Raw genomic sequence first — 288358 nt, 5'->3', positions numbered from 1 at the left:
CCTGATTGCACAACAGCTACAAAGTTTACTATAAAAAAATATTTGAATTATTAATAAAAAATTATCTAGATCCTAATCTCTCTTCTGCTTCTTTATTTTTCTCCTCTTTTCCCTACTTCCAGCACTACTACCGCTGGAATAGCCCACTTAAGAAATAATTTCCTGGGAGTTCCCATTGTGGCTCAGTGGAGACAAATCCAACTAGTATCCATATATGTGGGTCCGATTCCTGGCCTCACTCAGTGGGTTAAGGATCCGGCATTGCAGTGTGCTGTGGTGTAGGTCACAGATGCAGCTTAGATCCCATGTTACTGTGGCTGCAGTGTAGGCCAGCAGCTACAGCTCCCATTTGACCCCTAGACTGAGAACTTCCACAAGCCACGGATTTGGCCCTAAAAGGAAAAAGAAAAAAAAAAAAAGAAAGAAAGAAAGAAAGAACTTCCTGAAGATTAAAACTCCTTCAAGGATTGGAGTTCCCTGGCAGTCTAGTCTTTAGTATTTGTCACGTTCACCTCTACAGCAGGGGTTCAATCCCTGGTATGGGAACTGAAATTCCAACATCAAGCCACTGCACACCACAGGCAAAAACAAAAAAACAAATAAAACCAAAAAACTGCAAGGGCATCTTAGTATTTAATATTTATAATGAGAGAGTTCTTCCTTTGTGATGCAAGAAAGACCACAGTAAAAATGACTAAATATCAAAACAGTTGAAAGGAAGAAAGAGAAAGGGAGGGAGGAAGGAAGGAAGAGAGAAAGAAGAAAGAGTAAGGAGAAGAGAATAGGAAGAATTTATATACACATTCAGACTTTTTTCTTTTCTAGGATCATACACATTTTTGATTTATGCTTATAGGATAAAATCCTTTATTGTGGATCAAAATTTACCTAATCAACTGTTAATACAAGTTGATTGCTTTTTATGGTTTTCTGTGTGACTGACTACATTTCATTTGCCTAATGTTAATAGTCTTACTTTGGTTATTATTTTCTGTGGATATTCTCAAGCTCTTTGGTATTATTAACTAGTATTTAAGTGATAGAGGTTTTCCTATTTGAACTGTATTAATTGCATTAAAGGGTTAATTGAATTATTTTCTAAAATATGTATTTTTCAAAGAAACTGACTCTATATTGAAGAATACTGAACAATGAAACTATATAAATGTTTAATTTCTCTATTTCTTAGAGTAGCAGAACTCTTTATCCTCTTAAAAACCTCAAACATTACTATATAAAAGGTTCAAGAAAACTACACCTTTTGTTGTTGTTTTTCAGAATATCTGTTTAAAGAGTGAAATTAACAGATACTATTTATTAGATGCCAGATAGTTATGTAGTTTGGTTGTTGATGCTAAAAGGTAAATTACGTTGAACAAAAGGAAAGGAACTAACCTTTACTGAGCATCTAGTGTGAGCTTGGCCCTATGCCAAGTGTTCTAAATTCACCCCATTTAATTTGAGTTCATGAAAGTGCTGTGAGGGAGGATTTGCTTTTTAGATCCATAGGTCAGAGCTCATACAATCATGAGGAACTAAAATGGCTTTGACTGATTACACACTGATAGAAAGAATAATTTCTAAATGCCTCCCATACCACAGGCCCATAATTCTGATGGAAGAAGTCTGGAAAAAAATATCAGAACATTAACTATAAATTTTAGCCATTCTACATAGTTCTTCCACAGCATGGCATTAACCACTTTATTCTTCAGTTGTAATAAGATTTTCAGATCTTTTAAAAAACAGCTATGGAAACCAGATGGACACATCTAACAATGATAGTTGTCATACTAATTCCCAACCTAAACACACCAGGTAAGTGCTTACCATCATCCCTGTTGCCTTAATAAAGAAATATTCCATATTGCTGCCAGGAATTTTGTTTTGTCCTACCAAACAGACAACCATTGTGAGACATCAAATCCCTTAAGAATAAGGGCAGGGTGCAGGCTATCGAGGAAAAAATCTTACTGTTTCAATGTACTAACAATTAATTTGATTTACTGACTTGACTAGTTCATATACTTATTGGTTTGTCCATCCATAAATATGGATGGAGTCCTTGCAGTGTGCCAAGCATTCTGCTAAATTCCAGATAATTGTGCACAAACTAAGCATGGAGTTCAGAATGGATTTCAGAATCCAGTGGGAAGAGCAGATGCTAAATAAGCAACCTTGCAAAAACTTAATCTACAAGTGTGATAAGTACTAAAAAGGAAAAGAAGGGCCTATGAAAGGGAGGAGTCAGGAGACATGCCTGAGTCAGAAGTGAAGCAATCAGTCACATACATGATTTGATGCCGTAGAATATTTTTAAAGAATGACCGAATTTTGGAATTTCCCTTGTGGTGCAGCAGGGGTTAAGGATCTGGCATTGTCACTGCAGCTTCTTAGGTCACTAGCATAGGTTCAGTCCCTGGCCCAGGGAACTTCCATATGCCATACACACAGCAAAAAAAAAAAAAAAAAAAAAAAAAAAAAGACATTTTTGTATGTCAAAAGCATACATTCTGCTTTTTGGAGATTTTGATGGAAAAATCCACTCAGCTTAGCAGTTCTTTTTATCTCTACTGGCCTTTCTTCATGACAGAATTTTGTCATTTATCTTTAATTTTTTTTTCACAAAACCTAACAGCAAAAAAAATGGAAAGAAGACCTAAATAGACATTTCTCCAAAGAAAACATACAGATAGCCAAGAAGCACATGAAAAGATGATCAACATCACTAACTATTAGAGAAAAACAAATGAAAACTACAATGACGTACCACCTCACACCAGTCAGAATGGTCATCATTAACAAGTCTACAAATAACAAATGCTGGAGAGGGTGTGGAGAAAAGGTAATCCTCCTTCCCTGTTGGTGGGAATGTAAATTGGTACAACTACTACAGAAGACAGTTTGGAGGTCCCTCAGAAAAACAATATAAAACTACCATATGATCCAGCAATCCCATTCCTGCACATGGACATGCATATGGACAAAACTGTAATTCAAAAAGATATATGCAACCCAATGTTCATTGCAGCACTATTTACAAAAGCCAAGATATGGTAACAACCTAAATGTCCATCAACAGATGAATAGATTAATTAGATGTGCTACATATATACAATGGAATACTACTCTTCCATAAAAAGAACAAAATAATGCCATTTGCAGCAACATGGATGCAACTAGAGATTATCATACTAAGTAAAGTAAGTCAGAAATAGAAGAAAAAATACCATATGATATCACTTACATGTTGAATCTAAAGTATGGTACAAATGAACCTATCTACAAAACAGAAACAGACTTACAGACATAGAGAACAGACCTGTGGTTGCCACGGGGGAAGGGGAGAAGGAGTGTGATGGATAAGAAGTTTGGGTTGGTAGATGCAAACTATTACATTTAGAATGGATAAGAAATGAGGTCTTACTGTACAGCACAGGGAATTTTATCAAATCTCTTGTGGGACAGAACATGATGGAAGACAGTATGAGAAACAGAACAAATGTGTATGTGTATATATACATATGTATGTGTGTGTGTATATATATATATGTATGATGGGACACTATGATGTACAGCAGAAATTGCCACAACACTGTAAATCAACTATAATTAGAGAATAATAAGAATAAAGTATCCCATAATTTAACACATTTATTTTGGAAGATTTATATGATTATATGCTTTTAAGCAATGGAACATACATGGTATAACAATATTGAGCCTTTATACTTCAATGTGCACTGAGAATCTTATGATCAAATATAGTTTGATTACTCAAGCTTAAAGATCTTATCTTTCCTACCAGAAAATTACCAATAATTCAAATTTGTTAGTACAGTGACTTATATACTTGATTCCATTACTTCCATTTTATTGCATTTATGTTTATTAGCTATTTCGGCAGTTTTTTCTCACAGAAACTCTTATATGTAGCATTATATCCAATGTCAAATGGAATAATTCTGCTTTTAATGATAATGTTTTGAGTATGATTTGACTTTTTCTTGTTATGAAATATATTTCAAGTTTATAGAAATGTTTCTATCGGAATTTGATGCTAAATTTTATTAAATACACTTCACACTATTAAAATAATTATATTGAAATTTTCTTTGATCTTTTGATGAACTGAGTTATGAGTTTCTAATATTGACCATCTGCCTAATCCTGAAATACAATCTCCTTGGTCATAGCATGGCATAGTCTTAACATGTGCCATGTTTTCAACTACATTGGTTTGTTAGCATTTTTTTTTTTTGGTCTTTTTGCCATTTTCTTGGGCTGCTTCTGTGGCATATGGAGGTTCCCAGGCTAGGGGTCTAATTGGAGCTGTAGCCACCAGCCTACACCAGAGCCACAGCAACGTGGAATCCGAGCCGCGTCTGCAACCTACACCACAGCTTACAGCAACGCCAGATCCTTAACCCGCTGAGGGCCAGGGATCGAACCGGCAACCTCATGGTTCCTAGTTGGATTCGTTAACCACTGAGCCACCACGGGAACTCCGGTTTGTTAGTATTTTTACATCTATAATCATGAGAGAAATTGATCTTTAGTTTGCTTTTCGTGCTTTTTCATGTTTGGGTTTCAAACATGTAGGCCCTGCAGCATCTTTATATAAACTCTTGCTGGATGCCATAGTCCTGTGTAGGGCTTGCCAAGTGTGATACAAGTTATACTCAACACCTTCCCCCACTCACCTCCTTGACCAGGTACTTCTGGACAGTGAACACCTGCACAACCCTATGTGGTGACCCCAGCGTCAAGGTCACATTAGTTTCCTTAAAATTTTGGCAACTTCCCCTTATCTATGTTCTAAAATAGTTTATACAGCATTAGAGCTGTTACTTGACTTTGAATAAAAAGCAACTATAACTATTCATACTCAATGCTTTTCTTCAAGCAATTCTTCCACGATCTTTCATATTTCTTCAATGATTCAGACTTTTTTTTTTTACTTTTTATTCTGAAATACTTTTAGACGTAGAAAACTTGCAAGAATAGTACAAAGAACTCTCAACCATTATTGATTCACCAAATTTTCATGTTTGGCAGAATCTGTCTAACTTTTCTCTAGCTATATCCATATTTTTTCAGTATCATTTGAGAGTAGGTCACATAATCAAGTACTTTACCCCTTTAATGCTTCAGTATGCATTTCATAGGAAAGAGAATATCCTCTTATGTCACCCAAAGAGAGTTAGCAATTTTAGAATATTTAACATTGATAGAATATGTTTGTCTAATCTACAGTCTTATTACTTCAATTGCCCCAAATCTTTACAGCATTTTTTTTCTTCTGGTACAGAGTCCAATTTAGTATCAGGTATTATACTTAGAATGTCCCTTTTGACTTATTTTATTTTATTTTTTGCTTTTAAGGGCCACATCCATGCCATATGGAAGTTCCAAGTCTAGGGGTAGAATTGGAGCTGCAGCTGCTGGCCACAGCCACAGCCACAAGAGATCTGAGCCGCATCTGCAACCTACAGCACAGTTCACGGCAATGCTGTTTCCCCAGCCCACTGAGCAAGGCCAGGGATTGAACCCTTATCTTCAAGGATACTAGTTGGATTCATTTCCGCTGCACCACAATGGAAACTCCTGTCTTCTTGATTCATTGTTTTTCATGACATTGACAATTTCAAAGAGTATGCCTATTACTTAACAGACCTCTGGGTGGGTATTTTTGACTTTTCTTCATGATTATATTTATATTATGCAACTTGGCTGGAATAATATGTAAGTGATACCATGTCCTTCTTAGAGTATCAAATTCAGAGGCATATGATATCAATTTCTTCTTACTGGAGATGTTAATTTTGATCACTATTTGTCTGTTTTCTCCACTGGATAGTTACTATTTTTCTTTTTTTTTTATTATTGGGAGATACTTTGGGACTACCTATGTGTATTTCTCATTAAAATGTCCCACCCACAGAATCTATTAATTATTCTTGCCTGAATTAATTTTTATTATTATAGCTATAAATTGGTGACATTTTAAATTCCAACAATCCTTCTATACTTGGTTGTTATCATTCTGCTCTTGTCATTCTCAAGACTTGAGGAAAAAAAAGTAGGACCTTTTATTTGAGCAAGTGATCAACCTGTCTATACTTTAGCTACCTCATCTCCAGAGTGATAAAGAACTATAATTCTTATGGTTTCTATGAAATTGAAACAAGATAGTGTAAGAAATTAACATAGTGTCTAGCATAAAGTAGCATGCAATAAGTGTTACTCTCCCTCCCTGATTTATTCTGTCCAACAGTTTCTAATTTATTTACTTTAAAAGCTCCTGCCACATTTAATGAATAATAAATGTTCTAATACATGATAATATTCTAGTAAAATGACTTCGAGATAAAATTCATTCTGCCAATCATGCAATTTCATCTCCCTTGAATTAAGCACATTGTTAGTATGACCATTTTATTGAGACACTACAGCTTTGCTTAATACCAATATTTGGATTTTCCTGATTAGTAAATGTGGGGTTTTCACAATTCTGTAATGCAGCTGTTATTAGAAACATCAATACAAAGTTCAGTTGCAGTCTGGGAAATAGATTTTATGTTTTAACCTTTAAATTTTGCTTAAATTTCTGTCACATTTCTAAAGACAGACTCAATTACACTGTCCCTGATATGCATTATTTTCATTCTCTTATACAATATTTTCTATTATTTATTTTTCCAAGGATAAAATTCCATTTGTGGTAACCCTTCAGGCCCTGGTTATCAGAAACAAAAAAGAGTGAAATAAATATGTGGAAAATATTGGTCTCACATAATTATATTCATCAGGAAACTTTGATAACACGATAAGGGGTTGCAAAGGGCACACATATTTTAAAGGTCCCAGAACCATCATAGGTATCAAAGCTCTCTGGGTCCCCTTTCAATTTGCCTCATGTCCTTTGCTAGTATACCATACAAACCAGTCAACACTACACACATCTTTTTTTTTTAACTACTCAATGAATATCACAACCCAATTTTATAGGATTTCCATCCCACAACCACAGCACATCCCTCCCACACCCCAAACTGTCTCCTTGGAAACCATAAGTTTCTCAACGTCTGTGAGTCAGTATCTGTTCTGCAAAGAAGTTCATCATGTCCATTTTTTGGATTCCACATGTCAGTGAAAGCATCTGATGTTTGGTGTCTCATTGTCTCACTGACTTCACTTAGTACGATAATTTCTAGGTCCATCCATATTGCTAAAAATGCCGATATTTCATTCCTTTGAATGGCTGAGTAATATTCCATTGTGCATACGTACCACATCTTCTTGATCCACTCCTCTGTCGATGGACACTTAGGTGGTTTCCATGTCTTGGCTATTGCAAACAGTGCTGCAATGAACATCAGAGTACATGTGTCTTTGCGAGTCATGGTTTCCTCTGGATAGATGCCCAGGAGTAGAACTGCTGGATCAAACAGCAGTTCTATTTTTAGTTTTCTGAGGAATCTCCATACTGTTTTCCACAGTGGTTGCACCAATTTACATTCCCACCAACAGTGTAATAGGGTTCCTTTTTCTCCACACCCTCTCCAGTACTTATTGTTTGTAGACTTTTTGATGATGGCCATTCTGGCTGGTGGAAGGTGGTACCTCATAGTGGTTTTGATGTGCATTTCTCTAATAATGAGTGATGGTGAACATCTTTTCATGTGTTTTTGGCCACCCATATGTCTTCTTTGGAGAACTGCCTGTTTAGATCTTCTGCCCATTTTTTGATGGGATTTTTGTGTGTGTGTGTGTGTTTTTTTTTTTTTTTTTTGGTATTGAATGGTAGGAGGTGTTTATAAATTTCAGAGATTAATCCCTTCTCAGTCGATTCATTGGCACATATGTTCTCCCATTCTGCAGATTGTCTTTTCATTTTGTTTAGGGTTTCCTTTGCTGTGCAGAAACATTTGTTTATTTTTGTTTTTACCATCACTACTCTAAGAATTGCATCTGAGAAGATGTTGTCGTTTCTGTCAGAGAGTGTTTGGCCTATGTTTTCCTCTAACAGTTTTATAGTATCTGGTCTTATACCTAGGTTTTTAATCCATTTTGAGTTTATTTCTGTGTATGGTGTTAGGGAGTGTTGTAATTTCATTCTTTTACATGTGGCTGTCCAGTTTTCCCAGCACCACTTATTGAACAGGCTGTCTTTTCTCTATCGTCTATTCCTGCCTCCTTTCACATAGATTAGTTGGCTGTAGGTGTGTAGGTTTAATTCTGGGCTTTCTATCCTGTTCCACTGATCTATATGTCTATCTTTGCACCAGTACCATATGGTTTTGATAACTGTTGCTTTGTAGTATAGTCTGAAGTTCGGGAGCCTGATTCCTCCAGGTCCATTTTTCTTTTTCAGGATGTCTTTGGCTATTCTGGGTCTTTTGTACTTCCAAACAAACTTTAAAATATTTTGTTCGAGTTCTGTGAAAAATGTCCTTGGTAACTTGATAGGAACTGCATTGAATCTATAGATTGCCTTGGGTAGTATAGCCATTTTGATAATATCAACTCTTCCAATCCAAGAGCATGGTATGCCTTTCCATCTATTTGTATCACCTTTGATTTCTTTCATCAGTGTCTTATAGTTTTCAGAATACAGGTCTTTTGTCTCTTTAGGTAGGTTTACTCCTAGGCATTTTATTCTTTTGGATGCGATGGTAATCGGGATTAGTTCCCTAATTTCTCTTTCTGATCTTTCATTGTTAGTATGTAGAAATGCTGTCATTTTCTGTGTATTGATTTTGTATCCTGTGACTTGCCAAATTCATGGATTAGCTCTAACAGTTTTCTGGTAGAGTCTTCAGAATTCTCTAGGTATAGTATCATGTCATCTGCAAATAGTGATTTTTTACTTCTTCCTTTCCAATTTGAACTCTTTTTATCTCTTTTTCTTCTCTGGCTGCTATGGCTAGGACTTCCAAAACTATGTTGAAGAGTAGTGGCGAGAGCAGACATCCTCGTCTTGTGCCTGATCTCAGCAGGAATTCTTTCAGCTTTTCACCATTGAGAATGATGTTAGCTCTGGGTTTGTCATATATGGCCTTTATCATGTTGAGGTACGTTCCCTCAGTGCCCACTTTCTGAAGGGTTTTTATCAGAAATGGGTGTTGGATTTTGTCAAAGGCATTTTTTGCATCTATTGAGAGGATCATATGGTTTTTATTCCTCAGTTTGTTAATGTGGTGTATCACACTGACGGATTTGTGGATATTGCAGAACCCTTGCATCCCTGGGATAAATCCCACTTGATCATGATGTACAATCCTTTCAATGTACTGTTGAATGCTGTTTGCTAGTATTTTGTTGAGGATTTTTGCATCGATGTTCATCAGTGATATTGGCCTGTAGTTTTCTTTTTTTGTGGTATGTTTGTCTAGTTTTGGTATCAGGGTGATGATGGCCTCATAGAATGAGTTTGGGAATGTTAAATCCTCTGCAATTTTATGGAATAGTTTCAGAAGTATAGGTATTAGCTCTTCTCTAAATGTTTGATAGAATTCACCTGCAAAGCCATCTGGTCCTGGATTTTTGTTTGTTGGAAGTTTTTTAATCACAGTTTCCATTTCAGTTCTTGTGATTGATCAACTCATCTTTTCTATTTCATCTTGGTTTAGTCTTGGAAGATTATACCTTTCTAAGAATTTGTCCATTTCTTCTAGGTTTTCTATTTCATTGGTGTATAGTTGCATATAGTAGTCTCTTAAGATCCTTTATATTTCTGTGATGTCTGTTTTTCTTCTCCTTTTTCATTTCTAACTTTATTGATTTGAGTCCTCTCTTTTTTTTTCTTGATAAGTCTGGCTAAGGGTTTATCAATTTTGTTGATATTTTCCAAGAACCAGCTTTTCATTTCATTGATATTTTCTTCATTTCTATTACATTGACTTCTGCTCTGATCTTTATGATCCCCTGGCCTCAGGCCTCTGGCTCACGTGAACACTGGATTAGCCCCCATGATGTAGACTACAGAGAAGTTCCCTCAGACTCAAGCTCCTGGGCTGCCCCAGCAGCAACTCAGCCCCAGTAGACCCAACTTCCAGGCCATGATTATGGTTTCATGCTTATTCTACCACCAGGTGGGCTCTCGTGGACCTGCATTTGGTTGGCCCTTCAGATCCACTCACCTCAGAACCATGCAACAGACTTGCTAAACTATTGACCATACCTGCCCACCAAAGTATCCCAGAAGCAAGCCCTCCCTCAAATACCACTAGACTTACCACCCACAACCTCTGACTGGCTGACTTCTCAAGGGTTTTGCTGGCTGAAGCCAAGACTGTAAAGACCAAAAGAAGTGCCAACTTCCTCAAATGCTCTGTAATGTTGCAGGATATAAAATCAGCATATAGGAGTTCCTGTCATGGCGCAATGGCAATGAATCCAACTAGGAATCATGAGGTTGAAGGTTCGATCACTCACCTTGCTCAGTGGGTTGAGGACCTGGTGTTGCCATGAGCTGTGGTGTAGGTCGCAGATGCAGCTAGGATCCTGCATTGCTGTGGCTGTGGCATTGCCTGGCAGCAGTAGCTCCAATTCAACCCCTAGCCTGGGAACCTCCACATGCCATAGGCATAACCCTAAAAAGACAAAAAGACAAAAAAATAAAATAAATTTTTTAAAAAATCAACATAAAAAAATCAGTTACATTTCTATAAACTAATAATAAACTATTTTAAAAGATATGAAGAAAATAATCCCATTTACAGTAGCGTCAAAAATAATAAAATACTTAGGAATAAATTTAAACAAAGATGTGAAAGATGTGCACACAGAACACTGTGTGACAAAAATTGAAGATGCAAATAAATGGAAAGATATCCTATGTTCATGGAATAAAAAAATTAATATTGTTGAAATCTCCATACTACCCAAAGTCATCTACAGAGTCAATGCAATCCTTATTAAAATTCTAATGACATTTTTCACAGAAACAGAAAAATCTAAAATTTATATGGAACCACAAAAGAGCCAATAAGCAAAGTAATTGTGAGAAAGAAGAATAAAGCTGAATACATCATACTTCCTTATATCAAACTTTATTATAAAACTATAATAATCAAAACAGCATACCAGCATAAAAATAGACACATAGATCAAGAGAACAGAATTGAGAGCCCAGAAGTAAAATCTCACATATGAAGTTAACTAATATTTAACAAAGGAGCCAAGAATATTCAACAGGAAAGGATACGTCCCCTCAATAAATGGTGTAGGGAAAGCTGGATTATCACATGTAAGAGAATGAAACTGAATTATTATCATACCACTCACAAGAATCAATTTGAAGTGGATTAAAACCATAAATTTAAGACCCAAAATTGTAAAATTGATAGAAAAAATAGAGGAAAAATGTCCTTGACATAGGTCTTAGCAACAATTTTTTGGATGTGACACCTAAAGCATAAGCAACAAATTCGGAAATAAACAAGTGGGTCTACGTCAAACTAAAAAGCTCCTGTATAGCCAAAGAAACAATCAGCAAAGTAAGAGATCAACCTATGGAATAGGAGAAAATATTTAAACCATATATCTGATAAGGGGTTGATATCTATCTAAAATATATAAGGAACTCATTCAACTCAACAGCAAAAAATCTAATTTAAAAAATGGGCAATGGAGTTCCCATTGTGGTGCAGCAGAAACGAATCTGACTAGTATCCATGAGGATGTGGGTAAGATCCCTGGCCTCACTCAGTAGATTGGAGATCTGAGCTGTGGTGTAGGTGCACCACACAGATGTGGCTGGGATCCCACATTGCTGTGGCCATGGTATAGGCCAGCAGCTGCAGCTCCCATTAGACGTGAACTTCCATGTGCTGCAAATGCAGCCCTCAAAAGAAAAAAAAAAATGGGCAAAGGACTTGAATAGACATTTTTCAAAGAAAATGTACAAATGGACCAACAGGTACATGAAAATTATGTTCAATCACTAATCATCAGAGAAATGCAAATCAAAAATACAATGAGGTATCAGGTCACACCTGTTAGAATAGCTATTGTCAAAAAGACAAGAAAAAACAAGGCAGTAAGTCAAACAAAGAAACAATAAAACCTTTTGTGCACTGTTGGTATGAATATAAGTTGGTTCAGCCCCTACAGAAAGGAGTAGGAAGGTTCCTAAAAAATTAAAAATAGAACTACCACACAATCTAGCAATCTCACATCTGGGCATATATCCAAAGAAAATGAAACTATCTTGAAAAAGTATCTGCAACCCCATGTTCATTGCAGCTTTATTCACAAGAGCCAAGACATGGAAACTACCTAAGCACCCACCAACAGTGAATAGATAAAGAAAATGTCATAGTGGGATTGATAGGAAATTGATAATCTAGTTGGAAGGGGGCTGCCTTTGAGGTAATATTTTAGAATGTCTGTGGGAGGGAGTCCCTTTTATGTCATAGGCAGGGACCTGCTGAAATAGTCACTGAGGCATGAAATATTTATTTTTAGTTAGCTTCTGTTAAAAGCTTCTGTTTTTTAATGTTTAAGATAGTACATTTTACTAATTATTTCTAACTTTATTGAGATATTGGCATAACATATGTAACTTTAAATTGCACAATGTGATGATTTGATACGAGTGTATATTTTGAAATGATTACCACAATAAAGTTAATATTTCCATCTCCACCACATGACCACCAATTTTTTTGTATATGGTGGCAACATTTAAGATCTACTCTCTTAACGAAGTTCAAATATATATCACAATATAGTAAATTACAGTTACTGTGCTGTGTACTAGATTTTCATCACCTATCTATCTTATAGCTGGAAGTTTGCACCCTTTAACCAGCAGCTCCCTTTTCCCTCATGTCCCAGCCCCTGGTACCCACCATTTTACTCTGGCTTAATGAGTCTGGCTTTTTAAGATCCCACATATAAGTGATATCACACATTATTTGTCCTTCTCTGTCTGACTTAAACTTAGCATAATGCCTTCAAGATCCATCTTGTCACAATTGCAGGATTTCCTTTTTTATAAGGCTGATTTTTTAAAAATTTAAAAAATTTTTATATATACATAAAATCACATTTTCTTTATTCAGTCGTCATCAATGGATACTTATGTATAATGCCATAATGCCACTCCATCAATGGATACTTAGTATATTCCATTGTATATATTATACATATGATTTATTTTACTCCCTTATCCCTGTTGGTCCTAAAGAGGAAAGCAGAACCCAGGGGATGACACCAATTTAGGTCTTAAAGTAACATAATTCTTCCCTGTCTCACACAGGACAAAATGGAAGCGCTTCCTACAAGTGCAAATTAAGGGAAACAAACAAAAACGAGATTTAGTCCAATATGTGCATACATTAAATCTCTACCTTTTAGCTGGTGATGAGAACTACTTAAGTAGACACCAGTTAAGCACATGATACTTTGTATTCCAATCAATTTGCTTAAAATGATAGCAAGACATTCATCAATATATCCAAGATATGTACCTCTACAATAATGAAGAAAGTACTCTGGTCCCTAAGGTTTTTGCAGTCAGCTTCCTTTACAGCTCCAGGTTCCTATGAGGCAAACGCAAGTGACCCAGTGGCAACCCGCTAAAAACTTTTCTAAGGCAAAGATATTCACTTTTGCCCTTTCAACAAAATAGAACAATCTGGAAGCCAATATCTCCACAGGTGGAAGGAACTCTTGTTCTGTCTCTGTCCTTTGGGAGGAATAATACAGCTCCCAAAAATCCATGAGAGTTAAGTGTTTGCTAAAAATAACACTGGCATTTGGAATTCATTATTAGGGACTTGTTCTAATGGATTTCTCAGACTGTCCCTTGGATAAATCTAATTACTCCCTGAGGAGCAAGAGAAATGCAGCGACTCTTAAATTGGCATGATTAACATAATTCCCAAGTTGCCAACATGTGCTGTGCCACTTATCTTTTCCAACTTTGAAGCTAACAAGCTTTTCCCAGAAAAACGCAAGGAGGCCATGCATTTTATAACCTTAACACATGACTATTTATCACATCACTTCACTTGATTCTCAAGAGTAAGATTAGCATACATAACTCTGGAATAATTCACATAAATTGTAAACTGCTGTACAAGTATATTTCATATCTGCATTGCTATCATCATCATCATTGTCCTCCTTAAGAATATGTTGTTTTCGCCCCAGAATTTCCCTGTGAATCTTTTTCTCTCCTGTAAACAGTCATTATCCTTTTATACCTTTATTTCCTTATGCCCAAATATCATACTGTGTTTGTAAACATATTTGTCTAACTCCATGATCTCCCAGCCCCCAATCCATTCCATATAAGACCACCAGATTTATCTTGCTTTAAAAAATGCATTATGTTTGAAACATTCTAATTCAACTTGATACTCATTTATTGAGAACACACCATGTGTAAGCATTCAGTATGAAGAAATCAAAGATGAACAAGACAGAAAAACAAAAATACACAAATTATAGCAGTCCCAGGTAGAACTAATAGGTGACAGAGCAGACTTTAAACACAGTGCTATGGAAACTAAGAGATGAGGAGGCTTAATTGGTTGAGTAGATTTGAAAAGGTTTAATTTAAGTGATGGGATCTGTACGCAGCATCAAAAAAAATGAATGTTTAAAAAAATAAAATAAGGTTGGGGAGATATAGACAAAGAGGAATTGTAAGCAGAAACACTCAAGCAGAAGAGGATAGGTTATATCTTGCAAACAGCAACTAAATGATTATGCCAAGAAGGTAGAGTGTGTGAGGTGCAGTGCTTCCCACAGCCATTTCCAATGTAGACGTTGGCATCATCAGATAGTCTTTAAAATTAGTATGACTAGCATATTAAAGAATAGATCAAATGGGCAAACTCTCATAAAGGACAGATAATCCTAATAGCCCTCTACCTATTAAAGTAAATTAATACATCTCCCAAAGAAAACACCAAGCTAAAATTGCTCAATAATAAATGAATTAATGCCAATTTTAGGTAAAACAATTTCATAAAGTAGGAAAGTGGGGAACACTCATCAATTCATTTTATTAGGCCAGTATAACCCCATGACTAAAACCAGAAAAAAATTCCAAAGATATACAAATATACTTCATGAATATAGATGCAAAAATACTTCTAAAAATTAGCAATCAAATATAGCAATATACAAAAAGGATAATAGATCACAAGAAACTTAGGTTTATCCTAGGAAAGCAAGGTTGGTTTAACACTGAAAAAAGTAATCAATATAATTCACCATATCAACATAGTGAGAATGTAAATGCCCATCTTTAGAGATATAGAAAAAAATACTTGACAAAATTCAGCATCCATTCATGATAAAAGATCTCAACAAACTAGAAACAGAAAGTAATGTCCTCAACTCAAAAAGGACAATACAAAATAACTACAAACATACAAAAGGGTGAAAGAAGATATTCTTTCCCCAAAGCCAGAAACAGGCAAATGATCTAGTCTCACCACTCCTAGACAATATTTAACAACAGCAAGAAATTTTTTTAGGCATTCCCGTCGTGGCTCTGTGGTTAACAAATCCAACTAGGAACCATGAGGTTATGGGTTTGATCCCTGGCCTTGCTCAGTGGGTTAAGGATCCAGCGTTGCCGTGAGCTGTGGTGTAGGTCACAGATGTGGCTTGGATCACGTGTTGCTGTGTCTCTGGTGTAGGCCAGCAGCTATGGCTCCAATTAGACTCCTAGCCAGGGAACCTCCATATGCCACAGGAGCGGCCCAAGAAATGGCAAAAAGACAAAAAAAAAAAATTTAACTCATATAGATTAGAAAGGAAGAAGTAAAACTGAATCTCTTCACAGACAATGATTGGTTGTATAGTAAATCCTAAGGAATCTACAACAAAGTTATCAGAACTAATAATTGAATTTAGCAAAATCACAGGATGCAAGGTAAATATTTAACACAAATTGCACTTTAATATACTAGCAACAAACAATTGTAAATTGAAATTTAACAAACTGTCACAATAGCATCAAAGCAACATGAAAAAGAGATAAATTTCACAAAATACGTGCAATGCCTGTACTCTGAAGAATAAAACAATGTCAAGAGAATTTAAAGACATTAATAAATGGAAAAATATACTACATTCATAAATTAGAAGACTCACTCTGTTAAGGTGACCATCAATTGATAGATTGATCCATCAATTAAAAATAATCCCAATCAATTAAATAGTTTGGTCTACTAATTAAATATAATCCCAATAAAAACTCCAATATTATTTTTTAAGAAATTAACAAGCTAATTCTAAAACTTATATCAAAATGCATACGACTTACCTAGAATATCCAGAACAAATTTGAAGAATAACAAAATTGGAGACCTAAAACTACCTGTTTCAAGATTCCATGAAAAGTTATGGTAACCAAGACTGTGTTCAGTATAAGGACAGACACAAAGATCAATGAAAAAAAGAGTTCATAAATAGACCAACATATATGATCAATTGATTTTAAATAAAGGTGCCAAAGTAATTCAAAGGAAAAAGGATAGTCTTTTAAAAATGATGTTGAAACAATTGGAAATCTATATGCCAATATGAACTTCAATCAATACTTCTGAAGAGATACAAAAATTCACCCTCAATGGATCACAGGCATAAATGTAAGAGTTCTAACAATAAAACTTCTGAAAGACAATGTAGAAAAAAACTTTATGACCTTTAGTTATTAGTCAAATATTTTTTAGATAAGACACACAAACCACAAAAGAGAATATTAATGAATTTGACTTTATCAAGTTTAACAATTTTCTTCTCCAAAAACTCACCAAATAAAGGAAAAAACAAGCATAGACATGGAAAATATATTCCAAAACTCATATGTGATAAGGGGTTTGTATCTGAAATGTGTAAAACACAAAACAATTACAAAAAACTTCTTACGACTCAGTGATAAAATAATCTAACACAGGGAGTTCCCATCTTGGTGCAACAGAAACGAGTCCAACTAAGAATCATGAGGTTGCAGGTTCAATCCCTGGCCTCACTCAGTTGGTTAAGGATTCAGCGTTGCTGTGAGCTGTGGTGTAGGTCGCAGACATGGCTCAGATCTGGCATTGCTGTGGCTCTGGCGTAGACCGGCGACAACAGCTCCAATTGGACCCCTAGCCTGTGAACCTCCATATGCCGCAGGTGCGGCCCTAAAATGACAAAAGACCAAAAAATAAAAATTAAAAATTAAAAAAAATAACCTAACAAAAAATCTATAAAAGATCTAAAGTAAAGAGAATAGTATAGTACCCATCATCCAGTTTTGAAAATTACCAATATTTTGCTAATCTTATTTCATCTCTCTTCCCACATTCTTAAAGCATATCTTAAGCATCATATCGTTTCATGTGAAATATTTCAGTATTTATTTCCAAGTGATGAGGACTTTTTAGCATAACCACAATACCACTGTCACATTAAACAAAGTTTATGGCAAGTATTTAATATCATCTAATAGCTAATAAGTTTTGTTTTGTTTTGTTTTACTGTGGGGGAAATGAGAGGGTATTCTATGATTACAGGAATAATTTAGTAGGGGAAAAAATGATGATGTAAGACATACAAATTAATGTTGTTGGAGCAACATCCTTGAGCAGGTAGTAGAGGTATGAGATCTAGTGAACAAGCAGAAGAATTAGCTTTAGGTAAGAACATGGTAACAAATGAAAAGGCACAATATTTGCTGTGGTTACAGGTGCTGGGTACCATGACAACTTGAGAGTGTGCGAAATTTTTCTTCCATCTGCTTCTATTTTTAGTGAATAAAATTTGAGGTTATTTACTGAAAATTGACTGGATGGTGCTGGGAATTTACAGAGAGAAGACTGTGAAATAATATCCAAAAAACTAACAGAGAGAATAATTAGGGGCAAACACTATGCTTTTAAAGGCACCCTTGAAAATTGTAGTTATACATTTAGGGTAAGAATAATCAATATACTTAAGAGATAGTATGAGAAAAAGAAAATATACATACATTTTATCAGAAATTGACACAACACTGTAAATCAACTATACTCTAATAAAAATAAAATTAAAAATTTTCTCCCATTCCATAGGTTGTCTTTTTTTTTTAAGTTTTCTTTGTTGTGCAAAGGCTTATAAGTTTGATTGGGCCCCTTGCTTTATTTTTGTTTTTATTTATATTGCCTTGGGAGACTGACCTATGAAAACATTTGTATGGTTGATATCAGAGAATGTTTTGCCCATGTCTTCTCCTAGGAGTTTTATGGTGTCTTGTCTTATGTTTAAGTCTTTAAGCCACTCTGAGTTTATCTTTGCGCATGGTGTAAACTACCATATGATCCACCAATCCCACTCCTAGGGATATATCCAGATAAAACTTTCTTTGAAAAAGATACATGCACCCTAATATTCACTGCAGCGCTATTCACAATAGCCAAGATATGAAAACAACCTAAATGTCCATCAACAGATGAATGGATTAAGAAGATTTGTTATATATACAAGATAGAATACTACTCAGCCATTAAAATGAACAAACTAATGCCATTTGCAGCAACATGGATGGAACTAGAGATTCTCATACTAAGTGAAGTAAGTAAGAAAGAGAAAGACAAATACCATATGGTATCATTTATATCTAGAATCTAATATATGGCACAAATGAACCTCTCTACAGAAAAGAAACGAACTCATGGACTTGGAGAACAGACTCGTGGTTGCCAATAAGGTGGGGGAAAGAGTGGGATGGACCGGGAGTTTGGGGTTAGTAGATGCAAACTATTACATCTGGAGTGGATAAGCAATGGGGTCCTGCTATACAGCACAGGGAACTATATCTAGGCACTTATGATGGAAGATAATGGAAGACAGTATGAGAAAAAGACTGTGTATATACATATATGTCAACTGGGTCACTTTGCTGTATAGCAGAAGTTGACAGAACATTGTAAATCAACTATAATAAATTTTTTTTAATAATTCAAAAAATTTAAAATAGCTAAAACAAAATTCAAAACATACCAAAACTCATGGTTAATAATTTAATTATTTTCTAATTGAATTTATGTTTAAATGATTGATTTAGTACAAAAATGATCTTTTTAAGAACCTACAGATTAATAATTTGAATAGAAATATACTTAATATAAGCTGCACTGTAGAAAAGCAAAATTAAAACAATAGCACTTTAAAATTGTGAATTATTATGTTTTACACCTGAAACTTAAATAATGTTGTACATCAATTATACTTCAATAGAAATAAATAATAAAAAACAATAAATAATAAATAAATACACTTGAGAAAAAATATACTAAGAGAGGTACTCATAAGGAAATAACAGTATTCTCTTAGTTGATTATTCCACTTGTCCTCACATCACAGAAGTGGAAGTGAGAAAAATTATAATTTATCTTCAGGGCTGAGTTAAACTGGAACCTACATGAAGGCAGGCATTTTACTGACAGAGAATGAGTCAAAAAAGTTAAACTTTCCCCAGTCACATGACTAAAGATGACTGAATTTTCTGATGAGCCACTGTTGTTCTAAATACCACACCTAATTTAGCAACAGTATGAGAATTAGAATATTACACTAAAAATCTCGCTTACCTATTTACTCAACAAATATTTATAGACCATCCAGTATGTGCCTTGACCTATGTATTCTAGGTGATAGGTGGTCTTGAATATTAAGTACCTCTACCTAATTTTCTCCACAAATAACCCCTAAATGATTAATTCCAATTTCTGTATAAAATATATCTATTTTAATACGATTTTCTCTATACCTAAACTTTACACATTGATATTGTATGTAATATTTCAGAAAAAAAAAAGTTACATTAAAACTGTATTTGGGAGTTAGAGAGATGCAAGACAAATAAGAAGACCATTTCAGACTTCTAGAATAGCCTCTTAAGAGCATGTGTACTCACTTTTTCCAATCCATCATCGTTTTAACATGGGTTGCCCACAGAACAGACTGTGAGATAGGAATTCACGCTAAATGTTTTCTTGAGGAGTACTCTTAGAGACGAGATTTGTAAGGACATAGGATTGGGAATTTAAACTGTATTACAGTGACAACAGAGGACTCGGGATCGGGGGGTGGTTGTCACATAGGAACTTCTAGACTGGGATGACTTTTCATATGTGCTCAGAATTGAGGCAAAATGCTGAGTCCTTGAAATCCCACAAGTAAATAACTGAACAGATGGGTGCTCCCAAAGAGGCAGTATGATCTTCAGCAAAGCCAGTCCCTTCGGTTGAAGGCAATTGCTAGAGATGGGCTCCACTGTAAGCAAAAGCAGTCCATGTTCCTGACAGGTAGGGAAATAGGTATCTAAGCCATGAAGGAGAGATCTGAACAGTATACCATGGTATCTTCTACAGTATAGCCTTTGCATAAATTGAATCCAATTACTTCATATAATAAGTTTGCCCAGTTGAAAACAGCTCAAATGTTCTCTTTTCCTGGTGAAACTACAAGAGGAAAATTACTGTGGAAAACTCTAGCCTCCACCTTTGCTTCTGGTCTTACAGCCACTATTTATACTCATCCTCTTCTGCTCCCATAATCCACTATAGATTCCCCTCCTCTAAGCTAGAACCATTGCTATTATAGGTGGATTACCTGGTGCGATGACCCAGGGTTTTACCCTTAAAGAATCTGAGCCCCTGGGTGGGCATGCCCTTAGACTATAACTACTCCATTTGTACATTTATCATCAAAGCTTGACAACGTTTATCAAAAGGTGCCCTCAAGGAACAGTTGAGAGCCAAATGCATTCTTCTGGCCCCCATTATATAACAACACCCTTTCTTCTACATGGTGATCAGTGTGAATTACCCTTGCCAGCAGAGTATTCTTTCCTCGCTTGCCATTCTTTTACCACAAGGCATTTGAAGCGACCAGGGAATATCCACAGGTTCAAATTTAAAAGTATCCGTGTTGTGCCTCCTGATAGATGAATTCACCCCCTGGGAAACAAGAACTCTAGCTCCTCAGAATGGAAAATGCTGGTTTAGGAAACACAAAGTCCCCACAAAGTTCCCCTGGGAATAATAATAAATGGGCCCATTGCTACTTCTAAGTCTTGGTTCCTGGTCTCTTGAATTCCCAGTCCTATAATGATAGTTACCTTTGAGTACATAGTGTCCAATCAAGCACTCAGCTACAGCTTTAAAATTCTATTTGATGGCTCTATGAGGCCAGCAGCTTCTAGGTAGAACAATATGTGCAGTAATGCTGCACTTTCTTTGCAGCAAAGTCACTTAGTTCCAGTAATGTTATGTGGAATACCCCGTCAGTGGATCCTGAATAGTTTTGTTTGCTGAGGCTCAGTGGCAGGAAATATAAACAATATGTACTGATTCCACCTTAGGTCCACTACCACTCTAGCTTCTTCAATTCCTTTATGGTCAAGCTCCTTTAGTAAACAATAAGGTGTGGAACTCTTTCTCCCTCCACTTTCTCATTTCCAACTCATTCATCCACCACAGTCTGCTTTACTCTCTTATCACTCTTACAAAGTTGCCATCAATCACTTCCTTGAAGACCAGTAGCCTCCTGTCAATTCCATCCTGCTCAACCCCTCTGTGGTATTTGATTCATCTCTCATTTTAGGATCCCCTTCTCTTGACTCATGATACCATTCTCTTTGGTTTTCCTCTTACTTCCTAAGTCTCCTAATTGTCTTATTTATTGCTCTTTTTTTTTTCTTGGTTAAAATAGTGGCTTCCTGGACCTTCTTTCTTATTATCCCTCCACTATGTGCACCCCAATACAAACACTTGAAAGAGCTGAGCACCATCCTGAAGAAGCTTATTAACTAGTTCATTGAGCCATACTATACATAATACTCCAAACACATTTACAGAACTTGTAGTGATCAGATATAAATTACTATACAAGGCATTATGGTACATTAGGTGTTTGAAGAAGCACAAGATGGAAGATTCAATTGTTAAGGTAATTCATTAAGGTAGATTTCTCAGAGGAGCTATGTATGGAAGAAGCTGAGGAAAATGAATTCTCTTTCTCATCTACTTAACTTGTGAAAGGTGATCATTCATTTTCCCTCATCCTCAAAGAGAGCCAAAGAAAACAATTCAGCAAGCTGCTTAGTAATCAATCCTGTGTGCTTAATAATCCTTCAGATATTTTAATTTAGTCATCCGTGAAATCATGAAAAAAAAAAAAAGTCTGGTTAAGTTCAAATTCATTGTCTTCACCATCACCTTGTATATGATCCACATCATGACCAATTAAATAAAACTGGCTTAGCTTTTATCAAATGTTGGAATGGATAGATTTGAAGATGGCTGAATATTCTTTTTATAAATGGCTTATTAATGAGCTCAAAATCACTCTATGGATCCCCTATTTTTTTCTTTTCTCCAGGCCCCACAATCATAGGGTCATTACTATCCAAATGGATGTCACACAGAGTTAGTTCAAATCCTTACATGATCCTTTATTAGCAATGCAAATTTCTGCTTGTTACTTGAATTGAGTTTTCATTTTTTTCATATATATGGTAGGGACAATTAGATACTCATACAATAATTAGGATATTTTTGTGAGAATCAATGAGATAATTTGTGTGAAAGAGCCTACCTAAAGAGAGTACTCACTAAAGGATGGTCCTCTTCCCTTTCTTCCACTTCCACTGCAGATTGGGATGTTTTCTTTTGCCTGTTTTACCCTTCACTTACAGCAAATAAAGCATTAATTTTTAAAGAGAATTTTAAAATCAGGCTGTTTTCAATTTTTTGGCATTATGAATGTGCTGCAATATGCCTTGCACCTCTCTCTAGCATATTGTCTGACAGTCCCAAGAAGACTTAAATACATACATCTTCTGTTGAAGTCACTGTGTGCTATCACTATATATAAGAGTTATGATAGAAATAATTATAAAGATATTGCCAATATATCACTGTGATGGCTCTGCACACTTTCCTGCTGCTTATTCTCTCCTTTCCATTCTATTTAAAGAGATATTTTATAGTCTTTTAACTATATAAAAGGCAGTGAAAATTAGAAATCCAAGGAAAATTATGCATATGGGAATTCAATGGGCATTAAAATTTGAAAAAAAAAATATATGTTGTGGGAGTCCATGCAAAACACAGAAAAGACCTTCACACATAAAACAGTAAAGTTACCAAAATATTTCTAATATCCAGTAAGAACAAGATGTTATGGAGAAGGATTAAAATCGATAGCTACTGATACTTTAAGGCAGACAAGGTTAATTTAATAATAAAATATAGAGCTTCCTGAGGCAAAAAAAATAAGTGTACCTTTTTCCTTGTCCACTAAAATTGGCTATATAGGATACACTGCAGAAATGGAGATGTCCACTTTTCTAGAAGAGAAAGAAATGGATTTGAAAGAGATCAATATTGCTTGAAGAGCAGAAGAAACATGTAACTTATAAAACCAAGTCCATTTGGAATTTGTTCCAAAGCTAAAGAAAGTGGCAAATATCACTTATCAGTTGTACTTCACATCCCTCGATAAATTGGGATGGGAGATACAAAGCTACAAAAAAAAAAAAAAAAGAACATAGATCTATATAGAAAAGGACTTTTACAAAGAGTAATGAAGATCTTGTTACTTTTATTTTCAGAGAGCAGCAGAGTTACAGAATGTGCTAGAATTTTTTTCTGACCCATTTTGTCTCACAGTTTTCATTTATTGGCTCTAAATGGTATGTACCCTTTAGCAATTTCTAAATTTTTAAAGTTAAGATTGCTTTGCATTTAAGATGCTTTGGCAAGGACTCTAATGAGAATTTTAAATCTAAGTAAAATCTCTTGAAGTTCTAAATGAGGCCATCAAAGAGAACATTCACCAGATGGAACCAGTGATTGATCTAAAGCCTGGAGTCTTACTTTTAATCTCTTGTTTCCCAGCAAAGAGAAATTTTGCAAAATCTCTTCTTAAAGACTTAAACTAAAAATACATAGTTAAAATAAAGGCACTATACTTTAGGTATATTTACAGAATGGGAAATAGCAAAATCTTGTGCTACATCCAAATCAAGAGATAGGATACTCTAAAGAGAATAAGGATACTTCCAGTTGGGGCTCCTCTTCTGTTGCTACTACTAAGTTCACTTTTCACTGCTGGGTAGAGGGCAGTCGCCAGAGTTCTCATGCCCCTGGGTGATGGCCTGTGTGAACTTGGGATAGCTCACCAAGATCTACAGTTTCCTTTGATTCCTTAAGACAATGCTAGACTGCATTTCTTAGCTCCCTTCCACCAAAGCAGACTTTCCTCCTCACTCTCTCCTTTCCCAATATACTAGCTGAGAAGATGCTGGAAATGTAAAAAAGGGCAGAGGCACAGCTAGAAAGAGTCTAAGAGCCTGATTTGTCTCATGGATATTACGTTCTTGTGTAAAGGACAAATAAGTTTTATGATGTTAAGCCCCAAAAATGTTGGGTTTGTTTATTACTGCAGTTAGCCTAATCTTTTCATACCATATTTCCTTCAGAATCTTGCATAAATACACAGAATAGTTCAATGAAGAGGAAATTGTGAAATACAGACAGGAGCTGTCTGAAGTAATTTTACAGGTAAAATCTGCTTGATGTGGATTTAAAAGTTTCTTTCTTTTCTTTTTTTTTTTTTTTTTGGTCTTTTTAGGGCTGCACCTGTGGCATAGGGAAGTTCCCAGGTGAGGAGTTGAATCAGAGCTGCAGCTGCCAGCCTATACCACAGCCACAGCAACACCAGATCCAAGCCGCATCTGCAGCCTACACAATAGCTCACAGCAATGCTGGATCCTTAACCCACTGAGTGAGGCTAGGGACTGAATCCATGTCCTCATAGATACTACTCGGGTTCATTACTGTTGAGCCATGATGGGAACTCCAAATTTAAATTTTTTTGTTAACTTTTCTAGTGAAAATAATGACTAACTCCATCATTAGTATCTGTGATGGTTAATTTTACATCAACTTGGCTATGCCAAAGTTCCCAGATCTTTAGTCAAATACATACCTGAATATTTCTGTAAAGGTATTTTTTAGATGAGATTAATATTTAAGTCAGTAGATTTTGAGTAATGGAAATTACTCTCCATTATGTGGGTGGGCCTTATCAAATTAGTTGAAGGCCTTAAGAAAGAGAATGGCCTATCGTGAAGAAAGGGTATTCTTTTATCAAACTGCCGTTACATTTAATTTGCACTAATTCTTCCCTAGCTTGCTGGTTAACCTCACAAATTTTCTTCTTTTTGGAGCCATACCTGCAGCATATGGAAGTTCGCAGGCTAGGAGTCAAATCAGAGCTACAGATGCAGGCCTACGCCACAGCCACAGCAATACCAGATTCCTAACCCACTGAGCAAGGTCAGGCATTGAACCCACATCCTCATGGAGACTATGTCAGGTTCTTAACCTGCTGAGCCACAAGGGGAACTCCAGACCTCACAAAATTTTGGACTTGCCAGCCTACACAATCACATGAACCAATTCCTTAAAATTTCTCTCTCTTCTCTCTCTCTCTCCCCCTCACTCCTATGTGTGTGTACGTGTGTGTGTGAATTAGCTAATGTTAAGTAAAATGGCATCTTATGCCCACTTTAGAATTAATATGCTTGTCATAGAAATATGTTTGGATGTTCCTCATGAGTCTTGCTACTGCTTTTTATAGCACAAGTGTATCTCATTCTTTCAATTATAATTATAAACAATAATGAGTTATAAAACTAGAAGGTTAAAGTGGAAAAACATATGCACATGAACTTGAGAGCAATAAATCTGTTTGAAAATTACTGGACTTCTGTTCATATCAGTCACTGTGTTAGGCATGAGGAATAAAAACTTAAGGGAAACATAGTTCTTGCCTATGGCAAGTCATAACTTCCCAAAATAGCAGTAATAATACCTCCTAATTTTCGCGCTCTTCTTACAGCAACTTTGATATTCCTTCCATTGGGAGGCAGAATCTATATCTCCTCCCCTTGAACTTGAATAAGCTTTTGCTGAAATACAGTATCAGAAGTGATATAATTTTCAGGGCAAACCCATAGCAATCCACGTTCTTCTGCACCCCTCTATTGAGACCTTTGTTCCGGGGAAAGCCAGATGCCATGTAAGCAGTCCTACAAACCTAAAATTTTTATGCCGAGCCCAAAATAGCTTGCATGGTGAGACCACATAGGAACATCCCAAGAAAATGTGGAGAGAAGAGAGAGAAGGAAGAAGAAAGAGAGAGAAACCCTAGCAGTTCCCATTTGCTCCAGCCCCCTTTCTCTCCACTCCATCTATGAAGAGATTAAACTACCTGAGAGACCCTTATGGACTCAATTGTGTTACACCCTCCCAAATTCATATGCTGACGCTCTAACCCCTAAAGAAACTTATAAAGAAATAGGGCCTTTAAGAAGGTAACTAAGGTTAAAAGGTTTAAGAAGGTCATAAGGGTGGGGCCCTAATCCAATAGAACCAGTGTTCTTATAAGAAGAGGAAAACATCAGAGATCTCTCTCTAGTCACATGTGAGAAGACAGTGAGAAGTCAGTCACCTGCAAGCCAGGAAGAGAGGCCTGATAAGAAACCAACTCTGCTAGCACCTTGATCTTAGACATATTATTACATTAGTCTGAGCCGACTAATACAGAAACTGAGCCAGAACCATACAGTCAAGTCCTCCCCCAATTCCTGAGCCACAAAAACCATGCAAGGTAATAAAATGATGATCCTTATTTTAAGTCACTACGTTTTGGTATGATTTGTCATGTAGTCACAGATAATTGGGACACTGTCCTTGAGGCACTCATCAGTGAGATAAAACACAAAACTAATTATACATCAAAATGCCATATTAGTTATATATCAAATTCTATCAGCTAGGAAGTAAGCAAAGGGAGAAGAGAAGGTATTTTTGAACTAGAAGTTTTAAAATATTAAACAATTAACCCGTGGTAGACCTATGATGATGAGCACTTACATGGGTTCACACTGGAAGATGGGAGGTATCACTGACGGAGGTGTCACTGAGGCATACTACGAACTGAATTATGTCCCCCAAATTTCGTATGTTGAAGCTTTCACCCCCATGTGACTATATTACAGACAGAGTCATTAAGGAGGTGATTAAGATTAAATGAGGTCATAAAGGTGGAGCCCTTTGTTCTTATAAGGGCCCAAGAGAATTGGTACACTTGTAAGAAGAGGAAGAAACACCAGAGCTCTTTCCTCTGCAAGCCAGGCAAAAGGATCTCACTAGAACCTCACCATTCTGGCACCCTAATCTCAGACTTCCAGCATCCGGAACTGAGGGAAAGCAAATTTCTTTTGTTTAAGCCACCCAGTCAACTAAACTTTACTATGGGAACGGAGCATCAAACCCTTAGTATATATGTGGAGAAAAAAAACATGTGTATCATTTGTCTGATCCACACATTAGTTTATGAGCAACTTCAAAGCAGGAGTTACGTTCACTGAAGCATCTCTAGCACTTAGATCATGATCATGGCCTGAATCTGAGCCTGAGCAATTACTAAAGGAAGGGCAAAGAGGAGGAAAGAGGAGTTAGAAATGATATAGAACCTAATACCATCTGATAGAATCTCTCAGATAATCCAGAGAAAGGAACCTTTCAGAGAGAAAAAGTGCAACAGATCACTTAATCACATGGGAACTGTCAAAATGGAGAAAACCTCTATGAATTATTGGCTTAATCAGTGTCTGCAGTATGCAAAAGGTTGGTGTGATTTGATTTTTTTTTTTTTTGGCCTGTGCTTTAAGCCACTGATTCTCTAAACTTTCTTCCTATTCACTATTCCCTAATAATTATTCAGTGCTGGTTAGAGTCATTTGTTGTGATCAACCTAGGTAGGGTACATGGCCTCCCACTAGTCTCTTCTTTGCTTTCCAACCTCCAACAGCTCTTTGTCTGCTGACTCCAGTGTTACTCCATAGGCCCTCCTCAATTCTTAAATGTTAATACACATCTAGATTTTAACATGTTTAAATGCAAAGAGTGGAAATAAATTATCCTCATACAAATCATTTTAAAAGAGTTTAAAACTTTTTAAAGGGCGAATGCATGTGAAATAATCATTAGGAAGGAAAAGAGCATTAATTGCGTACTTAAGAATTCAAAAGGGAGTACAAGCAGAAAGTGAAAGATAAGCAGAAAAAAAAGTTCAAGTCCAAGATCTCTTAGTACAACATTTTTATTTGTCTTTGTGATCGGAAGCACTTATTTATAGCAAATGAATTCTTTGGTGAACTTACTCTAGACGAATTTTTCCCTGGCCTTTTTACTGTAATCAAATATGAGAGTAGGAAGAGAGACCAGTCCAACTCAATGCCTGTGGGTTATGTTTCTTTGATTCTGTAACTCTAGGGCAGATTTGGACTTGCCTGTTTGATAATGTATAGGATTTCCTGGAGGGGGAAATTTTTGAAGTGGAACTTCAATTTCCTTTAGACAGAAGATTACTTTGTAGTTGTTTGATGTTTAATCTTAGTGCAACTTGAGTAGTCATACAGCCACAGTTCCCCTCAAAGGGAGCTACTTTTTATTGACATGGGACTAGATGTCCAAATTTACTTTTTATATAGACATATCTCCTACTGGATGTCTTCCTGAGTTTCTGCAGCAGTGAACCCTACTGGAATGGGGATTATGTATGAAGGATACATATTTTTGAATATGGCCCAATTCTACATGTGTAGTAAGTGTTGAGCCCTGCGTTGCAAAATAAACTGGCTTGTTACAGTGCCCTAACTATAAGCTGTGTAACAACTCTCTGGTACAGACAAAACCCTGAAAGAAAATCAGACAGTCATGGATGATAAGCTATAAAGACATTAGTTTCTAGCTAGAAGGCAAAAGCCTTGTGTTTTAGTTAAGAGGTGACATCTATCTTATTATATCCTGTATGACTACTTGTAGACATGGGAGGACAGAACCACTCAGACTACAACACATCTTCAAAAACAACTTCAAGGACAACTAGGCAACACAGGCCATAAATATTGACTGGTTGGTCTGAATGAAAAATGTGTACAATTCGCACAAGAGGAAAAGAACTCTCTTGCACAACTGTGTAGGTATAACTATAAAGCAATTTTTAAATCTCTACAAAGCACATATTGAAATATATATATTGCTTAGCAAGTGATATGTTGCATCATCTAATTCATATTTAGCATTTAGGATTTTCTAATGCTTACAGAGTACAAAATAATATACAGTATAATCACAGAATTATGATCATTTCCAAGTGTTTCTCTGACAGAAATATTTTCACATGCAACTTTACTCGGTGCTACTTCATGTTTATAACTACTTTTGTTCTTGAGTATTTTGCAAATAAAACTGTCAGGAGTTTTTGTTTATATCTCTCCTGCAGCTAAATTTTAGCTTTTGGAAAAAAATAGTTTCTGGGCTCTGATAATCTGTCATGGATTTAATTTCTGTAGCACTGACATATGCCAATTTGACAGGGGATCCTTTGCAAGTTTGTGGCCCCATACTTCATGTTAAGCCTGCTTCAGTTGGACTTCATACTGCACTCAGTTTGGAGGCATGCTGCTCACTCATACCACATCCTCACTCCTTACCCCCTATTCCCTGACAACCTGTGAATCATGAGTGAGTCCTCACTGGGTGATTGCTTTGCGAAGAGAAATGAATAATTTACTTGATAATCATGGTCATCTATCAGACATTTTTCCCTAATAAGTGATTTTGCTATGTTTGCTTAAAACTTACGCTGAATTTTTCATGAATTGGATGAGTGCTTTCCAGCATCTGTTTATAATGTCAACTAACATTTTTTATGAGATGAAGTCTTGGGAGATGAGAACAGGAAAACTGGGTATTTAAAAAGATATATTACCTTTCAGAATGGGGGCTTTATGTACCTGAATTATAAGAAGGTGTCCAGAAGTCTCAGGGTGATTTTGATGTTTTCAAATCTTTTGTTCATGCTGCTCAGCATATTGCATATCATTTCCATACTTTTTGAAAGATCAGTTTTTACTTAATGCTTTGAAAAGTGGGAATCATGGGAACTGGGTACTTATATTCAAGTATTCTTGTTGAGTAACATCTGAAGATCTGAGCGCAAAAATCCACTTTTTAGAAGCCTAGCTTAAAGCTTAAGAAAAAAACTGACGTGTTTATTTGAGGGTATTAAATGCAAAAAAGCATATTTTATTCACTGATTGATTACTGCTGAGTAAATGAAAGATTAGATACACAATATAAAGCAAGAAATTTTCTAAAATTATCTAGTAAGATATAGTTTATGCATGTATAAGGAAGTATTAATATTGTAAAAAAACTGCATAGTAATTTGTAGTTTCAAAATACTTTTAAATGATTATTATGCTTAATTTATTTTTAAAAATTGGAAGTTCAGAATTGTAACATTTAAAAAACATATTCAACCTAAAATATCTAACTTTTAGAAGGTAAGGAGGAACAATATGAAAGTAAGCACATTTAGTTCCTTAGTTAATATGTAAATGAGAATTATATTTGGTAAATGTGGGGTTTTTTTGTTATATAATAATAATTTTAGCTTGTTTTATTTTAAAAAGTATAGGATACTCAAGTAATTGTACCACAATTAAGTTATTGACTACAATGTGAAGACATAAAAAGAAAAAATAATGTTTTATATAAATTTGTATCACTGGTGCATAATAAAGTGTTTGGCGTGTATTAGGCATGTAACTAACTGCTTCATGAATGTTTGACAATGGCATTTAAATAGAAATATATAGTTTTTACACTATCAATAGAACAGTGAAAATTATATTTTAAGAATAAGATTGTGGGGGTTAAAGTTCTTGATATACATGAGTAAAGACTCATCAGATATTGAGAGAGAGAGAGAAAAATAAGGTTATGGCAAAGCTAGTCCAAAATGGGCAAGATTTAGTGAAAACGTGGGTCAAACTTAATACAAATAATAATAATGATAAAACAAAATATATTCTTGCTTTTAGCAAAAATTTTAGAGTTTAATTTAGAAAAAAAAAGATAATACATGAAATTTGCATAATAAGTGAAAATTTTCACATTATTTTATTTGTTCCTCCCTCCTGAGATTTGAATTGTAATAGTTTATTTTATTTATTCAATTTAATTGAAGGATAGCAGCGATGGTGAAAAGCACATAAAGAGGTCCCATCTTAAGTGCACAGCATGATTTTTTAACATATATACTGACCTGGTTAACTACACCATGATCAAAATATAAAACATTTCCAGAATCCCATAGGCTTTCCACTGTTCTTCATCTATTGTCATTGACTAGTTTTGCCTGTTCTTGTACTTCATATGGATAACCATAGAATAAATATGTCTTTGTGCCTATTTTCTATCAGTGTAATACCTGTAAGATTCATCCATGTTGTAGCATGGAGCAGTTAGTTATTTTCCATTCCTGCATAAACTTCCATTGTATGAGTATATCAGTATTTATTTAATTATTCTCCTGTTGACGCTGTTGTCATTATTAATAAAATAGTAAATAATTTATATATATGTGTGTGTGTATATATATATACATACACACACACACACACACACACACACACATATATATATATATATATATATATATATATATATATATATGTAACTGTTGGCATATGCACTCATTTGTCTTTCATATGTAACTGGTAATGGAATTATTGCCTATAGGTTACATGTATGTGTAGAAGATGCTAACGGTTTTCCAAAATGATTATACAGTTTTATACTCCTACCAGCAACCTATGTTCCATTTGCTCCACGTTTGCCAGTGCTTCATACTGCCAGTCATTTTTATTTTAATTTTCAGGTGGATATGTAGTATTTCATTGTAGATCATTCCCATTTTAAAAATGAGGATACTGGCCCAGCAATCCCACTCAGGCATATATCCAGACAAAATTTTCCTTGAAAAAGATACATGCACCTGTATATTCATTGCATCACTATTCACCATAGCCAAGACATGGAAACAACCTAAATGGTCCATTGACAGATGAATGGATTAAGAAGATGTGGTATATATATACAATGGAATACTACTCAGCCATGAAAAGGAGCAAAATAATGCCATTTATAGCAACATGGATGGAACTAGAGACTCTCATACTAAGTGAAGTAAGTCATCTCATACTAAGTGAAGTAAGTCAGAAAAAAAAAAAGACAAATACCGTATGATATCACTTCTATCTGGAATCTAATATACGGCACAAATGAACATTTCCACAGAAAAGAAACTCATGGACTTGGAGAACAGACTTGTGGTTGCTAAGGGGGAGGGAGAGGGAGTGGGATGGACTGGAAATCTCGGGTTAATAGATGCAAACTATTACCTTTTGAATGGATAAGCAATGAGATCCTGCTGTATAGCACTGGGATAGAGGATAATATGAGAAAAAGAATGTATATATGTATGTGCAACTGGGTCACTTTGCTGTACAGTAGAAAATTAACAGAACATTGTAAACCAACTGTAATGTAAAAAATAAAAATAATTTTAAAAAATGAGAATCCTAAATTCGAAGCAATTGCATGGCTTATCCATAATTGCATATATATTAGAACCATGATGCTTATCTTGGTTTCCTGAATCTATATTCATGGCTTTGCTTTTTCTATTACACAATGCTAGTATTTTTCTTTTTTTCTTCCCTCTCTTTCTGTCTTTTCTTTTCTTTTTCTTCTTTTTTTTTTTTTCCCTTTGCTTTGCTTTGCTTTGTAGGTCCAGACCTGCAGCATATGGAAGTTCCCTAGCTAGAGGCCACATCAGAGCTACTGCTGCCAGCCTACACCACAGCCACAACAATGCAGGATCCGAGCCATGTCCGCAAGCCACACCAAAGCTCATGGCAACACCAAATCTTTCAAGCCACTGAGCAAGGCCAAGGATCGAAACAGTGTCCTCATGGATATTAGATGGGTTCCATATCACTGAGCCATGATGGAAATTCCCTGTCTTTTCTTGATGTAGTTCTCATTATGAAAAATTTAAAACATGCAGATAAGCAGAGAGGAGTATAAAAACTAGCCACATGCTATATACCATTGTTAAATTTAACAATTACTGGCACTCTGCAATATTTAATTCATGTATTTTTTGTTAAAAACTTAAAAGTAAATTAAGTGCATCATGACATTTCAACCCTAAGTATTTCGTTATACACTTTTACAATATAAGGATATTTTCTTACATGAAATAAAAAAGTTTCATCTCAACTAAAACAATTAACAATAAGTTCCTATTATCTAAACCTCCCTCCTTAATCAAATTTATCCAATTTTAATAAGAATACATTTTATAGCTGTTTTGTTCAAAATAAGATTCACTCAAGACCACATATTCACTTGCTACCACTTTGTGATACTTTTAAGAATTCAAACTCATTTCATTATTTTATTACTATTAAAATTATTACTATTAGGAAAAGTATTACATGAAGCCTATATAAGAGTTTTTCTCTTCATAAACCCCTTTTAAAGTCTAAGTATTATATGGAACATGGCATAGCTAAAATTCTCCTATGTATTTATTTAACATTTATTCAAAATCCAAAGTGTGTTTAAACACTGGGTACAGTGCAAGACGGTGTATATTAGACTGAGATACCAAACACTTTACCTTAAAAAAAAAAAAATCCCATCCTAATCAACCATAAAAAAGAACGACATAATGCCATTTGCAGCAATATGGATGGAAACAGAGATTCTCATACTGAGTGAAGTTAAGTCAGAAAGAGAAAGACAAATACCATATGATATCACTTATATCTACAATCTAATATATGGCACAAATGAACCTTTCCACAGAAAAGAAAATTACGACGTGGAGAATAGACTTGTGGTTGCCAAGCAGGAGGGGGAGGGAGTGGGATGGATGGGGTACTTGGGGTTAACAGATGCAAACTATTGCCTTTGGAATGAATTAGCAATGAGATCCTGCTGTGTAGCACTGGGAACTATGTCTGGTCACTTATGATGGAGCATGATAATGTCAGAAAAAAAGAATGTATACATGTATATGTAACTGGGTCACCATGCTGTACAGTAGAAGATTGACAGAACACAGCAAACCAGCTATAATGGAAAAAAAAAATCATTATACTAAAAAAAAAATACCCCAAATGTGCTCAAGGAAAAAAATATATTAAAAATGCAAGCGATATTGAGCAAAAAGAATTAGTAAAGAACTGATTTTATCTTTGTTCTTTACAAGGATTACTACTAACCATACAGACTTTTCCTCACATATAATGTCCATTATCAGTAAGAATTGATTAACTTTTTATTGCTACTATTATCACTAATGCGTAGAACACCAGATTAAAGGAGTCTCCATTCATTCTGAACAGAAAACCAAATGAAGCACATATACCATTCTCAGAGCAAAATTACATTAGATTTTTCTTCTTGCTCCAATGAAAATTTGAGTTTGTTTAAATATGTATGGCATATCTAGAGCAAATATGTGCAAGAAAAGTCTACTGTATTTTGGGGTATCTATTTTCTACAAAATCTTGTGCCACTGAATGTGCCAAAAAGAATGGCCCACATGTTCATAAAACACAGGCTGACCAGCTGTTTTGGTATCACTGCCATTTTTTAGCCCCTCCTAGTCTTGAAACTATTAACTACCACATATTTTTGCCCTATTACTTTCAGATTACGTAGATTTTTCTCAATCCCCATCTTAAAAAGGAAAATAAAAATCAGGGATTCCTACCTGCTGGATGGAGTTCCTCTGAATAGAAAAGAAAAATGAAAACAATTCTTCTTAAGACAGAATTCTTCATGCCTCTTTTGACCTTGATTACACATGTGCCAGTTGTCTCTTAAGGTATTGCCAACCTCAGTTTCCTCAACATTGGCTCTTCTCTAGAGGCTGTACCAAAAGCAAAAACAAGGGCCACCTTGCCAACCTGAGGAAGTAAGTGCCCAGATACGGGTTAGGAGAAGAGTGGACCTTGACTTCCAAACAGCTGGTTCAGTATTTGATTGGAATATAGGCAATGCCAGTCAAATGCATGCTGGAAATTATTCCAAGAGCTAAAGACAAGTCCAGAAAGCAATTGTTTTGCTTATAAAGAGTCATTGCCTCTCTGCTGGTGTTCAACATTTTGATGAGAATTTTAATTGGTTGGTCAACTGGTTGGTTGGTGGGTTTTGGGGGAAAGGTTGTCAGGATATGACCTTCAGGGGAAATGAAGTCTGTGCAAAACCAAATGTTTTACTAAAACGTCTGCATGATAATTAAAATCCAAACAATGTTTCAAAAAGAAACCAATTCAATTAAAACACATCATTTCAGAATCAATCGCTTCTTTGAAGCCACAGTAACATGACTTAAACATAAATTTGGTTGCTTCGAAAGCTAATTAGTTACATGTTGCTCTAACATAATTTCAAAAAAACAATTAAACATATAATCTACTGAAGTCAGCATTGCGCCACTGTTATAACTAGTCTTAAGGTAACAAGGAGCCCAGGTATTGTTTGATGGTTTTCTACTAATCCATTCAGCCCAGTTTGGGGAGCATGTGGAATTATACCCGCAGGAGAAATTGTTGCCTAAATTTGTCCAATTCTTTCTCTCTGAGAACTGTATGGTGCAAGCGAGGAAGGGTAGTACCTCGAAGCATAGTTTTTCGGCCGCCTTTTCCTTGGTCCACATCCCCCTGCGGAGCGGCTACAGGACGCCAGTTCAACCTGTGCCCAGCGGCGGTAACACCCATCCAGGAATGCGGTCCTCGGAGGGCTGCACACGACTCCCACAGGAAACTACCCAGGCTGCATTCAAGAGTCTTTAATCTTGTCACGGTCATTTCCATTTCTGCTGAAACTTAAACCTGCGAGGCAGAGAAAGCCCTCCTCCAAAACGCCGGGAAACCCCACTGCCTCCTCTCTTGCTCTGCCATTCAAGCCTGAGGCCTCAGCCTTCCTGCTCTTTTGTTAGCGGACCAATGGCTGAAACTGCCCACCCTCGCAAAGCAGGATAATAGCCAAAAGCTGCTTACTTGAGCTGTCTCCCAAAAGGAGGCCCCAGCAAGGAAGAGAGCGCTGCCCTGAAGACTTAACAGGGAGAGTTTGGGAGGGGCCAGTAGGAGGGAGGAGACAGCCAACCTCCCAGGAGCCTTAGCGCTGGAATCCACCTTGGCTGAGAGCTGCGTGCGCCACTTAAAATGACCCTGAGCCAGACCCAGTAAGAGCCAAGCAAGACACTTCGGCAGAGACAACCCTGAAACTAACCCGATTCCTATAAAACCAGAGGCTGCGAGCCTCAGGGCAGAGCCTTTCTCCTGGTTCCTTTACCTTGCTGCTCTTTGCCCGGGGCGCCGCCTCCCAATAAAATTCCTTGCTATGTCAGCACGTTTATCTCCTTCCACAATTCATTTCTGAGTGTTAAACAAGAACCCACTCTTGGGCCCTGAAAGGGTCCCCCTTCCTGCAACACTTTTACCAGAACTGTGAGTGTTGGTGTGAGAAAAGAAAACGCACGCTCCCAAAAGTTTTGAATAGCTGAACCAGAGGTTTGAGCCATTTATATAGAGGATCTATTTCTTCTTTTTCCAGAGTGATAATATTTTTACTTATGAAGTTAGTATTATATTCCCCTTAAATTGTGAATGTGGGAGTTCCCATTGTGGCTCAGCAGTAATGAACCCGACAAGTATCCATGAGGTTGCTGTTTGATCCCTGGCCTTGCTCAGTGGATTAAGGATTCGGCGTTTGCTGAGAGCTGTGGTGTAGGTCGCAGAGGGGTCTTAGGATCCAGCTTCGCTGTGGCTGTGGCATAGGCCAGCAGCTATAGCTCTGATTGAAGCCCTAGCCTGAGAACCTCCATATGCCATGGGTGCGGACCTAAAAAGAAAAAACAACAACAGCAACAACAACAAAACTATGGAATGCAAGGCTTTTAGTTCTTGCCAAAATTTAGAAAAGGAGCAAAAAAAAAAAAAAAAACTAGGTGTTCCCGTCGCGGCTCAGTGGTTAACGAATCCAAATAGGAACCATGAGGTTAAGGGTTCGATCACTGGCCTTGCTCAGTGGGTTAAGGATCCGGCGCTGCCATGAGCTGTGGTGTAGGTTGCAGACGGGGCTCGGATTCACGTTGCTATGGCTCTGGAGTAGGCCAGTGGCTACAGTTCCAATTTGACCCTTAGCCAGGGAACCTCCATATGCCGCGGGAGCAGCCCAAGAAATGGCAAAAAAAAGTAAAAGAAAAGGAGCAGTGGGTGCTGAATCCTTCAGTAAAATCAACAATGGAGAAACCATAAAAGAAAAGGTATCTAAAAATAGAACTGTCCAGGCTTCACTTGAATCATGCCTACAGTCTCACTACAGAAGTTAGGGACAATAATCATATGTTGATGAAGTAAATCAGAATAATATAAAGGCTGTGCAAAAATTCTACTTTAGTGAGCCATCCATTAAAATAGCCAATAGAATCAACAGTCCAGGTACTCCCTCGTCTGCTCCTCTATCTTAAACTCCCAGACTCTAAGATTACAAACCAGAAGGCCAACTTTCTCCCAATGTCATTCCTTCCAAGGAAAAGCCCTCACCTAAGAGGGTGCTTATTAAATTAATGACAAAGATTACTATTGTCTTGGGGAACCTGTGCTTCTATCTTTACGCTTCCCACCTCCTTTATTCAATTTCACTCAGGGGGAAGCACAGTACTGTCCGGGCTTTGCACTTTGACAATACATTTCACCATCAACAGACGCCACTATCTCTAGGTGGCTACAAGTGCACAGGCCAAAACTGTACTGAGCATAACAATCTCAACTATTACAATCTGAAAAGCATACACTATCAGAAATAGAGCTAGTAGAACAGATGGACTCAGTGTTTAAATCAACTCTTAAATCTACTTTCTCAGAAGCAGAACCTGAGATGAAGAATCTTGTGCAAGTGTTTCTCAGAAAAAATAAAAATAAAAACCTGGTAAAGAGTTGGAAAGTAATAAGTTTGCGGTCCCAGGCAAAGTACAAAGTAAATTGTAGCCTTAGTCTGATCCTTTGAAAGTTACCACATCTCAGAGTCCTCTTGACTCAAGGCAAAGTAGAAGGACGTTTATACTCACGTTATTTATGAGGAAGAAGAGAGGGAAGAGGCAATTTGCAGCGCTTGTGGCTCTCCATAGGCAGCCGTAGATTCAGTCCCTCTTCCAGAAACTTCCGTATGTCATGTGTGCAGCCATTAAAAATAAAAATGCCCTTGTAAACTGCTAAGAAGCATAATTTTATACAAGTACATACACAGGTACAGATCACATTCTCTAATGACAACAATTGAAATGGAATTTAATAATAAGATTTTTTTAATCTCAATGTATATCTAAGATTATAAAAATTTTAAAACTCAATAATCAAAATAGTATGTTAATTTAATAATTCATAGAAATAAATGATATGAATATTAACATACTAAATCTCTAAAGGTGCAATGATAGCAGAACAGCAGAGGAAATTTTTAACCTTAAATATACATTTTAAATAAGGAATTCTAAAAGTTAACAAATTGTTTTACTTATAATTTAATAAAATAAAAATAGAATAAATCTAAATAAAACAAGAGAAAATACAGTTAGGAGCAGAAATTTTTTTTTTTTTTTTTTGTCATTTTTAGGACCTGCAGCAGTTGGAAGTTCCCAGGCTAGGGGTTGAATTGGAGCTGTTGCTGCCAACCTATACCACAGCCACAGCAGCATAGGATCTGAGCCACATCTGTGACCTACACCACAGCTCACAGTAATGCTGAATACTTAACCCAATGAGCAAGGCAGGGATCTAATCTGCATCCTCATGGATACTAGTCAGATTCCTTCCCTCTGATCCATGATGGGAACTCCTAGAGCAGATTTTTCTTCAGTTTAAAACAAAGACATATCGCAGATGATCAGCAAAGTCAAGTTTGTTCTTTGAAAAGAGTAATACCAACAACAACAACAACAACAACAAAAAAAAAAAGACAAAAAAAATTGGGAGTTCCCGTCGTGGCGCAGTGGTTAACGAATCCGACTAGGAACCATGAGGTTGCGGGTTCGGTCCCTGCCCTTGCTCAGTGGGTTAACGATCCGGCGTTGCCGTGAGCTGTGGTGTAGGTTGCAGACGCGGCTCGGATCCCACGTTGCAGTGGCTGTGGCGTAGGCCGGTGGCTACAGCTCCGATTCAACCCCTAGCCTGGGAACCTCCATATGCCGCCGGAGCGGCCCAAGAAATAGCAACAACAACAACAGCAACAATAACAACAACAAAAAAAAAAAAAGAAAGAAAAAAAAAAGAAAAGAGTAATACACTAGACAAACATCTGGTAAAATCTCATGGAAAAAAGAGAGAAGGAACAGATAAACAGCATTTGAATGCAAAAAGGGAGGTAACTATAGAAACAAGAGAGGTTTTTTAAATAAGAGAAAATTACTAACTATGCCCATATAGTTAAATACTTAACAGATGGAATATTTCTTTAAAAATATAACAACTTACTTGAGTTCCTGTCATGGCTCAGTGATTTCCAAACCCAATTAGCATCCATAAGAATGCGGGTTTGATCCCTGGCTTTGCTCAGTGGGTTAAGGATCCAGCATTACCATGAGCTGTGGTGTAGGTCACAGATGCAGCTTGGATCCCATGTTGTTGTGGCTATGGTGTAGGCCAGCAACTACAGCTCTGATTGGACTCCTAGCCTGGGAACCTCCATATACCACAAATGCATCCCTAAAAAAGATAAATATGTATATATATATGATAACTTACAAAAGAAATAACAGCCTGAGTAGTCTTATAAATAATTTTTTAAAATTAAAGCAGTCAAAAATTTTTCCACAAAGAAACCACCTAACAATTTCAGAGGCAAATTTTACTAAATTTGTAGGGAAAGAGCATTTCAGTTTTGTGCACTTGGAAAAAACAGATAAAGATAAATGGAGTGTTTCACTTATTTAATTAATCCAGAATAATCTTAATACAAAATTTAAAAAGCAAATTTTAAGAAAGAAAAGGTGCTGACCAATCTTTCACATAAACATGGATGCAAAGTCACAAACAATATTTTGGCGAAACCAATCCAGATATTTATTGAAAGAGTAATACGTATGACCAAGTAGGATTTATTCCAGGAAATGGCCAACTAGGGGAAATAAATGAACTTCTTTAAACTGAAAAAAAAGTATATTTTAAAATTCTACTGTAAATATTATACTGAAGATGAAAGTTTAAAAGACTTTTATGATTTGAAGCAAGATAAGTATCTCCACTGTTGCATGTTATATTCAACAGTATGCTCTATGTTCTAGCAAATTATACTAGATGTCCTAGCTAGAGTATAAGAAATAAATAGTGTGAAGATTGAAAAGTTAAAAATGTAATTTCAGTTCTAATCATTTCAAAGTTGATCATACATAAAGGAAACCCCCCCCAAAAAAATACACAGATAAGTTATTAGGACACAGTTCTGAATATCAGAAGAGTGCTTTGCACAAATCATTTGCTTTTTTACATATCAGAAACAAAGAGAGAGTTAAATTTTAGAAAGTACTTTAGGTAGCATGCAAATATTAAATACCTAGAATCAAACAGATCAAAGTTGATGCAAAAATTTATAAAAAAATTGTTGAGATTAAAAAACAAAAACAACAAAAAAAAAACTTCCTAAGGAAATGAAATCTTTGGAAGATTCATTATTATGAGGATGTCAATTCACCCCAAACTGATCTATCCATTCAGTGCAATGTCAAACACAACCTTATCTGATTTCCATTTTGGGGGCTGGGATAGGCTAAATTGATAATCTGATGCTGAAATTTGTATGTAAATGCAAAGAACTAAAATAGCTAAGAAACTTATAGAACAGTGTGAGATAAAATTACTTGCTCTACTTCACATCGAAGTATAACAACTAAGTCAGTATGGTGTTGGTGCAAAAATAAACACACAAGCAGAATCAAATAGGGAGCCCAGAACAGACCTTAACCATATAGAGTACTTGACAATTGACAAAAACGTCACTTTAGAGCAAAATAATTTCTATAAATCATTGATAGGCAACCCAATTATAAACAAAAAAGGGGCAAGAAGCTTTAACACACAGTTTACAAATGAGAATATACAAATAGTAAGTATATGAAAAGATTTCCAACCTCAATAGTACACAGATAAATACAAATTAAAACCATAATATACAATTCTGGTTTGGATTTAAATAAAATAAACACACTCCATTCTGTCTTTTTCAATGAATACAGCTATAAAACGTTGACAGACTGTGTGGAACAGCTGTTTGAAGACACATAAAATTAAATATCAGAGGAAGATTGCAGAGGAAGACCAAAATAAAAAGTGCTACTGAATTGTTAGTCAGTTATTCTTCTGGTATTCTTCTGGTAGTCTGTGACGTGAACTGAAAGCACTGATGACCCCCAAAGTGGGCACCAGTCAAAGAATCCCTCTGGTTCTGGCTCAAATTGCTGGAAGGGAACTCCTAATGCTTAAAGAGCACAGCATTGTTTTTATTTGGTTTGGTTTTTTCTCTTTTTTCTCTCCATTGTCTGGCACTCCAGGCCCCAAGCACTTTCATGGTGATGGTGTTGGTGGCAATGACTGGTAAAGAGAATCCTCAGGAAACAAAATTTGATAATAGGAAATTCTCTGTCCAGTTGGTGAAGCTGAGATTCCAAGAATAGGGACCCAACTCCCACTGTTGTTTTTCTCTCTCTGTCCTCCCATCCATCGCTTGGTCCTAGATGTGAACATAGTTGTGAAATTATACAGCAGAGGAGGTGAGTGATTATTAAACCCCAGATTTCTAGCAGAAAGACCAAAAACAGTACTTGACTACCAAGATGAAAATTAGTAGCAATGTAGCAAAAGTATTTCACATTTTGCAAGAAGGATGGGAGGAATTGGGAATATACAGTTGTAACATTCTTACACTATATGTGAAGCAGTAAAATACTAGTAAATAGGTTGTGATGAAAGATAAAAGATATATATATAACCACTATCACATTATATAGTTACATATAACTATAGTTATATATGTATATATATAATAATGTGACTATAGTTATATGTGTATATAACTATGTATATGACTAATAATGTGACAATAGCGGAGATAAAGTGAGGCATAAAAATATTCAACTAACAAAAAGTAGACAGAAAAAGAGATGAGTTAAAACAAAAAGCAGGAGTTCCCGTTGTGGCTCAGTGGTTAACGAAACCCACTAGTATCCATGATGGCATGGGTTCAATCCCTGGCCTTGCTCAGTGGGTTAAGGAACCGGCATTGTTGTGGGCTGTGGTGTAGGTTGCAGATGTGGCTTGGATCACGTGTTGCTGTGCTACAGCTCCAGTTCGACCCTTAGCCTGGGAACCTCCATTTGACGCTGGTGTGGCCCTAAAAAAGACAAAGACACAAGACAAAAAAAAAAAAGACAAAAAAAGAAAGAAAAAGAACAGAAGTAAGAAATAGAAAAAACTAGAAAGATGGTATGTTTTTATCTAATTATATCAATGATTACATTATTTAGCATATAAAAGATCTGACCACAAATTGAAAGATAGATTGGATTGAAAGCAAGACTCACCAACATGCTATCTACAAAAAACTCACACTAAGTACAAAGACACAGGCTAAAAGTAAGAGAAGAGAGTAAGATACACCATGCAAAACTAATCAAAGGGAATTTGTATATTAGTAAAAGACAGACTTGAGCACAAAGAACAGTACCAGGGATCAAGTGTGATATTCCATACACACATGGAGCTGGTTCACCAAAAAGACATAAAAATCCTAAATGTGTTTGTATCTGACAAGAGTTTCAAAATGCATGAAGCAAAAACTGATAGAATTAAAAGCAGAAATAGGTAATACGCAATCATAGTTGTAGAATGTATCATTCTGGGTCAGTAATTTACAGAACAAGGAGACAGAAAATCAGTTATTATATAGAAGACCTAAACAAGACTATGAACCAACCTGACCTATAGTCCATATACTAGGCCTTAAAAAACACTTAGCAGGAGTTCCCGTCGTGGCGCAGTGGTTAACGAATCTGACTAGGAACCATGAGCTTGCGGGTTCGGTCCCTGCCCTTGCTCAGTGGGTTAGCGATCCGGCGTTGCTGTGAGCTGTGGTGTGGGTTGCAGACGCGGCTCGGATCCTGCGTTGCTGTGGCTCTGGCGTAGGCCAGCGGCCACAGCTCCGATTCAACCCCTAGCCTGGGAACCTCCATATGCCACAGGAGCGGCCCAAGAAATGGCAAAAGGACAAAAAAAAAAAAACAGATTTAAAATAATTAAAATATATAAGAGGTGTTCTCAGCATTCCTCTGTGCTCAGCATTTTAAGGACCTGATGTTATCACTGCAACAGCGAGGGTCGCTGCTATAGTGTGGATTAAATCCCTGGAAGGTCCACATGCCGTGGGCACAGCCAAAAACAAGAGAGAAAAAAAAAGATGTTCTCTGATCATAATGGAAGTGAACCAGTAACTGTAATATATCTGGGAAAATCCCCAATTATTTGGAAATTAAAGAGCACATGTCTAATTAAGGGTAAAAGAGGAAGTTAAATGGAAATTAGAAAATACTTGAGCTAGGTTGTGATTACTTGGAATTTCACTTTATGAAAACGCATAAGCTATGCATTTTGCCTTGTGCACTTTTCTACCTGTGTGTCATATTTCTCAACAAAATGAAATGAAAAATACAATGGATAGAAAAATATAATTTAGCAAAACAGTCAAGAGGAAATAAAAAGGAAAGTTGGAGCAAGACTACAAGCTGTAGTGGGCAGCCTCATTGGGTAAATTCCTAAGTCTCCACAAAATCAAAGTAAATAAGATAGCAAAGAAGAAAAAAATCACAAACAAAACTGTGGCAAACCAAATAACTTATCACCACAGACTCCAATATACAAGTAGATGCCGCCATACAGCTGCAGCAACAAGACAAGTGTGGTATTAGCAAAGTGCCCAACAAGAAACAAAAGTAAAGCAAACAGCTGCAGCAACAAGACAAGTGTGGTATTAGCAAAGTGCCCAACAAGAAACAAAAGTAAAGCAAAAAGACTTCTAAAAATCCCAGAAATTAAATTATCAGCATGTACTTGCTTCTAAAGTAGATTCCCTACTCTGCATAGAAAGATCAGCTAACCACTCCGAGAGGAGCAGACAAATCTACATAAGAGCTCAGGGGCAAAAGCCAGGGGAACACAAAATTAAATTCAGGTAGTACAGGTGCAACGGGTCAGAGGAGCTTTTGAAACTCACCAAGTGAAATTCTCTTCCAGGACAGAGCCCTACAAAGGGCGAGAATTACTCAAAGAATCTACATTGAACAAGATAGGGGAGAACTGGCTTACAAAAGGGACATTACAGATAAAAATGGAGGAGAGGAGACATATCTCAGAAGGATTTTTTTTTTTTTTTTTTTTTTTGCTTTTTAGGGCTGCCATCAAGACATATGGAAATTCCCAGGCTAAGGGTCGAATTGGAGTTACAGCCGCCAGTCTATACCACAGCCACAGCAATATGGGATCCTTAACCCACTGAGTGAGAACCCACATCCTCATGGACACTAGTCGGGTTCCTTTACCTCTGAGCCACAAAAGGAACTCTGGGAAAGGTTGTACTTTTGAACACCTCAGAAAAACCCCAGGAGAGGGAGCCCAAGAGCCATGAAGTTAGGAACATCTCCTAGCCTACAATTTCTTAGCGAGTTCAGGAAAATCATCCTACTTATTCTTGAGCAACAGAAAAAGATGAAAGTCAAATTCTGAAAAAAGCTATATAACTAAGTTATGTAAAAAATCTCCCTTTTAAGAAGACTAGAGGAGTTCCCTGTTTGCAAGGTAGGGTTAAGGATCTAGCATGGTCACTGGTATGGTGCTATTTTGATCCCCGGTCTGGGAATACCGTGGACAAAGCCAAAATAATAACACTAATAATAATAATAATAAAAACCTAGAAAAGCATCTTTTACTACATGGCAACAATTTGTTGTGTTATGAGATCATATTGCATACGAGAGACTAAGATGATATGTTGGGTGGAGCTTATTAAAATCCATTGTTTTGAAGTTTTGGCAAAAAAAATATATGAATATAATTATAATATACATAAAACTTAGAGATGCAGAATTTTTGCTTGATGGTTTCTCAGCTAAAATGCAACATTGGGTCAGTAAAATATCTTAACAACTTAAACATTTTGTGATAGTAGAGAAGATCGAATGTTTGCACAGTGATGGATGACAACATAAACCTAGACCTATTAAATTCAGGAGCTTGCATCATTAATGTCAGTAATTATTTCAAGCAGTGACTGCCCAGAGGAAAAGTGGTCTGAGCCACTACAGAAAACACCATAGCAATAGCTTTTGGCCATTGTACAGATTTACAACTCCACACGCAGTCATTAGTTTGGGCTTTTCTGTTCTTTCGCCAAACACCTATGGTGAATATAATGAAATTGGACCAAATAGCCAAAAGAAATAGGCACACATTTTTATAAGTGGCAGTTATAGGTAGAGTTAAAGTTTTGATTGAATATGAACTCTTTGACTCTCTGTTTCCACCTGGGCCCTAAGTGAACTTCTATTTTCCCAGGCTCAGTTTCTGAAATTTTCAGCTTACTTTTTGCTCTCCTTTTAAATTTTTGTTGGTTGATACATTCTTTATTGAAAAAAAAGTTTTTCTTGTTGTTAATTGTATGAATAAGAATCTCTTTGTTGTGACTGCAGGCATTTATTTGGCATTTATGTAACTGCCAAAGACAGTCTTGTCAAAGTAGATGTTTGAGATAATTATGTAAACTCAGATATCAAAAATATATTTTAAATATTTAATATAATAATAAAAAACATTTTGACTGAGGAGGACAGATGATACCATTAGAAATGATAAATCCACTGATAAGAATTCTGATATAAAGACACTGTTAAAGTTTTGGTCAGTTATTAAGTTACTCCTTGTAACTTTTTTACTGTTTCAATTTTTCTAATTCCAGTTTTGCTTTGATATCTTATAAAAACTTATTACAAATAAAAAAAAAAACCAATATCTTTTGGCTTGGACTACTAAAGTGGTCTCATTTAATCCCCTTACCTCCACTCTCGTCTCCACTATACATGTCACCACCATCTATTCTGTTTCCAATATAAGATATTTTCCTGTCACATTTATCATTCCTTCTTCCAAAATCTCATCAAAATAATAGCAAATGGAGGAGTTCCCATTGTGGCTCAGCAGTTAACGAACCCTACTAGCATCCAGGGATGCTAGGGACACGGGTTCGATCCCTGGCCTTGCCCAGTGGGTTAAGGATCTGGCATAGCCGTGAGCTGTGGTGCAGGTCTCAGATGCAGCTCAGATCCCACGTTGCTGTGGCTGTGGTGTAGGCCAGCGGCTACAGCTTCAAATGGACCCCTAGCCTGGCAACCTCCATATGCCTCAGGTGCATCCCTAAAAGACAAAAAGACACACACACACAAATAATAGCAAATGGGAAAAAAAAAATTTAGTCCATAACAGCTTTTTTGATTGGAGTTGGGAATATCAAAAATAATTAATAATAATGATCAAAATGATTTCTGCAAGATGGAAAGAAGGAACTATTGAGAGATAAGCCAAGGTTGGAGGTAAATCTTTAACAGACACAGAGAAAGATGGATCTATCCTGGTACAGTCATCAGTTATGGAGGACAGGTTAGGCAGTCAGTTCAGAAGTCAAAGTTGAGGACTTTCTGAGAACACGGAACATGGTACTTAGGAAGAGCTATGCTCCTGGGTCGGTGGCCAGGGGTTAATGCCTCGTTAATCTACCTCCTTGATTCATACATGCACAAAGTAAAACATGCCTGTGAAAAAGCTTAATGCATGTTTGTCGAACAAGACATACTTGAATGCAGAAAAATTACTTCTATTATAGAGTAGCCATAAGGAAAATCATTGGCCTGAATTAGAATCCTGGAAGCACTCAGATGCAGACACACTGTTAGAGAAATTCCACCCTTTCCTCAAATGAGACTGGAAAAATCAAGAGAAAATCCTGATCAACAGCTTTTTCCGAGTTCACACTATCTCAACCCCGAGTATCAATTCGCTATTGCTCCTAACTTTCTGCTCCCCAGTCTCAGCTATAACTTCAATGGTGGTTTATAACTCCTCTCCAGTTGCCCCTAATTATTTAGTGGTGTAGGTGACACCATCCCTCACCAGCTTATCCTCTGGGAACCACAGCTCCTTCCATCCCAACAGAGAAATTTCTCCCAATGTGACACTGGTTTCAGTCACTTAAGACAATTGGATGTCTAAGTGATGAAACGCTTTTATTCCACCCCAAGTAGCTATATTCTTTTAGGAAATTATGTCACATGCCTTACAAACTAGGCTGAGGAATTATTTGTGCAACACACCCCTGCCTTTCATGTATAATTTAATAACAATTACCTTGTGTTTTGAGAGGCCACAGGTCTTTGAGAGCCTACTGAAACTTACACTGTGTAGATTATTCTGCTCTGGTTTTGGCCAAACTTTATTACCCAAGACCCTTAATCCTAATGTTTGTACACATGATCATCAGTCTTTCCCTTCACTGTCTTTTTAAACTGCCTGGTGAATCTCATGCACAAAGATTTCCAATGTTCTGCTAAGATGACTCAGACTTCCTGAAATGAATGGCCCTCTAAAGTAAATTTAGGAGTCATCATTACTATTGTCTACTCAAGGTGTTTGTAAGTTTTCTATTTGAGTAGCATGCTAACTATACTATTTTGTTAATGACTAATATTTTAGTATCTGAAAAAATTTTCACATATTGAGGTATAGGGAAGTCATCCTGGCTTATACATGTTTAACTTAAAATTTATGCTTATTAGAACAGACTATTATTTTGTGGCCTATTAAAAATGCAATTGTGCATCTGCTTTAACCATTAAATAAAATAATGCATTTAAAAATCAAAACAGAATAACCACATCTCAGGCATTTGAAATGAATCAGGGTGGCCATTGTGGGTGTGGTTTCAGACACATTCCTGCATCACTGAGGACCTTAACTTTCTGAACTGCATCAGACTCAAAGACACCACCAGCCATTCTTTAAACAATATCTGGGAGTAGCTGCCAGCTGCATCCTTATGATCTCAAGGTCTCCGCTTATAAACTATACAACAATTTCAGACCCCCGACCAATTCTTGCTTAACATGCTCCCTAATTCTCTCCAGAGCCAATCCTAATTCTTGACAAAAAAATTTATGTAATTTTGTAGTTTTGGCCATTATAAGGCAAACAACAACAACAACAACAACAAACTCCTTCAGTTTGTCACCTGGTGGAACACAAGTAACAATTTGAATCTGCGTCTCCAGGCTACAGTGCTCAGTCTGGTACAAATAAAACTCTTCTCTACTCCTATTACAGACTGGTTTATTGATTATTTTCACTGACATATCAATTTTTTATTCTCAAAAAGTGATTGTATATTATTTATGAATATGAAGTTAATAGTTTGGCTTATTCACTTGAAGATATCAGTCCCTTTTCTTTTGTCATACACTACTAATTTGACCTCAGACCCCTCATTGCCTTAGTTTGCTTCACATATCTAATTTTTTCCACTATATTCCAAATATTAAGATTTGTCAAACCTTGCTGATTATGGCTAATTTTCAGTGGTTTAACATTGGTCAGTCAAAACAGGAACTTTCACAGCTTAAAAAGTTGTAAGAACATCTGTGAGAGAAATTTAAGGCAAAAAATAAAAGTTGATGTTATAAATTTTGTTTCTTAACTTTTTACTTCACTGCCAGAGACTTTTTTGTTCCCTTCCATGCATATCAGAATCCCTGCACCTTCCACCACATTGATGCTAACAATCTAGTTTGTATTTTTCCATTTTTCTTTGTTCTCATATAGCAATTTACACACACACATATACATGCATACACATACATGTTTTGTTTAATTTAAAAAAGGCTCATACATGTTTTTTTTGTGTACCTTGCTTTTTGCATTCAAGAATACTTCATGAAAATCCTTTAACTGACAGAACTCGAAGTCTTTTACTTTAATGACGACGTGTAGGTGAACCATGACTTAGCCCTTCTTCTATTGATGAGTATTTGCTTTGTTTCTAGTTTATTATTTCTAGAAACAATGTTGCCATAAATAACCTCATACCAATGTCTTTCATGTGGGTGCCTTTATTTATATGGGGATTAATTCCTAGGATATAAATTGCTGGGTCTAAAGTTTTGTATTTCTGATATTAATAGATATTGCCAGATTGCTTTCCAATGGTTTGCTTCTTTGTCAACTATACACAAAAGTATTGCTCTAGAGGTTTTCCTTCTTTTAAAGTACAAAATTTTAAATTTCTGTCTTAATAAACTTCAAATGTTCAATTTTAAAGGATGATTTATTACTGGGAATATTGCTTTTCATTAAACACCATTCGGGATAAATTTTATGAATCCAAGTTCTGTAGTTTTTCTTAATTTTCCAACCTTATCTGCACTAGCAATTTTGCCATCAGTTTTTAGAAAAACAAAGGAAACTAAACAGATGTTCTTTTCCACTATTTTCCTGGGCACTCAATATACTTAAAACTCAATTTACTGCCAAAGTTACCTTGCAGGATTCAAGTAAAGAATTAGCTTCCCTCCCTACCTCTATGCTAAAAATGTTTTGTTGTTGTTGTTGCTGTTGTTATTAGGGATTGTGTTTAAACTGAAGTTAAGGAAAATAAGACGAGGCTGCATAAGAACATCTCAGTAATAATGTATTCTCAATATAAAGGATTCTAACAGGCAGTGGTTTTTCACTGATGTCTATACCCAAAGGCAAGCTGTCTTAAGACAGTCTTTCTCACTTAATACCTGGGAATCATTTTTGAAATGTCAAATGCTCATTAAGTACTGGTTAACTATGATTACAGAACAGATTCACAAAGAATTCAGATTTGTTTCACTGATATATCTGTAGAAAGAGAGCAGCTCAGAATACCATATTATCATAAATTATCTTAATGTTTTATTTAAATATATATATGTAATTATATAATAGGTCAAGTTTCTATGACTGACTACACAAGTATCTTCTCCATCAGTATTCCACATTACTTACAACTCATCAAGAGGTTTTGATTAATGAGAAACACAAAGGAAATTTACATTTTAGTACCTAGTATGTCCATAGCCCTTGCTGTTTTATAATCTCATTTAATAAGTTTATTTCAAAAATTCCAGCAGAATCTGGGAGGGAATCACTTGAAATTTTGATCAGCAATCTGTGCCTGTGAATTAAACTTCAGTACTGTGGCATGGAATATTAGAACCCAAAATTAAGACTTGGATGAGCCCAAGAAGTCATGTAATTCTTGTTTTACAACTGAAGAAATAATATCCACAAATATTCAGGTGCTAAGATTACCTGGTTAATTGTCCAAGGTGCCAAGACTGGAATACATGCTTATTGATATTCTGTCCTAGTGTTCTTCTCTGCACAATGTAATATGATTATATATGAATAGATTAAAGTTAGCTAAAGATCTAAACTGTGAAATACAGAACACAGGTGACTTAGGAGAACAGAAGGGATCAAATCAGTTGGTTCCTTTAGGAAAAGTAATGGCAAATAAAGAGGTAGGAGGGTGATGTAGAAGAGACAATGATAACAACTTTCCTAAGTGACAGCTTTGTCCAAGGCTGATGCTGTAGACATATGGCATTTTATATCAGCATCAAACCTATTGTCAAGATGCTCTCACAAAGACAAAATTGTAAGGATGGTGACCTTTCAAGGTTACACCCTCACATCTACTCCCTATGGCTGTTTTACAACAGTCAAAGAAGATTCTGTACAGTGCTTTATTTTACCATTGCTCTCATTAAGGACTCATAAACTTAATTACTTAATATTCCTTAAGAAACACAGCTTGAAATAATTACTTCATTAGAAAAATTTAGCAGTGTTTATTCTCTTGAATAGATTCTTATTCTAGAATTGCTGAAGGTTTTATTTGTCCTTTTAGTGCGAATACGAATACAAACCTCTTCACCTTCACATCTCTTACAGAATTGCATTTCAAAAACCATTCAAGGAGACATCTTTTAAAAACCTGCATGAAGTCATTCTGAAGGATGTTCCTTATTAGCATAAACCACACCATAAGAAGTTTTATAGGTGTGAACTGCTGGTAACTACTATGAGGTATCTTGTATATGGTAAAAGAATAAAGAAAAAATTGATTCTAAATAAATGGTTTTGAACGTAGCATTCCATTTATGACAGATTTAATAAAATTTGTTTAAATAAATAAAATACATCATGTTACTTACTGCTGAAAAATCCTCAGTCTTTTCAACCTACAGGAGAAAAGTCTGTTTTGTTTGGCTAATTAAGCTTATCTTCCATTATTTTCCTTAAACAAAAACTCCACCCTAGCCTCAGCGCTTTACTCAGACTCATTGCTCCTAGTAGTCTCAATAGGCTCTGGCTATTTCTCGGTATGCCCTCTGCAGCTGCATCCTGTGTGTTCCCTGCTTTTGCTTTATTCCTGTTCCTTCTGGATGAAAGTCCTGCCCCTCCCATAATCACCTCAAGGTATTGCCTCCTTCTGAACCTTCCGATCACAAATTGCTCTTGATATTGCTCAGGAATAAAATGAAAACACCCACAAAACTTGTACACTTGTCTTCACTGTTGTATGGATTTTATCACTCTCAGTGATCCACTGTAAGTATGTTGAAGGTAGAAACTGTCTTATACTTGATGTCTTAACAGAGTAGATGCTCAAATACTTATCAGTTTGTAATATATTTTGTTATCAAATGATCCTATAATATGGAAGTAAAAACAATTTTCATGTACAGTATGTTTATGAGTTTAAATATTGATCACTGCTTATACTGTACTATTGATAAAAATAAATGAGGAATTTTAAATGATCTACACATATGATCACAATTTTGTCTGGATATAAAGACTACGTATCAAATTTCACTTTATGACAATATATATGTCTATAAAATATGTGTGTGTGTAGTTGAGAGATTTGGGTGGTAGAGTTCTAAAGATGAAATGTGCATACAGGCACATTTTAAACAATAAATCACCATAGCTAATTACAGTAATTTTGATACATTTCCTTGGAGTTGGTCTGTCTTTTCGGTGATGATATTAGGTGTATTCTGTATACTCAGCTAGACTTGTCACTTCAGTTTCCTGTGGTTTTTTTTAATCTATCTCTTTGGGGAGAAGTGAGCTTTTTGAAATATTGGTAGCCTGAGGTTCAAGTACACCTGAGCCCTGATTCAGCTTTCTTCCACAGGATGGGAATGTAGCCTGGATATGGAGTTTGGGTCAAAGACCAGCAGAATAACATGAATAGTTTGAGCAAACTCTTTCTGAGTAATGATATAAGCTCCAAAGATAAAATAAAGGTAAAAAAAGAAATTTAGCTTTTTGGAATCTTGTAGATTTGCTGGCATAAATAGATATGCTGGCAGATAAGCTTCCCTGTTATTTAAAAAATCTATTCATTTTTCCTTTTTATGGCTGCATTTGCAGCACATGGAAGCTCCTAGGCCAGGGGTGGAATCGAAGCTGCAGCTGCCAGCCTACACCACAGCCACAGCAATGTAGGATTGGAACCAAATCTTCAACCTATGCTGCAGCTCACAGCAACACTGGATCCCTAACCCACTGGATGAGGCCAGGGATTGGAAACAGCATCCTCATGGACACTATGTTGGGTTCTTAACCCACTGAGCCACAATGGGAACTCCAAGATTTCCTTATTATTGACTTAGAGGCCAAAAAAGTAGAATTATGTTATATATGCTAAAAAAATTATAATATTAAGTATTCAAAACACAACTGTGATCAAATTTGAGTTCACCTGAAGAGATTGAAACCCTAATGGCTATTGTGAGATGTCCCAGCTTTCATCTATAAAAGCACGTCTTTTTTGATGGTACAAATGGTATCTATTATGTCTGCAAAACTGTTTACTAATTAGTAAAAACATCAAATGAAGGGTATAATGAAACTTTAATTGCATTTGTGCTAGGCAATACACTTAGATTCTCAATACAAAATCTAATAAAACAAATGAAATGAAGAATATGCCTATTTAGGAGTTCCCATCGTGGTGCAGCGGAAATGAATCTGACTAGGAACCATGAGGTTGCGGGTTTGATCCCTGGCCTCGCTCAGTGGGATAAGGATCTGGCATTTCTGTGAGCTGTGGTGTGGGTCGCAGATGCAGTCGGATCTGGTGTTGCTGTGGCTGTGGTATAGGCCAGAGGCTACAGTTCCAATTAGACCTCTAGTCTTGGGACCTCCATATGCTGCTGAGTGCAGCCCTAAAAAGCAAAAAAAAAAAAGAAAGAAAAAAAATGCCTATCTAGACATTTCAAAAATTAATCAGAAAGGGGAGCAGAAATGGGGAAACTCAAAGAAGCTGACAGGGTAGTTAATGCTAGATATAATGATAAACAACCATTTGATGTCAGTCACTTAATACAAGGTTGATTTCTTCCTTAGGTCAAGGTCCAATGTGAGCTGACAGGAAGGTTTCCTTTGTCACAAATTTAATCATCTAGGCTCCAGAGCACCAGAAAAGAGAAGCGAAAGCTCATAGAGAAGGCATACCTGCTGTTATGCTTTGGCCCCTTCAACACTGGTTAAGCTGATTTAAATGATCTATAATATATTTAACCCAATAAGAAGAAGCTGATTGGCGAACATTAACTAGTTTCTGCTGTACTCATCATTCATTCTTAATACTTTTTTTCAAGTCAAAATAATTTCATGATAGTAAGCAAAATATTAATTTGAAAATTTTTCTCTGAGGAAAATTATAAGATAAATATAGGCAGTTATGGAGATCATTTTGTTTTGGAACATTTTGGTTTCCATCATCTGATGATTTCCAGTGAAACTGTAGTTAATTATATTTGATGTTATAAGAGGAATGATTATACTTCAGAGATGTTCCCAAAAAGAAGAACTTTAGCATTTTAGGAAAACGCTAAATATGTTACTCAATAAAGAAGAGCTGACACATATGATAGCAGATAAATGCTTAAATCCTGGGTTAGATGATCAGACTTTCAGAGCCAACATTTTAATAACTGTCTCCTGCAATGTTTCTCAAAAGCACTCTATTAGCAAACATGACAGTCCAATTATTTTCATGGTGCTTAGTATTTCATGGTGGCCTATTGCCAATGGTAGAATATGGGGTGGAAAACGTGCCAAAGAAGTTAACTAATGATTTTAAAAGCTAAAATATTGGCTAGCGCTGAAAATTCAGGGTTTATGTGAGGCTAACTGCGCTGACCCATTTAAACTCATTAGATAAGTAAATACATTGGCACTTACTTAAGTGATAACTCAATATTCTGCTAGAAAAAAATGTAGGTAAGTCAACTTTGTTACAAAGAACATGTTAGTAAAATTTTATGTCATGTAAAAGGAAATATTTATCACTGGAGAATATAAAATAACTAAAAAATACATCAATAATCCCTTATACATTGATCTGGTTTATATCACTAAGTCTAGAGTATGAAAAATTAATCTTTCAAAACAGGAAGAAAATATGGGAAAATTGGATAAACTACAAAAATACGTCTAGCCTTTGATTATAAAGAACTTTTATTTCTTTTCTGCCATTTTATAATTAGTTAGGAAAATATTACTCCTGGAAAAATCTGAATAAGGGAAACAAATTAAAACCATTCCTAACAGAATGCCTGATCCACAGTAGGAATTTAATAAAGGTATACTGAATAACTAAATGAGTGAATGAATGAATAATACGGTTGTAAGGAGACAGAACCTGAAGTCAGAAAAACTAGGTTCAAGCTATGCTACCACCACCCACACAATAGCAAATAATAGCTAGAATTCACTGAATGCTTACTAAGGAGTTCTTAAAAACACATGCATTACATGATAATTCTTTGAAGGAAGTACTACAGTTATGTTCATTTTACCAAGTAAACTGAGGTACAGAGAAGTTAAATAACTTGATGACTGAGCTAAGATTTAAATCCAGGCAATCTGTCCCCTGAATTTTCATTTTACTCGCTGCATTGTATTTCCTCTCTATATAGTCATGAGACTTCCTCTTCACTTTCTGAGTCATAGCATCATTATTTATGAAATAAAAGTTTGGATTAGATGTCCTTTAGAATCCTCTTGTACCTCTCAAAAGGTTATCCTAGCTAAAGTGGATTTGGAATTAGTACTCTAAACCAGAGTTGGTCAAAGTTGCTTGTATAGGGTTAGATGATATTTTAGATTTTGCAGGCTCTACAGTCTCTGTCACAACTATTCAATTCTGCCATGGTAGCACAGAAGCAATAGATAATATGTAAACAAATAAGCACTGTGTTCTAACAAACTTCCTTTACAAAAACAGGCTGTATTCAGTCCATGTCTAAATTACCATATATAGTAAAGTAGTAAGTCTAGGGTTAGCAAGAATCTAGCATTGTGCTAGGAGAGATCTTGACATATCAGATGTGTAAGTCTTCTGCCTTCAGGACTACATCATTTAGGACATATGACTGTTTCCTTGATGGTTTCCAGAAAGAGAGACCATATAGACTCAAACACCAAATTCACTTTGTCAGTTTTTGTAAATACAAAATAAGCACACATTTACACATACGATGTATTTCAAAAAGAGGTGGCTGGTTTCTAACCAGGGTTAGATTCCCAGGCTAGGTCACACAAGCTTATCAGAGGCACGTTACAGCCAAAACAATACCCACATGCAGTAATACACTGACACAAATGCACACATTTTTGCACACACACACACAAAGGAAAACCTTTACACATACATATTTTAGTTACAACTTTTGCTAAATAGAATTTAGTAAATTATTATTTCTATTAAAATACATTCCGCAGTAAAGAGAAAACATATTTGTATTGAGAATATTTTTATGTTATTCCTTCCCAGCTGGATCTATTTAAGGATCTCAGGGGGAAATTTGGTCTAATGTCTCAAATTCTGTTCCTTCTATGTTAATGTAATAATTCAAAAAAACTTTTACACTTTATCAGCATATCATCTGATACTCTGCTCCGTGGCTATCATTAAAGCTGGAATTTCTGGGAGATAGAAATTAATCAACTGTACCTCTGTCCTTAAGACTCTTATACTTAATTTTGAGGAGATGACATTCCCAATGAAAAGTGCTTATTGATGATATATTTGTGGAATAATAATGCTGGCATTAAAAAGCAATGAGAGTTTAAAAACATAAACCTGAAGGCCAAACTAACATAAAGAAAGCAGCTCAGTAAAGTTTTTTTTTTCCAAAAAAAATAAAAAAATAAAAAAGAAAGATGTATTTCTAATAAACTAGGGAAGGACACAATATGGAACAACTAAACCTACAATTAATCTAAAAGAATGTAGAATAAAAAAAGAATAGGGAACGAAAACATTTGGGACAAGTAGAAAGCAAACAGCAAGATGATAAATGTAAATATAAAACGTGAATCCAAAGATATCAAGAGTTACATAAAATGTAAATGGTCTAAACATCCTAATTAGAAGGCATGATTTTCCAAATTGTCTGTGTGGCAGGGGTAGGAGGGAGGAAAACCCAGATGCAATTCCTTCTGCTTATAATAAAAATCACCTTAAATATAAAAATAAAGTTAAAAAATGGAAAAGGATCATGCAAATCTTAAAACAAAAACCTAAACCTAGTAGACTTTCAAGGTAAAAATATTAGGGATAAAAATAGTCGTTTTAGAAGAATAAAGCAGCCAACTTATAAAAATGATACAATGATAGTAAAAGTTTATATACCTAATAATTGAATTTCAAAATGCATGAAGCAAAAACTGATAGACCTAAAAGGAGAAACAGACAATTGCACAACTACAGTTACTCTCAACATTACGATCACAATAACTGCTAAAAGAGGTAGGCAAAAAGAGTAAAAAACACAAGACAAGCAACAATGTCAAGCAATTTCATCTAATTGACATTCATGGACTACTCCACACAGAAACAGTAAAATATGTATTTGCTTTAAGTATACATAAAGCATTTACAAGGTGGATAATATTCTGAACACACAAAAGAAGTTTCAGTAAATTTAAAAGTAGTAAAATTATATAAAGTTATGTTTGACCACAATGATTCTACATTAAAAATCCATAACAGAAGTGTACCTAGAAAAATCTCAAAATATTTGAAAACTAAGTTATATATTTCTAAATATCCACAGATCAAAATCAAAAGATAAAGTATTTCCAACTAAATGAAAATTTATAAACAACATATCAAAGCTATGGATGCAGCTCAGACAAGTATTTACAGGGATTTTTTTTTTTTTTTTTTGGTCTTTTTGCCATTTCTTGGGCCACTCCTACGGTATATGGAGGTTCCCAGGCTAGGGGTCCAATTGGAGCTGTAGCCGCTGGCCTACGCCAGAGCCACAGCAACACGGGATCCGAGCCGCATCTGCGACCTACACCACAGCTCACGGCAATGCTGGATCCTTAACCCACTGAGCAAGGCCAGGGATCGAACCTGCAACCTCATGGTTCCTAGTCGGATTCGTTAACCACTGAGCCACGACGGGAACTCCCATACAGGGATTTTTATCGCACTAAACACCTATACAGGAAAAGAAGGATCTCAAATAAATGGCATTAAGAAACTAGAAAAACAAGAGTAAATGAAATTGAAAGTAACCAGAAGAAAAGGAATAATAAAGTTCTGAATGGAAATTGATGAAACAGAAAACAAAAAAAAAAAAATAGAGAAAGTGATATGAAACTAAAAGCTAGTTCTTTGGGAACATCAATAAAAATCATAAACTTCTAAGTAGACTGAAAAGGAGAAAGAGAGAAAATACAAATGAATAAAACCGAAAATGAGAGTGGTGGCACCACTCCAAATTCTACACATATTAAAAAGGGTAGTGTATTTCTATTACATTCAACTTGATGCCCAAAAATGTGACAATCTGAGAAAATGAATAATTTCCTTGAAAGAAACAAACTACCAAAGCTCACTGAAGAATAAAGAGAGGTTTGCACTGTGGCACAGTGGGTTGGTTAAGAATGTGACTGCAGGGGCTCTAGTGACTGTGAAGGTGAAGCCCTGTGCAGTGGGTTAAAGGAATTGGAAATGTAGGTAGAAGCTGTGGCTTGGACTCAATACCTGGCGCAGAAACTTCCTTACGTCTTGGTGGTGGCCATACAATACAAAAATAAATAAATAAATAAATAAAAGAAAAAGCAATTTTGAATAGCCATATATTTATTAGAGAATTTGTTGTTGTTAAAAATCAAAAAGAAAATTCCAGGCTTCACTGGAAAATTCTACCAAACATTTAAAGGGAAAAAAAAATTTATACACAAAATATAATAATAAAATATAAACACTTCTCAACTTATTTTATGAAGCCAGCATTACCCTGATAGCAAATCAGAAAACTACAAATAAATATCCCTCATGAATATAAACATAAAAACTCCTAACATGATTTTAGCAAAGCAAATCTGACAATAGGTAAAAACGATAAAATAATATGAACAGGTAGACTTACCCTTTGGAAAGCAAAGTTTGCTGAGCATTTTAAAATGTTGGTAAGTCATATTAACAGATCCCCCACCCCAAAAAAAACAGCCCCATGAAAATTCATGATTGTTTTGATAAACAGCATTTGATAAAATCACTTTCCAATGGAAATTCTATTCCTGAAACTCTCACCAAAATAATAGAAAGGATGTTCACTAACTTGATTAAAGTGTCTATATAAGTAGTCTAAGCTAACAGAATTGTTAATATTGAAACTCTTCCATTATGATGGATTTGTTAGTTTCTCTTTGTAGTATTTGTTCTTTTCTGATAAAGTCAGCTTTATTGAGGTGAAATTTACAGTAAAATTCACTCATTTTAGGCATACCTTTCAAAGTATTTTAAAAAAACATAGTCACACAGCCATCAGTACAACCATGATATAGACATTCCCTCTGCCTCTAAGCAGAATATCCTGTCTTCTCATCCATCCTCCCCTTAACTCCCTTAATCCCTGGAAACCACTAATATTCAGTCACTATAAATTTGCCTTTTCTAGAATTTCATATCAATGGACTCCTACAACACATAGTCTTTTTGTGCCTGGCTTATTTTACTTAGTACAATGCTTTGCAGATTTTTCACCCACATTTTTGTGTACATCAGTTGGTAGCTATTTTTTAATGTTGAGCTGTATTTCACATTATTTGAAAAATGACTGTGACAGTTTTCATTCCTACAAGAAACGTATAAGTCTCAGTTGTTATACTCTCTAGCCAACCCTTGCATTTTATCTGCTGAGGTTTTAATTTGCATTTAATAATTCTAAGTAACTTAATTTTCTAAATAACTAATAGCATCTTCTTTTGAGTCTAGCAGTCATTTGTATATCTTTAGCAAAGTGTTAAAACATTTTGCCTATTTTATTACTAGATTATTTGTTCTCTTACTAAGTGGTTAAAAATCTTTTTATAGGAATTTCCATTGTGGCTCAGTGGGTTAAGAACATGACTGTAGTCTCAGTGAGGATACAGGTAAGGATCTGATGTTGTCATAAGCTGGGCCTCGAGCACAGATACGGCTCAGATCTGGTGTTGCCAAGGCTGTGGTGTAGGTCGGCAGATCCAGCTCCGATTCGACTCCTGGCCAGGTAACTTCCATGTGCCACAGGTGTGTCTGTAAAAGAAAAAAAAAATCCTTATAATGTCAACATGGATTTTTATTTGATACATGTTTTATAAATCTATTCACCTAGTCTGTGGCTTAGCATCTGAGTGTTTTTAAGTAGTTTCTTTTTTCCTTTGTAAATTTTGACAAAGTCTACAAAATTATCAAGTTTTTCTTTTATGGTTTGTGGTTTTTATGTGGTAAGAAATGTTTGAAGGCTTCAAAAAATTAGGTAACTGTTTTATTTACAAATTAGATATTAACAATGATAGTGTCTCTCTGCCTTTGATTTCTACCTGATTTGTACTTCAGATTTTCTTTTTTCTTTTTTTTTTTTTTTTGCAGCCTAATCCTAGAAGATTTTAACTTTTGGGTCATTTACAAGCTATCCAAAGCAATTCCTTGTGAAAAATGTTGTAACTTCAATATCCAAAAAAGATGATTTTCTTCCCATACTTTGGAATCACAGCTCCTTGATTCCCTTTCCTTCAATGAGCTCATCCTCCACTCTCTTAGCTATCATAGTCATCCTCTTCCAAAATCTCAGTTTTACCTTGACTGCTAGTACTAATCTTCTCACCTTCCTCTCCTGAGTATTCCAAATCATACATTCAACATAGAACCTAAAAATCAATGGATCCTATCAACATTTCACTGTATCTGTCATATCCCTCTCTTGTTTCCCCTTCTGATATAGCTCTATTGCCATGGTTACAATGTTATAATAGTTCACATGCATATACCATCAGCTCCCTTGTGCCTTCCTTGCTTTGTAACATTTTTGATTAACCCAAAATCCAGATTGAAATCAATTCACTTCCTACTTTGCTAGCATACAACTTTGCTAACTCATCTCATACCATTAAGTCATAATGAACTGTTCTTAGTCTATTTACTCTCCCACTATTCTTAACAACTATTTCCCTTAATCTCCTAAAACCTACCAAAGTTTTTACCATCCTTGTAGCTAATAAACTTGTTTTCTCAGTGAAATAGGAAATAACTTTCAGAAATGACCATCCTGTGTCTGTGCCCGTTTACACTGTCTCTTCTTCTGTGGTTTTTGTTTGTCTTTTTAGGGCTGCACTGGCAACATATGGAGGTCCTCAGGCTAGGGATTCAATTGGCGCTGTAGTCACTAGCCTACACCACAGCCACAGCAATGCCAGATCCGAGCTGCATCTGTGACCTACACTACAGCTCATGGCAACGCTGGATCCTCAACCCACTGAGCTATATCAGGAATGGAACTCGTGTCCTCGTGGATGCTAGTTGGGTTTGTTAACTGCTGAGCCATGACAGGAACTCCCCTATTCTGTTATTTTGAGTGATGTGTCCTTATTCCGAGCAAAGGCTAATTCTAAAACTTTTAAACTATATCTCATGTCCTTTGCATTTCTCATAACCTTCACTCCAGCATTTCTCTTCAGAATCATGTTTTCCCTTCTTACATTTCCACCCACATAAACATGTTTCCATTTCCCAAAAGCCTTTTGCTTCCATGTCTCCTCCTGTTGCCACATGTATTCTCTTTCCCTGTAAGAGAAAAATCTCTAGAAAAACCAGTTTCCCAAAATCTTTCCTCTCAGCATCATTTAAACCTGTTTCAAATTTTTGCCCTTACTACTCCATCAAAACTACTCTTATCAAGTCACCAAATTCATAGGTCAATTCTCACTTATCTTAACAATTGTATTTTCAGTTTTAAAATTATTCACCTTCCCAGAAAGATGGTGAACATTTTGAATGAAAGTGTTGTCATCTCATATATCTTGGCTTATTGAAAATATTTTATGTGTAATACTTGCAATATGCCTGCATAATGAATGACCAAAGAAATTCCCTTAACATTGTGGAACTGGAAAAATCAAACTAGAGTACACCACAATTTTATAAGCATAAATTCGGGTAGAATCAAGTTTAGATGAATTCCTATGAATTATTTTACCTTTATAGATTCTTTAGATGTCTAAACATCATAAAGCAGCAGAACAACAAAGGTGAAAATATGAAAATAGATAAAAGATCTATATATGAACAGATTTTTCACAAATTTGTTCACATCAAAATATAGATTATAATAAATCCTATAAAATGTACAAGTTCCTCCTTCACAAATTAGAAATAAGTCCTCAGGACTTATAAATAATTAAAAACAAAACTGAGAGGCAAGTTATGGCTGTATTTATTTCTACTCTAAAGAGTATTCTTAAAAATAGACACAAAAATAATTCACAATGGTAGCTATAGTACTATATTTTATATCTCCAAATTGCTAAGTCATTGTTCATAAGATATTAAATAAAAATGAAAGCCTTCTGGCTCCAGCTGAAGTCATTTTTCCAAAATGTAATTGTTATCTAGATCTTACTTCCGTTTCCAATCAGTCACCACTGAATATTATAAAATTTAGTTTCTTCTCCATTTGTATTTCCAATTACTGTATAAGAGCTTTTTAAAAGAAAGAAAGCTGCAAGTTTCTCAGGATCTATAACAATGTATCAGGAACAGAAGGGGAAAAATGGAGTCATAAACATGTAATACAGGTTCTGTGGAGCAGCTTTTCAAAATTAAGTTTGAAAGTAGACAAAACTTAGTGTTTTGAGTAACCTAGGGCTTTCTTACTTAACTCATATCAGCCAGAGCTAAAGTGAGCAATATGTCAAATTAACTTGCCCAATTTTCTTTTCTCAACTTTTTCAATGCCCTTTAGGGACACCATTACTGAGAAGCTATTGTTGGCATTTACAGCATAAAACCTGATTTTGGAAAGCTGATATTGCAATTGCCTGAATATCACAAAACCGAAAATTGTATAGTACCATTGTTTCATCATACTAAAAGGAAAAATAAGAGTTTGTGGATAAGCCATTTTTGGTTAAAAAGAAAAAAGGCTTCTGAACATGGTTTTAATGGTTGATTTATATTTAAATATAAGCAATGAATATAAAATTATCTCCACTTATAATTTTAAGAACTTGAAATTGCTAACTGAAAAATTAGTATTTTTGTGTTTTATCTTTCATATATTAAATGTGACAATTATAAGAAAATAGGCCCTAGTACACTATATAAATTTCAGTGGAGAAGATCCCTCCATTTAAATAATATAAAACACTGTGTTAGTCATTTAAAATAATTTACAAATCTATTCTCTTAAATGTTTTCAAATTCAGTACAAATCAAACCTATCACTAAGGAAAATGCATAACAAAAGAGAGTCAAATGCATTATCAGTATGAACCAACCAATCTATCTTTTAAATGAACCATGTAGAGACTATGTTTCACATGAAAAATTATAAATTGATAGAGGTATCAAAAGGGATTCCTAGAAAAACAATTATGTGTGAGGACAATAATTTTCTGACCACCTGCCATGATAAATATCATTTGTTTTTCCATATGTAAAATATGGAGTTCTGGTTTTGTCAATTTTCCTTTATATGTGAAAACTTAAAAAATGAAGAAAACAATTATCTTCCTTGTCTCTGTGGACTCTCTCTTGGTTGGTCAAATGATAGCTTACAATATTGCTGCTGCTTTCCAAACTCATTGGACAAAGTACTTTAATAATCTTTAGAAGAAGCAAATGTAGGTTAAGACTAACTCTCAGACATAAAGAACTATAAGTAAGCTAGATTTAATTCTAAAACAGCCTTATACAACAGCGAATTTACAAAAATGAATCTATTTCATGTCACAAATTGGGCTGATACCTACTTGAATGTATTATATTTAAAAACTCTCAACACTGATTTACAATATTGTGTATTCACAAAGGATATGTTGTTATGGACATAGACACTATCCAAATCCCTTTATTTCCTTTAAAAATAAATAAAGCATAAAATTAAATTGTATGCCCCAATCTATGTGCTTTGCACTCTAATGTTCCGCATGTCTCTCAGCAGCACTGGTCGGTAGTTTTGTTCCAAAATTTCCATGTAGTCAAAGTAAGCACTCACTCGAAACCCTTGTAGTGCTTCTTCCTGTCAGGAAAAAAAAAAAAACATATATATACATATATATATGTGTGTATATATATATATATATATATAGAGAGAGAGAGAGAGAGAGAGAGACGTTTATTTGCTTGAGTAAAGACACAAAATTCTAAGTTTATGAATTTGAAATAGTTGATGTATCATTTTTTTTTAGATATAGGTGGAGGGGTTATGCTGTAATTGCTTTTTATTTAGTAGGCTCTATGTATGTATATGATAGCAAAAAATCATGTTCCTATGAAACAAAGTTGTCTGTTTTCAAAATCAAAAATCCTATTCAGCTAACAAAAACCAAAACATCTAAGATAATAAAATACTAATATCTTAATATAATAAAGTTTCAATTATAGAATGATTGTTCACTTTTGGAAACTGTAACAACTCTAACGCTTATTAATGGATAGTATAATACTGCAAGAAATATCTGTTCTATAGCAACTTCCTAAAATCTCCAACAGTCTGCAACTCATAATGTTGGTATTATACATGTCTATACTAATTTGGAATTTAATGGTTAGTGTCCCAAATAAGGCACTCAAGAATGAAAGATAGTAGGAACATCCAGTTAGTATTTTAGAGACTTATGGAAAAATTTGTGACTATTCCTTTTAGTATCTCCAAAGGCAGCAGCCACCCTTCCAAGTAACAAGAAAATTCTGTAAAAGGAACAGGATTCTTGATTCAATGTATTATGTTAGAAGTTTTGGAAGTTATAAACATTTTGGACAATCCATGCCTTTGTGGAGATAATACTGAAGGCAAAAGCTACTACAATAAACAAAAGCAATTCAAAAGCAAAAAGATAATATATTATCATATGCAAAATATTTTGTTAGAGATAATCAGTTTTTAGATGAGAGACATTAATGTAGAGTAATTAGGATGGATAAATGGATATTTCCAAAGGCAGATGTCATCAGTCACTAACAGGTTAGTAATAGTTCACAGCTTGCAAGTAGCTTGGAGGAAGAGTACAGTTACTTGTCACATATCACCTAATATCTGGGTAATTGGGAAAAAAGTTAAATGATGCTTTAAAAAATTGTTACTAATCTACAAGGTAGCTATCATAATTAAGAAAACTAAAATATATGTAAGATTACATCATTAAGACTAGAGCTAATACCTTTCAACATAAAAACCTCAATGCTATTACTCAATTTTAAAATAATTGTGATATTATCCATTTCTTCATTAAATCATTCACTCTCTTATAATATGTAAGGTTTTGGTTATATACAGAAGACATAAATAAAGATGAATGAGACAGGTCTCTTTCCTGAAACATTAACAGCTGAGGCATATAATGTATTTCCAGTTCTATGTGTAAGCAACCGACTCAAAGGGAAGATATTCATTTTAGAAATAGCAGAAATACTAGTTCTTTGTAAATTTTGCTGTCAAACATAGTTCACTTTGTTCTTTGGGGAAAAAATAGGATTGAATTTAAGACTAATCTTCCTATTCAAAAATTCACTTTAGGAGTTCCCGCTGTGGTACAGTAGGTTAAGAACCCGGCTCTGCCACAACTGTGGCACAGGTCGCATGTGTGTATCAGATTCAATCCCCTGCTGTGGGTGTGGCCAAAAAAAATTCAATTTAAATGTTTATTGCTTTCATCATGGAACAATTTACAAATTTATGCATTCTCTTCATTCAGCTTATGTGTGATTTGGCATTAATCATCTCGTCACTAAAACTATACCTCAGTTGGAAAGGAATTATAGTGTTATTCTTACCAGAGAGAGAAAAAAAACCAATGCCAGAAAGATTGTTTTAGTGTATATTCATGTTCATTACATGTGAATTACAACAGGAGATGACAGCATTTGAACAATAACTAATAATTCTTTCTGGGCAAAAGTAAACAAAATCTATTTTGCCATCTTTTAATTACTGTTCCACTTTAAAAATAAAATTACCTATGGAGAACCAAAACTTTGTTTAAATATACTTTTTCCTTAAAACATATTTTTGAATTATGGCTTCCACTTTGACCATCAATTTTAAAATAAAAAGACAATACTCTGATCACTATATGAAGAGATACCTATAAAATAGCAAGACTATGAATGTCTTCTTTCATGGGAAAAAATTAAATATTCATTTAAAAGAGATGTTTTAAAATGATATAGTTCATAATTTAAAATTCAGACAATTTTAACTCTAAATAAAATTTCAGAAATTCTGAATTCTACTTTGTCTTCACAGTGGAATATTTTTCATTTTGTCTTAAATGTTCTCTAATGGCCTTCTTAGTGGGTAACTTCTCTTTGTAATTATGACCATTTAGACTGCCAGCTTATCATTCACATTATAAAGGACCATTTCCTAAGAAAACTGCTTTATTATCATTTTCCTTATAGACCTCAATATATTAGACTCTGTATAAAATAAAAATTCCCTTATTCTTTAAATAGGTAGTGATATGTAATTACATAAGGTAACACTCTCCCATTTTATATAAACAGTGCACCTTTTTTTTTTAATAAGTTGCTACTGGAGTAGTTTATGTCTTGGTTAGGAGGCTCATTTTGAACATATGTTCTTCTTTACAGATTTTCCAAACCTCAATTTTTCATGCTTATACGTAGACAATAACAGCAAAAATTGCATCTTAACTCCTTACCAAGAACTATAAAGCCTATAGTTCTGATCTGACCCCTGTCTCATCGCTGACTGTACCTATTTCCTCACCTCGTTCTGGCCACAATGGTCATCTTGACACTAAGTGGGCCAAGTTCACTCTTACCTCTGAGACTTGGCACTTTTTTCCAATTTAGAAGTTTTTTTGCACAGAAGACTTTGAGGTACTTTTTCACTTTGTTTCACTCAGGTCTCTGCTTACCTCCTCAAGAGCAGCCTTCACTGGACTCTTTTATCTAAATAGCACCTCTGAATATGACTCTCTTACTATGTTTGATTTCTTTATAATAAGATCAATTGAAACTATTTTCTACCATTCTGCAGGTTGTCTTTTTTTTATGGTTTCCTTTGCTGAGCAAAATCAGTTTGATTAGGTCCCACTGGTTTATTTTTGCTTTTATTTGTTTCCTTGGGAGACTGGCCTAAGAAAACATTTGTACGGTTGATGTCAGAGGTTGTTTTGCCTATGTTCCCTTCTAGGAGTTTGATGGTGTCTTGTCTTTATGTTTAAGTCTTTAAGCCATTTTGAGTTTATTGTTGTGCATAGTGTGAGGGTGTGTTCCAGTTTCATTGATTTACATGCAGCTCTCCAGTTTTCCCAGCAATACCTGCTGAAAAGACTGTGTTTTTCCCATTTTATATTCTTGCCTCCTTTGTTGAAGATTAATTGACCATAGGTGTCTGGGTTTATTTCTGGGTTCTCTATTCTGTTCCATTGGTCTGTATGTCTGTTTTGGTACCAGTACCACACCATCTTGATGACTATGGCTTTGTAATATTGCCTGAAGTCTCCTGCTTGGGTTTTTGTTCCTCAGGATTGCTTTGGCATTTCTGGGTCTTTTGTGGTTCCATATAAACTTTTGGATTGTTTGTTCTAGTTCTGTGAAAAATATCATGGGCAATTTGATAGTGATTGCATTGAATCTGTAGATTGCTTTGGGTAATAGGGCCATTTTTATGATGTTAATTCTTCCAACCCAGGAGCATGGAGTATCTTTCCCTTTCTCTGAATCCTCTTTAATATCCTTGATTAGGTTTTTTTTTTTTTTTTTTGCCTTTTCTAGGGCTGCTCCCACGGCATATGGAGGTTCCCAGGCTAGGGGTCTAATTGGAGCTACAGCCACCAGCCGACACTAGAGCCAGAGCCACAACAACTCAGGATCCAAGTTATGTCTGTGACCTACAGCACAACAGCTCACAGAAACATGGGATCCTTAACCCACTGAGCAAGGCCAGGGACCAAACCTGCAATCTCACGGTTCCTTGTCAGATTCATTAACCACGGAGCCATGTTGGGAACTCCTCCTTGATTAATGTTTTATAGTTTCCAGTATAAAGTCTTTCACCTCCTTGGTCAGGTTTACTCCTAGGTATTGCAGCACTATTCACAAAAGCCAAGCCACGGGAACAACCTAAATGTTCATCGACGGATGAATGGATTAAGAAGATGTGGTACATATACACAATGGAATACACTGCTCAGCGATTAAAAAAAAATGCTATTTGAAGCAACATGGATGGAACTACAGACTCTCATACTAAATGAAGTCAGAAAGAGAAAGACAAATACCATATGAAATAACCAATCTGGAATCTAATATATGGCACAAATGAACCTATCTACAGAAAAGAAACAAACTCATGGATTTGGAGAACAGACTTGTGGTTGCCAGAGAGGGAGGAACATATTAACCTACGTCTCCTAAGATGGTTGAGCCAGGTGTTTTGTTTTTTGGCTACACTTGTAGAATATGGAAGTTCCTTGGTTCAGGGACTGAATCCAATCCACAGCTGTGACCTATGCCACAACTGTGGCAACACCAGATCCTTAACCCACTACATCAGGCCGGGGATAGAACTTGCATCTCAGCACTGACCTGAGCCATATGAGCCAGGCTTTTTTTGACTGCATTGCAAATCTGTAATATTAAGCATGGATGGGCCCACTAAGGATCACTGACTCCAGTGTCTGCTCTTCAACCCCTTATCAAAAATATAAGAGAACTCACATAAAATATTAAGCTATTACTATCCTTCCTTGTAACTTATCAAGAATATGCCTATTATGGAGATCAAACTATACTGATAATTTCAATCATTACTTTTATCAAAGTTTTCAAAAATAATTCCCATCAGAAATGTTTTTAGAGCTATTGCAAGCCCTGTAAATTTGGAATTTGAACTGAAAATAAGGCTTTTTAGGGCAGTAAATAGAAACAAAGGACAAAAAGATGAGGTATGTTACCATGACATGTCTTATTTTTATCATTTTAGGACCAAGTTTAGTATTTTCTGATATACTCTTTCCCAAATGTTTAATTATTAATGCATTTAAAAGGTTATTTTTTTAAAAAAAGATAGTTCTTTATAAAGAATGGAGTGAAAAAGTAAGATACATCACTTTGAGTGGGTTAAATGGAACACAGAATCAATCCTTATTAATAATCACTAGCAGGAATACTAAAAAAAGTTTCCACGAAAGGTACAGAAATTACTATACACTGAGATCATTTAACAAAAGATCTGCATTAATGTCATCTCTCACATAAGAAGCACCAAATTACATAGGTAGGTTTCATGAGAGAGTTTTGAGAACTCAGCTCAGCTCTTTACCCTTGCTAGAGATGACCTTATGTGTATTGTGTCTGACCTATTAGATGAAAAAGGATCTTCTTCCCTGGTCAAAGAGGTGGAAATAATCTATAAGTTATATTTCTTCTAGTATGTTCCTCCTAAGGTATTTGCTATAACTAGACATTCCCGGACTGTATATCCCCAAAACTTCCAAATCCCTGGTGTTCAAGCTCCAAAGGTAACATTTTTACATATTCTAAAGGTTGTAAAGTATTTGAGATTTTATACTAAAATCTGACAACTTAGGCCTCTGTCATGAAAACTGTGTTAATAGGTCTGGGGAGGAATCTAGGTATATCAATTTTAACAAGGACCCTAGTGAACCTTAAGATCAGAAAAGCTAAGATAGAATGTGTGGCTCTGAACAGAATATGAGGATTTTAAACATTTAGGATAGAGTATGGAGTTCTTAAAGATTTTAACTCAGCTGTGGGGTACATGTGATGACTAAGAGATATTCAGGTTTGGCTGGGTAAGTGAGGGAATAGGTCTTGATCAGATACAAGAGAATGTTCCTAACATTGATTTGAAGTATATGCCAGGTTGTACTATATAATATTAAGATGTCTCAGGGACTGGAGGAAAAAATGGAAGCAAAAGTATGTAGTTTAACAGTGAACTCAGGAGAAAACCCTATTTCTCTTCTGTGTTGTCAGAACATGTTTTTTCTTAATAACAAGAGAAGGATGGAACAGAAATTCAAGTAACTATTAACTTTTTAAAAAGCTCTTGCTATGTGCCATACAATTATCTAGAACTATTTTACAGATATCATCTCATTAATTCCTCAAACATTTCTGTCTTTAAAGAGCTCAGTATACAAATGTTTTTTTCAGTCTGATCTCCATTTCTTACCCTGTCAACATGTTCGGGAAACTATAGCTGCAACAGCAGCAACAAACTCTTTTGTTAATTCACTGACAGGTTGAAATTAAACTTATTTTACATAATTATAAACTGATTTTGCCATAACATGCAGGATTTACTTGAAACATTTTTTTTGTCTTTTTTATGTCCACACCTGCAGCATATGGAGATTCCCAGACCAGGGGTCTAATTGGAGCTGTGTCGCTGCCAGCCTACACCAGAGCCACAGCAACGTGGGATCTGAGCCGCATCTGTGACCTATACCACAGCTCATGGCAACGCCGGATCCCCAACTCACTGAGCAAGGTCAGGGATCGAACCCACAACCTCATGGTTCCTAGTCGGATTCATTAAACACTGAGTCACGACAGGAACTCCAGTTGAAACATTTTATTTTTAAATTATTTATTATTTTTTTTTCCCACTGTACAGCAAGGGGGTCAGGTTATCCTTACATGTATACATTACAATTACATTTTTCCCCCACCCTTTCTTCTGTTGCAACATGAGTATCTAGACAAAGTTCTCAATGCTATTCAGCAGGATCTCCTTGTAAATCTATTCTAAGTTGTGTCTGATAAGCCCAAACTCCCGATCCCTCCCACTCCCTTCCCCTCCCATCAGGCAGCCACAAGTCTCTTCTCCAAGTCCATGATTTTCTTTTCTGAGGAGATGTTCATTTGTGCTGGATATTAGATTCCAGTTATAAGTGTTATCATATGGTATTTGTCTTTGTCTTTCTGGCTCATTTCACTCAGTATGAGATTCTCTAGCTCCATCCATGTTGCTGCAAATGGCATTATGTCATTCTTTTTGATGGCTGAGTAGTATGCCATTGTGTATATATACCACCTCTTCCGAATCCAATCATCTGTTGATGGACATTTGGGTTGTTTCCATGTCTTGGCTATTGTGAATAGTGCTGCAATGAACATGTGGGTGCATGTGTCTCTTTTAAGTAGAGTTTTGTCTGGATAGATGCCCAAGAGTGGGATTGCAGGGTCATATGGAAGTTCTATGGATAGATTTCTAAGGTATCTCGAAACTGTTCTCCATAGTGGCTGTACCAGTTTACATTCCCACCAACAGTGTAGGAGGGTTCCCTTTTCTCCACACCCCCTCCAGCACTTGTTATTTGTGGACTTCTTAATGATGGCCATTCTGACTGGTGTGAGGTGATATCTCATGGTAGTTTTGATTTGCATTTCTCTTATAACCAGCGATGTTGAGCATTTTTTCATGTGTTTGCTGGCCATCTGTATATCTTCTTTGGAGAAATGTCTATTCAGGTCTTTTGCCCATTTTTCCATTGATTGATTGGTTTTTTTGCTGTTGGGTTGTATAAGCTGTTTTTATATTCTAGAGATTAAGCCCTTGTCGGTTGCATCATTTGAAACTATTTTCTCCCATTCTGTAAGTTGTCTTTTTGTTTTCTTTTGGGTTTCCTTTGCTGTGCAAAAGCTTTTCAGTTTGATGAGGTCCCATGGGTTTATTTTTGCTCTAATTTCGATTGCTTTGGGAGACTGACCTGAGAAAATATTCATGATGTTGATGTCAGAGAGTGTTTTGCCTATGTTTTCTTCTAGGAGTTTGATGGTGTCCTGTCGTATATTTAAGTCTTTCAGCCATTTGGAGTTTATTTTTGTGCATGGTGTGAGGGTGTGTTCTAGTTTCACTGCTTTGCATGCAGCTGTCCAGGTTTCCCAGCAATGCTTGCTGAATAGACTTTCTTTTTCCCATTTGATGTTCTTGCCTCCCTTGTCAAAGATTAATTGACCATAGGTGTCTGGGTTTATTTCCAGATTCTCTATTCTGTTCCATTGGTCTGTCTGTCTGTTTTGATACCAGTACCACACTGTTTTGATGACTGTGGCTTTGTAGTATTTCTTGAAGTCTGGGAGAGTTGTGCCTCCTGCTTGGTTTTTGTTTCTCAGGATTGTTTTGGCGATTCTGGGTCTTTTGTGGTTCCATATAAATGTTTGGATTGTTTGTTCTAGTTCTGTGAAAAATGTCCTGGGTAATTTGATAGGGATTGCATTGAAGCTGTAGATTGCTTTGGGTAGTATGGCCATTTTTACAATATTGATTTTTCCAATCCAGGAACATGGAATATCTTTCCATTTCTTTACATCTTCTTTGATTTCTTTGATTAAAGTTTTATAGTTCTCAGCATATAGGTCCTTTACCTCCTTGGTCAGGTGTATTCCGAGGTATTTGATTTTGTGAGGTGCAATTTTAAAAGGTATTATATTTTTGTATTCCTTTTCTAATATTTCATTGCTGGTATACAGAAATGCAACTGATTTCTGAATGTTAATCTTATATCCTGCTACTTTGCTGAATTTATGAATCAGTTCAAGAAGTTTTGGGGTTGAGTCCTTAGGGTTTTCTATGTATAGTATCATGTCATCTGCATACAGTGACAGTTTGATCTCTTCTCTTCCTATATGGATGCCTTTTCTTTGGTTGTCTAATTGCTGTGGCTAGGACTTCCAAAACGATGTTGAAGAGCAGTGGTGAGAGTGGGCATCCCTGTCTTGTTCCAGATTGGAGTGAGAAGGCTTTCAGTTTTTCCCCATTGAGGATTATATTTGCTGTGGGTTTCTCATAAATGGCTTTGATTATATTCAGGAATGTTCCCTTTATACCCACTTTGGCGAGGGTCTTAATCATGAATGGATGTTGGACTTTGTCAAATGCTTTTTCTGCGTCTATTGAGATGATCATATGATTTTTGACTTTTCTTTTGTTAATGTGGTGTATGATGCTGATTGATTTGCGTATGTTGAACCATCCTTGTGAACCTGGGATGAACCCAACCTGGTCATGGTGTATAATTTTTTTGATATGTTGTTGGATTCAGTTGGCTAAGATTTTGTTGAGAACTTTTGCATCTATATTCATCAATGATACTGGGCGATAGTTTTCTTTTTTGGTGGTATCTCTGTCTGGTTTTGGAATGAGGGTGATGGTGGCATCATAGAATGTCTTTGGGAGTATTCCTTCTTCTTCAACCTTTTGAAAGAGTTTAAGGAGGATGGGCACCAATTCCTCTTTATATGTTTGATAGAATTCTATGTGAAGCCATCTGGTCCTGGACTTTTATTTGTAGGGAGTGATTTTATGACCTCTTCAATTTCATTTCTAGTGATCGGTCTGTTCAGTTGGTCTGTTTCTACTTGATTCAGTTTTGGCAGGCTGTAAGATTCTAGAAAATTGTCCATTTCTTCCAGATTGTCAAACTTGTTGCCATATAGTTGTTCATAGTATTCTCTTATGGTTTTTTGTGATTTCTCCTTTTTCATTTATAATTTTGGTTATTTGGGTTCTTTCTCTCCTCTTTTTAGTGAGTCTGGCCAGGGGTTTGTCAATTTTGTTCACCTTTTCAAAGAACCAGCTCTTGGTTTTATTAATTTTCTCTATTGTTTTTTGAGGCTCTACTTTATTGATTTCTTCTTTGATCTTTATAATTTCCTTCCTTCTGCTGAATTTAGGCCTTTTTTGTTCTTCTTTTTCTAATTCATTTAGGTGGAGGGTTAAGTTGTCCATTTGGGATCTTTCTTCCTTTTTGAGAAAGGCCTGTATTGCTATAAATTTCCCTCTGAGCACTGCTTTCACAGCATCCCATAGATTTTGAGAGGCTGTGTCTTCATTATCATTTGTTTCAAGGTAGTTTTTAATTTCCTTCTTGATTTCCTCATTGACCCATTGGTTTTTTAGTAGCATGTTGTTTAGTCTCCATGCAATAGGTTTTTTCTCTTTCCTTTTCCCATGGTTGGTTTCTAATTTCATGGCATTGTGGTCAGAGAAGATACTTGAGATAATTTCTATGCTCCTAAATTTATTGAGATTAGCTTTGTGTCCCAATATGTGGTCGATTCTTGAGAATGTTCCATGAGCATTTGAGAAGAATGTGTATTCTGCTTTTTTTGGATGTAGTGTCCTGAAGATATCAATTAAGTCTAACTTTTCTATTGCTTCCTTTAGGATCTCTGTTGCTTTATTGGTTTTCTGTCTAGAGGATCTGTCCATTGATGTGAGGGGGGTATTAAGGTCTCCTACTATGATTGTATTCTCATCAATATCTCCCTTTATGTCTGTTAATATTTGTTGTATGTATCTGGGTGCTCCTGTATTTGGGGCATATATGTTGACGATAGTAACATCCTCTCCTTGGATGGATCCCTTAATCATTAAGTAGTGTCCTTCTTTGTCTTTCTTTATGTCTTTTGTTTTAAAGTCTATTTTGTCTGATATGAGTGTTGCGACTCCTGCTTTCTTGTCATGTCTATTGGCGTGAAATATTTTTCCCCACCCTTTCACTTTCGATCTATATGCATCTTTTGTCCTAAGGTGAGTTTCTTGTAGGCAGCATATTGAAGGTTTTTGCCTTTTTATCCACTCAGCCACTCTGTGTCTTTTGATTGGGGCATTCAGTCCATTGACATTTAAGGTGATAATTGATAGATGATTATTTATTGCCATTTGAACTTCGTGTTCCAGTTGGTTCTATGGTTCTCCATTCTTCCTTTTTTTTTTTTTTTTTTTTGGTTGGATGATCTCCTGTTATTATCTGCTTGAGTGTATTTTTTTTTCATTTTTTGCAAATGCAATATTTGGTTTTGGCTTGCGGTTGCCCTGTTTTTTTAAGTATGCTAACCCCTTCCCATAATTGTGTGTTTTAGCCTGATGGTCCTGTAAGTTCAAACACTTCATTACTATCTTAAAATTAAGAAGAGAAACATACAAAAAAACAAAAAGGGTTATTTACTTCCTAACATCCCTTGCCCACATTTTATGGTTTTGATGACTCTTTATTTTTTTCTTTTTAATTTTATTTTGTTTGAGGCCTGTTCATGATTAAATCTGTATGTTGGCTTATTTGAGTGACTGCTCTCTGATTGCTGTTTCCTCAGTCCTAGTTCTTCCTCTTCTTCTTTTTTTATTTTTTTTTCTCTTTCCTTTCCTTCCTTTCTTTTTGGTTTAGAGAAGCCCTTTCAATATTTCCTTTAACCTGGGTTTTGTGTTGCAGTATTCTTTAAGTTTTTGTTTGTTGGAAAAAGTTTTTATTTCCCCTTCTATTTTAAATGATATTCTTGCTGGATAGAGTATTCTAGGTTGCATATTTTTTCCTTTGAGCACTTTAAATATCTCTTGCCATTCCCTCCTGGCCTGTAGTGTTTCTGTAGAGAATTCAGCTGATATTCTTATGGGGGTTCCCTTGTAGGTAACATTCTGTTTTTCTCTTGCTGCCTTTAGGATCCTCTCTTTATCACTAACTTTTGCCATTGTTATTATGATGTGTCTTGCTGTGGGTCTATTTGGGTTCAGTTTGTTTGGGGCCCTCTGTGCTTCTTGTATCTTGAACCCAGCATCCTTTAGATTTGGGAAGTTTCCAGCGATAATTTCTTCAAATATATTTTCCATCCCCTTATCTTTTTCTACTCCTTCTGGAATTCCTATTATGCGTAGATTGGCCTGCTTTATATTATCCCATAGGTCTCTTATGTTGCTTTCCAGTTTTTTCATTCGGTTTTCTGTCTGTTGACCGGATTGAGTGATTTCCCTTATTCTATCTTCCATATCACTGATTTGTTCTTCTGCATTATTCATTCTGGTTTTTACTGCCCTTAGTTCAGTTTGCATCTCTGCAAATGAATGTTCTAGTTTTTCTTGGCTCCTCCTTATATTTTCTAGTTCCTTTCTGAGGGTATCTGCATTACTGTTCATATCTTCTCTTAATTCCTTCAGTATTTTCACTATTTCCCTTTTGAACTCCAGGTGTGTCAGACTGCAGAGGTCTGTTTCATTGTTGACTGTTTTAGGTGAGTTCTCCTGTTGGTTTGACTGGGGGTGGTTTCTTAGCTTCTTCATCTTGCTTGTTGTTTTCTTTTTCCTGAGGGAGTTGTACTCTCCATTATCGGGCAGTGTTTGCCTTGTCACTGCTGTGGAATATTTCCTGAGGGCTAGCATTTTTGGTCAATCTTTTTTGAGGCAGTGTGGCTTTTCTGGAGTGTTGATGGGGCTAACAGTGTTTCTTTGAAGCAAAGGAGGGCTTCCTGAGGGCAGACAGGACTGGGAGGTCCACACCACGATGGTAGCAGATTTCACTTGGTCATGCAGAGCTTGCTCTGGTGTTTTTAGGCTGTGGGGTTCTTGCAGGGGGTTGGTGGTGTTGGGCCCATCTGAGATCTTTTCCGGGCTTGGCCAGGCTTGTTGCAGCTTTTCTGGGCTGTAGGGGGTCCTGCCTGGAGCTGGCAGTCCTATACAGCTGATCCACTAGGGCACCCCCTGGGGGCTTGGGAGGGTAGCAGGGCCGTTGGAAACCGAAGAGGCTCCTCCCCGGGGCAGCCCGACTCAGAAAAACCGTCCGGGAATTAGGCAGATCTATTCACTGCCTGGCTAGGCTTGTTCTATCTTTTCTGGGCTGCAGGCCTTTTCTCTGGGGCTGGTGGTGTTTGGTGCTACTCTGCGGAAGTGTAGCCCCTCCAAAGGGCAAGAAGGCCTGTGCAGGGACAGCCCCTGCGGTGGTAGGCTTCAGGCAATTGTTGAGGCCAGCCCTCCTGGATGGCAGGCAGCCCCAAGTTCAGCGAGAGCGTAGCGGGTGGCGGGGGTGGGGGGAGGGGATGCACTGGGAAGCACAGCTTTCAGCTAGCTAGTGGGCCTGTAAGCTTGCTGTGGCACGGGGGGTATTCTATGGGGACCCACCCCTTCTTCTCTCCCCTCCCCAGCACGGGCGCAGACCAGGCTCTTTTCCCAGGTTCCCTCTGATGCGGCTTTGCACTTCTCCGCCCCTAGAGTATTGCTCCCTTCCTCTGCGACAGCTTTGTTTTCTAGTCTCCCAGGCAGTCTCTGCCCCATCAAATGGTTTCTAGACCTCCCAAGCAGTTTCCGCTCTGCCCCGCCCCCCCAGCCCGGGGACTATCCTCTGGAGCTGAGGTCTCGGTGCCCAGCCCCCACCCAGGCGTCCCCTGGTCCTTTCTCGGCGACCAACTCTCAGAGGCGAGGTCTCGGTGCCCAGCCCCCACCCAGGCCTCCCCCGGCCCTTTCCTGGGGACTAACCTCTGGAGCCGAGGTCTCGGTGCCCAGCTCCCACTCAGGCGTCTCAATTTTTGGTGACTGTGCCCGTAGTTCAGATGGTCCGTTCGGTTCTTGATCGGCTTTTCCGTACTCCAACTTACTGCTACACTCTTCTCTGCATCTGGAGATTCCTCCGGTTCGTTTGATCTTTCCCCCGTGTAGGTGACTTTCCAGGGTGCGGGATCCCTTTCTCCTCCGCAGTTCCCTTTCGGGAGCGCCCGTCCCGCTCGGATTCACCTTCTCTCACTCTCCTCTTTTCTCCCGTTCTGCCCCGTGATATCACGAACTTCTTGCCGTTATTGGAGTTTAGGTTCTTCTGCCAGCGATTGGTTGCTGTTCTGTGCGAGTCATTTATTCTGTAAATGTGCTTTTTTTTGTTGTGTTTGTGGGAGAGGGCGAGCGTGTCCCTCTACTCCTCCGCCATCTTGTCCTCTCAGCTTCGAAACATTTTAATTAAATATTTGAATCTTCACAGTCTGATTTTCACTGGAAGGCAATCTTTTCCAACTCTGGGATTTCAGTGCCATTTGTCCCCAGGTTGTATTCATAAACTAAAACCAAAATCACTGCCAGTCTATTAGCATGCAGAGAGGAATGCAAAACAGCCAGCCTGGACTGAGTATTTTAAGTCTCCCTAAACCTGTTGTGTGTGTGTGCGTGCACATGCATGTCAGGAGGAGGGTGGAAACTGTTAAAAACAAAGGACACCTCTGAAAAAGACAAATGCACCCACATGTTCATTATAGCACTATTCACCATAGCCAAGATATGGAAACAACCTAAATGTCCACAGACAGATGAATGGATTAAGAAGATGATGTGGTATATATACAAAATGGAATACTACTCAGCCATAAAAAGGACAAAATAATGCCATTTGCAGCAACATGGATGGAACTAGAGACTCTCATACTAATCGAGGTTAGAAAGACAAATACTGTATGATATCACTTATATCTGGAATCTAATATACAGCACAAATGAACCTTTCCACAGAAGAGAAAATCATGGACTTGGAGAACGGACTTGTGGTTGCCAAAGGGGATGGGGAGGGAGTGGGATGGATTGGGAATTTGGGGTTAAAAGATGCAGACTATTGCCTTTGGAATGGATAAGCAATGAGATCTTGCTGTATAGCACTGGGAACTATATCTAGTCACTTATGATGGAGCCATGATAATGTGAGAAAAAGTATGTATACATGTATGTGTGACTGGGTCGCCTTGCTGTACAGCAGAAAATTGACAGAAAACTGTAAACCAGTCCTAATGGAAAAAATAAAAATCATTTAAAAACAAACAACAAAAAAATCCCAACTTTAGACTTTCAAATATGCTGATATATTTGAGTATATTTATTTTTGGATGATGTTTTTGTTTCTGGAAGTTTGATGCCTACAGACTGCTGAACTATCAGCTATCACAGATAAACGTTAGGTCCAAGGACTAAGCTCTTCATCATAACTTTAGAAGTTGCCTGCTAGCTCAGTACTATTCAATCAATCACCACAGTGTGGGAATAATGCACTTAACTGCTCTATTATCCAACCCACATTTTTGTTGTGGCTAAAAAGATACTGTGAAAAACTCAGAAAATATCTTGCTGATAAACTTATACCCATGGCATTCATCTAATCTAATATTTTAGTGGTTTAATTAAATGAAGAACAATAAACAAGTTTTTCTGCTTATTTTTTTCAGGGGGATAAACCTGAATTAAGAAATTTCAAGTCATCTTTTTAATAATTGATGTTGAAGAACTGTTCAGCATGCTACCAGAAATGAAGGCACTCAGTCTAGATTCAATTACCTGATTTAAAATCTTGTGCCTAAAACAAAATGAATACAAAATGGTTGATATTTTGTCTATACTACATGGTTCAGAAAGATTTTATTCCTAAACAATGCTTCTATCATGCTCCTTTCTGTCAATACATGAAACTTAAATTGGTAAGAGAGAATTGAGTATTTTCAATTTAGAACCATCTCATCATCTAAAGTTTCTCAGGATAACTGATTATAGTTGAAAACATATTTGTGTTTTCTCAATCTTTTGAAAACTAATTCAGTTGGGCCTTATTACTTGAATTTATTTACCACAGTCAAATGCTTATTCTATCTATTTTTATATTATGATTCGATATCCTCCTTTTAAAAAGCAGTTTTACCATAAAAGAAGTATGGGCCCATTCTTCAAAAAAATTTAAAAAAGGAGCTCTGGCTGTGGCACAGCAGGTTAAGGATTCGGCATTTTTTCTGTGGTGACGTGGGTTTGGTCCCTGGCGCTGTACAGTGAGTTAAGGATCTGCCTCAGTGGATGGCATCATAATTCACCCACTTGCTCAGGCCAAGACTGTGGCAGTATTCTTGACTCTTCATTTACACATCTCCACAAAGCTTATCAGCAGACCCTACTGGCTGCATCTTTAAAACATATTTAAATTCAACTACTTCTTCACATCTACATTTCAGTTACCCCAGTCCAAGTAACCATCATCTCTTGCCTGTATTATAACACACCTTAACTTATGCCTGTCTTCCATTCTCATCACATGAAGATGCATTCATGGAGTTCCTGCTATGGCAAAGGTTAAGGATCTGGCATTGTCTCTGCAGCAATGCAGTTTCAATCCCCAGCCTGGTGCAGGGGCTTAGGGACCCAGTATTGCTGAAGCTGTGCCACAGGTTGCAGCTGAGGCTTAAGTTTGAGCCCTGGCCTGGGAATTTCCATAGGCCATGGGTGTGACTGAAAAAGAAAAAAAAAAAAAAAAAACCCCAAATACACCAAATTTAAAAAGCCCACATAACTATACACAATAAAAGTGAAAGTCACTGGTTCTACTTTACCGTCTTTTTCCTCTCAGAAGCTGTCATCGTTAAATACAGAGTCAGGGGATAACGTGTAATCTACATAAAAATATTATTATGGCTATGGTATGCAGTTATATGGAGAATTATTGATAAGTTTTTTCCCTCTGAGCAAGTCTGAGATTTTAGATCAGAAAGTATAAAACATAATTTCCAAGATTTAATCCCCATTACTACAGTTTAAAGAGGACTCTTAAAAACATTCTGTCTTTCTGGAGTTCCTGTTGTGGCTCAGCGGAAACAAATCTGACTAGTACCCATGAGGATGCAGGTTCGATCCCTGGCCTCGCTCAGTGGGTTAAGGGTCTGGCGTTGCCATGAGCTGCGGCATAGGTGGCAGACACGGCTCGAATCTGGCATTGCTGTGGCTGTGGTGTAGGTCGGCAGTTGCAGCTCCCACTGGACCCCTAGTCTGGGAACCTCCATATGCTGCGAGTGAGGCCCTAAAGACACACACACACATAAATCATCTATCTTTCTAATGACTTGGGGGATCTTCTGAGGAGGAATAAAAATCACTTCCTCAATTAAATTTCATCATTGGTTAATATGTAAATAAGTGAAAAATAGTGTACATGTACACGTTTACATTCTTTGTAAACAAGAGCTTATAACAGGGCTTAATGGAGTAAAGGGGTATGTAAATCATATTTAAAAATAAACACTGGAATTTATCTCATGAGAAAAGGAACTGCCCACCAAAAAAGTTCAGTGACCTTGAGACTTACCCCTGAAAATAAAACAAAAAATAGTCACAGTATTAGAAAGACACTTTTCCTAATAACTCAGATGAATGCAAATAGCAGGAGTAAGAAGTAAGATTAGTTCCAGCACAAGTGCTCAAATTAATTCTTTGCCAACATGTACTTGGTTTGGATTTAAACCAATTAAAATTTTAGTAATTTAAATAGGACTTAAGTGATAAAAATAATCTTTTCCCTCTCATTTAAAAAAATTTTAGCTTTAAATTGATAGCAGAAACGAGTTTGGGACATATTTGAAGAAGTGACCATTTATAAGCCATATTTTAACTTTTCCCTGCAGTAGTTAAGAAAGAGATAAAACTGTAATAATCACCAACATTAATCACATTTAAAGATGATGAAATACAAAGACACCCTTCTGGTGGAAAGGAAGATGTTAGTAATGTTTGTTATTCAATGTGAATAAAACTAAGTTCATTCATCTCTCCCTTTACATTTATTTCTTTGTTTACTCTATCAACAAGTATTTACTGAGCACCTGCTATGTGCCAGGTATCGTTTGAGGCATTGAAAAATACATCAGTAAACAAGACAGACAAAATCGGTCCTTGTAGAGCTTACACATTATACTGGGGAAGATTGACAAAAACGTATAAAAAATCATTTCAGCCAGTGACAAACACTGTAAGACAAACTAAAGTGGGATAAGAGGATAGAGAATTATAGGTTAGAATATATTCAAATCTAAGAGTTTGAGAAAATTTCAGACTCTGAAATCCCTATCTGACCAACTAATAAAATCCCTATCTGCAATTAATAAAAATGTCCCTAACTGAAAAGGAACCCACATTTTGTCCACAATGTAATGTTCATTTGCTTAACCAACCCTATTCTCCAAATTACCAGTTGCAGATCACTTTTTTCTTTTTCTAAAGTTTCCTTCTACATGTAACCATTGTCTGGTTATACTTCATTTCATTAAGAATATTTCTATGATCACTGCAGCAACATGGATGGAACTAGAGACTCTCATAGAAGTGAATTAAGTCAGAAAGAGAAAGACACATACTGTATGCTATCACTCATATCTGGAATCTAATATACGGCACAAATGAACCTTTCCACAGAAAAGAAAATCATGGACATGGAGAACAGACTTGTGGTTGCCAAGGAGTATGGGGAGGGAGTGGGATGGATGGGGTGCTTGGGGTTAAGAGATGCAGACTATTGCCTTTGGAATGGATAAGCAATGAGATCCTGTTGTACAGCACTGGAAACTACATCTCATCACTTATGATGGAACATGGTAACGTGAGAAAAAGACTGTATATAAGTATGTGTGACTGGGTCACTTTGCTGTAAAGCCGAAAACTGACAGAACACTGTAAACCAGCTATAATGGAAAAAAATAAAAATCATTAAAAAAAAAAAAAAAAAAAAAGAACAGGGCCAGCAGGAATGAGTGAGAGGGGAAAAACTCTCATTTAAATTCAAAGGAAGGGGTAATTCCCATTGTCAGCAGAAACTAAACTGACTAGTATTTATGAGGACGTAGTTTTGATTCCTGGCCTTGCTCAGTGGGTTAACGATCTGATATGGTGTTTCTGAGAGCTGCGGTGTAGGTGGCATACGCAACTCGGATCTGGTGTTGCTATGGCTGTGGTGTATGCCGGAAGCTGCAGCTCTGAGTTGACCCCTTAGCCTGGGAATCTCCATATGCCTCAGGTGTGGGCCTAAAAAGACGAGTAAATAAATAGATAAATAAATAAATAAATAATTTAAAAAGTCAAAGGAAGGGAATGCAGTGTTTTGATCTGAGAAGAGTAAAGTGAGTATAGAGAATCACTGGGAGTCTTCACCTGTCAATCATGACCTCCAGGTCAGGAAGAGTCAGGAGACAGAATAATGGGAGAAATGGTAGAGGCAAGAGGCTAAGGTCAAAGGGGAACATTTCAGAATTCCGGTAGCAGAAATGAAGGTCTCAGTGATGAGAAGGTCAGTAATAACCACGCTGGGAAGTGCTGAGGAAAAACAGAAATTAAGGGCTCTGGCATGAAGGAGGCAGAGGAATTGAGAAAGGAACAGGTGTAAACTAGATAAAGCTGAAGGCGAGGAAGGATATGCTGGGGGCAGGGAGATGAGAGAACAGGCAAGTTAGAGGTATGCTGGGTATCAATGTATGTCTGTGAGGATGGGGGCAACTGAATTGTCCTTGAAGATGAGGCTGTTGAAGATGAGTTTTAGCTGTTAAGGATTTGGCACTGTCACTACTATGGCTGCTTGGGTTCTATCCCTGGCCTGGGAGCTTTTGTATGCTACAGGCACAGCCATATTAAAATAAAATAAAATAATGATACGGATGTAGAACTTGCCAATGCCAATGTTGGCATGACAACATGATGTGCTGGGCTTTCTGAAAGGTTTTTTTTCTTTATGTGTTGATCTGACACTAAAAATTCCATGGAGCTTCAGGCAGAAAGTAGGAAAGTTTGAATTAGTCTTTTTTTTTGGTTTTTATTTTTTCCATTATAGTTGGTTTACAGTTAAAGAATCTTATCTTGTTCTCAATTATCTTGACCATCTGAACTCTACTTATGTTGTTTAAAGTTCCCTATGAGTAGGTGAACATTACCATAGATTCTTAAATTGCTCCCTGTTATATCTGCTATTTTTCCATCCTTTCACCAAGTCTGATTTGTCTACTCTTCCAATACTACAGGAATGAAATGAAAGGCAGTATATCTGATTAAAAGCAAAAAGAAAAAAAAATTACTCCCATTATTTGAATGTATTTAAAAAATAATTGTTACTAAAAAAATGGTTACGTGTCTTTTTGTCTCTTTATTGTATTGTAATTCAATTTTCTAAACAAGCAGAGTCAAAAAAAAAAACCCCATTAAATGTGTACTATTAACGAAAAAAGATTATTTCTAACATTATAATTCTATTGATATATGTAGGAAGTGTGAGATCTTTTTGAGTTCACTATTTATGAAATAAAAATATTTGATACTTGATAGTTTGGCAATTTTAAATGATCAAAGATATTTACTTACAGAAAGTCCTTATTAAATGAAAAATAACTCTGACAAGTATATAATGGTAAAGAATAAATATAAAATTAATTCACATAGAAATTGTCCACTTGGAAAAAACCTAGCAAATGACCACTGGTGCTTGTAGTGTACTTATGCATACGTGTGTTTAGGAGTCGCAGTGGGTGGCTTTTCAGTAAGACCTGCACACAGGGATGTAGTTATACATCTTGTTTTTCTAAAGTCCAGAGATAGAAAAGTCACATTATTGTGAGAAATAAAGCAACTATATCTTGCTTTAAAATATTAATATAGTAGTGGCTGTAAAAAGAGTGTTGTGATAGAATATTTCATGGAAACCTTTTATAAAAATATTTGAAAGTTTAGAAAAACAATATGAAGGTATAGGAAATTACATTAAATGCTTTTTAAAAGTAACTAAGCTCTGTATTAAGAATGAATTTTTATTGACCAAATAAGATATAGGAATACAAAAAAAAAAAAAAAAGTAAGCCTTGGCATAGAATGTTTTGTATCTAGGCATCATAACTTCATATCCCAGGCCCACCACTCACCTGCTATTTATCTTGGGCAATTTGCTTAACTTAGGTGCTTCAGTTTCCTCATTTCAAATGAAGATAATACTTACCTCTCATGGGTATTTTTAGGATTGTATGCGTGTCTAAAAGAGTATCTGGCATTAGACACCCTATTAAAGTTGACTATTAACTCTCGACCAACATTTTTCGTCTAGAAATAAAGTCACTTACTTTGAGGAAAACCTGCAGATCTTGAGTCTGAGTGTGCTGTAGAATGTCTTGCTGTAGATGTTTGAATATGGCTATACAGATATACACTTGATAATCGGGGCCAAGGAAAACACAAGTGGCAATATAATGGCAGATTTCTATCCAATCTAGATAATTCCAAAAACACTGAGTTATCCATTGCAGGCAAATCTAGAAAAAAAAGAAGTTAGTTTATTAGAAAGCTTTAAAACTACATTTGACTCTAAAAAGCAGTACCCAATAACTCCCACAATGAAGAGCTTATTGGTATTAAGTCAAAACAGAAAGACATTCCACACACAAGCAGCCTAATAAGGATGCTTCACCTATTTACCTATTGTGTGAGAATACTTTCACGGCCTTCAGTCTCAGGACTTGGGGGTAACTGATGGTGTTCACATTGTTCAAAGAGCTATTACTAAATACTTTTTCATATGTCCTCTTCTTACCCGTAACACCAGTCTGCTCTTACAGATAATAAATGCTGACACTATTTTAATGCAGAGTTGGGAGCTTTTTCTATCCTACCTGTAATCACAGATGTATAATTATGCAGATGACAGATTATTAAATGCCGCATTAATGCAAATGGACTCTTGTTGAAACAGAAAATAATTTAAACCAACCAGAATTATATAACATAAAAACTAAGAGCTAATGTACAGAATAATTCAACAGACTTTTATAAAAATTGTTTTACTTTCTGAATAATATTTTTCATATTACAAAGGCAACGCAAGTCCATTATGAAAAAATTAAAAAATAAAAAAATAAGACAGTTAATGTGTTAATGTGACATTGTTAACATTTTGGCGATGGTATGGGTAGAACTGTGTCTCCACTCCCCTCATCAAAATGTCAAAGTCCTAACCCCTCAGGACCTGTGAATGTGACATTAATTTACAGAAGAAATCAAGTTAAAATGAGTTCATGAGAGTGAGCCGTATTCCGATGTAACCAGTATCAAGGAAGCTGAACAATGTGAATGCAGGAGGAAAACACTGAAAAGACACATATGGAGTATGTCATGTGAAGACAGATGACTGGAGTGATGCATCTATAAGCCAGGAAATAGCTACGCCTACCAGAGGCTAGGAGAGAGGCATCAAACCATTCTTCCCCTAGTGCCAACACTTTTATTCTAGTGTTTTCTTCTCCAAAACTGTAAGAAGGTAAATTTCTTTTGTTTTATACCACTCAGTTCATAGTACTTTGATACTCCTGGGAAACTGAGACAATTATTTTCCAATACGTTAACGTTCGTTTATGAGTTACAAATTACCAATGAGGATAGATTCCCTTTATTGACCTTCTCTTTTCTATAGTTTTTAGAAGTGGGAAGACAAGAAGTAATGGGAATAGATATAGGGGTGGCTTAATTTGTCATAGACATACACAAATTTTCTTTTGTTCTATTGTTTTGGTCTTTAAAAAATATATTCTGGGGAGTTGCTGTCATGGTGCAGCGGAAACAAATCCGACTAGGAACCACAAGATTGTGGGTTCGATCCCTGGCCTCACTCAGTGGGTTAAGGATCTGGTGTTGCTGTGTGGCTCTGGTGTAGGCCGGCGGCAACAGCTCCGATTGGACCCCTAGCCTGTGAACCTCCATATGTCACGGGTGCAGCCCTAAAAAAAATATATATATATATATACACACACACACACACATATTCTGGAATAGTCTCTAAAATTTGCTTTTATATTTGAGTCAATTTTGGGGGATGCGGATTCTGTTCTCAACTGCCTTTAACATGGTGTATTAGTTTGCTAGAGTTGTTGTAACAAAGTACCACAGACTGGGTGACTTAAATAAAAAACAGAAATTTATCTTCTCACAATTCTGGAGAAGTCCCAGATCAAGGCACTAGCAGGGCTGGTTTCTTCTGAAGCCTCTCTGCTCTGCCTGTGGATGACCATCTTCTGTGCTTTCACATGGTCCTCCCTCTGTACATGCTGGTGTTTTAATTTCTCCTAAGTTCACTGATCATAACAGATTCAGACCTACCCTAATAACCTCATTTTAAATTACCCCTTTAAGACTCCATCTCCAAATACAGTCTCATTCTGAGGTGCTGATGGTTAGGATTTAAACATATGAATTGTAGTGGGGGGGTCACAGTTTAGCCCATATGAGATGGTATCAATACATTTTTGTTTTTCATACATCATTACGCATGTCAACCATTAACGTTTTAATCTCAGCTATTACAGGCATATTTCTTATTATTGATAATAACAACTACACATGACCACTTCTTCCTTTATTATAATTCTGTCCTTAGGTATAAGATTTTCCTTTACCAATATTATGCCCTTCTTCTATCATGTTCTGAAATATTTTCATAGAGTTTATGGGATAGCTCAATATTGAATTAAATATACCTATGAACATCAAATATGTGCCATCAAATATTTTGCAGGATATATTTAATTTCCTTTGGTCCCAACTTTACTTTTCACTTGATAGCAATTGATTCTTCTCCTAGATCTTAAACTGGAGAGTGGGTTTGCATGTCAAGTCTGTCACCAAACTTCCACTGCCCAACAAATATCCACACAGTATGGCTCTTATAGACTGAGGAAATATCTCATGCTTCTATTTGACTAGATGGGTTGAAGCAGTCAGTGGTTCTTTGCTTAGAAGCAAAACTTTTAATTCCCTAATATACTGTTGCCAGGGTGCTGTCTGTTCTTTGCTACAGCTATTAATGCCAATCAACTCAGGGCCCTGCTTTGTTAATAAAAAGGAGTCTCTGGATGAATGAACAAGGGGAAATAAGTGAAGACTGAAAATTAATACAAATGATCCTAGCAGCCAGAGAAAGCAGTTCCCATTCAGTTGTCAGCTTCAAGGGTGACTAGCAAGTAGACAGTGATGAAGGGCTAACAGCTTTTATATCCTTTCTAGTTGACCTGATTATTCTACACGTTGAATGGTGTGAAACTGTTAATAATCAACTCATTTTGATCATGTAAACTTGGCAACTTTCTATGATTCAAAGATATCTAAAGTCAAAATACTTATCAAGCTTTATTCATATTGATTAAAAGAAAGTTGCCCCCAAATCTGCAATTACTTTATTATAGTTTCTAGTGCAATTGCAATTTTCTGGCATTTATGCAATTTTCAAGCATTGTTTTCTATACACTATCTGCTTCCATTAAGTGGAGATAATACCAGTCTTTTCTACACACGGGAAATTTAGAAGAGGAAAAATGATATGCATTTTTGTAAAGGACCTATGCTCATTGTGGACAAGGTTCATTCTTTACCTTGCAACATCTAAGCTTTTTAGATGTCCTAAGGTGACGACATATAATAAAAAGTAGGGCTAGTGAATTAACTGACTCGTAAAAATCTGTTATAACTGATATAAAAGCAGCACCTTGGAGATGGAATTGTTAAATGGTCTCAAAAACAAGTCAGGACTTGTTCATTAGTTTCGCAGCAGAAGGGCAGAAGTATAACGGTGAGAACATATGTGAATGTGTTCCTATTCATATATATATATATATATTTTTTGTCTTTTTAGGGCCGCACCCCTGGCATATAGAGGTTCCCAGGGTAGGGATCAAATGGGAGCTATAGCTGCTGGCCTACTCCACAGCCACAGCAACGCCAGATCCAAGATGCGTCTGTGACCTACACCACAGCTCACGGCAACGCTGGATCCTTAACCCACTGAGTGAGGCCAGGGATCGAACCTGAATCCTCATGGATGCTAGTCATATTCATTTCCACTGCGCCACGACGGGAACTCCCTGTTCCTACTCATGTTTTGATGATAACCACTGATGTGTGTGCATCTTTTGGCTGTCCTATAGGAATATACTGTTAAGTTTTGGTGGAAACATACCTCCTTGCTATTATTTTAATAGTTTATATCGGAAAACAAATCCTCTTAGAAGCATTGTACTTTGTATACTCTGTTGCTTTATGAGTCATTTTTAATTGAACATTAAGGGAATGTAGTATTTTAATCATAACTAATAATATCTTTATCTTAAGGCCTGTTGCTATTTTTGTCTTTTATGAAATTTTTTTCCATCAAGAAAGGCAGGATTACATTTTTTCTTCCTTCCAGACTGGTGTAATGTATTCTTGGTTATCAAAACAAAATACTCATATAGCTTTGGGACTCTGAAATGGTAAATATTCACGATGTGTGAAAAATCAGGACACATAACTATATGGTCTCAATTGCATAAAAAATGGATGCTCCATTCTGTAGATACAGAGATGAGACCTAGGACGACACCTCAAAATGTAAACCACTTGATTATTGATGACTTTGTTTTCTGCTTCCTATTTGTGTTTTTTAGTTTCCTATTATGCACATGTTAACTTTTAAGAAATAAGTGTTCCTTAAAAAACTTATGAAAATGATAACTGAAAGAGCTTTGAAAACACATCAAGTGCTATGTAAATGTTACAAATGTTCCATAACAAATGTACAAGTGTTTATTATTCATTTAACAAATACTTATATACCCAATCTACAACAAGTATAATAATTTTTAAGTGAACAAAAGTCTTTTGGCTCCCACTCTCATGTGACTCACACTGAAAGATGAGACATACCTTTTTAAATATATGACCTTTTTCACTTGGCAGGAATTATATCTGCTATTGCTTTTATATGTGCAAAATAGTCCCGAATTATTGAACTGTAATGGAATTATAAAACATTCTTTCCCTGGAAGAATGCTGAACAATGAGTCAGTTTTTAACCCTTAAGCAAATAACTTCTTTACCTTTATACAAAGCAATGGTCTGCAAATCATCTGACAGTCTCAGATTCCAAAAGGGCAAAGGAGATAGTATGCATCCAAATAGATATGAAGAATTTTTCTTTAATATTTTGATTATGGAATTATCCCAAATATACATAAAAGGATGAAAGCAGTACATGAACCAGACGCATCACAGCTTAAAATTTTGTTTGGTTAATATGTCTCAAGTCTATGTTCCTCTATAGGTTTCCTTCTTTAAAAATTTTAGGTAGAGTACATCATATGTTGCTATAGATTATATCTGTGTATGCCTTATTTTTCAAAATAAATTTTATTATATTTATAGTTGTACAACCATCACCGCAACTTAATTTTAGGACATTCCCATCCCAAACCCCCAGTCTACCCCTCTCTCCCTGCACATGTCCCCTTTGTAATCATAAGTTTTTCAAAGTTTGTGAGTCTGTTTCTGTTCTGCAAATAAGTTCATTTGTATCCTTTTAAGATTCCACATATAACTGAAATCATATGAAAGATACTGAATCACAGAGTTAACAATGGCACTAATTTTTCATTTATCACACAAGACAAAAACGATCCAGAATAAGGCCAAAACCACCACAAGCAGTATGATTACTTAAAACAGTAAGTATTTTTTGCTGTAACATATCACTTGGCATATACAATCAAATTACTGTGTTTTAAAGGGCCTCAGTGTGTAGAGAAAAAGGAACCCTCCTACACAGCTGGTAAGAATGTAAGAATGTAAATTAGTGCAGCCACTATGGGAAAACAGTATGAAAGTTTCTTAAAAAAACTAAAAATAGGGAGTTCCTGTCATGGCTCAGCAGAAACTGAATCTGACTAGTATCCATGAGAACGTAGGTTCACCTCCTGGCCTTGCTAAGTGGGTTAAGGATCTGGCATTGCTGTGAGCTGTGGCGTCACAGATGCAGCTCAGAACTGGTGTGGCTATGGCGTAGGCCAGCGGCTACAGCTCCAATTCAACTCCTAGCCTGGGAACATCCATATGCCTCAGGTACGGCCCTAAAAAGACAAAACAAAAACAAAAATCAAAACCTAAAAATAGAGTAACCATATGAATTTGCATTTCCACTCCCGGGTATATAACCAGAGAAAATTCTAATTAGAAAACATACACGCAACCCAATATAGCAGCAATATCTACAATAGTGAAGGTATGGAAGCAACTTAAATGTTCACTGACAGAGGAACAGATAAAAAAGATGTGGCATATATACACAATGGTGCATTACTCAGCCATAAAAAGGATGAAATGTTATTTTCAGTGACATGGATGGACCTAGGAGATTTTCATACTAAGTGAAATTAGACGTAAAAGACAAACATCATATGATAACACATGTGGAATTTAAAACAATGCTACAAATGATCTTATTTACAAAACAGGACACAGAAAACAAATTCATGGTTACTAAAGGGGAAAGGTAGAAGGGATGAATTAGGAGGCTGGGATTAACATATACACACTACTATACATAAAACATATAAACAACAAAGACCTATAATACAGCACAGGGAACTAAACTCAATGTCTTGTAATACCTAAATGGAAAAGAATGAGCAAAAGAATACACACACACACACACACACACATGTATAAAACAGATCCACTTTGCTTATACCTGGAGCTAACACAACATTGTAAATATACTCCATTTTTTTTTTTTTTGCCATTTCTTGGGCCGCTCCTGTGGCATATAGACGTTCCCAGGCTAGGGGTTTAATCGGAGCTGCAGCCGCCAGCCTACGGCAGAGCCACAGTGATGCAGGATCCCAGCCGTGTTTGCAACCTACACCACAGCTCATGGCAATGCCGGATCCATAACCCACTGAGCAAGGCCTGGGATCAAACCTACAACCTCATGGTTCCTAGTAGGATTCGTTAACCACTGAGTCACGACAGGAACTCCAAATATACTTCAATTTTAAAAAACCATTAAAAAATTTTGCCAATAAATGGAAGATGTTAACTACTTCATGAAGCATTCTTCATACCAGAAAGAAGGAGGACCATCAGAACCAGGCCTGGGGTCACTAAACTTGCATCTACCCTGATTCTTATCTGTAACCCTATTTTCCACTCTGAAACTATGAAATTACCTATTCCCTCCCAAAGGAGGCCAGAGCATTTAGGCATTAGCCTGCTGTGGCCTCCTTTGCCTGACAAAGCAGTAAAGCTATTTTTTTCTCCTTTGTCTAAAAAAAAAAAAAAAAAAAATTTCTTTTTTTCAGTGCCTCTTGGAGTTCCTGCTGTGACACAGTGGATTAAGGATCCAAAGCCAGTTGGCAGTACCTCGGGTCTCTGCAAAGGCATGTGTTCAATCCCTGGCCTTGTGCAGGGGGTTAAGGATTTAGTGTTGCCTCAGCTGTGGCACAGGTTGCAGGTGCAGCTCAGATTCAATCCCTGATCCAGGAACTTCCATTTCCTGTGGGTGTGGTCAAAAAAAAGAAAAAAAAAAGTGCCCCTTTTAAGGTTATACCATCAAGTGGGTACTGTTATATTCATTAACTATACGTATTCATATTATTATATAAACTATTTAAATGACTACAAAGATAAAGTATATTCATTAACTCTTCAGCTCGTTCATTCCCTATTCCTATCAGCAAATCGTTTAAAAAAATATGGTACATTCTTTCATGTTTTTAATACAAGCAGATTTGTACATGTATATATATATCCCTACCCTTTCCTATATAAATAGTAACATACTAAGTGATCTTTTTTTTTTTGGATCTTTTTCTCATTTAACACAAAATCCTGTATATCACTCTATGGAAATATATAGGGATACTTCTCACTTATTTTTACAACTGCATAGTGCTGTACTGTGGATAAACCATATTTAGTCAGCCATCCTGTATTTAAGACATTTGCATCATTTCCAGTCTTTTGATACTATTAACTATTTTATATGCTATTAAAACATATTTGCAGCAACATGGATGGAACTAGAGACTCTCATACTGAGTGAAGTTACGTCAGAAAGAGAAAGACAAATACCATATGATATCACTTATATCTGCAATCTAATATACAGCACAAATGATCCCTTCCACAGAAAAGAAAATCATGGACTTGGAGAATAGACTTGTGGTTGCCAAGGGGGAAGGGGAGGGAGTGGGATGGATGGGGAGCTTGGGGTTAACAGATGCAATCTATTGCTTTTGGAATGGATTAGCAATGAGATCCTGCTGTGTAGGACTGAGAACTAAGTCTGGTCACTTATGATGGAGCATGATAATGTCAGAAAAAAAGAATGTATACATGTATGTGTAACTGGGTCACCATGCTGTACAATATAAAATTGACAGAACACAGCAAACCAGCTATAATGGAAAAAATAAAAATTATAAAAAAGAAAGCAGTTCTGACAGTCCTGAGATGGAAATTCACAGCAATATAATCTTATCTCAGGAAACAAGAAAAAAATCTCAAACAATCTAACCTTACACCTAAGACATCTAGAAAAGGAAAAACAGACAAAGCCCAAAATTAGTAGAGGGAAAGAAATCATAAAGATTAGAGTAGAAATTAATGACCCAGAGACAAAGAAAACAATAGAGAAGATCAATGAAACCAAAAGTTGGTTCTTTGAAATGATCAAAAAAATTGATAAACCTTTAGCCAGACTCATCAAGAAAAAAAGGAGAGGGTTCAAATCGATAAAATCAGAAATGAAAAAAGGTACAACTGACACTGCAGAAACACAAAGGATTCTAAGAGACTACTATAAGAAACTATATGCTAATAAAATGGATAACCTAGAAGAAATGGAAAGATTCTTACAAAGGTATAACCTACTATGACTGAACCAGGAAGAAATGGAAGATATGAATAGACCAATCACAAGTACTGAAATTGAAAATGCTATTCAAATTTTTCCAAAAAAACAAAAGTCCAGGACTTGATGGCTTCACAGGCCAAATCTATCCAACATTCAGAGAAGAGTTAACACCTAGCCTTCTGAAAATCTTCCAAAAATATTGCAGAGGAGGGATCACTCCCAAACTCATTCTATGAGGCAAATCAACCGGACACCAAAACCAAAGATACCACAACAAAAGAAAATTATAGGCCAATACGACTGATCAACATAGATGCAAAAATCCTCAATAAAATATTAGTGAAACAAATCCAACTATATAGTAAAAGGATCATGCACCATGACAAGTGGGATTTATCTCAGAGATGCAAGCATTCTAAAACATCTAAAAATCAATACATCACAACAACGAACTGAAAAGTGGAGTTCCCATTGTGGTGCAGCAGTAACAAATCCGACTAGGAACCGTGAGGTTGTGGGTTTGATCCCTGGCCTCGCTCAGTGGGTTAAGAATCTGGCATTGCTGTGAGCCATGGTGAAGGTCACTGACGCAGCTCAGAGCCTGTGTTGCTGGAGCTGTTGCATAGGCCATCAGCTGTAGCTCAGATTAGACCCCTAGCCTGGGAACCTCCATATGCTGCAGGTGCAATAAAAAGCAAAACAAACAAACAAACAACAAACAGAAAACAAACAACAACAAAAAACAAACTGCAAATTAAAAACCATATAAGGTTCTCAATAGATGCAGAAAAACCTTTTGACAAAATTCAAAACTCATTTCTGATAAAAGCCCTCCAGAAAGTAGGCATAGAGGGACCTACCTCAACATAATAAAAGCCATATATGACAAACCCACAGCTAAGATCATTCTCAATGGTGAAAAAAATGAAAGCATTTCCACTAAGATCAGGAACAAGACAAGAATGTCTATTTTCACTACTGTTATTCAACACAGTTTTGGATGTCCTAGGCATGGAAATCAGAGAATAAAAATAAATGAAAGGAATCTAAATGGAAAAGAAGTAAAACTATCACTGTTTGCAGATGACATCCCATTTACCATCACATTCAAAAAGATTAAAAAAAAAAAAACTAGGAAAAAACCTACCTAAAGAGACAAAAGACCTGTATTCTGAAAACTTTAAGACACTGATGAAAGAAATCAAAGATGACACAAACAAATGGAAAGATATACCATGACCCTGGATTGGAAGAATCAACATTGTCAAAATGACTATACTACCCAAGGCAATCTACAGATTCAATGCAATTACTATCATATTACCAATGACATTCTTCACAGAACTAGAACAAAGTATTTTAAAATTTGTATGGAAACATAGAAGACCCCAAATAGCCAAAAAAAAATATTGAAAAAGAAAAACAGAACTGGAGAAATCACACTCCCTGACTTCAGATTGTACTATAAAGCTACAGTTATGAAAAGAGTATGTTACTGGCACAAAAACAGACACATAGATCAGTGGAACAGAGTAAAAAGCCCAGAAATAAACCCAGGCACCTAGAGCCAACTAATTTATGACAAAGGAGGCAAGAACCTATAGTGGAGGAAAGATAGTCTCTTCAATAGTGGTGCTGGGAAAACTGGACTGCTACATGTAAAGGAATGAAATAAGCACATTCTCCATATACAAAAAATAAACACCATACACAAAAATAAACTCAACATGGATTAAAGAAGTAAATGTAAGGGCAGATATCATAAAACTTGAGGAAAACACAGGGCAGGCAGAAAGTTTTTTGATGTAAATTACAGCAACATCTTGTTTAATCCACCTCCTAGAATAATGACAATAAAAACAAAAATAAACCAATGGGATATAAACTTAAAAGCTTTTGCACAGCCAAAAAAAAAAAAAAATCATTAAAAAAACTAAGAGACAACCCACAGAATGGGAGAGAATCTCTGGAAATGTTGCAACTGACATGGGCCTAATCTCCAAAATATACCAACAACTCATACAACTCAACAACAACAACAAAAACCAAACAACCCAGTCAAAAAGTGGGCAGAAGACCTAAACAGACATTTCTCTGAAGGTATCATTTTATTTTTTTATTTATTTATTTTTGTCTTTTTGCCATTTCTTGGGCCACTCCCGTGGCATATGGAGGTTCCCAGGCTAGGGGTCTAATCAGAGCTGTAGCTGCCAGCCTACGTCAGAACCACAGCAACGCGGGATCCGAGCCGCATCTGCAACCTACACCACAGCTCATGGCAACGCTGGATCGTTAACCCACTGAGCAAGGGCAGGGATCGAACCCGCAACCTCATGGTTCCTAGCTGGATTCATTAACCACTGCGCCACGACAGGAACTCCTGAAGGTATCATTTTAAATAAGCAACATCAGCAACATGAGGAGGGGGAAAGCTTGGGAACATGAACACATATGAATGTGACTCTGAACAGGAGACAATCCCAGTCTTGACATGTTGCTTTTCATTTGTGTACTTTTGCATTTTCCAAAAGCACTATATCAGAAAACATAATAGTTTTCTTTAATCCTGCTTTCATGGTGGGGTGGGGGGTGGAGAGGAGACAAAGAGCAATGAGAAGAACCAAGAGGTTTCTAGAGTATGCTTAGAAGAGTACTCAAAGTAGCCCACTTGCTGACAATCAATGACATGCAGAATGACAACCCCAAGGAATTACAAAAGGCTTTAAAAATATTGGATACTTCTTAAGCTAGCAAAATTATTAAATAAAGATTTTTTTATCAAAGAACAAAATTGGTCAAAAAGTTAATTAGAAGATGTGATTTTTCTTTTCATTTATAAATATATATATTTGAATTTCAATTTTTTTCCAATCTCAGTTACTCAAACTCTAATCAACCAATAAATATTTCTAACTATACTTACATTTAACTACAAAATTTTCTGTATTCTAGTTGAGATTATTTTTACTCTAGAGATCTGTATGTATTAGTCAGCAATCTCCCCACGAATTCATTAATCAACCAATCCCTTAGTGTCTATAAATACTCAACTTCAAAAAGCACTGCTCCTAATGAGATCAAAATGAACAAGCTTTGAAATACAAATTTTTCATCCAAATAGTTACTTAACTACATATACCTAGTTATTTAAAAGTTGTTTTCGTATTTTATAATTAGTAATAAAATGGCAAATAATATCAACAAAGCAATGATATGTACTTCCTAATATACGGAATGATTAGCTCACATATGGAGACATTAAAAAGGCATTTTTTACATTAGATAATTAAAAAAACCTAATAACATTACTACTCAGGAATAATGCAATAGTCTTTATTAGGTAATTCTGCTTCATGTATGCAATTTCAAATTGATAAACATATTAAATTGCTAAAGAGGTGTCAAAATGATAAAGAGGTATCAGAATGATAGGGTGGGGCTCATGTAGTGCAAGTTTTTCTGTATTTTTTGGTAGTTCATTTTTAAAGGACATACGTTGGCAACTAATAAATGATTGGAGATATTAGACAATACAAACTGTATTCAAGATACATAATCAAGAGTAGAATGGCAAAAGGAACTTTCATGAATATACTGCTCCCTGGCTTGAATTTTTTTAAAAAAATAGGAAAAATGGATTATTGAGTTTATAGTAAACATTAAGTAACTACTTCCAAGCAGAATTAGATATTTTGTAATTCAAAATTCTCAGAAGTGTTTTAGGTACATTCACAGTAAGTTAGAATTGGCTGAGGAAGAGTAATCCTATCCATTACATGCAATTTCTTTGCTATGTTTAAACTTCTTATTAAACTTGAGGAAATTTAAATTTCAACAGGCAGAGCAACCTGAAGCAAGTAAATGTGATAAATGACATAAGGGCTCTTTCAAATTAAGTATAGAAGCACATACCATAATGTCAAGAACTCTACTGTCTAGTCAAAAGGAAAAGATATCCAGTAGAACAAACAAACAAAAAAGGATATTTTACTATTAAAAAGAAAACTATCGACATGTTATATAAAGCGGTCAAATAAGCTCCAAACATCAAGATAATCTTAACCATAAAGGAACTTGATAAAATTCAACATTCTCATTTGATTAAAAGAAAGGAAATAAAATTCAGTACTTTACACAGACTAGAGAAATTCTTCCATAGCATGATAGGGAGTAAATCTCTCCAATAAATAGTTACTACTCAATGGGGAAATGCTGGATGATCTCCCAATAGTTATTCAAGTCTAAAACAAGTAAGTTGCTATTATTTGAATTATTCTGGAAAATATTACAAAAATATTTTTATTGAAGTATAGCTGACATAATATTAGCTGCAGGTGTCTAACACAGTAATTTGACATTTTTATAGACTATACTCCATACAAAGTTATTACACAATATTGGTTATATTCCCAATGCTACATATTATATCCATGTAATTTATTACCTTCATACCTAGTAATGTGCACCTCTTAATCCTCTACACCTATTTTGCCTCTCTACCCTTCCCTCTCCACCCTCTGGTAACCACTAGATTATTTTCTATAATTGTGAGTCTGCCTTTGACTCATTTTTTATGCCTCTCAATATCCATATTCAGCATTATTTATAACGGCCAAGATATGGAAGCAACATAAGTGCCCATCAACAGATAAACTAGATAAAGATGATGTGGTATATATACATATAATGGAACATCATTCAGCCATAAAAAAGAATTTTGCTATTTGGGACAATGTGGATGGACCTAGAGGTTATTATGCCTAGTAAAAAATTACATAATTAAGAAAGAATGAAGCAGAAATACAGTACATTAGGAGGTTGGACTAAAAAAGTAAACACAAATCTAGAAAAAAAGCATAACTGAATTGGTGTTAAAAAAGCTAATAACTTTACTAATCATTAATAATAAAGAGAAAATAAAAGTGAAACAGAGATTTTGCGCTAAAGTAACTAAAAATATCTATGGAGTTCCCATCATGGCTCAGAGGAAACGAAACAAATCTAACTAGAACTCATGAGGACACAGGTTCGATCCCTGGCCTCGCTCAGTGGGTTAAGGATCTGCATTGCTTGAGCTGTGGTGCAGGTCACAGATGAAGCTTGGGGATCCCATGTTGGTGCAGTTGTGGTGTAGGCCAAGGGCCTACTAGCTGGGAACTCAACCCCTAGCCTGGGAACCTCCATATGCCACAAGTGTGGCCCTAAAAAGACAAAAAAAATACCTGTAATAAGAAATGTACTGCACCTATATATAAAAAGCTATACAACATTAGTAAAATATAAAGAGAATAAATGGCAAAGCTTCCTACGTTGCAGGTGCCGAGAAGATACAAGGAGTCGAGGAAGGGAGCTTGCCTGAATGGTTTGATTCCAAGGGCAAGCTCCTGATCAGGAAAAGGGGCCTGTCTGTATGGTGCAATTCCGAGGGCAGGTTCCTAAACAAGGGGATACCTGCCTGCAGGGTGCAATTCTGAGGACAGGCCCTAAAGGACAATAAAGCTCGCCCGCTGACCTTGGTGGGGAACTAAGTTTTCCAGGAAACAATTTCCATTTTGCATTGCTGAGTGGGGATTGTTCCATGGATGACTTAGTCTTTTCTGTTATTCACTTGCTATTCAGTTTTCCTCAGCCTTTCCTGATTATTTGCTTATTATTCTTATTTTCCATTCTTATTTTCCTGTGGTAATTTGTGATTTAACAAAATTACAACAATAATATAATAAGAATTTCATCCTGAAGGACTTTCCCCTATTCAAATCCAATTTAATTAAAACATGGTGTTTATCTACTAACTAGTTATACAGTAAACTTTAGAGTTAGGATTTTAATGAGGTTCATAGAAGTTAGACATATATTATTCTTGATCCAAAGAAACGTAGCTATGAGTTTTGCCCTTGATTTTAGAAGCTTGTAAGTGATAGCTAGTTAAGTTGATTTATATTTTCTTATACTGTCTCCCTGCCATAATGCTTTAAAGATAAACACTAGTCTAAAAAACAAGATTTATGAATGCCAAATTCTTGTGTCTGTGACCTCTTGTAAAAACTGTAAAAATTGGCTGGCCATGAGATGATTTGTACTGAGTCTCCTCATTTCCACATGATGTATTGTACCTACAGGCCCTTGAATTGTACTCATTAAGTTTAGTTAAAGATCTTAAAACATGACGTATTGTTGTTGTACCATGTGATCAAAAAACAAAATCTAAAGTTAACTAATGTACTTTTAACACTATGATGTAATCTGTAGTTAGAAACTGTCTATATAATCAACCACTTATGCCAATAAAATTTGAGCAGTCCAGCGCCCTGAAAGAAGGGACAAAGAGGCTGTCTCTGCGTGCATTTGCTGACGCTGTCCCTCTCCTTCGGGGAAAGTGCACTCCCTGGCATCCGGAGCTGAAGGTCAAATACAGTGAGGACATAATTTTTTTTCAAAGTAATTTATAGTTTAACATAATAATTTAAATTTCAGATTCAAATGACCACTCTGAACTAGGAAAAATCACCTTAAAGTGAACATTATGGAACTAATAGAAAGACATAACTAATATTTTTAGGAGAGAGTAAGGAAGAATAAATAAAAGCCTTGTTCTTAGACCATGTGAAGATACAATACAAAGTTATAGCAAAAAGATAAAAAAAAGTTATAAAATAGCAAATAAATAAAAATGCAATAGTAAATATTAGTAAACAGTTAATAAACTACAAAAGTAAGTAAATATTTATTGCTCAAGAATTGAAGAGATCTGGATAGCAGATTACTTTAGAGAATATTTACAAGTCAATAGGAAACACTAAGACAAGTGAGCAATTAACAAAAAGATCCAACTAGTTAAAAAAAGCAATGGAGGAGTTCCCTGCATGGCTCAGTGGAAACAAATCTGACTAGTATCCATGAGGATGAGTATTCAATCCCTGGCCTTGCTCAGTGCGTTAAGGATCTGGCATTCCCTTGAGCTGTGGTGTAGGTCGCAGACATGGCTTGGATCCTGTGTTGCTGTGCCTGTGGCATAGGCTGGAAGCTGTAGCTCTGATTCAATACCTAGCCTGGGAACTTCCATATGCCATGGGTGCAGCCCTAAAAAGGAAAAAAGAAAAAAAAAAGGCGATGGAATCAACCTAATGTTCAAAAAAACCCTCAAAAATCACAAAAAATTATTTTTAAAAAATATTTTATGATGTATTGCATACAGTGATTAAAAATTAATTTTAGAATGGTTTAAAATCTTGCCGATAACCTACGGTTTGTAGATCAGTAGCATTCCATATCACTGGGAGCCTGCTAGAAATGCAGACCCTCATGCCACATCCAGGTATGTTGAATCAAAATCTGCATTTGAACAAGATTTTCCAATGAATGATATGAATATTTAAGTTTGAGAAATATGGTTTAAAAAAATTTAATGATAGCTCTCTACATAGATGGCTATATCTAATGCTTCATAGAGTTTTTCAAAAATTTTAAAAAGAGAAACTTGCACCTATTAATTTTGCAGTTAGTCTTGACAAGGCCAAATACATTCCTGAAGAAGAGATAATCCCCTCATTTCTGTTAGAATAAAAATGAAGGCAATTTGATAATATGAACCAAGAGCCTTAAAAGTGTTAATATCTTTTTGATTGAGTGTTTCTACCTTCTGGGAGTCTGACCCAAGGATTTAATTCTAAAAATAGAAAAATGTTTAAGCTCTAAAATATTAAATTTTAGGCTGATTGTAACATAATGAAGAAATAATCCACACTCTACTACCAAAGAACCAATTATGCACAGGAGGGAGGCATCTGTGGCTAATGCATATGACCACATACACAATTCCAGGCCCTCGAAAAATCATTAAACCTTCCCAGATCCCATCAGCAGAAGCAGAGAGCTGGGCTTTTTTAGCTAAGACACGTTATCTCACATACCAGAAACTCAGTGTTGATAAGAATTCTTACCCTCAGTTACACATACATGTACACATTCTATTAACCCCAAGCTCCCCAACCACCCCACTCCCTCCCCTGTATGGTAGAAAAAAATGTATTGGGGAAATAACCATTAAAAATAAAAATAAAATAAAATAAAAGAATTCTTACCCTCAGTTGCCCCACGTAATCCTTACAGAATCCTTATGAAAGAGATATTATCATCTCCATTAAAAAAGGCTGTATGTTCACAGCATCACTATTCACAATAGCCAAGATGAGGAAACAACCCAAATGTCCATCAACAGATGAATGGATTAAGAAGATGCAGTACATTTAGACAATGGAATACTACTTGGCCATAAAAAGAACAAAATAATGGCATTTGCAGCAACATGGATGCAACTAGAGATCTTATATTAAGTGAAGTCAGAAAGAGAAAGATACCATATGATATCACTTATATGTGAATCTAAAATATGGCACAAATAAAGCTATCTACAAAGCAAAAACAGACTCACAAACATAGAGAACACACTTGCGGTTGCCAAGGGAGAGGGAGTGGGAAGGATGGGGAGTTTGGGGTTGGTAGATGAAAACTACTACATTTACAATGGATAAGCAATGATGTCCTACTGTACAGCACAGGGAACTGTATGTGATGTCTTGGGATAGAACATGATGGGAGATAGAATGAGAAAAAAAATGTGTATACATACATATATGTGTGTATGACTGGGTCACTACGCTCTATAGGAGAACTTGGCACAACACTAAATCAACTATATTTTAATTATATATATTTAGAAAAGCCTACGTGTCATAGACTTTCAGAATGTCTGTATCGTGAATAGCTGAAACAGAACTCAAAATCTGTGAATGTTAGGGATCTACCATAAAGCAAATCTATCTAATAGATCTGTAGGTGGGGGGAAGCCAGTTTAAAGATGTAAACACATACAGAGGTACGACTACTTACAAAAATGATACTATTCATTTAAACATATCTCCTGTATTTGTTGGTAATATAATTTTCTTTAAAGACATGGAGATCTTGAAGTTCCCGTCATGGCTCAGTGGTTTACAAACACAACCAGTATCCGTGAGGACACAGGTTCGATCCCTGGCCTTGCTCAGAGGATTAAGATCTGGCGTTGCTGTGGCTGTAGAGTAGGCTGGTAGCTACAGCTCTGATTGGACCCCTAGCCTGGGAACCTCCATATGCCATGGATGCGGCCCTAACAAGACTCCCCCCCCCAAAAAAAAAGACACTGAGATCTTGGAGTTTAGGAAACACTTTCCTATGGATTACCTGTGATGGCGCAAATCCAGACATGTGAAAAGCTGAAAACACAAGTGGTACCTCTGCTTTCAGTAGCATTTCAATGTAGTGAGTGCTGCAAAAATATACTGGATGTATACCAGATTCTATAGTGTCCATTGGCAGATACCTCTGCATGAAAGAGACATATTGAAAATTAATGAATATGCAGCTAATTTAAAACCAAGATCACCTAAATCCTTTGCTTCAAAATATAGTAGCACAACAAATTATTGCAAATTTTATGTAAGTTAAAAAATTAGTGTTAAACACTATAGAAAGAATAAATCTCAATAAAAGCAGTGTGATATACCTTCTTTCCAAGATAAGGAATAAAATTAACACATTGTAATTTTGAAAAATTCAATCCCTTATGGAATAATGGAAATAGGTGTTGCATAAAAGAATAAATACATGGAGTTCCCATTGTGGCGCAGTGGAGGCGAATCTGAATAGGAACCATGAGGTTGCAGGTTTGATCCCTGTCCTTGCTTAGTGGGTTGAGGATCCAGCGTTGCTGTGAGCTGTAGTGTAGGTAGCAGTCACGGCTCGTATTAGGCATTGCTATGGCTCTGGTGTAGGCTGGTGGCAACAGCTATGATTAGACCCCAGCCTTTGAACACCCACATGCGGCAGGTGTGGCCCTAAAAAGACAAAAGACAAAAAAAAAAAAAAAAAGAAATGAACGAGTACATGAGTAATAAGTGCTTTACATTTTAATACTAAGTGTATTTTGATATGCTTATATAATCCTTGGCTTTAATAAATGATTCTAAAACATCAAAAAGGTTTAGTTTGTCAGCTCCTAGGATATTTGCCTAATTTCCTTTGTCTAAGTTAATGTTAACCCAAACCTAAACCTGAGTTATTAATAACTGAAATTGGGAAGTCCATATGAAATTCATCTCTAAAACTGAGGAAAAATGCATAATACATTCCCATCAAAGAATGCAGGCTACTTATCTACATACCTATCACTTTCTCTCTATATATATTTTACATATTTTATATACTATTTATATGTCTATATATTATATATGTACAGTTACATATACACATATATTTACAAACTTGCATTTTTCAGCAATTTCTCCATGAAGTCAGATTTTTCAATTTAGTTCTTGGATACAATTTATCACCATCAATACTCAATAATGTTTTAATGAGTGTTAATGTAAATTCAACATTAACAACAATAAACTTTAATAAAGAATAAACTTGAAGATGTAATTCTGTGTCAAGAAAACCTGTTAGACTAGCAATTATTTTCTATAGACATAATAAAAAATTGATACCAAATTAGATGTGAAGAATACATAATTAAGTACTTTGAGAAAGGCATTTTACATTTTTACCTTTATTGGGTGACTCATATTTTTAAATTTTTTTTAATAAAAGGAAGTCAAACTCACATATAAGAGTTAAAATAAGGGGGATTTTCTTTTAATAAACTTTATTGCTAAACTGCTTTTAAGGATTTAGGTTTGAATTATATACAAAAATTTCTGATATCAGTGAGTCGATTTACTACTGGCTTATCATAAATGATGATTCACCATTTTATATTGTAGTAATATATATTTGTGGCCATATATAGGTTAAAAATATATTTCATGATAGATTCTTAGGGAGATATCTCAGAGCACATGAAAAAATATTAATTCTATATACTGATGATTGAAGATATATACAGCATATTAAATGAGCATCTTGTAGTCAACTTCAGGTGGATGTCTGGGCAAAGAAAATAACCTGTTAAGTAGTTAAAAATAATAATATAAACTGAATGAGAATTAGTATCCTTTATCTCCTTTTGTGGAATACACAATATGTTTCACAAATGATTATTTGTGGAGAAGAAGTAATGAATCTAATAAATATGTGTAAGAGCCCCCCAAAATCAACTTATACATATATAAAACTTCAGCTTTCAATGCAAACTTAGGTAATACCTTTCTGAATATGAATATATATAATAGCAGTGTAAGAACTGCATGTATTACAAATAATTCTGATTCAGTATTCTTTTCTTAGTTGCATTAAAAACAACATATTTAGGATAGGTTTGTATAGAGATGGAAACAACAGACTAATTACATTATCAAAGAAAAAAACCTTATCATGTAATGGATTCCCAAAGGCAAGAATTCTTCTAGTCTTATAAATTATACTCTGTTGAAGAAACTATGCCATAGATTTTGATAACCAACACTGCTTCTAGCAGCAAGCCCTACAAAGAGTAGCTACCCAACAAATTGACTGAATGACAATACAAAATACCAATGATTGCACACTTTAATCACAGTAAACTCACTTATCATAAAAACTTTATTAATTGGTCTATCTGCCATTTCAGAACTCTTAATTTATAGTAAATGGTGTTCATACAACCAGATCAATAGTGACAGCTCTGAGCCATATGAATACAACAAACAATCTTCTGAATAATCAAACAATAAACTATGTCTGTTATACATTTAGTATTTTGATGTGTTTTGGTTAGCCACAACTCTTAGAAAAGATAACTCCTAAAAAAAGGTAACTAAGTAGAATTCAGAATTCAGGATTAAGCAGAACACACATAGGATCACAGTATTTAATAGATCATGTAAGTAACATATAAACCAGGCTAAAATTGTAGGGAAAAAATTATCAGTAAAAACTTTTGACAGTTCCTGTCTCAAAAGTAAAAACTTTTGAGAGCTCAGTGGAAACGAACCCGACTAGTATCCATGAGAATATGGGTTCGATCCCTGGCCCCACCCAGTGGGTTAAGGATCCAGCATTGCCACAAGCTGCAGTGTAAGTCACAGATGAGGCTTGGATCTGGCATTGCTATGGCTGTGTTGCAGGACTGCAGCTGTAGCTCTGATTCCACCCCTAGCCTGAGAACTTCCATATAACATACCTGCTGCCCCCTTGCAAAAACAAACAAAAAAAACAAACAGAACAACCAAACAACAAAAAACCTTTCAGCTTGGGATATACTAGAAATGGCATAACATGAAGCTTTAATAATTACAAATGAAAGATATGTGCTTAAAGAAATGAAACATAGTAAGCAGTTTTAATTTTTTTTCTTCTACTATAGGTAGCTCTGATGAGCCATTTTATTCCTGATACTATGAAAAATCTAGTTCTATATTGTTACAGAAATTAAATAGAAAGATACTATTATAAAAACAAACTCTCCAATCCAATCCAAACTGATCCAATTAATGCAGTTCAGTCCTCTACTCTGGGGATCTGTGGGCAGAGAACAGGCAATGTCCTATGTCAGCGTTGCAGTGAATCTGTGCAGCATGTGCATCATGCAGAGGGGTAAGCAGAAAATGTTGAAGACATTCTTTTTAAACTTTGATTCTATAATTCTAAAAAACATGAATAATTTCTGTCAGAAAAAAAACATGGAAAAATGGAATCTTCAAATGAGTAAGATCTGAAGTCACATATAAGAAAGAAAAGGGGGTTTGATACCTGCCCTCTTTCCAGCAAGTGACTGGTTATATGACTGACTATTGTTAATACCCTGCAAATGGGTTACAAGTTAGCAATGATATACTGATGGCTGCAAAATTTAAATCTAAATGAATATTTGAACACTAGTAGAAATTTTAACTCTAAACTTCCTGTGTTTTTTTTTTAAGGAGTAAGATACACATACACTCTTATTGTATCTATATAAAATAACTGTCCCATTACACCTTCCTGTTGAACTACACTAGTTCTTTTGAACTATCAATGTAGTTTTGTATGTGAATTAATATACTTCAGTTTTTATTTTGTTATTTTTTATGTTTTTACTAACAGAGAAGGCATGTATAATTGTTACTTTCATTATAATTATTATTTGAGATTAGATATTTCTCTATGGAACTAATTCATTTCTTGATCTCTCTTAATCTATCATTCTATTAACAGTTTTGATGTTAACAATTTATCAAATTCTGATTCTTGATGAAATACCATAAAGAATGATTATTTTATCATTCAGAAAGGATTTTCTTAAGAACAAATACAGTTGAAAGATAATTTAATTCAATCAGTACATTAAAGGATTCCTCTGGTCTAGACAGCTGAAAGGACACATTTTTCAAACTACATTTACCTTACAATAATAGTTTATAAAATTTTGAGAATTTCAAATTAATGTTTCATTATTTCTAATATTGCTTATCCTAGGTCAAATTTTTAAATCTTTTTGATGCAATCTGTTTACAACACTTTTAAGAATGTAGAAGATCTTTCTTAAATACATGTTCTGAAGTACTAAAAGCCTACTGTCCTTTACATATTTCTATTTAAACATTAATTCATACATTCAACACATATTTATTACTGAATACTTATGATGAGACAGTTTGGGACACATCAGTGAACAAAGCCCTGCCCGCACAGAGCTTACATTTAAGTGTACAGATAACTACATAAATTAAGGAGCATATTGGGAATTGATGTAAGCTATGGAACAAAAGGGAGATACAGAACAGGGTAATGAGGTGGGGGTTGGGGGGCAGGGGAACATACTGAAGCTTTTTGAGGTTGATTATAATAATGAGATATTGTACTAAAGATGGTGGACAAGCCCATGCTATTAATGGCTAAAGCTAAAGTGTCTTTAACATGTCTTGTAGCAACTGCAGATTTGCCTATTTTATCAGCCTTCATAGAAAGTATAATGTCTGAGACCAATGAACAAACAAAATAGAAAAGGACTAATTTTTAAATATTAAGAGTATTATTACATGCATTAACAAATATAATGGCATAGCCAAAACACCAATACAAAAGATTATTAAATCAAAAACATTTAAACTGTGGAGTGGTGATTACATAGACATTAGTAATTACATTTAGCTAACAGCTCTAGATAGAATTCCTGAAGAGGAATCTGAGCAGAATGTTATTTATTTTATAAAGAAGCAGTAAAACAAACTACTGGTAATAAAATATGAAACTTGGTATATTTTTACTTGAAAAGAAAAAAATGATACTATAGAAGGCAGTGCATGAGACTTCACTGATGATACATCTGTAAAGTGTCAAGGCTTTACATCCAGAGTTCATCCTAAAAGTCCTGGGTAATATGCCACTCAATTCACAGATATATACATTCCACATTAAATGATGCTATCAAAATGGTAAATCTAACAAAATCAAAGCTGCTAGTCCTGCCTGATTTCAGTTTTACAGGAAGAAATGCAATTAGATCACATCACTCTTGCGTGAAAAATAAAATAATGTGTTAGAAAAAAAGGTTTATAGAGTCCAAGTAGAAATGCACCTTTATAAAATTAAGGTTAAAAACGGTTCATTGGTGATGTCTGACAGTGCTATAATCTGAACACTAAAGTAGAATAGTTAAGACTAGTGGAATGTAGGTATAATTTTTAAAATACTGGACATGAAAATGTGTGATTGGACTTAAAATCCATACTTAATATCTAAAGAATTAACTTTACATTTGTAAATGGAAAGAGTGAAAAATCTTTAAGATATTTTAAGTCTCCAGATACAATTTAAAGAATTGCTCAAATTTTGGTTAACAGAAAGAAAAGAGTTCCACTGATTGGAGAAAAGCTAATACTCTTTTGCCTTGTGTTTCTCTCCATTCACGTGAACAATTTTTTTTTTCCTCCAGTTCACATGAAGTACAAGAGCTGAATTGCTTATTCAGCAATTGTACATAGCTATTTCAAGCACAAAATCATAAAATTTCTATATTTAATGTACTCGGTGCTTTGCTTTTACTTTCCTTATCACAAATATATATTGTAAAAGCATATAAAAATGCTTTCATTTAATGTGATATACTTTCCAGTCCCCTTAACAACTTATCCTTGGGTGCCATGTGATTCTCTTGTCCAACTGAAACTTATCATGGAGAAAGTTTAAGAAAGCATTAGCATGGCTTATTATAAGGGACAGTTTCCCCAAGCTGGAGATCTTAAATGAAGTAAATAAGTAAAATAAAATACAGAAATATTAATAATTGAGGGATGCACTTCCAACTAAACTCAAATTCTCATGGAGCTAGCAAAATCTTTAAATATGCACTATAAATATGCATATGTAAATATGCGCTGATGTGGCACAGTGGCCTAGGAATCTGACTGCAGTGGCTTGGGTGGCTGTGGAAGTGCAGGTTCAATCCCTGGCCTGGTGCTGTAGGTTAAAAGACCTAGTGTGGCCGCATCTGAGGTGTAGGTCACAGTTGCAGCTCAGACTCAGTCCATGAACTTCCATATGCTGTGGGTGTGGCCATAAATTTTAAAAGATAATAATAAAAAACAAAAACACACTATAATACCTTGATAAAAACTCATCATTGATTTCCCAAATGTATATGAAATTAGTGTGCTTTTCCTTTATACACAACATGGATACAATTTTAACTTAATATATTATTTTCTTATAGTGTAATTGAACCAGAGATTCTAACAAAGCAGCAATAAAAATATTCATTCTAACAAAACAATAAAAGTATTTGAAACAATCTTTGGTTCAATTACAGTATATGAAAATAATACGTTGAAATTGTATATGTATTGCATAAAGGAAAAGCACACTAATTTCACATACTTTTGGGAAATCTATGATGAGTTTTCATTATGATATCACATATATCTGGAATCTAAATAGCACAAATGAAGCTTTCCACAGAAAAGAAACTCATGGACTTGGAGAACAGACTTGTGGTTACCAAGGGCAAGGGGGAGGGAATGGGATGGACTGGGAGTCTGGGGTTAATAAATGCAAACTATTGCATTTGGAGTGGATAAGCAATGACAGTTGCTGTACAGCACAGGGAACTATGTCTAGTCACTTGATTGATGTAACATGATGGAGGATAATGTGAGAAAAAGAATGTATATATATGTGTGTGACTGTGTCACTTTGCTGTACAGTAGAAATTGACAAATCACTGTAAACCAACTATAATGGCAAAAAATCATTAAAAAATTCATTCTATACTTTTTACACATGAAAACGCTTTTATTATTTACTACTTGTTAAGTTGAAATTTTAATAATGTATCTATTATACATTATTATACATTATTAATATTATACATTATAGTATAATGCATAATATTATACATTATTACACATATAATCTTTCTTCGGTTACCACTAGGTGAGACAACATTATGTGAGAAATGCCAAATCTGTATCTTCAAAAGGAATCAGTCAAAAAAGCATTCAGGTAGAAAACAAATATAGATTATTATAGAGCACTCTATAAATAAAATAAAAGCCCAATGAATTTAAATAGGATTTCCCTTAAAATTTAAAATACACCTTTAAAAATAGGAGTGTAAGATATATTTTAAAAAGTCTTACAGAAATATGTAGTCTTGGTAACCAAAGGAAAGCGGAAGTCAGAAGCCTGGAGAACTGCTGAAGAAATCGGAATGTTTTCTCTTTGTCCCCCAACATTATCATGAACAAGGAGGATACAAACCAGTCATGGCCGGTGTAACATCCCTGCAGGCAGACTCAAAAGCACAGTTAAGGAACTTTTATAACATTTTACACAGTGAAATATAAGAATTTCACAAATATTCATTTACAAGATCTCTATTAGGAAACAGGTATTAGTAATATTTAGTCCTCATTTTATCATCAATTTATAAGCCATCGATGTGAAATTAAACTTTACTAATAAAAATTACTTACAGAAAAATTATTTTAATTACTATTTGCTGATACGTCTAGTGGAAGCCAAAAGCACCCGTAACTGAAGAAAAAACTGGTTTGTGGAGACACACTGTTCAAGTCATTAACACAACAGTACCATTCTTTCTCTAGTTTATCTGCCAAATTATTAGCATAATCAAGTATTTAAAAGATGATATATTATTATTAAAAAAAATTTTGTGTCTTTTTAGGGACGCACCTGCAGCACATGGAGGTTCCCAGGCTAGGGGTCTAATCGGAGCTATAGCTGCTGGCCTACACTATAGCCACAGCTGCATGGGATCTGAGCCTTATCTGAAACCCACACCACAGCTCACGGCAACATCTGATCCTCAACCCACTGAGCAAGGCCACGGATTGAATCTGTGTCCTCATGGATCCTGGTCAGATTCATTTCCCCCGAGCCATGATGTGAACTCCAAAGACGATATATTTTTAGAATTCAGTACTGTAAATGATGTATGCACATTTTTCTTCAAGTCAAACCCTATTTCTGAAAGATAACCAATTCAGCTAAAACAAATGGATGTTTTATTCTTAGCCTAGATTTACTAAATCTACAGTATTTTCGTGATTTACTAAACCTATTTTTAAAATTTCATTATACATGCTGGAAGATACATTTTAAAATCTTTATTCAATTTAAGATTCAACTAATAAAATTGAATTTAATAAGTACTACTCAATCTAATGAAGTATACATTTAAAATAGAGAATAAAATACTACAAAGATATATTAACACATAAATCACTAATATAAGTTAAAGTACTATTTTACGTCTACATTTTGTAAAGTATCCCATCAAAGAATTCTGAAAAATAAATGAAGAAAATTCAAGTACTGTCAAACATTCAAAAAGGATACGAAGAGAAGATTTCACACAAGCTTGCTGCTGTTTCAGGAACCTCTCACAATGTTTTAAAACCAAGATAAGATCACTTTCAGCACCATCTTTTAACAGTTTGAGGAATTTGCCATACCTGCATTAAAAACCCAGAAAACATACAAAAGGAAAAATGTCAGGACCTGATGGCAAATTCACCTTTTAAAGTTCATCAAAGGATAGTTCTCTTGAGATCTCAAGGTTTTAAGTTTTCATATTTCTACTTTTAGCATAACTATGTTGGAGCACTTAGAAAGATTAACACTCAATATATCTACTTGATAATTATGATAAATTGGAATTATCTGTATTTATCTAATATCAATAACTCCAAAGGAAAATGAAACAGTAATGAGAGAACAAAAACATAGATAATATAGATGAGTAGTAAAATATGGCATTTTTTTCTCAAATTTAATCTAAAACATGGAATGTTGATAGGATAGATTGACACAATGTTAAATCTAGAAGCAATTTTAGATTTCACCTAGTCCAATAGTTCTAAACAAGGGTGGCACTTCCCCAAGGGGCCATTGTGGAAATGTATAGGGGTGTTTTTTGATTGTCATAGAGTCCGGGGACACTACTGTTACTTGGGGAATGAGGGCTAGAAGGTTAGACATGGGACAGTCAGTCCTGCTCAGAACAACTTGCAAATGCCCTGCCTGTTACTTGCATAGATGAAAAAGCTTTTTATAATTATCTGAAACTAATTCTTTTCCATATAAACTCATAAACCATTTGTCTTCTGTTTTTCATTATACTCTGAATGTAACTATGTGTACATTAGGGAAAGATAATACTTTTGCCTTGCTTGAAGCCTCATCAAGACATTCACCACTTTGCAAAGTCACTTTGCCAAGGGCAACACTGTGATATTTGAATGACAAAAATAAAATCTGTTTCTATTTGTAGCTGTCACAGCTAAAATGACTATATAGAGGTGAAAGCTATGTCTCATACTGTAGTAGTATGCAAACATTTCATTATAAATCACTTTCCGTTTATTTCTTAACAATAAGATTATCTTGAATTAAAAAATATGTGACTAGCTTGCTCATATTTTCAATGGATTCCATTTCAGATACAAATTGGTCATGACAAAATAAAAAGGCATAGGGCCACTAAACATAATCACTGAGTTACATGCTCTATGTGATATGGGTGGGCAAGCTAGATTTACTATCATAGTTTTTATTAAAATGCTATGAATTTACAAAAACAGTCTTTTTAGAAGTTTTCACATGTTATCTTTTTCACACTTGATTCTGAAGATGACCCAATGAGATAGAATGGAGCTGTCAAGATCCCCATTTAATAAGAAAAGGGGGAGTTCAAGGACTTAGACCTTATAACTCTTAGTCTGTTCAGCTTATCCATTCCCTTTGAAAACCACAACTTGAGAACTAAAAATTCAAACTACTATAATTGGTTTATTCATTTTAGTTCTGCATCTATCATTAAGGTACTTTTGTACTCATAATGATACATACTCACAATATTTGACAATAAAAACTAATCATATTTTAGAAAATGGTATAACTGTGCAACCAATGTGCTGATTTTTACAATGTTGTTTTTGCAAAAAACCTGACAGTCGAAGAGACTTAAATACACTGTAATTAGGCTCCGAAATAATAATAAACTGTAACTGATTACCTGTGAGTAATTTAATCATGAGATAATAGCCTCAAAAAATTATTATTTTCTGAATGATAAAGTTTGCATTTAAAGTATATAAAATAGTTGGCTCTTAAATACTATTAAGCACCTATCAGAGAGATAAAACAAATTCTAGAAATGCACAAGTGAGCTATTTCTTTGTAATATACCTAACAGTCATTTTAACGCCCAGCTGCTGCAGAGATGAAAGACTTTCGTTCTTCACATTTGCATCAGTAGCTAAAAACAAGAGAATATTGGGTTATAAACATGTATAAAAGTCTGCATAACAACCACATTTTAATTGAAAATTGATGAAAGCAAGATTTCTACATATTTTAATGTGTATTTTGAAAACATTGGTGAATCTGTTTTTTAAGAGCTGTCAGTTATATTTTTTTCAAGAAATTAACAGGAAAAAATAACTTTTCTCCTATAAAAATATTAAAAGCATATTAAATAAAAAAATCAATTTTAAAGCAATCTATTTCTACTTGATTCTCAGAACACAAATCTATTAACCCAAAACAGTCTAGAATATTGTATTTTCATCAAATACTGCATACATAAGGTTTTGAATTACAAATATAGATAGACATGTATGGCTGTTCTCTTCTTGAAGATTTAAACACGAGTCACAGGAAGGAATAACTGGCAGTATTCTACCTACAGTGTATGGCAATGTATGAGGGCAGAAGAAACAAATTTCTTTCCTCAGGCAAATTTTATTTGTGACATAAGAATTGTTATCACCTTACAAACACGAAGCAGAGGTTGTACAGGACAGAGAACAACAGGAGAGGCTGAAAGTTTAGTCTTTGACAACACCGGATGACCAAGTTAAGAGTGAACAATCAAAAGGATCACTAGACAGAGAGTTCCCATTGTGGCACAGCAGAAACGAACCTGACTAGTATCCATGAGGATGTGGGCTTGATACCTGGCATCGCTCAGTGGGTTGGGGATCTGGCATCACCATGAGCTGTGGTATAGGTCTCAGATGCGGCTAGGACCTGGCGTGGCTGTGGCGTAGGCTGGCAGCTGCAGCTCTAGTTCGACCCCTAGCCTGGGAACTTCCATATGCCATAGGGGCATCCCTAAAAAGCAAAAACAAACAAAACAAAAGCATGACTAGATAGCACCTACTGGCTGAAGAAACCACAGCATGTGCAACATTTGTGCACGTGTACCCACATGCACACACATACACAAATGGGGAATTGACCAAAGTCAGAGAGCTATTTAGTGATACAGAGGGCTAAAAGCTAGTTTCATATAAGCAGATTTATTTTCCCATTACACACCAGTACATGTCACATTTTTAATAATATACATACTTACCTCATGAACTAATTCATTACTTTTAATAAATCCCTTCTGATAAAATAAAGTGTGATGCACCATGCTAGAATCTATGAGGGACAAAAGATAAATAATACATCATGCCCTAAAAGAATTTCCCATGCAGTGTCAAGAGATAAAATTTGTATATAGGTAACATTGATAAAGATATTTTGAAACACAAAGTGAAACAAGAATGCTACAGATAAAGAATCATGTGAATTCATAAGAGGGAGATTTTAGAAAGAAGTGGCATTTAAATTGAACTTTAAAATATGGGTAGACTTGAGAATCTGAAGAGATAGGGAAGAACAAATTAAACACCACTGTTACCAACAAGTGATCTCTGGAGCAGCAATAATTAATCTTTCAGAACTCTTAAAGAAATGGTAACCCACATCTCCTAATCTGCCTTGTTTCATGATGCAGGAACCCCTCATAGTCCCAGGCAAAAAAGTCTAGCTCACCTACCTAGCATAGAGTGGTAATTTTTTTTTTTTTTTTTTTTTTTTTTTGCTTTTTAAGGCTGCGCACACAGCATATGAAAGTTTCCAGGCTAGGGGTTGAATGAGAGCTGTAGCTGCTGGCCTATGACACAGCCACAGTGATGCAGGATCCAAGCCACGTCTGCGACCTATACCAGAGCTCACAGCAATGCCGGATCCTTAACCCACTAGGCCAGGCCAGGGATGGAACCTGCATCCTCATGGATGCTAGTCAGATTTGTTAACCATCGAGCCACAATGGGAACTCCAGGAGTGGTAAATTTTTAAAGAAAAATAAAAATTTAAAAACCTAAGTGTAGGTTAATTTCTTGATAAGCTACATTTGAGTTTTACTTATTTAGATCAGAACACAATCTTAGCAATACTTGTTAAAATTTTGCCTCAGTTAAGCTATAATTTATACAGTTTAGAATTCCTCTTATTGCAGTAGTAGATATATCTTCCATCCCTAAGGAAGGATACCAGTTCTGCACTTCTCTCACTCCTAGCAACAGGCTGAGCAAGGGAGACTACTCAATGTCTTCTCCAGATTTTTCAAACTAGAGTGATGATGGTATTCCCCTACAAACCCTCACCATTAATCACAGGGCTATTGAGGACCTCTATGTGGGACATGGAAAGGAGACTAAGATTGCTAAGGACAGCTTCATCCTATTAATATGAGCCAATTATTCTGCCTCTTTTTCTGCTTGGACAAAAAAAAAAAAGTTTGGTTTGGGTTTCCATCACTTTGTACTAAAAACATACATCACAAATTATTCTCACAAAATAATGGCCAATATTTAAAACTACTAATCATCATTCATACATTCACCATAATTTCATGTTCTAAGTCTTATCAACATTTTTTTATTCAGCCATAATTTAAATTCAATAATTTTGGAGTTCCCGTCGTGGCGCAGTGGTTAACAAATCCGACTAGGAACCATGAGGTTGCGGGTTCGGTCCCTGCCCTTGCTCAGTGGGTTAAGGATCTGGCGTTGCCGTGAGCTGTAGTGTAGGTTGCAGACGCGGCTCGGATACCGTGTTGCTGTGGCTCTGGCGTAGGCCAGTGGCTACAGCTCTGATTCGACCCCTAGCCTGGGAACCTCCATATGCCGTGGGAGCGGCCCAAAGAAATAGCAAAAAGACAAAAAAAAAATAATAATAATAATAATTTACCAATGTCTACTACAACACAGTCAGGTTAAATTCATTTGGTTAGTGACCAGGGAGTTCTTTTGTTTCAGTACTTGAATCTGTTCCCAGTGATTCCATATTTTATGATTAATTACATTTTAGATTCTTAAGTTAAAAATTGTAAAATTTTAGTGCTGTAGTATTGGTGACAATGGCTGATTTTGCAAAATTTAAATAGTTCCAATAGAACAAACATTTTGACTTTATATATGCCTACAGCCACTGAAGAGACCTATCAACTACCGTAATGTGATATAAGGACAAGAGTGATTTATGTAAACTACTACCAGAACAATTTTAGGTTAGATCAGATAACACTAAGAATATTAGTAATACAAAATTAGATGATTAAGCATAAAAAAATCTTATTTTCTCACTAATATTTAGATCTGTATACTTATAATAATACTTACGTTTCTCTTCTAGAAAATTTAACACAGATATCTTAACAGTAGAGGAGTAGTATGCAGTGGACTAAGGGTGCTAAGAATAGCATTTCCAATGTCATGAATTCTATAGATCAGGGTACCTTCTACCAGGAGATGCTAACCTCCAAAATTGTGAAGAATGGAATAAAGTTAAGAATCAAGGAGAGATAATTTGCCCAAAGGGACTGTGACACTGAATGCTATATAAGGTTCAGATTCTTAGTTCTCCATGGAAGAACAGTCTTTCTGGAGTGGGCAAGCTGTCAGCCTGACATGACAGGTAAGTGTTCTATTATACAAAAAATTCCTAGGCCTGTTTCCCTCTAAAAGTTTATGATTCTGTATCTTCAGAGTAAAAACTTAACCCTGTACATTTCAAAAGATGATGGTTCCCAATTACGGCTATATATCAAAATCCTCTGAGGAACTTTTGTTTTATTTATTTATTTATTTATTTAGTCTTTTTGCTATTTCTTGGGCCGCTCCCATGGCATATGGAGGTTCCCAGGCTAGGGGTTGAATCGGAGCTGTAGCCACCGGCCTACGCCAGAGCCACAGCAACGCGGGATCCAAGCCGCGTCTGCAACCTACACTACAGCTCACGGCAATGCCAATTTGTTAACCCACTGAGCAAGGGCAGGGACCGAACCCGCAACCTCATGGTTCCTAGTCGGATTCGTTAACCACTGGCGCCACGACGGGAACTCCCTGAGGGACTTTTAAAAAGTAAAAATAAACAGACTGTACTCCAGACCACTGGATGAGATTATCGAGGATGACTGTCCAACAATTTGTTTTTTTTTTTTTTTTTTGAAGACCTCCACGGTTTACTTCTTGTGCACTAAAGTTGAAGTCTACTCAAAGGAATAAAACTGAACTTCAGGTATAGTTAATTACAACTGGCCAATGATACCCTGTCACACAAATTTCACTTTAAAGTACCAGTTTAATCTCCAAAAAGGCTTTTAAATGAGAATATATGAGGTACTAAGTATACCACAATAAATACCCACTTAAAAAAAAATCATCTGTATGATACAGATGAAGGTGACTTTAGAGTGAATAAAATTCTATTGGAAAAAAAGTAAAAAATGAAGTTTCTTGAAATAAGAAGTCAGAAAATGATTTAAAAGTAGATATTAAATTTGTATTTGAACTATAAGAGTTTAGTGAAATAATCTTTGTTATATCTAACCTGGACTAAATATAACTTATGAAGCAGAAATTAAAATCTGCAGAAACAGGAGTTCCTGCAGTGTCTCAGCAGGTTAAGAACCCAACATACTATTCAATAGGAAAGAGGTTTGATCCCTGATCTTGCTCAGTGGGTTAAGGATCTGGCATTGCCACAAGCTGCGGCCTATGTCCCAGATGTGGCTCAGATCTCACATCTGGATCTGTGGTGCAGGCCAGCAGCTGCAGCACCAATTCAGCCCCAAGCTCCAGGAACTTCTACATGCAGCTGTAAAAAGGAAAAAAATCTTCAGGAATAAAATTGACTGAGCAAATTAAGTAAAATTCAATGATAAAAATGGATGTTTTCAGGGAACTCTGATGCATCATTGGTAACCAGTGACTTACTGAAATGTGTACAACAGTATGTGAGATAGATAGTAGTCTTAAAAAACACTGAGTGAATGAAATGAGTAGATGAATGAACATAATAAGTAGTAAGAAGTAAATGAACAAATATCCAATGAGCAACCACAAAAGCTATCCTTTACGTATCTAACTAGAAGCAAGGTGAGAAGGAAATAGATATGAACTAAAAAAAATATTTTCTGTATACTGAAATCAAGAAACAAATGTGTGATAAAACTCCCATTCCCCAGAGTGACTGCGAAAGTTACTGAATAAGTTATTAAAGTCAATCAAACAATGACACCTATAGCATCAGACTTATCCTACTTCCTTATCAATGCCTAATTTAATATCAGCACCAATACTATTCGATATAATCAATCACTTTAATTAAATAAACAAAATGAGTTGGAAAAAATGTACTTAATATTGACGGAAATCACTCACTGTGGTAATACATTCTGTTCTATTTTTAATTTAGAAAGCTAGCACATAGAGCAGTGGTAGAAGAAATTAAAATCTATTTTGCCTGACACTTGGCTAATAGTGTGAAAAAAAATTAATTTTTGCAAGAGTAAAGCATATCTCCACTGGAGGACAAATCCAGTATTGGAGAAGCAGTTAGAGCCTGGCTGTTTACTCTCCTGAGGCCCTGTAGCTATAGTAAGGTCATTGAACTCTCATCATCCAAATACCAGTCTATATCCTTCTATCCCCTTCTTCCCAAAGCAAGCTTGAAGGTTCTGTTTCTTTTTTTTTTCTTTTTAGGGCCATACCTAGGGCATATGGATGTTCCCAGGCCAGGGGTGGAATCAGAACTGCAGCTGCCAGCCTATGCCACAGACATAGAAATGCCAGATCTGAGCTGTGTCTGCAACCTACAATGAAGTTCTTGGCAACGCTGGATCTTCAACCCACCGAGCAAGGCCAGGGATTGAAGCCACATCCTCATGGATACTAGTCTGGTTCATTACCACTGAGCCACAATGGGAACTCCCTGCTGCTACTTTTTTAACATGTGGTTATCTACCCATTTTATTCAATTTTTACTGCCATAAAATTTAATTCCTTATGATCTATAAGCTATTCCAAGAGTCTCTGTCCCCTAATTGGTATAGTTGGCATCATTTGGAAAAAAGCATTACTCTTTTTCATGTCCTTACTATACAATTGCCCTTGCCTGCAAGATGCTTCCCTTCTTCTATTACTTTCAGCTGCAACGGCCCAGAAGGCAGCACTGGGGCTACTCCTGCTCTGTCATTGCTTCATCCTCTAATCTTCATAATGGCATTAGTCAACACTGATCATTCTTTCCACTCAACTTCTGTGCTAGGTACAATAAAACCCCTCATCTGACAAAAACTCCTTTCAAATAGTATACTTAAAGGCTCTAAGCACACTGCCTGAAACAAAGTAGCCAGGTGTCAGTTTTCCATTTATTTTCTATTTTACCATATGCCACAAATTGTTTAACCCATCATTTTAGATAGATGCTCTATATTCCCTCAAGGACAGGGTCACTTACATTACATACCTCCTTGCAATTATCAAGCAGAGTCACAAACGTGCTTCATTAATATAAGTGAGAAAAGAGTATGTTTGCTGAATACCCAAAGAAAGTACAATGGATATTTCACTGTATATATTAAATTTAAAAATATTTTAATAGTCAAAAGGTGAAACAGGGCAAAGCTTTCTGATATTTTTTCCAACCTTATGATTAATAACATAAAAGAAAAAAGGGATAAAATTAAAATATTTACCACCCTGAAAGGAGTACTTAATTTACGGTTTTAAAGAAACAATTACACAAGGAGAAAATCCCCAACTAGGTTCAGGGAAATGAGCTGACAAATGTTATCATCTGTTAAGACTTAGAAAGATAGCTGTATGGAGTTACAGACTGCCTATGTGCAGAACTTTGTTCTCTCCTCTTTAAGGGGATAAACAGCCAAACTAATTTGATTTTTTTCCAGATTTGCAAATTTTATAATGGATTGAGATCCTAAGGGAGCTAACAACAGATGGATGATTGTGTTATTCTAATTTCAACCACCTTAGGGTTTAGCAAGCTGTCATTTTTAAAAAGTCAATTAGTTTCTCATTTCAAGAAACATGAAAAAACGTTGAATATATCTATTCAGCGTCTGCTTTGCAACATCTTTTATATGAAAACAGTTTTTGTTTATTTAAATAGTGAAATTTTATAAAAGAAAATTGTTCCATCAGCCAAAAAATAAATGGTAAAGGATGAAGATATCTAGAGCCATGGGAAGAAAACAATCCTAGCAACAAACTTACATTATAATAACAAATATTACACAATCAACAGGTAGTCACTATTTTTAGCTGTACTCTAAAAAATGCCAGTGGATAGTTGTTCAGCTGGAGCCTTTAAAAAATTTAAATCCACAGTCAAGTTTTATCTGCCTAGATAATGCATTCAACAAAGCCAATAGCTGAGATCTCTTTCAGCATAATTTAGAAAGAGAGAGCAGTAAATGCATGCGTATTGAGCAATCAGCCTTGTGAATATTTAGATAATATATACAACATAATGACAATTTTAGATTATCTACAGGAAATATGACCTAAAAGAACAATGTGCAAAAGAGAGTGTAGAATTTGAAGATTATTATATTGAAGACAAAGAGATACCCATTCTGGCCATTCAAATCTCCATGACTACCACTTCTTACTTATTTCCTCTCTTACTAATAGATCTGATCATCAATCATTTCTGTTATGTTTTCCACATCCTTTTCCAAGTTTGTTCAAAAAACTGTAACTTTCTTCACAAATGTTTTTCTTCAGTACAGCTGAACCTTGAACACCACAGAGGTTGGGGCATCAACCCTATACAGTCAAAATCCAAGTATTAACTTTGCAGTTGGTCCTCCATATCCTCAGTTCTATATCCATAGATTCAACAAACCATCTATTGGTAGTATTGTAGTATTATTCATTGAAAAAACAAAACTGCATATAGGTGGACTTGTGCAGTTCAAATCTATGTTGTTCAAGCATCTGTAGTTTTGAATGATATAATGCATAAGTACCTGAGCACACTATTTAAATCAAGCAGTGCTCAAAAGGTATCAATCCCCTTTGCCTACTTTAATTTGTTTAATTCTACTTTAATTCTTGCTTTCAATTTCTTATGACCACTGATAGCCCTTTCCCAAACCCATATCACTATGATTTAATTAGGTATATGTTCATATGTATATTTGTAAACCTCAATAGATTTAGAATTGCTATATGAATGCATTGTGTGAATACACAGATACTATATGATGATGTGCATATTTAATTCAATAAAAATATATCAAATGTTAAACAAAGGTATCTGAGAGCTAATGGAATAATTTAAATTAGCCATATACAGTATAATAAACATCAAAATGATAGTTTGATGTGAATGCAACAGGAGCATAAAGGAGGGACTTTTGACTGGGAATTAAGAGGGAAGGTGACATTCTAGCTGCAACTTTATAGTTTACAATGGAGTTGAACCCTATCATATAGGTGTTAATGGGAGTAAAAAGTTTATCCAGAAGGAACAGCAGAGGCAAAGATTCAATTATATGAACGCACAGGATATGTTTGTGACGTGGTAGGTAATAGGGCTTAAACAAACAAACAAACAAAAATACCCCCAAAAAACACAGGCTCAGCCAGAATGAAAGCATGTATTTAATTTTTTTCTCTTTATGGAGATTTTACACACTGTATTTAACTTGAATAAAAAACACGTATTTGAAGGATGGTTTCTTTGCCAACAGAAAGGTCATGTTATTTTTATGAGGAAGAGAGGCAATAATCCCTGATGATCTATTATCACGCTACCCTCTCTGCTTTCTTCACTATGTCTTTATTTACTGATACCCAAGTACTGGATATTCACCCTTGGGAGATTTCAGTTTTTCACTCTACTTCATCCTCTACAGTTATTAAATCATCCTCAAGTACAAACTTCTGCTCAGAAATCTTAAATGTTTTAACTTCAGTAAATAATAGGGTAAACCAAACTGATTGATAGTTTATAAAGCTCTTCTCCTTCATTCTTTTAAGCATTTTCTCCTTTATTTGTCAAACACTTATTGACACTGTTATTCTAGGTACAGAGGATATGGCAAACTACCCTATATGAGACTATTGCCACATGAAGAATTAGTCAGAATATGAGAGAAACATGACAAAGAGATGTGTATTGGCTTTATACACTAAGCTGATGATTTAGTAATTTGTATTTTCGGTGCACAACTTTCCCCTAAATTCTGTGTTTAGAGATGCCTACTAAATGTGTGTAACAAGTATTCAAAATATCACATAAAAGCAAGCTCCTGGGAGTTCCCATTGTGGCTCAGCAGAAATGAATCTGCTAGTATCCATGAGGATGCAGCTTTGATCTCTGCCCTTGCTCAGTGGGTTAAGGGTCCAGCATTGCCATGAGCTGTGGTATAGGTTGCAGATGTGGCTTGTATCCCATGTTTGCTGTGGCTGTGGTGTAGGCCAGGGGCTACAGCTCTGATTCAACCCTAGGCCTGGGAAACTCCATATGCCACAGGTGCAGCCCTAAAAAGACAAAAATAAAATAAAAATAAATAAAATAAATAAAAGCAAACTCCTAATCCCCTCTGTGAAATCTATTCTTCTTCCATTCTTCTCTCTGTATTTGATAATCCCATCCTTCCAGTGGGTCAGATCAGTAACTTGGGTCTTTGATGGTTTTTCTCACCCCATTATTTAATCTGTTACCCAATTCTGTTGGTCCCATTTTCAAAATAAACCTAGAATCCAAGTACTTATAACAAACTCGACTGACGTCCTCATCCAAGCCCTTGCCATTTTTCACCTGGACCTTTTCAACAGCCTTCTAACTTGTCTCCCTGCTTTAGTCCTTTGTTCCCATTCAGTCATTTCCTGATACATCCATAGTGATCTTTTAAAAATAAGTCAGAGCATGCCACTCCTGTGTTCAAGACCCTGTGATGACTTTCAAACCCCTCTGTTAGTCTTACATTTAGTTTTAAAGGAACCTCCGTATTATTCTCCCTAGCAGCTCTACCAATTTACATTCCCGACAACAGTGAGGAGGGTTCCTTTTTCTCCACACCCTTCCCATATTTGTAATCTGTAGACTCTTTGATGGTTGCCATTGTAACTGGAGTGAAGTGATACCTCATTGTATATTTGATTTGCATTTCTCTAATAATTAGTAATGTCAAGCATCTTTTTATGTACCTGTTGGCCATCTGTATGTCTTCTTTGGAGAAATGTCTACTAAGCCTTCTGCCTGTTTTTAGATTGTGTATATGGTTTTTTTGTCTTTTTTTTTTTTTGTCTTTTTAGGGCTGCACCTGTGGCATATGGAGGTTCCCAAGGTAGGGGTCTAATGGGAGCTGTAGTTGCCAGCCTGTGCCACAGCCACAGCAATGCCAGATCTGAGCCACATCTGCGACCTACACCACAGCTCACGGCAACACCGTATCCTTTGCCCACTGAGCAAGGTCAAGGATCGAACCCTCAACCTCATGGTTCCTAGTCGGGTTCATTTCTGCTGCACCACGACAGAAACTCACTGTTTATTTTTTTGATATTGAACTATACATAAGCTGTTTGCATGTTTTGAAGATTAATCCCCTGTCAGTTGAATCATTGGAAATTATTTCTATTCTGCCAGGTTTCTTTTCATTTTGTTTATGGTTTTCTTTGCTGTGCAAATGCTTTTAAGTTTAATTGGGTCCTATTTGTTTATTTTTGTTTTTATTTCCATTACTCATATGATCCTGCATTCCCATTCCTGGGCCTATATCCAGAAAAAAACTGTTATTCTAAAAGATACACGCACCCCAATGTTCACTGCAGCACTATTTACAATAGCCAAAACATGGAAGAAACCTCAATGTCCATCGGCAGATGAATGGATAAAGAAGATGCTATACCTATGTACAATGGAATATTACTCAGCCATTAAAAAAACGAAATAATGCCATTTGCAGCAACAGAGATGAATCTAGAGTTGATAATACTAAGTGAAGTAGACCAAAGACAAATATCGTATGATATGGCTTACATGTGGAACCTTTAAAAAAAAAAAAAGATACAAATGAACTTATGAAATAGACTCACAGACATAGAAAACAAACTTATGGTTACCAAAGGGGAAAGGATTGAAAGGCATAAATTAGGAGTTTGTGATTAACATATACATACAATTACGTACAAAACAGAAAACCAACAAAGCACAGGCCACTCTATTTTGTAGCCTATAAGGGAAACGAATCTGAAATAATGTACAAGGGAAATGCATATGAAAATCTACAACTGAATCACTGTCCCGTACACATGAAAATAACATGCAATTGTAAATCAACTATGCCCCAATTAAAAAAAAAAAAAAAACCTACCATCCTCTCTTCTCTAACTTCAACACCAAAAATTCTGTCCCCTTGCTCCTATTCAGTGATACTAGTTTCCTTCCTAATCACTTGCTGGAATTCTCTCTCTCTGAAAATATCCATATATCTTTCTCCAAATTTTGCTGATCTGAACACTATTTAGTATTGGAAACTTCTCCCCTCAACTAGCAGTCTTTAGACATCTTCCCTGCTGTTTACTCTACTTACACCATAGCACCTGACATACTAAATCTTTTACTTATTTACTGTATTCTCATCAGAAGGTAAACTATAAAGGTAAGACTTTCTTCTTTTATTCACTGCTATGTCCAAGTGCTTAGACAAGTTCTATCATACAATTAAAAGAAAATATCTATTTGTTGAATAAATGAACCTCTATTTGGAGGAGAAGGGGAGGTTGGCAATGCCAATAGTTTAGTGTTCCTGAAAAACAAAGATAAGGTATGAAGAGAAAGGGATGATGCTAGAGAAGGAGAAAAATAACATAAGGCTTTGGGTAACACAAAAAGCTTAAACTTCATGCAGTGGTCAATGGTAAGCTTCAAAGACAAAGAGGAATAGGGAGTGGTCAGGCTTATACTTCATAGGTCATTCTGAGAGCAGCATAAAGAAATGAGACTCCAATTAGAGACATCAGATAAAGAAAAGGTCATAACTTAAGCAAAAAAGTAATGGTGGCCTAAATTAACATAAAGAGTAGATAAATATAAACATAAATTTGAGATATATTGAGAATAGATAATTACTATGGCTTGGTAATTGGGAGGTAACTTGGCTTCGATGGACAGATGACTGCACCTCACACCAAAACAGACAATGTAAGAGGATGCATCTCAGTGAGGTATAAAATGAGGTCCCTATTAGACATTAAGGGTTCTGCAGCACATCCAGGTAATGTTTACCTATTGAGAATTTAGAAACGTGAGGAAGCAGCTTAAATATCTTTGAGTAGAAGAGGTAAATTTAGAAATCAACAATGTATAAAAATAACAGGTAATAATCAGTAAAATAATACAAGTAAATGAGATCACTAGGGGATAGTAGATGAAAGCAGAAAAATCAAACATTAGAAGATACCACCATAAAAAACATCTGAATGGATAAACAGAAAAAGAAAAGTCTAAAAAGTTACAAAGTTCGAGGAAGCCCAGACACTTGCACAGAAGAGACTGAAAGATTTTTGGAATGTATAGGAGACAAAGGGAGAGGTTTTCAGGATGAAAAACCTTGAATCTACTTACATGTTTGTAATCAACTTACGTGTCTCTAGGAAACATTATTTATTTGCACATTGAGCATTTTCCAAAATTCAAACTGTTTATTATGTACCTGTATATTCCACTGGGGGGAAGTAGCATTCAGACGGGCTTTCAGAGAGATGAAGAACAAATTTTTCAAGTAATTCTACTAAAGCTGTAATAAACAAGAGAATAATTAGGATATTAAAGGTCAAGCATAATATGTGATACTGCATCTCTAAATCACACACTAGTAATAAAAGTCATCAGAACTCCTTCACAGTTACAATCTTGACAGGGGCCAACTGAAAACATGTAACATTTTAATATTCATAACAATGTTTCCAATGTAAATTACATTTTAATAGCTTCACATAGAAACTATTCAATGCAAAACTGGATAAGAATCATCTGTTATCTTTAGATCCTCCAAGGATTACTTCGGAATTTGTTAAATGATTTCAATACAGGAAAAAAAATCACTAATTAGACTATATCTTATTATTCACACATTCAGGAAAAAAAAAATCATGAGAACACCAAGACCAGAGTCAATGCATACCTCTCATCCCTTTTAAGAGCAGGACATATTGTGTGTTTTATATACTTTGCAACAGATGGAGTCAGTTCAAGGCAACCAGATCAAAAGTAAGCTTGTCAGGGATTGGGGAGAGGGAAGGATGAATAGGCAGAGTACAGGATTTTTAGGGCAGTGAAACTGTTTTGTAAGGTAGTACAATAGAGGGTACCTGACGTTATCACATTTGTCACAATTCACAGAATGTGAAACATCAAGAGTTAACTCTAATGTAAACTAAAGTCTCTTGATGATAGTGATATGTCAATGTAAGTGCATCAGCTGTAACAAGTCTACCACTCTAGTGTGAAATATTGATAGTGGGGGAGGTTACACATGTGGCAGGGTAAAATGTATTCGGGAACTTTCTATACTTTCTGCTCAATTTTGCTGTGAATCTACAACTGCTCTGAAAGTTTATTAAAGAAAAACTGAAAAGATGTCTCTCAATGTAACAGTACAGAGATAATTCTACCACATTTGCATACATTACTTCCAAAATGAATATAACTATTTGGACAATTAATATGCAATCTAAAATTATTCTAAGAAGTATCTGTAGAGTAACTGATATGCTTATACATACAGCAAGTAAGCTTTTAAAACTGTGCCCTAGTTATATTCAGGATATTGATCATGACCTCTGTTGACTGAATGTACCCTTTTGCATATCCAAGTGTATTTTCAGTATACTATTCATGAAGGAAAATTAGTGTTGAATATGTGAAAAATGTGAAGTCAAACAGGAATAACATGCTTTCAAACAACATAAAACATCTCATGACATTTTAATAAAGATAAAAATAATGTTTTTATTCCTTGAACCCTATTCATATTCTGATTTCAAGGTTGAAATTAATATTTTGAAGTATGAAAATGCAATTAATTAAGGATCAGAAAGGACACCAGTATTGTGCCCTTTCAATACTGAATATATACACTCAAACTTACAGTTGTTTAGATTGGTTCTATCTTCACATGTATAGGCATAAATTCTCCCACTCAGAGAAATTTTTCAAATGTTTTTCTTTCATGAATCTGTATGTAAATAATAGCCCTAAGGTGAGAACTTTCAGCTTCTAAATGTTTATGTCGCCTAATATTGTCTCAAGATTACAGTTTTTTCAGAATGTCTTGATGAACTTTAGATATCATCAAGAAAGACGTGAGATATACATTAGTAACAAAGATTATATAAAACTTTTAGATGGACATTTCAACTCAATTATAATTGTGCTCATTTTAGCACAACCATGTTTGCTACATGTTACGCATTTAAACAAAGCAGCTGAGTTAATGGGAAAAGTCACAGCAGACTGCTAAACAATTATCTGAATCCTATGCCTGAAATCAGGCTTAGCTACCAGACAGACAGCTAAACACAGGTCAGTGAAGAGAAAATGCACATCTCTGAAAGGAGCTAAAACAATTTGATTTGAAACTTAAGAATAACAAGACCAATTACAAATTTTGCAAAGTAAACTACTTTCCAGCAAGTACTAATCTTGAAATAGGAAATTAGGCTTTTAGATTAATATATTGGAAGCTTATAAAGTAATTCTACATGTCCTATGTAAAAATGACGTCACTGAAATACCCAGAGAAGGTTCTGGATTTCTGTTGACTTCAATATATTCGCTTTGTCCAGGAACCCACATGAACAGCACTGTGCATTTTTAAATATTTTGAGAGATATATCATAGTCATGGAATGTTAAAAACTGATCCATATGTGGGAGTTGAACCCAAGGCCACAATTTATTGGAACTATCTCTTTAACTAACCAAACATAAGTGTAGCTGAACTACATCATTACTGGAGTGGCTATTTATCTCAGCAATGCTCAGTATCTCAGTCATTGTCAATTCACTGAAAAATTCCATTATCTGTGACTCAGGGAAATTAATTCACATCATAAAATTTTGTTAAGAGTAATTAACTCCAGTACTCTGCTATCTAGAAAGTAAACTGTAAGATACTGTTTTAAGTGGATTCTAATTTTAAATGACAGACCCACAATTTCTATAAGGGACTTTAAATTAGGAGCCATCTTGTTTTAGTTATATTTAATTCTTCAGGTTACACTATGACATTGACATTAATAGACTATAAAACCAAAGTTTATAATATTTATATAATAAAAGAGAATATGGGTTTTACTGCTGAGGAAAAAGTGAAGGCATATTGTTTAGAGATACTTGGGTATGGACTGTTTTCTCCCCTGGCACTGCCATCACCAAGAGCGGCTGGTTCCAAAAGAGCTCAATGTTTGTAAGGATGTAAAACTTCTCCAGGACTCACTCCTCTTTTATCACCGCTGGAACATCATCAGATCACATAAGCACAAAAAAATCCCACTATGATTTCAATTTTTTCCTAATCAATTTATACTGCATGCAACCACGATGCAGTGTTCTTGAACACTTGCTCATTCAGAACTTCCCATGATTCTCATCTCTCTACCCTCCACAAAGTCAGAATTCTTAAGGGTTTCAAGCACTTTACAATCTTACTACATGCAACCAAATTCACTTTTCATACAAATTATAAGCACAGTCCAACTATGTTTCTCAATGTTTTCAAGTACTCTGTATTCACTCCTCTTATAAAAAAGTTTGTATAATTATAGATTGATAAGAAGTTGTAGGTGTAGTACAGAGGTAGAGAAATTTCTTTACCACTTTCTTTAGGGTAGATCTGCTGGTAACAAATTTTTCATCAGAGACATTTTCTTGATTTCCTCACTATTCCTAAAGACTATTTTCAATAATACAGAGTTCAGGTTGACAGTTCTTTGCCTTTGGCACCTGAATAATATCATGCTACTTCCTCTGTCCTCCACCTTTTCTGGGGAGAAGTCACTGTCATTTGTATTGATTTTCCCTTGTAGAAGAGTTCCTTTTTCTCCACATCTCCAGTATTTATATATAGATATTTTGATGATGGCCATTCTGACCAGTGTGAGGTGATAGCTCACTGTAGTTTTGATTTATGTTTCTCTATTAATTAGCAATGTTGAGCATCTTTTCAGGTGCCTTTTGGCCAACTGTATGTCTTCTTTGGAGAAATGACTATTTAGATCTTCCACCTACTTTTTAATTTTTTTTTCTTTAGGGCCACACTTGTGGCATTTGGAAATTCCCAGGCTAGGGGTCAAATCAGAGCTGCACCTGCTGGCCTACACCATGTCTGTGGTGCATCTTTGATCTAAGCTGCAAGCTTGTGACAATGCTGGATCCTTAATACACTAAGTTGAGACCAGGAATTGAACCCACATCCTCCTGGATACTAGATGGGTTCTTAACCTGCTGATCCAGAGGAACTCCCTGATTGTTGGGTTCTGTTTTGTTTTTTGTTTTTTTGCTATATAAGCTGTTTGTATATTTTTTTATGATTTTTATTTTTGACATTACCCTGTTGTCAATTTCTACTGTACAGCAAGGTGACCCAGTCACACATGTATATATACATTCTTTTTCTCACATTATCATGCTCCATCACAAGTGACTAGATATAGTTCCCAGTGCTACCCAGCAGTATGTCATTGCTTATCCATTCCAAAGGCAATAGTTTGCATCTATTAACTCCAAATTCCTAGTCCATCCCACATCCTCCCCCTCGGCAACCACAAGACTGTTCTCCAAGTCCATGAGTTTCTTTCCTGTGGAAAGGTTCATTTATGCTGGACATTAGATTCTAGATATAAGTGATATCATACAGTATTTGTCTTTCTGACTTCACTTAGTATGGGAGTCTCTGGTTTCATCCATGTTGCTGCAAATGGCATTATTTTGTTCTTTTTATGGCTGAGTAGTATTCCATTGTGTATATATACCACATCTTCTCAATCCATTCATCTGTTGTTGGACACTTAGGTGGTTTCCATGTCTTGGCTATTGTGAATTGTGCTGCAAAGAACATGTGGGTGCATGTATCTTTTTCAAGGAAAGATTTGTCTGGATGTGTGCCCAAGAGTGGGGTTGTTGGATCATATGGTAGTTCTATATTTAGTTTTCTGAGGTGCCTCTATACTGATTTACATAGTGGTTGTACCAATTTACCTTCCCACCAACAGTGCAAAAAGGTTCCCTTTTCTCCACACCCTCTCAGTAAAGTAGCAGGATACAAGATTAATATTCAGAAGTCAGTCCATTTCTGTATACTACCTAAATAAAATATTAGAAAAGGAACAGAAAAATACAATACTTTTTAAAATTGCACGCAAAAAAATTAAATACCTGACCAAGGAGGTGAAAGACTTTATGCTGAAAACTATAAAACATTGATCAAGGGAATTAAAGATGATTCAAAGAAATGGAAAGATATTCCATGCTTCTGGGTTGGAAAAATTAATATTGTAAAAATGGCTATACTACCCAAAGCAATCTACAGATTCAGTGAATCCCTATCAAATTACCCATGATATTTTTCATAGAACTAGAACAAACAATCCAAAAACTTACATGGAACCTTAAAAGACCCAGAATTGCCAAAGCAATCCTAAGGAACAAAAACCAAGAAGGAGGCATAACTCTTCCTGACTTTGGGCAATATTACAAAACCACAGTCAAGATAGTGTGGTACTGGTACCAAAACAGACATACAGACCAATGGAACAGAATAGAGAACCCAGAAGTAAACCCAGACACCTATGGTCAATTAATCTTTGACAAAGGAAGCAAGAATATAAAATGAAAAAAAAAAAAAAAAAGACAGTCTTTTCAATAGGTGGTGCTGGGAAAACTGGACAGCTACATGCAAATCAGTGAAACTGGAACACACCCTCATTCCATGCACAATAATAAACTCAAAATGGTTTAAAGACTTAAATGTAAGACAAGATACCATTAAACTCCCGGAAGGAGAACACAGGCAAAACATTCTCTGACATCAGCTGTACAAATGTTTTCTCAGGTCAGTCTCCCAAGGCAACAGAAATAAAAACAAAAATAAACCAATGGGACCTAATCAAACTGACAAGCTTTTTGCACAGCAAAGGAAATCTTAAAAAACACAAAAAGACACCCTGTGGAGCGGGAGAAAATAGTTTCAAATGATGCACCTGACAAGGGCTTAATCTCTAAAATAAAAAAACAACTCATAAAATTCAACAGCAAGAAAACCAACAACCCAATTGAAAAATGGGCCAAAGAACTAAATAGACATTTCTCCAAAGAAGATACACAGATGACCAAAGCACATGAAAAAATGCTCAACATGGTCAATCATTAAAGAAATGCAAATCAAAACTACAGTGAGGTACCACCTCATACCAGTCAGAATGGTTATCATAACAAGTTCACAAATAAAAAATGCTGGAGAGGGTGTGGAGAAAAGGGAACCTTTTTGCACTGTTGGTGGGAAGGTAAATTGGTACAACCACTATGTAAATCAGTATAGAGGCACCTCAGAAAACTAAATATAGAACTACCATATGATCCAACAACCCCACTCTTGGGCACACATCCAGACAAATCTTTCCTTGAAAAAGATACATGCACCCACATGTTCTTTGCAGCACAATTCACAATAGCCAAGACATGGAAACCACCTAAGTGTCCAACAACAGATGAATGGATTGAGAAGATGTGGTATATATACACAATGGAATACTACTCAGCCATAAAAAGAACAAAATAATGCCATTTGCAGCAACATGGATGAAACCAGAGACTCCCATACTAAGTGAAGTCAGAAAGACAAATACTGTATGATATCACTTATATCTAGAATCTAATGTCCAGCATAAATGAACCTTTCCACAGGAAAGAAACTCATGGACTTGGAGAACAGTCTTGTGGTTGCCGAGGGGGAGGATGTGGGATGGACTAGGAATTTGGAGTTAATAGATGCAAACTATTGCCTTTGGAATGGATAAGCAATGACATACTGCTGGGTAGCACTGGGAACTATATCTAGTCACTTGTGATGGAGCATGATAATGTGAGAAAAAGAATGTATATATACATGTGTGACTGGGTCACCTTGCTGTACAGTAGAAAACTGACAAAACACTGTAAACCAGCTATGATGGAAAAAATAAACATCATTCAAAAAAATAAATAATAAAGTTCAAGCAAAACAAAAGAAGGTAATGTGAAAAAGTACTCATCTCCCTTTTTATAGGAGACTACTCAGAAAGATGTAAAAGTAGAAAAGTTGAACATGCAATTATTAGGGAATTTAATGTTTAGAATGGAGAGACATCAAGAGGCTATGTTAGTAAATTCTAGAGAAATTAGAGGTCAATCACACCTAAAGGTACCTTCTTGATGCAAGAAAGAAACTGGAATGATTTGTATTTTAATGAATAAAAACAGGTAGCCCATGAAAACATGAAATTCATTCTAATGGAGTAGAGGGTCTATGTTCTCTCCTGATGCTGAATGAAATGACTATATGAAAATAAAGGAAATTTATAGAGGTTTAGACAGCATGTCCTAGTTAGTTCTATATTAGAGAAAAGGACTGAGATACAGCTGGGGGTAGAGTTGAAGGAAGATAATACAGACCAAAATATAAATATAAACATAAATATATATATATGTATGACTGGGTCACCTTGCTATACAGCAGAAACTGGCACAACACTGTAAATCAACTATAATTTCACTCATATCTAGTATCTAAAATACAGCACAAATGAATCTCCACAGAAAAGAAAATCATGGACTTGGAGAATAGACTTGTGGTTGCCCAGGGGAGGGGGAGGGATTGGGAGCTTGTGATTAACAGATGCAAACTATTGCTTTTGGAATGGATTAACAATGAGATCCTGCTGTGTAGCACTGAGCACTATGTCTATATATTTACAATGCAGCACAATGGGATAAAAAATTTATGTATACATGTATGTGTGACTGGGTTCTCATGCTGTACAGTGGGGGAAAAAAAGTGTGTTTGGTGAAATAATAATACAAAATAAATTAAAAAATTTTTTTAAAAAGTGAAAACACAGCTTCTGTTAATATACTAAAGAACCCACAACAATTAAAGTGTACTCACCAGCTCCACTGATTATATCAGGTTTGGCCTTCATCATTTTGCGAAATTGTCTTCGGCAGTTTTCTATCCATTCAGTTTGTTTATCAGATGTTTTGAAGCGCAAAAAAAGTTTGCCAAGATCACTGTCTAATAAGAAAGAGGACTTATACTATTTCAACAAGACATGCTAAATTCAAAAAAAGTATTAATATTAATTATGTAGATAGTCATAAGTTTCAGAAGTATCTTATGGAGTTTCCGTTGTGGCACAGTGGTTAACGAATCCGACTGGGAACCATGAGGTTGCGGGTTCGGTCCCTGCCCTTGCTTAGTGGGTTAACAAACTGGCATTGCCGTGAGCTGTGGTGTAGGTTGCAGACGTGGCTTGGATCCCGGATCCCGCGTTGCTGTGGCTCTGGCGTAGGCTGGTGGCTACAGCTCCGATTAGCCCCCTAGCCTGGGAACCTCCATATGCCCCGGGAGCGGCCCAAGAAATAGCAGAAAGACAAAAAAAAAAAAAAGGATTTTATATGGGTTTTGAAAGAAGACAGATTTTTCTGTAATTATATCAAACTATTACATTTATTAAAAGCTCATAAAAACATTTATTAAAAGCTCATAAAGTGGACTGATTTATAACCATATCTCATTCTTATACGAGCATGATTCATTACTAAGTATTTGATTTAATACACAGTAAGGACTTTAAGATTTCACTATACAGACTAATATAAATACTATGCTCATTCTTCATGTACATTCAGGCATAATTTTTTAAAAGCACAAAGAAAGCATAAATGTACAAAATATCTGCTCATTTATTTCCTTTTCTTGGAAAAAACTACGCTGAAAATGAATTGTGCTAAGAAAGTATCTATGGCTAAAATATAATTTTCTTCTTTAGCAATTTCATGAATACATAGCAATTTTATCTTTTCATTCTATTTTCATGAGATTTTTTCTCATCTTCCATTTTAATTAAATTCCCATCAGATTTTGCATTAGAAAATATCTATAAATACACTGAGGATTTAGGCATCATTAAAAAAGGATATACAAGTATATAAACATATACACTATTTTCTCACACACCTAGGTAAAAAAATTCAAGGGAGAGAAAAAAAAGCAAAGATGTTCTCTCTTGTTTTCTAGAAGATCATGGGGGAGAACTGATAGTTGCATGAACTCATACTTTTACCACTTTCCTTCAAGGAGACTTTGGGGAACAAGGAACAAGAACCTTTTGAAAGTATAGCACCAAAGGCCTGACTGCTTCTGCCCAAAGATGTAGTCTGGAACACTACAAAACACAGCCACCTAAGCTCTACTTTGGATTGAAGAATAGATATCAGAAGTCAACTTAATATTAGAGAGAGTTTCAACCAACTCTTTAACTTTAAAATGAATAAAATTAAAACAAAAAAGTCCTTATTCTTTCAGATTTTAAAAAATTAAACTTTTTACCACAGAACTATTTTTCATCCAATCTTTTCAAAAATATATTCAGCTCATGAAACCTACATGTCATAAAGTGTGTGTGTGTGTGTTTATGCACATGTACCACATATAAGAGTAGAAATGAGTATTATCATGATATACATATTGGGAGTTCCCATTGTGGCTCAGTGGTAATGAACCTGACTACAGTCCATAAGGATGTAGGTTCGATCTCTGGCCTTGCTCAGTGGGTTAAGGATCTGGCGCTGCCCTGAGCTGTGGTATAGGCCAGAAGCTGCAGCTTCGATTTAGCCCCGAACCTGGGAACTTCCACACACTACAGGTGTGGCCCTAAAAAGCAAAAACAAACAAACAAACAAAAAACCACTAATAGTTTGTGTTTCTTAATCCCCTTTCCTATCTTGCCCCACTTCCCCCATAGATGTAAAATAAGATATAAAGATGTAATATACAACACAGAGAATGTAGCCATTATCTTTTGAAAACTTCATATGGGGTATAATCTATAAATGCATTTAATTACTATGTAGCATATCTGAAACTAACATATTACTGTAAATGTAAATTATACTTCAGTAAAAAGAAATCACTAGAAGCACATGATTGGAGAGACAAATGCAGGGTGTTTTTTTATCTTTGTTTCCTTCTGTGTCACTCTTTCTATCCACATGTAACCCTATGTTTTATAATCACCACCATCTCTTTCAAATAGAGAATGTTCATAAAGCTCTTTTGTAAATTACCTGCTATTTAAAAACTCTTGTCCCTCTTCCTTCCTGCACTAGGCCCTCTTCTCGAAGAGCCCTCAGGTCTCTTTCCTTTCACATTTGCTATTCAGTTTTGCTTTTTCATCATCACGTTCTGAGGGAAAGAGCACAGGCACTAAGACTAAACAAGTGTGACAGGCATCTGAATCTACCAATTAGTGGAAGGGCTGAAAGGCCCAATTTAGCACCTGGAGATTATTTAGTACCTTAAATTATTTGATTTAAGGCAATAAAGAATTGCTGGGCTGGAAACAGAATGCCTACCAAACTCCTAGAGAGACAATTTTGTATCCTCCTAATGTCTGATTATGGTTTTCAGCAACCATTAGTGGGTGTGAGCTTTTCAACATGCATACCCTCCCAAATGAAAATACTAAGGGATGTAATATGTTAAATGAAAACCTATATCTGTAATATTACCAAGTTTGAGGAGGAAGGGAATAACATATACATGCTACTATATATAAAATAGATAATTAACAAGAATCTACTGTATAACACAGGGAAATCTACTCATAGTCTGGAATAACCTATATGTGAAAAAAAAGAATGGATATATGTATATGCATAAATGATTCACTGTTGTACACTCGGAACATGACATTGCAAGTCAATCATATGCCAATAAAATTTTTTAAAAAGTAAGTCTTTAACCAAATTGTAGTTTATCTATGCTAGAATCTTATGCAGTAAAATTATATAAATAAATGGTACATGTAATTAACTAGATGAATCTGAAAACCACTATGCTGAAAGGAACCAGGCACAAATAAAATATCCTATGTGATTCTATTACTATTGAGTACTAGAATGAAAAATCTATAGCCACAGTTCTCAAATGGACAAGTTTTACAATCCATATTTCAATAATATCTACAGACATTCCTGCTTGTCCTGAGAGAAGCGGGGGTGCAGAAAGAGAATTCTATAGGCATCTAGCCAGGGATGACACTGAAAATCCTATAATGCAAAGAACAACAAACAATTACTTTACCCAAAATATTAATAGTGCTGAGGTTAAGAAATCCTAATCTAGTCATGGGGAAAAGAAAAAAAAAAAATCAGTGATTGGCCTGCAGCTGGAGGTGAGGAGAAGTTGACTGCAAGGGACAAAAGAGAACTTCTACGGGGTCATGAGAATTTTATTTTGATTGTGGTGGTGATTATGGGGGCATTAAGTATTTATCAAAATGCAAACTACTCTTAAAATGGGTACATTCTGTTGTGCATAAAAACTGATTATATACACACATGTGCATACAAATATGTATGGTATAACAAAGTTATTTAACTAAAAAGCTTCTAAACATACGAGTGTCACTAAAATATAAAAAGTTACAGTTCAGAACTTAGTATAAAGTCTATATCAGAATTCACTAAACTTTTTTTTGTCTTTTGAGGGCTGCACCCACAGCATATGGAGGTTCCCAGGCTAGGGGTCAAATCGGAGCCACAGCTGCTGGCCTATACCACAGCCATAGCAATGCAGGATTCGAGCTGCGTCTGCGACCTACACCACAGCTCAGGGCAATGCAGCATCCTTAACCCACTGAGTTAAGGCCAGGATCGAACCTCCGTCCTCATGAATACCAGTCAGGTTCATTAACCACTGAGTCACAAAGGGGACTCCCTGAATACACTCAACTTTAAATAAAAGTACATATATAAAATGATTCACTTGTAAGAATCCTAACCATTAAAGTGTTTTAGTGAGGAGATCAAGACGACTGAATAAAAGGATGTGGAACTAAGCTCCTCCCACCAACAAATCAAAAATCTACATGTTGAACAATTCTCACAGAATACCTACTGAATGCTGGCAGAAGTTCTCATATAAACAGAGTTGGAATAACATCACCTCCTAACTAGGTAGGATTATAAAAAAACGAATTGGGATGGGAGTATGCCCCTGGGAGGGAACTGTGAAAGAGGAAAGGTTCCCTCACCCTGGGAACCCCCTTCACCAGCTGAGACAGAAAAAGAGCTTCAGAGGCTCAGAATAGAGAGCAGCTGACAGATTGTGGCAGGACAGAGAGAGACCAACACACATGGTCCCTGCCACCTTATTGCAGGCCCCAGCCCACGTCTGCTGGTTTTCACAGGACTGGGCGTTGAAACTTGAGCTTCAGCGGACAAACCCAGGGGGAGGAATAGAGTTGGATGCCTAGAGACAGCCTGAAGGTGTTGGAGTGTGTCTGAGATGCAACCAAGGGTATGTGCAAGAAAGAGCCTGGGTCCATAAAAGGCTCATTTTTAATGCATGTCCCAAGGATAGGGAGGGGCCTTATTCTCCAATTGGTCACAGTGGGCTTGGTTCTGCCTCTATGAACTCTGGGCACAAAAGTACCAGCCAACTGCCCACATGTGGAGGCTGGGCTGAAATCTGTCCCAGCAGCTTTATGATCCCTGGATTTCTGACACTCGCTGCCAGTAGATTTATAAGCTCAGCACCCAGGAACATCCCAGCAGATTACTAGTGTTCCCAGGGCTGGGGAGGGTCTGTTGTTGGTGGCTTTGGGCTTTGCCAGCTTGCCCACATGGAGGTGAGGCTGCAGTGTGAGCTGAACCCAAAATTCCCATGGTGGGTCCAGGTGTGACTACTGCAGTCCTGGTTCTGGACTTCAGCAGATTTACACCAATGGATCCGTGTAAATGGCTTTGTAAGCACAGTGACAGAGGGACACATGGGCTGACTGCCTGCATTCCCATGGTTGAGGAAGGGCCGAAGGCACTGTCAGTAAGAATGTACTCTGAGTGAACATGAGTGACAAGTGACACCACACAATATACTTCCCCATGGATTGCTCCTCTGGAGGAAAACTCAGTGGCTTGTCTTCCAGTGGAAGTGCTCCAGTCCCACCCATTGCATATCACAGATAGGAAACAGATCTGGGGGCATCTATACCAATGACTGCCCCTGGCAGGGCTGTGACAACCAAAGAGCAAAGAGGAAGCCCCACTCAACATCCAATGCAAGCTTTCTCTGGTAACTACACCCATCACACCCACTTATCAAGGGGATAAGGACAGCATATACTGAGCAAATATGTAGCAGACATTCATACTAAAAACAGCCCTTGTACCAAAAATACTATACTCACAAAGATTACTCAGGAATATTCCAACATAAAAACAGTCATTAGAGACCACTGAAGATATAGATAACTGTTTCTCCTTAATTCTTAAAGTCAGAGAAATACAAACAAAATGAAGCAGAGGAACCACTCCTAATTAAAAGAGAAATCCCCTCAAAGGGCAAACAATGAAACAGGCCTCTCCAGTTTATCAGATCATTAGCTCCAAAAAGAGGTAATAAAAAATACTCAAGTTGGAGTTCTCTTGCAGTGCAATGAGTTAAGGATCCAGTGTTGTCACTGCAGTGGCTTAGGTCACTGTTGTGGCACGTGTTTGATCCCTGGCCCAGGAACTTTCACATACTGTGGATGTGGCCAAAAAATACTGAAGAAATTAAGAAAGGCTATTGATAGAAATGCAGATCACTGTAACAAGGAACTAGAAACCATAAAGAGGAGTCGATTAATATTAGATAACTCATTTGCCAAGACAAAAGCTGAGCTAAAGGCAGTAAAGAGCAAAATAAATAATGCAAAGGAAGATTAAGTGATACGGAAGACAGAATGGAAATCATCTAATCAGCACAGCAGACAGAAATACAAATTAAAAAAAATGAAAGCAATCTATTAGACCTATTGGAAAATACAAAGCAAACCAATCTATATATAATAGGGGTCCTAAAAGGAGAAGAAAGAGTAAAGGGGATCAAAAACAGATTTGAAGAAGAGCTCCTGTCATAGCACAGTGGGTGAAGAATCTGATTGCAGTGGCTCAGGTCACTGCAGAGGTTTGGTTTCAATCCCTGGCCCAGTGCAGTAGGTTAAAGGATCTGGCACTGCCACAGCTGTGGCATAGGTTACAGTTATGGCTCAGATTCAACCCCCGGCCCAGGAATTTCCATACACAATGTGGCCATAAATTAAAAAAAAAAATGTATTTGAAGAAATTATGGCTGAAAACTTCCCAAACTTAATGAAGGAAACAGATTTCTTATACAGGAAGCCAAAAGGAGCCTAAACAGACCTACACCAAAATATATTACAATCAAAATGGCAAACATTAAAGAGAGGATTCTAAAGGTATGATTCTAAAGGTATCAAGTGAAAATAAAAAAAAAGTTAATTGCAAGGGGGGGTTATATCTTTGTAGAAACACTATCAGGCTATCCGCTTATATCTTTGTAGAAACACTACCAGGCTATCCGCTTATATCTTTGTAGAAACACTACAGGTATGAAGGTGTGGAAAAATATATTCAAAGTCCTAAGACTGAAAAGCCTGCAACCTAGGATATTCAACCCAGCAAGATTATAATTTAGAATAGATGGAGAGAGAAAGAATTTCTCAGATTAGCAAAAATTAAAAGAATATAGCAATACCAAATATTCCTAAAAGAAATACTGAAATGTCTTCTTGGAGTTTCTGCCATGGCTCAGTGGAAACAAATCTGACTAGTATCCATGAGGATGCAGGTTTGATCTCTGGCCTCCCTCAGTGGGTTAATGATCCTGCATTGCTGTGAGCTGTGGTGTAGGTCACAGATGTGGCTCATATCTGGTGTTGCTGTGGCTGTGGTGGAGGCTGGTGCCTACAGCTCTGATTCGAACTCTAGCCTGAGAACCTCCATATGCTGCAGGTGAACCCTAAAGAGACCAAAAAAAAAAAAGTCTTCTCTACATAGGAAAGAAGCAAGAACCAATAGGAAAGACAATTAGAACTGGAAAGTAAATCAATTAAAAATCCAGTATACACATTATTTTTTAAAAAATAGAAATTTTTGTGAAAGTGATGATAACTACAATGAACAGCAAAAGGATAAACATGATGCATAAAAGCAGACATCAAAATCATAAAATGTGGAGGAAGGGAGTAAGAGAATATAGATAGTTTGCTTTTGTTGTTGTTGTTTTCTTTGCCGTATATATCATACTCATTAACACGTGTACCCAATATAGGAGCACCTACATATATAAAACAAAAACCAACAGACATAAAGGGAGAAACTGACAGGAATACAATAATAGGAGATTGTTACAACCCACTGACATCAAGGGATAGATCTTGCAGACAGAAATTCAATAAAGCAACAGAGATCCTAAATGAAACAATAGAATAGTTTGACTTAATTGATATTTTCAGGATGTTAAATCCCTCCCAGAAAAACAAAACAGAATACCTATTCTTTCCAAGTGCACATGTAACATCTCTAGAATTGACCACATACTGGGACACCAAACAAGCCTCAACAAATTTAGAAGGACAAAATTATTTCCACACATACAAAAGAAAATTGTTAAAATAGGATATTGTTCCAATGGCAAGATAACAGTATTTGTAGTTGAAAAGGCTAAATTTCAACATCTTTTCATGCAAACCATTTAAAATAAAATCACCATGTCTTGAGAGCCAGAATATGTTGGCATCTTCAGACTATTACTACAAAGTACATGAACTTTATTGCTCATTCACTGAACAATGAAAAATTCAGAACAGAACATGGTACCCTTGTTCTTCAGCTCCATCTCTAATTTAGAAACATTCTCTGTATTTGTTTCCTTATTGACTAAAATACATTGCAAAGATTAACTCTTCTATAAACAGTAGTCTGCAACTACAAATCTTCAAAATAAACAAAAATACCTATCATAAAGCTTTTTCCATCACCCAACATATTAATACATAGTATATATGAATAAACATTGCCAATGATTTGAATTTTCACTTGTGCTCTTACAAAGTATAAAATCTATACAAATAATATAGATTTAATATAGTGACTTAATCCTCACTAGCAACATCACATGGTCCTTCAAGCATCTGTTCAACACACAGAACCTAATGATTCAATATAGGTTTTATACTAAGTTCACTCAGAGGTGAGAATTTATAAACTCTGAAAAGCAAGTTCCAACCAGAATTCATTTCAATTTCATCTGACAATCTCCTTCCTTTTCTCATTTAATTTGTGTGAAAAACAAAAAAATACAACTTCATGTTGAGGCCAAAACAAAAAAACAAAAAAACCCACTATAGTGAGATTAATCTCTCATATACTACGAGATCTTAAATGAATTATTTCTCCATAAATAAATAATGCCATCAAAAATATCCAGTTAAAAATATCTGAACATGGAGTTCCCATTGTGGCGCAGTGGAAACAAATTCAACTGGCAACCATGAGGTTTCAGGTTCCATTCCTGGCCTTGCTCAGTAGGTTAAACATCTGGCTTAACAGCTCATTGCCATGAGCTGTGTTGTAGGTCGAAGATTTGACTTGGATCCCACATTGCTGTGCTGTGGTGTAGGCCGGCGGCTACAGCTCTGATTTGACCCCTAGCCTGGGAACCTTCATATGCTGTGGGTGGGTCCCTAAAAAGACAAAAAAGACAAAAAAAAAATTACCTGAACAATCCAACTGTAAAGAGTTTAATATTATTTCATGTATTTCACTAAAGGGAATAATTATCACTATGAAACTTACTCTTTTATATAGTATTTGAAAGAGAATGTTTTGCTAGGCAGAAAATCAATTTCCTATCCAATAAGGAGAAATGCAGTAGAGGAAACAGTAAAGTTAAGAGATTGAAGCTAAAAAATATTAAAGTAATCACAGAAAAAAGGCAATGCATTTTTTGGTTATTTTTTCAATTGTGAAAAATTGAGATGTTATGCTAACAATACATATCTTTTATGTGCTATATAAACATAAAGTATTACTTTGAAAATGATAAAATAACTGCAATGAAATTGATTACTTCATGAATGACATATGCAGAAGTCTAGCTCAAGGAGCTTTCTAACTGCAAAGCTATTCATTCTCTAAAAATGAGTTAGATCAGAGGTTATTCCAGGTGTGAATGAAAATTTCTAAACTTATTTCAGATTGGCCTAGAAGGAATTTCCAATGTTCTCTGACAAATATTTGAAAGATAGGGTTTGATGATGAGAAAAATAAAAGGAGAAGAAATCCAATATTAATTCACCCATTCATTCAATAAATATTTATTATTGACTACTGCTTTAGATGAAAATGCTCATGATATTTTTTTGCAGATGACATTCTAAGGTAGCAGCCTGTGAAGAAAATAAACACATAAGCTCAAAGTTCTGTTAGAGAAATAAACAGGGAGCCAAAGAGAGAAGCAAGACAAGAAGTCTATTGTATACAAGGTAGAGATCATTTCTATGAAGAAGTAACATTCAGACTAAGCTTACAAGGTTTAGATGTAATTGCCCATAGGAAAAGTAGGAATTACTCCAGGAAAACAGGGTATCAAGAGCAGAGGCCCAGATGTATAACAATGTATTTTAAGATGTGAAAGAAGTTTCTAAATTATACATCCGAGAGGGGCTTATATTAAAACTATTTAAACATTCAGAAAGTTCCCTTGTGGTGCAGTGGGTTTAGGATCCAGCATTGCTGCAGCTGTGGCACAGGTCGCAACTGTGGCAAGGGTTTGGATCCCTGGCCTGGGAACTTCTGTATGCCGCAGCTGAGGCACAAAAAAAAAAAAACAAAAACAAAACAAAAAACCCAACCCAATAATAAAAAGACAAATAATCCAATTAAAAATGGGCAGAGAATCTGCACAGTTATTTCTTCAAGGAAGATATACAAATGGCCAATAGCACTTATATGCTAAATCTAAAAAATAAAACTAGCAAATATAACAAAAAAGAAACAGACTCACAGAAAACAACCTAGTCTTTACCAGTGAGAAGATGGGGAGAGGGAAGCAGAGAGAGGGAAGATAAGAGCAGAGAATTAAGAGGTACAAACTACTATGCATAAACTAAGTTACAAGGATACACTGTACAGCACTGGGAATATAGCCAATATTTTATAATAACTATAAATGGAGTATAATATGTAAAAATTAAATCTATGTTGTATACCTAAAATTTTTTCAACATTTGTAAATCAACTATACCTCAATAAATAAAAAAGAACATCAGAAGATGCTCAACATTATTAGTCATTGGGGAAATGCAAATTAAACCACAATGAAATAGCACTTCATTTCCACTATCTTGGCTAGAATACAAAGAAAACTGGGATCACAACAATGATGACATAGAAAAAAAACACAACTCTCTTATGTTGCTAGTGGGAATGTAAAATGGTTGCTTAAAATGGCTTCTTTAGAAGACAGTGAGGCATTTCTCAAACTATTAAACAGAGTTAACACATAATCTGGCAATTCTACTCCTAGGTATACATATTAGAGAAATGAAAATACATGCATGTAGAAACCCGTACACAGATGTTTATAGCAACATTATTTGTAATAGCCAAAATATGGAAACAATCCAAGGGTCCATCAGCAAACAAATATATAAACAAATTGTGATATATTCATGTAATATTTGACCATGAAAGGGAATGAAGTATTTATATGTGCTACAACATGGACAAACCTGATGAACTTGAAAACATTATGCTAAGAGAAAGAAGCTAGTCATAAAATATCACACATCATATTATCCCATTCAGATGGAAGTCCAGACTAGAGAAATCTGAAGAGACAGAAAGATTAGTGGCTGCTTAGAGCTGGGTGAGCAAAGAAAGGAAGAAAGCACACCGGGTTCTTTTTCGAGATGATGAAAATGTTCTAAAGTTGTCTGTGGTGATAGCTGCACCTATCTGAATATACTAAAAAAAGTACTGAATTGTACAGTTCACATGGGTGACCTGCATTGCCTGTTAACTGTATCTCAATGAAGCTGTTCTAAAAAATTTTAGGGACTTCCCGTCATGGCTCAGCGGTAATAAACCCAACCATGAGGACTTGGGTTTGATCCTTGGCCTTGCTCACTGGGTTAAGCATCCGGCGTTGCCATGAGCTGTGATGTAGGTCGCAGATGTGGCTCAGATCTGGCGTGACTGTGGCTGTGGCATGGCTGATGGCTACAACTCTGATTCGACCCCTAGCTTGGGAACTTCCATATGCTGCAGGTGCAGCCCTAAAAAGACAAACAAACAAAAACTTTAAAGACCCATATGATTGATGCAGAATATACAGAATAATTACTGTAGAAAGAGAAAGGACAAGAGATGAAGTAGAGGGTAAGTGAGATGAAAAAATGGGAAAGTAACACATTTGTTTATATAGGTGTCTCATGTCAGCTGTCACTCTGCTTACTTCTTAGCACAAAGTAGGTCAACTTTCAGGAAGAGCCTCCAGTGGAATATATGGGTAAAGAGTGATTACTGAGCAGTTCTTATGAATGAACATTCAAAGGTTTATTTGCATCTGGAGTTACTAATATGTTTGAGTCTTCAATGAGAATTCATTTAAATTTCTAAGATTATCTATTAACCCCAAATTCCCAGTCCATATATATGTATGTGTGACTGGGTCACCTTGCTGTACAGTAGAAAATGGACAGAACACTGTAAACCAGCTATAATGGAAAAAAAAATCATTAAAAATAATAAATAAATTTCTAAGATCAAAGAAAGGCAATCACTGCTGAGTGGCCTAGCTGCACTTGGGACTGAATGTTATGCTTCTGTTTCTGCTACTGTTGGCCCTGTCAAGAATACTGGAAACATGCAGGCGATGACAAAAAGAAACATACTACCCACTTTGAAGATTCCAGAGCCAACAAAGTAAATCTATTTCTGAATGGGTTCTTGATAAAGACAGAAATTCTACTATAGTAAGGTATACAGGTTACAGATATAATTGAGACTGCTGATTTTATAATTCAGCCTGAATAAACATTATAAAGAGTAAATTGAATGAAGGATGCTAGAAAGTGAAGAGGAGCTTATTTCTAAGTTTATTAAGATATTTCTCTCTGATGCTTCTAATAACCTGAGTATGCTAGCTAATCCCAAGCCATTTTTATTTCTCAGTACAGAAGCACTGAATTTCCCTTCCTCCTTAGAGAAAGAAGTTCCCATCCAGAGTACACCAAAATGGAATGTAGAGCATACTACCTAATCAGGGATATAATAAATCCTGGCAAACCTAATTTTAGTTTAGGAAAACTAAAAAGAAGCAAAAGAGACTGCTATCTCATAATCTTCCTGTTTTATACAGGAAAGGAATTATGAGTTAATCTTTAGTAGTTCACTGACATTGCTAACCAGTACTTGGTTTTAACCACTGTACAACTCTTCTTTCTCCTACTCCTCTCCCCACTTTATCTTCTGCACAATAAGTTAGTACAGTAACACATTTCTCCCTATGTATCTCAACTCTCAGGTAGCAGATGATATTCTGAGTTATTTCTACCACATGCAAGAGAATTTTTTCATGTAATATGATTTACGTATATTCACAGGTATGTGACACATGTACATATATACATATGTATACTTATATACGTATGTGTACATATATACATACATACACACATTAATTATCTTTTAAAGGGCTTTTACATTTTAATATGGTGACCCTAAAAATGTATATAAAGAAAAATAACTGAACCAAATGATGTCTCAAGATTCTTATTTATAGATGAAGATAAATCATCTAATAGCTAGCATTGATGTCAAGGAACTAACAAGAGGCAATTTAACAGATGAGGAAATGCTAACTCTAGCAAGGAGGATAAATCGAGAAGCTGGGAGACAAAGTAGGTGCATGTCACCACAAGCACATAACTAAAGTGATTTTTTTTTTCTTTCCCACAACAAATGAAATGATATCCTAAAATTCTGCAGAGCAAATGACTAAAATAACACCTATCATATCAGGGAATCATTACCTCCAAATAAAAAAGCCAAAGTGGCAAATATATGAACTCTTGCCTTTAAAACAGCTATTTGTATCTTAAAGTATTAGTGCCTTACACACAGAATTTTTAAATGCATAATTAATGTTTAACTTATTGCACAATATTTAACCAGAAACATTACTTTCAGTTTAGCTTGCTATCTGCTAGAAACGAATTTGGCTGCATTTTTCTCATGGAGTTTACAAAGACATCATCATTGTACACTCTTAGGTACCATGGAAAGTCAGACATGCCTCTGATTTCCTCTCCCATTCTCTGCAATTCTACAGGATCAGTGATATATCTGCAATATCAAAATGATGTATTTGATTCAGAGTATATCTATGTAAAATCTCTTTCTGAAGTACCTCCTGGGCTATCCAATGACTGGCACCTAGATCATTCTCTCCTGCTAAAGAACCACAGTAATGTCAAGACGACTATTACTAGGAGGAGGCATTAGGTACTGTTGTTAAATTGAAAATAATGTCTTATTCAAACACCTGTACTTTAGAGATAAACAGAAAGGCAATTAGAAACTGTTGTCCAATATAGTGGGAAAAAATGAGATTAAATAAGAAGACTTGAAATTGTACTAAACTATAAAAGAACATGTTGTGAAAAGCAAGTCACAATGTGTTGGGCCTTGCAGGCTACAGGAAAGCCACTGAAAGTTTTCAATTAGAGAAGTAAAATGATCCAACCCACATTTCAATAGCATTACTCTGGCTGCTGTGTTGAGAACATACTGAACAGGTTAACAATAATACAGGTGAGAGATGAGGGTGGTACTGATGAGTGAAAAGCAGTATGAAGAGTTAAAAGCAATTGCTGACAGATTATTTTATTTCAGGTATGCAGAGTCAAAAGCATTTGCTGACAGATTAGATGTGGGGTCATTAAAATAAGAGGAATCAAAAAGAATGTTTTCAAGTTTATTGCCTAAAGAACTAGAAACACAAAGTTGCCATTTCTGAAATGAGGAAGAATACCAAAGGAATAGATTTTTAAAGTGTATCAGAAGTTCCTCAGACTTGTTAACTTTGATATGTTTATTAACCATCCTAGTGAAGGTGTCAAGTACACAGAGTAGAGACTACAGAGTCAGGGTAGAGATATGGGTTAAAGATATAAATCTGATAATCAGTGTATTAAACCGTGTTTCAGTCAAAAGACTAGATGAAATTCCCCAAATGAGTTAAGTACAACAAGGAAAAAAAATGACGACAACAACTGAAAACCAAGCCGAGGGGCAGTCCAAAGTTTGGAGTTGGGAGAAATGAAAGATCCAACAAAGGAGACAAGAATTTGCCAAAAATCCAGGAGAAAAAAAAAAATCCAATAATTTATTTTCTGAAATCCAGGTAAGAAAATGTTTCAAAAAAGAGAAGCATGTTTGATAACATGTTAAAAGATAATGCTAAGTATAGTCCCATGAGGACTGAGATCTGTCCAGTTGATTTAATCATGGTAGAATGGGAAGGGTGAAAGCCTGACTGGTTAGCTTTCATGGGGATTCGAAAAAGCACAAAAAGAGAATAACTAGAATATTAAGATTAGACAACTCCTTCAAGGAATTTTGAAGTAGGAGAAAAAAGGAATTGTACAGTGGGAAAAAGAGTTCAAAAGAATATATTTTAAATATGGAAGAATTAACAGCATACTTGTTGGCCTATGGCAAAGCTACAATGGTAATCCCTACCTACCCTCCAATGCCCACTCCCCACCTCAAAAGAAAACACCAATAAAAAAAAAAAAAGGAGAACTGTTAGAAGCAGTAACTTTTCTAAGAAAGAATATGTAATGTAGTGTACAAAGGGAAAAGCTGGCCTTTTTAAGTAACATTTGCAGTTTTATTCATAGTAATCCAAAACCTGAATTGGCAGGGATTTGTATCAGAAGCACATGGAAGCTCTTTTCTGTCTCTATTTCCTAAGTAAAAAAATAAATAAATAAAAGAAATAAAGTTATTATCTGACAGGAAAGATGGAGGTGAGGAAGGTTTGATAAAAGAGATTTGAAAATAGTCATCAAGGAGACTTAAATGGACCTGGGAACACACTGTTGGATTTCCTGGCAGCATTATGGGCTCACTAGAGGTTAATAACCATTCTGTAGTTCTCTTCTGGGCTAGGCAGAGATGCTATTATTACTCTCTTTTCTAAATCACTTATAAGAGTAGAACAGAGAATAAAATTATACTCCTCTGAGCACCAATTCCTAGGAATTGATTTTTTTTTTTTTTTTTTTACTCAGGGAACAATCCATTTAATCTTATTTTTTGAATTGTAAGCCTTGGTCAGTTTAAAATAAGGACTATTTTTTATCAAACTACTTTGAAGCAACAAATTAATATGGTAGTCACACAAAAAAACTGATAATGAATTTGTTGTTCAAAAAAGAAGAAATACTTGTTTCCATGTGAAATCTTAGCAAAGATAACAATACCATGTATCACAAGGGCTGAAGGGTTGAGGCATGGAGAATGGACTGTGTCTTATAAATCATCTTATTTCCGGTGCTTAATAAAGGACTTGATCATCAGCACTCAAGAAACAAGTTCAATTAAGGAATGAGTGGATATATAAATGATGAAACCTAAAAATAGAATGACCAAATAGACTGATTAGAAAGACTGAAAGTAGGATGGGAAAACATAAGATTAAAAGATTGGGTTCACTGAAAGGTGTCAGTGCATGTATCCAAAATGATATTCTTTCAAGAGTCTCTTCTTGAAAAATACTTTATATCATATCACTCCTACATCTCTGGAAGCAATGGAGATCTGATGTTGTCCTATTCTAGACAAGATGTCCTATTCTAGACAAGACGGCAGAACAGAAGGACACAAACTCGCCTCCTCTCATGAAAACACAAAATCATAAGTAACTGTTGAACAACCATCAACAAAACGGACTGGATTTTTGATAGCCTATACCCAAAGACAAGGAAGCCACAATGAGACAATAGGAGAGCCACTTCCATGATACAAGCAATTCTATACCTTCCAGATGGGTGACCTATGAACTGGAAAAAAACCATTATCACAGACGTTCTACCACAGGAGTAAGAGTTCAGAACCCCACATCAGGTTCCCCGGCCTGGGTGTCTGGCATTGGCAGGAGGAGTCCCTGGAGCATTTGGCACTGAAGGTCAATAGGGCTTGAGTGCAGGAGCTACACAGAACTAAGAGAAATAGAGACTCTACTTTTGGAGGGTGCACACAGGGTTTCATGTGCAATGGGTCCCAGGCAAAGCATGGACTCTATAAGAATCTGGCTCAACCTACCTGGGGTAGTGGCCAGTTTCCTGTGAAAGCAGGAGTCAGCTGCAGCTCACTGTGGGAGCAGGACACTGGAGGTGGAGAACTCGGAAAAATCATCAGCATGAATTCCCCTGGAGGCTGCCATTTTGAAAAAGCTGGCCCCAGCTAACAACAACCTGCAGGCATGAGTGTTCAGAAGCCCCAAGCCAAACAACAAACAGGATGGGAACTCAGCCTCACCAATCAACAAACAAGCTACCTAAGGTCCTTCAAGGCACACAGCCACCTCTAATCGCACCCAGAGACATAGCCCTGTCCATCAGAAGGATAAGACTCAGCTCCATCCACCAGCGGGGAGGAACCAGTCCCTCCTATCAGGAAGCCTGCCACAAGCCCCTGTGTCAACTTCAGCCACAAGGAGGCATACACAGAAGCAAGAGGCTAAAACCCTGCAGCCTACAAAAAGGAGACCACACAGAAAGGCAAAATGAAATGGCAGAGAAATACGTGCCAGACATAGCAATAAGACAAAACCCCAAAAGAACAGCTAAGTCAAGTAGAGATAAGAAACCTACATGAAAAAAAGACTTTAGAGGAATAATTGTATGATTCAAGACCTCGGGGGAGGGGGGGGGGGAACTGGAAGAAAAAATTGAGAAATTAAAAGAAGTGTCTTAAGAAATAGATGATTTACAGAATAAACAACAAAATAACTGAAATGAAAAATTCACTAGAAAGAATCTGAAAACAATGGACTAGGTCACACAAGAGAAAAACATAAAAGGAATATTTTAGTAGTACATTAAAAAGACAAATATTAAAAACTATAAACACACTCATGTTCTCTTTCACTAACCTCTAGGTAGACAAAAAAAGAATTTTTGTTTCTATGCAATTGTGAGATATATAGAGTATATCTTAAACATTAGATAGATAGAAAAGTATAAAAACCCATCAATTGACAGCCTCTATTGATTGTTTTAAGGCAAATGAATAAAGGCATATAAAGCCTCACTTAGGAGAAAAAATCCTTATCTTAAAAATCACTCTGTAGTACCTAAGCTATGTGAAATTAATATTATATGCACCATTTTCTTTTTATTTATTTATTTTGCTTTTTAGGGCCACACCCATGGCATATTGAGGTTCCCAGGCTAGGGATCAAATCGGAGCTATAGCTGCCGGCCTACACTACAGCCACAGCAACACAGGATCCAAGCCACGTCTGTGACCCACACCACAGCTCACGGCAACGCCAGATCCTTAACCCACTGAGCAAGGCCAGGGATCGAACTCAAAACCTCATGGTTCCTAGTCGGATTCATTTCCACTGTAGCTACAGTGGGAACTCTGCACCATTTCTTTCTAATGCAAGTTTGAGAGTATTATAAAAGAAATACTATTAAGATTTAACTACTCAAATATCTTAGTATTTCATCTTAGAATTCTCAAGTCTTAAAAAGTGCTTGAATTTTCATTGCTCTTATGATAAAGTCTAAATACTTGAATTTTAGGTACCCTTGCCTTATGGCTAAATTTGGCTTACCTGTCTAAGTTTTACTTCTGTTCACTCTTACCCTCATATGCCATATCTCATATATCCCTGAATTACTCATGGTTCCAAATACAGTTTGTTCCTTTTAGCCTCACTGCTGTTTCTCCTGTCAAAAATGCTCTTCTAATACACAGAAAACACCTACTTCATGTGCCACTTTAATTTTCTTTGGAAAAGCTTCCTGCTTACATGCTACCCTAATAAGCTACACATTTGTCCAGTTAGCTTCTACCACACTGTACTACCATAGCATTATCTAATTACTTGAATGTGTTCCCTACAAGGTCATGGATACCCGAATTTTTATTTTAATATATTTATATGAGAGATATACTTCAAGTCTTCAGCACACAGGACCTAAGTATGGCACACAAATACTAAAAAAATATGAATATGGAGTTCCAATTGTGGCACAGTAGGTTAAGGATCTGTCATTGTCTCTGCAGTGGTTTGGATGACTCCTGAGGCACAGATTTGATCCCCATCACAGCACAGTGGGTTAAGGATCTGGTATTGCCATAGGTGTGGTTCAGATTTGACCCCCTGCCCAGGAACTTCCATATGCCACAGGTGTGACCAAAAAAAAAAAAAAAATTATCTGTTGAATAAAGTTCTATGTATCTAGAATCGATTCATCAAAAAAAATCATTAATTCCCTTTTTTAAGACAAAAAAGTTCTCAAAAGATTTGGCATGATACAAATATCAATTTAGTAAGGAAGATAAATAAAACCTACAAAGAAATAGTCATAAAAGTATCCACATATACAAGCTGAATGAAAAACAGTATTAATCTCCCTTCAAATTATCTTTTTATCAAATTACAACAATAAAAGCACTAAAACATGGCACTTGATGTAAGTATTTTACCTTGTTTTAGATCAGCATTTCTTGTAACACAGTCTGACATATAGCATTTTGGTAAAGGATATGATGAAAACATTGGCCAAGGATATGGATCATCACCCTAAAAAAGAAGCAAGGCAGACGACTTCATGAAGTACTTTAATATTAAATTTTAAGACTTTCTGATATATCATTTAAATTGACTTTTGTTTCATAAATTCCAGAGTTGTAGCATAACAAAAGCTATCTGATATTATAATTTGATACTCTAATGGATAGTAACTAAAATACACAAACAGCATTAAAAAAGTTCTGAAGCAAAACAAGATAACTTGTTCTAGCAACTGATTGCTCAAAAAACTATTTCTTTTGTGCTGTCTATTGTTTCCATCTCATCATTCTTGGAGTGAAGAGTCAAAACAAATGTAGTTAATAACAACAATTTAAAAAACCCTTCAAGAGAAAACCAAACTTTATGAATGCTGATGGGAGAATGGTAATCAATACTGTCAATGAGATAAATAGTAATTTAATAAAAATTAGGCATCATGAAGGAGGACATTAAAAGTGAAAAAATTCACAACTCTACAGCAAAAAAAAACTAACAACCCAACTGAAAAATGGGCAAAAGACCTGAATAGACATTTTCTCCAAAAAAGATACACAAATGGCCAACAAGCACATGAAAAAATGCTCAACATCCCTAATTATTTGAGAAATGCAAATCAAAACTACTACGAGGTACTACCTCACACCTCTCAGAAGGTCTATCATTAACAAGTTAATAACAAATGCTAAAGAGGGTGTGAAGAAAAGAGTACCCTTCTACACTGTTGGTGGGAATGTGAGTTGGTACGACCACTATGTAGAACATTCTGGAGGTACCTCAGAAAACTAAATATAGAACTACCATATGACCCAGCAATCCCACTCCTGGGCATATATCCAGACAAAACTTTCCTTCAAAAAGATACATGCACTCACGTGTTCATTGCAGCACTATTCACAATAGCCAAGACATGGAAACAACCTAAATGTCCATGGACAGATGAATGGATTAAGATGATGTGGTATGTGAAGTTCCTATCCTGGCTCAGCAGAAACAAATCTGACTAGTATCCATGAGGATGCAGGTTGGATCCCTGGCCTTGCTCAGTGGGTTAAGGATCCAGCATTGCTGTGAGCTGTGGTATAGGTCACAGACGAGGCTTGGATTCTGCATTGCTGTGGCATAAGCTGACAGCTACAGCTCTGATTTGACCCCTAGCCTGGCCTGGGAACCTCCATATGCCACGGGTGCAGGCCTAAAAAAAAAATAAAAAGGAAAAAAAAAAAAAAGATGTGTTATATATACACAATGGAATACTACTCAACCATAAAAAGAACAAATTAATGACATTTGCAGGAACGTGGATGGAAATGGAGACTCTCATACTGAGTGAAGTAAGTCAGAAAGAGAAAGACAAACACCATATTATATCACTTCTATCTGGAATCTAATATACGGCATAAATGAACCTTTCCACAGAAAAGAAACTCATGCAGTTGGAGAAGAGACTTGTGGTTGTCCATGGGGAGGGGGAGGGAGTGGAATGGACTGGGAATCTGGGGTTGATAGATGTAAACTATTGCATTTGGAGTGGATAATCAATGAAATCTTGCTGTACACCACACGGAACTATACCTAGTCACTTGTGATGGAACATGATGGAGGATAATGCGAGAAAAAGAATGTATACATGTATGTATGACTGGGTCACTTTGCTGTACGGTAGAAATTGACAGAACACTGTAAACCAACTATAATGGAATAAAAATCATTGAAAAAAATAAAGTGAAAAAAATTCGAAGACACAAGGAAAATGACAAGTTTTTAGCAAAACAATATCCTACTCTGCAACACAAACTACTCTCATCTCACCTTTCCATGAAGAATACAATTTTCATTTGACAAGTGTTTACTTGCATTCCGAAGTTTTTCTGGTAACAGAAGTTCAATTCTTTGATGTAGATATTTGCAAGTTGTTTATTGTCACCTGAGTCTGCTAACCTTGCTTCAAAATCTGTCAGAAAATATTCCCCCAATCCTCTTCCTCCACTTACCTTCTCTAGTATCCTTGGAGGCAACAATCGTTCCACTGGCCCACCAATAAGATTTATTCTAACAAGAACATGATTTCTCTCTACCGATAAGCTATCAATTATAAAATCTCTGAAAAATAAATATATCAACTTGTTATTGCCTTAACTGAATATGACTTAATTTTTTAAGATCATGTCAACGGAATGTAGAGAAAATTTATATAGAAAAGTCTGAAATACAAATTCACTTTTTATCTTATACCTCTTTTAGCTAGAGAACAAAGAATTAGAGATACAATACTGAAATCAAGGAGACTAAGAGTATTTCCTTGACAAATATTACATGTTAAAAAGAAATGGGATTATGACTGGATCACTTTGCTGTACACCAGAAACTAGAACACTGTAAATCAACCATACTTTAAAATAAAAAGAAATGGGATTAGGACATGTGTTATTTCCACAGTGATTATCATATTTCTAGTCAAGGTTCCCTTCAATTCTAGACCGAGTGTCTTTTTTTTTTTTTTTTTTTAAAGGCTGTGCCTGTGGCATATGGAAGTTCCCAGGCTAAGGGTCATATTGGAAGTGCAGCTGCAGGCAATGCAAGATCCAAGCCACACCTGCTACCTACATTGTAGCCTGTGGCAATGCCAGATCCTTAACCCACTGAGTGAGGCCAGGGGTCAAACCCACATCCTCACAGACACTGGGTGGTTAACCTGCTGAGCCACAACCAGGACTCCTAGATCCAGATGTCTTAATTCAAATGCTAAACATTGAAGCTTCTATACCTCCTGCAGCTGTTAATGCTATCCTTTTGTACCAAGCCTAGAGTGTCCAATAATGTGGTCTGGTCTTCTACATTTTTCCAAGGCCTGGCTAGCCTGGAGATGCACTTATTTTTTCATATTACAGATGCAAAAACAATGCCAGATACTGAATGCATATTCAATAAATATCAACCAAATCAAGACAATGGCATGTATGAAATACTAATAGAAAAAAGCTTTTAGGACATACAATAACCTCATTTTGCAATAAATGGAATTTATGACTATGCCTCTACAAAAGACACAAAAATTACATGTTTTGTTTAATGGGTTATCTTCCACATGTAGCTTGAATTTTAAGGTAATACAACTTCATGAAACCATTGATAAAGTTAGGACTCAACCAAACACAAACAAAACAAAAAATTAAACAAAAGCTTGGCAGTACTCAGCAAGCCATCTCCAAGAGCATTGTTCACAATCATTCTGTGACATTTATGCTTCAATTGCTTTTTACTTTTATTTATATCTATTGAATTCACATAGTGGTGAAACATGAAATAAACTGTACAGAGAATTATGGTCTTAACAGAACATCTGTAAAGAAAGCTGTTATTATGTCTGTTTTTTGTTTGTTTTTACCTGTGGCTCTCAGAGGTGTCCAAGGTATTTTCTTCTTGAGCATTTAGTAACATTTCAGATACTTGATACTGAGCCTCTAACAGGAGAAGGGTGTCTAGATTACAGCACACCACACTTAATAACCTATATGATAAGGAACAAAAAAGCAGATTTTATAAAATACATCCTAAAAGTTTAGAAACTTTCTTGGTGTCTCAAATACCTATACATGGAAATACGTATTTTGTAAGAAAAATCAGGCAGTTATTTCAGATACATTCTTAGTCATTTTGAATAATAATTGACTTCAAAAGCTTTTCTTACTTAAGTATTATTTAAAGACCACGGGCAATTTCTAACCTGGTTTAAAAAATTATCTAAATCTAGAATAGCAAATTTTCTTCTCAACTGTTGCTTAAAATTAGTTAGGGAACTATAGCATGTCCACAAAAACTACAAATTGTCATCACTTTTTACTTAAATACAGAAGTAATGACTGAACCGTTATGCTATCATCAAGGATATGTTTATTAGGTAGTCAATGGCTAACTTTATAATTGTCAGATAAAGCTGAGAATACCCAAACACACTGACCTACCTTAACATTACTAAAAGCAGAGACCACGTGACTCTAACGTGATTCAAGAGGACACACGCTGTATACCATGTACAAAATATCCCTACCAAGAAAACTGAATTTGAAACTAACCAATCCTAGGGATGTCAGTTTAGTTTACAAGAAATATAAGGCTCAGAGAAATATGAAAAAAGACCATAAGAGGGAAAGAGTCAACCAAATACAGAATTTGAAGAATTTTACACATTATATATTTCTCCAGGAAAAAAAAAAAAGCATAAAAAGGGGGGACAAAGGAAGTTATAAGGGAAAACAAATATGAAGATTTTGTTTTGATCATGATTCAAGCAAAAAATGAAAATACACTCTGAGTCACACAGGAAACTATGGAATACTGGATGAAACAGGAAAATAGTACTAATTTTGTTACATGTAACAATGGCATAGTGGTAAACTTTTTTTTAATAGGTCCTTCGCTTTTAAAGATGCACACTGAATTGTTTACAGGTGAAATGACATTGCATCTTGAATTCGCTTTACAGCACTTAAGAAAAAAATTTTATTGGGAAAGGGAGAGATGAAACAAGACTGGAAAATATGGATAATTGACAATGATGTACAATGGGTACATGGAAGGTTCATTACACTAACTGCATTTCTATGTTTAAAAGTTCTACAATAAATTATATAAAAAGATATTGTGAAGAGGGAATTGGTATCTAGGAGGTTATTTAAGGTTTCTCTGAAAGGTGGTATTTGAGGAAACAGGAAATCCAAGAAGAACCAATCTTCTAATTACCTATTTATTGATTCATCTTAGCAATATATTCAAATATGAACACAATGGCTTACCTTCAAGGATAACCATTGCAGTCATTATAATGGAAAAAATTTTTTTTACTCACTATAACAAGAAGTTTAAATGTTTGGGGTACATTTTTATAGTGTTATACTATGCAGATAATACAATAGAATAGCTATATATATTTTGCTAAAGAACTATCTCCTAGGTATGTTCACTAAAAAATGAGAGGCATAAAATATGTACAAGTGGTAGCAATGGGATACAAATGGAGAAACATTTGAATATATACATAAATAGGTATTTGTTTTTACACACAATGTCTCTCTCCAAGGACAAGAAAGAAACTAGTAAGAATTGGTAGCTCTGCAAGAGGGAATCTGACTGAAGAAAATATACTTTTCACAGTTTGTCTTTTACAGTTTTTGAGTTTTGGTGCAATTATTTATGTTTTGCCTATTCAATAGCATCAGGAAAGAATTTTTTTTTTTTTTTTTTTGCTTTTTAGCGCTGTACCTACAGCATATGGAGGTTCCCAGGCTAAGGGTCTAATCAGAGCTACAGCTGCTGGCCTCCACCACAGCCACAGCCACACAAGGTCTGAGCTGCATTTGCTACCTACACCACAGTTCACGTCAATGCCAGATCCTTAACCCACTGAGCAAGGCCAGAGATGGAACCCGCAACTTCATGGTTCCTAGTTGGATTAGTTTCTGCCGTGCCACAATGGGAACCCCAGGAAAGAGAAAAATGTTTAGTGGATACATGTGAAAGTAAAAAATGGCAATTCAGAGTCTCCATTGTGGCTCACCAGGTTCTTAACCCAAAGTAGTCTCCATAAGGATGTAGGTTCAATCCCTGGCCTCACTCAGTAGGTTAAGGATCCAGGGTTGCTGCAAGCTGCGGTCTGGGTCACAAATGAGGCTTGGTCTGGTGTGGCTGTGGCTGTGGTGTAGGCCAGCAGCTGCAGCTCTGATTAGACCCTTAGCTGCAGGAACTTGCACATGCTGTAGGTGCAGCCATAAAAAGAAAAAGCAATGTTAAGAGCAGAAATTTCCTGATGGACAGAATTATGTGGAGGAAAAAGAAGAAACATAACAAGGATGACTTTAGATGTTTTGTTAGAAAAATAAGAAAGATCACGGAGTTCCCGTCGTGGCGCAGTGGTTAATGAATCTGACTAGGAACCATGAGGTTGCGGGTTGGATCCCTTGCCTTGCTCAGTAGATTGGCGATCCAGCGTTGCCATGAGCTGTGGTGTAGGTTGCAGACGTGGCTCGGATCTGGCGATGCTGTGGCTCTGGTGTAGGCCGGTGGCTGCAGCTCCAATTCGACCCCTAGCCTGGGAAGCTCCATATGCTGTGCAGAGCGGCCCTAGAAAAGGCAAAAAGACAAACAAACAAAAAAAAAGATGTCAATTCACTGTTGATCTGTGGATTCAATCCAATGATAATTAATTAAAATCCCAGAGGGCTAGTTTGTGTGACAAATTGATTCTAAAATTTACACAGAAAGAAAAGAACTCAAAGTGACCAAGATATTTCTGAAGAAGAACAAAGTAGGAAGAATCACCCCATCAATTATTGTAAAGTATTATAAAACTAACAATGAAAACAATGTTAATATTTGTACAGGATGAAAAAAAATCCAACTGAATAGAATAGAAAATTAAGAAATACGCTTCTGCATATTTACATACCTTTTCTGAAATGGACGAAAGAATTATGTATATGTATGCACAGAGATATGTGGCTAAGGTTCCACATGTATAAAAGTTGATTATAACAGCCCAAACTGAAAGCTGTAAATTTCTTAAATTTCTGCCAGTAACATAATATATAAACAAAATAAGGTATACTCATGCAATGGAATATTATCTAGCCAATAAAAATAATAATACACAACACCTTAGAAATACAGAACTACATAGAAAAGGTCAGACATGACAGAGTATACAGTCTATGCTACCACTAAAATATAGCTCAAAAAGCAGCAAAATTAAAATGTATTGTTTAATAATACATAACTAGGTGGTAAAAATATGAAGTAAATCAAAGTAGTAAATATCCTAAGTCAGAAGAGTGGTTACCCATTTGGAAGAAGAGTCATAATCAAACGAATGCATAATACTAGTAAGTTCTCCTTGTTTACTTGATTGGAATTATGTACGCATTCATTTTACAACATTTTTTTAAGCTCATGTTTATATTTTATGCAGTATTTACATTTTTAATATTTCATAAAACAAATCTGTGTTATTTTAGGGTAGATAATGGGATTATAGTCATAAAATGTCTAAATGTGTATGCAACAAATGAACAAATCCAAATTACCAACAAAAGAATGCCTACTTTAATAATTATTCATAAAGCCCTGATTACAAAAAATACCATTTAATACTCAATCATATAATCATCTAGTAAACAGATCTTAATGGTTCATTAATTATATTAGCATATTTGCATAAGATAGTGGCTAGAGTAAACATGGAAGAAAAAGTCACTTGACTAAGACCATTTTTTAGCCAAACCATGATATAAGGCTGGGTTTAAAAGTGAATAAAAAGCATAGATTATTTTATATCCATTATTTTTTAAAAAAATAATCACTAAAAACATGCTTCAAACTTAACATATTATTAGGCTTATAAGTAATAAATCGTGAAGTTTAATTTTTATTGGCTCCAAAACTTAAGAAAAAAAAATGTGCTGCTTATTTTACATGTGACCTGAGCTGGTTATATCAAGAAGTATTCCAAATAAAATCAGTAATTATCAAAGGTGAATCCAAATTCAAAAGTAAACTGGGAGTTCCCTTCATGGCGCAGTGGTTAACGAATCTGACCAGGAACCATGAGGTTGCAGGTTCGATCCCTGGCCTTGCTCAGTGGGTTAAAGGATCCGGAATTGCCCTGAGCTGTGGTGTAGGTTGCAGACTCGGCTTGGATCCTACGTTGCTGTGGCTCTGGTATAGGCCGGTGGCTAGAGCTCCGATTCGACCTCTAGCCTGGGAACCTCCACATGCCGTGGGAGTGGCCCTAGATAAACCAAAAACAAAACAAAAAAAAGTAAACTGGATAAATGTTTTAATGGTACATCTTCAGGTTTATATGAATAAAGTATTAAAAATAACCTAAGTTTATATAAAGATTTTGTCAGTGAAGTTACACAGAAGAAATTTCAGAAGTGTTTGCATATATGTACATGTATCTCTCTCTCAGAATATAGTTAGAAGTAGATCGACTCTACCTACCCCAGACACAAACCTCTTTACATTGTCAGGTGCCATAGCTTACTTTTATCAAAATAAGTTTCTGTATACCAAAAGACAGATATTAATCAAAGATCTGTTCATTCTTCCTCTATTTTATACAATGCTAAGCAATGTGCAAATATCACCCACACAACTATAGCCTTCTGGTTCCCAGGAACCTAAATGGTCAAGCACCCAAGGGGATATGGTGTTGCTATTTGAAGGCGGTGAAGACATCAAAGATTTTGTTTGCTACAGCAAAGGTTCTGGAGGCTTGACAGGACTATTTAAAGTGAGGAGGGATCCAAGGCCCTGTAGTAATTCTGTGAAATCATTTGTATACCTGTGGTAATATACAATCAAATCTATTGCCTTATTTGGATCAGGTTTATTGATGACTCTAATAACAGCTCTCTCATCTCACCTCAGGCACTGAAGGCTAAAGTTTCTATTTACATTATACATTTTATTCTATGTTGCTCAGTCTGCACAATGTTCTTATGTTGCCCTCCTTAGTATATCTGTTCATTAAATGTAACAAAAGATACTAAGATGAAATCTCTCTACAAGACTGAATTAACAAAGCCTCTATAACTGGTAATATATTGCTAATTTGGCCAATTAAGTATCAGGAGCGGTCTAACATGGATTAAAATATGTCTTTCATTTTATCAAAATTTAGTCCAGGGCACCCTTCACTGTCCTATCATCTCTCAGATCATCATGGAAAATACTCTACTGATGATATGTTAACTAGACCTAGGTGAATAGGAAGTAACTGGCATTCTAAATGTTTTAGTCAAACAAACGTGCCAGAATTGAGAAATTCAAAAAAAAAAAATTGGGGATATTTCACTGTCATCTCAGTGAAGTTTCTAAGTTCTAGTGGTCTAGAATGTTAGGTATCATGTGTAATATATGTGAAGTATTATTAAATCTTATACTATTAACTACCAAGGAAGTGATATAATGCATTTTAGCATCCGTGAATTTTAGGAACAATGCCTACAATATCTGGGTGTATTGTAGCAAATGGATGGACATAGAGATTGTCAAACTAAGTGAAATAAGTCAAAGACAGACAAGCATTAAATGATAAAATTTATATGTGGAATCTAATTTAAAATGATACAAATGTCAGCGTACCCATATCGTGACTCAGCGATAATGAACCTGACTAGTATCCATGACAATGTGGGTTCAATCTCTGGCCTCACTCAGTGGATTAAGGATCTGGCATTACTGTGACCTGTGGTGTACATCACAGACATGGCTCAGATCTGGCGCTGCTGTGGCATAGGCTGGCAGCTTCGCAGCTGCAGCTCTGATTTGACCTCAGCCTGAGAACTTTCATATGCCGCAAGTGCAGCGGCATATGAAAAAAAAAAACCTCCCCCCCCCAAAAAAAAACACAAAACAAAACAAATGTTATTTAGAAAGCAGAAATAGACCCACAAACAGAAAATAAACTTAAGGTTACCAAAAGGGAAACGTGGTGGGGAGAGATAAATTAGAGGAGTTTGAGATTAACATATACACACTGCTATATATAAAACAGATAATCAACAAGGACCTACTGTATAGCACAGGGAATTCTATTCAATATTCTGTAATAACTTATATGGGGAAAGAATCTGAAAAAAGAATGGATACATGTATATATATAACTGAATCACTCTGCTATACACCTGAAACAGCATTATAAATCAACATTTCAATAAAATAAATATCTTAAAGATTTTTCAATTAATAAAATTAAATATTGGATACGTGCATATATATGGGTGCATGTGTGTCAGTATGTAACCAAAAATCCAAAATATGGATGGTTTTGTAGTCAGAGCATATTATTTATTTATTTATTTATTTATTTTGGTCTTTAGGGCTGCATTCACGGCATATGGAAGTTTACAGGCTAGGGGTCAAATTGGAGCTGCAGTCTATGCTATACGCACAGCAACAGCCATGTCAGATAGGAGCAGCATCTGCGACCTACACCACAGACGATGGCAACGCTGGATGCTTAACCCACTGAGTGTGGCCTGGGATCGAACCCTCATCCTCATGGATACTAGTTGGGTTTGTTAACCGCTGAGCTACAATGGGAACTCCTATACTCAGATTATATTCTGATTTCTGATATTTAGAAAGAGATTACAAGAGAATTATAAAATGATTTATTAGTAATATTAACATGATTTAAGTCTAGTGAGCATCTGAGCCACTGGAAATAATTCAGTGATTTGTTTTGATGGAATATTAACAGTTGTCTATTTAAGATAACCAGATTGCTTCTAAACTGAAAAACCTATTTTTCACTTTTCCTCTTAAAAGTAATCTCACAGGTCAAACTTTTAACAAAGAAGACAGTAATGCATTAAACTATTCACTATACTGTGCAAAAAATTTGTTGTTGGTTGACAAATGTAAAATAATTGAAATGGCAAGCCTTTTTAAAGGCTGTGCTTTAAGTTTAAATTCCCGAGTTTTGGTTTGAAGAAAATTAACAAATAGGCCAACATTGGAGTTTCAAATGAAGAAGTAACAGGTTTTAGGAGAACTACATTAACATTTTTAACCATATTAAATTTTAATGTTATAATTAAGAATTCCTACGTAAGATTTATGTTTTTAAAAATAAGCAATTCTACAGTCTATAACTAAGCCTTATTTTATAGTTTGATAATACACCATTTTCATATTGATATAAAATATTCAGGGAAGAGAATAACATTCTTTTAACCTAATGATGATTAAGAAAATCTTAGACTGGTAAGCCTTAAGCAACATCACGTCTCCAGGGAATCTGACTTTTGGTGCAATAAGAACAAAAATAAACAAGTGGGACTACATGAAACTAAAGATATTCTGCACAAAAAAAAGGAAATCAACAGAATGACCAGGAAACCTACAGAATGGAAGAGAAAAAGCTGCAAATGATATACCTGATAATGGGTTAATATCTAAAACATATGAAGAATTCACACAACTCAATAGCAAAAAAAATACAAAAACAAAAAACATCAAAATAACCAATTTAAAAATGGCAGAGGGTCCAAACAGACATTTTTCCAAAAACAACATACAGATGGCCATAAGTACATGAAAAAATGCTCACCATCACTAATCATCAGGGAAATGCAAATTAAAATCGCAATGAAATCACCTCACACTTAAGAATGCTAGCGTCAAAAAAAAAAAAAAAAAAAAAAAGCCCAAACAACAACAACAACAACAAAAAAAAACCTTTAGAAATACTAAGTCTTGGTGAGGATGTAGAGAAAAAGAACTTTGGGCACTCTTGTTGGGAATTGTCAATGATAAAGTCACTGTGGAAAGCAGTACAGAAGTTCTCCAAAAAATTAAAATAGAATTACCATATGATCCAGCAATTTCACTTCTGAGTATTAACTCAAAGAGAATGAAAACACTAATTCAAAAAGATATATATATATATATACACCCTTCATGTTCACAGCAGCATTATTTATAGTAGCCAAGACATGGAATAACCTAAATTTTCCACTGATGGATAAATGGATTAAAAAAAGTATGATATATATACAGTGAGATTATTTAGCCATAAAAAAACAAAATCTTCTCATTTTCAACAACATGGAGGGACCTTGAGAGCATTATAATAAGCGAAATACATCAGAAAGACAAATACTCTATGATCTCACATGTGGAATAATAATTAAAAAAACAAGCTCATAGATACAGAGAACAGATTAGATTCATGCTTGCCAAAGCTGGGGGGGAGGTTGGGAGAGATGGGTAAAGAGAGTATATTCCATATTTGAAAGTTGCTAAGAAAGTCTTAAAAGTTCTCATCACAAGAAGAAAGAATTCCTGTAACTGTACAGTCATGATGTCAACTAGACTTTTGTGGTGACCACTTCACAATATATACAAATAGCAACTTACTGATCTGACTTATGTTACTCATAAGTTATATCAACTATATTGAAAAATTATAAAGGATAAAAACTTTCCTTAGGGTCCTTAAAAGACAGGTGTTCAAGAAAATAATTTGCATCAACAATATAATGATGGTACAACTTTTTAAAAAAGTTTCCAGGTAACTCTGTTTTAATCAACAGATTTAGCAAGTAAATGTTAACCAATTAAACCAAAAAGTACTTGACAATATGGTGGACATGAAAATAAAAGAAAATGATACTCCCTCAGGAAGTTAAGTCAGGGAGAGAGAAAATATGGTCTGTGAGAATGACCATAAAGGAAAAGGGCATTCAGGAAAATTATAAGATCAGAGTGAGCTATAATTAAGTCATGGAAGAAGCAATTCATACAGCAAGCTTTGCCTTAAAGGACAATCCAAATTCTTATAAGAAAGCAAAAGTGAAGGCAATATTTAAGACATAAACTCATATAGAGGCAATAATAAACACTGTGCTTGAGGGAGATGAGTCTAACCTACTCAGGGCATGAGTTCAGGCTGAGAAGAGGTGGAAAATAATGTACACAGGAATGGTGGAGATATTATGGAGCTCCTTGAAAGCCACATAGCAGAGTCTGGAATTGCCAGTTATCTAAATAGGAAGATGGAGAGCTTTATACAGATACATTTCTCTTTGCATTAATAACCTCACAATTTTTTTCATCATCTGAACAACCAATTCCTCACTAGGTAAGGAGGTTAAAGAGAATGAGCACATCACCTTAGTTACACATCATTTCATTCCCCACAGTTAGCACCGAGCATAAGTACTCAATAAATACTGGTTGAGTAAATAAAGCAGAGAAGACTAAAAAAATTTAAATTTTACTTTGCAGTCATATATAAAAAGTAGTTCACATTTCATCTCACTAGACCAAGAAACCCAGATTAGCTTAATTTCCTTTCTGGGTGGAGAGGGAAACAGGGTCTCTGAGTCATGCAGGTAGCTTAGGAAATGGCAGAAGTACATCCTTCTCACACAGATGGATACGAGGAAGGTGGGAGGCCAGTAAGTGCATTAACATCCTCATCTTTTAGAGGGGAGAGTCAGTCAATACTCTCTAAAAGTGAAATATAATGCTCCAACCACTTGAAATGTTTTATATAATTTTTTTCCTTAACCTTAAAATGTTGGGGAAATATTTACCTCTAGAGTGAAAAAACAGCTATTTTAAATTCAGCAATTCCTTCTGTTTCACTAGGGTTTCTTTGTATTTTCTATAAAACTCATTTAGAATTTAAAATGGAAATCATATCATGATTCCATTTTTATAATGTATTTCCATATATATTCTTCTGTTTATATGCTTAGAAAGATGTCTAGAATGATTTTCCTCAATGATAATTTCACTTTTGGAGTTAGGCAGAATTTAAATTTGTATTTAGTTTTCTTTTTTTCTTTTCATCTTTTTAGGGCCATGCCCATGGCATATGGAGGTTCCCAGGCTAGAGGTCAAATCAGAGCTGAAGCTGCGGGCCTATACCACAGCCAAAGCAACGCTAGATCTAAGCCGGGTCTGTGACCTATACCACAGCTCTTGGCAAGCCGGATCTTTAACCCACTGAGCTGGGCTGGGGTGGAACCTGTGTCCTCATGGATTCTGATGAGATTCGTTTCTGCTGAGCCATGACAGTAACTCCTATATTTAGTTTCGAACATTGGTTAATTTCTTTATAATAAAAAAATTGTTTAAAACACAAAGAAAATTAAAATAACTCAAGATTGAACACCTGAATGATAGCTGGGCCACTTAATGAGATAGAAATATTTGTTTTGTTTTTGTGGGAAGAGACCCAAGAGTTCAATTTTAGACAAATTTGTGATATCTGAGAAATGTTTGAACTGAGACATCAAGACACAGCCATATACATAAGCCAGGTAACTCAGAATGACTATTTTTTAATTGTAATCAATTGTTATTTCCCCAATACATTTTTTTTCTACTGTACAGCGTGATGACCCAGTTACTCATACATATTGGGGATATAAATTAAGGCATCCACTGACATAGAAATGATACTTAGAGGTAAAGGTGTAAGTGGATGAACTAAGGGCAGAGTGTACAGAAAAACAGTGGACCCAGGACCAAGTCTTGAGTATTCTAATATTCGGAGGTTGCTTAGACAATGCAAAGAAGGATAAACTGCAGCCATGCAGTATGTGGTATCACAGAAGTGAAATGGCCCACTCTATCAAATGCTACTTATATTACAAGAAAAATCCCCAAGATTTACCAGCATAGAAGTTACAAGTGACCCTGAAATGAGCAGAATGTACAGTTCTAACAGGGTTATAAAGTCAAAGTCAAATCTAAGTGGGCTCAGGAGTCAACAGAGGTGAGCAAGTGAAGACAGTCTATACAGACAGGTTGCGCTGTAAAAGGCAGAAAAACAGGACAGTGGCTGCAGAGAGATATGAAATCAATGGAAATTTCTTTGTGTGTATGTTTTGCATCATTTCATTGTAAAATGGGAATATTAAGGCATATCTGCACACTGATACCAGTAGAAAAGAATTGGTTGGAAGTGTTTCAAAGGACCAAACTCAGAGTTCCTATGTGGCTCAGCAGAAATGAACCCAACTAGTATCTATGAGGACATGGATTAAGTCCCTGGCCCTGCCTGGTGGGTTGGGGATCTGGTGCTGCCATGAACTGCAGTGTTAGTCAGATGTGGCTCGGATCCCACATTGCTGTGGCTCTGGTGTAGGCCAGCAGCTGTAGCTCTGACTTGACCCCTAGCCTGGGAACTCCCATGTGCCATGGGTGCGGCCCTAAAAAAAAAGACCCACCTCGTATATTGGTCATTCATTTACAACAAAATTTGTAAGATCTCGGCTAGTAAAAATTCAGATTTAAATAGAATGTGATGTTGTTCAAAGTTGAAATCCACAACACACTAAACTCCAAATTAGCCTCATCTAAGTGATGTGGTAAATCTAAAGAAACTGTATCAAATTTACCATTATGCTATTTCTAGATTTTTAAAGCAAGGGAAAAATGAATAGAACAAAGTAATACTAAATGCAGAAATTCAAACACATTAATGAGACGATCTACTGAAGGGATAGGTACTGAAATAATAGAAAAATGAAAGTAAATTAACTAGAAATATATAACTTAAAAAATACACTGTTATAGGAATGGACTTAAGGATACAATGAAATAAATTTCTTGTCAAAGAAAAACTTGTTAAAAGGCACATAAAAACTTTTCCCTCCCAAAGTGGTTTTGTCATTTTCTTTCTCTGAATGCTGATACTGTAAACACAGCACACTTGTTGGCAGCATGTGGTAGACTACCAGGATACTAAAAAAAAAAAAAAAATGCAGTCAAAATTTATGTCCTAAGTAAATCTCAAAAACGGTATAGAGCAAGTAGACAGATATAAAGAAACACTTGAAGTACTGCTACTTTATATCTATCACTAACATTTTTATAGTACATGCTCTGTGCCAACCACTGCAATAAGCCCTTCTAATTTTTCATATGTAAATTTCACAGTAACTCTATATGAGGAAAATATCATTATTCTCCATTTTGGAGATGGGTAACTGAGATCCCACTTCACACAACTAGTCAGTAGCCAGTCTGACTCCAGAGTCCATGTTGCTAATCACTATATTGCATGGCTATATATGGGATGGCAAATATTCTACTGTAGGATAGGATAGAATGATTCCATGTGGACATTTTATGAGAAGGTACACATTATGCAAATTAATAGATTTTATTCCCAAGAGCATTTTACTTCTTGGATTGCTTTTTACATGACTTAAACTCATATTGTTAAATTTTCTGCCACAAGAACAATGAAAAAAATACTACTCTATTAAAAAAAGAAAACACACAGGAAAAAATAAATTCATTCAATGTATCAGAAACAAGGGGACAAAATCTATGTTCAATAGCGAACTCAGAAACATACTTGCTATGCAAAAAGAGGTTCTACTGAATGGATTTTCCCTGGAATTCCTCATCACTGCTTGCTATATGAGTATCTTATACAGTTCAGAAAAAGTTAAAATTTAATGTAAAAATACACTTTGAGATAAGGGCCTACCATCCCAAGAACTGTTAACAACTGCAGCTATTTTTTTTTTACCTTCTTTGAATTATAAAGTCCAAAAATGAAGCTCAGCTATTAATGAATGGGGAAAAAAAAAGTTTTGGTGCTTATAATCTATACTGCCATTAGGGAATTCTAATTTTAGAAAAGTAATTGCTTTATTTCTTAGGTAGAACATTCTCATGAATTCCCTCCCTCATACTTGAAAAAGTTACTTTGCGAGTAGAAGGGAAAAAAAAAAAAATCATGAACCTATGAAAGTAAAACATTTCTTTAGTTCAGCTACTTTTAAATGTTAAGGAATATAAATTCAACCAGCAAAGATTTAAACCTTAGGAAAGCTACAAGTATGATGAACATTGAGGAATAAAATCTAGGAAAGATAAATCATCCATTTCTAGGCCTCTTTCAAGACTGCATTATGGCTGGAGTCCAATCAAATACCAAACTGGGGAAGCCCGAGTCACCGCTGGAGTAAACCAAATAGTTCACAAAATGCCTCTAATAAGTCAAGCAAAAAAGAGGAAGACACTGTAATAACACAAAACTTAAATGCAGACAAAGGCCATAATGTAAAAATCTAATGGCAATAATTTTCTTTGTAAATTATAGGAAGACAAATTACCTTTAAACATGCATTAAAAATTAGCTTGTTTTAAATACTTTTTGAAAGTGTATAGAACACATGCTTAACTGTTTTTGCCACACAGAAAACATCTCAAGTGAAATTAGCACCTTACCTTAGACCAAAGATGTGTGATTGTTCATAGTTGAATAAAGAACGAATCTTAGCTTCAGAATTCAAAATTATAAGTCTGTCAATAATATCCTGAAAAAGAAACTTAGAGTGAGACTGCTTGGCTGAAATCATTGGTAGTAAACTGAATCAACAAATATTTATTTAGATTTGTTGTTATCAAACTCAGCTTTACATTTGAATGTAGGAAGTTGTTTAAAATTTTTTTCACCACTCTTGGGTATATTATCAGGACAAAACTTTCCTTGAAAAACATATATGCACTCGCATGTTCATTGCAGCACTATTCACAATAGCCAAGAAAATGTCCATCAACAGATGATTGGATTAACAAGATGTGTTATATATTTTCACAATGGAATACTACTCAGCCATAAAAAAGAACAAAATAATGCCATTTGCAACAACATGGACAGAACTAGAGACTCTCATACTAAGTGAAGTAAGTCAGAAAGACAAAGACAAATAGCATATGATTTCACTTATATCTGGAATCTAATATATAGCACAAATGAACTTTTCCACAGAAAAGAAAATCATAGACATGGAGAACAGACTTGTGGTTGCCAAGAGGAAGGGAGAGGAAGTAGGAGGACTGGGAATTCCGGGTTAACAGATGCAAACTATTGCCTTTGGAATGGATAAGCAATGGGATCCTGCTGTATAGCACTGGGAATTTATCTGATCACTTGTGATGGAGCATGGTAATGTGAGAAAAAAGAATGTATACTATATGTGTGACTGGGTCACCTTGCTGTGCAACAGAAAATTGACAGAACACTGTAAATCAGCTATAATGGAAAAAATAAAATTCATTATATAAAACAAACAAAAATTTTTTCAAACTTCATGCCTGAGTCTCACCCCTAGAGATTCTGAATTAATTAGTCTGGTTGTGGTGTGGGCATTAGGACTTGTTAAACATTCCTAAAATGAATCATTAAATGCTATGCCAACATGGAGAATCACTAATTTATATCCCCACTCTGGTATTGTGTCAGCAGCTTACTGCAGCCAGTTAAATATTATTTAAATTGTTAAAAATGTAAACCACTTTGAAAAACAAATATGAACTCTACAAATGTGAAGCATAAATGGTGGATTTAAACAGTTTTATCTAGGAACTATTTGAGATTTTTTTAATAGATATTCTCTGCTCATGTAAATCAGCAGTTTCCAACCCTGAGTGAACACAGAAATCAGAGTACTTAAAAAGTACATAGCTGCCTAGGCTCTACCCAAGAGCAATTAAGTCACTACCCCTGTTGGTACAATTCTGGCATTATCAACCTTGTAAAAGCTTCCCAAAGTTATTGCAATGGGTAATCAGGCTTAAAAAATAATGATACAAGTGCAGAGAAAACCTGAGAAGCTGAGTACCACCAATTCTCCCAAGCACTGACAATTTAAGCCTTCCACAAAATTTTGAGCTTTCTTTCCATAATGCCTGGTTTTTGTGCATATCTCTGGGTTAAGGCCTAAGAAATTTATTCGTAAACAAATGCCTGACTCTCTCATTGCTTATTTTCCTAACCAAGAAACTTGCTACCTTCTGTGAGTTTAAATTCAAGATATTTCTGTAACCAATAGGGCAAAAGAAGGAAAGTTATGCTAGTGAATAAAGCCACATAACATTTACTGAGGTCTATGTAGATGATAGTACGAACCTATCAAGTAAGAGGCGAGGAATGAGTCTGTAAGGAGTGAAAGCTGACATATGAATGCATTTACCATGCTATAAATATCTTGTAAAAGGTGTAAATATTAGCACAAGAGTTTATAATCAGCAAATATTAAATAAACTGCCTAACAATGAAGAGTGAGAGGACTGCTATCTTAAATAGGCTGTCACTGTTGTCTACTTCTTAGCTGGGCACTCCTTTCAAAACAGTATGTGACCCTTTGTGACTCTAAAACTCTGGTTCTGAATCTAAGTACTAGACACTGTAAGAATACAAGATCGAGAATGTATTATCAACAAGCTAATGGAAGAGTAGACTGCAACAATCTATCAGTGATAACACATTTTTAGAGAACTGTTACAGTAAATAATTTCTTCTTCAAAGAGGATTACATTGATGGATCACCACTTAGAGAAGAAAAGGAAACTCCTAGGAAGCCCGCCTCACAGAGAAATTCAGTTTCTAAGCACTACAACATGTGTCAATAAGGCAATTGGCTTCCAAAATTAAGCAGCAGCTTCCCAGTAACAAGCTAGTTGCAGGCAGGGCTTGGGACTCACAAAAAGGAGCCTGAAGCTCTGTCCTTGTTTAAAAGCACATTGTCCAATTTAAGATTATGTTCAATAATCCAGTACACCAGAATAAGACCAGGAGTAGAAAAACAAAGATGAATATGCATTCTCTATAAACCAATATATGTTTGAGTGCCTATTCTGTTTATAATTGTGCCAATGGCTGTGTTTGTGCAACCTGACCCCTTTTACTTAAGAGCAGGCCAAGTGAAGGGTGAGAGATGTGTCAACCACAATGCCAATATTCCTATTCCTTCACTATTAGGAGTGGCTTGTGACTGATTAGGCCATGAACATCCATAAACAAAACTGTCTATTAAGGTCCTCTCTTGTTTTTTTTTCCAAGTGAGGAGGGCCTTAGAGTCCACTGTGGCTACCATAACAGAATACCATAGATTGAGTGGCTTCTAAGCAACAGGAAATATTTCTCACAGTTCTGGAGGTTGCAAAGTCAAAGATCAAGTTGCCATAAGAGTTTGTGTCTGGTGAGGACTTACTTTCTAGTTCACAGTCAGTCATCTTTTTATTGTGTCCTCACATGGCAGAAGGGATGAGATTTCTCCAGGGTCTTTTTTTTTTTTTTTTCCTTCACAACTGTGATTTGATATTTTTAACTTTCTTTTCAAACCTGAATATGTAGTAATAATATGGTTATTAATGGCTGAGGTTTTCTTTATATCAAGGGTCCTTTTCTCAGTAAGGCACTAAGTCACTGTGTAAAGGCCCCATCTCCAAATATCATCACACTGGGAATTAAGTTTCAACATATGAACTTGGGGAGTATTATTCCACCTATAGCCATGTGATAGAAGAAAATGCCACTTTGGTGGTGTAGTGAGTTGAATGGTTACTACACCCAAAAAAGATATGTCTATATTCTAATCCCAGAACTTATCATTGCTACCCTATTTAGAAAAAGGGTCTTTGCAGAGGTAATTACATTAAGAATCTTGAGATAGTATCATCCTGGATTAGTTAAGTGGACCCTAAATCTTATGACAGTGTTTTTTATAGGAGAAGACAGAGATTTAAGACAGAAGAGAAGAGCATGTGAAGATGGAATTAGAAATTGAAGCACTAAGTCATGAAATACCTGAAATGATCAGAAACTGGAAGGGTGAAGGAAGGATTCTCCCCTGGAAACTTTGGAGGGAATGTAGTCCTGTTAACACTCAGATTTCAGACTTGTGGCCTCCAGAACTGAGAGAGAATAAATTTGCTGTTTTAAGCCACACAGTTTGTGGTAGTTTATGGCAGCCCTAAGAAACTAATATAAGGGGAAATGGTGACCATATCTGTATAGAGTGACAGGTAGTCCTATGTCTTCTGCCACAGATGACACCATCTGGAGAAGAACATACTAATGATAATTATAGCAAACAGTTATAGAACACTTAATCTGACAGGCAGCGATTTAAACTTTTATTTAACATTTAATTCTCAGCAACCCTGAGATAAAAAGAGGCCAAAATTGTTTCTAAAAGGCGAGAAAACTAGGGTCTACTTGTCCAAGGTCACACAGTTCATAAAAGGCAGAACCAGGAATCTAATCCAGGCAATCTGGCTTCAGAATACAAACTCTTCACCCTTACACTGTGCATATGCCTTTCAATAAAGTCAAAATAAAGAGCAGTAATAGGAAAAAGGGTGGGAGAATCAAGAGAGAGATGGATGTGGATCTGAATGCATTCAAAGTTCTATTTCAACTTGTCCCTGATTTTAGTGCAAGATGGTAAGTCAATTCCTTTTTTGATTAAAGTAATTCAAATTGAGTTTACCCAATATCTAAAGGGGTCCTACCTAATACACAACATATATAAATTAATCAACAGAAAAGAAACAAAAGCAACTGAAAAAATATCTGTTAGAGGAAAAGAGTATTTTGTGTCATTCATACTAAAGAACAACTTGAGAGTTGTTCCAGGGCCTAGAGTTCTGGTAGATAGCCAACAGCAAACTATGAAAAGTTAAAGCCAAATATCCTTAAAGTATAAATAAATCCTAAAACTGAAAAAAAAAAAAAGAAAGAAAAGAACACATACAGGAAAAAAAAAAGCAAAAGTTGAAAGACCACTATGAGAAGAAATGTTGATGGCCATTAATCATATGAAAAGATGTTCTAGTCATAATGAAAAAAATATAAATTAACACTTCTTTCCTGTCAGACAAATATCGAAACCACTGACCACATAATCTTCTATAAGTTTGCTAGGAAACAGGAACCATATCTTCTTACTGATGGAAACACAGAAGGATTTCTCCCTCTGGTGGGAACTCCAGCAATACATACCAAAATGACATTATCAATTTACTTTTCAACTCAGTGATCCCACTTCTAGAGATCCAGCCCAAATATGCTATAGGAGGCAGAATTCTAAGATGGCCCCAAGATTCTCAGGTCTTAAACACTAATATAGGTAGTGCTATCAAGAGATTTTTCAGATATAATTAAAGTCCTTAGTTAATCTTAAAAGAGGAGCTTATCAGGGTGGCCCTAATCTCATGACAGGAGACACTTAAAAGCAGGAGAAGTCGAGAGAGATTCAAAGCAAGAGTGAAGTTCTTCATTGCTGACATGGAGGGTACAACAGGACAAAGCCCTGAAAGCAGCCACCTGCTGACAGCCAGTAGGGAATCAGCCGCTTCAATCCCATAAGAAACTAACTTCTACCAACAACAAGAACAAATCTGGGCATGGATTTTTCTCCAGAGCTGCCAGACAAGCCCTCAGCCTGGCCAACACTTTGATTTCAACCTTGTAATACTCTTGAGCAAAAAACCCAGGCACAGAGTAATTTGACTTCTGACCTATAAAACTGTGAGCTATTAAGTGGGTGTTTTAATTTACTAAATTGTAGCAATTTGTAATGCAACAGGAGAAAAAAATTACAGACATTCTGATAAATATAAGATAAGCCGAGGCTATTAATTTTGGCATAGTTGGTAACAGCAAAAGAATTAAAGAAACCAAGTGTCCACCAACAGACAAATGGATGAATAAACTCTAGTATGTCCATGCAGTAGAGCACTATGCAAGTGTAAAAATGCACAAGGAAGAGGTGTATGTACCACTATAGAGTAATCTCAAAGATACAGGATTAAAAGAAAAATGCAAGGAGCTGGATGATGTTTGTAGCATACCATATTCTGCTTAAGAAATCTGGGGTTGGGGGAAGAAAATATATACACATTCTCTTTTAAAGGGAAAGATAAATTAAAAACAAATAATTGAAGCTATAGGCCAGTTCTGTGGAATAGAATTTTCTACAATGATGGAAATAAGAAATTGAATTGATTTAGGGTAGGAAAAACATTAAGTTGTAGACACGGTAAAATCCCTATGAATTTTCCAGATGTCCATTATCTGAAAGAAATCTGGGTATAGACCTGGCAGTCAAGTAAGTGATATAGGTCAGAGAGCTATCAGTACAAGAGAAGCCATGGAATTGGATGAGATGAACCTAAAGATAAAGGACATAATACAAAGGAAGAGAAGTCCACAGAGGAGACTGTGCAGAAATAGAGCAGAGAAGCTGGAAGAGAAGCAGATGTAGTCATAGTCAGAGAGTGAAAATGAGGAGGAGGGGATCAACTATGCTAAACTCCACAAGGTGGTAAATTAAGTTAAAAGAAGGGGTAGATTCCACTGGGTTAGGAAATTATATATTTATCGGTGAATTTTGGCAGAGTAATTTCAGTAGTAAAAGCAAGACTACAGATAAGAGTTGGCTTTCAGAATTGATATAAGAGGAAGAAGTTAAGACTTCACGTATAGGCATTTTTTCCAATACACTTCTGGCAAGGAAACAAAAAAAGAGAATCACAGGGTAGTAGCTAAAAGACGACATAGATTAAAGAAGTTTTTTTTTGTTTTCTTTTTTTTTTCCCTCCCAAAAAGGAGAGTTTGTATAGGTTTAAATGATGATAGGAAGCAGTGATTCTTCAATAGGGTTAAAATGTAGCATCATCAAGGAAGATGGGCTAACAAAACTATTTGGAGTTAAATGTTTTAAGACTAAATAAAAGACAACTCTTTATATAAGTGGAAAGATATTTTTCATTATGTACTGTAAAACATCCATGAACACTTGAGAACAAATATCCAAGCCATTGTTCTAGATTAAATAACAACTCATTTGTACTTATCTTCCCTAACAGATTTCAATAAAGTCAGTATTTCCAAAAATCATTCACTGGATACCTACTATGTGCTACATGTAAATATGACTAAGATATCCTATTTGCTCTCAGGCCCTCACAACGTAGTAGGGAAGACAGGCACATAAATGGCTAATTATAAAACTACTTAAGATGTGCCAAAATACAAGTAAGGACAAAATAAAATTGGAACACTTTAATAATATAAATTGAAAGTTTAATGACAAAAACATCTACCTTTGGAGTTCCTGTTGTGGCTCAGCAGGTTAAGGACCCGATGTGTCTGTATAAGGATTCAAGTTTGACCCACGGCCTAGCTCAGTGGTTAAGGATCCAGCATTGCTGCAAGCTGCAGCAAAGGTTGCAGATGCAGCCTAGATCTGGTGTTGCCCTGGCTGTGGCGTAAGCCTCAGCTGCAGCTTCAATTCAACCCTTGGTCCAGAAGCTTCCATATGTCACAAGATGTTGCTATAAAAAACAATAAACCCAAATACCATATGATATCACTTATAACTGGAATCTAATATCCAGCACAAATGAACATCTCCTCAGAAAAGAAAATCATGGACTTGGAGAAGAGACTTGTGGCTGCCTGATGGGAGGGGGAGGGAGTGGGAGGGATCGGGAGCTTGGGCTTATCAGACACAACTTAGAATAGATTTACAAGGAGATCCTGCTGAATAGCATTGAGAACTTTGTCTAGATACTCATGTTGCAACAGAAGAAAGGCTGGGGGAAAAATGTAATTGTAATGTATACATGTAAGGATAACCTGACCCCCTTGCTGTACAGTGGGAAAATTAAAAAAAAAGTAAAAAAAAAAACCAATAAACCTATCTTTACATTTCTTTCATATTAATTTATATGAAAAAATTTCCAAAATTTTCAAAATTTTCAAAAAATTTCAAAAAATTTTCAAAAAATTTCCAAAAATTTCCCAAAGTGGAGAAAGTTTAAAAAAAATAAAATTTTAGGGTCAACAAGAATTAGAAGCACTGAAAATGTCAAAACTATATGAGAGACAACATACAGGACAAAGTGACCAGAAAATAAGAAGTAATGATTAACAATGGAATTTCAAAACTAATTTCTTTACTAATGCATATATACACATACTTATGTGTTCACTTCATAAATTTACCCAAAGATGAGGAACTAAATATTTCTGAATAATTAAAACAAATTGCCATCTTGGAGTATAAATATAAAATAAGTCCCAGATTTAAAAAGTATGTACATATTGCCTCATGGGGCAATAATACATAGTTCATAAAAATACAAGGAGAAAATGTATTGAACTCGTTCGATACAATTTATTCCTAATTGTCTTAGCCAATAATGGAGCATTACTGGTGTAACTAACGTAAGTCATCTAAAAATAATTCATACACATACTTCTTTATCTGACAAATCTCTTTCCTGGTTGGGAAGCCTTTACCTTGTATTTCAATAGGTGCTGCCACTGTTAGATAGCCTGGATCAAATACTCCATTTTCATAAAATTCAGAAGCTAACATTCTATAGGTAAATAAATCAAATCAGCCTTATATGTAATTTGGTATTCCTCTCTTTTGTTAAATTGCATTTTTTATACGTATCTTAAAAAGTAGCATTACACAAGTGAAAGACTAAAAGAAAGTGACTTACAATAATACACGCTGGGACCTCACGAAGAGAATATTCTGCTTTATTAGGAAGACCTTGATTGCCAACCAGCTCATAAACAGCAGGATAAGATAATAAGTTTACCAGTGCTAAAAAAGACTAGAGGAGAAGAAAAAAACAATCACTCAAATAGTACATTTTTTTCAACCACATGGATAGAAGAATCACTAAAGTTTTTAGCAGTAAGGCTGCAAAGAGTAGTTTTTAAATAAGCCTAATTAATCCATATAATTGAAGCATATGCATATATGATAAGTACGAAATAACATCAACAAAAATCTATGTGCTGACAATGCACATCAACTTTAACAAAACACAAAAGAGAGCAGGAAAATGTTTTAAAATATCATGTGTATCTTGAAAGTTAGGTTTTGACAAAAACCGAAATGATCCAGAGTTCCCGTCATGGCTCAGCGGAAACAAATTCCACTAGGGACCATGAGGTTGTGGGGTCGATCCCTGGCCTCACACTCCAGCATTGCTGTGAGCTGTGGTGTAGGTCACAGACGTGGCTTGGATCTGGCTTTGCTGTAGCTCTGGCATAGGCCAGTGGCTACAGCTCCTATTTGACCCCTAGCCTGGGAACCTCCATGTACCGCGGGTGCAGCCCTAAAAAAGAAAAAAAAAAAAAAAAAAAGAAATGATCCATCTTTCTCATTCTTTATATCTAATAAAGAATATAATAAAATATAAGAAAAATACCTTGGGGTTCTGGAACAAGATAATAGATTCTTTACATTACTGTACGCACACATTATGTGGAAATCCAAATAATCTAATGACAGTTAATTTTAAAACCAGCTCATTTTCTGGTACAATCTTACCAAGTTCTCCATGAAATTTTTAAGCTCCTGCTCTCATCTTATTGACAACTTGAATACTTTTCTCAGGCACATTTCATTCTTTGGATCCCTTGCAGTGGTTGCCCCATACTAAACATCAGATCTAAACTTCTTAGCATGACATTCAAGGCTCTTTACTAATTGATACATTTCTTCTCTTCACTGTCTCAAAACTCCCAATTCCTATGAAGTTTCCTCAGCTTGAAGTCACCACTACAGTCAATCAAATCTGCCTTTGTCCTCCTTCAAGTGACTACCACACATACAAACTTCCTGTATCCTCTAACATGCTGCCTCCTGCTCTCCCACTTCCTCATTATCCTGCTTCATAAGCTATCAAAAGATTGCCAAATTTTTTCTAGGCTTTCAAATTAAGTCTAGAAGCCCTATATTCTGCCAGTACTCACATGATTAGTTTATACTGTATTAATTGCATTTATTTGTAATTATTAAGTTGTCTGCTTATAAATTTAAATGTTGACTAGACTCAGAAAATCTGAGAATCAGATAATTAAAAATTTTCACTAAAATCAGAACACTGAGATAATTAAGAGAAATAGTTAATTCAAACTCTCATTTAATACATCGGCAAACTTGAGGACTACAGAAGTGAAGTGACTTGGTCAAAGTCACATAATCAGAAAGCTGGTAATAGAACTAACTGTATTTTCTTACTTCCAGGCTAAGATTACTCACTAAAAACAATCTTCAGACACTACTTAACAGTGTCACCCTTGTTCCACGGTCCTAGCTATTTAATAAAATGTTCTGCAGTGACAGAAATACTATATTCTCTACTGTACAATATGAAAGTCACTCACTACACATACCCAGCTAATGATGAGTACCTAAAATATGTTTAATGTAATTGAGACTGAATTTTTAACTTTAGTTTTAATTATATTTATAGCAAAGCTATAGAGAGGAAGAAGGAACTGGATTGAAAGTAAACTTTTTAATGTATCTTACTATATACATTGAAGCTACATCTGTTTTCTAAAATTTAAATGACAATAAAATTAGACTCCAGAAGAAAACAGAACTCCTAGGGAAGAAGAATATCTAGAACTACAAGCTGAGCACTAAGACTGTTTACCACTATGAGTTATTTCTAGATCTTTCAACACATAGTTTAGGGGAATGTACAAGTTACTTTAAAAAGAAAAGTTAATCATTAGTTTATATTAACATTTCTAACTCAGAGAAGTTAAAAATCTCTGTAACCCTAAATTTGAATTAGAAATATCTCCTAGGGATTAAGAATCAGTTATTGTACCACTTCATATAAAATTTAAGTACCCTGTAACAGTACAGATTTGTAAAACATTTTACAATTTGCTTGTTTTATCAGTGTAGCTGCCATATGTTACCTCTAAGTAGAAAACAAATCCTATTATATACCATAGTTTTTTTTCAAAGAGCCACAATAAATTGAGAAAAACAGGTGAGTATAAAAGTCCATTTGAAATTTCTTACTTTAATCTGCCCAACCCAAATATGTATCTGGTATTTTCTTTCAACCTAAAAAATACCTTTAGTTTTATTTGAAGTGCAGGTATGCTGTAAAATATTTTCTTAGCTTTTATTTTGCTTCTATCATTGAAGATTATTTTTGCTAGATATAGAAATCTGGGTGGACTTCTGTTTTCCTCTTTTAGCACATTAAAGATGTTTCATTGTCCTCTGGCATCTACTGTTTCTATAATGAAGTGAACTTTCCTGCTGCTTCCCTGAATGTAATGTGGGGTCTTCTATGGCATCTTTCAAGATTTCCTCTTTAGCGCTAATTTTCAGCAATTAATATATCTATTAAGAGCCTTTCTGTGGTTTATTTATATTTTCATTATTTTCCTTCTTTGCATAATCTTCCTTGGATTCACCAAGTTTCTTGATCTATGAATGTACAGCTTTCAATAAATTTTCAGCTATCATTTATTCAAAAAACTTTCTGCCCCATTTTCACATATTTCTGGTATTCCAATCACACATATCTTAATCCTCTGATAAGGTCTCACGAAACACAAGTTTTTCTTAATTTCTTTTTCACTCTTAATTCCTATTGATTTATATCAAGTTCACTGAATTGAGATGTCTATTTCTTTCATCATCTTTAAACCTACTTAGAAAATTATCTCAGATAATTTAGTTCTAGAACTTTAATCTGGTTCTTCTATGGTTTCTATTTCTCTAGCAAAATTCCTAATTTGTTCATTTATTACAAGTACATTTTCCTTTACATGCCATTTATAAGTGCTTTAAAATCCTTGGCAAATAATTCTGATTTCCGTATTTCACAGTCTCTATCAGTTGTCTCTTCCTAGCAACATTTCTTTTATTCTGCATATGTCTAGTAATTTTGGATTACATTCCACATATCGTAAGGATATGTTGTAGAGTTGCTGGACTTTGTTTTATTCCCCCAGAGTGCTGGCTTTAATTTAGTATTTAACATGGCTGAACTCAAACTCTGACCCCTGTGGTAGACAAGATCTCGTTAGGTCCAACATATATAGTTTGAGGGGCAGTCTTATCTGTACAGAGTATATACAGTTTGTAGGGCCTGGTATGTGTCACTCTTTCCAAGGACCTCCTACACATTCCAATTGCTATGTAGTCTTAAACTCTGTCTTCTGGTTTTTCAAGTTTGTTATATCATAGATTTCTGTCTGTGGAGCACCACCTGATACTTGACCACAGATGAAAATTTGTTAAATCAAGAATCTCGGAGTTCCTGTCGTGGCGCAGTGGTTAACGAATCCGACTAGGAACCATGAGGTTGTGGGTTCGATCCCTGGCCTTGCTCAGTGGGTTATAACAATCCAGCATTGCCGTGAGCTGTGGTGTAGGTCACAGAAGTGGCTCGGATCCCGCGTTGCTGTGGCTCTGGTGTAGGCTGGCAGCTACAGCTCCGATTAGACCCCTAGCCTGGGGACCGCCATATGCTGCGGGAACAGCCTAAGAAATGGTAAAAAGACAAAAAAAGAATCTCCAGCAGTACAATTCTTTTCATCCACATAGACGTCTCTCCATTTTTTTTCCCCTATTTTTAGCCATTCCAGTGCTTTTAACGCCAGTAAGCTTATTTTTCATGAGTTTTAAGTATTTTCTCCTGGAGGAAATTAGTCCACTATTAGAGACAGCAGAAATTGATTTTTTAAAAATATATATATTTTTTGTCTTTTTGCTTTTTCTAGGGCCGCTCCTGCAGCATATGGAGGTTCCCAGGCTAGGGATCCAATCGGAGCTGTAGCCACCGGCCTACACCAGAGCCACAGCAACGCAGGATCCAAGCCATGTCTGCGACCCACACCACAGCTCAGGACAACGCTGGATCCTCAACCCACTGAGCAAAGCCAGGGATCAAACCCACAACCTCATGGTTCCTAGTCAGATTCGTTAACCACTGCGCCACGATGGGAATTCCTTTTTAAAAATAATTTTATGACACCCATTGAATGAAAACTTCCCAGGCTTCCATAATGTCAAAGTCAAGAAACTTCATTTAATCTCAGTGAAAATTGGAGAACATGTTAAATATGTAAAAGCCATTAAATTATAATAGCAGACTGAGTGCTAAGAATTTCTTTTTTGGCCACATTACTATATGGCCTCCTTTAAAAAATCTTGACGATTTCCTATTAGATTCAAACTCAAGGGTAAAAAGCTTCCTTATAGTTTTGACTAGTTGGTTATTGCTTCAGCTTTGACTTTTTCTTTTCTTTTTAGGGCCACACCTATAGCATATGGAACTTCCCAGGCTAAGGGTCTAATCAGGGTTGTAGCTGCTGGCCTACACCATAGCAATGCCAGATTGGAGCTGTATCTGTAACCTATGCTGCAATTTGCAGCAAAGTCAAATCCTTAACCCACTGAGCAAGGCCAGGGATCAAACCCGCATCCTCATGGATACTAATCGGGTTCATAACCCGCTGAACCACAACGGGAACTCCGTCAGCTTTGTTTACGTCCAAATGCATTGAGATAATTAATATATAACACTGCATAAGTTTAAAGTGTACAGAATAACGATTTGACTTAATCAGGAAATGATTACCGTAAGTTTAGTGAACATCCATCATCTCATTGATATAACATTAAAATAGAAAAAAAAAAATTCCCTTAGGATGAAAATTCTTAAGATTAGTATACTCTCTTAACACCATTCATATATAACATAAAGCAGTGGTAATTACATTAATCATGTTGTATATTATATCCCTACTACTTATTTACAACTGAAAGTTTATGCCTTTTGACTACCTTTACCACCATAAAAAAATTATGCACTATACTGGCCACTCTATACATTTCATCACATTGACTCATTTTATATCTCTTAATTTCCATCACCCATTTTACTCATTCCACCCCCCAACCCATTTCCCTCTGGCAATTTCGCTTCTAAATGTATGTTCTTTGTTCATTTGCTTCATTTTTTAGATACCACACATAAATGAAATTACACGGTTTTTATGTGTCTTTCTCCATCTGACTTATTTCACTTAGCCTAATATCCTCCAGATTCACCTGTGGTGTCACAAATGGCAGAATTTTATTCGTTTCTATGGCTGAGTAATATTCCACTCTATACATTATACCACATCTTTATTGAGTCATCCATCAATGAATATTGAATTTCACAAATGGATGTTCAATTTTGTCAAAAGCTTTTTCTGCATTTGAGATGATCATGATTTTTATTCTTCAATTATTAAATGTGGTAGATCACAAGTGCTTCATAGATACTGAAGTATCCTTATATCCCTAGCATAAACCCCACTTGATCATGGCCTATAATCTTTTTATGTACTGTTGAATTTGATCTGCTAGTATTTTATTGAGGATTTCTGCATCTTATTTAGTGAAATTAGCCTGATTTGTGTTTTCTGTTTTTTCCTGTTTTGTAGTGTCTTTTGTTTTAGAATCAGGTTGATACTAGCCTCATAGAATGAATTCTGAATCATTCCTTCCTTTCAAATTTGGGATTGAGAAAGAGAGGCATTAACTCTTCATATGTTTGGGAGAATTCATATGTAAAGCCATCTGATCCTGCACTTTTGTCTGTTGGGAGTTTTTGTGGGTTTTGTCTTTTTAGAGCCACACTCACAGCATTCGGAGATTCCCAGGCTATGGGTTGAATAGGAGCTGTATCTTTTGGCCTAGACCACAGCCACAGCAATGTCAGATCCAAGCCACTCCTACAACCTATACCAGAGCTCACAGCAACACTGTATCCTTAACTCACTGAGCAAGACCAGGGATCAAACCTGTGTCCTCATTGATACTAGTCGGGTTCATTAATCACTGAGCCATGACAGGAACTCCGAGGGAGTTTTCTTTTTCTTTTTTAATTACTAATTCAATTTCATTACTGGTCATCTGTCTGCTCATATGTTGTATTTCTTCCCAATTCAATTGTACAATTACTTCTAGGTTGTCCATTTTATTGGCAGGTAATTGATTACAGTAACCAAGATTTCTGTGGTACTGGTTCTAACTTTTTTTCATTTCTACTTTACTTGTGTCCTTTTTCTTGATAAGCCTGGCTAAAAGTTTGAGTTTTATCTTTTCAAAGAACCAGCTCTTAGTTTCATTGATCTCTCCGATGGTTTTTTAGTATCAATTTCTGATTTAATCTTTTTACTTCTTTCCTATTAAATGTGGGTTCTTTTTTCTGTTTTTCTTTTTTGTGTGTGTGTGTTTTTGCCTTTTCTAGGGCCGCTCCTGTGGCATATGGAGGTTCTAAGGCTAGGGGTCTAATCAGAGCTGTAGATGCTGGCCTACACCAGAGCCACAGCAACATGGGATCCAAGCCGCGTCTGCGACCTATGCCACAGCTTACAGCAAGGCTGGGTCCTTAACCCATTGAGCAAGGGCAGGGATCAAACCCGCAACCTCATGGTTCCTAGTTGGAATCGTTAACCACTGAGCCATGACAGGAACTCCTAAATGTGGGTTTTATTTGTTCTTTTTCAATTCCTTTGAGTCAGCATTTGTTATTTTGCTTTTGTAACCTATCTGGTATGCATTATGTTTATTAACTGAAAAAAATTACAGTAGGAATATCATGAAAAAAAAATGTCCTTGCAAAACAATTTCAGGAACACTGGTATTTCTATACTTTACTAAGTTTATTTTGAAAATAAAAATTTAGAAAAGACAGAAAAGAAAAATTTAGGAAAGGCTGCTGTTTGTAACTAAATACAGATGATGTCTGGATGAAGTAATTTGAAAGAGACACAAAGTTTATGTATTAGATAAGTAAGTTACCTTCTGACAGCTTCGGTCAATAGGGTCCACTGGAGTAGATCTGGGATGGGTCACTCTAACATCGTCTCTTCCACATTCCAGATTGGACCACAATTCAGTTATAAGTGAATTAATAAACCCTAAGGAGAATTTCAGATCATATTTATAATATACTGCTTCTTTGGATTATGAAGAAAGACGTGATCACCCTCTGGAAAGACTGGTCCACACTGACAATAGACATACTTGTGTCTTGTTTAAGAAATATCTTCTAATGTTGATAGAAATTATATCTGCTATTATTAAAAAACATTTATGATGCCACACTATCATAAAATCATGTAATGATTCAATTCTCAAAGACTATTTCCCTAGAGAACTGAATTCTAAGTCCTAGTTCATATTCTTTGGCCAATAAATGTTCTGAACATGTTTTTATGAAAAAGAAGTAAGATTTATACTTGGCTCTGCAAATAAGCCAACAGCAAAAGGTAGCTTCAAAGTTGGAGTGTGTAAGGAAGGAGGTATCAGGAGGAACTCTAGGCATCTAAAGAGCATAAGTGTATTCCCTCACTCTAATTTAACTATTATTTTTTATTTCCTTATGCTTAGAACAATTCTCCATTTTGTGCAACTTTTGCCTCTATATAGTCTTTAAATTTTCACGAGTCAGATACTATACATCTAAATGAAAGTGATTTAAGTCCAATTATCAAGTTCCTTTACAACAAATCAAATCATATGGCAAACTGTAAAACAGAACACCTAATCATAAAATCAGTAAATTCATAATAACATTAGAGCAGAAAGGATCCTCTGGTGTAACAAATATTGGCTCTGAAATCAAGAATATTAGGGTTCAAGTTACAAATCTGCCAGCTTTATTAGTTGTATGTTCTTAAATCTTTTGACTTCTTAGAGCATCAGTTCCTGATTTGAAAGCTGAAAATGTGTTACATTTGAGGACTGCTATAAAGTTCTCAAATGGGAGGATACAGTTCCTAACATAATAGGTAAGACATAGGAACTAAAGCAGTGTTGGTCTTCCTTACTCTGTCCTATGAAAAACTGCATTTAACCCTCTCAAGAAAAGCTGGATACTATGAGGATCAGAAGCTTAATGACTTGACCAACAGGGGAAATGTGAGATTGAATCTAGCCTTCAAATGTTTCCATTAATGTGCCCCTGAGTACTATAATAAATTGGATTTTATTCTAAGTAAAAGAATAAGAGGCTCAGCTTAGGACAACTTCTGCCAATCAACATGTTTCACACTACAAGTAGTCCAAGTTAGTTCACCAAAATATACTGAAGATATCCTACAGAAAAATATTTTCATTTAAGGAGAGAATCAATAGTGACTGGTGAGAATCACCAATGGCATGATTCTTTAATTCTAAGACTGAAGTATAATCATAGCATCTCTATTAAAGATTACATCTTGTCTCTGGTTAAGGGTTCAGATAACTTTAAGATATATTAAATCCCCAGTGTTGGACTGTCTTAAAAATCCTATCTATAGTAGCTAATACTTGCCAACTGCAAACTGTAAAAACAGTGGTGAAAATTAAGTGGCTAAAGACACTCTTTCAAGAGGGAAAAGCAAAGGGAATAAGAAAGATTTAAGATTTAATTGTAAATCTTTATTTTTTAATGGCCATACCCACAATATATGGAAGTCCCCAGGCTAGGGGTCCCAGTGGAGCTGCGGCTACCAGCCTATACCACAGACACAGCAAAACAGGATCCGAGCCACATCTGCAACCTACACCACAGCTCATGGCAACATCAGATCCTTAATCCACTGAGTGAGGCCAGGGATTAAACCCACATCCTCATAGATACTAGTCGGGTTTGATACCACTGAGCTATGACAGGAACTCTTAGAATTGTAAATCTTGATTCATATATAATTCACTGAACCTGAGCATTAAACCCTATTAAATATGAGAAAGGATGATAAAATTTTTTCATTTTAATATAAAGGCTTCCTAAAACAGCAAGTATATCTCAGTTTAGGTTATCATGGGCAATGCAGTGTTCTGAAGAAAAACGTGTGAATGTTTTACAGAAAAAAAAATTTCCTTGTGAGATTTCAAGGAAGAGAAAAGATTAAAAAGGAAACCCTATTAACATTCTGTTACCTAAAGGCTAAGTTGGGAAAAATAACTTCAGAGTGTAGATACTTGATCATGGCAGCTCATTCTATTTAAATTTTAATTCCGAAGAACTTACCTGAACTTTGTAATGCTATTGCACCTGCTGCTGTTGATGCCACCTGTGTAACCAGAACTCCATAGCCAAACTTTTTATGCCTGCTGATCTAACATAAATAACAAACATTGAGAATAGGGAAAACAGCATGGTAACATTTTATTTACATGTTATATGTAGAATCATTTATTTCTTTGTTCAATGCTGGACAGTCTTTCAAGTATAGATAATTAGAGCAGAAAAGAACTCAGACTTTAAGGTAATACTCCTGCAATATTTTTGACAATCTCATTTCAGATCTAGGTTCTAGTACCAGCCCTAAAACCAAGCAGCTTTTTGATTCTGAACAAGTAGCTATAGCTCTAAGTCTCTTTATATATAGAATAAGGGACTCTGAACCAGATGAAGAGAGATTCCTTCCAACCTTAAATTCTACTATCTTAGTATTTTATTCTCTAGTTGGCTTTTCAATAATTAATTCTCATTAATTACTCTATATTAGCTAGTAGTTTTTTTTTTAAAACTGGGTTTTCAAATACACTTTAAAAAGAAAAATAATCTTCCTAAAAACGGCAATTTTAGGTACATTGTGATTTTTTTCCTTAAGGAAGGAAAGTCTACACACACACACTCTTCCTTAACATACAGGTTTATAAATAATATTGGAAAAAGTGAATAATTTATAATTTGTTTTTTCATAAAGAGAGTATCATACATGCATTCATGGTAACCTCCTTCCTCTGACTTTGGCTGGCCTATAAAGTGTTTGACTTCTAAACAGAGCTAACCATTTAGAACTTTTGTTTTCCAATATTTAACTAAAGGGATAAGGATAGGTTTTAATCAAATTTTAAAAACATAAACTTTTACATTCTGTTTTAAGGGAAAAAACAAGAACTACAAGACCGCGGGAAAAAAACTAAGTTTATTTCTTCAATTTTTTCATTTCAAGAGAAATGAGCAGAAAAAAAAAAATTCAAGAAATAAACTTTTTTTCATTTTCATTACTCTTATTTCCCATTTTCCTTAATTTACCATCCAATATTTCTAAAGTTAGATGACAGAGAAATACAGCAAGATAAATGTCTATCGTTTTCCCACTTGCCTTCTTTAATGACAATGAAAAAAACATCTTACTCATCAATCATACCCATTGACCCTGTTGATTCAGGTATTAGTAGCTATAAGGACCTCCCAGACCAACACTAAACACTGAAAAGGAAGAAGAAGAATCAACTTCCAAGAAAAGTTACAAATACTTCACTAAACAAGACTCAGATTTTATGGACACTGTTAAAAGACTAATCTGAGTTCTAGCATTACTGTTATCAGTAATTGGATGCCTGAATATAAACAGATTATTTATAATCAGCCTGGATCTCCACTTTCTATTCAGTGAAATTCAGGAAAGCCTAGTTGCTTTCTTACAAGATAACTTAGAAGCTAAATTTTCAAAAAATGCTTTGGTATAAAGTAACATTAAAGTATTGTACTAAATTATATGGTTGCAAGTTACGGAGATCCAGGGAACAACGTCTTCTATTATAATTAACAGTATAGAACAAAGGAAGACTAGATCGTTTTAAAACTTATGAATATTAAAAAAATGACATCTAGTCCTAGGTGTATTATCATAATAGTTAAAAGCTCTGTTTGTACAGTCTCAAGCATTTGGATGAGGAAAATGTCTTTGAATTGCTTGAATATTTTCAAATACAAAAAAAAGATGGAAACCTAAAAGGTTAACTAGTACACAAGGAGAGATTCAAACTCACTAGCAGATCAAAACACAATTTATATAAATTTAAAATGCCTGAGAAAACTTCCATATTTGCTATAATTTAAATGTTTGTGTCCCACAAAAATTTCTATGTTGAAATCCTAAGCTCCAAAGCAGATGGTAGGAAGTACAACCTTTAGGAGGTGAGTAGGTTGTGAAGGTGGGGAGTGCTCATGGATGGGACTAGTGCTTTTATGAAAAAAGATCCCAAGAGCTCCCTAGTCCTTTCTGCCATATGAAAATACAATGAGAAGTCTAAATATCAAGAAACAATAGCTGCCAGAGACAAAGGAAACACTTTTGAAAGCATCCATACATAATAATCTTAAGAAGCCCAGAGGTCTAGGAATATAGATTTACTCTAATAGCAAAAAGAGGAATATACCTCAATGACCTCTGCCTGAAAAAGGGTTAAAAATTTACTACAAATTTTATTTAACAGTAGTAGCAATAATAAAATCCCTCTACAAATATTTCTTTTAAAATGACAGACCTAAACTCTCAGTGACACACACATTTAGACCCAATAGGTTTCTTCTCTGGGAATTCCACTTAGTTTTAGTTATATGTTAAATATATTTATAAAACATCTGGATGATTAACTAAATTTTTCAATTTCACGCAGTAGTTTCACCCTGTACACATAGTCATTAGGTACCAATATCAACTCTAATGCTTTCCTGAAAAAATATTAAGTTAAATATTGCAATGCTATAGGGCTTCTTAATTGAGGTTTAATAATCTCTTCCTACAAAGAAAACAGAATGATGTTATAATGGCTTTTATAGAAACAAAAGTTCCTTTTGCCTGTGGCAAAATGTAATTCGTACCTGTAATTTTTTCGCGTATCGGTTGAACATAAATGTCACACATTCATTGATGGCACCTGTTCTTTGAAGTAGCAATAGTCCTTTCGGAGTGGCAGCAAAATTTAGTAAATCATCTAACAAATTCTCTTCCCAAGCCACACTGAAACGGGTAAAAAGACAGACATGAATATCTTTATTACAGGCAAAAAAAGTCTCAACTTATTACTACTACTAATTAAATTTATAGAATATACATTGAAATAAGGTAAACAACAGCATAGTTTCCTTGACAGTGAGCTTTTCATTCTTACATCTTGTATCCAGTCATCTTCCTTCACTAAATGAATCAAATATTAACAGCACAAGTCAGCATTTTCATTATACTAAGATTCTCACTACCATGTCTTAATTTCATTCAGTTTTCCTACTGTAATTCTGCCATGTCTGGAATCCCCAAGCCCCAACTCTCTTTCCTTTTCATTATAGAGTATCTGGTCTTCTGACTTACTAAAGCCTATCAAACACTTTACCTTTAAGAGTTTTCGTTTTACTTTTGGAGAATGAAATTTTTTTCTCAGAATATTTCTAAAAGACTACTAAACAGGAGTTCCCATTCTGGTGCAGCGGAAACAAATCCAACTAGGAACCATGAGGTTGCGGGTTCAATCTCTGGCCTTGCTCAGTGGGTTAAGGATCTGGCATTGCCGTGAACTATGGTGTAGTCACAGATGTGGCTCAGATTCGGCATTGCTGTGGCTGTGGCTTAGGCCAGAAGCCATAGCTTCAATTAGACCCCTAGCCTGAGAACATCCATATACCATGGGTGCAGCCCTGAAAAGACAAAAGACAAAAAAAAAAAAAAAAAAAAGACTACTAAACATTCTTCAGAAAAAAAGGAAAAAAATAATTGAAACATTCCAAAGACACCCAGCTAATAGAGTCAGAGCTAGAAATTTGCAAACACAGGAGGGGATATGAGCACTTCTCATCTGAAACATCAGAGGAGAAAATTTTCTACCTACCCTATTACTGGAAAATCGTACTTGCCTGGAAGAAAAACTAGATATTAAAATAGGAAAAAATCAAATGTTTATATGTACAGTGAAACTGAGTATGGAAAAGTGTGCCTTTTTTGTTCAAGGAAGTTTTAGAAATATATTTTAAAACTGGTAAAAGATTTGAAATCCAGAACGTTTCTCATCAAAAAAGGAACCATCAGTACATGTTGACAAATATGCATTTGTGCTAATTGCACAGCAATGGCCAAAGATAAAACCATGTTTAAACACAAAATAAATATCCCTTGGAAAAGAAGAGAAGCACAAAGAAGCATTACTAGTTTTGAGGCAAAAGCAGGCAATGGAAACCAAATTTGGCTCCAATAGGATATAAAGAACTCAGAGTTACATATGGGATGTAAGATCAGTGGTAGGCTCACTGCTTAAGATTCATTACTAGGTAAGACTACTAAAAATCATTGTAAATGTTTAATATTAAAATAACCAATTTATATATTTAAAGAATATGTATAAACAGAAATATATAATATGTATACATATGCCTAAAATTGGGGCTTTTAATAAGCCATAAGCCTAGGGAGACAGGAGGGTACAGAGAAAGCCTCATTTCTAGAGATAAGCAGGAAATGTATTCATATTCTAACTTTCTAATTGTATATGCAGTGCTCTCATCACCAATAAGAGACTCAAAATACCAATACAGTGTTTATTTGAAACATGGTGGTTTGAAAAAAAAACCCAGAATTGCTAGACAGGAAAGAAAGAACAAAGAAATAGGAACTGGGAAAAACAAGGGAGGGAATAAGAAGGAAAGAAGGGATTGGAAAAAAAAGACTCAATGTAAAATAGACTTGCAACCAAACTTCACAAGACAACTAAAGCTGAAGTTCTGTCGTGGCTCAGCAGTTAACAAATCTGACTAGCATCCATAAGGACGAGGGTTTGATCCCTGGCCTCTCTCAATCAGTTAAGGATCCAGCATCTCTGTGAGCTGTGGTGTAGGTCGCAAATGTGGCTTGGATCTGGCATTGCTGTGGCTCTGGCGTAGGCCAGCAACTACAACTCTGATTGGACACCTAGCCCAGGAACCTCCATATGCCACAGGTGTGCCCCTAAAAAAAGCCAAAAAAAAAAAAGAAAAGAAAAGAAAACTCAAGCAAGAGCCAACAGAATCAACATTTATTGAATGAATCCATTCCAGCTGAAAAAAGTCAGAAATAATGACAAATTTTATTCATGATACTCAAAGGAAATTTTTTAAATCTTTCATTAAACCTGAAGCAAAAAGCAGAAATGCAATATCAGGTAGATTTTTTTCTAAAATACAACTATTGGATGTCTTGGAAGAAAAAAAAAAAATGCCTCTTAAGCAAATGGGAAAACTCTAGGCCACATGGGAAAACACAAGGCCACCAAGAATTACTGAATTGAATGGTAGCTAGATAAGAAATAAATGTTTGAGAAAAGGGATGTGATAGAACATACTGAAAGTTTTCAAATACATCTAATAAAAGCTCCAAGAGAAGAAAAGTAATTTTGAGAAATACTAAAAATTTTCTAGATTTGAAGAATGATATCAGTTCAGTCTATTGAGATCAACAGAACATTCAAAGTACCAAGCAGCACAAATTTAAATCACACAGAAACAACAAACATTCAAAAAAAAGAAATTAAAAGCTATGAGAGAGAAAAGATATGACCTATAAAATAAAGGTGATTATACTAACAGGTTTATAGTTACTAACTTATTCTAGAAGACAATGGAGTAAAGCTTCAAATACTAACAAGAAATGACTATCAAAACTTTTATACCCATATAAACTACCATTTAAGGGAGAGAAAGAATGTGAGCCCTTGCAAGTCATGCAGAGGGCAGGGGCAGTATATGTGGGTTGGAGGGAGAATACCACATATAGAAAGAAAAGGAGAGTTTACCCTCAAACTCTTAAGAACAATTAAAGGTAATTATACCCAGAAACTTAAAAATACTTCATTAGGGGAAAAAAGTGAGACTATGAGAAATAACAGCCTACAAGTTTCAACAAAAGGCAAAAAATTAAAAAATCAAAAAATTTAAAATCTATGTGAAGAAATAAATCAGGTGATTAAAAATATAAAACCAAATTCTAAATAACTGTAACAAGACTAAGGAGTTACAGAGTATTTTAAAAGAGACATGTCTGGTCAAAGTATGCTAAACACCATATTGCTTTTCAAAACATGATATAAATACCCAATTACCTTATACTTTTCTAAATAGTATAGTTAAATACATGCATTTAGGAGTATCACTTAATAAAGTCAGAAATATAACATAAAAAGTCAAAACCAAGGGAAAAATAGGATAAAACTTACTGCCCTGAGGCAATAAAGAAAAGCAAGTAGAATTAAAAAAGAAAATGCAAAATAAGAAAAAAATAAGCCCCAAATATCAGTACCGCAAAAACACAAAAAATTTTAACCCATCTAGTAAAAAAGACCGTCAAACTGGATAATAGTTAAAATTTTACTACTCTGAGTGGTAGAAATAAAATGACGAAAAATAAAAATACTTCGTGCTAATGGGTAACAATGACTGGTTGACCCAATCTCTATCTAAATTCCTTTTTCATCATCTCCCATCCAGCAAGAAGTGGCCATATGGCAAATCCAGTAAGATGTTCACAAAAAATGAAATACGATTTCTTTTCGAATAAAAGACAAAGTATCATGAAAAGAATCCATTTGGTTCTATGACCTTCTTCCTCTTCGAAAATATCTGTGAGGTCTAGAGGTTAGTCATTGTGCAACCTTGAGGGCAAAAAGCAGACATTAGCGATGAACAAGAAAAAAGGAGGCTGGATTTCAAACAGCACCAATAAGCCAATGCCTGGATAGTATTTCATCAGACTTCTTGCTTGATGAGGAAAAAAAAAAAAAAAAAAAAACCTTACTGAGCTATCTGCAAACAAAGACATTCTTAACTAAGGCACTCAGCAAATACTAATAAAAACAAAGTAGGAGTTCCCGTAGTGGCTCAGTGGTAACGAATTCCACTAGGAACCATGAGGTTTTGAGTTCGATCCCTGGCCTTGCTCAGTGGGTTAAGGATCCAGCGTTGTCGTGAGCTATTGTGTAGGTCGCAGACGCAGCTTGGATCTGGCGTTGCTGTGACTCTGCAGTAGGCTGGCGGCTACAGCTCCAATTAGACCCCTAGCCTGGGAACCTCCACATGCTGTGGGAGCAGCCCTAGAAAAGGCAAAGACAAAATAAGTAAGTAAATAAATAAATAAAAACAAAGTAGACTAAGCAAGACTAATAACAGACACTATAAAACTTAAGGCAAAGCAGTAAGAACATACTACACGGTGAAAGGAAAAAGTTAACAAGAATGAATTTTAATGTTCCTAATAGCATAAAATATAAGCATGTAAAACAAAATCCCAGAATTACAAAGAGAAATGGACAAATCAACAAAAAAATCAGTGGAGATATTGAATAGAATATCTCTACCTAGTTCCACTGAAAAACGCAGTCTTCTGGAGCAAAGACAGATTTTCTGTCTTAATTGACCCCGTACTACATTATACAATCTCAACCAACCTAAAAGGATACCTATCATGCAATCCATGTTTTTTGAAAAGAATATAAATGAGTTAGAAGTCAACAGTAACATATAGAAAAAAAAAAAAGGTTGGAAACTTCAATGTATTCCAAATATTTCAAGTATTTCATGGATTTAAAGAGTAAAATCAAGATAGAAATTTATTATTTATAAAAGCTTAATAATGAAATTGCTGCATATCAAAATGTATTAAAGTTAGAATAGCCGATGTACATTGCTTCTTTTAATATCCATTTTCAATTCCCTTTTTACTTACTTTCATGTACTACTAAAGTCAGAGGGGAGAGGAGAGGAATAGAGAAAAATTAAGAATGTTAGCAAAAGCAAAATCTGGCCTTTGCATAAGCTAATGCGATAAATTGGTTGCGGGAAGGGGAGCAAAAAATACTAAGAATCAAAAATGAGAAATAATTACAGCTAAGGAATCTTAACATTACAAGAATACTTTGAACAAATTAACACCAAAAAAAAAAATTCAGACAAAAAAAAAAGTAATGCTTTTTTTTTTCTTTTTTTTAGAAAATAGACAAAAGTCACTCAAGCAGACATTAAAAAACTTGAATGAAAGCATCAGCCAGCCATCAAAGAAACTGCATTTTTAGGAGTTCCCGTCGTGGCGCAGTGGTTAACGAATCCGACTAGGAACCATGAGGTTGTGGGTTCGGTCCCTGCCCTTGCTCAGTGGGTTAACGATCCGGCGTTGCCGTGAGCTGTGGTGTAGGTTGCAGACGCGGCTCGGATCCCACGTTGCAGTGGCTGTGGCGTAGGCCGGTGGCTACAGCTCCGATTCAACCCCTAGCCTGGGAACCTCCATATGCCGCGGGAGCGGTCCAAGAAATAGCAACAACAACAACAACAAACACAAAAGACAAAAAAAAAAAAAAAAAGAAACTGCATTTTTAAAAACTCTACCCTGACTCTTCCCAAGTAAAAACACAGGCAAAAAATTTGCAGGCTGTATCACATCAACTAAAGCATATTAACTCCTAGAATTATCTTTTTTGCTATTAGCATTTAATTCCTCCTTCAAATTATAGTTACGGTAATGTTTCATAATGGAAGGAAAATCTAAGCCACTGAATTTGTCTCCTGTCCTTGGAGAACCCTCTCCCTAGGACAACAGGCAGCAATCACAAGGTTCTATTAGCTTAAGAGAGCTCCTTTTTTTGAATGGTTAGATTTTACAGAGGGTTACACTCTCAGGGTAATTAACTTTTAGATCTTCATTTCATTGGGATCTTAGGTTTATTTTCAGATCAAAGATTTCCCCTTAATCAAGCCTCTAGTTTTACCAAAGGCCTCTTGGTAATTGGTTGGAGCAGGGTGGGCATCTTTGCTTTTTCTGTGATTACTTTCTTTTCTCTAATCAGCCAAAGGATGGCCCCTAAGTAGTTTGTAGTCACTACAATAACTGATGTCAAACTTGCCTTGTAGAAATTTCATTTGGGGTTGCATTTCAAAGTCTAGATTCAAAGACATCAACTATGATGACTACACAGCAGATTCTATCTTCCCAATAGTATTATAAGCATCAATAAATGCAAGGATGGACAGGAAATTTCCAATGTATGCTATCAGAAAATAAGATCAAAATGCCTAACATTAGTCTGTCAGAGGCTCAAAAATAAGGATTTTTAGCAACTTACTCTTTATTTTACCTTTCTCAGTAAGACTGCATAAGATCTCAGTCCTACCGTCAGTGTCATGATTTGTAAATCAGTGTCTGGTGGCAGAAGTGTTATTCATTCATTCACTGATTCAATCAAGCTATCAAGTACTTGCTACATGCTGGCAACAGGCTAGGCTAGTTAACTGGCCCAAACCATTTTACACTCAAGTCTTATCAAATTACAAAGAAACAAATAATGTCCATCTCATACCAACCTTTCAATTACAACAAAAGATACTCAACTCTATTAGGTAATTTGATTTTGATAACAAAAATGAAAACAGTTCCATTTTATCAAAAACAATTAAATCTTTATTTCAAAGACAGTAATATCAGATGTTGAAGGAACCTCCTTTTCCTATGGCGTCAAGTTTACATGGGGAGCACAATTCCCCAGCTTAACACTACTTGCCTCTCTCCACCTAATCACTCACTCTTCTTCCCCAGTGAAGAAGGGACTCATGAGATTTGTAGGATGATCTAAGCATGCTTGGCTAGGCAATGCCTCTCTCCCTGGCAACCACCTATTTGTGATCCAGCTACCTATAGAAAGCATACAGTCTACTCTGTTCACGATGTAGTTAAAGTTGACCTTTGTAAATAAGCTCTGCCTCTGAGGCTGTCCACTGCTGACTGTGACAGAAGGGTAAATCTGTCTAATTTTCCTGATCTTAGGAAGCCTATGTTATTCAATGTTTTGATTTATTTATTAATTGGCTCACAACACCAGAGGAAGAAGTGACATAACTTATTCCCTCGCACTAACATCAGAATCTAAAAATATTACTGACAGTTAAAATGTGTTCAATGTTAATTATCTTCCCTCTCACTTCTAGCCCATGGACAATACTATTTCTTAACACAAAATAATGTTTCCCCCTTTTTAGGATCGTTAACATCCATGTATTCATTTTTAACTTAATGACAACTTCTGGAAAAGATTACCCCCACAAGTTAGCTCCCAATTGACCTTGTATGAACCCATCATAAATTTAGCATACTGTATTTCAACACCATATTTACTTATTTGTATTTCACACTACACAGTAAGTTCTCTAAATATTTAATTATCCTCAGAACACAGCAAAACACTTAGTCCAATAAATAGCTAAATGAGTAGAAAATGAACATATGAATGAAAATGAAAAATGATTAAGTTGTAGATCAATGAAAACATCTAAAAATTATCTCAAAAATGAATAGCAACATTTTTACTCACCCCCTCAAAGTAAAAAAACATTTTTACTCACCCACGCAAAGTAAAAAAATGGCATTTAAGTTTCACAACTAATCAGAAAAAAAAAAACTATAGCTGATTTTTACAAGAATAACTACTTGTTGAACGATTATACCATCAATGAAATGCAAATAGCTTTGTTTGATTTGTGCTTTTTGTTAAACTGTGCCAAACTAAAAATTAATGTTGATTTAAGTTCTATTATCTTTGTAGATTCTGTCAACACTCAATTAAGAAGATACACCAGAAACATGCCACCAGATCTTAATTTAAAAATATATTCTCCATTAACCTAACTCCACATCCTGTTGGTATCTGCAAAAAAAAGCATGGAAACATCTAGGAGTTCCCGTCGTGGCGCAGTGGTTAACAAATCCGACTAGGAACCATGAGGTTGCGGGTTCGGTCCCTGCCCTTGCTCAGTGGGTTAATGATCCGGCGTTGCCGTGAGCTGTGGTGTAGGTTGCAGACGCGGCTCGGATCCCGCGTTGCTGTTGCTCTGGGGTAGGCCGGTGGCTACAGCTCCGATTCAACCCCTAGCCTGGGAACCTCCATATGCCGTGGGAGCGGCCCAAGAAATAGCAACAACAACAATAACAACAACAACAAAAGACAAAAAACAAACAAACAAACAAAAAAAACGTGGAAACATCTAAATTAAAAATTAGTATAAATACTGATTTAAGTAATTCTCCAATGCCAAAATCTAATTAAGATGCACTCCCACACATTTTGAAAAGTTGTTATCTAAATGTAAATGGATTTAATTGGCATTTGAAAACATTCTCCTTCTACTGAATTTCCTAGTTAGCTTTCCAATGTTAGTAACTCCAAGTTTCCTGGAAACAATATAAGTTTTAGGTCACCTTTCCTTACCCAACATGTAAATATGGTTTGAAGTATTATAAATATTGCTATTTTTTTCTTTTAAATAGTACAAGTATATATGATCGCTAAAGTTCTTCTTAGTTACACCTTTCCTTGATCCTATATTTATACATTAGGCTCCTATGTTTTTGCCACACTATTCTATTACCTTCCCCTTTTTTAATTATTTCAGCAAATGTAGAAAAAGATGAGCTTAAGTCAATTGTACTTACATGTTTTGGGATCCCTGGCTTACTGAAGAAACAGAATCAGAACCCTCTATTGGAGTAGGAAGTCTTTCTGATAGCAAACTTGTCTAAAATATAACAAATTTACATTTTTTTTTTTTTACTGATAGTGTTACTCATAAGCTCTCATGCTACATTTTTTATTTGACCCTTAATGTAATTAAAATTAAATTGCCTGCAAAATTTACCTTTTGGTTCTTAAATATCTAATCAAGTATTCCATTAATAAAGGAATGTAAATGGGGGGATAAAAGATAGTCCACAGACATATACTCCATTTGACCACTGCTACACTATGTCCATAACAAAAATCTAGCTATCTGTAAAAACTGCTCAGAAATATCTTTCTATTTATTTACATAGACATAGAGTCAGTCTATACAGAGACAATTTATCTAAAGCCTCTCCTACCAGAGAAAAAAAAAAACTCTGTAGTGCCCAGTTAGGTTGCAGAGCTTTGTCCTATGGAGAGTGTACTGAAGTCATCTTGTAACAAATAAGAAAGAGTTAAGTCCCCTGCAGTACTGCAGTGCTAAAGAAGTCATATTTGCTTCAGTAAAATATTTTTACTGCAGTATGATACTACAATAGCGCCCATATTTGAAATAAAGATTTGCAACAAAAAAAGGAAGGTTGAAAATACTTACCTTCTTCCATTCCTTTGCTATAGATTCATGCAAGCTATAAGGAAGTAATACTTGCAAGCCTTCACATGTACCATATATCTGACGACACACCGAAGTAAAAGCTCCTTTAACCACAGGAAACATTTCCGATCCAGAAAAAATAGAAATATCTTCATCAAGGAGTTTTTTCAAAAACTGGGCAATTATATGAGCACCTGTAGGACTAAAAGATAATACATAAAACAATTCCAAGGTTCTGTCATTACTTAACAAAGCACTACTAAAAAGGCTAGCATTGACACAAACCCTTCATTTCCTTGGCTTCCTTTTAGTCTTCTTATAGCTTTTCTGACATGTCAACAATATTCCTGTTTCCACCCATGTGCAGATGCCCAAAAATGAAAAGCCTTTCAAATAGAAAGAAAAGCAACAAACCTATACACTTAAAAGGTTACAGATGCCACGGGTCAGAAGCTGCATGTAATTTCACTGAATTCTACGGTAAAAACAGAATCCTGAGTTCTTTGTTCCTAGCACTTGTTAATGGAATACGGAATGTGTTCCAAGTCTTAGTTCCCCTATCTCAAAGGCTGGGGCATTTTAATAGTAATGGTAGATAGGAAAGAATACATTAAGTGTTTATAATATGCCAGGCACTGTCGTATTTTAAATATATTAACTCATTTAATCCTTATGATAACCCTATGAAGTAGTTATATTATTTTTTCAGTTTCTATAGAGAAATACAGTTAAGACGTACAGAAGTTAAGTAACTTGATCACATAGCTAGTAAGAGGTGAATCCAGGACTCAAACCCAAGCTGTCTGACTCTAGAACAGCTTTAATTAGATTTTCTGGCTTTCAAAACAAAAGGCAAACATCTGATATGGAACTGAAAAACTGACTCTCCACGTATCCACCATTTAACTTCAACAATTAAAACACGACCAACAAAAATGTTACATCTACTCCCTTACCTCCTCCTCACTGGAATATTATAGATAAATCCCATACATGTTATTTAACCTAGTGTACAACTCTGATAAAAGTTTCTATGTTATATGCCAACACTCAACCTAACAAACCTGCATTTTCTTAGTATCAGCTGATGGCCCATATCAAAATTCTGATTGTCTCAAGGTTGTCTTTTATAATAGGTTTGTTCAAATTAGAATTCAAACATGTTCCATAGAGGGCACTAGGTTATTACTATTTAGGCCCCCTGTTTCTCCCCCCATGCAACAGATTTGGAGAAACAAAGTCCTTTTCTTACCCATTCTTTTTTTTTTTTTTTTTTTTGGCATTTCTTGGGCCGCTCCTGCGGCATATGGAGGTTCCCAGGCTAGGGGTCTAATCAGAGCTGTAGCCACCAGCCTATGCCAGGGCCACAGCAACAGAGGATCCAAGCCGCGTCTGCAACTTATACCACAGCTCACGGCAACGCTGGATCGTTAACCCACTGAGCAAGGGCAGGGACCGAACCCGCAACCTCATGGTTCCTAGTCGGATTCGTTAACCACTGCGCCACGACGGGAACTCCTTACCCATTCTTTATTGAAGAAATTGCTTCATAATAAATGACCATAGTATCATTTAATGTGCTCCTCTAGTTCCCTATGTTTCCTATAAAGTGATAAATCTAATTAAGTCTCTGGATCTAATTAAGCTCAATCTCATTTTTTCTTAGTAAGTTATTACTGCTACTAACATTATTAATTACTGCATTGTATTGTGAGGCACATATCTGGTTTTCCCTATTTAGTGGTGCTAAGTCAATTGGTCAGATAGCATCAACCTAAACTATACAGCAGGAAATCTTCCCCCATCAGTCTTTCACCCTACAGTTTTAGTATCAATTCATGATCATTTCCCAAATCTAATATTTCACTAGAATGACCAAAAAGTGATTTTTCTTATTTTGAATTTATTAGCTAAATTTTTTCTAAGAATCTTTTTTTTTTGGTAAATTATATTAAGATACAGTTTATACAGGAAATACTAGAAAATACTTGAACATTTATTATCAATTTGCAAAATAATAGGTTGGTGTCCTTGCAACCTCAATGAGTAACTGATAAGGTCTTTTTTTAAGTTTAGTATCTTTTAAATCTATGTATTTTTAAATATACTTTATGTACTTCAGTCCACTGCAGTCATTATTTTCTTGATTCTCAAACTGCCCATCCTAAACCAGTAGGAGGTACTTTTGACATTATCCATTAGTCTTAGTTGATCTCCATATTGCCTAGAATAGTAAAATGTTCCAGAATCACCGTGCGCACCAGAAACAGTTATTTCTTCAAAGACCTCTATCTCTTAAGGGAAAAACATTATTTAGAGACCACAATCTGGGTGCCAGCTCTTTGCTTAAGGAGATATCATTACTTCCAGGGCCATAGTGGTAATGCTAAACATAATTTAAGAAAAAGAATTAAATGGTATTAAATTTGTAATAGAAATATAAGTATTAATTTCTTTAACTTTGTACTTTTATTTTTTAACTTTATGCTTTTATTTATTTTCTATTATGTTGAATTCCTAGCTCCTCATGATGGTAATTACTTTAGATATAGTTTCACAATATACTGAATGCAGTTTGAGGATTTTTTTCTTCTTGACTTTAGAATATGTCTCACTATAAATGTTCAATCAAATTAAGTCACTTCAAGTCCTTCTTTGCATGGGTATGTCACTAATTTGGTAGTTAAGTTCACTTATTTCCTTCTGACTTGAATTTTTTATAATTTCACTTAACTTTTATATTTAATATAAAATATATCTATCTACATATTTTCCCTTCCTTGAAAACTATTATTTTTATTACTTTTCAGCTTATTCTTTCATCATTCCTTTTTGGAAAAACAAAACAAAGAATAGTATTTCACATTCCCTCTATTATACAAAAAGTAGCATTCTAAAGACATCCTTCTGTTTGGGTTTTTTTCACTTAATATGTCCTAATAACTCTACAGCAGTACATAAAAAATTCCTCATCTCCTTTTTAAAGCTGCTAAGTACTCCTTTGTCTGAACATCATTTAATCAACTAGCCTCTTGTTATTGGACATCTGAGTCCTAAGGAGCTAAGGACATCCTTCTGTTTGGTTTTTTTTCACTTAATATGTCCTAATAACTCTACAGCAGTACATAAAAAATTCCTCATCTCCTTTTTAAAGCTGCTAAGTACTCCTTTGTATAAACATAATTTAATCAACTAGCCTCTTATTAGTAGACATTATATGCTTTGCTAACATAGTCAAAAACTCTTAACCACTGCACAATGAGGATTCAAAAGAAATTCTAACATTTTCTGTCTTATCTGTTTAACTTCAACGTAAGGGAGACTCTTAAAAAGAAAAAAGAAACCTAGAAATCATATGGATAACAACTGGGAAAACCCTGACTACATAAAATTAAATATTGTCTTTCTAGTACAAAAATACTTAAATAGCCAAGTGAAAGACAATAAAAAGAAACCTTAGAGCTCACGATAAAGTAAAGTTAGTCTTCCCAACTGTAAAAGAATTTTTATACATGGATAAGAAAAAGACTTTCGGGTTCACTAGATCAGATTGAACACATACATTCACATCTACTCCCTCCTGAAATATTACAATGCAAAAGTAAACAAAATTTCAGAAGGCTCTCATAACCATCAAGGCAAAGAGAAAATAAAAAAGTGTATTATAGTAAAAAAGTTTTGGAACCTAGGGAAGAAAAGTTTAATTCAGGACCTGGAAAAACCAAATGATCAGACACAGTGTAGAAATCAGAAATCAACATGATTTCACAGAGCCTCTCAAAAAACTCAAAGTGCTGGCACCAAAAATCTCTGTAATTGGGGTAAAAGGTAGAACTAAAAATACAAAGAGATGCCTGAAAATCAGTTTAAGAAGTTCCTTTCCACATTCCATGTAGCCACCTCTGCACCCCTTGGAACATAGGTAGAGATTAAAAATGACAGTAAGTACCACAGTATTAAATTAAATTTTATATACTAAAGCTTGAGACCTACCACCTTTACCACTTAGCGGTCTTCTCCCACTAGGCTTATACTCCTTTCAGGCAGCTAGCTCTAAGAGTATTCTCTATTAAATGCAACCAGAACAAAGATAAAACTAAAAGATATTGACATTAGGCATTCCCCAAACAGTACCATGGCAAGGTTCCTCTACCTCGAAGGCTACAAGTGACAGATCCCACTTTCCTGCATGATGTTCAAGCAGCTTTTTTTTTTTTAACTAACTTTAATATATTTGAATAAATCTCTAACAAGTCAGAGACCAAGATAAAAGATTCAAAAGACTATTTGAAAAGAAAAACAAAATGAGAAATAAAAGCTTTATTACCTTCACAGAGGTAAAAAGAACTTATACTCATGAAACAATAAAAGGATTAGTGAACACTCTTGGATAGAAATTGCACAGTATTTTTTTTTTTTTTGATCCATCCCTCAAAGTAAAGGAAATAAAAGCAAAAACAAACAAATGGGACCTAATTAAACTTTAAAGCTTTTTTCCCCCCACAAAGGAAACACTGACAAAATGAAAACAAGCTACTGAATGGGAGAAGATATTTGCAAATGATAAGACTGATAAAGGGTTAATATCCAACATGAATAAACAGCTCATACAAATCACCATTAAAAAACAGCCCAGGGAGTTCCCACCATGGCTCAGTGGTAACGAATCCAACTAGTATCCAGGAGGATATGGGTTTGATCCCTGGCCTTGCTGAGTGCGTCAGGGATCCTGTGTTGCCGTGAGCTGTGGTGCAGGTCACAGATGCAGCTTAGATCTGGCATTGCTGTGGCTGTGGCATAGGCCAGTTCTGATTCGACCTAGCCTGGGAACCTCCATGTGCTGCAGATACGGCCCTGAAAAGACAAAAGACAAAAGACAAAAAAAAAAAAAGCCCTATTTTTAAAATGGGCAGAAGATCTAAATAGACATTTCTCCAAAGAAGACATACAGGTGGGAAAAAAAACCATGAAAAGATGTTCAACATCTTATTATTAGAGAAACTCCTAATTTTTAGAGACATCTAATTATTAGAGAAATGCATATCAAAACTACTATGAGGTACCCCCCTTATACCAGCCAGAATGGCCATCATCAAAAAGGCTATAGGAGTTCCTGTCGTGGCACAGTGGTTAATGAATCTGACTAGGAACCATGAGGTTGTAGGTTCGATCCCTGGCCTTGCTCAGTGGGTTAATGATCCGGCGTTGCCGTGAGCTGTGGTGTAGGTTGCAGACACGGCTCGGATCCAGTGTTGCTGTGGCTCTGGTGTAGGCCCGAGGCTACAGCTCCGATGCGACCCCTAGCCTGGGAACCTCCATATGTCGAGGGAGCAGCCCTAGAAAAGGCAAAAAGACAAAAACAAACAAACAAAAAAGGCTACAAACAATAAATGCTGGAGACAGTGTGGAGAAAAGGGAACCCTCCTACACTGTTGGTGGGAGTGTAAATTGGTACAACCACTAAGGAAAACAGTATGGAGGTTCCTCAAGAAAACTAAAGGATCTAGCAATCCCACTCCTGGGCATCTATCCAGAGAAAACCATGATTTGAAAAGATACAGGCACCCTAATGTTCACTGCAGCACCATTTGCAACAGACAAGGCATAGAAGCAACCTAGATATCCACTGACACAGAACAGATAAAGAAGATGTGGCATATACACACACACACACACACACACACACACACACACACACACACTGGAATATATTACTCAGCCATTAAAAACAAACTAAAGTTTGCCATTTTCGGTAATGTGGATAGACTTGAGGGGGGGCATTTTGCCAAGTCAAAATAAGTCAGAAAGACAAATACTGTATGCTATCACTTATATGTGGAATCTAAAAAATACAACAAACTAATAAATATAACAAAGATACAGATGCACAGATAAAGTGAACAAACCAGTGGTTACCAGTGGGAAGTGAGGAAGGGGCAATATAAGGGTGGGAGAATGGGAGGTGCAAACTACTGGGTATAAGATAGACTCAAGGATGTACTGTACAACACGGAGCATACAGCCTATTATTTTGTAATAACTGTAAATGTAAAATAACCTTTAAAAACTGTATAAAATAAAAAATAGATTTTAAAAAAAGAATAGGATGCTAGAGTAAGAATGTGTTCTTTAAAAAAAGAACTAGAAATAAACTCCATTTCAATAAAGGGGTTTGACAATGAAGTGAGCTGAGAAAATTTCCTAGAAAGTTTTAAAAAAAGGGGGGCAGGGGCAAAACATAGATAAGGAACCCCAAATCCCAACAGAAGTTTAGGAGAAAACAGAAGATCATCCCCCCAACTTCCAGTTTATAGCAACAACAAATTCCTTTGTCTATGAATTTGCCTATTCTGGCATTTCATGCAGATAAATTCATGTACTATGCAAACAAATTAAGTGAAATCCAGCTATTTCTTAAATTGAGAGACACAAATCTTCAGAATAAAAAAGTTCATCCAGTAGGTAAGAGTAGAATATTATGAAAAGCTATCACAAAATATCAGAAGAGTAATAGCCAAGACTGAAAATCTTCCAGAAAAAGGACAGGGGAGAGGAAGGGGAGAAGAAGCCATCCTGTGATGATGGTAAAAGGCCATTACAAGGATAAAAGCTATGCGCCAGACCAAACCAAAAACTACTCTGAATAAAGTTGATCAGAAGGCTAAAAAATGAGTAATAAAATTTAATAGACTTTCTCTAGTATTTGTATATACTAAGAGAAGATATAATTAGCTAGGGAAGTAAGTACACTGAAAATTAATGCCAACAAACAAAAGAAATAAAATTAACTCCAGAGGAAATGAAAAATAATCATTGTAAAAGAAAAATAATCATATGGCTCAGCTGTGAAGATTGCTCAAGTTAGCTGCAAACGACTCTAACCAAGGTTATCGCTCAACTAAATGGCACTGATGGGGAAAAGGAAAGACTAGGTGTGTACACGAAAGTGGGCTGAGAGAGATAGAGGGAGATAAATCATTGTAATAAATCAATGAATAATACCTTAAACTAAAATCAACAAGTGTAAGTACATTATTTAATGATCTAGAAGTAAAGCTCTAAAGGAAACAGCTAAAGCAGCCAAAGGTAGCCACCTCTTAACAAGGAAGGAACTTTTTATCATAAGACTTGCATGTACACTTATATGTAACTTGGAGTCAATGAAAAAAAATCAAACTAAAAAATGGGCAGAAAATATGGAAAGGAATATTACTATCAAGAAATAACCAAAACTATATCTCCATAGGAGCAATGCAATGCTCAAACATAAGAGGTAGGTCAATATGAATCAAAATAAGGTCTGTCATCCATTAGGTTGCCAAAATATAGTCAAACTGATTATGTAGTCCTGACAAGAACATGGAAAGGGAATTCCTGCTGTGGCACAACAGTATAAGGATCCAAAGTTGTCATTGCAGTGGCTTGGGTCCAATCTCCGGCCCGGCACAGTGGGTTAAGGATCTGGTGTAGCCACTGCTGTGGTGTCAGTTGCAGGTGTGGCTCAGATTTGATCCCTGGCCTGGGAACTTCCATACACCATGGGTGCAGCAAAAAAAAAAAAAAAAAAAAAAAAAAAAAAAAAAAAAAAAAAAAGAATGTGAAAAGAAGGGCACACCACATGCTTCTCATATACTGCCAGAATGAAGATAAACTCCCATACCACTGGAAAAACCACCTGGCAGTATCTAAGAAATTAAAATAAACATGCCACTCTGACCCAGTAATACCCTTTTTAGGGCTATCTACTTTGAAATTAAAAAACGCTAATAGTACATAGGGTATTTCATGGAGAACAAACTTTTTTGTATTAATGATAATAGATAAGATTGTTCAGAATAATAAGTAAAAGTAAGTATTTGTTAATTACAGCCTGTGGAAAAGTGAAATGAATGACAGCAATGTTACAAGGGATAGGAAGGAGACACTGGGAATACTCTTAAAAGGTTCCTACATTACCTGCTACAGTGGTATAGTGTTATTTTCAAGAGGATTTAATACCAATAGCTACAACCAATTTAGTTGTAAATATGTATTACAAACTTCAGGGCAGCTACTTAAAAAGAGTGAAAAAGAGGAGTATAATTGATGTGCTAGGAAAAGAGAAAACGGATCATAAAATGCTCAGCACAATTAAAACCAAAGAAGGTAGACACTGGGTATCCATACACACCTGCCTCCTACTGCTTGTGAGAACCCAATAAAAAGAGTGCAGTTGTAGAAAAAGGAAAACCTCTGAAGAGTAGCAATAATGGGAGTTCAAAAAGCTTACCTCCTACCAAACCTGTCAGGAACTTCAAGGAGGTACCAGCCCACTTTTTATAAGGCACATGTGTGCACACCAAAAGCTAACTTAGTGCCTCACATGTAGGAACTTGTTTTAACAGCCTTGTGAGGCAGGTGGTGCTGATTATCCCTAAACCACAGGTGAGGAAAGACTGAGTGGTGGAGACAGGTGAGAACCCAAGTGGTCTGAACCAAGGCTCATGTGCCTAACCCTCAATGCTGCCTTTCAATGTACTCTTGCTACCTTCCTTGTCAAGTTCACTGCCAGAAATATATATTACTTTTATACAGCAGAAAAAAAGTTTTTCATCAGGGCAAAATAAGTAAAAAATAAGACAATAATAACACACAAAAATCACACCCCTTAAACTAAATTAAAGCTATAGCAACCCTAGCCTCGATGTTTCCATCTATATAGTGGAAATGACCACAGAGCACCCCCGTCCTTAGCTGCTGTGAAGATTAAATGGTGATCCATGTACAGACCTCGGTCCTGTGTGACCAGAAGACAATATGTTTCCAGGTGTAAAGAGAGTAAAACACATGATGGACTAAAAATAACAGATGGCAGCAAAAGTGTGGAACACACACACAAAGGAAGAACAAAGGCAAAACGGAAAACTGAAACAAATATGGTAGATATCAATCCAGTCATATCATAAATCACTCTAAATGTCAAGATTCAATCAAAAGAAAGATTGTGAGGGTAAATTAAAATAAAAAGACCCCATTATGGTGTCTATAGGAGCCCATTTTAAATAGAATCACAAAAATAGGTTACAAATGACAGAAAGAAGATAGACATACCATGTTGACCATCAAGAGAAAACTACAGTAACTGTATTACTTTCAGACTTCACAGCAAGGAAAATTACTCAAAAGAAGCATTACATAATAAAGAGAGTCAATTTTCCAAAAATACATAACAAACCTTACTGTGTCTGCACCCAATAGTGTCAAAATACATGAAGCAAAAACCAATAGAACTGCAAGGAGAAACAGATGAATTCATGATACAGTTTAAGATTTCAACATCCCTGTCACTGACAGATCCAGCACTGAAGCCTAAGGATATAGCTGAGCTGAACACCACCAACTACCAACAATATAATTGGTATCTGTAGAATACTTCAATAATAGAATATGCATTTTTCTAAAGCTCACATAAAACATTCACCCATTCAGAAAGACCACATTCTGGATCATAAACACATTTTAACAAATTAAAACTATAAATCATACAAAATATGCTCTCAGATCCATAAAACACAGGTCAAAGAAATCTCCAGAGAAGTTTAAAAACATTTTGAACTAAATGAAAAATAAAACACAGCTTACCAAAATTTGTTGGATGCAGCAAATGCACTGCTTAGAGGGAAATTTATAGCACTGAATGCATATATTAGAAACAAGATATGCTAGAGTTCCTGTCATGGCTCAGTGGTTAACGAATCCGACTAGGAACCATGAAGTTGCGGGTTCAATCCCTGGCCTTGCTCAGTGGGTTAATGATCCAGCGTTGCCATGAGCTGTGGTGTAAGTTGCAGACTCGGCTTGGATCCTACGTTGCTGTGGCTCTGGCATAGGCTGGTGGCTACAGCTCCAATTCGACCCCTCGCTTGGGAACCTCCATATGCTGAGGGTGTGGCCCTGGAAAAGACAAAAAGACAAAGTAGTTAAGATTTTCCTTTGTGTACCTTTATGTGGTTTTACGTGAAGTCAATCATACGTAGCTTTAGAAGTGGAAAGAGTCAAGTCTAAGGGAGTAAAAAATCCCATGTAGAGTGAATCCTCCTATTCTTATTTTGAAGTTACAGACAGCAAGACATTCTCTGCCTGTATAGTCTATAATCCTGATTATTCCAACTTTCTTATGTTAGTAGCTGATTAGCAATTATAACTGTATCTAAATAGTTATCCAGATTTTCACTAACAAATGCCATGATTTAAGGAACTCCAAATCAGACTGACAAAGTACGCTAAAAAAATCCCACAAATTATTCAAAACAGACTCATACCTTTTTTCTTCAGAAGAGTTCATATTTTCTCCATAGAGTAGCAGGATAAGTCCTTCTTCTACAGATGCAATCCTTGCCAAAATATCAGCTATATGAATTAAAGCTGTTTCAGAGTAATGCGGAGCAGCCTGCACATTAAAAATATAATTTTTATGGCACACTAACATACCACAGACTGAAATTCAAGGGTGGTAGTACAGTCTAATGAAGTTTATTGCCACAACAAAAAAAAGAAAGTTAATGACTGTTTGGCTGTGAAATAATATGTCTGAATTAAACGTGTCATTAGATTATATTCTCATACAAGCACAGTCAATGAGGCAAATACATACCCACTTTTTATCCAAAGCAATTATTGTTTATTAAGATAGTTGAGAGAACTGCTATTACAGTTTTATGTGGATATAATTCTAGTTGACAAACACAGCAGCTCTTCCTTGCCCTTTACTTCTCACCCACTAGGTTCCTGTATATCCCATCTAGCTTTATTATACATGGTATCTAACATACTACCATACGTTCTAAAGATATCATCCCTTCCTACACCTGATTAGGTCACGAGTTGTAGCTGTGACTAGCAACAGCCAATTCCTAGGCTGGCCAATAGCCAATCATTCCATCTAATGAGAAAACATAGGCTGGACGAATCATATTTCCTCACTTTTGATTTTAAAAAGTACTAACTACAAATATCTTTATCAGTATAAAGCAAATTAGTACCAAGCAAATAACTAAAAAATAGAGTTGTGTTAATGCTGGAGCTCAAGATGGAAGCCTAAGTCTATTCGAGTTCCTACGCTTTCTGGGGCCTACTTACGCACCTGCACCTGTGTGGATGCAGTGCATATATACCCTACAGTAATTCTGAGTATCTACATATTGCAACCAATATATCCTAATAAATTCAATGGGTTATCTTAACTAATGAGATGTCAGGTATATTTACCTGAAGAATTCCTAATCAGACATTCTAATGTTCTAATTCATTATTTTCACACTAAATATCTTTCTTAGAAGAACTTCTCTGCCTAGAGTACTCTCCTTTTCTCATATACACTTTTTTAAAACACTGTTCCTCATTTTCAACATTTTGTTTAATAGTCTTTCCTATGTAAGAGTAAATGAACATGTCTTAGTCATTTGTATATTTCAACTACCCAGCACAGACCCAATGATGCAGCAGTGGCTCAATGTGTTATGTTTAATGTCTTAAGTATATACTGCACATCTACTATGTGCCAGAGGGTTGTTCCTTTTTTTTTTTTTTTTGGTAACTTTTATTGAAGTATAGTTGATTTACAAGGCTGTGATAATTTCTGCTGTGTAACAAAGTGACTCAGTCATACATATACACATATCCATTCTTTCATATTCTTTTCTCACATAGATTATCACAGACCACTGGGAAGAGTTCTCTGTCCTATACAGCAGGTCCAGAGGACTAGTCCTTACTCTCAAGAATTCCAGTGTAAGTACAGTTACAGAAGCAATAACATGCAAGTATTACAGAAGTACATAACATGGACGTACAGACAAAGAAACACCTAACTTTGCTAGGGAGAACTAAGAAAAGATCACAGATAAACTACAGTCTGAAAAGAAATTTTTCATATAGACCAAGTCTATTAAGACTTTCCAGATCATGGGAAATGTGTCTTATTTAGACAAAAAAATTACCTGTTGATAATTGGAATATACAAGAAAGAAAATAGAACACAAGAAAAAAAAAAACTTGATAAGTTTTAAGTTTATCTAGCAAGCCATAAATAAGAAAGTATTGCAATAGTCTTAGCAGTGATATTAGGGATAGGCTGGAAAGGGGGAAGTCTGGAACAAAAATTATTTGTATGTTCCAAGCAAGGAATTATCAGGGCTCAACCAAAAGCAACAGCAGTGGAAAGTAAAAGAAACATCTGGATTTTAGAGATATGTAGGGGAAAATATCTACTAGTCTTAAATACAAACTGGACAAAGGAGTCCACATTTACAGCAGTCCTCACCACACAGTGAAAGAGGAACAAGGTTAAAGAACCAGAGCAAGGGCTGAAAAAAAAAAAAAATACTGTTTTGAAAATGTTGAGTTTGGTTCATGGAATGACAAAAAGGTGTTGAGCAGGCAGATAAAGAAATCTGGAGCTGAAGAGATCTAAATTTAGGAGTGAACTAGACATCTAATCCATGGGACTGGAGGAAATCATCGAGGAAAAGTATACCAAGAAAAAAAGAAAGTGAACCAGGTCCTGAATCACTGAGGATAGCTGGGACTTGGAAAGGGAACATCAGAGGTGTCAAAAATGGCTAGAAATGGAGAGGGGAAAAAAATAGATTGATTTTTGGAAAGCTAAGTAAATAATTTCAGAAGTTACCTACTGTGGGAATTTCCTTCATGGCTCAGCGGTAATGAACCTGACCAGTATCCATGAGGATGTGGGTTCGATCCCTGGCTTTATTCAGTGGGTTAAGGATCTGGCTTTGCCATGAGCTGTGGTGTAGATCACAGACACAGTTTGGATCTGGCATTGCTGTGGCTGTGGTGTAGACCAGCAGCTGCAGCTCCAATTCAACCCCTAGCCTGGGAACTTCCATATGCTGTGGATGCAGCCCTAAAAAGACACACACACAGACAAAAGTTACCTACTATGTTAAGTATCAGGTAAATAGTGGTCTTAAAAGTGGTCACTAGTTAACATATTTTAAAAGTTACAGACAACTGCAGTCAAAGCAGAAGCGATGTGGTGAAGTCAAGATCATAATCATAATCACTGTATGATTTGAAAAATGACTGAGAGGAGAGGGAGCCAGGACAAGAATGGTAGCCTTCCATAATTAAAAGCTTATTCTAAAAAGTTCATATTATTAGGTGGTAGCTAAAGATGTGCATTGGGTAATCAAGTGCTTCCCCCACATCTCAACTAATGAGACAGACTCAGGCATACTTACAGATAAAGATGCCAAAAAAAAAACAGAAAGTAAATGGTTTTTATATATATAATATATATATAATTATATATATATGTAAAAGCAAAGAATCAAACAATAGTGATGGTGCAAGATCCAAGAGCATATTTCTCAGTTCCAGTATATGGTTTATATTTCACAATTCACATTATGAAATTTTAAGATATTATATGGTATGATTTATTTGCTTCTTCTGTTCTTAAATTCTGGAAAGTGATTAAGGTCAAAATAATTTCATTATATCCACTTAATCTCCCAGAATTTCAAACCCTGCACTCGATTCACAAATGCTTAGTATTTTCTGAATGAGCAATGAATAGTGAGTACATGGATGGGTGAGCAGTTGTCCAGCCTATTGAGAGGTGGGCACAGGGAGACAAAAATCAAGAAAAATAAACACAGACATGGGAAGGCAAAAACTGTTAGCCTAAAACTGTTAGCCTATTGGTAGTATTAAGTCATCCTCCAGACATTAAGTCATAGAAGTGGAGAGTTATATATTGAACAGACTGCACTAGCAGTGATACCAACTCTGCCACCTGTTAAATGTCTGACCTTGAGCAAGTTGCTTCTTTCAGCCTTAGCTGTGTGGTTTAAATTATATAATGTAAGGGAATATACCATACATGCTATAAAGAGACAGACTTATGTTCAGAATTAGGATGTTTCTAAGTTTTTATAAAGTAATACTAGTTCCTCATATAAAACAGCAGTGGCTCTTCAGGAAAATTTTTTCCAAAGGCTATCTGGGTGCCATTAAAAGAACAAAACATTCACAAGACTTATTAGAATTGCAATAAACAGGTTCTTTTTTTAAGTTTTTTTTTTTTTTTTGCTTTTCTTTTAACAGCCACACTACTGGCTTATGAAAGTTCCTGGGACCGGGGTAGAAGTAGGCCTACACCACAGCAACACCAGATCTGAGCTGCACCTGTGACCTATGCCACAGCCTGTGGCAACACCAGATTCTTAACCCACAGAGTAAGGCCAGGGATTGAACCCGAATCCTTAGACATGATGTAGGGTTCTTAATCTGCTAAACCACAATAAGAACTCTGATAAACAGCTTCTTAATAGAATAACTTCAATCCTGACAATCAGCTCTAAACATAACGAGAGAAAAATTTAAGATGTTATATGTACTTCCCCCCCATTGCTATAACTAAAATCATGTGACTGTGTAAACTAAAATTTAATAAGCAAAAATCTTTGTCAGCATAAAATATGTTTGTATGAGAAAATGTCATAATACTTCAAATATCAAATTTAGAAATAAAATCCCATTGAACATGTGTTAATACCAAATTAAGAGACTCTTTAATACCAACCTTAGTTCCTTTCATTAAGTTATGAATAGGCTGAAGAAGTGCCTCCATCACAGTGTTGTTACATAAGCATTCAACGGCACATTCTTTTTGATCACAGAGTATACGGAGAACTTCAGTTACCATACTTGCAGGAGAGTAATTCTCTAATAAACAAGAAGTATTTTTTTAAAAGTTAAGCTTAAGACATTATTTAATATTCCTTTTATTTCTGTGTTAGCTACTGCTGTTCCAAAAAGCTCAAAGTTAAAGAGTTTAAAAAATTGCACCACTAACCAAAGGATGATGTACTAACAAATCATAGCTTAACATCATCTTCAAGTTGATAAAAAGTGAGTAAATGACAATAAATATAAATACCAAAAGTCAGCATAAGATCATTTGCTGTTTGCCATGAAAGCACTGCTTGATAAGAAGGATGTGGTTTGAGGCAAATTCACAACTTCTCCCTATCTAGCAAATACTTTATTGTATTCACTTTTCTTTTTCTTAAAAATGTATTCAGATGTTGAGCCTGGTAGAAAATTAATCATTTAGACAGAACTACAGCCAAAAATGAGGCAGAGGAGAAATTTTCATGGAGACTAGTATATTTATGTTACCATAAAAACCAAAGAAATGAATGAGCATTTTTAAGATTTTTCTTAAAAATAAATGTACTTTTAGTTTTAGATTAACATTCAGCTATTTGACCTCTTAATATACTCAACAAAATAGTGTTTTACATGAAGAAACTAAGCAACCAGAAGTTAGTATGGTAAGGTTGTCGTAGTAAGATACCATACTAACACCGAAGTTCTCGATTTATGTTACAACATCCCATACTCCACAAATACACTAATACCTGACAGAAAAAAAACGGAAAAGTTCGAGTTTTTTTTTTAACTAATCCCAGATGAGAAACACTGTTTGCAATCAGAGAGATCACCGAGGAACACCAGACCATTTTTCATTATTTCATCTAATTTTTTACTTTTGAGGACTATGTTGCAAACACTGTGTTTAAAGTAAATAGATAAGTACCCCAGGAGATAGTAAACCAAGACATTATCAATTATAACAAAAGAGAATTACTTTCATAAAGGAACCATGTTAGGTTGTAGGAGTATATAATAGGGGTACCTAACCGATTACTCTATACACGCAAATACCTTAAAAACAGAAAAGTATGGAACGATTATTAGAACTAATAGGCTGTTTTAATTGCATGGAGAAAACCTACCAACCGATAGATGTAGCACAGCACTAATATACGGCCCAAATAGTTTTCTGTGGTTCACATGAGTTCCTCTCAGAATTTGTACCATCCTTTGTAAGGTTAACCTCCATTTTTAGAACATCTGAATCTATAAATCTAGCAGTGTTTTGTTACTAAGCTTTTTAGTTTGAAAACTTTTCCTTTGACTATCAATGAAATTTCTTTAAATGTTATTTAAAAAAAATTTTTTTTTTGCCTTTTTTTGTTTGTTTGTTTGTTGTTGTTGCTATTTCTTGGGCCACTCCCGCGGCATATGGAGGTTCCCAGGCTAGGGGTCCAATCGGAGCTGTAGCCACCGGCCTACGCCAGAACCACAGCAACGCGGGATCCGAACCGCGTCTGCAACCTACACCACAGCTCACGGCAACGCCAGATCGTTAACCCACTGAGCAGGGGCAGGGACCGAACCCGCAACCTCATGGTTCCTAGCCAGATTCGTTAACCACTGTGCCACGACGGGAACTCCTTTAAAAATTTTTTACATGCTAGTAGACAACTATAAGACTAAAAGGTATTTTATTGAAAAAAAATTAAGGTTTTCTTAAAAAGATGAACCTGAAAACAAGTTTTGGATGTGAACTTAAACAAGCTGACCAAAACCTCCAAGAAAGTATAAAGGGTAAAAAATAGCAATGAAGAACACATTAGTACCTATCAAATTTCCCTTAATATAAGAACATCTTGATCTTAACAAACATTAAATTCTCAGCAAAATTGGTTCTAAATAGAAACTTTAAACATCAATGAACAAAATTATGTTTCACAGTTTACTTCCAGTACCAATGTAACTTATGAATAATGCTGAAATCTTAATGAAACCTTTTTACTAATAAGCTAGGTCAGTTACTCAAAACACTCAGAATAGAGAAATAGGAACCATCAAAAAATACACTATTTATAATAGAAGTAGAATTACCTAAATGTACAGATGATGTCATCTTTGGACAGCTTGGTGAGTAATAGATAAGTTGGGTAAACAGAACCAGCAGATCTGTAAGGGATACCAAATCTTCAAAAAGGAAGGAAAAAAAAGTTATTTTCTATGTTCACAAACTTAGAAAAACTTACCTAAGCTTTCATCCCCCACACTAAGTTTTCATGAGACTGTGGTACAATCAGGGAGAAGGGGGCATAATCCAAGACAGAAAACTCCAGGAGGACAAAATAGACAAAGCTAAAGGATAGAAAAGCAAGTGACACAACGGGTGCTACATGAAGGTGAAGCTTTACCATTTATAGTGAATCTCCTAGAAAGATCTAGGAATGTGATCAGGCCTGTTTGAGTTTATTCAACTAGGAGAAGTAAAATTCAGCTTAATATGTTGGTCCAGCTAACTTATCTATTTAACACAGTAGAGCAGAGGTCCGCAAACTCTTCCTTGACCAGACAGTGAACAGTGCAAGCTTTGTGGCCAGTTTCACAAATACTCAACTCTGCTGTTGAAGCACTAAAGTGGTCAGAGACAATCTGCAAACGAATGAGTGTGGTGTGTGGTGTTTTTAGATAAAAATTTATACATGCTGAAACTTTAATTTTGTATATTTTTCACATTACATGGTAAGTTTTTCCCAATAATTTAAGAACATACAAGCCAATCTTAGCTCACAATTCATACAGAACAGAGTAGATTTTGTCGATAGGCTACAGCTTACTCGCACTTGTACAAAAAATTTCTAGTGAAAGCACATTATGAATCTTAAAAGTTAACACTGACTATACTAATACAGTAGGGTAGATCTCATAAAACTGGGTTTTGAGATGACTTCTAACATCTGATAGGCCAAAATGTGTATGTCAAAAGCCCAAGTGCTAAATAAGTTAGATGACAGATATAAACTTAAGTTGAATACTTGAAACATCACAAAATCTTTCTATGAAGTTCACAAAATCTTTCTATAAAGTTCACAATGTCCTATACAATGGCAGCTCTTTTCTTAAAAGTCATTTCTCTTAGTGCCCATTTTACCTTGAATTATGTAGCAATACCATGAGAAATGAAAGTACATAAAACACTTTTTTCTCAAGGAGCTCACATTTTAACCAAGGAGAAAAGGTTTAAGTAAAACAACTAGGAAACAGTACAGAATGTTCAAAATGAAGATACTTTATAACAGGACTGGAAAACTATTGGCCATCATATCCTTATTTTGGAAGACTTTCAAGCTAAGAATGGTTTTCCTATTTTTAAAAGTCCTATGAAATGCATCAGGGTCCTCAAAACCATGCCCAGATTTACTGATTGACTAGGAAGACTCAGGGAATTCAACATACAGTAACACGCCCAGCTCTGATTTACTACAACAAAAGGATATAGAGCAAAAAATCAAAAGGAAAAGGCACATAGGCTGAAGTCCAGAGCAAACCAGGTGCAACTGGCCAAAAGTTCTCTCCCAGAGGAATCATGCAGACATAGTTCTTCCAAGCTGTGACAACACAAATGAAATGTTGTCTACCAAGGAAGCTCACTGGAGACTCAGTGTGCAAAGTTTTTACTGAAAATTGATCATATAAGCACCCCCTGACCAATATATACCAGGATTCCAGACTCCGGAAGGAAGGTTTTCAGCATAAAACACATTATTTGTACTCACATTTTAGACACAGTGGGCCCCGAAAACAATGAAAAATCCAAGTCCCCAGATGCCGACAAAGTCCAACCTTGCAAGCACGCCTAAGGACAGCAGTCTGGCCTAATGTGTTAACTTTCCTGCATATATACACATGTAGGTGAAACGAGAGGCTAGAGGGTACCAGTGGCAGATCACAGAGGCCTTAGCTGCAGAAGGAATATGGGCTTTATTACAGAGGCAACTGGAATGATACTAAAGGGTTTCAAGCAGGAAAGTAATCAAATATGATTGTGGAAAACTGACTGATGGAAGCATAAAAAGGTTGAATAGAAGGTGGTCAAAGCTTAAAATAAGACTAAGAAAATCATGAGCAAAAGCATCAGAAAGCACACATGTACACACACGCACTATGCAACAGAGACAGTATGTGACCAAGAAGCCCAAAACATTTCACAGAAAAAGTCTGCTCATTTCACAGAAAAAGTCTGCTGATCTCTACTCACTACGTTCCTAGTACAAACTGTTAAGGAAAGTAAAAAAGATAACTAATACCATGTGAAACTTAAAGGAGAAAACTTTAAAAGTGGGACTTAGGGTAACAACAATATAGTTATATATCAAATGGCACAGCACTTTGCAGTTTATAAAACACTAATCCAAAACCTTATTTCTGTGATCATCTCAAAAATTCTGAGTCCAGCACTGATATCATCCCATTTATACAGGTAAACTGAAACAGTTAAGTGATTTCCCTAAAAGATAATGGCTAGTTTTTAGGGGAATCAGAACTTCAACAAGGACCTCTAAGCTGTGGATGCAGATCTGGATCATCCAGTATGCCTAGGACTTTGAAAGGCAGAGAGAAAATAAGAAAAACATTAAAGGTAGGGAAAACAGAATTATAAATGTAGGAAGAAGTACATTCTGACAAATTCTTAAAGTAACATTTCAAGGTACGTAAGCCTGTCAGCAGACCAAAAGGTATGTTACTGAGTACCCTATATCAAGCCAAATCTCCAAATTTTAATAACTGATAACACAAAACTTACCACACCTGAACATGTTTGCATCTAATTGCACTTACCTTTTCTATTCTTCAGCTTTACAGGAAATAGTTTTCTGCCTTGTTTATAGATCAGTAATCTTCCTAAAAGGCAGACTGAGTGAATAAAATAAATGTATTGTAGTTCTTGTCCTGAGTAGTAGAAAGTTTTCTGCTTGTTCCCTTAAGAGAGAAACAATTACATTTTATTTTAATTCCACTATATTTTACAGTACCTGTCTTCGTTCCCTTCTGAACATTAAACACAGTTAGAGTCTATAATGGAGACACTTGGTATCAATTTTTTAAAAAATCATTTGTTTCCCGAAATACTTTAACATACCTAAATCTCTGAGGAAAAGCATTCATTATAAAATTTAGCTAACCTCAGAAAATAATATGCATACAGTGTTCATTCTAAAGCAAATACCAGAGGATTGTTAGTTATCTGTTATTATGAAGAGGGGCTTTAAGTTAAGGAAGAAAGGAAATAATAGAAAATGTTACTATTTAATTATACCAATTAAAAGCCAGATTTACAAAAGAGCATGTTTATAACCATGTTTGCAAATGAAATTAGAATCTCTAAAATACAGACACCTAACATATTGTTCATTTACTCATTCATCCATACATTTGAGATCTTACTAAGTACCTATTTTATGTAAGACCCTGAACTATATGCTGGAGTCAAAAAACAAGTAGCATAAAACTGGACTTCCAATTCAGAGTACGGCAAACAGTCTGATATGAACAGAGCATAGGGAAGACGAGTAAGAGAACCAAGAGGCTAGAATGTAGCAGACCACAGAGGCCTTAGCTGCAGAAGAAAAATGGGCTTTACTATAGAGGCAACAGGGATGACATTAAAGGGTTTCAAGCAGGAAAGTAATTAAATATGCATGCAGAAAACTAACTCTGATGGCAGCATAAAAGTTGAACAGAAGAAGGTCAAAGCTTAAAGTAAGACTTGTTAAGAAAATCATAAGCAAGAGCATCAGAAAAAAAATGAAGAGCTTACATAGCAAATGTTTAAGGAAAATTTATCAATATGCCTTAGCCAGAGTTATACATGAACCATGAAAAAAAAAAAAAAATCAAGTTTCTAACTCATATCTCTGTACACAGTAAACTCTTCTTCTATTCAAATAATGCTGAATAAAAAAGGATGAGAAAGAGAACAGTGATTTCAGTCCTTACTGTTTTAATATTGAAGTTACTGTGGATCTTCTAGATAGAATACTAATAAGTATGACGTAAGTACATGGGTCCGGAATTCATGAAAGGAGTGTGGACTTAGATATTTCAGAGTCAACATGTGTGTATATATATGTGTGTGTAAATATATACACACATGATGAAATATATATACACATACACACAAGCATAAAATATTTGAAACTATGAGAATAAATGAGCTCTGGCAAGAGAGAACAAGTAGACCCTAGCCTTAGAGGAAAAAAAAGCAAAGGGTAAAACTGCTATGAGTATAAACACAAAGAAAAGAGACTTTCAAGTGACTAAGAAAAATCTGTTAGATGAGAATGAAGAAATCAAAGAAAGAATGTACCAGGAAGATGAGGCAAAGGGTCAAGAGAAGCAAATGCTCTAAAATGAGGACAAGAAAGAGAAAGTTAATAATGGGAAAGTCATGGAACAGGAGAAACAGAAGCATTACTTCTATGGTTGAGAAATGAATAGGAAGTAAAGAAATGGGGCCTACATGTATACTAAATACTTAAAAAGGCTTTTCTCTTAAAGCAGAGAGAAGTAAGGTATATATGAATATGCTCAGGTTTTTATATTAAATATATGAGTAGGTTTAGAGAATGCAAGGAAGGTTCCAATTGAAAGGGAAACACAACAAATGTGCTGGTTCTTAAAACACACACACACACAACACCAAGATAGGAAGAGAATCAAGGACAAGTAGCTCAATCTGCAACAGAAGGATTACCCACTTCCTGTAGCCTGGAGAAAGGGAATACCAATGAGGGCATATAAATAAGTATTTGTATTCATAAATGCATGACATCTGGGGATTTCACATCTAAAAAGTTCCATTTTTCTCAGTGAAGTAGGATTCAAAAGAGAAAAGTGGGCAGGGGCAGAGCAGGGAGTTTGAAGAGCCTGGGGAAGGTTTGTAATAGCTTTTACGGAACACTGAAGAAAGAATATCTAAGATGACTCCAAAGCTACAAAGAGCAGCTGAGGCTAGAGAAAAACATAAGTACACTATCAATTTATGTTACAATGCTCTTTGCTCAATTTCCTAAGGACCAGAGATTATCTAAAGTTGAAGAACTGCATGTAGGAAACTCTGAAAGAGAAGAATTTTGAAAGAAATGTCAAAAGAATGCAATGAAGCACCCTGAGGTCTTCACCAGATAGGGAAGAACCCAAGTCATGAAGAGCTGGTAGAGTGGTAGGGGAAAAAAAAAAAAAAAAAAAAAACTACATACAACATTGTAATATTAAATTAGGAAAATTTGAGTTTATAGGTAATATTTTATATAAGTTTATATATAACTTCCTTTACTTTCAAAGTTCTGGATTCTCTAATTTCTCCTCCCTACAAAACACTGTATTTTGAAACCTATTATTGGTTCTTGAGAATTTTTTCTTAAGAATTTACTCAAGGATAAATAAAAGTATAAGGTATCTTGATATTCACAAAGCACTTACTTTCTGCTTAGAGAAGTGACATAAAATAGAATGATAAAAGAAATCAAACCCACAAGGCAAGTTGTAAGATGTAAGCAACAGAGCAATAAAAATTCATACAAGGCCGAGAAGCCTTCTTGAAATATGTGGTTTCTTCTTTTGCAATAGGATTTCTATCAGTATAGGGGATTGTGGACAATGGCAGTAGGAACAACAATGATGTACAGGCACTGGTACGCCTCCAAGAGTCACTTTAATAAATAACTAGATATGAGACTGGATAGAGAAATAATGCTCAGATAATGAAATATCTAGGATATTTTAACTCAGACTGATAATAAGCAGAAATGAATCACAGGGTGGGTTAAGTGTCCAATAATAAACCAGTATTTTATAAAAAATTTCCACCAAGATGTATAAGCAACTGATATACTGTTCATTCTTTCCTCCTTTTAGGTATTATTGCAGTTAACAGACTGGGACACACACCCTGGTATGAACTGAAGAAATTCAGATGTTAAGAATCACTATGATAATTTCAAAAATATATCTGCTATAAAAAGTTACCAGAATGGTGTATCTTAAATTTGTGGAAAATATTTTACATTAGCAAAAGCAATCTAATTTATCATGCTATTAAAAAAGTAAATTATTACTAAGATAGTTTTATTAATAAAACTCATCATTTTTAAAATGTAAAAGAACAGAATACTTACCACAAGGCTTTGAATGTCTCAAAACCTCATTGGCTTTCATGGTTTCACACAACTCAAAGTATTGAACACACTGCTGCACTGCTGTAGTTATCTAATAAAATAATAATAGCTTATTAATTCCAGAATTTTGCAGCCCACAAGTCCATGTATTATAAGAAGTTAGTCAAGGCTGTAAAATATGCTGGGAAAATATTTAAGAATAATATTGAGAAAATTTAGAATAGAACCTTTCCAGGCCACTGAAGCTCAGTCTCCCCTGCTAAATTTTAACTATGGCATCATTCTAGGAAATGCTGAAAATATTTGTAGACCAACAAATACAGTATTATTAAAACACTGATTTCAAGACAATACACACATACTTTTCTTTATAGTGAAAGATGCAAAAATTCTGGCCATAACTTTATTTTCTCGCCAGTATCCCCAGTTCCCTTGCTTTAGTCTTTTCTCCCTATCTAGCTAGCAAAATATGAACTGGATCTTTGTTTCCATCTCAGATACCACAAGTGCTAAAAACTGATAAAGAAAAATCTCAATTCAAAGAATAGTCATAAAAAATGATCTCCAACTTCTGAACACAGCAATTCTGATAGTTTTTATTGTTTTATTCTACCTCCTTCTCCCACAAGCACATATTTTAAATATTCTCCCTTTCCTCTGCACCTACATACTTCCTGTAGGTGCCCTCTCATTCGAATTTTCAAATAAAACAGAGGCCACCAGTGAGATGAGGAGTGTTAATTGTTAGAACTGGTAATAAGGAGGTTTGTGGTGATCTCGAAAAGATCAGTCTCAGGGGAGTTCAGGGAATAAACCCAAACTAAGAAAAAGGAATAGGAATTGGCAGAGTGAGGGCAGCTAGTATAATTTTCATTTTCAGAAAAGTTAGCTGTGAAAGAAAAAAAAAAGACTGGGGTCTTAGGGTGAAAGGAAGGGTTGAGCTTTTGTTGATACGAAAGAGCAGAAACAGGACCTAAGTGAAAGGAAGGGTTAATCTTTAGATGAGAAAAAGAGGCTGTGTGAACAGAGGCAAGTTCACAATCGTGGTGTCAAAAAACCAATAGATCTTCTAGCCTCATTCATTCTTATGGCCTCATTTTCACCCGCAAGAGTTAACACGGAAGGATTTCTATCATTGCAATGGCCTGCTGACCAGACCGGACCTTGACCAGCATCTGGAAACGTGAATTTCAGGAGATTTCTCACCAGTCTAAGAACTGTGCCTAAAAAATGTGGTTTATGCGGAGCATCTGTTTTTTTTGTGGGAGTCTTGGAACCCCTGGTATGTAGCAGGCAGAAGCTGCCTACGTAATTAACCCCAATTTTAAAAGAAAATGGGCACTGAGTCTCTGAGCTTCCCTGGTAGACCCCATTTCCCATGAGCAGTCACAATATGACACTGGAGAAATTAGGTGGGAGTCCTGTGCGACTCCACTGGGAAAAAAAGACTCTTGGAGGCTTATGTTTGGCATCCTCCAGATTTCACCCAATATGCCTCATCCCTACACAAGTTTTACTTTGCGTCCTTTTCCTATTAGGAATCATAGCTGGAAGTACAACTAAATGCTTAGTCCTACACATCCTCCCAGCAAACTCAAATCTGGGGGTGGGCTTGGGGAACACCCCTTTAATATCTATGTCTTATCTAAATCACACTTTAGGATCCAGATCAATAAACCCCCCTACCCCATGGAAATATGGATCTGAAACTCCACATGACCAAATCTAAAGTCACAACTTTTCCCAACTTTCCTATTCTTTCTACTGTGTTACTTATCTCAATGAATAACAGTCACTGGAATGAGAAAGTCCTCACCCAACCCCTATTCAAACAGCCAAATCTTCTAAAACCTGCATTCTAAATACAGTACTCCTGAGTTCATCCACTTATCCCAGTTCACTGTCATGACTTTAATTCATGTTTCCATCATTTGCTTGGATTACTGCAAAACCTCCTGGGGGAGGAATGAAGTACCGAAGTAAAAACTATCTTCACTTGACAACTTCAACCCATTTTCCAAATTTTCCAAAGCCCTAACATGATGTAGTTTCAGTCCGTAAAAACCTATCAGTTGCTCACTAAACCTCCAGAATAAAGGCTAATCTCCTAAATTTGACATAGGACCTTTTTAAGATCTACCATTAGTCTTATTTTTCTTATCCACCAGCCACACTCACACAGAGAAACACATCTACCTGTGTAAAAATCCATCACCAGGATCTCCTGCTATGGTATAGTGGATTATGAATTTAACTGCAGTGGCTCGGGTCACCACAAAAGTGTGGGTTCGATCCCCAGCCAGTTAAAGGATGCAGCAGCTGCAGCTCAGCTTCAATCCCTAGCCTGGGAACTTCCATATGCCACAGGTGCAGCCATTAAAAAACAAACAAAAAAATATCACCCAAAAACCAATTCAACATGTGACCATCAAATGACCAATTCATTAAAAGCAAATTTACTAAAAATCTCAATCAACATGCACCAATTAAATTTCAAACACTTGGAGTTCCTGCCATGGCTCAGCAGAAATGAATCCGACTAGTATCCATGAAGACAGAGGTTCAATCCCTGGCCTCACTCAGTGGGTTAAGGATCCAGTGTTACCATGAGCTGTGGTATAGGTATAGGACATGGCCCAGATCATGCATTGCTGTGGTGTAGACTGGCAGCTACAGCTCTGATTCAACCCCTAGCCTGGGAACCTCCACATGCCACCAGTGCGCCCTAAAACGACAACCAAAAAAAAAAAAAATCTGGGAGTTACTGTTGTGGCGGAAACGAATCCAACTAGGAATCATGAGGTTGCCAGTTTGATCCCTAGCCTTGCTCAGTGGATTAAGAATCTGGCGTTGCCGTGAGCTGTGGTGTAGGTTGCAGATGCAGCTCAGATCCTGCACTGCTGTGGCTGTGGCATAGGCCAGAGGCTATAGCTCTGATTTCAACCCCAAGCCTGGGAACCTCCATGTATGGCAGGTGTGGCCCTGAAAAGATTTTTTAAAAATGTGAAATACTTTAAAACTAGTATTTTACAACAAACTTATTTTTATGTGCAAAACGGAAAGGGCTGAGGATTCCCCATAATAGGTCTTTGGAATTATGATGCCCTATCCTGCCTCATAAATGAATGAAACAAACTGAGGTCATCTGCCACAGACATAAAACTTGTAAGAATTTTTCAAAAAATATCGTCCTGGAGTTCCCCATCGTGGCTCACTGGTTAACGAATCTGACTTGGAACCATGAGGCTGCGGGTTCATCCCTGGCCTTGCTCAGTGGGTTAAAGATCCGGCGTTGCCACGAGCTGTGGTGTAGGTCCCAGATGCCGCTCAGATCCTGTGTTGCTGTGGCTCTGGTGAAGGCCGGCGGCTACAGCTCCCATTCAACCCCTAGCCTGGGAACCTCCATATGCCACAGAAGCGGCCCTAGAAATGGCAAAAAGGCAAAAAAAAAAAAAAATCATCCACTTAATAATAGCTTTCAGGGAAGTTCCCATCATGGTGCAGTGAAAACAAATCCAACTAGGAACCATGAGGTTGCAGGTTTGATCCCTGGCCTCGCGCAGTGGATTAAGGATCCAACGTTGCTGTGAGCTGTGGTGTAGGTCACAGATACAGCTCAAATCCTATGTTGCTGTGGCTGTGGTGTAGGCCAGCAGCTGTGGCTCCGATTGGACCCTGGCCTGGGAACCTCCATGTGCTGTGAGTGCAGCCCTAAAAAGCAAAAAAAAAAAAAAAAAAAAAACCACAAAAAACAAAAAAAATTAACTTTCAGGTACCTGATTTTCAAAAAATTTCTCTAATACTGACTCACATTTCTCTGAGCAATCTATGTCCAGTTATACAAAATAAGTGCAGTTTTCGAGTGTTATTATGTGTTGTTTCCCAAGCCCTAAAGCCTTTAAACATGCTATTATTCCATGGCCCTGGAATATTTTCCCGCCACTACCTTAACCATTGTCCCTTCTCTTTTCCAGGATAACATCTATCCACTACTAAAAAAAAAAAATTCCCCATATCCTCAGAAATGAGTGATGGTCAGTAGGTTAAAAAAAAAAAAAAACCACCATATTTCTATATTACTCTGGTAACAGGTATCTAGAACAAGTTTTAAAGCCTTGTTAATCAATTCATGTCAACGGATCTCAATGAACACACTTCTGAAAGCAACCAATCAGTTAGCCCCTTGCTTCTAAAAGAGTGAGGCAACAATAGACATACTCCAGGTAACCTACAGTTGGCATGAACTCACTCTCCCCTCTGAAAGCCCATCGGTCACCAAGTTGCAAGTTTTCCCCAAAACCTTATAGTAACAACCTGCTTGGCCTAATTAAATAAGCTATAAATTCAGCCTTATGCCTTGTTTTAATCCTCAACAGGTCTCAAGCTTCCATAGCAATTACTGTGAGGGCTTTCACTTGGCATCATTCCACAGGTTCCTCAAAGGAGCGTGCTCACTGGGCCCTCAAGTCCCAAACTTTGATAGTCCTGCAGATTTGCCATCATGTGAGTCTGTCTCAACAATGATCTGAGCTCTAACTTGCTCCACTGAGCTCTCACTACTAGATTTTACTATCCTCAGATTTGTCATCAAATAGGTCTTTGCATAAAGGAGCCTGTTTTGGAGGAACACCGTTTAGTCAACAGTTGTACTATTAACCTGCTTATTCTTTGGTGATTGTTTTGCTTCTATTCTTATTTGTATAGACTCTTAACTCCTGTTTTGTTTTACCTTATATCTACTGAATATAAGCTTATATCTACTGAACATAAAAAGGAGTATTCATAGGAAACAGAGGAATAGTTCAAGAAGCCTCTACTCCAGTCAATCCAGTCCAAGCTAGCCCTGAGATGAGTAGCACCAGCAAAAACTTATGCAAAGGCAATTGGTCAAATTGCCCTGGGACGCCTACAAAAATTGCATGAGGGCACTCCTTGACTTGTCAATTCTTGAAATAGGGGAATCAACGATTACCATTTCACCAATCACACATCTAGCTTCTGCTTTATTATAACCTAAGACATAATTCATAAGTGCACACTTTTGCCCAAAGTATAGTGTTCTGTTTCATGTTTGTCATGAGTTTAAGACTATACTGCAAACTTCTCTTAATAGAACTACTTCCTAGGTGAACTTATAAAATCCTAATTCTTACACATACATTGGTAAATAGCAACAAAGCAAAGATGACCTAGAACAACTGTCACTATGGGAAACTTTTGACATGACAAACATACTTAAGAGAGGCTCTAAAGCATTAGAAGACCAAAAACAGCTTCTCTGAGAAAAAGTACTATCTCCAAGATATTTCTTTCAGACACTTCTTAGTCCACTTCCACTCAAACTTTCAAAAACTCATTCTTCCTGCGAGTTCCTGCTGTGGCTCAGTGGGTTACGAACCCAACTAATATCCATGCGGATGTAGGTTCAATCCCTGACCTCACTCAGTGGGTTAAGGATCCAGCATTCCCATGAGCTGTGGCATAGACTGCAGACAAGGTCTGGATCCCACATTGTTGTGGCTGTGGTATAGACAGGCAGCTGCAGCTCTGAATCAATCCCTAGCCTTTTATATGCCACAGGTGCAGCCCTAAAAAGAAAAAAATAAAATAAAAAAGAAACTCATTCTCCACCCACTTCTACTTTCACCACCCACTTAAACCCACTTTTGTTCCTTCTACTCCTTCCCCTCACTTCTTACATGTGCTACTTTTTATTTGAGAAGTGGTAATAATCAGAGGAAAAGTTACATCTCAGAAGAGGAACAATTACATGATATACTATCCCCTTTATATTGTAGGAGGGGAAAATAGATCTGCAGTAGATAAATTTAAATACTAGAGTCAAGTTAAGGGTATAAAGAATGATTTTCCTAAATCTTAGGAAAGATGAATTTGCTGTAAAACTCAGGATTTTATTTAACACTTATTCTTCATCAGTAGGATATATATACCAGCCAGACCACTGTTAACCCTTAAGATTGAGGAGTGGGAATGTAAAAAAAAAAAAAACAGTAGGGTAGGAAAAAAACCAAGGGAGAATTTAAATAACCAAGCTGTCAATATTTTTTAAATGACCTTAAGAGGGCAAGAGGAGTTCCTCTGTGGCACAACGGGATTGGTGGCATCTCTTCAGTGCCAGGATGCAGGTTCAATCCCCAGCCCGGCATAGAAGTTAAAGCTCCAGTGTTGCCACAAGTGCAGTGTAAGTTGAGACTGCAGCTTGGATCTGATCCCTGGCCAAGGAAACTCCATATGCTATGAGGTAGCCAAAAAGGAGGGAGGGGGGGAAGATGGCAAGAAAAATAGAAATGTACTACATAAAGTCATCGCCAAAACTATTCTCTTAAGGGTAGACTGGATAAAGATTTGAATTGTTAAAAATAAAAGATTAAATACTTAGAATGATAGCCAAAATTCTTTTCAACTAGTTCATGATTCTGCAAAGCTATAAAAACAAACTCTCAACTTCTTCAGATATTTCTTTAAAAAAAGTGACAGCCCATACATGAAATATTCAATGCTACCTACTGAAAATATGTGTCACAGACAAGAATCACAGAGCAGCTGCTAATGCATCAACTTTAAAGAATTAAAAATTCAATCTTTTAGTTTCCCTAATCACATTAAGTTTTTAGTAGAAACTTACAGCTAATGGGAGTTCCCATAGTGGCGCAGCGGAAACAAATCTGTATAGTATCGATGAGGACGCAAGTTGGATTACTGGCCTCACTCAGGGGGTTAAGGATCCAGGGTTGCCATGAGCTGTGGTGTAGGTCACAGACGTGGCTCGGATGCCACGTTGCTATGGCTATGGTATAGGCCAGTGGCTTCAGCTCCGAGGTGACCCTTAGCCTGGGAACCTCCCTATGCTGCAGGTGCAGCCCTATTAAAAACAAACAAACAAACAAGCAAGCAATAGAGCTTTTCCTATTATAGAAAATGTTATCCGACAGCACTAATGAGAAGCTACAGGAAACGCCTTAGCAGGTACTCTAACAAACTGCTATAACTGAAGTCCTTACGTAAAGATCTCTTATAAAACAAAGGACAAATCTATGCAGTGTTCCAAGGTTCCCACTGCAGATGTACAAAATCTGATCTTCAATTATGAGCAAAATGGGAACAAATAAATATGGCAACAAATAAATATGGCATCCATTTTCCAAAATGTTTCTTTTCAAAAGTTGGATCAACTTCAATAGTAAATTTCATCATACATTTAGGAAGCCTTTAAGAGAAAAGGAGGTTTAGATGAAATTTCATGCAAGTATGACTCAGGTACAAGAAATAAAATATTTGAACAAGCTTCAGAGATTACTGAAGTCGATAATAAAGTAACCATTTGTAGGCTAAGGATTGATTGTAATTAACTTTCCAAAGAAGACACAGATTTTAAGAGTTAATCTCTAAGAAACATTTGAAATACTTCTACTATGGCCTCTGTAATACCAACAGTGAATTATTTGTATGTCAAACCGTGTGAGGAAAAAAATTCTGTTCTCAAGTTTTTTCCCCCTTGCTCTATTCTAACAAGATCACTCTTTGCTCATATGGTAGCAACAAATTTCCATTTAAAATGAGAATGAGAGAGAGATGTGGAAATAATTTAGTTTCTTGAAAGATTTTTAAATACATATTACGTCTACAAATAACTCTCTACCCTAATATTCAATCCCTCTCCTTTCTCAAGCTCAATTCTCTTGATTCTCAAACACAAAAAAAGTACTATTCTTTTTTCAATTTATATCCTACTACACTCTTCCTAAAATTCACAATTCTAGGAATCTTTTCTTTACCTCGCTCAACATTCTACCCAACCATATAAATTATGTTTATTACTTCAGTTATATTAGCATAACTTTAAATAATTTAATTTCACATTTCTCATGTTTTTCAATTATCTGTTAGACTTGCTGATTTCAATTCCTTTCAGTGCCCTTGCAGTTTCTACTGAGAGCAATAAAAGGAAACTGTAATATGTTTTACAGTGTTACTTTATATTTAGTGTAATTTTTGCAAATACAAAAGCATTACCATTCTGAATGTTTGTTTGCTTGTTTGTTTTGTCTTTTTGCCTTTTCTAGGGCCGCTCCTGCGGCATATGGAGGTTCCCAGGCTAGGGGTCTAATCAGAGCTGTGGCCACCAGCCTACGCCAGAGCCACAGCAATGCCAGATCTGAGCCGCGTCTGTGACCTACACCACAGCTCATGGCAATGCCAGATCCTTAACCCACGGAGCAAGGCCAGGGATCAAACCTGCAACCTCATGGTTCCTAGTCGGATTTGTTAACCACTGAGCCACGATGGGAACTCCATCCATTCTGAGTTTTTTCCATGCAACTTTCAGTCAAAAGCATGGGTAAATTTTATAAAAAGAACTCCCCCTGCAAATACCTGATCTAAATTAAACTATGGTAATACTTAAAAATATTACTTATCCCAAACTAGCTTGTTAGCAGCCCAATTTACTATAAAGTATCAACCATGGAGTTATATATATCCTAATTGTCATCCTGACCGTGTTTTGAGTCTCTACTTTTACTCTTTTTTATGTTTCACAGAATGGTAGTTTAAAAGTCACATAAAAGGAGGACTGCTTCATTATCCAATATTAATTATCACTCGACTTTGCACATTCAAATTATTACATTACATATCTTTTTGTGATATTATTTCTCAACATACGAGCCTAAATACAGACTTACCAGAGATTTATATTTCTTTTCAAGAAGTCTTAGTACTGTAGTTCTGCTATAATATGCATGCTAAAATTAGAAGGGAAAATGATTAGTATTCAAAGCTATACCATTCAAAATCTATTTTTCCTGCATCATTTCTTTCCAACAATATAAATTACAAAATAACTTAAACTATTTTAATCAGTTCAAAGCAGGTTTTGCTATGTATAATGGATTATGAGCATTGCAATTCCAAGAATGCAAACTACATAAAAAACTGGAACATTTACTGATAGATCAGCAGAAAACATTCTATCCCTCAGCTATGTCCAGTTATTACGGTAAGTTATTTTAAAGCCAAAAACACATGTCTGACTGCTAGCCTAAAGAAAGTTTAAGAAAGTGGGGATGAGATACAGCTGAGGGAATCACAGCAATGAAGAGGATACTGTACTGTGTATACATGCAAAAATCTGCCAAGGTTGAAACGCTCTAAAGAGATAGTACCTTAGTCATTGTCTGCCAATATTTTAAAAATAATTCATTAAGATATGCTTTTTATGCACTATACAAAGGGGAAATTTTATGTAAATATTGTTTATGTTCAATATCATTAGACTTCAATGTGGTTTCTTCATTTTACTTTAAAAAACTTAAATAATATTCTGTAAAAATTATCAGAATTCTGGGGAACTGAATTAAATGGGATATGAGTTAATTGATGGTTAATCAAAACCCTATGTGGTTTTAACCCTTGTAGCTTAAAATGCTTTTTTAAAAAACCATTAATCCTTTGTTCAGGTTTAGTAAGAGAAACCTGACCTACAATTAAAATACTGACCATGTTCAGAAAAGAAAGCCTCATAATACATCTCTTAGACCACAGCCAACATACCACAATACTTAGATCAAATTCAGCTGCCACCTGATTTGGTGTTCAATGTTCTATTGTAACATAGGCACATCCAGTTCACTTATGTATTATCTGTGGATGCTTCTGGGCTACAACAGAGAATTGAATAGCTGCAACAGAGATAGGACAGTCCACAAAGACAGAAATATCTACTGCCTGGTCTGCTAAAGTTTGCCAGGTTCTGCCTTAGATGAGTGGAAAAGAATGTAATAAATATTTATTAACACTAGAACACACTTGGGGAGCCAATTTAATAACTTTCTGTTAGTTACTTTTCCTGTGAAGTGCCTCATTCTCTTAAGAATCAAGTGCTGATCAGAAAAATATTAAGTGGAGAAAATATAAACACTTAGAATATGACTTGTTAAAATTTATTGGTTTGTTTTTTAAGCATATTAACTATATAAAACAATCTTAGTAGTTGTGTTACAGAATTAAAGAAATTGACTTTGTGCTTTTATATATTTTGCATATTTTCTACAATAGTGGTATAATTTAATAATCAAAAAAAGGTCAAGCATCAAATGTGAGGAAAAAAGGTTCATGTTAAATTCAGTTTAGTGGGCATTTATCAAACAGATACTATACAGGTCAGGTAAGTGCTAAGCACTAGATAGAACTATGCTTTGGTTAATTGGGCATTATTACACAGTTTAAATAAAAGGCAAAAAAAAAAAGCCTTCTGCAACAAAGAAAGGCTGCAAGGGACAAAGACATAAGAACACAATCCAACACAGCTACCACTACTGTCAGACAGAGACCACTCTTACGCAACAGCAGATGAAGAAGGTAACAGTATAAGGATCTTTTAATATCAGTTTCAGTTCTAAGACAGTGGTGAGCTCCACACAAAGTCACCAGCATTCAGGTATTAAATACGTTTTCCAAATTGCAGGTTCAATAGGTGACAAATGAAGAGATGTTGCAAACATCTAAGCTAGAGAAAAGGGAGCACTGAACCCTTATGTTCTACACATCTGCTTAAAACATGTAAACTAAGACATGATTTTGGATAGGTCATTCAACTTAACAGATTCAAGTAATTACCATTTAAAGTCCTATTCTGGCTCTGTCACTTAACTAGGTAAACAATCTTGAGCAAGTTATCTTTCTACACCTGTTACTGCATCTATAAAAATGAGGTATAATACCACCACCTATCTCACAGATTGTTATAAGAATGAAGTAAGTTAACACATGTAGAAGGATTAGAACTCTTAGGAGAGGTAAACACTCCAATAGTAGCTATTCTTTGAAACAATGTAACAATGCAATGAAAGGTATAAAAACATTCCATATTTCCTCACCATCCACTTTTTGAACCACACAGCCTTGGCATCAACCAACGCAAGAAAATATATTGGATCTAAAATCTTCTGCGAGACAAGATGGCTTTGATCATGTTTAAGTGACAGTAAAGACAAAGTACTCTCCACAATTTCTTCCATATACCTTAAAGTTTGGGAAAGAAGTGATTTTTAGAAAAAGCAAATGATATTAGATAATACTAGTGATGTTTTACATTTATGGAATGATAAAGTGACAAAGTAATCTTTGGAAACAAATTTAATATTTCAGTAAATGTGGAGTTCCTGTCTTGGCTCAGTGGTTAACGAATCCAACTAGGAACCATGAAATTGCAGGTTCAATCCCTGGCCTCGCTCAGTGGGTTAAGGATCCAGCGTTGCTGTGGGCTGTGGTGTAGGTCGCAGACATGGCTCGGATCCCACATTGCTGTCGCTGCAGCGTAGGCAGGTGGCTACAGCTCCAACTGGACCCCTAGCTTGGGAACCTCCATATTCCGCGAGTGCGGCCCTAGAAAAGGCAAAAAGGCAAAAAGGCAAAAAAAAAAAAAAGGCATTTCAATAAATGGCAGAGGTGAGATTCATCTCCAATTTTTTCTCTTCTAAAAACTTATGTATTTTCTACTTTAACACTAGCTGTCCAAATTTAACTCTCCTTTTTAGACACAGTTACTATTAAACCTTATTTAAAAATCTTAAAACTAAAAAAAGAAAAGTTTAAAGACAATTTAAGGAACTTGACCGAGTTAGCAAAAACCAGTAATGAAAGAACCTAAGGGAACCTGCTGCGATAATTTTAATGGTGTTAAATGCTACTTGCATAGAGTCAATCACATAGCTGGCACAAAATATTAAAAGCTAAAATATAAACTAGTAATCCTTCCCCAATCACATAGATCAGTTAAAACTGTCTCTACTCTTTTGGAAGTGAGTGTAGACAGCAACACTCCTAATTCTGCATTGGCATAAATTAGGGGGCTTACTTTTCTGGGTGTCGAATCCAAAAAGATGGAGCCTCTTTCTGATATTCATTCAGAAGACGAACCTATAAAACAGTGTACATTCTCAAAAAGTTAGAATTCCTAAATATAGAATTACTTAGGTGGAAATAAAAGTACATTATAGAAAAAGATAATACCTTTTTAAGTAAGCGGTTCACATTAGAATTAGTTACATCTACGCCAGTTGAAAGAGTAGGAATGTGACTTTCTCTAGAAAGAAAGTATAACTCCAAATATTTAGCTAAAAAGAAAAAGTAAAAACTATTATACCATTCATTTACAGTGCCTTCCTATCCATTTTTAAGTACAACTTTTTAAATGTTTATAAAATCATTTAATACATACCTAAGCTTGTATAAATTTCCTTGGTCATATGTAATGGTGAAAGTGTAAATGTCTGCGCATAGAATTTTAAAATCCGGTCCTATGGAGATAAAACAAGATTTGTATCCAAGATTTCTTCATCTTCTACTTTTGCTAAGAACCTTTTTTCACACAGTGAAGAACTCAGAAAATAAAAGCGAAATAGGCCATGCAAAAACTCAAGTAGAAATGTAACTATAAAAACAGCACCTTCTTGTGGCAGGAAGTAAAACTGACCAAATATACTGCTGTATTTGAATTAAACGAATACAGCAGTATCTTGTTCTGAAATCTGGTAACAGTAGATACAGACACTGGGGGCATGGGGAGAGGTTTACTAAAAGGAAGGAAACAACACAATTTGTTACAAATTTGTCATAATGTAATGGTGTCAAACAAGGAAATAGTAAATGTAAAAAAAAAAAGCCACTCCTTTCCAAATCCAACATTTTTTGGTAATTTTATTTGCTTACATGAATAGTTTAATTAGACTAATAGGGCTTCAATAATTCTGCCTATTCCAAAGAAAACATTATATTTTAAATTTTACATTATTAAAACAATGTAGAAACTATCACAGCAAAAATGAATTAAATAAGAGATGCAGTCAGTACCTGACGCTTGTAGGTACTAAGAAATGACTTCTTGGGAGTTCCCGTCGTGGCTCAGTGGTTAACGAATCCGACCAGGAACCATGAGGTTGCCGGTTTGATCCCTCGCCTTGCTCAGTGGGTTTAGGATCCGGCGTTGCCGTGAGCTGTGGCGTGGGCCGCAGATGTGGCTCCGGGCATAGGCTGGCGGCTACAGCTCTGATTAGACTCCTAGCCTGGGAACCTCCATATGCCACAGGGAGCAGCCCAGAAAAGGCAACCCCCCCCCCAAAAAAAGAAATGACTGACTTTAGGACCACACTTGTGACATATGGAGGTTCCCAGGCTAGGGGTGGAATCAGAGCTACAGCCACTAGCCTACCTCACAGTCACAGGCCTATGCCACATCCACCGCAACTCCAAGCCGTGTCTGTGACCTACACCACAGCTCAGGGCAACGCTGGATCCTTAACCCACTGAGTAAGGCCAGGGATGGAACCTGTATCCTCATGGATCCTAGTTGGGTTCGGTAACCACTGAGCCACAAAAGGAACTCCAATGACCTCTTATTTTAATTATATGAACTTTGATGAGATTAATCCTAATAATGAAATTCAACCTCTCGTTAAATAAAAACATAAAATTCCCTTAAGTGGTCTACTCTGGGGAAAAAAAAATGAATCACCTTGGCTATATCAAATATGAGATTAATATACTTACAAAAATGGTTATTCAAGTGACCAAGATATCTTCTAATAGTTTCCTACTGAACACAGGACATTAAATATTTTGGGAAGTGTGTTTTTATAGTTACAGCAATTGTTAAGTATTTGTCATACTTTGCAAACACTAAAGCTTCACTCATTTACACATTAAGAGTCCTTTAGAATAGAAAATGAAGAAAAAGAAACTCAAGAAGAATCTCAATAAAACAAATTCTAAATGAAGAAAACACCATGCCTCATTTTCTACTCAAATGACTGGTTCTATTATCATTTCCCCTCTATGACACTTGTTCCAATTTTATAGCCTTAGGTATTGACAATGACTCTTGCTCCGTAATTATCTACAATAGCCAAATAAAGGCATTTACATTGACCCAGAACTATCTTTACTATGTTTACAAAGCTTTTGATTTTTAAAGGAAACCTATTAGACCATAATTCTGTAAAAGCGAAATTTACAATTTTATTTCCTGTTAGAATGCCTTTAAATTGTTAAGAAGTAACCCTGAAATACCTTTCCCCTTTGAAGTTATTGAATCTTTGAGAGTTTTCACAGAAGTTTGCATCACCCTCTGGTGTTAGTATCGTTGCACTGCATCCAGGTATTGAGTAATTAGACACCTTTTTCCCCTTATAAAAACAACAAATCATTTGTTTTCAAACCACCTGTTTACCAGTATAATAATATATTCATTGATGGAAGAATAAATTTTTTTATTTATTTTTTTGTCTTTTTTTGCTTTTTTTATTTTTTTTTTATTTTTTGTCTTTTTTTGCTGGAAGAATAATTTTAAAAAGGTATTGAGGTTTTTTCATTAACTTTACTGTCTGTCTCCTCTTCCAGAATATGAGTTCTATGAAGGCAGACTTCTGTCTTGCTCATTGTGTTCCCAGCATCTGAACTAGAATGATGTACACTGCGGGTATTCAATACATATTTGTTGAACAGTTGGAAAATTTATCTCTTGTACTAGTGCCTTAAATTCTGTATTAAAAAATATCAATTTTAAAGCCAATTTATTTTTACTCCAACACTGTCATTTATGAAGAAAAAGATACTAAATAAACCAAATCTGTATAGTTAAATGTAATGCTAGGATACAGTCAGGATTTTTCTTAATCCTATATAACTGCTGCACTTTTTAAATATTATCTCACTTTTCATCATATAAGAAATCTCTTCTGAAATTATATGTGAATCATTCTTTATATAAAATATTTTTACTGACTTAATTTTACATTTTTGAATTTTTCATATTCACTTTATAATCCATCTCCATCTTCTAAACTTTGGCTTTACACTTTTCTAACTTCTCTCTTTAAGTAGTTAAGCAATCTAACACATAAATACATAAGGAAGATACCTGTTAACCCTTTAAATTCTAATCATTTTAGGTATATATATTCATGAATTCTTTGAAAAATACACTTTTTAAATATTTTTCTTAATGCGAAAACAGTAGCAGATACATGTATATCCCTTTATAAGATAAAACAAAATACATAAGGTAACAGTCTACTTCCATTTTGTGTGATACTGACCAAACTTTGAACCTAATTATGAAAAACAGTAAATTAATTCCTTTAAAGAAAACCTGGACATTTCAAAAGTTGAAGCTGAAATTCCATGAATATTTGACCTACTATTAAAGAAAATTATATTCCATTTGCTTCTAGAATGGTAGAAAAACAAGAATTTTTAGTATTTCTAAAAGCATTTCCTTACACTAAAAACAGGATCCGGGTCTGAAAGAAACACCGTCAGTTTCTCACAGAGAGTGGTCCAATTTTCACAGTTTAGTACATCAGATGGCGGAGCTGAACACAATGTTTGCAAGGCTTCATATCTCACCTATAATTTTTAAAAGAATTTTTATTAATACCCAGTGCCAGAATAATAGCAATTGCCCAAATATTTAACAAACATTGAAAGACAGAGTCTGGATGATTGCTTTAAAGAGCTGATCGGGAATCAGATGCTCTTTTATAAAACAATTCTTGAGAACTCCTATTTTAAACTGTTATGCAAAGAAAAAAACAGGTTGTTTTATGTAAAGCAAAAATCAAAACACTAAGTATATTAGGAAGTTCTAGGTCACACATCAAAGAGGAAGAGGAAAAGGAAGGGAGAAGGGATGGTGGAAAAAATCTCCACCATCCGAGCAAGGTATCCTAGGCCCTCTTCCCACAGACCTTCCTTACTTGAACAGGCCCCCCTGAAGCAGTCCCACAGTTTGAGGACTTGAATTTTAAAACACTGACCAGATATGCCCCTGGTGAAGCATTCCCATTTCAGGATACGTGAACAATTCTCACAAAACAATTAATTTGAACTTGTTTTTGCTGCTACACTACATTTCTTAACCTTCTAACCACTGAGGTAAGGAAAAAAAAAAGTTATTTAGCACGGTGATGCAAAACTGAATTTCTGGATTTTCACAAATATCTTATTTCTTAAATCATTTCTCAAAATCCAATCACAGTTCTCTCCAAAGAGTATTACCCAAGAGACAGAAGTGGTAAATAGCTCTACTTCAGTCATAAGTGGAGCAAAGCTTCTCCCCGACTCACTCTCCAGCTACTGATAACACACTGATTCCAACCAGTTCCTCAAAACCTGGTTGTTTCCCAGCTGAAATAACTGAAGCCTAGTGGAAAAAAAAAGATGAGGCGTCGAAGATAAGAGCTAAAACCTTGGGAAACCAGGCCCTCCAAATCAAGAGTGTCAAGTTTTGGGTGAAACAGAACACAAAACTGCTTAAGATTGTCTATATATTCATAAAAAAGAGCTTCTAAATGCAATTTTGTGATAGAGAGTAAGAGGTCTGTAGAGAAAGTTTAAAAATATAAGTAATTTTCTCTCAGTTAATTTTTTAAGACCAATTCTATCCTGGGAATCTCCGTACGCCGTCCTAGAAAAGGCAAAAAGACAATAAAAAAAAAAAAGACCAAATTCTATTAACAACTTAATACTTACAAAAGTAGAATAAAGGTTTCTGAACAAGTATAGATTTCCAAATAATCCATTTAAACTAAAGACGATAATACTGTTATATAACACCAGGTCCCACTACCAATCTGCTGAAACATTTACTAAAAACCTAGGAAATAAATCTGAATATGAAAAGCTGAGAGGAAAAAAACTAGTCTGATTTTATAGAAAAAAAAAATCAATAGGAGTAAATCTTAGCTATTCATTTAGTTTAAAATGAAAAGTTGAAGAAACAATTATTTCAAAAACAAGGCCAAATGGCAAGATACAGCAAGTCTGAAATACTCCAAAAATCCTATCATTTTCTATTTCAAATTAGCTAAGACAGACTTTCAAATAAAACTTCATCAACAATAATTTATATAATCTTTTACAAATAAACAGGCACAATTCAGTAAAATTTCTTCTTTAAAATCACATGTCAAAATTCTTTACATTTTCCAGAAATGAGAGCATTAAATGAAAATCTGTTTTTCTTCAAAGAAATTGCTAAAATATCACATGTAATGAAACAGTGAAGGAAGAGTCTGAGGAGAACTGCTTCTAACTTTATCCCTTGAAAATTGAACCTAGAGATAAAAATTTCCTCTTACAAACCGTGACAGTTCTCAGAGACCTTCTCTGAATATTTCAAGACTGGAAGGTCTATGAGAAGTATCAGTCTAGAATTGCAATATTAAAGGACTACCTTCAAGATAAATAATCCAGCTACTACATCTACTATGTGTGTGTAATATATATAGCAGATTACAACTAAGTGCAAAACCTAAAATCACAGTCATGTTTCTCAATTTCCTTTAAGAATGCAAACTAGTTTTAAAACTGACTGAATTTCCTCCCTCTAGCAGAAAATTAGCAACCCTGAGACTCCAATTTTCCATGACATAAAAGCTAGTAAACACCTAGAAGTGGTTCAAGATTTATAAATATTTTTATATGATCAAATAGAAATTTAAAATTCTTTGATCTGAAAATACATTTAACAAAATTTCTCAACATTTTCATGCCTAATTCTTAAACATTCCAACAAATAATTTCCATTGTCTGAAATTAGTTTCACAAAAAGATATACAGATATAGATATATTTGATTGAGCTTGACAGCTATCCTTTAAACTTACCTCTTTAGGTTGCCCAGGATCTAGCTGGTCTAAAATCAACTGTAGTTTTCCTTGACAAAATTTGTAACTCTGTAACACAATTGACAGACCATTCGGTCATTCACTTTGTAGATTTTTAGAAGTATTGCTACAAACAATTTTTTAAATACAAATTCCAAGCACAAAATGCATTCTAAACAAGAGAAGGGGATGATCTCTTTTGATTTGGCAGCAAACTTACAATTTTTGAATTCTGAGACATTTAAATGAGAACTGAATGTCTCAGTAGGACAGGGTGGCTTCATGTATATGAAGGTTATTATTTGCTGAGCAACTGCAACATACAGGCCTCAAAAGACATAAAGTTAAAAGTATTTTGTACCCAGGAATGTGAGATGTATTAAACAAAGATAAAACAATATAAACAAATAAGAAGGCACCAATGGTACCCTAGACAGAGCTATGACGCTGCTTGAACTTTTTTGCTCCTTTTCTTTCCTGTATTTTCCTTAACCTTTCTCCATGCCTCCTCTTAGGGGAAGAATTCCTGAAGTTAAAACTTTCATCTAGAAAATAATTTATAGTAGACCATAATAATCTGTTTAGGGAAAGGAAAGGAGCTTTTTCTTGCCAAAGCAATTTAAATATGAGTAATACCTAAAATAATCACCTAAAAATAACCAAGTTGCATTATGTAACGTCTCATACTAATTCACAATGACTCTGAAATATGAGAAATATAGAAACTGAGTCACCCAGCTATCAGAACTTAGATTCCCATCCTCACTGGAGACACCTTCACTGCCTATATTCTCCCCAGGTTTTCTCATCTAGTTCTTAAATACTTCATAAAGACCCAAATTTATCGGTCACTTCATCTCCAAAGAACATTATCTTCTCAATATTTCCCCTGAATATCTAATAAGCAAATCCAACTTACCATATTCACAATAGAATCGACTTTTTAAATTCAAAACCTGTTCCTTCTTCAAAACTTCCATCTTGGTAAATGGTACTACCATCCATCCAGATTGTCTTTGGTTAAATTAGGAATTAATCTTGACTCATTTTCTCTCATTTCCTACATCCAGTATCATGACAACCCCCAAGATTCACATATAACTCCAACTACCCCTTACCACTTCCCTGATAAAACCTTCAGCTGGGATACCATCATCAACTCTAGACTACCTAAATTCATCCCAACTTGTCTCCCTGCTTCATCTCATCCTACTCTACCCCATCATCCATCCTCTAGGAATAGAGGAAGATTCTCAAAATTACAAGTAAAATCTCTTTATCTCCCTTTACTTCAACCCCACAAAACTTCCCATTTTAAACAAAATACAAAAATATAACTTAATGATCTCATCCCTGCTTATCTAACTTTCTTTGATACCACTCTTCCCTCTGCTATTCAGGCTTCAGTCATGCTGGCCCTTTCCCCCATCCCTGGAAAATGCCATGCTCAGCTCTAGCCTAAGAAGCTTTATCATTGGCATTCCTCCTGTCCGACAATGCTCTCCCTCTAGGGTGTCCTCTTATCACTGAGGCTTTCATCTTTTTACTATAATAGCCCCAGTACCTGAAATAGTGCTGGTTATAAAGTAAGCACTCTATATATTTTTCTTAAATGTAAGAATGACTCCATGAGTTCTCCTTGGCTCAGAAGGTTAATGATCCAAACTTGTCACTACTATGGCTCTGGTTATAGCTGTGACGTGGATTTGATCCCTGACCCAGGAATTTTCCCACTATGTTACAGTGTCTCAAACAATACAGGGTATATAACTCAACAACAAACCCAAAACAGCTTGATATTTCAGATCGTCCAATATAAGTTTTCCTTAAAAATGCCCTGAAGTTTACTCCTTTATAAAAATATCATTCAACTGCTGAAAAGTCTGTACCATGCCACATTTTAAAATTAGAAGTAGGAGTTCCCATCGTGGCTCAGTGGTTAACGAATCCGACTAGGAACCATGAGGTTGCGGGTTCGATCCCTGGCCTTGCTCAGTGGGTTAAGGATCCGGCGTTGCTGTGAGCTGTGGTGTAGGTCGCAGACGCGGCTGGGATCCCTCATTTCTGTGGCTCTGGTATAGGCTGGCAGCTACAGCTCCGGTTCGACCTCTAGCCTGGGAACCTCCACATGCCGCGGAGCGGCCCAAGAAAAGGCACAAAGACAAAAAATAAATAAAATTAGAAGTACTATATTTTAAATAAGAGCTTTGAGTTCTTGTTATACAATAATTAAAATACTAAAATGTAGAGTGGTGACTACTAATAAAACGTTAAGTACATATGAATGCAGCCTGTCTCACCTAATGGAAAAAGTATACATAGATAACACAGGGCACCATACATAGTATATATAAACATACACATAAAGGAAGGCATACATACTTCTACATACACATATATTACACACATAAATATATATTTATATACACTCATTCTAGTCTACTGCTAGTTAGAAAAGCTCTCTAGCCTGGCCCTTTTGCTTCTTATAAAGTTGATTTCTTCTGGTCCTCCTACTTCCAACCATCATGACTGTTTCCAGATTATTATCTATGTCTAAAATGTCCTTTCCTGTCATCCAATTCATTAAAAAATAAAGATAATTTCAAGAACATCAACTTTAACCAGGCAGAAGACTGAGCCATATTTTAAAACACTAGCCACGTGACCCTAGAATCTTTAATCCTACCCTGTTTTCACATTCACTTCCAAGCATCGTGGTAAGAAATAAATGGGAAAAAATGTAAAATCTTTTGCTTTATCACTCTCAAAATTAAAAAAATTTAAGTAGTCTCAAATTTACTTCAGTCAAGAAATTTTCTATGAGAAAATATAAACCTGACTCTACCTAATAGCCTCTTCAAGATCAATCTATAGTATAATTCACTGATTTCCATTCAGCTTCTTTTCTAATACAGGAGTCACGTTCTACAACAGTCCTGATAAATCAAGAGTCAGGCTTTGTTTGAACACTCCCAACTACAGGGAGCTCATGTTTGGTGAAACAACCAGTATCATGTCAAGTAGTAGTCAGAAAAGGTAATACTTAGATCTTAGAATTAATTTGCTTAAATGTTGCCCATGACAAAAACTTCATTTTCTAATCACCTTTTAATCAATAGCCCAGGCAAGCAACCCTTACTCTGAAACTATTGTTGCTTTTTATTTCACAAAAATGATCAAGGCTAATCAACACGGTGATCCCGCAACTTCCCTCCTCTTACCAATGATATTTCTCCATAATAAAGAGTTAACCGTCAATTCCAAATCTTAGTCCTCAACTTCTTTGACTTCCCTCTAGCTTTCATTATGGCTAATTAACTATCATTCTTGTCTTGAAATTCATCCCTCTTTAATCTCCTCTCCAATATGGTTTGGTACCTTTTCTAAATCACTCTTCCATTTCTACTTGACCTCTGAAATGCATTACCCAAAGCCTTGCTTACTTAGATGGCTTAACCAGCAACATCTCTGCACAGATGACTCACACTGTTATCCCCAATCTCTCTACCAAGTGCATCCTGCGTGTTCAACCACCTGTTACATCAGTGGGATACCTTACTGGTGTCTCAAATTCAGTACGTATATTTTTTAAAAAAGAAGAGACTCTACCACATTATTCTCCACATCTAATTCCTCCTCGATTCCAGGCTTGGTTCATAACATCATAGTCTTCCAGCTACCTCTACTTAAAAAACCTTAGCCGGACCTTTGACTTCTACCTCTATTTTGCACTGCTCCTTCCAAAACACTTCAAAAGTCAAATTGAATGATTCTACCTCTGCAATAACTTCATATAAGTCTCTATTTATTCCTCCAAAACCTCCTCACTTCGGGCCCTCATTCCTAGTTACTTAACTACCATGACAGCTTTCTAACTTATCTCCTTACATCCACTTTCTCCCACTCCTATGCCCTTCTGCACCCAGATTTACTGTCACACACTGACACACACTTTTCTGTTAAAAAACCTAAAGTGATTTCTCTTAAATTATAAAGCACAATTCAATTTAGCTTTTGAATGCATTCATTTACCCCTCAAATATTTGCTTGGCATCTACTATGTGTCAGACACCTACTATGCAATCAGGCACTATGATTTTATAGCTGCAAACAGTAATGATTAAGGTATAATCCTTAACCTTACTCTATAATCTGCCTTTAATCTACCCTTCCAGTTTATTTCCTACAAACTCTGTCCTAAATCTTCACATAACTACCTACAGGTTCCCAGACATGCCATAGTCTTTATTGATTCAGAATTTTTTTTCTTTGCCTTGTTTTAAATACTTTCTTCTATAGCTCTTTGATATTCTTAGTTATAAGAACACTTCTTCTTTGGGATTCCCATGACACACTTGGGAACTACTACCTTGTAACTTGGTTATTTATGGACATAGCCTATTATCTTAACTAAGTTTCTTGAAAAAATAATGCATATCTGATTTGCAATTTTGTAGTGCCTGGCACAAAATACTGTACATTCAATACGTATCTGTTGGATGAATATATATCCAAAGAGTTGAAGTCTTTGGAGTTCTCTTGTAGCACAATGGGTTAAGGATCCAGCATTGTCGCAGTGGTTATCTGAGTGGAAAAGCCTCATTAATTTACTTACTGCACTCTAAAATTCCTTTGCCTTCTTAAACACAGTACAAATTATAGCCAATGCAATAACTTATTACACTAGAAATCAGGATGAGCGTAATACCTACCTTAAAAGTTACCTGTTTTTTAGTATCTCTTTGTGTTATTGTGTGGAAGTGGATAGGAACATTTCCATAGTAACTATAATAATATACTTAACGAGGGCATACAGATAATGTGTTCCACTGAATACCGGTTTGTGGGAAATATTTAGAACAGCTGAAAACTCTTAATTAAAAATTCCTAAGTGGGAGTTCCCATTGTGGCTCAGTGGTAACAACCCAACTGGTATCCATGAGGACATGGGTTTGATCCCTGGCTCTCCTCAGTGGGTTAAGGATACAACATTGCCACAAGCTGTGGTGTAGGTCACAGACACAGCTAGGATCTCGTGTTGCTGTGGCAGTGACACAGGCCGGCAGCTGCAGCTCCAATTCAACCCCTCACCTTGGAACTTCCATATGCCATGGTTACAGCCCTTAAAAAAAAAAATTTCCTGAGGGGAGCAGTGTCTGCCAACTTGATTTGCTAAGCAACACAAAATAGATCTGTTCTTCAAAATAGAACAATATAGGTAAGGAATCCCAAAGGAAAAGCTTTAAAAACATATTTACATGTATGAAGGTATAAATCAAATAAATATTTTCTGAACAAACTCTTAAGGGGGAAAACAGCCAAGAAGTAGAACAGGCTAATAATATAAGATGGATTTGGTCCTACTGTATGAGCATATGGATCCTAATTAAAGGACTTTAGATGCTAAAATAAGACCTGTATAGATTTCTATCAGATGCAATATATAACTGAGACTATGAACATAAGATGATTTCTATAACTTTCATTGTTTTACAGAGATATACTCAGTTCATTACAACATATATTGAAGCATATTCACATTCATCAATAACTACACTTTAAGTTCAAAAATCATACCACCCTCAAAATTAATTACCCTAGAAATCTCTCTTAAATGTTTTGGTTTATAAACTGTGTAAGCCATTGAAAAACAACTAGTCAAATCACTGAAATACAACAACATTACTGCTGTTCAAACAAATGGTTAAGGGAAATAAAATATATATTGAACCTAACGATATTATAGGCTTTAATATGTCTAACTGCACAATGATTTTTTTCCTATTCTTACAAAAGAAAGACCCGCCACCCAGTGATGATGGCAATAACAGCAAACACTTACATAAGAGCTTAGTATATGACAGGTTCAAAATGCTTTATATTAAACCTGCAAAGCAACCTTATAAAGGCAAGTCCTTATATCTCCTCCATGACAGCTAAGAAAACTGAGGCACTGAGATAGGTTACGAAGCCAAATCCCACAGCTCATCAGTGGCAGAGTCAGACCTTGACATAGTTCCAAGATTCAGAATGAATCTGCTCCATGTAGAATAGCTTTTTTAAAATTGTAGTGTATCTAAAACCTCTTAGAATTATGTGACCAGCCTTCATTAATAAGCCTTAAATACAGAACAAAGTTAATAATTCAAAACAAAAACAAGGTTTTAAAAACATTTTAAAATGATAAAGTTCTTAATTGCCTAGATATTTAAATTATGTTTTAACAAGAAAAGTTAGCAGTTTTCTTTAAAAGTGCTACAATTGACAAATAACAAAATTAAAGCTTAAAAAGTATAAAAAAACTAGAATTCATAAAGATATTAGCATTGTTAATCAAATAAATTGGTTTTTCTGGTGTCAAATTGTCTCAAGACAATACTATTAAACAAGCAAGCAAAAAAGCTCACACCTGAACCTATTCAATTCTTCTCCCAAACAATCTACTTGCTTCAGGGTTAACTCTAGGCAGCTGCACTGTCAATACTAAGTGTTCTTTTTTTTTTCCTACTTCCAGCTTCCTTTCCCTTCTACATTTTTAGGATTTTAGGTCCCTCTTTTTCTGTTTGTAAAACAAACAGTAATAATCAAAAGTCTCATCAATTTAGAGTAGCTAGAGATGAAGGAACTTTTGAAGAGTACTTTGGGCTACGGCTATCCTACTGTTCTGGCTGATACTGCTGAACAAGAGATGGGAATCTTGTAATTCCTCAGCAGTGGTATGACATCCTCAAAAGCAGAATTTCTTACCAAAAAGAACACTATAAAATACAACTGAAGCGTCTAAGAGAGGCCAGAAATGAGGTGGAATTCAAGATATTCTGATTAAGATCTGAGAAGTGAGGGCAAAATGTAAATCAGAGTGGTTGAAAGCATAGCACACACTCAGACACGCGAAGGGCCATCCACCCCATGAAAGAAAAAAGCTATCAACCTTTCAATCCTGGCACACGGGGGAAGGAGAGCCTGGCATCCTACCACCATTTCCTCCGCCTCCAGTCTCGGTACCTTTCACAGAGCTTCCAACAGCGCTGTGTCAGGACAGAGTATCTGGAGGCTCACAATCTCTGTGATCTGTAGGAGCCACTGTGAGAGGAGAGTCCAGGGAAGAACTTCCCATTTTCAGTGGAAAACAAGTGGTGGTCACTAGTTATAACTTTGTACTTTGCATTTGAATTTGCTGCACCTTTCTTTATAGTAAGACACCAACTGCTTAAAAAATAATTAGGTAGGATAGGATAAGAACTCTTACCCGGGTGATTTAAAACAGGCCATTTATGGTACCAAAAAACAGGAGGTCTGCGATCAAACATTGAAGACACATGCAGATACCAGAGGAATGCTCTTTGGAGCATCTCCCTATAAACTTTTTCCCATGCAAATAAGACATCCTCGTGCAAAACCAACCAGAGGATCCAAACGCACCCCCTTATGCATGGTGCAGGGGGACTGGACTGGGAAATTAGCAGGCATGGGGCAAAAAAAAAAAAAAAATAGGCATCCCCAAAACAGGTCCATGATATAGGAATATAAGGAGAGACCCAGTTGCAGCCAGGGCCAGTCCCTACCCAGGACGGCCCACTCTCTCTGGGGGCTTAAATAAAACTTGCTGCACACTGCTACCTGACTCTTGATTGTGACCTCCGAGCCCAGGTCAGAGCTGTTACACTGAGGTGTCGGATGGAGGGGATATTCCCTTAGAACTGCTCCCACCCTGAGCAGATGGCTCCTGCCTGGAAAGACTGCCTGCCTCCATCCCAGCTCTGCTGCAGCACCTCCCAGCCGGAACAAACACCTCCCGCCAGACCACTAGCCGCCATCCTTGCACAATGAAGCCCTCTGACTCTAACCCAGTGCTTCTCCTGCACTTCTTGGCCTGCACCTCCAAATCCTTGTTGTGTGTAGGCAAAGACTGAGGGAGACATAGGGCAGAGCAGACGAACCTGACAAATCCATGAGACAGATATGAAGAGAAACATTTTAAGAGGAGCAATCTCTTTGAAAAAAGGATCAAACTCTTGAACTCAACAAGCTAGATGTTTGTAAATAAAACTATGGCATAAATTTTTTAATGCCTATTCTCTGAAGTATGGAACATGATATATTAAAAAAAAGTAGTAATAAAAGCTACTCAAGAAAACTCTTACTGGAAGAATTCAAAGCCTAGTAGCAAGATGGAGTTCAAGTTGTCCCCAAGAGGCAATTCAAACACAAAGTCGAACGAACAGTAGCTTCTTTTCCAGGACATATAAAACAAACAAACAAAAAAGACAAACCTTGCCTTCAGTTGAACAAGAACAGTGGCACTATAATAGTTTCTTCATTGCTGCTGTAACAAGTTAGCATAAGCTTAGTGACTTGACACAAATTTATCTTACAGTTCTATACATCAGAAGTCTAAAATACATGGGAAGAGCTCTGTTTCTTCTGGCTCCCGGGGAGAGTCCATTTCCTTGCCTTTTCCAGTTTCTAGGAACTGCGCACATTCCTTAGCTCAAGAGTAGGCTCCCACCTTCAAAGCCAACAACCACATTACTCAGACCTCTACCTCAGCCTGCAAAACACCTTCCTTGCCTCTGACCCACCTAAGTCCCTCTTATACGAATGCTTGTGATTACATTTCGCTCACCTGAGTATTCCAGAATAATCTCCCCAACTGAAGATCCTTAATTTAATCACATTAACAAAGTCCCATGGGGCATGGAGGCTAACAGGCTCACAGGTTCTGGGGATTAAGACATGGCTATCTTTGAAAGGGCTGTTATTCTGCCTACCATAGGTACCCAAAGATGGCCTTCAAAGGAAGGTTGTCATGAAAGCAAAGGAATAGTAATGCCTTAACTAGGTTAATGCACACAAGACCAGCAGGTGATTGTGATTCTAAACTCTCCACACAAAGTGTACATCTTGGGGTTCCCTTGGAACATAATAAAATGGTCTGCAACTACAAAAAGCATAATGCTTGTGCTATACTACAACTGAATACTGTCAGGGAAGAGGAAGACATAAACGTGTAAGTGGAAAGGATATTAATTTTGAGAGCTTAATGCATATTAGATATAATCTTCTAACAGTCGAAAATGACCCAGAGAAGCTCCATTTGAAATCAGATAGAACCATAGCTGCAAAATTTTCTATTTGAGCACATCTTTGGCCTCCATTTCAGCATATTCTTTCAGAGATAGCAACAATAATGAAAGGTAACATGTACAGAGCAGCTGTTACTATTCTAAGGACTTGATACACATTAACTCAGTTAATGGAAACAGCACAATGAAGCAACTGGTATATCATTCCCATTTAAAAGTGAAAAACACTGGGAGTTCCCTTCATGGCTCAGCAGTTAATGAACCCAACTAGGATCCATGAGGATTTGGGTTCCATCCCTGGCCTCGATCAGTGAGTTAAGGATCTGACATTGCCATGAGCTGTGGTGTAGGTCGCAAATGTGGCTCAGATCCTGTGTTGCTGTGGCTGTAGTGTAGGCCAGCAGCTGTAGCTCCAATCAGACCCCTAGACTGGGAACTCCATATGCCAGGGGTACAGCTCTAAAAAGCAAAAATAAAATAAAATAAAATGAAAAACGGGGATATTAGCACATTTGTCTAAAGTTACATAGCTAGTAAGTGGCAGAATCAAGATCTGACGCCAAAACAAGTCTCCAAGTAGTGTAGCATGAAACAAGAAGAGACTAGAGACAGACCAGGCTTAAATTCAAGATTTAGCCATAAATAGTAACAGAAGTTTAGGCAAATAGATTACCTATTATTACAAGCCTCACGTTTTTTCTGTAAAGTAGGCTAATAACACCCATAGAGAATATAAAACCAAGCAGAGGGACCAGTATATGGCAAAAAATCTCAATAAAAGAGAATTAATATTATTATTTCTATCTTTCCAGTATTACTTGGCAAAGATTTTTTTCCAGGTTTAGTCACAGGAAGAAATCCTTTCAGTGAATGCTCTGCTCACAACTATAGTAAAAATCAATCTCTCAACTTTATTCTTTAATATCTTCAAACTTACACAATGTACCTCCAATGTAATGCATCAGAAATCCATATACAATCGGGATGCAATGTTTAAAATTACAATTAAAGTCTATTCTATTCACAAAACACAAGTGTTTTACTAATATCAAAAAGCAGCATGAAAATTGTTTACCAAATGTTATTCATAGAACAATTCATTTTTTTAAGCCCAATGCAAGTAACATCAATATTGAAGTCATTATTAATAACATCAATATTTAATGGAATGAATGACTGATATATTTTCAGAGACTCAATTCTGAACATACTCATTCAGCCTCTCTTTGGTCAGTTACATGCAAGAGTCTTTTTTCACCAAACAAAAGCACACCCTAACATCTCTGAGAACTCGGCCACATTGAAAGAGCTTTCAGGATAGTTCTAGCATTCATGTGCCTTTTTTCAAAGGTCCAGAGATCCATGGTGGTAGGCATAGTTCACTTTCAACTCAATTAGTCCCTTCTGACACAAGGTCATATTCATAAGGCAGGCACTTGAAAATGGAGATATCCCCTGTGGATATCCCAAAAGAAGCCATATAAACTTAAACCATGATCCTTCTCAAGAATCAAAAAAAATTAAAAACGAAAATATCTTCTGAAAATAGGATCCCATTTCTATCAAACCTTAGAATTTCTTTAAAACTATGATTTTTTTTTCTTTTTTGCCCTTTCTAGGGCCACTCCCATGGCATACGGAAGTTCCCAGGCTAGGGGTCTAGTCGCCCACCTATGCCACAGCATCACGGGATCCGAGCCTCGTCTGTGACCTACACCACAGCTCACCGCAACGCTGGATTCTTAGCCCACTGAGCGAGGCCAGGGATCAAACCCGAAACCTCATCGTTCCTAGTCGGATTTGTTAACCACTGAGCCACGACGAGAACTCCCAAAACTCGATGATTTTTGTTTATTTATTTTTTGTCTTTCTTTTTAGGGCCGCACCTGCGGCATATGGACGTTCGGGGTCTAATCGGAGCTGTAGCAGCCGGCCTACGCCAGAGCCAAGCCACATCTGCAGCCAACACCACAGCTCATGGCAACGCCGGATCCTCAACCCACTGAGTGAGGCCAAGGATCGAACCCTCAACCTCATGGTTCCTAGTCAGATTCATTTCCGATGCACCATGATGGGAACTCCTTTATTTATTTATTTACTTATTTATTTATTTTGTCTTGAAACTCTATGATTTTTTGAAACTTAGCATTTGAAATTAGCACTCCTTAACTGCCAGCTACTCAATCAACCCTATTTAGAGCTGAATACTAATACTTTTTGTTTTTCTCTTTACCATAGCCAAATAACAAAGACTCCAACAACCTAGAGAGAGAAAATGTAAAACCTCAAATCTTTTGACATCAAAAGAAAAAAAGTTTAACATTTTAAAACAAACAATTCACAGCATGTTTCATGTCCATAAGATAAATAAGGAAAATGTTTCATCTCCATATCTCATCTATAATGTAGTTAAAATTTGATTAATAAGGATCAACTGCGAATAAGATCATTTAAAATAAAGCTTAAGTGCATTTATTTTTTAATCTAAAATCTACTAGCTTATTTCCTTACCTCATTAATAAATGCTCAGATATAATATAATAATTCACTGAACATATAATGCTAGAAGATTTTATTTCATGGACTAAATCTTTAATATTAGATTATGTTACTGTTTATTTTTCTTCTGAATTTTAAAACTAGAAAGCAGGAAAAAGTCTGGCTAATAAAGTACTGAAGCTAGTAATTATTAAACACCATTTAAAGACATAAATGCAAAACTAAACAACACACCTGATTGAATGACGAATCACTATCAGAGCAATTGTCTGTGCAGTAACTACTGCTTTTCTCCTTTTGGATTTTTCTGCGCCTCTCTTGACTTCGTATTTCATCTTCTTCAAACTTGTTAATCATAGATTCCACCACTATCATCATGATGTTCTTCAGGGAATGCATCATTTCTTTGTATCTTTAAATTCAAAGCAATCTTAGTAAAAGACTATTAGCACAAATTAAAACATTCAACTAAATTAAACCACATAATTTTTTTTCTGTAGAACACAATCTAAAGAGAAAAGTCACTTCTTCTTAAATGGCACAACAGAATTCACGTAACAGGAAAAAAAATTACAAAGGGAATCTAAGATGTGCTATTTCCCAAGTTCTTCCACCTGGTTATATGAACCAAAGGTAAAATTAACAGAATCTAAGGCAAGATGTCCTTAAGGCATGGATTCCAGCAACTGGCAACCAACTCAACTGTTAATATTAAACTTACCAAAACCCAGCCTATTTCATACATTACTTTTACTCCTTTTTAGTTCTCTCTCTCAAGTGCATAATTAAAGGATGTTAGCCATAATCATACTTGTGTAGTCCATAATCTGGAAATATCCCTAATTTCCAGAAGGCAACCATTGTTGTGATCATAAATTTGTTTTGTGTATTTAGAATTTTAAATAAATGGATCATACAATATGAAACAATAAATAAAGTTCTCTCTCTCTATCCTCCCTTTCTCTATTTTCTTTCCTTCCCTTCTCCCCTATCATTTATATCTATAGGCATCCATCATCACAACTGACCCCTAAATAAGAGTTAAACTATCAGTGGGGGTCCTTTCAAACAGAGGCTAGAGAGCCCACTGCAAGAGATGTTAGGAAAAGGATTCCTGAAATTAGAAGTTTGAACTGGATAACTTCTAAGATCCCTTTCAGTGCTACAGGTTTAAAGATATTAAAAAAAAAAACATAATAAATTTCTCAATTTATTAAATGTAAACTCTCAAGCATCCATACTAATATTAGACTGAGTACAAACAGAATTTTTGGGCTTTATGGAAACATAAAAATACTCTAGTCTACCCTTTATTTTACAAATAAGGAACATGAAATATAGACTATTTGAAATTTCTACAGTTAAACAAAAGGCATAAAGATTTAAAGAAACACAGTGAATACTAAATTTGGAATCAGAAAACCTGGAATCGAATACTGACTACTTTACCTACCAGCTCTGTCATCATAAATAAGCTCCATTTTCCCCAACTATATCTGAAATAAAAAGAATACAATCTAGGAGCACTCTTCTATTTATTTAAATGAGATGCTGCCCAGTTCATGAATCACTGAATAAAGCCACTGACATCTAAAAATTAAAAAAAAAAAAAATACAATCTAGTTAACCAAGTTCACATGGCTATGGCAAGAAATGAGAATACTACCTGAAAGTTCTTTGTAAATATAAAGCATGATAGATATGTTTATTGTTTACCACTATAATTCAAATACATTAGAAAATAAGCATTGAAATTTCCCTTTCTGTATATTTCTGGTTAATGGGTCATTTTTACTACATAAATCAAAGAAAGGGTAGGTAAGGCACTCTCTCTCATAGAAGTAATACAAGCTTGCTGGGGGATTTGGGTGGAAATACTAGGCTGATATTTTAAAGTTTAAATGAATTTGGGGTTTTTTTTTTTTTTAATTTTACTGGAGTATAGTTGACTTACAAATTGTGTTAATTTCAGGCATACAGCAAAGTAAATCAGTTATACATAGATCCATTCCTTTTCATTCAGATTCATTTCCCATATAAGTTATCACATGGAACTGAGTAAATTTCCCTGTGCTATACAGTAGGTTCCCATTACCTGTCCATATTCCACATATGGTAGCGTGTATATATCAATCCCAACCCCATAATCTATCCCCCTGCCACAACCATCTTTCTCCTTTGGTAAACATAAATCTGTTTTGAAATCTTTGAGTCTGTTTCTGTTCTGTAACTTCTACTGTATTTTTTCTATTAAATTCCACATATTAGTGATATTACATGATGGTCATCTTTCACTAACTTCACTTAATATGATAATTTCTAGGTCCACCTATGTTGCTACATATGACATCATTTCATGCTTTTTTATGGCTAATATTCCCATATGCATTTGTACCACATCTTCTTTATCCAATCCTCTGTTGATGGACATTTTGGTTGCTTCCACATCTTGGCTATTGTAAATATTGCAGTGAACACTGGGGTGCATGTATTTTTGACTTATGGTTTACTCTGGATAGTGGAAACTGTTTTCCATGGTGATTATACCAGCTTACATTCCCACCAACAGTGTAGGAGGGCCCTTTTCTCCACACCCTCTCCAGTATTTATTATTTGTAGACTTTTTGATGATGGCCATTTTGACTGGTGTGAGGTGATACCTCATGGTACTTTTGATTTGTGTTTCTCTGATAATTAGTGATGAACATCTTTTCATGCACCTTTTGGCCATCTGTTGTCTTCTTTGGAGAAATGTCTGTTTAGATCTTCTGATCATTTTTTAATTGGGTCTTTTTTTTTTTTTTTTTTAAGGGCCGGACCCACAGAATATGGAGGTTTCCAGGCTAGGAGTCCAGCAACAATGCCAGATCCTTAACCCACTAAGCAAGGGCAGGGATCAAACCTGTGTCCTCATTGATATTAGTCAGATTCATTTCCACTGAGCCACGACAGGAACTCAAAAGCTTTTCAGCTTAATTTGGTGCCATTTGTTTATTTTTGTAGGCATTTTAAAATATATTTTAATGTATGTATTATACAAATTATATAGTAGTAAATATACATAATTTCTATATGTAATTTAAAATATATAACCATATTGTTTAATATATAATTTATGTATTATATAACCACAAATAAATTTAATATAATACATATAGCTATAATGTACATATTTTAAAGTCCCAGAAATTATGAGAAAAACCTAAAAATACTAAAATGGGAAGAGGTTAGGAACAACACAGAGGGTAAACACATACAGAAAAGAACTGCTATAGAGAAAGAGTCCAGGGAAAATGCAAGTGGAAAGCAAAGGGATAGAGGAAGAAGGAATCCTAAGATACTCATTAGACTAACTGGTGAAGTACATACAGGAATCAAAGTGAGGAGGCACCAGTTTCCTCCTCTACACATTCTGAACAGCAAGAAACAGGGATGTACAATGAGGCCCTGGCAGCAATCACCAGCTGCCCAGCAGAGACCTCCACTTCCACAGTAATTGGATCGTAGCTAGGAATGGAGCTAAACTACACTCTCCAGATTCATTCCAGTTAAGAATAGCCGTATGAACAACATAAACTCCCGTCTCCTTAAAACTTACAATATAGTATTTAATAAAGGAATATAAAAGTACATTTCAATGAGTTTCAGGATAAGAGTAAGGGTAATTAAAACCCATAGAAGATCTTTTAAGTTTCATATTACACATATTTCCTCCAGAAAACATTATTTTTTGAAAACAACAAACATGAATTTTTCTGCCAAAAAAAAAAAATCAGCAAACTAACCAAAGGAAGACAGAATAATTTTTAAATAATAAAAAAATTAAATAATAAAAAAAAGCTAGAGAACCTCAATACCAAGAGTTAAATAAACTAGACTCAAAAGTGACAACTGCAGTTTTGAAAAAGCCAAAGATAGAATATGGACACCATTGAGAAGATTCCTTCATACTCGAAGAAGTTAAAATAACAAAAGTTCTATGAGATAATTAAAAAAAAATCAATTATCAATGAAAATACACATTGTGAGAACTTTCACTTATATATATGAGTATATATGATAGATCCTACAAATGAATTCTTCCACTTACAAAACTTATTTCAAAAACAAATATCAAATGTTTAATTAGGGAAGTAATCTGTAATTATTACAGCAAAAATGTTTTTAATAGATGTACTGTTGCCACATTAACCCTAAATAATTTCTAAAGAATCATCAAAAAAAAAATATATATATGCTTCTTACAACTTAAAATCTCTCATCCATGATTAACAAAGCAGAAGACAAATATTCATTAAGACATTTAAAATCTTTGTGAGGTAATTATTATTGTATTAATTTTTACACATGAATGAACTAAAACACAAGAAAATTAAATGGCTTACCCAGAAATAAAAAGTAATTTCCTAATAATCCCATGTAAAACTTTGCTCTTAGCATTAAAATGTTTTCATTTTCTGACTAATAAAGTGTTTTAGTCCTCTTAGAGTAATTTTAATGATACTGCCAGAAACAGACTACTAGGAATTATAATAGTCTCCCCTTATCTGCGGTTTCACTTTCCAGTTTCAGTTACCCACAGTCAACCAAGGTCTGAAAATATTACATGGAAAATTCCAGAAATAAACAATTCATAAATTTTAAATTGTGTGCTGTTCTCAGTAAGTGATGAAATCTTGAGCCATCCAGCTCAGTCCTGCCCAGCATGTGAATCATCCCTTTATTCAGTGTATCCGGCTGGTTAGTGATTAGTAGCCATCTGGCTTATCAGACCTACTGCCAGGGCATCCCAGTGTTTGTGTCCAAGCCACCCTTATTTTACTTAACGATGGCTCCAAATCACAAGAGTAGTGATATCAGCAATTTGGATATTCTCTTACTATGCCTAATTTATAAACTTTACCATATTATGTATGTATGTATAGGAAGACATATAGTATGTATATAGGGTTCGGTACTATCCGTGGTTTTAAGCATCCACTTGGAGTCCTGGAACGTATCCTCCCAGAAGAAAGGGGATTATCCAGAGATGGCTCTAGTTCTGTTTTTGCACAAAATGAAGAAAAAAGAAATCTTGACCTCCATGGCTTTTAAAGTCAGTTGTCACAAAGGGAAAGAGGTCTCATCCAACATCATGAAGGAAAGTTTAACAATTTCAAAATAAGTCAGATATTAATTTTTATAATACAATGGGCTTATAATATAAGCTCATATACAGTTAATCTAATATGCAATTAATCATATGCAATTAATCTAATACTGGAAAGAGGGGTATAGCTCTAGTTTCAACACCTGCCTTCAAACTGCAGTAGGAAGCAACCATGATTATCCAGCATGGAGAGAAACCAGATGCCAAAGGCACTTAAAGACATCACATACATCTAACTCAGTTAACAAAGCAAATATCATACTATGTGTCCAAATTATCACCAAAAAAAAAAAAAAATCTGCAGGATCTAAACTAAAAAGATTTTACTGTGCATAAAAATTACGTTAAATTTTTACCAGAATAAAAAAATCATTGCACTCTAGCTTCAGAAAGAATTTTTAACATCATATAACATTAATATGCTATCTATCCTAAAAATCAGAAGCTAAATAAAGCTACACTAATCAGAATGAATTATAAAGAAACTAGAGGAGTTCCCTACGTAGCTCAGTGGGGACAAATCTGACCAGCATCCATGAGGACACAGGTTCGATCCCTGGCCTTGCTCAGTGGGTTAAAGTTGCCTTCAGTTGTTGTGTGGGTCACAGATACGGCTCAGATCCTGTGTTGCTGTGGCTGTGGTGCAGGCTAGCAGCTATAGCTGATTAAACCACTAGCCTAGGAACCTCCATATGCTGTGGGTGCAGCCCTAAAAAGACAAAAACAAACAAAAAACATTAACAAGAAAAAACTAGAAAGCTACCCTGCCTACTTGCCCATTCTGCCCTGTACAGTCCTAAGGTCTTCTACTGTGTCACATTTCATGGGGGGGATGGGGAAGGGGAGAACCAGACCTTCAGTTATCAGTCATTTACCAGTGTTGAAAGATAATTAAAATGAAAAATATCCAAGTAGCTGAGCTTAAACATGAGAAGGAAATTTCAAACTTACTTTCATCTCAATTACTTCCGTGTCTTAAACTGTTTTCTAAGTGAGAGGTAGTCATTTTGTCATGCTAACTTACTGCTAAAGAACCCATATTATTTTTCAGATTCTTTCCCATTATAGGTTATTACCAGATGCTGAACACAGTTCCCTGTGCTACTTCAATGCATTTTATTAAGTAAAAGAACCCAATCTGAAATGCAACATACTAAATGGTTCCAACTATGATATTCTAAAAAAAGGCAAAACTATGGCAACAGGAAAAAAATCAATGACTGTTAAGGGTTTGGAGGAGGAAGAATGAATAGAGCACAAAGGACTTTTAGGACAGTGATACTACTCTATATGATATTATAATGGTAGATATGTCATTATAAATTTGTCCAAACCCACAGAATTCACATTACCAAGAGTAAGCCCTAATGGAAGCTATGGACTCTGGGTAACAGAGATGTGTCAATGTAGGTTCCTTAATGTGCCACTCTGGTGGGGAGTGTTGATAATGGGGAAGCCTTTGCATGTGTAGGAGCAGGAGGTATATGGGAAATCTCCGTACCTTCTGCTCAATTTTGCGTTGAACCAAAAATTGCCCCCCAAAAATAAAGCCTTTTAAAAAAAAGTGAAAAGTGACGGAATAAGCGACACAAGTATTTAGGGAAAAGACATTAGAGGTACCAGAAGCAACATAAACACCAATATCCCTGAGGGAGGGGAACTTTGCTTGACCTGCTTGAGAAAGAACAAGACCAATGTGGCAGGAGCAGTGGAAGAAGGAAAATAAGAAATCAAGTAGGAGAGGGGTAAGAAGGTTCACGGTAGGCCTTGCAGACGAAAGAAGAAACTCAAAATTTTTATTTTGAATGAGATGAGAAGCCTTTAGAGAGTAATGAGTGGAAAAGTGGCATGATCTGACTCATTGCTTTAAAGAAACCTTCTGGCTGCTATGAGGGAAACCGACTGTAGAAGACATGGGTTAGGGGAGCTTTCAAGCCCTGTTGGGAGAAAAATTACTTTAAAAGCTTACTGTGGCATACTCACTCTCTAGATTCCTGAGTTCTTTTGGTAACATGCTGTACAACGGTGTCATAGCCAAATTCGTCACCCTGATTCTGATTAGATGTCCATTTTTCCATTTCGTCTTCAATCATAGGCCCCAAAGTGTTACATATATGCTGTCTCAGGTACTTCACAAATTCATAGCTAAAACAAACATTTAAAAAATAAAAGCAGTAAATATTATCAACTTATATCCAGAAAAAGAGCTAGCACAGAAAAATCTGTTACATATTCAGATTTCTTAAACTAGAACTAAATTAGTTATTCATCCAAAATCATAGAATTAATCTAGAATTTTGTTTTTTTCCAAGACACTTGGCAAAAATAACATTTTTAGATGATGGTAGAGGACAAATTTTGGGACCAATGCAAACTTTAGCAGGTTAGAAGCCTCTTCCCCCTTCTGTTTTATGCTCATATGTTTTACACATAATGCTTAAGGGTAGGGAAAGCAGTTGTTAAAAATTTTCATATTTGTTCAAACCGATGAAGAAAACCACAACAGACTAACAGTAATTGTGAAAGAATAGAGATTAAGCTCCAATTGTCAGAAGAGTTTTGTGTACATTTTGAAATTGTGTACATTTTGTCTGTTTTTTTTAATATACATACAATTTTTTATTAGTGTTGGCTTACAACGTTCTATTTTGAACTGACATACATTCTACCTAATCAGCCCTCATCTGACTATGTTCACAAGAAGTATCTTCCAATTCAATACATTGGACATTTTTCTTCATGCTGCTAGGTTGATACAAACGTTAAAATTCATTTGGGAGGAGGGGAATAAGATGGCGGAATAGAAGGACTGGAGCTCAACTTGTCTCTTAAAAACAACAAAATTCACAACTAAAGACTGAGCACACTTCACCAAAATGGACCGGAAACCTTAAAAAAGATACCCTACTCCAGAAGAAAAAGAGGAGGCCACATCAAGAGGTAGGAAGGGTGATTTCACGATATAAACAACCCCATACCTCCTGGGTGGGAAGTTCCACAGACTGGAAACTAACTGGTTCACAGAGACTCACCTACAGGAGTGAAAATTCTCAGCCACACATCAAACTTTCACGTGTGGGGATCTGGCACAGGGAGAAAGAGCCCTGGAGCATCTGGCATTGAAGGCCAGTGGGGTTTGTGTGCAAGAGATCCACGGGACTGGGGGAAACTGAGACCCCATTCTTAAAAGGCGCAAACAGACTTTCACGTGCACTGAGTCCCAGGGCAAAGCAAAGTCTCCAATGGAATCTGGGTCAAACCTGACCGCAGTTCTTGGAGGACCTCCTGGGAAAACAGGGGTGAATGTGACTTGTTGTGAGGGAAGGACATTGAAGGCAAAGCTCTCAGGAATATTCAGCAGCAGTGCCTTTCTCTGGAGGTGGCCATTTTGGGAAAATCTGGCCCGACTAGTCAGCCAGCCACTGAGAAGCCCCAGGGCAAACAACAATCCAGGTGGGATCACAGCACACCTCTCAGTAAACAGGCTACCTAAAGACCCCTCAGACACACAGCTGCCTCTAATCCCAGCCAGAGACAAAGCCCCACCCACCAGAGGGATTAGAATCGGCTTCTCCTACCAGTGGGCAGGCATCAGCCCCTTCCATCAGAAAGCCTACAGCAAGCCCCCATACTGACTTCATCCACAAGGGGGGCAGACATCAGAAGTAAGAGAGGCTACAACTCTATTATCTGTAAGAAGGTCACCACACCAAAAACCTATAAAAATGAAAAGACAGAGAACTATAACTCAGATGAGGGAGAAAGAAAAAACCCCAAAAAAACAGCTAAGTGATCAGGAGATTCTCAGCCTTCAGGAAAAAGACTTTAGACTGTTGATGCTGAAGAAGATGCAAGACACTGGAAATAAACTGGAGGCAAAGATGGATAATTAAGAAGAAACACTGACCAAAGAGATACAAGATATAAAACTTAAACAAGGAGAGATGCAAAATACAATAACTGAAATAAAAAATTCGCTAGAAGCAGCCAACAGCAGAATACAGGAGGCAGAAGAACAAATAAGCGAGGTGGAGGACAGATTAGTGGAAATTACGGACAAGGAACAGAAAAGAGAAAAAAGATTGAAAACAAATGAAGAGAGTCTCAGAGAACTCTGGGACAACGTGAAACGCACCAACATCCGTATTATAGGGGTGCCAGAAGGAGAAGAGAGAGAGAAGGGGGCAGAAAAAATATTCCAAGAGATAATAGCCGAAAACTTCCCTAACATGGGGAAGGAATCACTCACTCAAATCCAGGAAGCACAACAAGTACCATATAAAATAAACCAAAGGAGGAACACCCCGAGACACATACTAATCAAACTGACCAAAATTAAAGACAAGGAGAAAATCTTGAAAACAGCTAGGGAAAAGAAACAAAAAACTTACAAGGGAACCCCGATAAGGCTTTTCAGCAGATTTTTCAGCAGAAACTCTGCAGGCCAGAAGGGAGTGGCATGATATACTCAACGTGATGAAAGGAAAAAACCTCCAACCAAGATTACTCTACCCAGAAAGACTCTCGTTCAGATTTGAAGGAGAAATCAAAACCTTCACAGATAAGCAAAAGCTGAGAGAATTCAACAACACTAAACCAGCCTTACAACAAATACTAAAGGAACTTCTCTAGGCAGAAAAGAACAAGAGAAGAAGGAAAGAAAAAAGAGCAGCAAAAACAAATCCAAAGCAATTAATAAAATGGCAATAAGAACATACATATCAATAATTACCTTAAAAGTGAATGGACTAAACGCCCCAACCAAAAGACATAGACTGGCTGAATGGATACAAAAACAAGACCCATATATATGCTGTCTTCAAGAGACCCACTTCACTTCTAGGGACACATACAAATTGAAAGTGAGAGGATGGAAGGAAATATTTCATGCAAACGGGGATCAAAAAAAAGTTGGAGTAGCAATACTCATATCAGACCAAATAGACTTTAAAATGAATATTTTAAGGGACAAAGAAGGTCACTACATAATGATCAAAGGATCAATCCAAGAAGATGTTATAACAATTTTAAATATCTACGCACCCAACACAGGGTCACCACAACATATAAGGCAACTGCTAACAACCTTAAAAGGAGAAACTGACAATAACACAATCATAGTGGGGGACTTTAACACCCCACTTACAGCAATGGACAGATCAACCAGACAGAAAATCAATAAGGAAACACAGGCCCTGAATGAAGCATTAAACCAGATGGACTTAATAGATATTTATAGGACATTCCATCCAAAAGCAACAGAATACACACTCTGCTCAAGTGCACATGGAACATTCTCTAAGATTGATCATATCCTCGGCTACAAATCCAACCCTGGTAACTTTAAGAAAATTGAAATCATATCAAGCATCTTTTCCGACCACAATGCTATATGACTGGAAATCAACAACAAGAAAAAAACTGCAAAAAACACAAACACGTGGAGACTAAACAATATGCTACTAAACAACCAATGGATCACTGAAGAAATCAAAAAGGAAATTAAAAAATACCTTGAAGGAAATGACAACGAAGATATGACACTCCAAAACCTATGGGATGCAGCAAAAGCCGTTCTAAGAGGAAAGTTTATAGCAATACAAGCTCACCTCAGGAAACAAGAAAAATCCCAAATAAACAAGCTAACTTTGCATCTAAAGCAGCTTGAGAGAGAAGAACAGACAAGACCTAAAGTTAGTAGAAGGAAAGAAATCATAAAGATCAGAGCAGAAATCAATGAAATAGAAACAAAGAAAACCATAGAAAAGATCAATGAAACAAAAACTGGTTCTTTGAAAAGATCAACTAAATTGATAAACCCCTAGCCAGACTTATCAAGCAAAAAAGAGAGAGGACTCAAATCAATAAAATGAGAAATGAAAAAGGAGAAATAACAATGGACACCACAAATACAAAGGATCATAAGAGACTACTATATGCAACTATATGCCAATAAAATGGAAAACCTAGAAGAAATGGAAAAATTCTTAGAAAAGTACAAACTTCCAAGACTAAACCAAGATGGAAGAGAAAAGATGAATGGACCCATCACAAGAACTGAAATTGAAACTGGGATTAAAAAACTTCCAACAAACAAAAGTCCAGGATCAGATGGCTTCACCGGCGAATTCTACCAAACATTTAGAGAAGAGCTAACACCTATACTTCTGAAACTATTTCAAAAAATTGCAGAAGAAGGGCTACTCCCAAACTCATTCTATGAGGCCACCGTCACCCTGGTACCAAAACCAAAGATTCCACAAAAAAAGAAAACAACAGGCCAATTTCACTGATGAACATCGATGCAAAAATCCTCAACAAAATAGTAGTAAACCGCATCCAACAATACATTAAAAGGATTGTACATCATGATCAAGTGGGATTTATCCCAGGGATGCAAGGGTTCTTCAGTATCCGCAAATCTATCAGTGTGATACACCACATTAACAAACTGAAGAATAAAAACCATATGATCCTCCCAAATGACGCGGAAAAAGCCTTTGACAAAATCCAATACCCATTTCTGATAAAAACCATTCAGAAAGTGGGCATAGAGGGAACCTACCTCAACATGATAAAGGCCATATAGGACAAACCCACAGCGAACATCATTCTCAATGGGGAAAAGCTGAAAGAATTCCTGCTGAGATCAGGAACAAGACAAGGATGTCTGCTCTTTTGCCACTACTCTTCAACATAGTTCTGGAAGTCCTAGCCACAGCAATCAGAGAAGTAAAAGAAATAAAAGGAATCCAAATTGGAAAGGAAGAAGTAAAATTATCGCTATTTGCAGATGACATGATACTATACCTAGAGAATCCTAAAGACTCTACCAGAAAACTGTTAGAGCTCATCCATGAATTTGACAAAGTTGCAGGATACAAAATCAATACACAGAAATTGATAGCGTTTCTATTTACTAACAATGAAACAGCAGAAAAGGAAATTAGGGAAGCAATCCCATTTACCATCACATCCAAAAGAATAAAATACCTAGGAGTAAACCTACCTAAAGAAACAAAAGACCTGTACTCTGAAAACTACAAGCCACTGAGGAAAGAAATTAAAGATGATGCAAATAGATGAAAAGATATACCATGCTCGTGGATTGGAAGAGTTAATATTATCAAAATGACTATCCTACCCAAGGCAATCCACAGATTCAATGCAATCCCTATCAAATTACCAAGGACATTTTTCACAGAACTCAAACACAATATTTTAAAGATTGTTTGGAAGTACAAAAGACCCAGAATAGACAAAGACATCCTGAAAAAGAAAAATGGACCTGGAGGAATCAGGCTCCCGGACTTCAGACTATACTACAAAGCAACAGTAGTCAAAACTGCATGGTACTGGCACAAAGACAGACATATAGATCAGGGGAACAAGATAGAAAGCCCAGAATTAAACCTACACACCTACAGCCAACTAATCTATGCCATAGGAAGCAAGACTATACAATGGAGAAAGGACAGCTTGTTCAATAAGTGGTGCTGGGAAAACTGGACAGCCACATGGAAAAGAAGGAAATTAGAACACTTCCTAATACCATGCACAAAAATAAACTCAACATGTCAAAGACCTAGATATAAGACCAAACACTATCAAACTCCTAGAGGAAAACATAGGCCAAACACTCTCTGACATCAACGACAGCAACATCTTCTCAGATCCACCTATCAGAGTATTGACAATAAAAAGAAAAATAAACAAATGGGACCTACTCAAACTTCAATGTTTCTGCACAGCAAAGGAAACCCTAAACAAAACAAAAAGACAACCCACAGAAGGGGAGAAAATCTTTGCAAATGAATCGACAGACAAGGGATTCATCTCCAAAATTTATAAACACTTCATACTACTCAATACCAAAAAAACAAACAACCCCATCCAAAAATGGGCAGAAGATCTAAACAGACAATTCTCCAAAGAAGACATATGGATGGCCGAGAAACACATGAAAAGATGTTCAACATCACTCATTATTAGAGAAATGCAAATCAAAACCACAATGAGGTGCCACCTTACACCAGCCAGAATGGCCATCATCCAAAAGTCTACAAACAATAAGTGCTAGAGAGCATGTGGAGAAAGAGGAACCCTAGTACACTGTTGGTGGGATTGTAAATTGGTGCAACCACTATGGAAAGCAGTATGGAGATTCCTCAGAACACTGAAAATAGAACTACCATTTGATCCAGCAATCCCACTCCTGGCCATCTATCCAGAGAAAACCATGACTCGCAAAGACACATGTAGTCCAATGTTCATTGCAGCACTATTTACAATAGCCAAGACATGGAAACAACCTAAATGTCCACTGACAGAGGAGTGGATCCGGAAGATGTGGTACATATACACAATGGAATATTACTCAGCCATCAAAAGAATGAAATACCAGCATTTTTAGCAACATGGATGAACCTAGAAACTATCATGCTAAGTGAAGTCAGTCATACAATGAGACACCAACATCGAATGCTTTCACTGACATGTGGAATCTAAAAAAAGGACAGATGGAACTTCTTTGCAGAACAGATGCTGACTCACAGACATTGAAAAACTTATGGTCTCCAGAGGAGACAGTTTGGGGGGTGGGGGGATGTGCTTGGGCTGTGGGATGGAAATCCTGTGAAATCAGATTGTTATGATCATTATACAACTACAGATGTGATAAATTCATTTGAGTAATAAAAAAAATGAAAAAACATAAAAAAATAAAAAATAAAAATAAAATTCATTTGCCAACTCAGACAATATAGCAAATACGAGAGGGCAAGTGTTCTAAAAGTGAACAATTATTTTATAAAGTATGTTTTGCTGAAAATAAAGTGCAATGATTATAATATCATAATTTAGAAAGGTTAAAGTTTTTGTGGCCTCATAAATCACAAAGATAAGGAGTTCCATTATGGTTAGCTGGTAATGAACCCAACTAGTATCCATGACAATGTGCGTTTGATCCCTGCCTCCCTCGATGGGTTAAGAAGCCGGCATTGCCATGAGCTGTGGTGTAGGTCGCAGACAGGGCGTGGATACTTCGTTGCTGTGGCTGTGGGGAAGGCTGGAAGCTACAGCTCCAATTTGACCCCTAGCCTGGGAACTTACATTTGCCATGAGTGCGTCCTTCCTCGAGAAAAGACAAAAAAAAAAAAAACTACAAGCTCTAGGGAAATGCCCATCAAAACCACAATGTGAGTTCCCTGGTGGCCTAGAAATTAAGGATCCAGCATTGTCACTGCTGTGGCTCTGATTACTGTTGTGGCACAGGTTTGTTTCCTGTCCTAGGAAATTCCACAGGCCGACAGGGCATGGCCAAAATAAATAAATAAATAAATAAATAAATAACAAAGATACTTTTGAATAGTTCATTTTTAATAAACACAACCATTTTCAAGACCTGTATTTTGAATATATCACTGTATAAAGAGCCTTGTATACTGTAGTCAGGAAATCAAGGACAGCCTGAATAATTTTCTTTATACACTTATGAATCCATCATGGTATCCAGCATATAATCTTCAGTCCAATATTTATGAAATGACTGCATGTCAAGAATAGCCACTTCACCCAGGTAGCCAAAGGATTTCATTTTCAATTTTAACTGCTTTTGATTGGGATTTCCTGTCCTGACCATTTCTCTTTAACGCTGAACACATAGTTGCTTCCTGGAAGCCCCATGAATGCTTTAGTAAGGTAAGCAGCAGGCCTACTGTAGACAGAACAGGTGCCAAAAGTCAAGCAGAGATATTTGACACGAAGCTATGTAGTATTAGAGCAAAAATCCAGCTAAATGCCACTTTAGCTGGACTGGCCCTGGGCAAGTCTGTTTTCTCATCAGTAACTTAGAAATGATCTGTTTTGGAGTTCCCGTCGTGGCACAGTGGTTAACGAATCCGACTAGAAACCATGAGGTTGCGGGTTCGGTCCCTGCCCTTGCTCAGTGGGTTAAGGATCCGGCATTGCCGTGAGCTGTGGTGTAGGTTGCAGACGCGGCTCGGATCCCGCGTTGCTGCGGCTACAGCTCCGATTGGACCCCTAGCCTGGGAACCTCCATATGCCTCGGGAGCGGCCCAAGAAATAGCAACAACAACAGCAACAACAACAACAAAAAAGACAAAAGACAAAAAAAAAAAAAAAGAAATGATCTGTTTATTTCATTCCGCTATTTTAAATTAAGGAGGCAACAGACAAGAAACTTGTAATCAACAAAACTAAACAAATCAACAAAATCACTGTAAACAACAAAACTAAAAAGAATGAGGAGTTCTGTCATGGTGTAGCAGAGACGAATCCGACTAGGGACCCTGAGGTTTCGGATTCGAACCCTGGCCTTCCTCAGTGGCTTAAGGATGCGGCGTTGCCATGAGCTATGGTGTAGGTCGCAGATGCGGCTCAGGTCTGGTATTGCTGTGGCTCTGGCGTAGGCCGGCAGCAACAGTTCCAATTCGACCCCTAGCATGGGAACCTCCATATGCTGTGCAGGTGCAGCCCTAAAAAGACAACAACAACAAAAATATATGATATTCTCAACTCCTGTACCTTCGACTGCAGATTCAACACAAACAGGTGATTTCTTTAGCTCTCTTCAGCCAAAATGACTCTCCAGAATGCAGCTCTGTATAGGCATATCTCATTTTACTGTATGTTGCTTTATTGTGCTTCATAGATATTGTTCTCTACAAATTGAGAGTTTGGGGCAACATTGCATCAGAGCGAGTCTATCAGCACCAGTTTTCCAACAGCATTTACTTACCCTGTGTCTCTGTCACATTTTGGTCATTCTCCCAACATTTTAAACTTTCCCATTATTATTATATTTGTTACTGTAATCTGTGATCATTGATTTTTGATGTTACTACTCTAACTCTCTGAAGGCTCAGATGATGGTTAGCAATAAACAATTTTTAAATTAAGATATGTGCATTTTTTTCTACATGATGCTACTGCACACTTAACAGATTACAGTATTGTGTAAACACTGCTTTTATAGGCACTAGGAGCGCCCCCCCCCCCAAATCATGTGATTGCTTTCGGCAATATTTGCTTTATTGTGGTGGTCTGGAACCCAACCCAAAATTATCTCTGAGGTATTCCTATATACTAACTGCCTTCTGGACAAGGCTACTTTATGTTTTTCCACCATCAAACAACAAAACCAAAACCAAGTCTATCATCCTACCCACCCACTCACAAACCATCTTCTCTTCTGACATACATCTTTGTTAATGGAACCATCCTTCAATCAGATACCTACAACAGATACATCAGATACCTCAAACAAGCTTCTCCATTAGGTCCCAAATTCAATTAGTTAGAAAGCTCTGTAATTCTATAAATTCTTCCTCCACAATTTCTCTTTCCTTTCCCACTGCTACAGGATTAATGTGCACACCTTTGTAACAAGCTAAAAAATTCCAAGAGCACTATTTTTTTTTTTTTTGTCTTATCAGGTCCACACCAGCAGCATATGAAGGTTCCCAGGCTAGGGGACTAATTGGAGCTGTTGCTGCCAGCCTACGCCACAGCCACGCCAGATGTGAGCCGCATCTGTGACCCATACCACAGCTCACGGCAATGCCAGATCCTTAACCCATGAGTGAGGCCAGGGATCAAACCCACAACCTCACCGTTCCTAGTTGGATTCATTTCCTCTGCGCCAAAACGGAGACTCCCCAAGACCCCTATTTAGTCATCCTATACATCAGTGGTTCTCAAACCATAACATAGATCAGAATTACGTGAAGGGCTCGCTTAAAACACAAACTGCTGGGCCCCCCTCTCAAAGCTTCAATTCAGGTACACTGTGGATCCAAGAATTTGCATTTCTAATAAGTTCTCAGGTGATGCTGATGGTGATGCCAATGCCAACGCTGCTGGTCCCAAGACCACAATCTGAGAATCACTGATTAAGAGAGATTCTGTATTCAGATGGCTTTTAAACTAGCTTACATTCTGGGAACTCTCATCAGCAGATTCCTACTCAATGAAGGAGTATTAGCCCAAAATATTAATGAATAAATATATATTTGGTTGCTTTACATTGAAAATATTTAAAATATGGAGGTATCATTTTATAATCCTTTGTATTAACTGACTTATTCAATTAACAGACCAAGCATCAATATCAATAACCTAGAATCAACAGGTCCTATCATATTTTTAGGAATCATGTAGAATTAGTTCTTAATTTTAGCTTATCGATTACATATCCTCTCTCTAAGCTTCCATTTTTTGCATCTATAAAATGGGAAAAGCATCTATCATGGAACATCACAAAAATTCTAATTAATATATGCTCTGCCTGCACCTAACTCAGAACCTGGTATAATTTTAACAATAAGTGGTGGCTAATACTACTATCATTATTAAATTTAAGACACATTTTGCCATTGACATTTAGAGCCTCTTAGATCCCAACTTATCCTACCGGATTTACGTCTACTGCTCCTTATACATCTCCAACATGCCCCATGTTTTCTTTTCCCAATTCCTTTGATATTATTTCATCCATGTAGATTGTTTTACCATCTTCATCCCCTAAGTAGGATCATTTTCTAAAACCTAAAATGCTACCTTGTGATAAAGCCTACCCTAGTTCTCCCAAACTTGATATTCTTTCTCTCATAAGCTCCCATAGTTCTTGCCCCTCTCGATTAGCAGTCAAAATAGTTTGTCTTGGAGTTCTCATAGTGGCTTAGGGGTTAACAAACCCCACTAGTAACGATGAGGTTGCAGGTTCGATCCCCAGCATGGGTTAAGGATCTGACTTTGCCAAGAGCTGTGGTGTAGGTTGAAGACGAGGCTCGGATCCCACGTTGCTGTGTCTGTGATGTAGGCCAGCAACTGTAGCTCCCATTGGACCCCTAGCTTGGGAACCTCCATAAGCTGCGGACAAAAGACAAAAACAAAAACAAAACAAAATAGTTTGTCTTGTGCGTAGGTAGTCATGTGCCCTGCTTTAGCCTCTGCTTGCTCCTGATCACATCGAAGCCCAGATTTTTATATTCTTTATATCAATGAGGATAGAACAAATTCACTTATCAGTGTATCAGCTGCAATACCTTGTACAATACCACTGGGCTGAAATATAGCACCAGGGAATAGTCTGTCTCTTCATTTCCCAACATCAGTGACTAATAGCTTGAATTTCTAAACATCTGTTTCAGTGGTTAATGACTACTAATAATTTCCAATAACAATGCACTATAATGAACCCCCTTCACACATGGTCTCTTATTCCTCCTGTATTCCTCTCTGTGTGAAAGGGTAGAATAGAGCAAAAAGAACTCCCCTCTTCCCGACCACCCACCACATTTCTGGCACTAACATTATTTTTTAGGACTCCTCAACTGACACTATGCTCTTTTACTTCTCCATCTAGTGGTCTTTAATTTCTCCATCTTCTGTCTCCACACCCACCCACTTTATCATATCTGACCAGTCACCAACACTTGAAAATATCTCCTGTAGATCCTTCGGCTTCATCACTTCCTCCTTTTTCCCTGTTTCTACCAATCAATGCAAAACCACATCACTTCACAATAGTCGCATTCTTGCTTATCTTCTTACTTTTACTATCTTCCCTTCCATAGTTACCCTGAACCCTGTAGTCATACTGGTCCTCAAAAGTCACTGATTTCAGTAATTCTGATTTAGTGCCATTTTACTCATACCAATACCTCTGCCATAACAGGGATCAGAATTGCCTGAAGGGCTTACTTAAAACACAAGCTGCTGGGTCCCACTCTCAGAGCTTTGAGAGTAGCTCACACCTCATACACACAATCTGTTGTATTTAAAACTGATATTGGCTGCCTATTATCTTTCAAACACGATGTTCTTGCCCTGGAGTTTAAATACCTAATCAATCAAGCATCTTTATCACAGTATCTCCATTTAAATGAGACCACACTTAATATTCTCCCACAACTAAACATGTTGATTTGCATATAAGAAGGGACTTTAAAATGACTGCTATGTGCTAGACTCTGTGCTAAGTACTTTACTAATATTGTTGTTTACCATATGAGATAGGTAAAATAGATGAGGACAGAGTGAAAAAGTAAAGAGCCTTGTTAAATTCAAAAACCTTATTCCAAAATCCATGTCATTCCCACAACCTCACACTTTCCCAAAAATGTAAAAATTCCAAAAATATTTAAGTAGTAAAATAAGTCATTCTGAGTGGTAAATTGAGATTGGGACGGGAAATAAATAAATGTAATATTCATTCTTACCGATTTGTATACTAAATACTTACATTTCTTTCATTTAAGGAGATAAATCTATTATACTTTATTTTCTCAAAATTAGAACAGGTATATTAAATTTAAAAGTATATTAATTTCCTTAAAATTTCTTTTAAGTTATTCATAGAATTTACTTTTAAATGTTTAATATTTATATTCAATGTTTAGCTAGTAACTTCTAAGTTTTAAAGACCTAGGTATCTAAGAACAACTGCAGGAAAGACAAAGCTATTTTGTAAACTTAATGTCCTGCGATATTAGATCTAAATATCAAACACGAATTTTCAGAAATACTCCAAGAAAAACAAAACCCCAAACTTACTAAATCATATGTCATAGAAAACAACCTCTAATCATCATCCAAGCAGTTTTTGCTTCTTTTGGTGATTCATCACTACCTTGTACTATTTGAAGATCCTCCCTTATACAAGCAAACTTCTCATCTATTTTAAATACTAACTTATTTATTTCTTAGCATATTTCAAATTATAAACCAAATCTTGGAAATCCTGGCATACTCTAAACAAAATGGTGAAAAATTACACAGGCAAGAAGTAGATTAAAAGATTAAGGTTTTAAGAGGATCCTTTAAAGATGTTCTTAATTTTTTAACATTTGACAATCTCTACACTGCTTCCAAAAACACACAGTTGCCTCAAAGATACAGATGGCATATGGGCACAACATCTAAAGAGCCAAAAAAGATGTGTGTTCTCCACCAAAACCATCCCACCACAGCCAGGAAACCTCTGAATAAAGAATTAGAATATCTGACATTTCAATACCATAAAGGTATCACTGCTTTCTTTTAGATGGCTTTGAAAATGAAAATGGATATAAATAATCCTTTCAGCACAGTGTGACCTCACATGTAGCCTCTTACTACTGGGAAAGAGAAAAGTGAATGTGGAAGAAAGTTCAGAGAGGGATGAAAAGTCCCTAAAAAACAATCCTGCCCAAGGCTAGTCATTCGGACACATCCATTTTCCTCCAAATCTCTGAGCTATTCATTGGGACATGGAAGCTGGGGCAACCCTGAGTTACTTCCCTGAAACTGAAAGAGCCTTTCTGAGGATGAATCCTATATCCCACTATCAACACCTACTTTGGAATGGCAGATTTATCCTTATTTCTTAGTTTCATCAGCCTCATCTCAGACAACTAGGAAAAATGAATATTTAACTAAAAAAATATAACTTTTGTTTTGCTTTGTTTAAAGCCCAACCTTTAAGTAACAAAAATGCTATTTTCATAATTAAGGCAGTAAGGAAATATAATGCAAACCCATTAACAAAATGTATTTAACAAAGTTAAGACAATAGCATTCTAAAATAAAAGACATTTTTAAAAAACTGCCCACTATTAGGTAGCAGTTGTGAACAGCAAAAATGCTGGGAAAATTTTTATTTTATATTTTGCTTTTTTTTACTGATGCACCAACAGCATATGAAGGTCCCAGACCGGGGGTCGAATTGGAGGTGCAGCTGCCAGCTTACACCACAGCCACACCAACTTGGGATCTGAGCTGCATATTCAACCTACACTACAGCTCATGGCAACACCGGACCCCCAACTCACTGAGGGAGGCCAAGGATCGAACCCATATCTTCATGAACACTAGTTGGATTTATTTCCCCTGCGCTATAATGGAAACTCCCAGAAAAAATTTTAAATCTGCTCTTTGGAAACATAAATAACCACATGCTTTTTCCTAATGACATCATTTTTACCTACAACCACAACAACTTCCAAAAGACCCCATTCTAAATGCTTCAAGGTATTGATTCATCTACTGCATTAAATTAACCCAAGGACCCCAAGTCTGAATCTTGCCTTAATGGGTGACTGCTATTTTCAAATGAACATTTTATTTAAGAAAAAAGACCTCCAGGGAGGGTAAGGCCCTCTATCATGGGAGGACTACCTGGCTGCCTATGCCCTTAGGATGCTCTACTGACTCACTGATCATTGGAAAATTCTGAGGCTCCAATCCCAAATCAGGGAAAAGTGTCATTTCTTCAAGTGAGCCCTTCTACTCCTTGGGTAAGAGTAATCCAAGTCTTCAAATTCTCATCCAACAATTCATTTTGTGTTGGTTCTTTTACCATCTGAATTCATGGCAATACCCCATAAAATCCTTGAAGTAATGCTGTTCTTCTATAATGATGTCCCAGGATAGACAATTATTGTTGCTATGGGCTGGGAGAAATACTTGTATAAAATTATGCACTGTGTTGCCTTCGTTGTAATCCTGATGCCATCCACATGCTCTTACAAAGTCTACAACTAATCCAAAAGATCATAACTACAGATTTTTAAATCAACCTATTGCATGATTTTTAGAAATCACTCAAAATTGTAGCTATATTCTTGTGATGTATAAAATAAAATCCCTGGATGCCTAAAACAGACTTTGAAAAAAGGTCCTATACTTACCTCAGGAATTGCAGATGTTAAGGAGTAGACAGGTTAAGTAATGCAAGCCATGTGTGAGAGAGAAAAGGCTTCAAGTCTTCGCTGCTGCTTTTTTTTTTTTTTTGTCTTTTTAGGGCCTCACCAGCAGCATATGGAGGTTCCCAGGCTAGGGGTCTAATCGGAGCTGTAGCCGCTGGCCTATGCCACAGCAACGTCAGATCCGAGCCGTCTGCAATCTGCACCATAGCTCATGGCAACACTGGATCCTTAACCCACTGAATGAGGCCAGGGATCGAACCCACAAGCTCACGGTTCCTAGTTGGATTTGTTTCCGCTGTGCCACGATGGAAACTCCCTTCACTGCTACTTTCAAAGATAAGAGACAGTTTGGATCTTTTAAAGGAACTATATAGTTTAAGGTAAAAACATAAAAGCAGCTATAGAAGCAGAAATAGTCTAGGGCAGCTGCACTATAGGGCAAAAACCCAGATAGGACTGTACTGTGTACACAATGGTTTCTCCCCAAATGACTACATTTCCTCCCACTTTATTACACTACCTGAAACTCCATCATTTGTGGACTCACTTGTCTTAACAACCATCTTCTTACAAAAATTCCAGTAACTTAGAGATATCAGTTTCCCTTATAAATCGGTTTAGTAAGATTCCTTTTCTTGCTAATATACCATGACAACATCAGGTGAACTGAATGAACCAATGTTCTGATGGAGCAGATGGAATGACAGATAATTCTGACGTATGAAACATTTTGAGAAGCAACATATACCTAAGTGACTCAAGAACATTTGCTCTTGAAGGAGAGTTAGGTCAGTGAATAGGGAGAAAAATGAAAATATGAGCATATGCATCAAATGACAATTAGGATCTCATCAAACTCTGAGATTCTAAAATACTATGAAAATACCAAGCACAAGCATTTCCTCCTCTTTCCTCTTTCATAAGGAGTTTCTTCCTCCTAAGACAGAGATCTAAGGCTAGTGCAGCTAATATATGAATTTTACTATCTATACTTCTAAGACTACCAACTATTCAAACATTTTTAGGATTATAAATCTTATAAAACTATAAACTTGTTGTAATTTCAATGGGCCTGGATTTTTTTTTTAGGTCGGCCACAAGTAAACCTCCAATAGTAAACATTAATATGCAAGTTAATCAGCAGGTATTTAATCTAATGAACTGTTGAAGAGTAAATTATATTATTACAATAGTCATTAGAGCACTGAGAGGAACCAGAATGACCCAACTTTAACTTGAAGAGAATTTTTTTTTTTTCTGCTTTTTAGGGCCACACCTAAAGTTCCCAGCGCTTCCAAATCAGAGCTGCAGCTGCCAGCCTATGCCACAGCAACTCAGAATCTGAGCCTTGTCTGTGACCTACACCATGGCTCATGGCAAAGTCGGATCCATAACCCACTGAGCAAGGCCAGGGATCAAACCCACATCCTCATGGACACTAGTCAGATTCATAACCCACTGAGCCACAACAGGAACTCCCTGAAAAGCACTTTTTTTTTTAAATTGACAAAGATAAAGCAATACAGGCAAATGCGTATCAAATGTTTACATTAAAAACTAAGAAAAGCTGCAAATTAATGACCTAAACATTCATCACAAAAGTTTAAAAAGTTTCCCAAGAAGAGAAGAAAGAGTATAAATTTTTTAAAAAACCATTAAAATACATAATAGGAAAATCATAATAGAGAGGAAAATCAAAGCTAACAGCAAGTTCTTTGAAAAGACTAGTAAAATTGACAAACCTCTAAGATCAAAAACAAAAGAGGGAAGGCAAAAGTGAAAAACAAGAATGAAGAAAGGGACAGCTATAGATACTAGAAATATTTTTAAAGTAATAGGATATTAATTTTAAAAAAACTTTATTCAAATAAATTTGAAAGACTATATTAAACAAATTCCCAGAATACGATCCTAGCAAAAAACCCAATAATTCACAAATATTTTAAATAAGTATTTGCATGTGAAATAAAAACCAGAAATGAAATCCCAAATCTAATGCTTGACAGGGATTTGTGTGAGTAAATTGGTATCAAGTCAGTATACAAAATACTAATGACCAAACCTGAATTTGAGAAAGTTGCAGTTTTTCTATGTCCCACTGTTAAGAAATAAACCAAAAGCTAACCAATAAAAGCTGGTCTCTGGTATCTCCAAAATAAAAAATGTAATTGTGTAATATCTGCTATTAGTAATGGACTTAATGAAGAAATAAAGAAGAAAATCTGGAAAACGCAAAAGAAACCACATGTATAACCAGGGACGCTAATTAAATTAGAAACTCTATATTAACAAGAATTCCTTCCACACTTTTTAAAACTCCCTGGAGAATCTGGTGAAAATTGGAAATCATCCCCCCATAAAACTCCAAGTAAACACAAACTTTTGCAAAGACTATTAAAGGGCTCACGGATCCCCTGGTGCCCACATATGAAACCTGTAGGAGTTACAGATAAGTACTTCAGGGCAGCCAAATGCCAGTAAAAATAATACACAAAAAAATGTTAAACGTCATCTTCTGAGAGATCAAAATAAAAGGCAAACCATCAATTAAAAATATCCCTGCTACTGGAGTTTCCCTCTTGGAGCAGCAGAAATGAATCCAACTAGGAACCTTGAGGTTGGTTTCCTGTTCCATCCACGGCCTCACTCAGGGTAGACCGGCAGCAACAGCTCAGATTCAATCCCTAGCCTAGGAACTTCCATATGCCGCGAGTGCGGCTCTGAAAAGACAAAAAGACAAAAAAAAAATCACTGCTGCTAATAATAAACTGAGGCACCTGGAGGCAAACTTTTCAATGGAGAGGCTTAATATAAATTATATATATGAATCAAATAAAAAACAAAGGTATCTAAAGAAACATATGCTTTAAGATTTACCTCAAATGGTGCCTCTCATTAAACCTCCTATTTCTCCTGCTCCCAAACCCAGACCACTCTAAACTTCTATGGGCATTTATATTCCTGACATGTATCACAGACATTTGAGTAATACACCTTAATTAATCCCTTTGTAGAAATTTAGGCTAGTCTATGGGGAGTTAACAATCCCACTCCAGTATTCCTGCAGGGCTCAGAATGGATAACTGGTGCAGTCACTGAAATGTAAAATCAGCAAAAGAACAGGGATATTGGGAACTCAGGGTTTTTAGGTGTAGTGACAGAAAACCCTTGAGATAATAGAATTACTCTTAAATGAATAGGAATACTTTACAATTAATGTTCCTTTACAATTAACGGTGTCTGGGAGAAAAAAAAATAATTAGGATATGTTGGTTGCGTCAGTAAAAACAAAGAAGAGGCAGAAGCTTTGGAAAACAGAAAAAGAATAAAAAATAAATTCGGCATTTGGGGAAACAAACGAAAACATGAACCTTCAACTTGGGCGCTCTTTTGTCAGTAATCACATGAACCTTCATTAACTGCATTTGAACCTTTTCTGAATCAGATGTTTCGTTTGCTTAAGACATCAAAACCAATTTTACTTGTGAAAATTTTCATCAGTTTCCTCCAGATGTAAGAGGATCTCCTCGGCGCACTCCAGGGACGGAGCTCCTGTGATTTTCTCCTTCACGCTGTGGAACAGCTGCCTCAGCATCGCTTGCAGCATCGCTTGGTCCTCACCGGAGAAATGAGCCATCCTCTGCCAAGATCAACCACAGCTATGAGGGTCCGAGGAACTCTGTGCCCTGCGCATGCGCGCACCTACCCAGCCCCCTGCCTGCGCTCAGCGCCGTTCCCCGGGAGACCGCGGGCTTGGGGGTGGGCCTGCGCTGCTGGAGCATCGTTGGGGAAAACAAGTTACCTTGCTTTGACGAAGCGAAAGTCCGCGAGGTCCCGCCTTTGGAAGTCGTTCTTGCCGGACTTCTCTACCAACGGAGTTCAAGCTGCCCCTACTAACTGCAAAAAATATCCCAAAGGCTTTACGGGTGGACCTGACGGCGGACGTCAGCGCTACGGGTGACGTCAGTACGTTGACGTGACTTCCTAGGTGGGAGGGAGTCCCTCTCGACTACATTCCGGAAGCTCCTAGAGAAAGTTTTAGGTGCCCCTGCTGAAATGGTTTTAGGTAGGAGGGGAAAAGGGAGTTCGGAGAGAAAAGGGTCACGTCTGTTAACTCCTACCCTTTACCAAGCACCTTGCTAGGGAGTATAAAGAGGACGACGCTCTCACAACCTAACAGACAAGAAGTCAGCGATTACAACACAGCGCAAGTAAATGTTATGCTAGAGAAATGCGCCAGGTAGGTGCTGTGGAAACCCGTAATTACCTTTTAACCCAATAGAAGACTCAAGGAAAGAGGTAAAGAGAAAACAAGCTAGACATGCAAAGGTTAGAAAGCTGAGAGAGTGAAGCATATTCCGTACTGGAATTTGTAAGAAGAAAAAAGTGAAGAGTCTAGTGAAGTAAATAGAGCACATTGGAAAAGGTCATATTTGGCGCTTTTAAGTGATTAGCGATTTATCTCGAAAGTTGTAGGACATAATGGGATAGCAGAGTTACAACATTAGATATCATATATAAAGATCACTCTGCCGGAAGTTGCAGTGGTGAATCATGGTCCCTTGTCCAGTTTCCATTCTAGCTAAATCCCCAGACCACGGTCATGTTCAACAACCTACAAGATCCTGGTGTCTATAGAACAGTCAATCCCAAAACAAATCAGTGGTTGAATGTCAGTAAGTTCTCACGTATCCCGCTTTATATTTTACACTCCTGGTCCAATAACACCTGGATTCACTTTACATGTTAACCAGGATCAAAGCCTCCTTTGAGGTCTAAGCTATTACTTCCAGGAGCAAGTATGATACAGCTATGCCAGCTCTAGCAGCGTATTTCTTGATGAAATGTGTGCTTAATTTTGATTGTTTCACTACCACATTAAGAAAAAAACATACTTACAGAGTAGGCATACTTGTACTTTTTGTGGTCAAAGCTATAAAACCCCAATATGTGTATGTGTATACATGTGACAATCACCAGCATGTGACAGCATGTGGCATGTGACCAGCTCATGGCAACTACATTTTCAGACAATATAACACATTAGTTATATTGGCAACTCAGACACCAGGATTAATATAGCTATTAGCAAAGTGATTTTTTGAAAAGGTAAACTATTAATGGTAAAATTCAGAATGAAATAATATATACTCTTTATTTACATTGTTTTTGCATTCCTGGAAAATTCATTGTATTAAAACTGTGCCAAATATTATTTTTATATAAATGGAATTAGTTCCTAGACTCAGATACTTAGCAACAGATTTTTCGTCTGCATGAATGTCAAGCAGGACCATTGAAAGTCATGTAGGAACCAGAGCACCTCTTTTATGTGGGGGAGTATCCTGTGTATTTCAAGAAGCTCAGCATCCCTAACTCACATTGCACATACCAGTAAATGCCATCAAATCATGGTGAGGACAAAATGGCATATTTCTAAAATGCTTTTGGGGGAGCAGTGGAGAGGATATTTGAACTGCACAAATTGAAAACCACTATTCTAAAGGATATCTCTTAGGAAGAAGGAAAAAACTTAAAAGAAAACCTGATAGTCAAGAAGGAAAGTTAGGCAAAAAGGGGGAGAAGGGATAATTTGTTTAAGTAAATCTCAGTAAACACTATATAAGGAAGTAATTATAATATTCTAATTTATGAAGGTAAAAATGCATAGTACTTAAATTCTGTAAACAACCCTGGGTAAGTAGGAATTGTAATGATAAGTTGAAGTATTCTGTAATCCTTGAATTTTTCTAAAGGGTGTTTAAGATATTAACTTTGTTGGGTAGGCATGGTGGAATTTCAGATGTAACCATTAAAAGATTAGAAATAGAGAACTTAAATTCTAAAAATGGAGAGAAAAAGATATATGGAGAGAAAAACAAAAAGCCCCAGTTTGAAAAAAAGTCAAGTAAGGAGTTCCTGTCATGGCTCAGTGGTTAACAAATCTGACTAGGAACCATGAGGTTGGGGGTTCAATCCCTGGAATCATTCAGTGGGTTAAGGATCAGGTGTTGCCATGAGCTGTGGTGTAAGTTGCAGACTCGGCTCGGATCTGGTTTTGCTGTGGCTCTGGCATAGGCCAGCAGCTGTAGTCCAATTAGACCCCTAGCCTGGGAACCTCCATATGCCATGGGTGTGGCCCTGAAAAGACAAAAGACATAAAAAAAAAAAAATAGAATGGATAAGCAATGAGGGCTTACTGTATAGCACAGAGAACTATATCCATTCTCTTGGGATAGAACATCATGGAAGGTAGTATGAGAAAAAGAATGTATATATGTGTATGAGTAGATCACTATGCTATACAGCAAAAATTGACACAGCACTGTAAATCAACTATACTTCGATTAAAAAAAAAGCTAGTAGGGCATAGAAGGTGCTTGGGGCTCATGGACTTGCAGTGAGATAACACATGTAAAAGACTAACAATTTAGGTAAAGAGTTCAATAACCATTGGATATTATTATCATTGTTAGCCATTTATACAGCTTTGTATTGAATATTTTTATAGAACTTGGCCAAGTCCAAGTTATAGAAACTTGTTAATGAGAGAGTAAAGCATTTCAAATTTTCAAAGTTTTGAAACTGGCTTTTTTTCCCCTAGACAATAAATCAGAATGAAATTAGGGTATAGCCCACCCTCATCCCTAATTAAAGCCCTCTTTATCTTTGTTATCACACATTTCAGGATGGGTTTGGCTTTTTTCCCAGAGGAATATGGTCGTTTGATTTGAAAATCAAAGTCTTACTAATGAACAGAGGTCCGACATAGAGTTTAGTCATTTATCCAAAATATAAGTGCTTGGTATTGAAGATTTGCTCCAATATCTACAAAAAGAATTTGCATTAGTATAGACATCTACTTTTGCTTTTCTGCAGAGTTCACTTCTTGGTCCAGTCTAACTTGGCCTAAGAAACTTTATGAATTAGCCTCTGAGCTATTATCCTAGCCTGTCTTTCAGTCCTTTCAACAGGATGTGAAAACACACAGGGATTTCACTTATCTGAAAGCAAGGTTATAATACATTCACTCTTAGGTATAACTGAAAATTTTGAAGACTTGACCTAGCAGTTTCTAAGTACTTTACCTAACTCTGTTTTGAGGTCATATTATCAGCCCACAATCGCAAGTCGTTTTATGTAGTAATGGTGGATGAGCTATTTCAAGTCATTCCTATAAACATGACATATGCTCCCTCATTAAACTAGCTAAGACCTGTTAATAGAGCAACATGCGGTAATTTTCATACTTGGGACTCAAACTTAAGAGTTCATATATACTTGTACTAGTTTAGGTTACAATGGAAGCCACTGTAAAAGAAAAACAGTGGTTGGAGGAGGGGTGGCTGCAAAAATATAGCAACTTAAGCAAGAAAGTTTACCGACCTCTTATGTAGTGGTCCACATGTAATAAGTCCCAGGCTGGTACAGCAGCTTTGCCATCATCAACAAGGACTTCTCACCTCTGAATCCAGCGTGGCATCTCCAGCTTCCATGACTACACCAGCTTCACCAGAAGTGGGCGAGGACATCACCATCATTCTGTTTACATCTCACTCGCCAGAATATAGTTACATGAACACGGGTAGCTGCAGCAGAATTGAGGATGTGGGATCTTTGCCTGCATATGAAAGAAGAGTATCTTGAGTGATAAAGAGAAGAAAAGAAGAATAGATATGATGGATAGCTTGCAGTCTCTTCCACATATCCTTGTGGTAATATTATCCTGACCTTCCAAGATGTGCACATTATTTGTAAATGGATAGATCCATCATGATTCAGGTCAGGAGACAGAAATCAGTCTAGATGTTTTAAGAAATGTATTTCAGAGTTTACAAAATAGCTAGAAAGGCGAGAGAAAAAGGCTCTAAGCTGGAGCCTCCAGAAATTATTCCTAGAGTACTACAGAACTGACCATTCCAGTAGAATACTTCTAGGCTACCATGGAACTACTGAATTCCTGAAACAGAGCCATGACCAAATTCAGAGATAGGAGGCCTCAGTATGGAAGCCCCTATGAGCAACACAAATAACCATCAAATCCCACAGAGCCGTTTATTGAGCACTGAAATATGGCCACCATCTCCACTGAAACTGCTTCAAGAACATAGGAAGCTAGAGATTAGAGTATTGAATGCTGCTATAGAAAATGTCAAATTTCCATGCCCATGCTTATCAGCATATACACAACCCAAAAAGGGCATCATGAAATGTTTACCTTCCAAATTGTGTGAGTATACTGAATTGGCAGAACCTAACTTATATCCAGAACACAAGCTGCAAGGAAATATAAAAAGGTCATTGATAGGGCTAAAGCCTTAGCAAATCAGGAACGCAGTGCAGCAGTATGGCGTGAAGATGAGAGAGCCAACCTACAATACCCACCACTGTGGCTAACAGCCCCACATATTCTAGCAAAGAAATTGATTATCCATGGACACAGCTGAGCAAGAACTCCGTTTAAACTCCCACAATTGACTAATTGGCTGAGTATATTTGTACTCATTCAGCTATCAGATTCTGTTTATAAGTCATAAGCTTTCACCTTTGCCATTGATCTCTGATATTCTCAGGTACCAGTAACCACCTAGCATATAATTTCATAGATAGATTTAAAACCAAAAATATGAAGCTAATGGAGTGCAATTAAGGTCAGCCAGTTCTGCTGTAACATTCTGTTAATAAAAGTATTTACTTGAAATAAACATAATCTTAAGGGAAAGAATTAATGATATTCAAAACCAAACAAAATATAACTTATTACTAATTGCACTATAAAGCTATTACATATTTCTAAGGTCCTTTTTGTTGTACTAAATCCAATTTAGTATTATATAGCATGACTAGAAAGCTCAAACCAAAACAGTTATAAAATGATATCAGTTGGTGCCCAATTTGAAATAGTAATTAATTTCAAGTCTCATGAAATCCATGATTAACTCAAGAATATTGTATTCAGCTGAGAAACAAATGTGTAATTAATTCTTAAAAATATGCAGTATCTAGATTATTAGAGATCAAGATTGTACACTACATCTTAAGGATAAAATTTTATCCTTCAGATAAGTGGCTTCATTGGAAATGTTTTAGCAAAATTAATGTAATTGATATTCTCATTTACTGCCTAGGATCCTACCCTGTAAGTAGGTTTTAGGGAAGTGGCGAACTGTCCTTCTCATTTCTTTTTTTCTTTTTCTGCTTTGTAAATTGAAGTATAATTGACATGTAACATCATATTAGTTTTATGTGGTTGTCATCTCTGAAGCCACTTTAGGAAGATTCTTTCTCTCAACCCCAGACAGACATGTATGCAGGTGATACTGCCTGAGTCAATCAATTACTACCATGTGGAACTTTGTTGATAATCCAGTAGAAAGATTTGCTATCGTCTCTGCTTACTTTCCTAATTACAGGTTGCTATGGGGATTTTTTTTTTTAATTACACAAAACACACACATCACCTATCCTGCTAGTCAAGTGGCAGAAATTAAGTGGGAAATCCTAGCTAAAGAAAGAACAAGATTAGAACAATGATCATAACGCATCAAATATGTAAGTATAATAAACATTGTCATTGGCCTTTTAACTTATGACAACCATCCCACTTCAAGATGGCAGCAATATGCAATGACAGTAACACACATTTCAATAACAAAAACTGTAATGGGAATTCCATGACCCACAGTATATGCTGAAATGTAAAATAAACATAAGTAGCCAGGCAACTAATTTTTACTTCACTGTGAACTTTCAATAAGTTTGCTAATCCATAAATTGCTTTCTATTGGGATTTTTTTAAAATGTAAGGATTAGCCAATAATGCTAAAACGGAAGTAAACTAATTTATAAAATATTACTCTAAAGTATAAAAAATTTAAATTAGTGATCTAGCCAAATATTAAATTGAAGAAATTAAAGTGTTATGTAAGAGTAAATAATAGAAGTGAAAAAAATCTTCACCACACTGGTTAAAAAAAAAATGCAAACTAAAACGAGATAACCATTTTATTTATTTATTTATTTTAAATCAGGAAATAGTTGTTTTGTTTGTTTGTTTTGTTTGCTTTTTAGGGCCACACCCATGGCATATGGAAGTTCCCAGGCTAGCGGTGAAGTGGAGCTACAGCTGCTGCCTATGCCACAGCCACAGCAACACCAGATCTGAGCCATGTCTGGGACCTGCATCACAGCTCACAGCAACACTGGATCCTTAACCCACTGAGCGAGGCCAGGGATCGAACCCACAACCTCATGATTCCTAGTCAGATTTGTTTCCACTCTGCCGTGATGGGAACTCCAGAAATAGTTTATTTTAAAAAATAATAATCAGGAAATAGTTTATTTTTAAAATTAAATTCATAACTTTTGATAGTCATCCAGCAACAAGGAAAATATGTGTCAACATGCTAAGAAAAAGAAGAAAGAGTCATTGAAAACATAGAGAAGGGGGTGTTGGCTTATAGAGAAGCAGGCTGGAATGAAAAATAGATTCCCTAGTGATGGTTATACTAAACAGAATCCTCTAGCATCATATACCTGGACAGGACCTCAGAGGTCTTATAACTAACCTCCCTCCAAGTTCAGAAATCTCCTCGCCAGTTTATACCATCTCTGGCATCCTTTGCTTGGGTACTTTCAGTAATGGAACACTTACTATATATCACAAGGCAACTCATTATGTTTTGAATTACTCTGATTTCTTAATGGCCTAAGATCTACTTCCTTATACTCCTACTTTCTAGTTCCAGTTCTGCATTTTCTTTTTTTAAAATACATGCTTAGATGCATATCCATTCCCATACAGGTTATAGAACACTGAGTAGATTTCTCTGTGCTATACACAGCAGGTCCCTGTTGACCATCCATTCCATATACAGAAGTGTACAGTTGCCAATCCCAAACCCCTAATCCATCTCTCCCCCCAGCTTTTCCTCTTTGGTAACCATAAGTTTGTTTTCAAGATCTGTGAATCTGTTTAAGCTTTGTAAATAAGTTCATTTGTATCATTTTTTTTAGATTCCACATATAAGTGTTATCATATGATATTAAAAGGCAACCATTTTTAGAGTTTTAGAGTATACATATATTTAGGATTGAACAACATGCAGTGAAATGATTACTCTTTTATTAAATTATTAAGAATACATATAAGCAAAATCTTGAAAATGAAACTGGCAATATAAAGAAATTTGACTCAATAATTTCATTTCTAGGAATCTATTCCAAAGCTCAGTGATGCAGTTGATAGATTTATTACAAGGATGTTTATAGACAGGTTATTTATAACTTTAAGAAATTGGAAAACCTTCTAAGTGTTTCATAATACATTGAAGATTAAATAAATTATGGCACAGGCATATGCTGTTAATATCAACCACTTTAAAAAATGTTTCCTATAAATGTTACTAGCAGGGGAATTATTCACAGTTTAAATGGAAAAATTTAAACCCAAAATTGTATATATTCACTCGGTATTTATTTACCGAGTGCAGTGTGCAGTGTGTGATTATATATTATGCAGTACACATATATCTTACAATTATGGGTGAAAACTTCTTCTACTATAACTGTAATAATAGTATATATAATGCCATACCTAGCAAATGCATAGTCCAGGGGTGGAATAAGTACACAAAATCCTCATGCACTCCAGAAGAAAGCCAGTGGATTATCTCTAATGTTGCTAAGTTGGTAAATAATGGCATGGTTGCATAATAACCCACCTAGTCACCTGTATAGCTATAAAATAGCAGACCACATGCAGACAGAGTGGAGCAGAACGCGTTCATCCTGCCTACAGAGTGAGGTTAAAATTCAGAAAGAGAAAGGAGTTGAGGACACTTACTCTGTTTATTTTTCCAGTGTCACTGAACATCTCTATAAAATCACTCAATAGCCATCTCCTACCTATCTGCCCTGTGGTAGGTACTCTGCTATATGCTGTGCTAGGATCAGTGAACAATAAGATCGTAAGGTGAGTCTGCAGTCTGATGAGACAGGCATATAACACATAAGGGAGATATGTTTACAATAATTAGACATATCATCTTGAATGATTCTTAAGCTGTGTCTGTAGGGTCTTTTCAGTTCAGTTATTTTTGCATAGTAGTTTTAGTGATTTTTCCTTTAATCTTGGCATATAATGCCTGCTTTATCTAAATAAAGCTACAGTAGTCTAATTTAAATTCTTCAGCTGCCTTTGTTTATCCCATTATTACTTTGGAAATCTGTTTTCCAGGCCAGTTTTTTCCAGCCTTTGTGTTCTATAATATTTAGTGGCAATTTCAAATTCATTTGTATATGTTCCTCAATAATAAAATTAAGCATATCCTCCCCCTTCCCAAGTACTTTTCTTATTTATACTAACCATGAATATTAGGATAACACATTTTAAAGATAGAAAAGCACTAAAATAACATTTGAATTGGAATAAATAATCAATTTAATAGAATTTGGTAACTTGAGGTTTTTTGTTAAAACTTATTTATACTTTTTCTAATGACACATATAAAAATTATTAACATAACCCCATAATATATTCTAATGAATTATAGAATTATAGCAAATGTTACAAGGACTGTTAGACTACGAACAGTAAGCACTGAATAATTTTTAAGCCTTTTTAAAAAAAATCATTATAAGAAACTTATTTTGCTATTAAGCAAGGTTGCCTGTGCAATATGCATTTATTATAACTAGAAACAATCCATAAGAAACACTTTACTGGACTTTTATGATTTGAAAATTTTTTCGCCTGTTAAATATGTCAACTTGAACAAATACATTTATTCCTGCTCTATCCAGAAAATGCACTAAACAGATGGTAAAGAAATGGAAAGGACATAATCCCTCAAGGACAAAGAGAATGTTGAGAAGAGATAACAGTGAATTTGTGTAAAAACTGTAGGTGAGGGTTTACCTACTCAGACATGACTGATAGTTGTGGGATGAATCTTTAGAAGCTGTGGGTGAGGATTTAGCTTGAAGTCTCACCTCATCCTATGCAAGGGAGCATATTTTAGGAAAAATACTTATGGTTCATATAGAAAGGAATTTTCCATAAGTCAGGCTCCATTGTAAAAGAAGACAGAGTTGGGTGGGGGCCTTCTGTGTATTCTGAGTGGGCAAGGGTTTATTGATAACTCAAGCTTCATAATAACACCAAGTAGCAATCGAGGGAGAAGTTTATGTGTCCTCTGAGTGTGAATGAGGATTTATCCTGAAATCAGTCCTCAGCAGACCTAGGCAGATATACTCAGAAGGAAAGTGTTTGGTGTACAAGGAACGCAAGCATGAGTTTACTCAGATGTTTAAGGGCAAACTAACTCAAAAGAGAAACCTTATTTGAGAAGAATAAAATAAGTCAGAAAACACAGGTTACCAACTCAGGCAGCTACACCCTACAAAGACTTAATGATCCATGCCTTTAAAATACTGATATACCATGATGACTCCCTAGGTTTTATCTCTAGCCTTAACATTTTACCTTTACTGTAGATTCTTACATACAACTGCCTATTGGACATTTCCATCTGGATTAATGATAGGATTCTCACAATTTAACATTTCCAAATCCAACTTTTGAAAATACTCTTTCCCAAAAATACAAAAAAAAAACAAAAAACAAACTGCTCTTCCTCTTACTTCCTGAGTCTCTCCCATCTCAGTAAATGACCCACCCTCATTTCCAGTCTCTCAGCCTAAAATGTTTAAATCATCCTTGGCTCCTCTCTTTCAATCACATACTGTACCCAGGCTTTCAGGAAATTTTGCCAGCTCTGCTATCAAGCATGTCCAGAATCTGTCTATATCTTACCACATCCAGTGATACTATGCCAAGTCAAGGCATCATCTGCTCCCACTCTGATTTCATCCCCATCAGTCTTCTACCTTCCCCCAGTCACCCTGATGCTTTCAAGCTCTCTTGTTCTTCCCATAATGCTTTAAGCATTCATTTACCTCAAGGCCTTTGATGTTTTGATTCCCTGTGTCCATAATGCTCTTACTTTCACATATTCATATAGCTAATCCTTTTACTTTCTTTAGATCCCTGCCAAATATCATTAAAGCAAATAAAGTTCAATAAAGAGAGATCTTTACTATCTTACACTAAAAAAATAAACTAAGTACCCTTTTCTAATCATTCTTCACAGTGTTCTCTCCGGTCACTACACTGTCTGATTATTCCCCGAGCAGTTAAAGAATCATGCAGAAAGTTTTCAGCTCTCTCCTTTGAAAATTTAATATTGATTTTTTTATTTCACTTTGGAATTTCTTATCCATTGTACCTTAGTGACTTGGTAAAAACTTCTGGTTTAGCATCCTACTACATTTTTTTTCATGTTATGCTCCTCTCATGAAAATTTTTGCTCTGTAGAAATAGGAATTTCTTCTTTTTTTCATTGATATAAGTCCAGTATCCATAATACTGCCTGGTACATAACTTTCTAGAGTGTTTGTTGAATGAATGAATGAACACAAACGAGAAATGAGTGAACAATGTGGATGATGACAAAGAGAAATATCAGATGGCAGATCTGACAGACTGGAGTGAGACCCCAGCTATCCACAAACAAAAAGAGCTCTAAGAGATCTCTGGAGTCCAATATTAGCCACAGGGTGAGACAAACAAACAAAAAACCTGAGAAAAACTGCACAGGAAGAGAAAGAAGATAGCTTCATTTTGCCCACATCATCCCATCCCCCAAGCTATCACTGATCAGCATTGAGAGAGAATTTCCTGGCTAGAAAGCATTCTCCTCACCAGGAAAAGAAAAGTAGAATGAGCAACCAGCTGCCCCAGCCTTTGGGGCACCACATTAAAGTCCCCTTTTGATTTCATCTGACTCAGAATCAGCAGAGCTGAGACATATATAGAAACAATAGAGATGACTAGGGCCAAGGAAGAAAGGCAGAGGTTACCAGTTGTAGCCATGCAGTAGGAGAGACTGCAGTTTATGGTGACCTGCTCTGCAGATCGTACCACTGAAAAAACCAATAGACAGCATAGCTGTGGCAGACCTCTCTGTAGCGCTGCTCTACTGCAGGATGACTCCTACCTGCAGCTTGGATTCCTGCAGCTGACTCCTACTACCATACACACACTTGGGGCTAGCACCTCAAATAATGTGGCACTGGCATAAAAAAAATATAGACAAGCAGAAAAAATCTAGAGCCCAGTAATAAGCCCGCACAATACAGTCAACTAATATTTAACATGAAAGCCAGGAATAGGCTCTTCAAGAAATGATGTTGGGAAATGATAAATCACATACGAAAGAATAAAATTGGACCCCTGTCTTACACCACTCACAGAAATTAACTCAAAATGGATTAAAGACTTAAATATAAGAACTGAAACCATAAAACTCTTAGAAGAAAATATAGGTAAAATTCTCTGTGACAAAAATGTAGCAAATTTTTTTTTTGTATATGACACCAAAAGCAAAAATAAATGAGACTACATCAAACTAAAAACCTTCTGCATTAAAGTCAACCAACAGAATGAGGTAAAGTATTTTCAAATCATATCTGATAAGGGGTTCCTATCCAAAATACATAAAGAACTTACAAAATGCAATAGCAAACAATCGGATTAAAAAGTGGACAGAGGAACTTAATAGATATTTTTCCAAAGAAGATATATAGGTGGCCAATAGATACATGAAAATGTGATTAACATAATTAATCACTATGTAACTGCAAATCAGAACCACAATGAAATATTATCTTATTCCTGTTAAAATGCTAGCCATCAAAAAGACGAGATGATAACAAGTGTTGGTGAAGGTGTGGAAGAAAGGGCGCACTTATGCACTGTTGATGACAGTGTAAATTGCTTCATTCACAGTAGAAAACAGAATGGAGATTCCTCAGGAACAACAACAACAACAAAAAAAATAGCGCAGCGGAAATGAATCAGACTAGGAATCATGAGGTTTCTGGTTTGATCCCTGGCCCTGCTCAGTGGGTTAAGGCTCTGGCATTGCTGTGAGCTGTGGTGTAGGTCTCAGACATGGCTCATGGCTCAAATCTGGTGTTGGTGTGGCTCTGGCACAGGCCAGCAGTAACAGCTCCGATTAGACCCCTAGCCTGGGAACCTCCATATGCCGCAGCTGCAGCCCTAAAACGACAGAAAGACAAAAAAAAAAAGAAAAAGAAAAAATAGAAATACTGTATGATTCGTCAGTCCCACTGCTTGGTATTATCCAAAGGAATTGAGAAATTCTTAAAGAGATCTGCATTCTCATGTTTAATGCAGCATTATTCACCGTAACCAAGACATGGAAACAACCTAAGTGTCTCTCAAAGGATGCATGGATAAAGATGTAATATATATGGAATGTAGTGTATATACAATGGAATATTCAGTCACAAGGAAAAATGAAATCCTGCCATTTGCAAAACCACAGATGAAGCCTGAGGGTGTTATGCTAAGTAAAGTCAGTCATACAAAGAAAGATAAATACTGTATGTGGTATAAATCATTTATATGTTGAATCCAAAAATCTAAACTCTAAACTCAGCAATAGAGTAGAGTGGTGGTTATCAGGCACTAGGGGATGGGAGAAATTGGGAGAGGTAGACAAAGGGTACAACCTGCAGCATGGTGATTATAGTTATTAATACTCTATTATTTACTTGAAATTTGCTAAGAGTAAATCTTAAGTGTTCTTACAGAAAAAAGACATGGTAATACTGTGATGTAATGGAAGTGTTAGCTACAACTATGGTGGCAGCCATTTTTCAATAAATATGTGTATTAAATGAACACCTTAAATTTAACCAGTGTTATATGTCAATTATATCTGAATAAAGCTGGGGTGGTGGTGGGGATAATGGCAGTTCTAACGAGCAGCCAAATTGTAATCAAAGGCAA

General features: G+C 36.0%; 1 protein-coding gene across 1 annotated transcript; it reads right to left on the bottom strand.

Annotated features, from left to right (window-relative positions):
* Nucleotides 1-61960: 61960 nt before the first annotated feature.
* TBC1D32 (TBC1 domain family member 32) lies at nt 61961-275439 on the bottom strand. Its single transcript, XM_047759558.1, has 34 exons — nt 275282-275439; nt 274962-275119; nt 256754-256915; nt 249856-250033; nt 238037-238105; nt 235651-235776; nt 232592-232670; nt 232384-232487; nt 232229-232290; nt 231249-231393; nt 229056-229115; nt 220351-220441; nt 217013-217153; nt 214274-214366; nt 212103-212245; nt 207817-207944; nt 197516-197717; nt 196854-196936; nt 188246-188384; nt 185657-185744; nt 183442-183560; nt 176312-176428; nt 168236-168324; nt 154857-154979; nt 153463-153571; nt 151384-151480; nt 132686-132811; nt 125196-125279; nt 112577-112646; nt 110726-110841; nt 109504-109658; nt 102152-102292; nt 84342-84530; nt 61961-63723 (listed from the first exon to the last, which is right to left on the bottom strand). Exons 2-34 carry the CDS (start codon nt 275114-275116, stop codon nt 63604-63606), a joined length of 3903 nt encoding a protein of 1300 aa, XP_047615514.1. The 5' UTR covers nt 275117-275119; nt 275282-275439; the 3' UTR covers nt 61961-63603.
* Nucleotides 275440-288358: the final 12919 nt, after the last annotated feature.

Source organism: Phacochoerus africanus, chromosome 2, assembly GCF_016906955.1.
Source record: "Phacochoerus africanus isolate WHEZ1 chromosome 2, ROS_Pafr_v1, whole genome shotgun sequence".
Lineage (NCBI taxonomy): Eukaryota > Metazoa > Chordata > Mammalia > Artiodactyla > Suidae > Phacochoerus > Phacochoerus africanus.
Note: the sequence above shows the minus strand (reverse complement) of the source record. Positions and strands in the feature narration are given on the sequence as shown.

Excerpts from the sequence above, each read along its gene's own strand:
- TBC1D32 (XM_047759558.1), bottom strand. The coding sequence starts at position 275,116 with ATGGCTCATTTCTCCGGTGAGGACCAAGCGATGCTGCAAGCGATGCTG. Across the intron at positions 231,394-232,228 it reads TGGATTCGACACCCAGAAAA|GTATATGGAAGAAATTGTGG; the intron begins GTAAGCCCCCTA and ends CCAAACTTTAAG. Across the intron at positions 188,385-196,853 it reads AGCCAGGGATCCCAAAACAT|TGTGGCTTGGGAAGAGAATT; the intron begins GTAAGTACAATT and ends TACCCGTTTCAG.